We start from the raw sequence: 288,358 nt of genomic DNA on the forward strand, positions 1-288,358 counted from the left end.
TCCCAGGAAGTTACAATGGACAGTTTGACAGGGACATTCAATAGGGTTGCTAGTACAGGTAGATCAGTACAACTTTTAATACAGTTAGGTCATAGTTATAACTACAGTTACAAGTTCAAATAGGTTATCATTGGCTGCCCCGGACCTTCTCTCCGACATCAGAATTGATGTCGGGGGAAGGCTTGTGGGCCGGCGATGTGCAATCGCAGCACACACCTGGCCCTTCCCTTCCTAGACTTGTGGCAGCAGCAGGGGAGTAATTAAATGGAGCATGCGGGGGCAGTGGCAGACTGGGGGAGGAGGAATTGGCGGCAGGCAGGCAGGCTTCTGCGCAGCAGGGAGGGAGGCAGGCAGGCTTCGGCATGGCAGGGAGGGAGGAAGGACAAAGGCTGGAAGGCAATGAGGGGGAGGGGCACGGACTCGGGACATATGAAGGAGGGAGGGAAGAAGGGGGCATTAACTTGGGATATAGGAAGGAGGGAGGGAGGGAATAGAAAGGACAACTGTTGGGCCTGAGTGTGTGAGTGAGAGGAAAAGAGATGGTGTACATGGGGGAAAAGGAAGAGGAAAATTAGGCATAGAGAGGGGTGAGGTAGAGATGCATGGGGAATAGAAGGATGAGAGAGAGAAATGTTAGATATGATGGTGGAGAGGGAATAGATAGATTGAAGGGGATGCAAAGGAGAGGAACGTTGGGCATAGTGATGGAGGGAGAGATGTGACATGGTGTTGGAGAGGGGTGATAGAAGGAGAAATGGGCATGGGGCTGGTGGGCGGTGGTGAAAAATGATCTGGGGATAAGACAGGAAGAAAAGTTGGACTCATGGAGGGACAGAGAAAAATGTTGGTTGGGGAATGGAATGAGGTCTGCAGGAGAGGAAGCATGCAGGAGGAAGAAAGAAAGAAAGAAAGAATGCACAGTCAGAAGGAAGTGCAACCAGAGATTCATGAAATCACCATATAACAAAGGTAGGAAAAATGATTTTATTTTCAATTTAGTGATCAAAATGTGTCAGTTTTGAGAATTTATATCTGCTTACTATATTTTGCACTATATTTGTCTATTTTTCTATAGTTACTGAGATGACATTGCATATTTTAAAGTCATATGCCTTGACATCTTTGAAAATCCCCAAATATAAATGATAATTAACATTTTCTCTGTGTACAGTGTGCTTTGAGTGTTTTTTTTTTAATTTTGTGGTTACCATTATGTATTAATAAGATTATATTGTGTATATATGAAAAATGGATGGAAGAAATTGCATTACAATTAGTATTATTATTATGGGGGTGGAGTCAGGGGCAGGTTTTGGGCAGGTCTGGGGTGGAGTTTGGGCAGGTTTGGGGTGGAGTTTGGCCGGGGGTACTTGGTTGGTATTTGTTAGGCTTGGGGGTACTTGGCTTGAAAAGGTTGAGAAACACTGATCTAGGGAGCAGTTTCAGTAAAGCACTGGAGGAGTGTTGCTAGCTCTTAAAACCTCATTGCTAGGCTTTAATTAACCAATTGAGTAGGGCTGTAATGAACATTAAATTGGGTACTTGCAGTTAAGGAGTTAATATGGAAGCAGGTGGCAAAATCTCTCTTGCTCAGTTGTTTGTTTTTTTTTCCTTTCTTCTTTTCTTTTGCCTCTATTCATTTCTACTGTAAAGTTCAGCTGTTTGAAGCCATTGTTGAACAGAGATATAGCTGAGTGAAGAATGTTAACAGCGGTACTAGCAGGAGCCGGAGGTTTTCCATTGTATTTTGGGACTGCAGAAAGCTGTAGGGCACTGTGAAGATGTGATGAAGAGAAAACTGAGCATATAGTTTGGACTCCGCATTGTATAATTCTCTCTTTGCACAATAAAATCTTCTACCCAGGTGTGTGTTTTCACAAGTTTTTGACTACCGGTAATAAAATTTAATTTTTTTTCTATTTTTTTGTGATGTTTTATCTGTATACAGTGCGTTCTAGGATAAAAATGCATATAGATTTCATTTTTCAAATCAACAAGTTAAAGATACATGCACAAAATACTGTGGGTACTTTGTACACTCAATAATTGTCAAAAGTGAAAGTATCCCTTTGAAAACTGGTGCAAACTTTGCAGTTAATTATCTGAAGACTTTGCAGGAATGAAGGCAAAATTTGAAAAGTATCCCCAACAGCTGCCATCCAAATGATGATTTTGGGAACAGTTTAAAAAGACAGGCAAGAATTGAGAATTTGTAGTACCTGAGCAACCAACACTTAGAAACATAGAAATATGATGGCAGATAAAGGCCAAATGGCCCATCTAGACTGCCCATCCGCAGTAACCATTATCTCTTCCTCTCTCTACGAGATCCCACGTGCCTATCCCACACCTTCTTTAATTCAGACACAGTCTCTGTCTCCACTGAGCTCATGTATCTCTGTCTTATTGCAGGCTACTATTGAAGCAAGGAGTAGCACCCTTTGTAGCTCCCCCTGACAGCTCTCTGAAGTCTAGAGTATCTCTCATCTCTTTATGAGAAGAATGAAATGTGAATATTATGGATTGGTCCTAGAGTGAAAATGAACATTTATTCTAAATTAATATTTTGCTTGCCTTTTGTTAGTCATAGCAATGACCATCTTCTTTTAGATGTTTTCCACACTAACTAGACCTCATGACATGGCCCTTGTAACTATGTCAAACAGTATCTTAGAAGCAAGGTACCCCACTCAAATTCTGGAACCATGAATTGCCAAGAGTGCCCTGATAGAAGAGACTATTTTCAGCCAGGGTGTTTGCCCAAGATGGCGTCCATGTGAGAAATCTGCAAGCTTCTCTTTTTTTTACTCCTTGATCATGGGGAAGGGCCAGAGCTGAACTTACCCTGCAATTTTGGCAGAGGCTTGACCCTTGGACCATTGGATTCCTTTGTTTTCCATGGGACCCCAGGAGGAGCTCCAGAAGAAATGCCAGCATTACAACATCCCAGGGAAAGTTTGCTGGGATCTTCATCAATTGGCGAGACCATCTTGACCCCAGAAAAGCAAAGTAAAGCACCCTAGCCAGGATTGTTCCCAGGTGTGGAATCCTTCACAGATGGTGCCCAACTTAAGCAGTTAGAGATGAATCCTAGGTGGAGGTTGGAGCTGCAGAGTGGGAGGTACCAGAACACCTAACAATGTAACATGTAGCTGAATTATTGAGGCTAGGTTGAAGGAGTAGGACCTGTAGGCCATGGAAGCTGAAACCCAGCATATACAACTTCCCAAAGACCACCTGTTTCCAGGCCCTCTTATATAGAATTATCCTCCATGTGTGCATTCTAGAAGCCAATCTTTTCTAACACTATAGCCATCTTATTATTCATATGAAGGTAATCCATACCTCTGGTAATCTCTCAGTATCAGATTATTCCAAACTCTGGAAGGAACCTTTTGTTTTTGGCTGTCATGTATAGAAAATGTGATTAGAAAATGATCTGTTCATGATAGGGTGTTATTTTGATGTCAACAGTATTGTTTCTCAAGGATGTCTATCCTCCTATAGAACACCAAGTCTAGCATGTGTCCTTTCCCATGGAGATTTGATCAACTGTGTGAATCCTAGTGCTGATGTGAAATCTAAACATGAAGTACTATCTACTAACATTTCCACAATTTTAATTCTCGGAGAGTTTATAGTTTATTTGTGCAATACGCCAATACCGATAGTGTCAGGGATATTTTTAGTTTTAGTTTCTATAAGTAAGAAGTTAGTTTTTTCAGTATTCAACTTTAACTTACACGTATACTTGACCATCTGGATCTTCAAATGTTTACTTATATCTCCTTCTGCCTCAGACGCATTCAGCCACTAATGGTTACAGAGCACCTGGATGTCTCAGCAAGCTCAAAAATCATCTTACCTCTCCCTGTCGGAGACTTGATAAGCGTGAGAAGATTTCCCATTCTTCTTCACAAAAACAAGACAGCACCTGTCAGTTCTGATACTTGCCCCTAAATCTCTTTGTGAATTCTTGCCCGCTTATGACAAGTGCCTTAGTTGCCAGCTATTGAGGTATGACAGGCTGGTTCCTGAATAGTAAGCTGCTTCAGGCATGGCAGGAAAAAGATGTGATGTGTGGGAGACGACTAAAGGTCATCTCAAGATGGGAGATGACTAAAGACATGAGGTTTTATACGTTTTATTGTGTTTATTTTTACTTTCATTTTTCCCCCTCCTGCCGAAGCACAGCAAAACCCGAGTCGAGGGGTTGACGCTATTGGGAAGAAAGTTTTTGTTTGTCAGTATTATTTATATCACAAAGGGTCCGTGAAAGAGTAACAGTAATCAGGGTTGAGACTGCTGGATGCCACAAAGTTTCAGCTTTTACTACACTAAGATAAGTACTAAAACTTTCTTTGGCATTTTTTTATTTTCCTGGTGGTATGGAACTTACAAAGTGCTATGATGGTCCCTTTGCTACCTTTGCTGAAACCTGTTGAGCACATGAGTATGGTCTGAGCACTTTATGCACTAATTTTTAAAGAATCTCTGTTATTATTTTTTAGCTAAAGCATTGTTGTTTATTGTTTCTGTGATCTACAGTGCAATTTAAAGACAATTTTGGCAACAGTCAAGGAGTTTACATTAATTGGGGGGGGGGGGGAGTTCACTTCTGCCAATTCTGTTCAATAGGGTTGATTCTGTTCAATATATTTGTGAGTGACATCACTGAAAGGTTAGAAGGTAAGGTTTGCCTTTATGTGGATGATACCAAGATTTGTAATAAAGTGGACACCCCAGAGGGAGTGGAAAAAAATGAAAAGGGATCTGCAAAAGTTAGAAGAATGGTCTAATATTTGGCAATTAAAATCAATGCAAATAAATGCAGAGTGATACATTTGGGGAGTAGAAATCCAAGGGAGCCATATGTGCTAGGAGGTGAAAGGCTGATAAGCACAGATGGGTGGAGGGGCCTTGGGGTGATATTGTCCAAGGATTTTAAGGTGACAAAACAATGTGAGAAAGTGGTGGCTGTAGCCAGAAGGATGCTAGGCTCTATAGAGAGAGGTGTAATCAGCAGAAGAAGGGAGGTATTGATGTCCTTGTACAAGTCTTTGGAGAGGTCCCACTTGGAGTATTGTGTTCAGTTTTGGAGGCATTATCTAGTTAAGAATGTATAAAAACTTGAAGTGGACCAGATGAAGGCGATGAAAATGGTATGGGGCTTACACCAAGATGTATGAGAAGAGACTGGATGACCTGAATATGTATACTCTAGAAGAGAGGAGGGACAGGGGAGATATGATACAGAGTAGACGTTTAAATACTTGAAAGATATTAATATAGAAACTAATCTTTTCCAGAGAAGGGAAAATGGTAAAACTAGAGGACATGAATTGAGGTTATGGGGTGGTAGACTTAGAAGTAATGCCAGGAAATTCTTTTTCATGGAGAAGGTGGTTGATGCCTGGAATGTCCTCCCAAGGGAGATGGTGGAGACGAAAACAGTGCCGGAATTCAAAAAGGCATGGGATATACACAGAGGATTTTTAATTATAAAATGAATGGTATAAAAAAATAAAACTTAAATGGTCGCATGTGTGTTTGATGTATCGAATAGAGCTTAGATGGCGACTCCGGCTATGAAGAACTAAGAATGATACTGGGCAGACTTGCACGGTCTGTGTCCCCTATATGACAATTTGGTTTAGGATGGGTTGGAGAGGGCTCCGATGGAAACTCCAGTAATTTGGAATGTGAGGACAGTGTTGAGCAGACTTTTACAATCTGTGTCCTGCAAATGATAAGATGGTTTGGATTAGAGAATGACACGTGAACCAATATGTCCCAGTTCCCACAGGAACTCAATTTCCCCATCCTGTCCCTGTGAGTTTTGTCACTGTCTTTGTCCCTGCCCCATTCCTGTAAGCTCTGCCTTAACCACAAGCCTCGAACACTTATGATTTTAAAGTGTTTGAGACTTGTGCAGATGAGGACAGAGTTTGTAGGAATGGAGTAGGGACAGGAAAAGAACTTGCAGGTATGGGACGGGACAGGGAAAAATGTGTCCCTGTGCCATTCTCTAGTTGGATAGGCTGAAGAGGACTTTGACGGTAACTCCAGTAGTTGGAACCTAAGGACAGTAATTATGTGTGGTGATGTGAAGCCAATGCTGGACGGACTTCTACATTCTATGTTCCATATATGACAAGACAGATCAGGATGGGCTGGAATTAGCTTTGATGGCAACTCTAGCAGTGGGGCAGTTTAGCCAATACAGGATGGACTTCCGTGGTCTGTGTCCCATATGTGATAAGACAGATCAGGATGGGCTGGAGCAAGTTTTGACAGCACCTTGGTAGCTGGGAAGTAGGACTAGTGCAGGGCAGACTTTATTCCCATCTGAGTCCTGAAATGGCAAGGATGAATCAGGAGCAAGTATGCATATTTTATACCACATTTGAGTACAGGTCTTGCATATCTCGTGAGGAGGGAAAGACATCTTATAATGGAACTTAGTAAGTAAAACCTAATAATATTCTGAACTGCTGGTTCAATTTTGCCTTAATAATGAATGTGATTGTTGGGCAAACTGGATGGACCACACAGGTCTTTTAATAAATTTCCTATAAACCGTGCCGAGCTCTATCTTTATAGAGATGATGCGGGAATATAAGCGTTAAGGTTTAATTTAGTCTTTTATCTGCCATCATTTACTATGTTACTATGGCCACTCCGTTTTAAAGAAACAAACTTCTCCCGTGCATCCATGCCCCCTCCAGAGACTCCCCAAATCTCTGGAAGGTTCTGGTTTCCAGAAGGTCTGAGTTCCTGGGCAGGTGCAAGAAATATGAGCTCAGGAAAAGGGCAGCCTAGGATTTCTGGGACTGCAATATGCTAAAATAAAATGCTGCAGAAATTTGCAGGCAGCCTGCTACTTTGGCTGGAATACCCAAAAAACAGAAAAGGCTGCCAGCCAAACAACAACAAAAAAAACCCCCCAAAAAAACAACAACCCTGCATTGGCACAAACTGAAATGGGGAACAGCAGGGGGATAAATTCATACAGTTAATCTGTTGAATTTCTCCCAGTGACAGATATGAACATCTTGCACACTAGCCATTGTTTTTTTCTGGACAGCATGTTAATTAGACAAAATTTAGTTGATTTTCCTAGGGCAATGCAGAGGCATACTGGATTATGGATTACTTTTAACTAGATAGTGCTGATATTCAATGCAATCTAGTATAAATGATCTAGTTAAATCTAAACAAATTACTGTCCTAAAGTCAACTAGATGAACTGTACTTTTTAAATTTATGAATGTTATACCCCTTGAAAAGACATGTAAACGTGATTTTTTTTATTTATTCCTACAGTAGTTCATAGTTTAGTTACTTCTCATTTTAACTACTGTAATGCGCTGCATTTTGGATCTTTTGCATTCTTCTTGATGAGCATTGTAAATGATGCAAAATGCTACTGCAATGGTTGGAATTCTCGTTCTGACCCTGTCTCCACCATTCTTGCAAATATACATTGACTTCCTATAAATTGGTAGATCCAACATGGACATTGAGGCTGCAGGATAAACACCTCTTGGATGTACTATATATCCATCAGATTAGTCTGGAGAAGAACTGTTCACATTTACTTGATGTTTCAGCTAGCCCTGTTGTCATGGGACTCTTTACCTAAAGGGTTAATTAAGGTAGATTGTTCAACAGGGGCCATATTGCAAACAAAGGCATTTCTTTTTAAGCAATGACATACCCATGAGAGGGAACTGGGCCTCTCACTTTGAGCTTAGGCTTCCTCAAAATGAACATCTCCCTTGCTGTAGCTGGTGGAAATCCCCAAGCATCACCAGCTGATAATCACATCCCCTCCCCCCTCCTCAGGTCAAGCAACCAGAACTTTTCAAGTTCTACAGCTCATAGCAGTATTGGTTTGCATGCATGCATGACAGCAGTGGCAGCTTGTGGATAAGGCCACTAGCTGCAAAGCTTGGAGATTTCTGGTTGCCAGACTGGAGGAAAAGGTTTTCAGTTGGCAGGGCTTGGGGATCCCCAACAGGTCAAATATTTATATTTTGCATTCAGACAGGGAGAAAACTTAGTGCCCATCCCCTTCCCCAAATCAGCTGTGTGGCTATGCCACTGAATACAATGTAAATATATTTCTGATGTACATATCCCAAAGCTAACATATTCCAGTTAATAAATTCTAAATAAAACATTTTTTTCTACCTTGTTGTTTGGACATTTTGTTTTTCCATAATTTTGGACCCAATTTCTCTTTCTGCTTTTTTTCTGTCTTCTCTTTCCAGTGTCTGCTGTCCATTTTTTTTTCTCCTCTTCTCTCTTGTTCTTTACCTTCACTTTGCCTGTCTCCAACATACGGATTTTTCCTTTTCTGCTTTCCTCCCTTTTTTCTTTTCTGCCTCTGTCTACTCAAATCTCACCCTCTTTCGCTCCCTTCTCTTTCTTTATAAATTTTCAGCTACCTATCAATTTTTCATCTCCTCTCAGTCCCATTTCCCATCTCATTCCTTTCCCAGCCTCCTATTTCCTTCCTATCAACTCCCCATTACTATCACTGTACTAACTGTTCTCTTACTCATCTTGTCATTCCTTTTGTCCTCTTCCACATGGCTCACCACTTCCAGAATCCCCCCTCCCTCTCTCCACTCTTGTCAAGCTATATCTCTGTCTCTTTCTCTCTATCGCCTTGCATCTTCTTATCCCACATCTTTTCCCTCCTGCCCTCCCATGGGTCCATCTCCTTCTCTCTCCCCGTGGTCCCAACATTTCTCCCTCTCTTTTCTGTTGTTCTTCTTCCCTGCACCGTTGATGCTGAACATTGGAATGGAGGGAAAAGAAAGACATTGCATCTCTCTCGCTCCCTTCCATACCCCCCTCCTCAATCTAACATTTCTTCCTTCCTCGCTACCTTTTTTCCATCTCCAGGTCCAACTTCTCTCCCTTTCCCTTCCTCCACCCAAGTGTGATACTTCTCTTAACCCCCTCCTCCATTCAATTTTTAAAAACTGAGTTGATCCAGAGGGCTTTCTCAGCCTGGTATGTCCTCCCCTTCTGTCCATCCCATTCTGAAGTTGCCTTCACCTTCGGCTTCTTGCTGCCCCCCCATAAAAAATTTTGTTGCAGGAGACCACTGGTTGCGGTAGCAACTGTGAAATGTTGCCTGCGGTCTCCCTTAATGCTTTCCTTCAGCTGCGGTCCACCCAAGTGGAAACAGGAAGTTGCATTATTGAGGACGGACCATGGCCAAAGGAAAGCATGGAGGGAGGTCGCAGACAATGCTTCACAGTCGCTACTGTGGCCGGTGGTCCCATGCAGCAAAAATATTTTTTTAGCAAGAAGACCGAAGGTGAGGACAACATTAGAACAGGGTGGAAACATGCCAGCCCATGGGGAGCTGTTGCTCTGTTTGCCCCCCCCCCCTCCTCCCTAATACTGACCATGGGTGAGGGGAAGGGAGGGAGGTCACGTGAGGTCCCAAAAATATTGGGGTTGCTCGGGCACCCACAGCACCCACAGAGCTGGCACCTATGTCCATAGTTCTGGGTGGGTATGCTTGAGGTTTCTTGACATGAGGGAATGCTTCATACATGGGTTCATCATACAGGAGTCTTCTTGATGTAGGGGTCATGGTGCAGAGGGTGCTTGATATGGAGGTAGATATCTTGTAGTACTGCACTAACACTTTGGAATGCTCTACCCACTCATCTTAAACAAGAGAGCTCATTAACTAAATTTAAATCAAAGCTTAAAACATTTTTGTTTAAAGACACATGGACATCTGTGTAGCCATTTTCTAAGAAGGCTGCTGTACAGCTGTCCATGTCCCTTGTTCCCCCCTCCCCATTCATAATTTGTACATTTCAGTTTGTAAAATGGTTGTTCATGTTGGACATTTCCAGCACACAGATGCTCATCTCATGTGAGGGACGTCTGTTTGGGACATTCTAACTTAGAAATGCCCCTCTTTAACTTTTAAGGTGTGGTAATTGCAAAAACTTACCACACTTAGGGCTCCTTTTACGAAGCTGCGATAGCGTTTTTAGCGCGTGGAGGATTTTAGCGCGCGCTAAACCCGCACTACGCAGCTAGAACTAACGCCAGCTCAGTGCTGACGTTAAGGTCTAGCGCGCAGCAATTCAGCACGCTAAACGTGCGCTAAAACCGCTATCACAGCTTAGTAAAAGGAGCCCTTAGTAAACGGAGCATAAGGTTCAAGGTGGTCATTTGTCCAAAATATTATGGTCAGGCTAGCTTCAGAATGTCATTTCCAGTCATCGCTGTTTGCTTACCCTGTATATTAATTTCTTCTTTGTGAACCTGAAGGCCTCATTTGCATGAGAACAAAGGACATGCAGCATTAATTATTAAGACTTTCACACAGGGTGCTTCAACAAAAGGATTCAAATGGTTCTTCTCATGCTAACTCTGCAGATTGTTATGTCTTATGGCTCACAAAGCTCTACTTAATACTTAATTTAACAAAACATATTTTAATGAAACATTTTAAAAGCATTAGGAATTATATTAAAAACCAGCAGAGAGAGTGGAAATCTTCCATTTAGGGCAAGCCTATAAAAGCAATTGATGTTTTTGAAGGAGCACTAATACCATGTAATTGTTTGCAGAGTTTTCATTTCAAAATACTTGTGTGATTATTCAATTAATTGCTGTTGTGATTCTGGTATCGTTTAACGTCTATCCCAAACAGTATTATCTGCAAATAAAAAAATACTGAATTCGCTTATTTGATTTTTTTTATCCTGTCCTCCAAAGGAGCTCAAAATGGATGGGCTCACAGTCTGTACCTGTGACAGTGAAGCATTAAGGGGTCCTTTTACTAAGATGTGCTCGCCATTTTAATGTGCGCTAAATGCTAACGCGTCCATAGACTATAATGGATACGTTAGCATTTAGCACGCACGAAAACGGCTAGCGCGCCTTAGTAAAAGGACCCCTAAGTGACTTGCCCGGGGTCACAAGGAGCAGCACAGGGTTTGAACCCACAACCTCAGGGCTCTAACCACTTCGCCACTCTCTCCTTGCGTACTGATGTACCATGTGTTCCTAATCAGATGTACAAGGGCAGAGCACTTTTATTTTTATTTTTTTAGCCTGTCCTCTCAAAGGAGCTCAGAACGGGTTACAAATCAGGTGCTCAAGCATTTTCCCTATCTGTCCCACCGGGTTCACAGTCTATCTAATGTTCCTGGGGCAGGGTCACAAGTAGGGTTACCAGATCTTCCATCTGGAAAATCCGGATCCCCTAGACCCACCCCAGGCTTGCCCAGTCCCACCCATCCCTGCCCCATCATGCCCCGGTTCTGCCTTGTCACAATCCCGAGTCCGCCCCAGCCCCATCTCCAGTCTCACCCCCCCCCCCCCCGGTTGCCTGCTCTCATCGGGCAGGACATCCACGCCTGCGCGAATGCCCTCCTATCCGAAGGAATGCTTTTCAAAACCCAAACATTCTTGGTATGGGGAAAATATGTTCACTGGAAAAAACCAAAATGAAAACATCTGCCCATTCTGGCTTTGTCCAGCATGTGCCGCAAAAGGAATCTGAGCTGGCCTATAAATGTTACTATTCGATTCCTTTTTAAGAAGCATTCTGCAACATCAGATTGAATCAAATACAGGTCAGCACTGGGAGGCAGCATCCTACTAGCAAAGAGGCCATATAGTGCAATACCACGTTCATCATGAGAACGAACACGTTCTACATGTATTAGCTATTGATTGCATCTAGTGACATAAATTTGCAGTTGCAGCACGGTTTATTACAGGTGCATATGCAAGCTTGCTAATGATGAACAATGTGTTTATTAGATAATCCAATCAGAATCTGCTGGACACATCCTAGTGACCTAGTTTGACCACTATTAGGAGCAGGATGCTGAGTTTAATAAACCATTGATATCACATAGCATGACACTTCTTACATTCTTAACTTACCTTTTTACATATAGGATTAGATCCAGGAAATGGTGTCCACATTTAGGTGCTGATTAAAACATGCGTTAAGGCCCTGATTCTATAAAAGACGCCTACATTTAGGCACCTAGATGGCCACTCCTAGCCAATCTAGGCACCTAACTTAATTTTTTTAATTGGCTTAATCAGCGCTGATAATTGAAAGTGCTATTAAGAAACATTTAAATACCAATTTAAAAAATTAAATAGCCAGCAGGTGCCTAACAATGAGGTACCTTCTGGCAAGTAGGCATGATTAGGGGCGGATTCAGGTCGGAGTATGGGCATGGATTGACTTAGACCAGGGGTCCTCAAGCTTTTTAAACAGGGGGCCAGTTCATGGTCCTTCAGACTGTTTGGGGTCAAACTAAAGTTTGAAAAAAAAAAACCCCCAAACATAAACGAATTCCCAAGCACACTGCATATACAAACAAACATGAAAGAACAATACAATATTTAAAATGAAGAACAATTTTAACCAACACGTCCACGCCCCCAGCGCATCACGTCATCATGTCCCCCCCGGCCAATGCTAATGACACTGGAGCAGCAAAAAACTAACAGATGGTCATGGGGGATCACAACAAGCATTCTAAACCTCCTGCAGAAAGAAGTAGATGGTAACGCCAGAATGAGTCTTGAAACGCACAGAGAGAAGCCTATTGGAGCACCAGCACGAGGCTTGAAATATACTGAGAAAAGCTATTGGAGCGCTAGAATGAGGTTTGGAAAGAGCCGAAACAGTATACTGAAGTTTGGAATGTTCAGTGAAGTACTACCAAGCCCCTGCAATAAAGTAGCTCAAATATCCAGCAACTCACTAATGCCAAAAGTTTCCCAAACTTTCAAGAAATCCTCCCAAGCGGCAGCAGGGCTGTGCACACCAGCCCATGCGCTCAGCAGATGGGTCACGTGGCATGGAAGTGTGACATCAGCGCTGTGTGTCTGGCTGTCAAGTTCACTTGTGGGGGTTACTGGCGGCACGCAGTGTGGAGCGGTGAGAACTACAGAGCGTTATAGTGAGAAAGCCACAATGAAGCAAGTCAGCAAAGGTTAGGAACATGAGCAGTAAGCTCTCGAGTTGGGGCCAGATAAATGACCTTGGAGGGCCGTAATTTGAGGACCCCTGACTTAGACAAATTTATTTAGGCCAAGAAAACCCTGGTCTAAATGACAGAGTGCCTAAGGATTCAATGCCTACCATCACCTAGGTCAGTGGTCTCAAACTCAAAGCCTTTGCAGGGCCATATTTTGGATTTGAAGGTACTTGGAGGGCCGCAAAAAAAATGTCTTATTAAAGAAATGACAATTTTGCATGAGGTAAAACTCTTTATAGTTTATAAATCTACCCCCCCCCCAAAGGCCTGCATGTTCTCCCCTTCTTTGCAGCATCCTCCAGCTTCCCCCCTGGCCTCCCGGTCTTAGTTTCAGCTAATTACCGCAGCCTGCAGAGAGGATTGCTGGTGCTGTAGTGTTCTTTGCAGGCTGCCATCGGCCTCCGTAGCACATTCCCTCTGCCACGGTCCCGCCCCTCCTCTGACATCAGGGGCAGGATCGCGGCAGAGGGAACTTGCTGCTGAGGACGACGGCAGCCTGCAAGGAACACTACAGCACCAGCGATCCTCTGCAGGCTGCAGTAATTATTTGAAGGTAAGAACGGGAGGCCAGTGGGGAAGCTGGAGGATGTTGCAAAGAATGGGCAGCACTAGTACAGACAGTACTAGTACAGGCTGCGGGCCGCAAAATAGTACCTGGCGGGCCACATGTGGTCCCCGGGCCACAAGTTTGAGGCCACTGACCTAAGTCCACTTAGATACCACTAGGTATGATTGTATAAACAGTGCCTAGCCAAAGACTGACAACTGCGCTGAACGGTGCCTACAAGTTAGTTGTCATTTATAAAATCAGACCCTAAGTGCTATTCCATAAATGGCACTCCAAATTGGGCGCTATTTATAGAATATTGCGCAGTGCTGGGATTCACCCCAAACTGTGGGTGCAACGATTTACATCAATTTAAATCTTGTGTAAATCTTGATGCATAAGGTAGGCCTAGATTGCCTGAATTCTATAATACGGTGCACATCTTTAGGGAATGCCCCTGAACCGCCCGTGGCCACACATCCTTATGAGTTGCACACTAAGATGTACGTGCGGATCTGTATAGAATAGTGCAAGATGTGCATGCAAATCCAAATTGTTGCTAATTATTAGTGCTAATTGTTCGGTTGGCCAATTTAGTTCTGCATACATTTCAGATTAGTCCTCTGGACACCGGTCTGAATATCAGCTGGTGCCCAGTTAATTTCTGGGCCAGTAGACACCTGGATAATAAATGCTGGGAGCCGCGCAGGCCCCAGCATTGAATATCCAGGGTTAGCTCAGCCAGCAGCTGGGAGCGACATGCAAGTTGCTTACTGCTATGGGCTGAATATTCCCCCTTTAGAAACTGCTCTTGGAGAGAATAGTCAGGCTGAGCCTCCTGTGGGCTCCAAATTCCTTTTTAAGCATATCTAAATAACTATCAGTGTTGCAAAGCGGTATTAGTAGTGGCTGAATTTCTCCTCCTAAATGAGGTAATAAAAAAAAAAAAAACACACACACACCATGTTTCAGCTATTGTTGCCAAACCTCTGGAGTGAGTTAATACCTATGAGGCAGCCACTTAGACACTTTCACTTTCTTAGCCAAGAGCATAACTGCAGACCTGTCACTGGAAGTATTAAGGCATTCATGTCATAGAATTTAGATTGCAGTGCTGGGTCACTTCTTGTTAAATCGTCTTCTCTGCGGCTGCTCGCACCAAAAGACAGGATATCAAAGCACTGAGTTAAAAGTTTCTTAATATATATGAATGAAGCATAACTATACACAACCACATCTCAGCCTGGGCAAACTTCCACTGCTGCTGACACCGCAGTATTGCCCCTCTCCTGTGAATAAATGATAGACTTTCATTTCGTTCATGTGTTCACTTCCTCCTTCACAAATGCTAACTGCCCTAATACCAGCGAGGCGGCAGAGACAGAGATCAACGATCAAAGCAAAGAATTTTGGACCCCTCTGTACAAGAATTACCTGCAATAGATTACCCATGGGGTTTTCAGCTATCTGTTGTATCAACTAACTTGTCACTATTTAAAGAGATTTAAGTGGCCAGAAGAGGCTCCTGGCTGCTTAAAACAGTAATTCTCAAGTTGGACCTGGAGCAACCAGCTTGCCAGTCAGGTTTTCTGGTTATCCACAATGAATATGCATAGAAGAGATTTGCATACACTTTTCCCTCGGTATTCACGGGGGATAGGGGCAGAGCCGGACCGCAAAGTGTGAAAAACTGCGAATAACTTCTCGTCCGGCTCTGACCCACCTCCCCCTCCCTCCCGCCTTCCCCCCAGCATCCTGGCCTTACCTGGTGGTCTAGCAGGCTTTCGGGGGCAGGAGCGAACTTCCTACGCTCCTGCCCCGTGCAGACCGCCAATAGGAAATGACTGCAAACTCTCGAGACTATGACGGGAGCTCACGGCAGCCATTTCCTATTGGTGATCTACATGGGGCAGGAGCGTAGGAAGATCGTTCCTGCCCTGAAAGCCCACTAGACCACCAGGTAAGGAGTAATCTATAGCGCTACTAGACATTTTAAGTCCTGTAGGGAGGCGGGAAAGCCCTAAATTAGGCTTTTCCCCCCCCCAAAAAAAAAAAAAAATTGTAGATAATCGAAACCGCAAACCCCGAAACCGTGAATAGAGAGGGGGAAGTGTACGATGGAGGCAGTGCATGCAAATCAATCTCATGCATATTTATTGTGGATACCCCGAAAACCTAACTGGTAAGGGGGTACTCCAGGGCTGACTTGGGAAACACTGGCTTGGATCACTTCTGCGGGGCTATTCACTAATATCTAGCAGCATTTTGTGGGTGGTCCAGGGGCGGAATTAGTAAGTGCAGATTGTCAGTGCTTAACCATCTAAGTTAGGCAATTAAATTGGACCACATAAAACACACAGTCCAATCTTTCTGTGGTGTCACTAAAGTAGTTAGGTGATGAGCATCGTACTTAACTGCATCAGAGACAGCCATCTACATAAACCCAGGTATTCAATGCTGGTACCCGGACAAGGCCTAGCACTTAATTTCCAGGTAGAAACCAGTAGCAGCTAAAATAACACTTTCCATCACTGGCTGAATATCTACCGCTAAGTTAATAATTTTGCTATAAACTAATAGGGAATTCAGCTGTCATGGTCGGTGGTGTTTTGTTTTTTTTTAATTGCTTGCTGAGGTGGTCAAAAATACTGCAATCAAAAAGAACCTTCAAATAATACTGTAAATCAACTCTAACTTCACATAAATGGGAGAAAAAAGGATCTCAGAAACCATAATACAGCAGCTAATATGTCATAGTACTTGTGATAGGGTTACCATATACAGTGGTGTAGTGAGGGGGAGAGGGTAGACCGCACCAGGCACTGCCATGGTGGGAGCGCTGGTACCTCTCCTCCTCTCTGCTCCTACTCCTTCCCACTCCTCCCCTGCCGTGCGCCCATCAATTCATCCTCACCGTAACTCTAGTTCTTTGCTGGTGCAAGCAGCAGCTCCAACCTGCTCCCCCTCTGATGTCACTTCCGGGTCCCGTGACTAGGAAGTGATGTCAGAAGGAGAGTCAATGCTGGCGTGGGCAGCAAGTTAGAGATGCTGTTCGTACCGGAGAAACTAAACAGGTACGGGGGGGGGGGGGAAAGGGAAGCGCACGCGGCGGGGGTGGTAGAGAAGAGGGCAAGGGGGTGTGCCACTGCCACAGGTGCATCCCACTCTCGCTACACCACTGAAGCAATGGAAATAAAACCCGGATGTCTCAATCCATCCTCCTTTTTCTGGAGCCCTATGGTAGCCCTAGCTTGTGATACAGTTTTATTTGCAGGTTCTTTTTGATTGCATTGTTTAATTAGGACTTTCTAAGTCCGTATTTTGAGAGTTATGTACTTCTGGTAAAAAAAATTACCCAGATATACAGCACCACTGTTGGGATAGTGGCCAGCACTGACTATTTGGTTAAGGCAGTCAGCTCCAGCAATATTCAGCCACACATCTTTAATGAATGTCCCTGACCCTCCCGTGATCATGTGGATCTTTATAGAATAGCACCTTCCAAGATGTGTGTGCAAATTCTAATTGGAGTCAATTATCTGCAATAATTGGTTATTAGTGCCCATTATGGCTAATTAAGGGCTCGTTACTCAATTAAGTTGCATGCGCAAATTTGTGCATGCAATTTTAAATGCCATATATAGAATTTGGGGATAAATGTTTAGGCACTATAGGATAAATATGATCTTCTCTATTCTCTCTCTCTCTCTCTCTTTTTGGCTCAAAGCACAAAATTTCCTCTAGAGCAGTGTTTCTCAAACTGTGTGCCATGGCACAGTGGTGTGCCCCGAAGAGATTTCAGAATTTTACTTTATTTTTAAAAATTCCCTTCATAAGTATATACTAGAATAGATGACATGTATGTCGTGTACAGAAGAGTTTGTTAATATTATGAGCAACCGCCCAGACAAGCATCATTCTTTGACATGATTGGTCCTTGAAAACTAATGGCGACTAATTGAAGCTTAATTTTTATTTTTTTATGCAGTAATTATTCTAACTTGAGCAACAAAGTAATCAAGGCTTTGTTCCTGTTTGGATCTTATCTTTACAAACTTGGATTTTCAGTTCTGACAGAAATTCAATTGAAAAAAAAAAAAAGAGAATGACTGAAGATGGTAGATGATGAAATGTCACATTTTGAGTTAATTTGCACTCAAAAACGAGCACATCCATCGCATTGATTAGCAATTCTATTCTATCTACTTAGTTTCACTATTGTTACAATTACCCTTACATAGCTTAAAGCAGTGGTTCCTAACCCTGTCCTGGAGGACCACCAGGCCAGTCGGATTTTCAAGCTAGCCCTAATAAATATGCATGAGAGAGATTTGCATATAATGGAAGTGACAGGCATGCAAATCTGCTCCCTGCATATTCATTAGGGCTATCCTGAAAACCCGATTGGCCTGGTGGTCCTCCAGGACAGGGTTGGGAACCACTGGCTTAAAGAAATAACTCTCAAATTTAGTTTTTTTGTTGGTTTTGCAATTTTATCATTTCAATTATAATGTGCAACGAAAAACATTTGCTCCGTTTAGTGTGCCAAAGCTAAAAAAAAGTTTGAGAGACACTGCTCTAGAGGTTGCATGTTTCATTTGAATTTTGTGCTACCAGTCAAAGGTAGCACTGCTGTCATTTTTAGACCAATTTCGAAACTGCAAACGGCAGAGTTCAACCTAAACCACAGCAACAACTGTCATCCTGAAAAAATAATTCAGTCTACATTAAACTTGAATATATCCTGAAAATGTTGTTTCTCTAAGTATTATACTAGCAATAAGAGTTCCCTATGGATAAAGACTGATAGGGTCCTTGCTGCTGTTTTACCTACTGGAAGTTAATAGACTATTAAAGACAATAATACTGTAGGGAACTGTTTTCACAGGACACTCTTTGGAAAGTCAAGGAGGTCCTTGCTCAGAGGCTGTAGTGTAAAATAAATCAGTTGGCTGTAGCATCTACAGTGCGTGTGTTTAAATGAGACCCTTTGGGGGTCATCCGCACCAGTCTCTTCAAAGACACTAAAACAGTCCACACAAACTGAGGATTTGTACAACTTGAAAGTAGGTATACCGACAAAAAAAAAAAAACAACAACAACCCAGAAAAACAGCAGAGAAAATTACAGGGAAAACAAGGTGGTAAATTCCACAGTCTCACTCTGCAGTTTTGAAATTTCAAAAGGAGGAAACAAAAACCATACCAATTTGACCTGAAGTCCACTTTGTTAGCCTCTGGAATAGATTTGCAGGAAACACTGGGAATGAGAGGGCTTAGGATGAAGTTAAGAGGTGATAGGCTCCGGAGTAATCAAAGGAAATACTTTTTTTACAGAGAGGGTGGTAGATGCGTGGAAGTCTCCAGGAAAAAATGGTGGAGACAGAGACTGTGTCTAAATTCAAGAAGGCATAGGATAGGTACATTGGATCTCTCAGAGAGAGAAAGAGATAATGGTTACTGCGGATGGGCAGACTAGATGGACCATTTGTCCTTTATCTGCCATCATGTTTCTATGTTTCTAAATTTCAAACATGTACTTCTTCCACTATAAAGACAGAAATTACCTGAGATACCTTCTTAGTGAACAATGAAGCAGGGGTCAAGTTCCTAAGCCCAAGACCTGAAATTGTTCACACATTTAGGCAATACTTGACAGAGTATCTCCTGGATTCACTTCTTCTGGTGTAAGGAATGCAATCCACTCTCCTATTGGGAGAGAAAAGACCTACTCTCTGGAGCACTAAATGCAGCCCCTTTTGCCTACCACCTGATCCTCAAGATTCACCAAGTCTACTTTATGCCTCTGACCTACCCTTGGAGATGGATTTCCACATCAATCACCCCTACATGGGACCTCCCACGGTGTTTAATAGAGAGTTCTTTCTCCAAGGTAAAGCAGGATCTCTTAAACCATCCATATCTTGCACCTGCCTAAGAGAAACTGTCTGCATGTGGAAAATTACATAGCAGCCTAGAGAGAATTGTAAGAGAACTGAGGAACAGTATGTGCAGTTATTTCTGGGTATCAAGAGTGTCAACATTTTTTGTGGAAGAAGGGAATACCAAACCAGTGCTCACAGGGTTCCAGAACCACACAAGTGTGGAGAATCATTTACAGACCCATAAAGAAGAAGAGGAGCGATTCTGCCATAGAATCACCCAAGGGGAGTAGAGTGAGTGAAGAAGATAATAACAGATGAATTGCCATACTGGAACAGACTGAAGGTCCATCAAGCCCAGTATCATGTTTCCAACAGTGACCAACCCAGGTCCCAAGTAGTTAGCTAGATCCCAAGTAGTAAAACATTTTTTATGTTGCTTATCCTAGAAATAGGCAGTGGATTTCCCCAAGCCATCTCAATAATGGCCTATGGACTTCTCTTTTAGGAAATTATCCAAGCCTTTTTAAAACCCTGCTTAGCTAACTGATTTCACCACATTCTCCAGCAATGAATTCCAGAGTTTAATTACATATTGTGCGAAGAAATATTTTCTCCTGTTTGTTTTAAATCTACTACTTAGTTGCGTCATCGCATATTGCCTAGTCCTAGTATTTTTGGAAATAGTAAATAGGCAATTCACTTCTATCCTTATCCACTCCACTCATTATTTTATAGACCTCTCTCTTCTCTATGCTGAAGAGCCCTAGATGGTTTAGCCTCTCCTCATAGAGAAGTCATCCCATCCCTTTTATAATTTTTGTCGCCCTTCTCTGTACCTTTTCTAATTCCGCTATATCTCTTTTGAGATACAGTGACCAGAACTGCATACAGTATTTGAGGTGCAGCTATATCATAGAGCGATACAAGGGCATTTAAACATTTTCATCTTTGTTTCCCATTCCTTTCCTGATAATTTCTAACATTCTATTTGCTTTCTTAGCAACCACCGCACATTGAGCTGAGGGTTCAGTGTATCCTCAACAATGACACCTAGATCCTTTTCCTGGGCAGTGACACCTAACACAGAACCCAGCATCAAGTCGCTATAGTTTGGGTTTCTCTTTCCCACATGCATCACTTTGCTCTTGCTCACATTAAACATCATCTGTCATTATGACGCCTGAAGAGCTATCAAGTTTAATTTCTGAAACTCTGTCTTTTTGTTTTGTTTTGACTTTTCCCAGTTTTTTCAATGGAGTAAAGTAACAGATGTGTGGCTAAGTCCTCTATCCAGGGGTGGAGTGACCATTGGAACAATAGTGCAGTGCCTGAGGGCCCATACCAGTAGGAGTCTCACTTTCCCCTAGGTTCTATCTAATTTAATCACTTATTAAATTAGGGGGCCCATGACCCTTATTGCCCGAAGGACCAGATCTCTGTCAATCTGCCCTGCCTTCTTTCTGTAAATGTATAGAGAATTCTATAAGGTATGCAAACACTTATACACCTATTGCTCAAATGAATGATTACAATAACAGCATATATGTGTATATGCATGCACATAGGGCCATATTCAACATATAATGTACATGATGCCCCAAAAATCGTCCCTGAAAATGACAGCGCTTAGCACAATTCTATAAAATGCTTCCGAAATTATGCACAGTTTATAGAATCACGCTTAGTGACTAGCATTTAGGAATACCCATCTAGGTCAATGAAAACCAGGCCTAAACATCTTTACCTAAGTTGTGCGCAGATTGAGCGTATTCTATAAGAGTATGCCTAACTTTTGGGAGCGCCCATGACCTGCCCATGCTCCTCCCCTGGCCACACACCCCTTCTGAGATTCACATACTTACCCACATCACTTTATCGAATATGATTAAATAGTTGTGTGCGCAAATTCTAATTAGTGCAAATTATTATTTGTTAATTGCCAAATATCAGTGCTGATTAGCTTTTTAAACAATTAAACTGCATGCGCAAATTGACAAGGTACATAGATTTGCATGCACAACTTTGGCTGTACTATATGAAATCAGGCCCAAAGTGCATAACTGCTAAAATTCCATCGAAGTGCTATTCTATTTTCCCTGAATTCTATAAAGGTCCAGATCGGTCCCCCCAAAAATCAGTTAATGGACTCAAATTATTTAATTATTGGTGCTAAGTATATAATTGACATTATGATTTGGGCACCGATCTGGCTATTCTGTAACAATGAGCACATAAATTAGATCGTATTTAACTCAAATGGGGGTGTGGCCATGGGAAGGGCAAGGGTGGGTCAGGAGCATTCACAAAAGATTTGTATGGTATTACAGAATAGTAGGGATTCATGCCCATTTTGATCCCAATTCTTTAAACGGTACCTAATTTGTAGGTGCTGTTGAGCATGATTGTCAATCATCTGCTAGGCCCTGTTTATTTATTTTTAAAAAATGTATCTCTCGCCTGCTACCTAGGCCAGGGGTAGACAATTCCAGTCCTCGAGAGCCAGAGCCAGGTCAGGTTTTCAATGTATGCAATGAATATGTATGAGATGGATTTGCATGCACTGCCTCCTTGAGATGCAAATCTATCTCATGCGTATTTATTGTGGATATCCTGAAAACGACCTGGCACCGGCCCTCGAGGACTGGAATTGCCTACCCCTGACCTAGGCGGGTTACAAATCAGATACCTTAAAACACATTTATTTGTATAAGCTTACTTTGACTACATAATTGAAGACATTTTATAAAGTATTGTCTGAATTTTACTGTTTGAAATTTATCTAATTGTGTAGGTTGATTTTAATTGCTGATCATAGGTTACTATATACGATGAGGCCGAATCCACTAGAAAAGAACGCGCTACTCGGAATGGTCAGTGGTAAAAGGAAGCAGGGGAGACCAAAGGCCCTTTGGCTGGATACCATCAAGAACGACATGGGAATGAACATCAAGTGATTGAAAGAAGCTGTGGAAAACAGGGAACTATGGCGAGGACTGGCCTACAGAGTATCCAAGGGTCGGACATGACTGAATAGATAGTAATAGCAGTATAGGTTATTATCTGTTGTTATTATTTATGTTATGTGCTGTGAGTGAATTGTAGCATTTTATGCCAGAAGGCGTTCAAATCTTAGACACACTCTCATTTAGGCCAAGGTTTTCTAGGTCTAAATTAGTGCGCCTACGTTAGACGCCTACTTTCGCCTAAATCAAACCACACCTAAAATCTTCCCCTGACCACACCTACTTTCCTGGTAGATGCTTCGGTGTAGACACCTACCTCAAATTGGCAGGTGCCTATTGAGTTCGTTACTCATAAGATAATTTTTTTTAAATCAGTTTTTTTAATGGGTTTCTAATGGCACTTCCAATTAACAGCACCAACTAAGTTAATTAATAAAATTAATGTAAGTGCATTGATCTAGGCACCTAATGTCAGGTGCCATTTGTAGAATCTAGGCCTTTGTGTACTAAGATTTACACCAGGTTTCAACTGGCATAAGTCCTCACGACCAAAGCTGAGCACTAAATTTGGTGTCGAGTGCTATTCTATAGAATGTTCATCCCGAAGCACCGTTTATAGAATAACACTGAGAGCTGAGTGTTACCAGCAGTGAATTTTGGGCACCATTAATAGAATCTGACCCTTTATGTGCATATCTTATACAGGACTCCTTTTACTATACCGCGCTAGAGGATTGTAGCGTGGGCCGGCGAGGTAAATGCTCCGAAGCTCATAAAATTCTTATGAGCTTCAGAGGATTTACCTCGCCGACCCACGCCAAAAACCTCTAGTGTCATTTAGTAAAACCCAGCGATAGTGTGTATTTTATAGGCAGTGATAAGATTGCTGCGAGATCTTATCATCAGCCCATAATAAAAGACCTCGTGACAGTGACAGTTACAATAAGATAGGATTATTAGTAATAAGCATAAGGCAACTCACATGAAATTGCTAAGTACAGCATATTGGCTACAAAGGATAGCATACATACGAAATAGCAATCTGATGTTCAGTTGGGTCTGACTCCTCTCATTTCTCTTCCTACTCCCGTTATGCAATCCAGCATGTCCTTTATATACATTATATCAGTAGACTAGGGTACCTCCTTGTTACTCACTTCTCATTGGTTGTCACATATGTCATTTTTATTGGATGGATGGTCTATACACTTATCATGGAGCCATACTGAAACGTGACATCACCTGGTGCCAAAACTGACCTTTCTATATTTCCCTGACAAGTACATTTCCAATACTAAGGCTAATAACTCCGGAGAATAGACCCCCCACCTTCCTGAGTTACACTGTCCTTGCTAGTGCTTGTTAAGGGAACATCATATCATGTCCCAAAAACAATAATGCCACAGTCAGGACTGTTGGTTTCTGGATCAAAGGTGAATCTCTCTCTTTTGCTGACAGAGAGGAAAATGACTGCTTAGAAGTCTGAATTCATATGCATAATGTATCTCTTGGAAATATAACTATTTTGGGGTTTCACAGGGGTCTTCACCTACAATATATGCAGGTCTCATGTTTACGTTATCTTCTGCCTACATTTTCATGCAGATCTTATTCCTGATTCTCCTCTGATTCATCCTCATTAGGCACACATGTTGGTAGTGTCTGGGTAGAACAGGGCAGGGACTCACACTTACACACATACCGCTGGCATTTAGGCATGAGCACTTGCACCTGTTCTATGGTTGGTGAAAATGCTCGCACCTAAATTCTAGACATATATTTCACCTGCTATGCTAGTATTCTCTAAAGAGAGAAGGCTCCTACTTTCCGTTACACAATAGGTCAGTGGTTTGCAAAACTGTCCTGACAGGTTTTTTTCAGGATATCCACAATGAATATTCAAGAGAGAGATTTGCATGCAGGAGAGACAATGTATGCAAATCTATCTCATGAATATTCATTATGCATATCCTATGAGGGGCCGCTGAAGTTCCACCCCCAGTCCTACCCCATTCTGCCCCTGGTAGTGCCCCATTCCTCCCTCAGCTCCGCTACCACACGAATCTCCCCGAGCTCGAAGGCCGCATTTGGAAGCTTTTGCGCATGCACAGACATCGACTCAATAACATCACACACTTGCACGTATGCGTTTCAGCTGCGCATGTGCAAAGGCTTCCAGACACGGCCTCCAAGCTCAGGACTTCCAAAACCCAGATAAATTGCTGGGTTTTGGAAAACCCTCTGGGTGTCTGGACAGTCCTCTAAAAAGAGGACATGTCCGGGTTTTCCCAGACATCTGGCAACCCTACTCTGACTACTACACTTATGATGGAATTTATGATCCTTCCAATCCCTATCCTAGTCCCACTGTACCTACATATAGCTGTCACCTGGAGGCATAAGGGCTATTGTTATGGTATACAGTTGGGTATAGTGAGTTTTGGGTAGATTTTGGAGAGCTCATCTTACAATATTAAGGGGCGATGGTGAGATGTGTACCATGGCCTTTTTATATTAAATTCACTGTATTGCACTCTAAGGTGCCCACTTCTCTGCCGGAATGTCTGTGTGACCAATCTACTAAAAATGCTGTGTGCGTTTCGCAAAACGTCTAAACTCAAATTTAGAAGTCATATTGAAAATGTCCCTCTTTGGATCCGGTTTTCTACGGTGTATTCTAATGTATGTTATAGTATTGGGGTGCTACGATATGTCCTGGGGGGGGGGGTTCAGAGGGTTTTACATGGAAAATTGTATTGAGCACCTCTTGTTCCTGAGACATCTGATCTTGGTTGTGTTTATGACCTTTTCTCTGTATGCCCGGTAGGGCGGTTTCTTTTTCTGGATTGATGGATGTCCCTTTACTCTGTTATGTTATGTGTGTACTGGTTTGCTCAATAAAGAAATATTATATATATTAAAAAAAAAAGAAAATGTCCCTCAATGTATGTCAGCCTTCAAGTTCATCTACCATCTGAAGAAGGGACCTTTGTAGTCTGAGAGGTGAAGACAGCAAACTGTGGAAGGAAGTGCTGAAAGGTTCTCAGCCCAATCAAGAAGAGAATGATGTGGATATGGTTCAATCAATGATCTGAAACAATGTCAAAAAACAGAATTTTGTTTCTGCAAATTGGCACTTGACGAAATAAGATAGCACTCTTTTCAGCTGCAGTGACAAAATAACGCTCAGAATTTAGGAAGATGGTTGGTTGGGCCGAGAGCTCTCCAGAATCCCCCCATAGAGCTTTCCAGCCAGACCGGTGATTTACTAAACATATGGGTTAGGATCTTTTTTAGGATACTGTTCCCTGTGCTGTTTATATTTTTTGGTTTGTTTGTGTCAGTGTTGACAAAAAGCTTGGAAGCTTTTATCACAATCTTATATATCAATTGTAGGACTGGATTTGCTAGTGCTACCACAATGACAAATATTTTTTACTACTACTGCTTGACATGGCACTGAACAGACATATAAAATGGGGCTAGTTCCTGCTCCATGGAGCTTACAAAATAGCTTGGACACACAAATAATCCCTATTGATCACTCAATCTGAGAAGGTCAGGATGAAGATGTGTTAGGGTTCTGGGTCTCTGAGGGGGGATTGTTCAGCACAACCAGAGATGAGGCAAGATCATTTTCCTTTCTGATGGATACATGTATTTTATTGGGGGGAGGGGGAAATTGGATGATTAATATTTTTATTTAATGATTGGATTTCTGTTGTATTATGAAAATTTCATTGAAGAATTGTTGGGTGGGGGGGAAAGGGTTATAATTTCTACTTTAATGGATTATATGTATAAGAATGTCAAGTGCTGTATATTTTATTAGCAATGTAATGTTTTAATATTAATCACTTGTTTGTCAGTTTTAAAATGAATAAAGAATAAAAAAAAAGAGAGATGAGGCAAGATGCACTCATTCAGGAAGGCATGCTGCTGTAAGATAAATGTGCAAAGGCTCCAGTTAAAAATGGCAGAGAAAGGGAGATAAGAGTAAGAGAGACCAGCTAGACTGGAGCCTCAGAGTGAATATACTACCATTTATCATTTCTAAAGCACTGAAATGTGTACGCAGTGCTGTACATGTGCATTTAACACACATAAAATAAACAGTCCCTGCTCAGAAGAGTTTATAATCTAATTCAGACAGACAAATAGGACACATAGGGGTTGGGGAGTTTCTTACAGAGAGAATGGTAAGATGGGCTTAGGTATTTTATGGTGAGTGGAAGTTAGGAGTTAAAAGCAACCATCGAAAAAGTGAGCTTTTATCTTGGATTTGAAAACTGCTAGAGATGAAGCTTGATGTAATGACTCCGACAGTCTGTTCCACAGCAAGATAGAAGGGATGGAGTTTGGAGTTGGGCAGTGTGGGAGAAAGGTACGGATAGGAGGGACTTACCCAATGAACAGAGTTCACGGGAGGGAGCATAGGGGGAGATAAGTAAAGAGAGATATTGAGGGGCTGCCGAGTGAATGCACTTGTAGGCTAGTAGGAGGAGTTTGAACTGTATTTGGAAATGGATGGGGAGCCAATGAAGTGACTTGAGAAGAGGGGTAACGTGAGTATGGCGGCTCTCGCGGAATATAAGTCATGCAGCAGAATTTTGGAAGGATTGAAGAGGAGAGAGATGGTTGAGCGGAAGACCTGAGATAAGCAAGTTGCAATAATCTGAGCAAGAGTTGATGAAAGTGTGGATAAGTGTTTTGGTAGTGCGCTTGGAGAGGAGAGGTTGGATTTTGGTAAAATTAAAGAGGAAGAGGCAGGAGGAAAAGTTACTGACTCTCTGCCTGGCAACTTTTCCCATGATTGGAGATCACAAGATCCTTGAAAAGCAAGGAATACAGCACAGCCAGCCCTGAATTAACCATTTAAGCAAATCAAGCATGTGCTTAGGGCTAGTGGCATAGCGAGAGGGATTGGCAGCCAGAGCGGTGGCACCCAGCATTGCCACGACGGGCGCACTCTTCCCCGCCACATGAACGCCCCTTTGCCCCCCACATACCTCTTGAAGTGTTCGCTGACATGCTTAGCATCTTCCACCTGCTGCTCATGCTGGCCTCAGCTCCTTTCTGACATCACGTCCTGGTCCTGCCTTAATACACCACTGCTTAAGGCACTAAAAGAAGTGTTTTACTCTTAGCTATCATGCCCTTAATTCTTTCACTGCCATTTGCCACACCCATTATCTAACATGAATTTCAGTGTTTTTCTAATCATTCTAAATATATATGATGCTTTGTTTTATACATTAATGATATCTCTTAGCACTTTTTGAGTCAATGTCTTTTCAGTCAAGCCATCAAAGGGCTGAGAGGCACCATAGTTGGGTTGTGCTTAGGGCATCAGTTGGCCTTAAACCAGCCTTGACCACAGCATTCATATCACTTCTGCACACAGCGGTGTAGGGAGTGTAAGTGGTCCTCAGGGTGGTGAAACCCCTCCCTGCCTCTTCTCTGCCCCCTCGCTCCTTCCAAACCTTCCCCCCCAGGCCGCATGCACGCCCCTTCCCTTCCCCCATGCCTTTTTCATTTTCCAGATGAGAGCAACAGCGCAAACTTGCTGCCCGCATCATGTTGGCGATTCCTCTGATGTCACTTGGTAGGTGCGGGGCCTGGAAGCGATGTCAGAGGCAGGTGACACTGACGCGGGCAGTAAGTTCATAATGCTGCTCCCACAGGAAAAATTAAGGAGGTATGAGGGAAGGGAGGACGGGCACCTGCTCCATTTACAAAGACTGTACCAGAGGCGGACTGTCATTCCTCCCCCCCCCTCCCCGCACCCCCCCTAACTAAGCCAATGTCTGCACGACTCTCATGCTGCAATTCAGAAATAAGCTTATGGTGCTGACACAGACCTCGTTGCACTGGACACTTTATTCAAAGGCTCAGTTGTTTTCCTCCATGCAAGTCTGTTGTTCACACCTAGACCTTCAAATGATGTTACTCTATAAAAAAAAAAAAATCCCCTCCTTTTGTACTTACCTTTCATGTTCTCTTTACTATGCTTATTGTGGTTCTCCCCACCTCCCTTATGTATCAGTCCGTAATGTTCGTGTGTTTGCTGAAGTTAATAACTAAGACCCTGTTTTTAATTGTAAATCGCTTTGAACTCATGATATTGCGATACATCAAAATTGTAATAGAACTTGAAACTTGTGTTGCTAGGGTAGCCTTAAAGTGAAAATTCAGCATTGCTGCATTTCCTTCTTGATTTCTTAATGTTTGTGCCAGCTGCAGTTGTAATTACACATGTGAAAGTGGGAGTGGCAGGGAAGAGGAGCAGCCCTAGCCCTGACTTTCTGAGCAGGGGTGGAGGGAACAGAAGCATCTATAGCCCGAACTGAAGAAGCCAGTCCTCAGCTTTCTTCCCAACTTCCAGTCACTTGGGCAGCTCCTGTGGGCGAGAGGAGAAAAGCAAACGCAAAGTCAGGTACTGGTGCTGAACTTTCTTGGGCCTATTCAGTTTCATTTCAGAATTCTAACACAGGAGGAATTCAGAATCAAATTTTGTAGGGTTGTTTTTTTGTTTTTGGTTTTTTTTTAACAGGATGAATGAGTGTCTTTTTGCATTCAACTAAAAGGGTGGTTTCAGATTGCTGGCTCTGGAGTAAGACTTTGGCTGTTTTTAGTATTCAGTCATTTTGTTCCCCATGTTTGCAGAGAGGTGACTGGGACATTTAGTTAAAGTAGGGTTACCATATGGCTCCAGAAAATGTAGAACGGCTTGAAACCTCTGGGCTATACTTACTAAAAGCAATGGAAGTAAGGAGGACAGATAAAAACATCTGGATTTTACTTCCATTGAAAGTAATAGAAGTAAACTCAGATGTCTCAATCCATCCTCCTTTTTCTGGAGCCATATAGTAACCCTACTTAACTGTTAACACTAACTGGCTTTTTCTTTCCAAGACTGGGATGAAGCTTATGGTAGGAATGTGCGTTCAGATTCAGTATGAAAAATGTTATGCTTGTAAAGAACATGCACTAAATCGACTTTATGCACATAAAATCTCAATTAGATAATGCAAGTACTATAGAGTTGATTTGTCAACATTACATCTTTTAATGCACATTAAGAAAAATTTACAGGCATTAGTTTCTGAAACAAACTGAAAAAAAAGTCTGAAAAATCCAAAAAAAGAACATTTTTTTCTGCATGTTTCCCTAGCCTGTGGAAGAAAATGGAAACCTCCTTTATCTCCCCTCTAGCATTACAAGCATTGGGTTTGGGGTAATAGCACAAGTTATGGGATTTGCACTTTAACTTTAGAGAGTGTCCTATAAAATGGGGATAGATTCCGTACAAACTTAAGGAAGTTCTTCTTCACCCAGAGAGTGGTGGAAAACTGGAACGCTCTTCCGGAGGCTGTTATAGGGGAAAACACCCTCCAGGGATTCAAGACAAAGTTAGACAAGTTCCTGCTGATCCAGAACATATACAGGGAAGGCTAGACTCAATTAGGGCACTGGTCTTTGACCTGAGGGCTGCCGCAGGAGCAGAATGCTGGGCCCGATGGACCTTTGGTCTGACCCAGCAGCAGCAATTCTTATGTTCTTAGTTGTCCATCAATCCACTGTAGAAGAGAGGTAGTCTTTTATTTACTCATTAAACCTCCTATTCCTCTGCTCTCTGCTTCCATTAATGTCCATCTGTCCCCAGGAGCTTTTAAATCCTGCTGCTTCACAGGAACAAAGGCATGGCCTGGACTAGGGCAGTCCCTCTGGGAAAGTGGTAGGAATGGATGTTTAGGGGACAGTGGGAAAATGTCATTGTACTACGCCTGCATTTTAAGACAGGCTCTGAGTGACATTTATTATCCTATCCAGAGAATAGAAATACTCTGTAGTAATGCTTATACATTTTGAATTAACAGCATCACTTAAGGAACAGCTAGTAACATGTGATCAAGTAGAGGAATATATTAACAGATAAAGCACCAGATTGATAACTAGGGAAGCCCAATTCAAATCTGCTGCTGTGCCTTGTGATCTTGGGCAAGTCACTTAAAAATGATTTAACAGCATATTATACTGGAAATATTTTTGTAGTTTTTCAAATCCCCCTCCCTTCTTTTACAAAACTGTAGCATGTTTTTTAGCGCTGGCTGTGGTGGTGACAGCTCCGAAGCTCATAGAATTCTGAGCGTCAGAGCTGTTACCGTTGCAGCCGGCGCTAAAACCTACGCTGCAGTTTTGTAAAAGGAGGGGTAACATAGGTACTGCAGTGCTTACAATGTTACTTATATTTAATTTATTACCTGAGAGTACACAATATATTTTATTCCCCCCCCCTCCCCTCCATTCCAGCTCTTAAAGTACGTAACTACATAGAGGAATATGACAAGCAAGCAATCCTGCAACCCTGAATGTTTGTCCTTGTGATTTGTTGATAAGTAGGGCAAATGCTAGATGGATGGGGAGCTGTAACATTTTAGCTTGGAATGGCATATCTGTAGGTATTCTGGGTATTAGTATATTTTCCCTGTTTTTGCACAGCCTGTCGCCATTGTTCCTTCAATTGTGTTTCAAGTGGAAATGGAGCTCCTTATCTAGATTAGGGGTATTGATTTCATAATTCCAACATCCAGTTATTACAGCTATGAAAACAGTAGGCTAGATATTCAGATTGCAGCCCTTTTTAAGCCACGGACAGGCTGAATTAAGATATGATATGTAGTTGAAGGGCCACACCCTGCCTCTGGCACGGAATATCAGAGTACTTGGAAGTTAACTGGGCTCCAGATGATATTCAGACCAGTGCCCAGTTAGTGCAAACTCCACCCTGAACCACCGCAGCACAGTTACTGGACAGTGTCTGTGCGGTCATAGGCAATTTTCAGTGGCACTGCCTGCCTAAATGCTGCTGAATGTTTTTTGGATGGCCAGCTCAGCAGGGTTTAACTGGGCAGGAGATGGCATAGGTTGTGGATATAGGTTGTGTGTTGGATCAGTGGGCTCAACTGGAATTCTAGAAGAACCAATGTCAATACATAATCAGTTTGGAAGGAGAAGATATCAATATAAGCTACTTTTAAGTTATTGGTAACTAGGTTTCATTGCATAAAATGGGACAAGTACTAAAATATTATGTCTTATTGGTAAAATAATATGTCTTATTGGTAGCCCACATTGATAACTACGGTAAACCCCTTTGTTTTTTAAGCTAGGAAATCAGTATTATCCATGCAGAATTTTATGTTTCTAGCTCTTAGCATTTTGGAAATCTTTTGGGACAAATAAATAAATTTGGGGAAATATTTATAAGAAGATTCTAGCAAGGACAACCACCTTTTATTTTTATTTCTCTTCTGGCAAATGTGCCATATTTCCAATAAGTCTCAGAAACATGTCCAGTAGCAGATTTTGAATAAACTGATTCTTATTTCCTTCCTTTCTTCTTTTAACTCATTTAGGAAAAGACACACCGCTAGGCTGCTTCACAGATTTGTTTCATCTTCATTTAGGTAATAGAGTTTCATAATGTCTAAACCGAGAACAACTCAACCTAAGAACGAGAAGAAAAAGATGCCTGCTGCTAATGAGGGGCGCAGCAACCTCCCACCCAACGTGTCAAATGCGGAGGAAGATGAGGTACCTGAAATGGAGCTCTTTGGCTTAATGCCAAGAGGCACCAGCTTGAAAGGTACATGCATTTGCAATCTACTGTTGAGAGTTAGCTTGAAAATCCACACATTAAGCTTCTTTGTAATTCTTCCGAGTTTGATCCTGTTACCCCTTTTTTGCTATCACAACTACTAGCTTCCTTTGTCTTTTTGGGTAACGTTTAGATTTTGTTCTTGGTTCACAAAGCCTTCTACATGGGAATATCAGTCTACATATCTTCTATATAGGGCTGTACCAAATATTTGGCCCTCTCTGAATGCATTATTTATATTCAGCCAAATATGAATAATGCATTTGGGACACTAGGAGGCTGACATACTCAAACCCTACACCCCATCCTGTGTATTCTGATCTACACCTACTGTTGTCCAATCTAATCTAATCAGTAATCTTATATTCCAATATTTTTCAGTTCAGATTCAATGCATATTATAAGAAAACCCCTACATTAAGGGGAACACATATACTTAAAAATGATTACACAAAGATTTAAAATATCAAGAATAACATTTATCAATAAAGTAGATCGTTAAAGCTTTCCAAAAAAATAATATACAAATCTAGACTTCTTATTTCTAATGGAATACTGTTCCACGTCTGAACAGGCTAATAAGAAAATGATCGTACCAGCTGATGCTTCCTAATTACTCTGAAAATAGTTGGAAACTGAAGTTTAAAACTACAGTTACTCCATGTGTTAATAAAATTAGCTGGAGCACATAAAAGAGATATTGTTTTGGAGTATTAACATGAAAGCCTTATGTACTAAACAAGATACCTTAAACTTAATCCTGTATCTAATTGGAAGTCAGTGCAATTTATGCAGGTGTGGTGATGCTCCATAGTAAATAGAATTGTAGTAGTCCAAATATGGTAATATTATCGATTGACAAAATACTCGAAAACTGGATTGTGACAAGATCTTATAGCTCTGTTATTGAAAATTGAAAAAGAATTTTTTTAGAAAGCATTCCCATATGTTGATCTAGGCTCAAATCCACACACTTCTCCACTGGTTTCTTTATTTCCACATCCTTATTGGGTTATCTTACATTTTGGCTTTCAGTAGAATGATGGGGCTGGATCTCTAATACATTGTTGGCAGGCAAAGTGGGTTATTTTACATTCTATCCTATGTTTTAGTATTGGACTCTGTTGACCTTTTAACTTACCTGTATTAAATTAGTGGAGTTCCTTTTCTGTTTCCTCTCCTATTGTTTGTAAATATGGAAATCACTTGTTTTTCGATAATTAAGAGTGATTCAGCCAATAATCTAATAAACAACTCCCAATGTGAAGCAGCATTTTAGAAAAGACTTACAAATCAAAATTGAGATGCCTAGGTCAGGAGACACCAAGTTCTGCTAGTATTTGAAAACAGGAACTAACCAAGATGGCCGCACGAGGAGTCGCTTGAGTTTCACTCTCCCGTTAACTCCTTGAAATACAATTTTGTCCACTTTAACTTTTTACCTGTTCGTGATGCCGAAGAGGAGGGGACGTAGCGCTCCTGGAGCCTCGCAGCGCTCCAGAACGGCGTCTTCGGGAACATCGAAGAGTTGATGAGGAGAATGCAGAGCACGCCGACGCTTCGGGGAGTTCCCCGCAGGAGACGCATGGCGGAGGCGCGTCAACGACGTTCACCATGGGGCCGGAGACATCGCTAAGCCCCGAAGTAAGAGCACCTCCCCCACGCCCTCAGTCGGCCAGTTCCCCACGAGAGGAGGAACTTCCTGAGGTTGGAGTTCACCTCCTCTCGGAGGCTAAGGAGAAAAATGCGGGGACTGTGCTGCAGGACTCCCTGCTGGAGCAGAGGAGTCTGAACGAGGAGACTGAGGAGGAAGCAGTGGGGAATGAGAGAATTCAACAGACTGCAGGAGGAGACACGCTGCCAGAGGGTGAGCTAATTAAATTAAAACTACAACCATTTCAAATTGTGAAGCCCCGAGAGATTACATTAGACTCTCTGTGGGATCTGGTAGCCAATTTGGCAAAATCCATTAACCCGCAATTACAACAATTAGAAAAGAAACTAGAAAATCATGAAACTGAGATTAAAAATTTAAAGATTGGACTTGAGGACTCAAAAACTTCAACACAAAATATTCATCAAGAATTAAAAGTATCCCAACAAATTACTGAGGTACTAATCAAAGACAATACTAATTTAAGAAAGAAGATGGAGGCAATGGAAAACTTTTCTCATAATAATAACCTCAGATTGATAAATTTCCCTAGGGTTTCTGTGATAGCCCCAAGGGAAATGTTGAAACGTTACATGGCGGAAGTATTGGAGCTTCCTGAAGAGTCATTACCACCATTTACGCAGGTTTATTATCTTCCAAATAAGCCTCAAGACCAACAACAGCAACAACAACAGAAATTGGGACCTGATTTAATGAATATATCTAATATTTTGGAAATGTCTGATAGAGAATTAGTGACCCTGGCAACTTTACTTTTGACAGTAGCTCTCGCACCAGATAAAAACTGGTTGCTGAGACTTTTCTTTAAAAATAAACAAAAAGAGTTTTTAGGTTGTAAAATTCAGATGTTCCCAGATTTGGCCAAGGATACGCAGAGAAGGAGACGAGAATTTTTGTTAAGGAAACCTGGTGTTTTATCTCTGGGGGCAACCTTTTACTTGCGATATCCATGTAAATGTGTTGTTAATTATCATTCTCATAAATATGTGTTCTTTGAGCCATCTCAACTGACAACTTTTCTCTCAACTGCATCTCTGGAGAAAGAAAGTGCTTAGTTTAAGAAAGGGTGCCTTAATCTCATCCGACTAGTTATTACCTGGTTTAAATAATTTCTTTGATTCGCCTATTTCCCTTCTTGGATCTTTTTGAGGACTTGAGTAGAAATTTATGCTCATATTTGATATTCTTTGATATATGTTTCCATTTGTATTAATTTCTTGCTAAATTTCCTTTCTGTACAAGTTATATGCTTGAATATATTGAAAAATTCAATAAATATGAAATTAAAAAAAAAAAGAAAAGAAAACAGGAACTAAAACATATCAAGGAAAGGACATTTATGAGCTGGTTATATGTGGCTGGAGCATCCATTTTATAACAATAAACATCTAAAATGCGGGGACAGGAAGCAGTAGCAGAGAGAAAGTTTCTGGGCCAGCGAAGACAGCGTGTTTATTTCACTCACGCTGCTGGTAGCCCAAAGAGTAAGAGCAGTGCTGCTGGGAATGAGAATGATGAGCAAGCACCAGATTCTGCAGGTGTGTGGGAGGGGGGGGGATCACATGGGGAGGGTAACAGAGAGATGCTGGATTATGAGGATGGGGAGGACAGAGAAAGATAGATGCCAGGTCTCCAGGGGAAAAAAGGGAAGGGATGATAAGGGGAAGATAGAGCTGCCAGACCATGAGCAGGGGGAGGGAAAGAGAGATGCCAGACAAGGGGATGCAAGGGAAGGAGGGGAGAGAAATATAGGGAGGGTAATAGAGAAATGCTGGACTGAGGGGATGGGGAGAAAAGGGAAAGAAAGATGCAAGACCTCCAGGGGAAGAAAGGAGAAATAGAGATTCCAGACCATGGGAGGGAGAGAGGGAAAGAAAGAGAGAGAGAGAGAGAGATGCCAGACAAGGGGATGGAAAGGAAGGAAGGGAGATACCAGACCACAGGAAAGGGGGGAAAGGGAATGGGGACTTATATACTGCCTTTTTGTTGCTTTGGCATATCAAAGCTGATATTCAAAGCGGTGGGAATGAGGATTAAATGACTTGCCCAGGGTCACAAGGAGCAGCACCAGGATTTGATCTCACAACCTCTGGGTGCAGAGGCAGCAGCTCAACTAGTGAGCCACAGCCCACTGAAAGATGTAAGACCACTGGATGGGGAAGGGGGGAAGAAGAGAGATACCAGACTAGGGAAGGGAAGGAGGAGAGAAATATTCTAGACTAAGGTAGGGGAAATGGAAACACAGAGAGATGCCATATCACAAAGGAAGAAGAAGGAAGCGAAGGACGAGAGATGCCAGACTGTAGAAAGTAGAGAGGAAAGATCACAGACCATAGGACAAGGGGCAGACAGACCATGGGAGAGGGAAAGAGAGGGAGGAGATAGTACACCAGGGATGGAGGGGAAGGTTACAGAGAGGGAGGAAATGGTGCATGAGTGGTGAAGGCGAGAGAGAGGGAGGAGATGGTGCACAGAGATGGGAGGGGTGGGGAGGAGAAGGGAAGGGAAGAGAAGAGAAATGGGAGAAATGCTGTTTATGGATCGCTGGGAATAGGGGGGAAGAAAGAGGGAGAATATGGCACACATGGATGAGAGGGAAGAGATAGTGCACGTGGATAGATGGGAAGGGAAGACATGGACCAGTAGATAGATTTGAGAAGGAAGCAGAAAAATTGAATAAAGTTGAATATTAAAAGTTAATGCCAAAGATGAATGTAAAAAGGCATACAGGGACTCAATATAAATACCAGTCAGAAAAGGAATTATATTGATGAATGAGAGACTGACTGTAATAGTATTAAATACCAGTGGGGAGAGAGCAAATGACTCCTAAAAATGCTCAGAAAAGTGAAACTCTGAAAGGGAGGTGGATACCTCCCCTTGAGGCAAGAGTTTACCGTCCAATCATTGCATTTGCTTTGTAGAACATCACTTTCTGACCACTGGTAAAAACTAGTATTGTTTAAATAAACTCTGTTAGATTGACTAAAAAGTTCAAAACAATTATGCACAACTCTTGCTTGGAACGATGATACCATTCACTTATCTGTACCAACTTTAAAGTTTGTAGTTGTAAGGGCTCTTGGGGGTCTCAACGCGGCCCCGTTTCGAAAATTCTGCTTCAGGAGACCCAATGCTACAATGCTACACACTGTTAAACGTATCTGTCCAAGAGGTGATCGTTTGTAAAACTTCAAAAATTCCAGACGGCCGTCTGGAATTTTTGAAGTTTTACAAACGATCACCTCTTGGACAGATACGTTTAACAGTGTGTAGCATTGTAGCATTGGGTCTCCTGAAGCAGAATTTTCGAAACGGGGCCGCGTTGAGACCCCCAAGAGCCCTTACAACTACAAACTTTAAAGTTGGTACAGATAAGTGAATGGTATCATCGTTCCAAGCAAGAGTTGTGCATAATTGTTTTGAACTTTTTAGTCAATCTAACAGAGTTTATTTAAACAATACTAGTTTTTACCAGTGGTCAGAAAGTGATGTTCTACAAAGCAAATGCAATGATTGGACGGTAAACTCTTGCCTCAAGGGGAGGTATCCACCTCCCTTTCAGAGTTTCACTTTTCTGAGCGTTTTTAGGAGTCATTTGCTCTCTCCCCACTGGTATTTAATACTATTACAGTCGGTCTCTCATTCATCAAAGATGAATGTAAGGCAGAAAGTAAAGAAGGAGAGAAAAACAGCAAATGGACAAGAAAGCCCTGGAAACACAGTTAAGAGCACAGACAGAAGGAAATTCAACCAGAGCCTGGGAAAAGATGGTTAGAAAAATAAAATCACCAGACAACAGAGGTAGGAAAATGTTTTTATTTTCAATTTAGTGATTGAAATATGGCGGTTTTGAGAATTTACATCTGCTGTCTATATATTTTGCATTGTTCAGGAAGAAATGCATTTGTTTCTTTTCTCTGGTGTTGTACTGCACGCAGAGTCTGGCATATTAGGGTTTCATTGTGTATATTAGGATTTTTAGTTTGTGGTCCTGTATTTGCATAGGATTTATCTGTATTCTGCACATGTGACCAAGGCCAGGTGTTCTGGTAGGAATAAATATCATTGATGTTATTGGTGTCATGGCCCCAAGTAGGAATACATTTATTGGCTCTCCTTCAGCCCTTTTGGACCCAAAAAGGCCTTTGCTTAAAAATTAGTGAAGACCACTGCTCTAGGCAATCCTTTCACATTACATCTCCTCCCCTTCAATTAACTTTCAGGCATCCTAATCTGCTCTCTTTCTCCCCCCCACAAAAAAAAAAAAACAACAACAATTGAAGGCAATTCCAAAAGACATTCACTCAAGTTAATAGGCTTTTTGAAAATTTCCTGCCCTTCTTGCAGATTATGTAATTTCATTTCTCATGCTGTTTTAACAAATTTTTTAAATTGTAAACCGCAAAGATGCATTTGCCAATGTGCTATATCAAATACGAAATAAACTTGGAAACTTGGATAAAAGTACGTATTGATTGTTTTGGCTTTTATTTTTCAGTTTGTGTGTCTGTTAAGATCTACAGTTTTGCTTTGATAACATAACATAAAAATCTATTTCTTAACCGCATTACATTTAAGTTCTATGCGGTTTACAAAAGGTTAACTTAAAAAAATATCATAACTAATAAATAAGAATCCCCAAAATAAGAACCCAAAGTTTAGAAACCCAGAAATGATGAGAACAAATAAGTTTTCAATAATTTTCTAAATTGAGAATAAGAAACTGAATAAAATAACAAAGATTTAAAATTCCTATCCCATTTTGCAGCCTGATAAGAAAGCATGCAATCATGATATCTTTTAAGTTTATAACCCTTCACTGTAGGGAAAGTCAACAGGGCTTTAGAGCTTCAAGAATGTTTTTGAATAGAAAAGCAGAATAACTCAATCAGGTAAGAAGCTGCTCTTTGCTGACCTTCAGAAGCTGCCCTAAACAGCTACCTAGTTTTGCCTAATGGTTTGGGCCTGCCCTACAGGTGTGTATAGATGGCATTTTCAGATCTTTGCAGTTAGCATTCCAGCAAAATCCTACCTGCTCACAAAAGCAGGCACTAGTGATCAACCCCTAATTCTATTAAAAAGTGCTAAAAATTGCACATGCAAATTTAGGCATGTACTCAATTTGCATGTGCAATTTGATTGCATAACATGCATTGTACTGCAATTGGCATTGTAACAAACAATTATTGGTGCTAATTAGAATCAATTACAAGTTACATGTTTAAGTTTGGGCACGCCTAAATTTTACGCATGAGTCAAAAAAAGAGGAGCGGAAATGGGTGAATAATGGCCAGATTGGGGGCATTCTTTTAAGTTATACATGTAATTATAGAATAACGGCAACTGTGTCTAATTTTTGTCAAGGGGATTTGTACCACATTTTCTTGGTGCATATGGCCGCGCTTAAAGTTAGGCTCAGTTTCTCGACATAAGCGCTATTCTATAAACCACGCCTAACTTTAAGCATGGCTTATAGAATATAGCTTGTTTTGTTGCCAATTTTTTAGGCATCATATATAGAATTTACCCCCCATATGTAACTTGGAACCCATTGCCAGTTGCAAAGCAGAAGCAAGCACGCACTTTTGATTTGAAAATTAGTACGGTCACAGGTTAGAGCATGATTCTTGTCTGAGAGAAAGATTCTCAAAACTTACCGTGTCTTTAACGATGGTCACTAAACCGTCTCCAGCCGGTTTAGCGTGGCAGTATTTTACTGGCCCATTTTCAAAATGGCTGACCGTGGACCAAGTTTCTTGGCAGACTCCGACTCTGCCATGCAAATGTATTACTACGAGGTCATTAATATTAGAGTGGTAGTAAAATGAGCTTATCAATATTTAAATAAGCACTCCAGGTGATTCTCTAAATGTGGCGCTAGCTTTTGATGACCAAAAATTATTAGCTGGTCTGAGTGTGCCAGTATTGTGCAAAGCACATCTTAGGCATGCATTTCTGGCTGTGGCTCATGATAGAAGTTTTTTTTTAAAGTATGCCATTCACATAAATTATAGTAGTTTTGGGGACAAAAGATCTCAAAAGCATGCGTGTCTTATATATCTGAAACAAAGAAAAACTACTACGCCAGTAAAATAGGAGGCAACACAACCGAGAGCAAAAAACTGTTTTGCCTAGTATGACAACTGACATCCCCCCCAAACCAAGAATCTGCAACCTTTTCTAATAATATCTCAGCCCAAGAACTAGCAGATTTCTTCCTCAACAAAGTCAAGTTGGTCCAATCGGAAGTTGCTAACAAATACTTCCCAACACAACCTTACGGAATACACTGAACCCATAAAAGCAGACCAGATCTGGTCTTCATTCACTAACTATTCCATCCCTGATACCAATAAACTAATATCAAAGTTAGCCTTACGAAGCAACCCCCTAGACAACTGTCCTTCATACCTTCTTTCTGCAGCTCCACATCTGCTAGCTCACCAACCAGCTAAATAGTTCCCTGAACCAAGGGCATCTACTCAAAGAAATGGGAAAAATAGCCTTAACCCCTATACCGAAAACAGCCCAAGCAGACCTCTCCATAGCATCTAACTACAGACTGATTGCTGGCATTCCAATCCTCACTAAAATCCTTGAGTCCCATGTCAGCAAGCAGCCAGCCTCATACATAGAGCAACACTTCTGCCTTCATACATCCCAATACGGCTTCTGAAAAAAGCACAGCACCGAACTCCTCATCATCACTCTAATCACTAAAATCAAACAGTTGCTAAGCTCGGGTCATCAGGCATTACTGTTCCAATTTGATATCTCCACAGCCTTCGACTCAGTGGACCACCAATTGCTCCTAACCAAACTCTCAGAAATCAGAATAGGGACTGTACTGAAATGGTTCGCAGATTTCCTACAAAATTGTGAATACTTAGTCAAAAGGCAAGAATCATACTCCAAACCTTGGAAGGCATTCTGTGGTGTCCCACAAGGCTCCCCATTATCCTCAATCCTATTCAATTTATTCATGAGCTCGCTGGGACACATCAAAATGGAAGAAGAAACTATACTATCATAAGCTGACGACATTCTCCTCCTCATCCCCATAACCAATAACCACCCAAATATTGCCAAAAAAATCTCAAACAATATAGATAAAATTCAAACCTGGGCAACGAACAACAAGTTGAAACTGAACGCCACTAAGACCAAAGCCATTGGTTTCCGCACTGCACAACAGAATGTCATACCTAACCTCACTCTTTCATCAGGCATCACTCTCACAATGGAAAAATCCAATCCACCAAGGTACTAGGCTACATCTTAGATGACACTCTCACAATGGAACCACAAATATTTAACCTTCGGAAAAAGACCACCTACACTATGCATCAACTACGACTCACAAGACCTTGCGTCCACCCATACCACTTTGCTCTGATCGTTCAGATGATGGTCCTACCTCAACTGGACTATTGCAACTCCGTCTACCTTGGCATCAACATCGTTCTTATCCACAAACTACAACTCATCCAGAACACAGCCGTTAGACTAATCTACAAATTAAAGAAATTTGACTCAATTACAACCTTCATCAGGCAACTACATTGGCTCCCAATATCATCCCGAATAATCTTCAAATCAACATGTATCCTACACCAGATCCTATATGGAAGCTGAGCAGCCCCTCTCATCCAATTATTCTCTAATGTTTGGCCGACATCAAAAAGAATCCTTAACAGAGTCCAACTAAACCTATCATCCACAAAATACCTCCACTACAAATGAATTTTCCACTCTATGCTGACTTATCTGGGTGTAAAAACCTGGAATGACCTACCAGAAGCTATCAGGAAAGAGACAAACTACACCACATTCAGAAAAAACCTGAAGACTCACCTCTTTGACAATTAACTGTTTTAGTTTCTGTACAGCACCCCCTACTTCTAAGTCCCTCCTCTTGCTTCTCCATGTCCCCTTCCCCTACTACTTTCCCCTTCCTCTTTGATCTGTCACCTTGAGCGACTCACAAATGGAAGATTAGATTAGATTAGATGTGTGTATGTTAAAAGCTGATGCTCGCACCTTCCTTCCCTTCCATCCAATAGCGCTGGCACATCTATGAATGACATGATGACATAGCTTTTCCTAGCACATGCACACATTTACACCTCTTTCCGTGGTCTATTCTGCGCATGTGCTGATCGCAATCACCAGCAACTCATCTCATGCAAATTCGGTGACCCTTCATGCGCAGTTTTTCGAGAATCACTCTGCTTTTGGAAATCATTACATTTACAGCTGTGACAGCGGCCCTTCGGATTTTATCAGCGATATTTCAGTGTAGACAGCTTGAAAACTGTCCCCGGTTCTTTACTTATTCCAGTTTCATCTCCTGCTCTCTGCTGTTGTAATTGTAAGATTGCACAGTACTGTATGGTGAATTAATATGTGAGAAATGCTAGAAAAAGTGTAAATATAAACAAGGAGAAGTAATATCAAAGCACAACAGTTATTCATTTTATTTTTATTTTGTTGGATGTCCTCAATTTGACAGTATAGCCGAAAAAAGCCATACTCCCAAGGGAGCAAAAGTTTAACCGCTCCTGTAATTGGCCAACCTTCAATAGTGGAAATAGTAGTAAACCACTATACTATAGACCACACACCATCATAGGACACCCCTCATGTGCTGTAAATTAATATATTTTTTCTTTTATGCCAATCAAAATGTGCGCTATTATTAAAACAATATGTATATATCCTCTTCCTGTGAATATTACATAAATGTAGTGTAGAGCCTTAAGCATTCATAGAAACACAGAAACATAATGGCAGATAAAGGCCAAATGACCCATCTAGTCTGCTCATCTGCAGTAACCATTATCTTTTTCTCTCTCTGAGAGATCCCTTGTGCCTATCCCACACCTTCTTGAATTCAGACACAGTCTCTGTCTCCACCATTTTTTCCAGGAGACTGTTCCACGCATCTACCACCCTTTCTGTAGAAAAGTGTTTCCTTAGATTACTCTGGAGCCTACCACCTCTTAACTTCATCCTATGCCCTCTCATTCCAGTGCTTCCTTTCAAGTAAAAGAGACTTGATTCATGCGTATTTATGCCACATAGGTATTTAAACGTCTCTATCATACCTCCCCTCTTCTGCCTTTCCTCTAAAGCAGGGGTAGGGAACTCCGGTCCTCAAGAGCCGTATTCCAGTTGGGTTTTCAGGATTTCCCCAATGAATATGCATTGAAAGCAGTGCATGCAAATAGATCTCATGCATATTCATTGGGGAAATCCTGAAAACCCGACTGGAATATGGCTCTCGAGGACCGGAGTTTCCTATCCCTGCTCTAAAGTATACATATTGAGATCTTTACGTTTGTCCTCATACGCCTTATCATGAAGATCACGCACCATTTTAATAGCCTTCCTCTGAACTGACTCCATTCATTTTATATCTCCAGAATCGTACACAATATTCTTAATGAGGTCTCACCTGAGTCTTATATAGGGGCATCAATACCTTCTTTTCTACTAACCTTTCCTCTCCCTATGCAACTAGAATCCTTCTAGCTTTTGCCGTCACCTTTTCAACCTGTTTGGCCACTTTAAGATCATCACATACAATCACACCCAGGTCCCGCTCTTCTGTCATGCACTTAAGTTCTTCACCCCCTAAGCTCTACTCACTGTCCGTTCACTGTCCTGGGTTATTAGATTTGAATTAATATGTGTACCATAGAGATGGATCTTTATAAAATCACCAATTACAGGAAAATGTACAGTGCAGACAGCACAGCATAAACTGAGAAAATTACTTTTACTTATCATTTCTATAATGCATCTTGAAATACCCAGCGGTGCCGCAAACTCTATAAAAAGCAGCACAAGCAAAGAACAATGTGTATTGGTTTTACACTTTCCATCCAACAAATTTTATGTGTCTAAAGAATGGGTTCTAAATTGACTTTACAAATAGAAAACCTCTGAGCTAATGCACAAAAGATGATTTATGCATATAAAAGCAATGTTTTGCACTTTAATCCAATTTTACATGAGTAAACCTTTGAAACAAACCAAAAAAATGTCCAAAGGTTGACTACAGAACCCAAAATGACTCAAAACTGTACTGGTTTTTTTTTAGTAATACACATCCCTTGTGAAAAAGAGACTGTCACATTCACTGTTGTAATAGAAAACAGCTGAATGGATTTTGCTTTAAAGACTGATTCCTGAAGAATTTGGTGAAGTTGTAAGTCAAAAACTCCTTAGCTAAATTTAAAATAGATAATGAACCCGCCCCGTCTCTTGCTTCCTCTCATTTTTGTTTCATGGCTTAGGTGTCGATAGGGGTCCTAACCTTACGCGCACTCTATTTTTCCAGGGTTTTCTCGGCCTAAATGAGTGCGACTAAGTCCAAAGCAGGCGCCTACATGTAAAACACACCCATGTTCCACCCCCTAACCACACCTACTTTCTGGTAGGGAGCTTCAACTAGGTGCTTATCTCCAAGTTGTAGGCGCCGATCATCCAATTAAGTGCAATTAATGTCAGTTGTGAGTTTTAAGTGCCAAATCTTAAGTGCAGATTAAGCCTTTTAAACAAGTTAGGTGCTTAGATTGGCTAGGAGCACTAATCCAGGCACCTAATTTTAGGCATCATTTATAGAATCACGGCCATACTGGGTGGGTGATAAAGCTGACACATTAATGGTAAAATTAGCACTTGGCCAATCAGTTCTTTCCTGTGCTCAAGCTTTTTTACTGCAGCTGGAAAATGACTGATTTTCTATTTTCATAGAAACATAGAAATAGACGGCAGATAAGGGCCACGGCCCATCTAGTCTGCCCACCCCAATGACCCTCCCCTACCTTTCTCTGTGAATAGATCCCACGTGTCTTTCCCATTTGGCCTTAAAATCAGGCACGCTGCTGGCCTCAATAACCTGAAGTGGAAGACTATTCCAGCGATCAACCACCCTTTCAGTGAAAAAGAATTTCCTGGTGTCCCTGTGCAGTTTCCCGCCCCTGATTTTCCACGGATGCCTCCTTGTTGCCGCGGGACCCTTGAAAAAGAAGATATCTTCTTCCATCTCGACGCGGCCCGTGAGATACTTGAATGCCTCGATCATGTCACCCCTCTCTCTGCGTTCCTCGAGTGAGTACAGCTGCAACTTATCCAGCCGTTCCTCGTACGGGAGATCCTTGATTCCCGAGACCATCCGGGTGGCCATTCTCTGGACCGACTCCAGTCTCAGCACATCCTTACGGTAATGCAGCCTCCAGAATTGCACACAGTATTCCAGGTGGGGCCTCACCATGGATCTATACAATGGCATAATGACTTCAGGCTTACTGCTGACGAAACTCCTGCGTATGCAACCTATGATTTGCCTTGCCTTGGATGAAGCTTGCTCCACTTGATTGGCAGTCTTCATGTTCTCACTGACGATCACCACTAAGTCTCGTTCTGCTTCTTTCTTTTTTTTTTCAGTTGCCAATAAACACAATTTTAAAAAAATAAAATGGAAAATCAGTCATTTTCCAACTGCACTAAAAAGGTTTGAGCACAAGAAAGACCTGCGTAAGGGCATGCTAAGTCCCCCTTTTAGTGCAGCTTAGGAAAAAGGGCCCTTTTGTCCATTTTGGGTTTTTTGGAAAATGTTATAATATTTCTAACCCCAGATATACAATGCTTTGCCACACTTTGTCATACTGTCACCTTTTCTCTCTCACTCTACTATATTACCGTATATGTCATATCAGACAAATCTGATCAATTCCGTTGACTGGGTGACCAGAGAATTAGATAGAGGATGTGCACTAGATGTGGTGTTCCACACAGACATCTGACAGCGTTCCACATAGCCTTTGACAGTGTTCCACATAGCCTTTGACAGTGTTCCACACAGACATCTGATAAATAAACTGAGTGCCCTTGGGATGAGTCCCAAAGTGACGGGCTGGGTCAAGAACTGGGTCAGGAACTGGTTGAGTAGAAGGTGACAGAGGGTAGTGATCAATGGAGATCGCTCTGAGGAAAGGGATGTTACACGTGGTGTGCGTCAAGGTTCTCTTCTTGGGCCTGTTCTTTATAATATTTTTATAAACGATATTGCTGAAGGGTTGTCGGGTAAGATTTGCCTCTTTGCAGATGATACCAAAATCTGCAATAGAGTAGACATGCCGGATGGTGTGAATAACATGAAGAAAGACCTGGCGAAGCTTGAAGAATGGTCTGAAATTTGGCAGCTAAAATTTAATGCTAAGAAATGCAAGGTCATGCATTTGGGCTGCAAGATCCCAAGGGAATGGGACAGTTTAGGGGGTGAAGAACTTATGTGCACAACGGAAGAGCGGGACTTGGGTGTGATTGTATGTGATGATCTTAAGGTGGCCAAACAGGTGGAAAAGGTGACAGCGAAAGCTAGAAGGATGCTAGTTGCATAGGGAGAGATATGGCCAGTAAAAAAAAAGGAGGTATTGATGCCTCTGTATGTATGCCTCAGGTGAGATCTCATTTAGAATATTGTGTACAATTCTGGAGGCCGCACCTTCATAAAGATATAAAAAGGATGGAGCTGGTCCAGAGGAAGGCTACTAAAATGGTGTTTGGTCTTCGTGATAAGGCGTATGGAGACAGGCTTAAAGATCTCAATCTGTGTACTTTGGAGGAAAGGCGGGAGAGGGGAGATATGACAGAGACATTTAAATATCTACATAATATAAATGTGAATGAGTCGAGTCTCTTTCATTTGAAAGGAAGCTCTGGAATGAGAGGGCATAGGATGAAGTTAAGAGGTGTTAGGCTCAGGAGTAATCTGAGGAAACACTTTTTTACAGAAAGGGTGGTAGATGTATGGAACAGTCTCCTAAAAGAGGTGGTTGAAACAGAGACTGTGTCTGAATTCAAGAGGGCCTGGGTTAGGCACATGGGATCTCTCAGAGAGAGAAAGAAATAATGGTTACTGTGGATTGGCAGACTAGATGGGCCATTTGGCCTTTATCTGCCGTCATGTTTCTATGTTTCCATATATTCCACATTATATTTGCCATACTATTTCTACCATTCTAGGATCTATCATGCTGTATGTCATACTGTTGTGTCAAACTAGGTTGGCCATGCTTTGTAATACTATGTTTGCCATACTATGCTCATCATGCTATGTCTCATCATACCATGTTTGTCATGTAAAACTCATGCTCTGTTAACTATGTTTTTGCCATCTGTGTCAGACAGTGTCCTGCCATGGCATGTATGCTATCATTGTGTATAAATACACTTTATCATGTGTGTAAACTTGTATCTGTTTTGAGCTCTTCTGGGAGGACGGGATCTATAAATAAATAAATAAACAATAGTTTTTATCCCATGTCATCAACAGTGCCACTATTGCTTGAGCTATTTGAGGTTCTAGACTCAGTTGTTTAACTGGCTCCTCTTGCATATGTAGTTCTGCAAAATATGGGACTTACATATGTATACACCAGCACCGACAAGCTTAAAGGACATAGTTATCAACCTGGACTACTGTTAAGATGGGTTATTTTACCACTAACTTGTGCTATTGTAGCACAGATCTAATTTTATGCAATGAGACCTACAGTAGTTACTAATAACCCATCTTCTGAATCTTACGACCAAAGGTGTGGCTTCCCCCAGGGTTCCGTACTTTCTCCTTTGCTGCTTAATCTTTTCCTAGTTCCGCTATTGACAATAACTCAATCCATTGATTTCACCGTATTTGCATATGCAGATAATATCCAGCTTCTTCACCCGATTCAAACTCAGAGCACTAGCAAGATCCATGAAATTAACCAAAAGCTCAAAATAATAAACATGTTTTCCCTAAATATTGATAAAACAAAAGTCTTCCTATTTCCAATATGAAATAACGAACCCTTGAAAGCCCTCATCTGTATTAAATCAATTCCAATTAAATTTGACACATCCCTAAAAACTTCTAGGTGTCATCTTAGACGAAAATGCTTTCCTTTAATAAACAAATCAGTTCAGTCGTCCGCACACACTTCTTTAAATTCAAAATGATCCGGTGACTATCCTCACTTTCGGACTCCAAATCTCTTAATATCCTTATTTATTCGCTAGTAATCTCTCATTTAATCTACCGCAATTCACTCTACCAGGGCATTTTGCAAATGGAGTTCCAAAGGATCCAAATCATACAGAATAGGGCAGTTAAAATCATCTATAACAGTGATTCCCAACCCTGTCCTGGAGGAACACCAGGCCAATCGGGTTTTCAGGCTAGCCCTAATGAATATGCATGAGAGAGATTTGCATATGATGGAAGTGATAGGCATGCAAATTTGCTTCATGCATATTCATTAGGGCTAGCCTGAAAACCCAATTGGCCTGGTGTTCCTCCAGGACAGGGTTGGGAACCACTGATCTATAAAGCTAATAAATCCGACCATGTTACACCTCTTTTAAAAGATGCCCACTGGCTGCCTGTAGCGCATCGAATTACTTTAAAGATATTTAAAGCATTACACGGCTCTTCCCCCTCCTATCTAAACAACCACTTAAACCAAATCTCCACCTCAAGACACAGAAGAACCTCGAACCCTTTCGCCTTCCCCCCACTCAAAGGCACACAACGCAAGAAAATGTTTGACAACCTTCTGGCAACACAAGCAGCAAAAATCAACCATTCCATCTCCAATCTTATGACAATATCAGACAACTTCAAAACATTCAGAAAAGAAATCAAAACCCTGCTTTTCAAAAAATTCATCCAAATATCTTAACCCCTCCTCTTTTACCTCCAGAAGATTCACCTACCTTCAGATAACCTTTCCCCAAATTACCCACCTTAACACCTTCCAATTAAACAAATACCATAAATAGATTGTAACCTACCCTCTCTAACTGCATTCCATATGTATTTTTCATACAGTTCTTCACTGTCAGTTTAATTTCCATCCTATAAGTTCACATAGAATTTTTCTTTTTTCAACCATCATTATTTTCTCTTCTTTATTAATTTCCAGGTACTTTAGTTAGATTGTGAGCCTTCGGGACAGTAAGGGAATTTTTTAAGTACCTTCTTACTTCTCATTTATAATCTTAATGTATATTTTCTTCAAACCGCTTAGAACCTAACGGATGTAGCGGTATATAAGAAATAAATTACATTACATTACATTATTCCTTACATTTACAGTACAATTGAGCCATTCGCCTGTGTTCATTGATAAATTCCTGATACAATACACTACTACACCGAGAGCGCTTAGATCCATCCAACATTATCTTCTTTCCACTCCCTCCATGCGCCAAATAGTATACGACACCACCAGAAAAAAAATATTTTCCGTTGCAGCGACAACATTGTGGAGATCTCTTCCCATTAGCCTCAGACAAGAAGGTTGTCTCTCAAAGTTTAAATCAGGCCGCAAAACTTTTTTATTCAAAGACGCTTTTGGTACCTAAATTACGACACTTATACTAGAATCCAATTCTTTAAGCTTTTTCTCTTTTCTCCTTTCTTCACCTCTCTTCTCATCTGCTCCTTCTAGTCTTTTCTTTTATCATTCTCTTGTGAAACACCCTCTGGTTTGTTCCTTTCCCCTCTCCATTTATTTTAATATGATGTATCCTCTTATAGTTTTTTTCCCTTTTGTGTCAAGTATGCCTGTCCATGGTTTTTTAATGATCCCTGTGCATCGCCCCTATTTTTTATTCTTGTAAAATTTGTATGGAAACCGCTTAGGCTTCAATAAGCTTGAAACGTAAAACTCCATTAATGCATTTTCAAGAAGTTTAGTATTTTTCCTGACTTCCTCTGCTAATGTAGCACATATTCCTAATGTCTGCTTTTGTTTTTGTTGTTTACAAGTGCTGCATTTGACATCAAAGAAAACACCACGCATCTGGCTGTTCAGTTCTGATCAGGAAATGCAGACATTCCAGGCTCTCTGTGTAATATTCTCCATTAAGCCCAAGTGACGGGAATGAGCTTGTGCTTTTCATTAGTTTTCTTTCTTCCTTTGTTGTTGTATGTCACTGAATATTTGTTACTCAGCACTTTCCAGTAGTAAATTATCTTTCCTGCCAGTTGTCCATGACAACTTTGTTGTTTGAACAATATACAATTAGCTGTGGCTGAAATGTCTAGATCGTTCTGGGGGTATTTTTAAAAAATCTCCTGCTTTGTTCAGAAGCCCAGACAGGAGAAGCTCCTGACCAGTTAAATCATGTGCAGGACTATCTGGTGATATCAGCCCTAATCTCCTAAGTTGAAATCGGTTATTCAGTGGGCAGTCCAGGGGCGGGTTCAGCACTTAACCGGCCAAATTGGACCACATTAAATGGCAGTCCTATTTTTGGCTGGTTTAACAACCAGTCATGGCTGAATATCGGCATTGAATTGGTTATGTGACAGCTATCCATACATAGGGTTACCATATTTTGGTCAGCAAAACCCTGGGCACATGGTCCCACCCAGTTCTGCTTCTGGCCCTGCCTTGTTCCATCCTAGACCAGCCCAGTTCCGTCTCCAGCTCTTCCCAGTTCCGCCTCCTTTCATCTTCCCTGATGAGCTCTGGCTGCGTCTGGAGGGCCTGGAACATGCGTGAATGTGTGTGACGTCATCTGCACATGCTCAGTGGCCCTCCAGATGCAGCTGGAGCTTGTCGGGGCCTTTCAAAACCTAAACTGCCAGGTTTTGGAAAGTCTGTCCGAGCACCTGGACAGTCCTCTAAAACGAAGACATGTCCAAGTTTTCCCGTATGTCTGCTAACCCTATCCATACACATCTGGATATTCGATGCTGGTGGCCAGACCAGGCTTGGCATTGAATCTGCAGGCATAAAGCCCAGGAAGCAAAAAAAAAAAAAAAAAAATTTTATCACTGTCAGCTGAATATTTACCTCTACATTTTTAAAGGAAAACTTTTAATGGAGCTTCCTTAGGAAATTTGGAGACTTGCAGGGATTACAGCTGCTTCTGTACCAGTAGAGTTTACACCTGCATTATAATAGTAATAATAATAACTTTATTTTTCTATACCGCCATAGTCAGACGACTTCTAGGCGGTTCACATCGAAAGAAGGCTGGACATTCAGCGAATTACAAATGCATGAGGGGGAATGTTACAGAAGAAAAGGGTAGTAAGGGGAGGAAAAGTAAGAGAGGTTGTAAGGGGAGGGAAGTGAGGGGGGTTGCCTGAGAGATTGCTTCGGGTTTGTAGGGGGAAAAGCATGGTGAGCGAAGGTCGGTCTGTTTAGGTGATGAATTTGTCAAACAGAGTGGTTTTTGATTGATTTTCAGAATGCGTTGTAGGTCTGCTTGGTTTTATTTATGTAGTTTCCCAGCCAGGATTGTTGTTTGTTAGCTTGGAACATGAAGGTTCTGTCAAGGTTTCTGCTACATCCACATTGCAGAAAAACACATGGAAATGGCCACAGAACAAATAGATGACTCACAGGAAGTATGTTAAAGAATCAAGAAATTGTTTATTAAGACAATAAGGATTGTGTTTAGGCCTCTGCCTGCAACAGGATCAGTTATGGTCTAGTGGTTAAAATAGCAGCCTTAGCACCCTGAGGTTATGTGTTCAATTCCCACTGCAGCTCTTTGTAACTCTGGGCAAGCCACTTAACACTTGACAAGTAGAATATACATACTTGTATGAAATATGAGGGGCATTTCTTTATTTTTCAATATAACCCCCTGATAGCACCATACACTTCATCCACTTTTCCAACAATGACTTTATCCCCTTTGAAAAGAATTCTTTTGTTTGACCTTCAAATCAGGACATCACAGCTTCCTTGACATCCTCATCACTTGAAAATCACTGTCCATGGAGAGATTTCTTCAAAACTTGGAACACAAAATAATCCAAGGGAGCCAGGTTAGGACTGCTGTAACCCGAGGGAGCCAGGTCAGCTGCTGAAACCCACATTTTCACATGGCAGCCTGTGATTGTTGTGACCTGTGCACTGGCACATTGTCGTGAAGAAGCAGCTTGCCTGCTGTGAGTTTTCCTCATCTTTTCTCCTTGATTTACCCTCACAAAGTAATCACTGTGTTAGCATAACTCTCCCCGGTTATGGTTTTCTTGTGTGGCATCAACTCTAGAAACAAAAGCCTTCATCATCTCAGAAGATAGTTGCCATGACTTTGCCTTCAGATTTTTCTGCCTTGAAGTTTTTGGGATGGGGGATGACTTGGGCTTTCACTGCATTGACTCCATTTTGAACTCAGAATGTCTTTGATAGACACAAGTCTCATCTCCAGTCACCAAACGATGAAAAAGTTCACTTGGTCTTCATGGAGTATCTCCAAGTTCTCCTGACAGCACTGGAACCTTGTGGCCTTCTGACATGGCATCAGTATTCTTGGAACCCATCTTGCACTAACCTTGGACATGCCCAACTTTTCATGAATTATTTTCCAAACTGTACTGACGAGATGCTCATTTCTTTAGCTATTTTGGAGACCTTAATCCAGTGTGAGGGTCAACCCCAGTGGACTCTCTACCTCACTTAAACTGCTTGCTCCAAAATTTTACTTAGTAGGATGATTGGGCAGACTCTCCATAAACTGCAGTCATGTGTTCTTGGATCTCCTTTGGCTTTTTTTTCTCCTTTAGTGAGAAATGTTATCACTGAACGGTGCTCCAAATCTAGCAGTTTATTACATGATTTGCACAAGGACTCTCCTGACATCCTGTCTCTTGGAATGTTAGACTCGCACTGAGCTACAACTGTGCATGAGTAACCTTGAGATATGTCACAATATGCACAGACTTATTTCAACACACTTGCTACTTTTCTTTCATACTGAGGTATGAACTGTATATAAACTGCTTTGATTGTAACCACATAGAAAAAGCGATATATTAAGTTCCTACCCCCTTAATACTCAGCAGACTGCACAACAAAACTGTATAAATATCCTCCACAGAAAGCAGTACAGAGCTTAGCAACAGGTGCCTCGTGCCCACTTTCTTGATTCTTCAACATGCTTCCTGCACATCATAAATTCATGACATGGCCAATTCCTTGTTTTTTTCTGATGTGGTGGTAGTTCTTGGAGATCTCTCTCTCTATTGTGACTTACATCCATCGAGATCTGATTACAGATATATTTCAGAACTGATAAAACTAAGGCATTCATTGAAATCTTGTATACATAAAAGCCATCTATCAAAATTCATGGCTTTAATGTACAGAGCAGCACAGTACATATTGGAAGAAAAGACCAAATGACCCTTGCAGTGTGTCCAGTTATTCTTGCCCACATTGTAAAGTATACATCTCAGGTGCCAGGCATAGAAGGGTTAATTTTTGTAATAAATCATCTAGTTGTGAAGCATATCTTTGTCAATTTTATAAAGAACCATTTGCACCTCTGTGCCTTTATAAAATTATCCTTTTTAATATTATTTTTTATATAAAATCTTCTCCGAGTCTTCTTTTAAAACTACAGTATATTTATTTGGATTACTGTTTTATGTATCTTCAAATTTACTTATCTCAAATGTTGAGTTTAACACCCCTGCCCTAGTGGGTTAACTGTCTTAAGACTTTTTTTATGGGGGGAGGGTTCCCAGAGTAATGGAGAGTTAAGTGACTTGACCAGGGTCATAAGGGGCTGCAGTGGGAATTGAATTTCATTCTCAGGCCACTGCACAAACTACAAGGCTATTCCTCCATGCCTCTACCTCTCTCAGTCTTCACCACCCACCTCAAAAGTGTATTCCAAGCTTTCTGTGAAAAAATATTTCCTGGTGTGGCTTCTTACAACATGACGCCTTGTTCCAAAACTTTGTTTCCTTCCAAATAGGTTTCCTTCTTGTTCATTGTTAATTCTGCCTCTTTCAGGAATTTCAGTGGCTCTTTCTTAAGTCCCCTGTCTCTTTTCACTACTACTACTACTATTTATTACTTCTATAGCACTGAAAGGCATACACAACACTGTACATTTTATATGTAATATATGGTCCATACTCTGAAGAGCTTACAATCTAATTTGGACAGACAGACAGGACATTGTGGAATTTCTTTCAGAGAGAATGATAGGATGTACAAAGGTAATTTACAGTGCGTGGGAATTAGGAGTTGAAAGCAGCCTCGAAAAAGTAGGCCTTTAGCTTGGATTTGAATACTGCTAGAGATAGAGCATGACTTAAGGACTCAGGCAATCTGTTCCATGCATATGGCACAACAAGATAGAAGGAGCGGAGTCTGGAGTTGGCAGTGGAGGAGAAGGGTACGGGGAAGGACTTTTCTAATGAACAGTTTTCTGGGGAGGGGGAGCTTAAAGGGAGATAACTGAGGAAAAATATTGAGAGGCTGCATTGTGAATGCACTTGTAGGTCAGTAAGAGGAGTATAGATGTTTGGATTTCTACCTCATCTCATAGGGATTGTTTCACCAGCTGGTAAATCAACAGCCTAAATCAGGGGATCCAAACCTAGTCATCTGGACAATAGCCACATTGAATCAGAGTGAAATAAATTTGCCTATACTGCCTCTACTATATGCAAATTTCATGCCTATTCATTACGGGTATCCTAAAAATCTGAGGGTGTGTCTGAAGACTGGGCTGAGAAATCCCTGCTCTAAATAATATATTATTTCAGTGCTTCCCAATCTTTTCTGGTTGTGACCCTATGATAACAACCAAATAAAATTGTGTGAGCCCCCTGGCAGTGCTGAATAATGATGTACCTTTGGACAGTAGCGTAATGAGGGTGAGAGGTGCCTGGGGCAGTGGTGTTTCTACCCCGCCCTTGTCTCTGCCCCCTACTCCTTCTCCGATCCCACCTGCCGCGCATGCCCCCACCACACACACACTCCTTCCCTGATCCTGCCTGCCGCACGTCCCCCTTCCCTTGTATCTCTAGTTGAAGTTGTTGCTCACGGCAGTGCTCCTCGTGACCCCTTCAGCTCTCCCTCTGACGTCAATGGGAGAGCCGTCGGGATCCTGAAGAGCACATTGTTGAGTTTCAAGTTTTTCAAGTTTTATTAAAATTTTGATGTATCACAATATCATTAATTCAAAGCGATTTACAATTAAAAACAGGGTCTTAATTATTAACTACAGCTGATACACACGAACATGATGTACCAATACATAAGAGAAGTAGGGAGAACTATAATAAGCATAGCAAAGGACACATGAAAGGAAAGTACAAAAGGAGGGTAAGAAATTTTAAAAATATTGATAAAAATGGAATAGAAAATTAAGAAGAGGTATGGGGAAGGGAAGGGGGCACGCGCGTGGAGGGGAGGAATGGGAAGATGCGGGGGGTGGAGAGGAGGTGTGCCAATGCCTCCAGCAACATGGCACCCAGGGCAGACCTCCCCCTCCCCCCTTCCCCCTTCCTACGCCACTGCCTATATAGAGAGCCCATCTTGGCCTTGATTCTAAACTTAGGGAAGCTCTGCAGTATTCTGTGTCCTTGTATATGTTGGGAAACATTTAAAATTTGTCTTTTCAGGAGGCTAATCTTTGAGGATAGAATGTGAGTCCAAGTGTTCATTATTCCCTGTGGTATTAGTGCTACAAAACTTAGCAGCAGGAGTCTTGTGGGTAGAGAGACTTCCTTCCTGCACAAAATCGGCAGGCTTACAGGAATTACAGCTGTGAGAGATACTGGTGCATGTGCATCGTAATCTCAGGCACAGGAAAAAATACTATAAAAGGTTACTGTGAGATTACCCCTGCTTCGTAGCAACCAACTAATTCCAAACTTTCATAAAGAGCTTGAGCTGATATTACATTTAAAGTTCTCATGTTTCCAAAGCTGAGGAGTTGTAGTCTCACCATATACCCGAAGGAGAGGAAGGTGATATGATAAAAGTAATTTTGTAATTATATTTCGCCTAACATAAATTTCTATGGAAGAGACCTTAGTATTGGGGAACTGAACTAGATAAATCAAATTTGCAACTCATATGTGGACTATCACTGCAGCCCAAATGAGTTTGTCCCATACATCATAATGTGTCTTCCTTTTAGTGATAAAGTGAAGCATAAAAATCAAACTCCAACTCTTTTTTTTTTTTTTAAATCTTTATTCCTTTTTATTTCTTTCATCAAGTGTACAATATTATTACAATTAATTCACATAACTCACTTGACATTCTTAAACAATATTATTATACATGTTTTAATACCCCCCATCCACCTCCCATCCCTTCCCATATCAACAAAATATTTCATCCAAACTTATACATACTTGTACATCCCTCTTTCATAATACAATTAATCTCCAACTCTAAACAGAACAGTGAAAAAAAAGTGAAAAATATCATATAAACATATCATTCGCCCTCCTCTCTCACGGGAAAGTCTTCAATTTTCAGTTAGCTGCACATACTGTTCATATACCCAAGAGCTCAATGAAAAAATATTTATTTAAATGTCCAACACATAAAAACATAGAATATCCAAAACATTAGACTTATCTGTGTTGAAAGGAAGGTCTGTAGTTTATTTTATTCTGCCACCAAAAACAGAGAACAAGAGGTTTGAGACAAAAATATATACTGGATCAATTAATCAATTAACCTCTACCATTCAAAATCAAAACACTTTAGGGGGAAGAACATCATAAAATATTGAATGTTATCAGATCTTAGGATCTCTTATAACACACAGTTATTCCAGATCCCTATCTTGTATTTCAACTTCTTTTTTTTTTATAATTCTTTATTGATTTTCAAACGTTAATAGTGCAATACAAATAATTAATCAATCTTATAGCCAGAATATACACTTTCTTAAGGCTATGAAAACACCTTGTTCAAGTTTTCTCGACCCTCAGTGGCACCACTCAGGACTCAAACTTCTCATCGTCCTAAGCTTTATGTGTCGGTTCGTCATCGGGTCTATTACTTTTTAATAGAGCTTAATCTTATTTATGTTATTTGATAAATTCTTATAAAGGTGAATACTTATAAAGAGTATTCACCTTTATAAGAATTTATCAAATAACATAAATACTTATAAAATAAACATGAATACTTATAAAGAGTATTCACCTTTATAAGAATTTATCAAATAATATAATAAGATTAAGCTCTATTAAAAAGTAATAGACCCGATGACGAACTGACACATAAAGCTTAGGACGATGAGACGTTTGAGTCCTGAGTGGTGCCACTGAGGGTCGAGAAAACTTGAACAAGGTGTTTTCATAGCCTTAAGAAAGTGTATATTCTGGCTATAAGATTGATTTGAGTATACTGGCACCTTGATAAACTTCTAAAAATAGTGCATTGATTTGATTTATACAAATAATTAAAGCATAAACACTAGAGAAAACACACTTTAAGTACATAAAGAATTCAAAATACAATAATTTCCTCCCCCCCTAATTAAAACAAGAAGTACATATATAATTCCAATAATATTGATAACTAATTATAACAAAACAATAATTGCATTCATAAGAAAACCACAATATCCCTCCCCACCCCCTCCCTCCACCTTGAATGTGCATATTTAAGGGGAAAAAATTATTTTCAATCTTTACAGTATCTTGTTAATGGCTCCCAAATATCTTGAAACTTCGCAAAATTCCCCTGCTGCATAGCTAATACCCTTTCCATTTTATATATATGACATAATGAATTCTACCAAAAGCCTATCCCAATTTTTCCAATTATACGTAATCTGTTGTATGGCAACCCCTGTCATAATAAGTAGAAGCTTATTAGTATTAGAGGAAATTTGGCTCTTAGCCCTCATTGACATGTCAAACAAAACGGTATCATAAGATAATGCCACTGGAATAATCGTGTCCATCCTCACCTCATAATCACAAAAATTGTCAAATTAACCAAAATTGTTAATGTCTAAAATCTTCCTAAATCTATTAACATGCATGGAGTATCCCCAAACTTTTCAAAAAGATTTTTCACAAAAGGCAACACTTACCCCCCTCTTCTATTAAACTGCACTAGCAGTTTCTAGCATAGAGAGCCGCGCTGAATGGCCCGTGCTGCTCCTGACACTCATAGGAACTCTATGAGTGTTGGGAGCAGCGCAGGCCATTCAGCGCAGCTCACCATGCTAAAAACCGCTAGCGCAGTTTAATAGAAGAGGGCCTTAGCTTATAGGAACCTCTTTATTCCAGTACTGTTTGTGTTTATTCTGCAACACAAACCACAGTGAGGCTCTTCCAGTCTGCAATAGCAGTGGTGCAAAAGAAACAGATCCCAGATGGACTGCTCCAAAACACAATCTCTTTATTAAAGCAATCACCCGATGTGATCCACATTTCGCCCACTCTGGGTTTGCAATTCCAAGTAAAATATTCCAATCTGCTCAGCAACACTCAATGCTCACAGCAACATGGACACAGAGAGGGACATTTTTGAAACAAAACCCATCTAAGTCCAACTTGGATGTTTCTAGCTAAATGTCCAAAGCTGGAGGTACAAAAATAGCTATTTTTGAATGGCAAACTGCTGGACATCTAAATATATATATATATATATATATATATATATATATATGGAGTTTTTTTTTAAATCACCTACTTAGATGACTTGGCCACCAGGACATTTTTATTTCGGTTTACATAATTTACATACATATAATTATTTTTATAAAAACCCATAATAAAGCAAACACACAAACAATCCTCTGAGATCAAATCTGTAAACTAACACCTAGGCTTATATAGAAAGATCATGAATAAGTCATCAACTATGCCAGAGAACATCTAAATTTATACCCCATTTTCGATTAGAAAAACATCCAGGTTGAAAACGTCCTAATCCGGACCATTTGGACGTGGGTGGGGCCACATAGACATCCCGACAGAGCAATGGGAAATCTGGGAGGGCACTGCTGTGAACATCACATAAAGGGGGCAAGCTGTATAGCTCACCATAGCCCCCTTATAATTTAGAGTGAGCTCCCAAAAACCTACAATACCCTCCTGTCTACCACCCCAATAGCACTTATGGCTGCAGGTGGCACCTATATGGCAGTGTAGTAAGGTTTGGGTGGGTTCACATGTTCTATAAATGTTATGGTTAGAGTGGCTTATGGGCCTGGGCCCTCCTCTCTGTGGTTCACTAGTCCACCCACCAGGCATCTTATGACACCTGTGTGCAGCTTTACTAGATTTCCCCATTCTTGATGCTAATGTTTTAGAGCCAGGTAAGTACCTTTTTATTCTCATTTTTGTGTAGTAGAAGGGGGGGGGGGGTCAGTGAGCATAGGTGGAGTGTGGGAGGTGTCTTCCCTTGATGCATGCAATGGTTATCTGGTCTGTTTGGGCACCTTTGTGGCACTTAAACTCTTCTAAAACAGGTCTAGTCCCAAATGTATAAGTTCTGTCCAGGATGTCTTTCAGAAGGTTTGATTATTTTTCTGCAAGATGTCCATGTCTAACCCATCCTTGAGACCACCCAAAGCCCGCCCATAACATGCCTCCACCATTCCCATCTCGTGCTTGGAACATACAGAGGCTGGAACACCTCGCTAAACGTACAGGAAGATCATTTCGATTATTAGCACTTGGGCATTGGCGATTAGGACATCCAAATGCCGATTTAGGATGTTTTTTGATTATGAGCCTGAGACTGTTCTCACTGGAGATCGACTCTTGTGCTTATTAAGCAGCTAAACTGTCACCCTAGGATAGCTAAAACTTGGTGGTATAAAATTTATCTACTCTACTACTTTTGTAGCATTCCTTATTTTCAGTTTGCTCTGTTTATAAAAATTAATGAGGAATATAAGACTTCAAATCTGGACAACATGGCATTAAATAACACTTTCAATGTTTGTGCTGTTAATAATGGCTTTTAAAAACAACTCCGAAATCAATATCATGTTCCCAGTTTTACTCTCATATTTTTATTACATTGTTCTGTTAAAGCCATCTGAATAGTTCGGCACATTGTTTAATTTCACAGTTCTACATTTTGCTTAGTTTCCTGAATATAATGTATTTTAGAATTATTATATGTGGGAATTTTTTTAAAGCAGTCTAGCTGTGTTAAAATGAATGTCTCCAGTTTGTCCTGTCTAACTAACTGCCTGCCTCTGCAAATGTGCATTTGCTTGAAGTGATTTAAGAAACAGCATGAATATTTCCTATATTGTCTCGTTTAAGTTCTAATTGAAAGTAAAGCAGAACTAATACTAACAAAATAAAAGATTACAGATAAAGACCTGAATGGTCCATCTGGTCTACCCAACAGCCACACTCCTTATCAGTTCATGATTAAACCAACAATGAATGTGATATAAAATACCTGATCGTGGTCTTTCTTTGGCATTTCTGGGACATAGACCATAGGAAGTCCACTGTCCTTACATCCAACTACTGGAGCTGCTGTCAAGGCCCACTGCAGCTTATCCGAACCTGTCTTGTCTTTTGCAGGACACAGACTATAAAGTCTATCTGGCACTGTCCTCATGTTCCAGCTACTAAACCAGATTGCCATAAACAGGACAGCCTAGCACCAGGCTTTGTCTTTTACTCTCACTTAGAGCAGCTCAAGGCCCCCCATCTCTTCCCTTACTTAACCCTGTATTTCAACATCCCCACTTCTTCCCTTCTGCACTTCACCTCAGGTGTAGCACCCTCTATCTCCCTGCCCCCCCCCAAGTGTACAGAATCTTATTTCCCCTTACCCCTTGCAGCATTACCAGCATCATATTCTACTGTATAGCTTTGCATCAGCTCCAAGTTTATTCACAGAATGTCTAGCTGTGGTAGCCATGTACCTATGCACATTAGGAGTGTTTGTTGTGTTTCTCTATTTGAGTAATTGGTGGATCAAGCAATCATCTCAGGAAAGATCTTAAATATTAATGTATATAATCGTTAGAGAATTAGATAAGCTTCATCATAACTAAATTCCAATCCTGAGCCCTTCATTTTAATTGGAAGTCATAATCCCTCTTCTGTTAAATATAACTCAAGCAAAAGACTTCCTCCCACAGAAAGTATTACCAGTCTGACATTTGTGGTTGAGGTGCTTCAAAATGAATTAGCAGACAGCATGGAAGATGTCAAGGTTGTTGGGCTACATAACGTCAACAGTCTCTGTAACTCCTCAGAATCCCCAGTGGACTATATGCTTGTAGTGGCCTCAGTCCGTTCAAACCTTAATGAGTGTGCTCTTAATTGATTAGGAATCTCTGTCCTGGTGGCTGGATCAATTTTTTTTTTAATGTTAAAAAATGCAAAAGCCCAAGAAAACAGTACAATATTAGGAGTCAAATTTTATGTATAAAAGAAGAGTGGAATCTAACAGAGATTGTACCTGTTGTCATAGAATTCTTATGAGCAGTGTTGGAGCATTTAGCGCTCTGGGCCGCGGTACAAACATCTACTGCGGCTAAGTAAAAGAGGAGGTTATCTTTAAGAGAGGATTAACATAGCTGCCACACCATTTCACTAATTTCACATAACGACAAGTAATCACAAGAAAAAAAAAATGGAAGCCCACATCACAGAGATTCATGCATATAAATATATAAAGAAAAATATAGGAAGAGAACTCTGCAGAGTACATTATAAATTTGACCCCTGTCGACTTTACTCTTTCTTCTGACCCATCAAAAACTATTCCAATTGTACTGGGTCAAAGAATGCAGATTTCATATTTATAAATGATCTGGAAATTGGAACGAAGAGTAAGGTGATTAAATTTGTAGAAGACACTAAATTGTTCAAAGTTGTTAAAACGCACGCGGCTTATGAAAAATTGCAGACGGACCTTAGGAAATTGGAAGACTGGGCGTCCAAATGGCAGATGAAATTTAATGTGGACAAATGCAAAGTGATGCACGTTGGGAAGAATAACCTGAATCACAGTTACCAGATGTTAGGGTCCACCTTGGGGATTAGCGCCCAAGAAAAGGATCTGAGTGTCATCATAGCAATATGGTGAAATTTTCCACTTAATGTGCGGCGGCGGCCAAAAAAGCAAATAGGATGCTAGGAATTATTTAAAAAGGGAAGGTTAAGAAGACTAAGAATGTTATAATGCCCCTGTATCGCTCCATGGTGTGACATCATCTGGAGTATTGCGTTCAATTCTGGTCTGGCACTAGAAAAGGTTCAAAGAAGAGCGACCAAGATGGTAAAGGGGATGGAACTCCTCTCGTATGAGGAAAGACTAAAACAGTTAGGGCTCTTCAGCTTGCAAAAGAAACAGCTGAAGGGGCACCTACACCATCAGCGAGGCCCCTGCCATCTGACTTAAAAACGCTGCAGCCTCTGTGGCTTAGATGGGACAGAGAGGATACTTTTGAGGTGTCTGCTGCTGGAGAAAGAGCTTTTCTTGCCTATTACCTGCTGCTTCCCTGTCTTCTCAGGGTTTTAAAGGTCTAAACAGTGCTACAAATCGGGCAGGCACTGAGAGGGGCACCTACACCATCAGTGAGGCCCCTGCCATCTGACTTAAAAATGCTGCAGCCTCTGTGGCACGCGGCCACGCCAGGCTCCTTGGGAGCTCCTTGGAGCCACTTGGAGACAGTTGGAGTGAGATTAGTGAGTGGTGTCCCCTTTGATTTATGTCTGTATAATGATATTGCAAAAATTTTATTCTAATGGGAAAATGTAAAGCAAACGTTAAAGTCTCGACTCCTGTTTCTTCAGGCCCAATGGATAAGCATTTGACATCTATTGAGATTAATACTAAACAGACTAAGAGATCAGAACAATTTTCAGGAGCCTCACTTAGCTCTCCTGAAAGAACTCCTCCTCTCCCTCCTTTAAATCCTGTTCAACTGGCACCCGAAGTTGGTACTAGTGCTTCTAAGGAAGCCTCAGAGTCCCAGACTGCCCAGGTAGTATCCTATGAAAAAATGCCTCAAATCATACCATTGGTTGAAGATCTGGAAGGCTTTGAAGAAAATAAACAGGAAGTGACTCTAAAAGACTTGTGGCAAACACTTATGATTTTAAAGTGTTTGAGGCTTGTGCAGATGTGGATGAGACAGGAAAAGAACTCTAGGGGATGGGACCGGAAAATGAGTTCTCACGGGGACGGGGAATATTTTGTCACCTTTTTATTCTCTAATGTGGAGGTTCAAGCAGTTATTCACCAGTTGCACTCAGCTACTTGCTATGTGCTTTATGGCGCTCATGCTCTAAATTCAACCATCAGTTAAGCCTCTGAAGTACAGACAATCCATAATAACTTTGATGTCATCTGTGAAACAGTTGTCTTCTTTCATCTCTCACTGAAGCATTCTATTCTGTTAGAACACAAAATTATTGATGGCCAGTCAAACAAAGATTCTCATGTTGTCTTGAATGACACATCTAAAAAAAGCTTTGCAACCCCAGGAGAATTGATTCTATATAGGTCACCTACAAATCGGTGCTGACTAGTGTGGTACTAAGCCAATTCTATAAAACTTAGGTGCACTGTATAGAATCACAACAATGCCTAAGCCAGGGGTGTCCAATGTCAGTCCTCGAGGGCCGCAATCCAGTCGGGTTTTCAGGATTTCCCCAATGAATATGCATTGAAAGCAGTGAATGCAAATAGATCTCATGCATATTCATTGGGGAAATCCTGAAAACCCGACTGGATTGCGGCCCTCGAGGACCGACATTGGACACCCCTGGCCTAAGCAGTATTAGGCAATGCTAGGTATCCTAACTTTTAGGCCCACTGTATTTATGCCAGGATTTTCTTGGCCTAAATGTTAAGGTGCACATAGTCAAAGACAAGTGTCAAACTACAAAACATGCCCACTTTTATGTAGGCACTTTGATCTAGGTGCCTACCACTTTCTGGTAGGCACCTACCAAATTACAATTAACTCCAATTAATGTCAATTGTGAGCTGTTAAGTGCCAACTAAGACTATTAATCAATTAACTTAGGCACCTACATTGGCTGGGTGTGCAAATGTAGGCACTTAACTTTAGGGGCATTTTATAGAATTTCGGGGAAGCTGTCACCAATTTGCTTCATATCTTTGAAGGTGTGAATAAACATGTGGATAAATGTGAGCCGGTTGATGTAGGTTATCTGAATTTTCAGAAAGCTTTCGACAAATTTCCTCATGAGAGACTCCTGAGAAAATTCAAAAGTCATGTGATAGGAGGCAAAGTTCTGTTGTGAATTAGGAATTGGTTATTGGACAAAAAACAGAGGGTAGGGTTAAATGACCATTTTTTTCAATGGAGGAGAGTAAATAGTGGCGTGCCACAGAGTTCTGTACTGAGGCCGGTGAAATTAAACATTTATAAATGGTCTGGAAATTGGAACAAGTGAGGTCATTAAATTTGCAGATAACACAAAATCATTCAAAGTTGTCAAAACACACACTCTATGACCATCAGAGCAGCACGTAGCATTTAGGAAATTGGAAAACTGGGCATTCAAAGGCAGATGACATATTTTGTGGACAAATGCAAAATGATGCACAATGGGAAGAATAATCCGAATCATAGTTACCAGATGCTAGGGTCCACCTTAGGAGTCAGTACACCAGAAAAAGATTTAGGTGTCATTGTAGACACTATGCTGAAATCTTCTGCCTAGTATGCAGCGGCGGTCAAGAAATCAAACAGGATGCTAGGAATTATTAGGGATGGTAAATAAGACTAAGAATATTATAATGCCTCTGTATCACTCTCTAGAGCAAGGGTGTCAGAGTCCCTCCTCGAGGGCAGCAATCCAGTTGGGTTTTCAGGATTTCCCCAATGAATATGCATGAGATCTACTAGCATACAATGAAAGCAGGGCATGCAAATGATCTCATGCATATTCATTGGGGAAATCCTGAAAACCTGACTGGATTGTGGCCCTTGAGGAGGGACTTTGACACTCCTGCTGTAGAGTGTGACCTCACTTTGAGTATTGCATTCAGCTCTAGTTGGCATATGTCAAAAAAGATGTAGTGGAATTAGAAAAGATTCAAATAAGAGTAAACCAAAAAATAAAGGAGATGAAATTCCTCTCTCATGAGGAAAGGTTAAAGAGGTTAGGACTTTTCAATTTGGAAAAGAGATGGCTGAGGGGAAATATATTTGAGGTCTACAAATGGATGGAATCGATAAAGTGAATCGATTTTTTCACTCTTTCATAAAAGTACAAAGACTAGGGGACATTGAAATCAAATTACTTTTAAAACAAATAGAAGGAATATTTTTTCGCTCAGAAAACAGTTACACCCCCCCCCCTTAATAAAAGCGTGGACAAAGTTTTTAGCGTCAGCTGGCGCTCTGAATGCTATGTGTTGCTCTGACGGTCATAGAGTTCCTATGAGCGTCAGAGCAGCGCAAAGCATTCAGTGTGCCGGCAGGCACTAAAAACCTTTTCTGTGCTTTTGTAAAAAAAAAAAAAAAAAAAGGGGGGTAAGTTCTGGAACTCATTGCCAGAGGACAAGGTAATAGTAGTTAGAGTAGCTGGGTTTAAGGTTTGGCCAAGTTCCTGGAGGAAAAGTCCTTAGTCTACTTTTGAGACGGACGTAGGGGAAGCCACTACCTGCCCTGGGATCGGTAGCGTGAAATGCTGCTACTATTTGGATTTCTGCCAGATACTTGTGACCTGGATTGGCCACTGTTGGAAACAGGATACTGGGCCAGATGGACCATTGGTCTGACCCAGCTTGACTGTTCTTATGTTTTTAAGACATTCACACTGTTGTATTTGCCAGTTGTTAACACACTGACTGATATTAGTCAATCTTGTAATGCTGCATCAGCATTAGCAACAGTGACCACTCATCTGGCAAGCATATGAACAGGATCTTCATTAGCATTCTTTGGCTGATTCAGTTGTTATTACATGACTGTCACAATGGCGTTGTTGACCACAGACCTGTGGAAACTGCAGAGGTTCATCGAGCAGAGTTTTGGCTTCCTGGACCACCCCTGTAAATCCAGAATTAGAATCTTCATGCAGCAAGTTGACTTGTTGCTCAACCTCCGTCAAACACTTTGTTTACTTCTTGCAGGCTGACAGACAGCTGCTTAGTGGTCACTAGAACATGACTGAAAACAATCATCACAATGATAAAATACTTCACATTCCCTTCTCTGACATTTAATTGCAGAGTTTGATGAACGTTTTCTGTCCCATAAGAATACCACCATGCGACTTAATGTTATCGCCAGCTCACATATCGGATACCTCTTTTAACAGCCTGCCAGAACCATTGAGAATGTACCTTCCAGTGATGGCAGATGATGACAGGCTAGATAGCCATGATATTCGAGCAGATTTTGTCTGATGGCAAACTCAATGGCAGGATGTGCCTGCATCTGCGTTCTAGGCTGACAGATTAAAATATGCAAGGATTGACAATGGCATATATCCACAAAGTCATTTGGATTGACATTGCCAAAATAATCAACCAGTTTGTGCTGGAAAATCAGCATTTGCAGCTATGCTAAGCAAGTAAGCAATATATATATATAGGCCTAGATTCACTAACCTTACCGATCCATGGGCGATTTGATCCGTAGACGGGCGACCGATTCATGAGTCTGCATGCAAATGGATGCGATCAGAGGCACGCCCCCACACTGAACCCAGAGCGATCCTGATGCATGCGCAGACCATCTTCTTTGCCTGGTCTGCGCATGAGCTTGCTTTCCGTGGCAAAACTTTTCTTTTTTAATTTTTGTGCTTTTACTCGCGAGCCCTTGGTTTTAACCCGTGGGTTTAAAGCAGGGCTGCACTGCGGCGTGTTCTGGAATAGAACTGAACATGCCGTAGTGCAGCTCCGCTTTAAACCCACGGGTTAAAACCACATGCTCGCACTGCAGGGAAGGGCAGCAGAGAGTAGGAGAGTCGGGGTGGTGGAGTTGCTTTCCTTCCCACGTTTTTCTCTTTTTGCTCCACTATTTTCAGGGGACCATAGGAGAGAAACTGCTGCTTAAGAGGGGCAGGAAAGTTGGCAGGGACGTGATCGGCCTGCCCAGTTGGTGTTCCTGAAATTCTTTAGTGAATCGTTGCCTTCCTACATTTGAATGCCATTTCTCCTCATTTGCATGCACGGATCGGATCGGGAGGAAGGTTAGTGAATTGGGTCTGGGTCGCAAAGTGGTCGAGACACAATCAGTGGTCTTAGTGAATGTAGCCCAATGTATTTAATGTGGGTGTTGTGTTACTGAATCTGATTATTAGTTTAGCGATTTGTTATTACTGATGTTGATACATGGAGGCAGTTCAAATCATGACATTTTGTTTTATATTAGTTCATCAGCCTTTCAAGTACATGTGAATTATCAGTTGTGTGCAAGATTATGATCTGTGCAATAACCCTGCTAGAGAACCACCATCTGTCCAAAATTCCTGGTTATGCCACCGATTCTGGTAGTGCAGCATGTTCAAAGTTTACAACCTAAAAACCCTCTCTACCCTGTCTCCAAATGCCGTAGACAGGAAGTTTGGATACCCCCAAACTCTGAATGTGCTACAGTGCCAGGGGACAGAATAAGAGCGACCGCAGTGTTATAACAAACTCTGGCTACTTCTGTTATCGCTGGAGATCAGCAGAAAAGGGAAGAGGTTGACGTGGCATTAAGGCATGAGGGAGATGCTGGAAAATGGAGAAAAAGAGGGCATGAGGCTAGGTTTGCCAACTGCCTCCTGATTTGCCTGATAGGGTAGTTCCTGCTCTGGGTTTACCCCATTACATATAGGTACTTGCAGAGTCCCAGACAGTCCTGGATTTCTGTCCCCCCCCCCCCCAATTCTAGAACATCATAGGACTTGCAGCACTGATTTCAAAGTGCAGGGTCAGGCACTACAAGTCCCACAGCCCTTTGGGATATGTTCAAAAATAGGATTAGTCAAAAAAAGTTTCCAGCCTGGAACTGGGTAACTTGGCATCTTTGGACCTTGCTTTTCTTGGGGAATCCACTTTGGAAATCATAATTAAAAGCCCCTGCATGAAATGGATAAAACCTGGACTGGATGAACCCTGTCAGACGAATCTGGACCCTAAGGCTGCTTGCTTGACCAATGAGACAAATCTGGAGCCAGTTGGCAACTCTACATGAGGCAGGTGCTGGGGAATGGTGGGTAGTGGGTGGTGAAGCAGAAGGCATGAGGTAAGTGCTGGGGAACAAGGGAAAAGCAAGAACCAGGTGCTGCAGAATGAGGAAGGCAGATCCAGGCAGTTCTATCAAGGGTTCCTATTTGGAGCCCATTCTACAAAGGAAAGTAGAGACCTTTGTGCAGTATTTCATATGACGCACACTTTCAGAAAATCACTTCGCACTTTGATTGATTAATTCTGAATTTCGCATGAATTTTGAGATTTATTTTTCCTTTTATTAAAACAGAGACTGTGAGAGAAGGGGGAGGAGAAGAACTGAAGTGCTCGCATTGTAGGGAGAATATCACAAGAGATCACTTTTTACGGGTTTTCCAGAGGTTGTATTTTTTTGCACAGTGCTCACTCCTTTCTCTCCAAATCTGCTTGGAATATTTCTCGGTTTGAGACTAATCCATCACAACGTGTTCATTTTTTTTTTTCCTGAGCACATGATAATCATACCGAGTTTCATGATCAACAAAGTAAAGAATGGGTGCTGCCCTGCTTGATTTAGAGCTATGACTCACAACCATATGCTACTGTGGGGGAGGGGGTGGGGGAGAGTGAAAGGATGAGACCAAATGAAATTATTATTAGCAAGGTCTCTCTAAAACTGGCAGCCTGCTCTTCCAAACACAAAAACCCTATGTCCTCCCCACTTCTAGTATTTGCTGTTTTTCCTCCCCACTTTCATCCAGCATGTGCCTCTCTGTCCTCCTCGCTTCTATTCAGCATCTGTTCTCTGTTTCCTCCCCACTTCCATCCAGCATCTAACCCCCTCATCTCCCCACTTTCATCCAATATCTGCCTCCGTCCCTGACACCCCCACTGCCGATGCTGTTTCTCCATACCAGCAGCAGCAGTGGCAAAACAAAATACAAACATTGCAGGGCTGCACTGTATATACCTGCAGCTTCTGGCTCTGCCCCGGAACAAGAAGTGATGTCACAATGGGGTGGGTCCACCTGCCAAAAGTATGTACAGAGAATGACACGGGGACAAATTTGCCCCGTCCCCGCAGGAACTCAATTTCCCCATCCCGTCCCTGCGAGTTTTGTTGCTGTTGCTGTCCCTGTCCCATTCTTGTAAGCTCTGCCTTAACCACACAAGCTTCAAACACTTATGATTTTAAAGTGTTTGAGGCTTTTGCAGATGAGGACGGAGCTTGCAGGAATGGGGAACTTGCCGGGACGGGACAATAAGTGCCTGCGGGGACGGGGGGAAATGTGTCCCCATGTCATTCTCTATGTACAGTGCAGCCCTACCATATTTGCATTTTGTTTTGCCGATGCTGCTGATGGATTGGGAAGCAGCGGCAGTGATGGAGAAAGCAGGTATTGGGGCGCCGACTGCATGATGGGCCAAGATGACTCAGTGGTCTCTTACTAGAAGGTGTGCAACCATGTAGCCATGCAGTGTAGAGGGAACAGTGTCCCCCACCACCATGCATTTTCAAATCAAGGTTTGGTGCCTTGTCACAGCCCCTTTTATACAAAATAGCCCAAAACCCGAGATGCCCCTTAAAGTATTGCATAAACTGAAATGTCTGAAGCAGGCAGAAGCAATCCCTATTCTCGTGCTGTTAGCAGGGCAGGATTAACCAATAGGCCCAGTAGGCACGTGCCTAGGGCCCAAAATGGTCACGGGGGCCCGATGAAGGAGGGCATCAACATTGGTTTTTCCAAACAGCGAAGGGCCCCTCCAGCATCGATCGGCAATGCGTGGCCCCCCTCCCGATCAGCAATGCGGCTCCCCCCCATTGACAGAAAGTAAGACAAGCAAGCAACACGGGTAAGAAAAGCAACGGGAACTGTAATTTTGAAAGCGGTGCTGCTTGCCCAAAGCTTCCCTCTGACGAAGCTTCCTGTTTCCGCCTGGGTGTATGGTGGGGTGGGGCGGGGTAGACGGCCCAGTGTACTTGTGTACCTAGGGGCCCTCGACGAATTAATCCTGCCCTGGCTGTTAGTGCCATTTTGTAAAATAATACCAGCTGATCCCAAGTGCTTCTTTGCCCTTACATGTCATGCAAAGAAACAGTTGGGAGTCAACAAGTGACATTTTCCAATATGATGCTTTCAAGCAAGGAGCAAGTAGCAATCATTTCTTGCTCCTTCTGAATAAGCTCAACGCATGAATTAAACAATGGGGAGAGGGGGAGGAAATGAGGGGGAGATACAAAGAGGGTAATTCTTTGTATCTCTGGGGACTTCCCTCCTCTTCAGATTCACCGAGCTCTGGAATAACCTTACCTCCCCTCTTCGGAACCTGAGTGCTCTCCAACCCTTCCGTAAACATCTGAAAACCTGGCTTTTCTCAAAAATTTAACCACTCCCTCCTCATCTGACATCCCAGCTCTCTAACACTCTTCTTTCCTCCGATCTTCATCTAACCCTTTCCCTGGAGTTCCTTTTTCATTACAATCCCTGTAAACCGTGCCGAGCTCTATGACCATGGAGATGGCGCGGTATACAAACCTAAGGTTTAGTTTAGTTTAGTTTAATTCTATAAAAAGATACCTATTCAGGAGCCAATAAGTCACCTATGCGGAGCTTATTCTATAAAGCTTTCAAGTTTATTTTGTATTTGATATACTGCATTGGTAAAAATTTTAAAACAGTGCAGAAAATGAAGTTTCATCATAAACAAAAAGAATGTCAGCAGTATAAGATTAAAATTTAATTAAAATTAAATTTAAATCCAATTTTAATTATAGTAGTAATTTTTTGTGCTTCTGATTCCTTAGTGAAAATCACAATGTTTTGTCTGATTAGTTGAGAGCTTTAAGCATCATCCCCATGGTTATTTTCAGCGTGTCCAGCCATCTGATTGCAGGTCGCCCTCTTTGCCTGGTTCCTTCAATCTTCCCAAACATGATGTCCTTCTCAAGTGATCTCTCTCACTTCTGACGGTGTGACCAAAATAAGACGGCTGTGAATTCATCATTTGGCCTTCGAGTGACATACCCAGTGTGATCTCTTCCAGAATCAATTTGTTAGTTTTTCTGGTGGTCCACAGCATGCATAAAATCCTTCTCCAGCACCAAAGCTCAAATGAGTTAATCTTCTATCTGTCTTGCTTTCGTAGTGTCCAGCTTTTGCATCTGTAATTGACCACTGAGAAAATGAGTGTATGGAGAAGTTTGATTTTCATTTGGAGTGTTATTTCCTTGCCTTTGAATACTTTGTTGAGAGCCTTCATTGAAGAGCGACCAAGTGGTATTCTGTGGAGAATTTCTTCCCTGCTAGTTGCCCAGCAGACTGAAATCCTTTACAACTTCTATTCTATCACCGTCAAGCTCACAATCTTCATCATTTTCCGTGTTCATGATCTTTGTCTCGTTTATGTTCAGTTCTAATTCCATGTTATGACTTTCGACTTTGAATTTTCTCAGTAGATACAGCATGTCTTCTTTGCCGCTGGGGATAGGTGTTGTATTATCTGCATAGCGCATGTTGTTTATACTGTATTTTGGTCACCAGCTTTGAAAGTGACACTCTCTTCTAAATTTGCTTTTCTGAAGATGGCTTCACAGTAAAGGTTGAACAGGTAAGGTGACAAGATGCATTCTTGGCTGACACCACATTTTATTAGAAAATAATTAGTGTTGCCGTATTCAGTTCTCACTTCAGCTTCTTGATTTTCGAAGCAGCTCTTTATCAGCTGAGTTATGTGTTTAGGTATTCTCATTTGCACTAGAGTTCTCCATAGTTTATCGTGATCTACACAGTCAAAAGCTTTGCTTTAGACGATAAAGCAAAAGTTTAGGGACTTTTGCTATTCTTTGTTCTTCTCCAATATCCATCTAACATTGGCAATAATGTCTCTTGTTCCTCGACCCTTTTCTGAAACCAGCCTGATCCTCGGGTAGTTCTAACCTAAATGCCTACACCTAAGTTGTACATGGATTGAGCATATTCTATAACAACACACATAACTTTTAGGAACACCCATACCCATTCTATGCCCCCTATTCAAATTAATGCACTAGAACTGGCACATACTTTTTATAGAATCGTGCTTTCCAAGCTGTGCATGTAACTTTTAATTAGTGCCAATTAGTGGAAATTATGAGGTGTTAATTGGTAAGCTGTGTGCAGGGACAACGGGACAGGCGATCACTTCCTGTTCCTTCCTGCCGTACAAAAAAAAAGCCTCCCTCTAGCACCCGATTTAAACCCCCCCGGTCCACCGCCGCTGCTGCTCTTCTTACCTCCCTGCTGCTGCTAATCACCACCCAGAAACCTTCTTCCAGATGTCAATTCTGACGTCGGAGAGGACATTCCGGGCCTGCCAGGCAGCGATTGGCTGGTCTGGAATGTCCTCTCCAATGTCAGAATTGATGTTGGGAAGAAGGCTTCTGGGCGGCAATTAGCAGCAGCAGGGAGGTAAGGATAGAGGCTAGCAATCAGCAGCAGCGGCGGTGGACCGGGGTGATGGGAGAAAGGAAGGAGGGAGGTAGGCAGGCAAGCAGGCTGGCTTTGGCGCAGCAAGGATGGAGGGAGGTAGATAGGCAGGCAGGCTGGCTTCGGGGGTGGGGGTGGGACACAGTACAGAAGGCAGTGAGGGGGACATGGGAAGGAGGCACTGGGGGCACTAAGGACATGGGAAGGGGCACTAAGGACATAGGAAGGAGGCACTGGGGGCACTAAGGACATAGGAAGGAGCACTGAGGGCATAGGAAGGAGACACTGGAGGCACTAAGGACACAGCTAGGTGCACTAATGACATAGGAAGGAGGCACTGGGGACACTAAGGACAAAGGAAGGAAGGAGGGAGGGAATAGAAAAGGACAATTGTTGGGCCTGAGTGCAGAAAGAAAGAAATGAAAGAAAGGATACACAGTCAGAAGGAAACACAACCAGAGACTCATGAAATCACCAGACAGCAAAGGTAGGAAAATGATTTTATTTATTTTCAATTTAGTGATCAAAATGTGTCAGTTTTGAGAATTTATATCTGCTGTCTATATTTTGCACTATATTTGTCTATTTTTCTATAGTTACTGAGGTGACATTGCATATTTTAAAGTCATCTGCCTTGACATCTTTGAAACCCCCCCAATATAAATGATAATTAACATTTTCTCTGCGTATAGTGTGCTTTGTAGTTTTTAAAAATTTTTATGGTTACCATTATGAATTAATAAGATATTATGGGGGTAATAATAATAAAAGAAAAAAAAGTCTAAAAAGTGTCCTAAATGGCTACTTGGACGATCAAAAAGCCTGATCGTCCAAGTACCCATAACCAAAGCTGGTTTTTAGACGTATCTAAAAACAGCTTAGGCCTTTCCCCTGCCACTAAACGCACAGAGAGAAAAGAGGTGTGTTTAGAGGAGGGGAAAGAGCGGGCAGTGGGCGGGAGGTGGGCCGACCTACACCTAGCAGTACAACAGGTATAACCAATACAGTTTAGTCGGCACTTAGACCTTTTTCACTTAGACGAAATAAAACCAGGTCTAAGTGCCGAAAAAGGGGCCGCTGAGCTGATGGCCGCTGGCGCCATCAGTTCAGCGGTCCGGCAACCTAACCATCGCGGCAGGAGAGATGCCTCATCTCCCCTACCGCGATGCCATCACTTTTCTACCCGAACTGCCGTGACCCGCGGCAGTTCGGGTAGAGGAGTGATGGCATCGCGGTAGGGGAGATGAGGCATCTCTCCTGCCGCGATGCAACACTCCTCCCCCCACACACACACACAACATTGGGGCAAGAGGGAGCTCAAGCCCTCTTGCCTCAGCCAACCGCGGCACCCCCGACACGATCAGGGCAAGAGGGAGCTCAAGTCCTCTTGCGACCCCCTGACACGATCGGGGCAAGAGGGAGCCCAAGCCCTCTTGCCCCGCCTACTCCCCAACTCCCCGACAATATCGGGCCAGGAGGGAGCCCAAGCCCTCCTGGCCCTGGCGACCCCCCCCCCCCGCTAGTTGTTCGAGCCAGGAGGGAGCCCAAACCCTCCTGGCCCAGCCGATTCTGCCCCCCCACCTGACAACATCGGGCCAGGAGGGAGCCCAAACCCTCCTGGCCACGGCGACCCCCTACCCCCACCTCGCACTACATTACAGGCAGGAGGGATCCCAGGCCTTCCTGTCCTCGATGCAAACCCCCCTTCCCCCAACGACGGCCCCCCAAGAACCTCCGACCGCCTCCCCAGCCGACCCGCGACCCCCACGCCACCCCCACCCCCCTTCCTCATACCTTTGTTTAGTTGGCCGGACAGACGGGAGCCAAACCCGCCTGTCCGGCAGGCAGCCAACAACGGAATGAGGCTGGATTGGCCCATCCGTCCTAAAGCCCCGCTTACTGGTGGGGCCTAAGGCGCCTGGGCCAATCAGAATAGGCCCGGGAGCCTTAGGCCCCTCCTGGGGGCAGGGCTTGAGGCACATGGTCCCAACCCGACCATGTGCCCAAGGCCCCGCCCCCAGGAGGGGCCTAAGGCTCCCAGGCCTATTCTGATTAGCCAAGGAGCCTTAGGCTCCACCAGCAGGCAGGGCTTTGGGACGGATGGGCCAATCCGGCCTCATTTCATTGTTGGCTGCCTGCCGGACAGGCGGGTTTGGCTCCCGTCTGTCCGGCCAACTAAACAAAGGTACGGGGAAGGGGGGTGGGGGTGTCGTGGGGGTCAGCCAGGGGTGTCGCGGGTCGGCTGGGGAGGCGGTCGGAGGTTCTTGGGGGGGGCAGTCGTTGGGGGGAGGGGGGTTTGCGTCGACGACAGAAGGGCCTGGGATCCCTCCTGCTCATAATGTAGTGCGGGGTGGGGGTAGGGGGTCGCCGTGGCCAGGAGGGTTTGGGCTCCCTCCTGGCCCGAACAACCAGCGGGGAGGGTTGCCAGGGCCAGGAGGACTTGGGCTCCCTCCTGGTCCGAACAACTAGCGGGGGGGGGGGGGGTTGCCAGGGCCAGGAGGACTTGGGCTCCCTCCTGGCCTGAACAACTAGCGGGGGGGGGGAGGTCACCCGGGCCAGGAGGACTTGGGCTCCCTCCTGGCCCGAACAACTAGCAGGGGGGGGGGTTGCCAGGGCCAGGAGGGCTTGGGCTCCCTCCTGGCCTGATATTGTCAGGGAGTTGGGGAGTCGGCGGGGCAAGAGGGCTTGGGCTCCCTCTTGCCCCGATCGTGTCGGGGGTGCCGCGGTTGGCTGGGGCAAGAGGGCTTGAGCTCCCTCTTGCCCCGATCGTGTCAGGGAGTCGGGGGGGGGCAAGAGGGCTTGAGCTCCCTCTTGCCCCGATTGTGTCGGGGAGTCGAGGAATCGGCGGGGCAAGAGGGCTTGAGAACCCTCTTGCCCCGATGTCGTCGGGAGGGGGGGGGTGTTGCGGTTTGACATGGCAGGAGGGTTTGGGCACCCTCCTGCCTGGATCGTTGTGGGGGGGGGGGGATTCTGTAACCGGTGTTGTTTTTGACAGACACCGGTTACAGAATCCAGCTTTTAGGTGAAGGACTGGCTCCTCCTTCGCCTAAAAGCCCTTCTGTTGGACGTTTGTGGCTTAGGCGTTTGTTTGTTTCATTATGGCTAAAAAGTGTAGACGTGCTGTGGGGATACTTTTAGACGTAGTGGAGATTGGGCGTTTAGGCAGAGGAAGGCCATAATCAAAACATGGACGTTTGTTTTGGTTATGGACACTTTCCCTGCTTCTGGGTTGAACGTTTAGGGACTTAGGCCAAAAGGGGACTTAGACGCTTTTTTTGATTATGCCCCTCCATGTGTACATGAAAAATGTATGGAAGAAATTGGGGGTGGGATTGGGGGGCGGGGCTAGGGCAGGATTGGGGGCGGGACTGACAATTAATAGATGTCCCCTTTTGATCAAAAAAATAAATGGTCACGTTAGGTATAACGATAGACAACTTAGAGGTCTGAACAATCAAATGGCTGGTCATCCAACTAGATAATTTTTGTGAAAAAAAATATTTTGGATGCATTTTTCAGGAATGGACATTTTACTTAGCCAACTTTGGGCGACTAGTGACTTAGGCCAAAAACGGACTTAGACATTTCTTTTGATTATGCCCCTCCACGTTTGAGATTGCCATAGTGGACAAAATGGGTACTATCATTTCTAAGCATCTAACCTGGTCTCCTTTAGATTATTATCTACATAGCGTTGACTCATCTAAGTAACTAATACTATCTGTCTTTGACTACCTCTGATTTGTTGCTTTATTATTATGATTTTCACTGCTATGGTTGTTATAATTGTTAAATACAGTTGAATTGAATGCACTTTATATTTTGTACATTTTTTTATGTAATTAAATTCTCAACAACCCCTCTCCCTACTCTGGAAGTCATAAGATTATGGGACATACCACGTGTTGACACAACCTGAAAAGAACAGCGAATTTTGGGCCCCTTTTTACAAAGCTGCTGTAGCGAGTCCCGGCACAGCAAATGCGATGCAGCCCATAGAAATCGAATGGCTTTGTAAAAGGAGCCCTCTTTAATAGCAAAAGTTAGCTACTGAGATGATTGGATTTAAGTAGTACAGAGTCAGTTTTAAATTGCCTGGATGTCACTACAGGACAAGAAAGAAAGGTCATCTGCTGTCATGTTTCTAGGTGGGGGGGGGGGAAGGGAGAGAGAAATTTCATAGTTTAAAGGGCCAATGTTTGATAATGGATGAGAAAGCCAGTCCTTAATAAGTCCTTTTGCGATCATCTTAATTTCAAATGTTTTACAATCTTCTTCACTCCTAAAGTCCCTTATGTGCCCATGGGTAAATAAAAGGATTAGCTGTAGTTGAAACAAGGTTTAGGAGCTGCAAATTGCATAGTGGATTTGTATGAAGAGCCTTAATATAATGAGAAGGCAGTATAACTCTTCTGCAAAGAATTTTGATGTTTTCCCCTCTCTTGCATTTCAGAATTCCTGGAAGTAGAGGCAGTGCATTTGTTCAAGTTTCCAGATGAGTTGAACAAGCAGGAGCACCACACAGATAAATACTACAACAGGCAGCTCATTGTTCGCCGGGGACAGACTTACCACATCCAGATTGATTTCTGCCGTCCTTACAATCCTGAAAAGGACCAGTTCTGGATAGAATATCTCATAGGTATGTGCCAGAGATTGGTTTTATGCCTTGTTGTTGCTGTTGGGTTTTTTTCATTTTATGCTTACTGCACCTTTCACCTTAATCATATTTTTCTTCATCTATAGAATTATGTTCTGAATGTAAGATTTAAAAAGCTCATTCATAGGTTATAAGCTAAACCGATAATAAGGACTATGACCCTTAAATGTGTATGGCTGCAAATGGAAAACATAATTTAAAATAGAAATGGAACAAAGCCCCAAATTGTTAATCACAATCTTACATTATTATTCAAATTTAAACAACAAGGAAGATTACAATACAATACAGATATTTCTATATTGCAACAGCCAAAAGCATTTAGTTCAGTGCAAATATATAAAAACATACTCATCAACCATTTCTGAGAGTTACAGATATTAATGTAGATAGTTAAGAATTATTAGAAAAGATTTTAGATTATGGCAAAAAAGCATACAACTTATTTGGGGAGGAAGCTTGGGGCGGACTGGTTGCTCCATGCTCTCCGCCGGGTCCCGGTCTTAGTATATAATGCGGAGCTGCGTGAGTGCCATTACAGGACCCTGCTACGGGCCTATACCTCCCAGAGCCGGGCCTACTATATGGGCTGTGTGGATACCCAGTATTGTCTCACCTGCCTCACTGAAGTGAATTCTTACTTTCATGGCTTTTGGAGTTGTGAGAGTATTCAGGGTTTTGGGGGGGAGCTGGCCTCCTTCTTTCAGGGCCTTCTTCAGGTTCCTGTCTCTCTTTCTGTTTTTCACATGCTGTTTGCTCACTTCACTGCATTTTCTGTTTTTTCTTCTGCTGAAAAATTGTTTTTGAGTAAATGTTATATTTTGGGGAAGAAGTGTATTTTGAACCATTGGCTGGCCGATGTTCCTCCCTCCTTTTGGTATTGGAGGAATAAACTTCATGAGCTGATGTGTTGGGAGGCCCGGCTGGCTTGCTCCTCTTGTCGCAAGAGTAGAGACTTCATTCACACTTGGTCTCCTTACTTGGACAGCTTGCCGCCGAGGAGTCGTAGCCGAATTTTGAACAGACTGCAACTGTATTCTGCTCCACCTGTCTGACCTGGGATTCTTTTTCTGTTGGGGGAAGGGGGGAGAGGGGTTTGGGGGGAGGGGGGTACAGGTCTGTTGGGGGGTGTTTGGGTCTCTTTGTTCCCTGAGAGGACATCAGTCCAGTCCTCTTTGGGTGGGGGGGGGAGGTGTCCCTCTTTTGCCTGTTGTTGGAAAAGTTACAATCCTTGTCTGTGTTCTGTGGTTGTGAGTTGTTATTCTCTTTATCAATAAAAACAGATTTAATAATAATAATAAAGCATACAACTTGCTTCAAATCTACTAAAAGAAGGTAACACAGATTACTAGACATCCGGTTTTACCTGGACATGTCCTCCTGTAGGGCGTCTGGATGGCTTTTCAAAACTTGGCACTTTGTCCAGGTTTTGAAAAGCTTCCAGCTAGGAGCGACATCGGGATGGCATCTGTGCATGCAACGACATCACGTGCATGCATGCATGAGTGTGATATCATCGCATCACACCAGCACATGCGCAGATGCCCTTCCGACACGTGAACAGGTTGATGGGGCGCGGCTGGGGGGACAGAACGGAGCGTGACTTGGGCGGGGATGGGCAGAACTGGGGGCGTAGCCATGGGTCCGGATTTTAGTTCTGGAAAATCTGGTAACCCTAGGTAACACGTTCCAAAACTTTACACCCTGATAGGAAAATGTAGATGAAAATAGGCACTTATATTTTATATTTTTAAAAGGTATTTTACATTTGTACATCAACGGTTCTCCCTTCTGCATCTATTCCTTTCTCTCCTCTCTTCTACCTTCCAAAGTATTTAGATCAATGCTGTCTTGTTAAAATGTTTATTTTTATTTTATATTTCCTCTATCTCTACTTTTCACTTCTCTATTACCTTCCAGGTACTTTAGTTAGATTGTGAGCCTTCGGGACAGTAAGGGAATTTTTCAAGTACCTTTCTTATTTCTAATCTTAATGTATATTTTCTGTAAACCGCTTAGAACCTAACGGATGTAGCGGTATATAAGAAATAAATTACATTACATTACATAGGCAGCGGAACCCAAGACGCCACCCAAGCTCTGCCCACAACCCCACTCCATAATAGTATTAATTGAATTGCCATTTTTTCCATTCATTCTTCATATACACACACAATATAATCTTATTAACAATACTTAATGGTAACCACAAAATTAAACTACATCAAGCACACTGTATGCAGAGAAAATGTTAATTAACATTTATATTCTGAGATCAAGGCAGATGATTTTAAAATCTGCAATGTTACCTCACTAACTGCTACAGAAAACTCCCCTTCAGTGCCAAACAAGAAGTAAGACAAAGCCCCGCAAAGAGCATAAGAATAGAAACAGCATCTTTTGTCCCTCCCCACCATCCCCATGCCCAAACCTTCTCCTTCCATCAACCCTCTCCAACACAATGCTGCATCTCTTCCTTCCTTCCCTCTACCACCATGTTCAACATTGCTCTCTCTTACATCCCTTTCAACATCCAATATTTCTCCCTCCTTCCTCTCTACCACTATCATGTTCACTAATTCTCCCTCTTTCTGCCTTTCCCCATGTACATCATCTCTCTTTCCCTTTCACTCCACACACCTATGTCCAGCAATTTTCCATTCCTTTTTCCTCCCCCACGGCAGAATTTCTTTCTCTCCTTTTCCACTACCCCACCTGTGCAGCGTCTCTCTTTTCCTCCTTTCCTAACCCCCCCAGCCCATGCATCTGTACTTCCCAACCCTATCCCACTACACGCATCTGTCCTTCCCAAGCCCCTCTCATCCTGTGTAACATCTGTTCTTCCCTGCCTTCTCACGGCAACCCTTTCCCAGTATATGCAGCATCTGTCCCCCCCTGCCTTCCCAACCCCCTACCCCCTACCTGTGGCGTATAGCATATGCTCTTCTTTCTTTCCCACCCCCAGTGGAACCCTGCGGCATTATCTCTCTCTTCGGCTTCCTAATATCCCACACCTATCTCCTCCCCGGTCGTTGTTATTTTAAATCTTTTGGCATCCTTTCAACGAGATCAGCGTGCTGCCGTCAGCCTGCCCAGAATCCTTCATTCAGCAGCATCCCACCTATGCGGAAACAGGAAATCATTGCTGAATGAAGACTTCCGGGGCAGGCCAACAGCAGCACTCTGATCTCTTTGACGCTGCCCAAAGATTTAAAATAACAAATACCGGGGAGGAGGTGTGGGGGAGTCGGGAGCTGAAGAGAGAGGGAAGGAAAGAAGAACATGTGTTACACGCCAGCGATTTAAAGTTACACCAGCCAGAATAGGAAGTAGGTGGGGGAGCAGAGCCACTGCTAATTTTTGGGGAGACCACGGCCCCTGTGCCTCCCCCCCCTCCGGTTCTGACACCTATGGTATATGTAACATTGATCTTAAAGCAGCTACATTGGTTGCCAGTGGAAAGTAGAATACGGTTCAAAGTTCTGACACTTATACACCAAACAATATATGTTACTGTTCCTTGTAATTTGTCCCAGATATTATAGTTATATAAATCAGTGTGCACTTTGATATCAAGAAAATATAAAGTGGCTGACAGTCTTGATTTTACGTAATGTGCATTATGCTTTTTCAGTGCTGGTCCATTGATGGGGCATGAGTTGCTTGGGTACCTGCGTCTGTGCAAATTTGAAACAGCTTAAGAAATATTTGAAAATACATTTGTTTGTCTATTTCTTCAAGCTTTTCCAACTGTTTGAAGAAGGCAGCTCTTAATTGAATGTGGAGGTTTGTTAGTAGTGAGATGTGTATTTGTTATATGTTTTTGGTATGAATGTTTGTTTTTATTGTGATCTGTCTTATATAGGTAGAATATAAATACAAAATAAATGCATAAATACCGTACATACCATTTATAATGTCACAGAGCCTGTTTATCCCAATGTTCTTGCCCCATATACATGTATTAATCTCTGTTTTCTCCACTCGTAGCCACTTGCTAGTTTTTGTAGGGAGTCAGGATTATGGTTTGTTCAAGATCATGCAGAAATTTAATAAAGGTTGGGTAGCATTTTGCCCCTAGTAAAGCTGATCCTGTCTGAGAAACCTGCTGAAGGAAAAGCTATCCTGATAAAATGTTTTGGGGATCTTCTAGTTTTCTCCTTACCCTATTCAACCTATTACTTTTTCCCTAACTTTTCAAAATGAGATGCTAACTTGTTCTCTGTGATCTCTATTTTTTTAAATGTTTCTTCACTATGATATATAGGAGGAATTATAAATCTAAAAGTTTCTGTTTATTTCCAAACAATCACATGCCATTATATGTACGTACCCACTTGGATATCTGCAGATATGCAGCTAAGAAAATAGAACTTTGCAGCCAAAAACATCCAAAGCATTTGGATATTAAAAGACAAAACTGAGGATTTCCCTTTCATTCCCAACTTGATTACTGGACCCCCCACTCTTCTCTCCTAGCTCAGCATCACTTTTCCTTCTCAAAACCCTTGTACTCATCTCCAGAAATCCTTTTGACTTCAGAGCAAGCCGGCTTCTATTGCAAACACAATGAGCCTGTGGTAAGTCTCCGACTTAGCGTTAATTTTAAACTTATGTGGCTGTGGGTTTCCAGGAACCCAACCCCTGCAGTACAAGGATTTCCTGGGGGAACAGTTTTTTCTTACAATTTAAACATTTCACTGCATTTCATGTGCCGAGCTCTACGACTGTGGAGATGGTGCGGTATACAAACCTAAAGTTTAGTTTAGTTTAGTTTAGTTTTACTCTGCAGGAAAGGCTGTGTGTCGGAACAAGATCCTAAACTAGACGTAAATAAAGAAAAATCAAAGTTTCTCATACCTGCAGAGTTTAAAGCAGTGGTACATGATATCCTATCTACTGTATATTATTTTCTCTTGTTTTATTCCTAGCAATTTTTTCCCCATATATAACAGTCTGGTTTATTAAGGCTTTTCTTCCAGTCTGCTTCTATGGTGATAGAAGTTGAGATGTTCTGCCAACAGAATAGAAGTACTAAGTCACAATAGATCCAAAGAGATAGAAGACACCTCACAAATTAAAATCACAGCCAACAGGCACTGGCATTACTTCACCCCAGCCATAGAAACAGAATTTAAAAGATTACTATAAAAAAAATATACACCAGAGATGAACGTATCCTGAGGACGAACGAGTGGCTACAGGGATGGTGCCGGGATATGAACTTCGGATTCCTAAACCATGGGGAAGCGCTACAAGGACTTCAGGGACCAGACGGACTCCATCTGACCAGTAGGGGTAAGAACGTCTTCGGACACCGACTAGCCCGCCTGCTTCACAGGGCTTTAAACTAGGTAAGTCGGGGGAGGGTACCCATTCACATATTAGTGCAGAAAGGAATTATCCTGATGAGGTGAGTCGAAACTCCGCTTCCATGTCCAAGGTAAGTACCCACATTGCAAACAGTTCTTTGGGAGTCACACCGACTCGGGTAGGATACGCCTCAAAGGGACTTAGCAAACACAAGATATGGAGGGCCATGTATGTCAATGCACACAGTTTAGGTAACAAAATTCTAGAATTGGAGGCTGAAATAAGGAATGCCGACCTAGATGTGGTGGCAATATCTGAAACTTGGTTCATGGACTCACATGGGTGGGATATGGCTATACCGGGCTACAATCTACTTCGTCAGGACAGAGAGGGCAGGTTAGGAGGGGGGGTAGCTCTATACATTAAAGAGGACATCAAAACCACCAGGATCACAGATGTCAAGTACACCGGGGAGTCCCTCTGGGTAAACCTGGCAAGAGGCAGAAAAAAATGCCTGTATCTAGGTGTGGTATACAGACCCCCAAGACAACTGGAAGACATGGACGCAGAATTAATTGAAGACATAGAGAATATCACTCTACGAGGAGAAGCTATACTGCTAGGGGACTTCAATATGCCTGATGCAGACTGGAACTCATTTTCAGCGACAACCAGCGGTAGCAGGAGGCTCTTAACCTCCATAAAGGGAGCACGTCTCAAACAAATGGTAACGGAGCCCACTAGGGGCCAGGCGATCCTCGACCTGGTACTCACCAACGGGGAAAGCGTCTCAGAGGTCTCAGTAGGAGATACGCTAGCCTCCAGCGACCACAACATAGTATGGTTCAACCTTAGGAAAGGCTTCCCTAGATCAAACACCAAAACAAAGGTACTCAATTTCCGGGGCACAGACTTCACACGCATGGGAGATTTCGTCCATCAGACGCTGCAGGACCAAGCGGAGACCGATGATGTAGAAGCTAAGTGGTTAACACTGAAATCAACCATACATGCAGCAACTAGCCGCTTCATAAAATCAGTAAATAAACGACAAAGAAACAATAAACCCCAATGGTTCACCGCGGAGATCTCGCACCTCATTAAGGAGAAGAAAATAGCGTTTCTCTCCTACAAGCGCACGGAGAAAAGAGAGGCAAAGGTAGAATATAGGACCAGGTCTACAGCGGTCAAAATGGTAGTTAGGGAGGCAAAACTTCGAATGGAAGAAATTCTGGCAAAAAAACATTAAAAAGGGGGACAAATCCTTCTTCAGGTATATTAGTGACAGAAAAAGGAACACAGGTGGGATAGTACGCCTTAGAAGACCGGACGGAAGTTATGTGGAAGCAGATTCCGATAAAGCCGAACTACTGAATGAATACTTCTGCTCAGTCTTTACCTGTGAGGCACCGGGACACGGTCCACAGTTGAAGGCAACACAAAGCACAGAAGATCCGTTTCAGAATTTTGAGTTCACACCAGGTGAAGTTTACAGTGAACTGGCAAGACTCAAGGTGAACAAAGCCATGGGACCAGACAATTTGCACCCAAGAGTGCTCAGAGAATTGAGCGATGTCCTGGCGAAACCGTTGGCTGAGCTATTCAATCTCTCCCTAAGTAAGGGGAAAGTTCCCCTGGACTGGAAATTAGCTAATGTCGTTCCTCTGCATAAAAAGGGTTGCAGGGCAGAGGCTGCGAATTATAGACCGGTGAGTCTCACATCAATAGTGTGCAAACTCATGGAAACACTAATTAAAAGCAAATTGGACACGATCTTGAATGAAGGGAATCTTCGGGATCCCAGTCAGCATGGATTCACCAAGGGTAGGTCCTGCCAATCCAATCTCATCAGCTTCTTTGACTGGGTAACAAGAAAGTTGGACTTGGGAGAGTCTTTGGACGTCGTGTACCTGGACTTCAGTAAAGCTTTTGACAGTGTCCCACACCGCAGGCTGCTAAGCAAGATGGAATCGATGGGGTTAGGAGAGACACTAACTGCATGGGTTAATGATTGGCTGAGTGGCAGACTTCAGAGGGTGGTGGCTAATGGTACCCTCTCTAAAACATCGGAGGTGACCAGTGGAGTGCCGCAGGGCTCGGTCCTGGGTCCACTCCTTTTCAACATATTCATAGGGGATCTGACTCAAGGGCTTCAAGGTAAAATAACACTATTCGCCGATGACGCCAAACTATGTAATATAGTAAGTGAATGCAGTTTACAGAATTATATGGCGCAAGGCCTGCTTACATTGGAAAGTTGGTCCTCAACCTGGCAGCTAGGCTTCAATGCTAAGAAATGTAAGGTCATGCACCTCGGAAGCGGAAATCCATGCAGGACGTACTTCTTGAACGGAGAAACTTTAACTAGGACTTCAGCAGAACGAGATTTAGGAGTAATCATCAGTGCAGACATGAAAACTGCCAATCAAGTGGAGAAGGCTTCATCTAAGGCAAGGCAGATATTGGGTTGTATCAATAGAAGTTTCGTCAGCCGAAAGCCTGAAGTCATAATGCCGTTGTACAGGGCCATGGTGAGACCTCATCTGGAGTACTGTGTGCAATTCTGGAAGCCACATTACAGTAAAGATGTGCGCAGAATTGAATCGTTTCAACAGACGGCCACCAGGATGATCTCGGGGCTCAAGGGTCTCTCGTACGAAGAGAGACTGAACAAATTGCAGCTCTACACTCTCGAGGAACGTAGGGAGAGGGGAGACATGATCGAAACATTTAAGTACCTCACGGGACGTGTCGAAGTGGAAGATGATATTTTCTTTCTCAAGGGACCCTCGGCCACAAGAGGGCACCCGCTCAAACTGAGGGGCGGAAAATTTCATGGCGACACCAGAAAGTATTTCTTCACAGAGAGAGTGGTTGATCATTGGAACAAGCTTCCAGTGCAGGTGATCGAGGCAGACAGCGTGCCAGACTTTAAGAATAAATGGGATACCCATGTGGGATCCCTACGAGGGTCAAGATAAGGAAATTGGGTCATTAGGGCATAGACAGGGGGTGGGTAAGCAGAGTGGGCAGACTTGATGGGCTGTAGCCCTTTTCTGCCGTCATCTTCTATGTTTCTATGTAAATCCCAATGCTCATCAGATACCTGTCCAACAATCCTACTAAAAGCCCCATCTAAGATGTACTATAACCATCTACTAAAATAACTTACTAGCAAAAGGAAAATTTTCTACAGAACTAGGAAAAATTATCCTTACTCCTATTACACAGTTTGGATTCTCCTATTACACAGTCTGATTGGGACATTGCCGTCAGTTTGGAAGGTCTGTTGTCCCGCCCCACTTCTACTTCTTCAGATTCTTACTACTCCTGATGTAAAGCCCTGCCAGGAGCTTTAAAGGGACTGTGAAAAACAGCAGGAAGACCTCAGGAAACTGGAAGACTGGGCGTCCAAATGGCAGATGTAATTTAATGTGGATAACGATCCCAGACTACAAATCGTTCAGAAAAGAAATAAAAACCATGCTATTCAAGAAATCCTTGAAGACAAACTAACACCGCAAGACTCATCCCAATTCTCTGAAGCTCTTCTCTTCAATTCCTCTGGAAATGGCCAGATAACTTCTTTTGTAATCTGCCTTGAACCGCAAGGTATTGGCGGAATAGGAATCACTAATGTAATGTAAAAGAATAATCCAAATCATAGTTACCGAATGCTAGGGTCCACCTGGGGAGGGGGGGGTCAGCACTCAAGAAAAAGATCTGGGTGCCGTTGTGGACAATATGCTGAAACCTTCCGCCCAATGTGCAACAACGGCCAAGAAAGCAAACAAGATGCTAGGAGTTATTAGAAAAGGGATGGTACACAAGACTAAGAATGTTATAATACCTCTGTATTGCTCAATGGTGCAACACCACCTTGAGTACTGCATTCAGTTCTGGTCTCCTTATCTCAAAAAAGATATAGCGGCACTAGAAAAGGTTCAAAGAAGAGCACCCAAGATGATAAAGGGGATGGGACTAAAGAGGTTAGGGCTCTTCAGCTTGGAAAAGAGACGGCTGAGGGAAGATATGATTGAAGTCTAAAATCCTGAGTGGTTTAGAACAGGTACAAGTGGATTGATTTTATACTGCATTAAAGATTTACAAAGACTAAGGGACACTTGATGAAGTTACAGAGTAATACTTTTAAAACCAATAGGAGGAAATATTTTTTCACTCAGAGAATAGTTAAGCCAGAAGATGTGGTAAGAGCGGATAATGTAGCTAGATTTTTTTTTAAAAAGGTTTGGACAGATTCCTGAAGGAAAAGTCCATAAACTTCTGTTGAGACAGACATGAGAGAAGTCACTGCTTGCCCTTGATTGGTGGCATAGAATGGGTTTTTGCCAGGATTGTGACTTGGACTGGCCTCCGTGAAGACGGGGTACTGGTCTATAAGGACCATTGGCATGCCCCAGTAAAGCTATTCTTATGTACTTGCAGAGCAACATTTTAGATGACTCTGGGTAATCTCTGCTCTGCAACATCTGGGTATTCTGCTGACAGATCTAGAGGAAGCTTTGCCTCTTGAAAAGATCATTCAGAAGCAGAGCACATTGCTTTGATTTGGATCCAAGTTCTTAAAAATACACTCATAGGATTGCTCACAGCGTACATCTGGTCTTGAACACATCTGGTCTTTGGAAGCACGAGCTTGGACAGGAGTTGGAGTTTCCACAATGGAAGAAGATATGGCAAATGACGATGCATACCACTGTTTCAGCATCCATTCATCAATTCTGTTGGTTTTTTTGCTGCATTAGGCCTAGTGGACGCCTTATAAACTATCAAAGTTTAGTCTACAAGGGATAACAGATGTTGGCAACTATCTCAGGAATATTGGGACTTTGCCACATATGTTATTTCAATGCCCATCGTCACTTCAAAAGTACTGATTAGGAGTGTGGACTACTTGTATGGACATTTTGCATTTGCCAGAGCCTCTACTGATTTTATTTATTTAGAACATGTTATACCGCTATAATACAGAAATCATATGGCTTGCTTACTCCTCTCCCACAGAAACAAGTCAAATTGATTTTCTTATTTCCTTGGTAGTTAAAGTTGTTTACAATCATTGGAAAAGTACTCAGGCTATTACTGTTGTTTATTGGTAGAACCTTGTTTGTTTGTATCAAAGGTATGGGGGGGGGGGGGTGGATCGGAGGAGGAGGAGAAGCATAGGGTTCTTGGACAGTGCATAGGAGAGTTTTGTATAATTATAAGCCAAAATTGGTTGTGCTATGATCTTAACAGTTGTTTGGATATTATTGTATTGGTTATGGTCGATTGTATTATTATTTGTATTTTTGTTTATTGCCTTGAATTTCAATATAAATATTGGAACTCAAACAAAAAGGATGCTCCATGCAGAGGGCCCTTTACTGATACGAGCTTAGCATGAATTATCCAGATGGCTAACTCTGGCCTAGATGCACTAAAAAGGATAGGTAAGACCGATCTGATTTTTAGCCGATTCAAAAAGAGAGCTGTTCATGCACTAAAATGTTTGCATGAAAATGATTCATTGCAATCTCCTACTCTGCTGTCTAATTTAACACTGTGAGAGCACACTCACACTTGCGCAGAGCCAGCAGGGGTAGCCTGAACAGCTGAGAAGCAGGAGAAGCCCGAAAGCAGCCTCCTGCTACTCACTGTTCAGGGCAGGAAACCTTTTTTTTTCTTTTTCTTTTTCTTTTTAATGGACACAGATGCTGTACATGTTACACATGTATAATATCTGTCCTATTATTTAATAAAGCACCCCCCCTGCTGAAGACAGACCTCCCTGATGAACTGGCACCAGGAAATGACCTCCCGCCACCCAAGGCAACGAAAACAGCAGGAGGAATGCCCATTTTCTCCTGCTATGCCGAGCTCACCCACCCCCCATGCAAGAAAAAATGGCAGAAGGGATGCCCACTCCCTCCTGCCATGGCAACTTCCCCCTGCGTGAGAGAAAATTGGCAGGAGGGATGCCCACTCCATCCTGCCATTGCGACTCCCTCCCCTACACATACACACTAGAAAATTGGCAGGAGGGATGCCCACTCCCCTCTGCCATGGCAACTCCCCCCTCCCCGTGTGAGAGAAAATTGGCAGCAACATTCTTCTTCAACTGCCAACTGAGGCCCCCCTCAACCATCCCCACCCAAAAAAAAAGGGCAGGAGGGATGCCCACTCTCTTCTGCCACCAGATGTTCCCCCGAACCCTCACCCCGGTACCTTCTTCCGTTAGAAGCAGGAGGGAAGAAAGGTCCCTCCACCTTCAGGGCCTGCTGAACCAAAATGGTAGGCCTTCCCTCCTCAGTGCATCATGTGATACACAGGGAGGGACTTGATTGGCTCAGATGCCTAAGGCCCCTCCGAAAGCTTGACCAGTCACCTTTTTTGGATTGCTACAAGTGATCACATTTTTTTGTGCATCAGGAAGCCATGTTAAAGCATCAATCACTCTGCTAGTTTACATGGCATTTCAATATTAATGAGCTTATTTGCATGGTCAGATCAGGGAATGAGCAATCGTGCAGAAGACCATGTGGTAAGCCATTTTCTGCATCTGGTCAGCAAATGCGATCGTCACTAAAGCTGTCAAAACAGGTTTAGCGACAAAGGCTAGCTTTAGTGCATCTGGGCCTCTGAGTACTATTTATTGAATCTAGCCCTAAGCGCTCCTGTGTTAACCCTTCTTTATTCAGTTAAAGTATGCTAATGCAAATGCATTTGCTGGATAACATGGGAATACCCACTCTTCATCCATGATGTGCCCCCTTTAAAAAATATTTATAAGTTTAATGTGCATTTAGTGTAAACTTATGTATATTGAAATTGTTTGCACTATGGTAGTTTGGAAATTTAATAAAGATTTACAAAAGTAAATAAATAAATAAATTTAACATGTACTTAAAGCATGCAAACATGCTCCTTTCTATCCTTCCTGGTAGCTGCTCCCCTCTGCCCCCTCCTCTTTGGATTAATGATACCCATTTTCTCATTCCACCCTTTAGGAATCTATGATGCCTTCCTCAAATTCGTATCACTTATCTGAACCCTCCTTTTCCTTGAAAGTTTCTTTCATATATACAGGGTCAGATTCATTAAATAGTGCTCCAAATTAAGGGCTGGGAATAATCTGCACTAAGCATTATTCTATAAAAGGAAAGGGATATTCCTCCTTTAAACAAAGTCTATTATTTACCTTCTTCACCAAAAAACCGGGAAGCAATGGGGGTTGGAGAACAGACTCCACAATTGGACTTAAATAATATATCAGCCATATTAGAGGAATCTATTACAGATATGACTCAGAGAATGACACTTCTGGTTTCATTTATTTTCCAACAGGACATTGACTCTTTTATGAAACTTTACTTTCGTGTTTCTAGAGAATTGTTCTACGGTAAAAAGATATGGGTGTTCCTGGATGTAACTAAGGCTACCCAGGAAATGAGGAAACTTTTCTTAGCAATGCGACAAGATACCAGAGCTTTGGGTGCATCCTTTTTGCTCGCATATCCCTGTAAATGCATTGTGAAATATGCTCAAGTTAAGTATGTCTTCTTTCAACCAGAGCAGTTAAGATCTTTTTTGGAACTGAAGAAAATCGCTGCTGGTGTTTAGGTGATTAATGGAATTTAGAATGCAGAGTGTTATGTTAGGCCTTTCATGGTACTTTTGATTCTTTGTTATGATTGATTAGCTTCTCAATTACTTGCTTAACCCCCCCTTCATAGCTTTTTGTGGTCTAAGAAAGCATATCCGTATTTCTTTTTTCTTTTATTATTGTAAAATGTGATTTTGAACATTTGAACAGTTATTCCTGCTGTATTTTCCTAAGCAAGATGTATTTTCTTGTAAAGATATAAAATTAATAAATAATAAATTTAAAAATTTAAAAAAAGGAAAGGGATTGGAACTTGTATACCGCCTTTTCGTAGTTTTAAAACCACACTCAAAGCAGTTTACATACCCGTAGGGCTTCTTATTTCTAACCAATATGGAATTCGTTACCATTATATTTAAGGTCCAAACAGAATTTAGATAAATTCAAGGGTGGCCTCAAAAGCTTCTTATTTAAAGACGCATATGACTGTTAATTGATCTATGGGATTCTCCAAGCTTGTTTTCTATACTAAAATTGATTTTTCCCTTTCCACATGTTATTATCCTTAATTGTTCTTTCTTTCTTTCAAATTGTATTTCTCCCTACTATCCTATTGTCTCATGTAAGTAACGTTATGTCATTAATAATTTGTTAACTGGACCCCTTTTTAAATTTTTTACTGCAAAACGCATGGAGGGGCATAATCGAAAGGAACATCTAAATCCGTTTTTGTCTAAGTCACAAGTCATCCAAAGTTAAAAACAGCCTAGGACACATTCTCGAAAAATATGTCCAAATTTTTTTTCATTTCGAAAATCGTCTAAGTATACGTTCTGCCGATCTGATCGTCCAAGTTGCTAAATCGTCCATCTTTATACCACATTTTCGTCCAAGTCCAAAACGCCTAGAACAAGCCCTGTTGGAGATGGGAGGGGTCAGCAAAGTAATGGACTGAACACCCAGACATGGCACCTAACTAGTGGGGTATCTTACAGGGCACAAAAAGGGTGCCATGTAATCATCTTACTACAGCTCCTTTATAGGTCATGGTGAGCCCCCCAAGCCACCTCCAGAATCCCCTAGACCAGGGATCTCAAAGTCCCTCCTTGAGGGCCGCAATCCAGTCGAGTTTTCTTGATTTCCCCAATGAATATGCATGAGCTCTATGTGCATGCACTGCTTTCAATGCATATTCATTGGGGAAATCCTGAAAACCCGACTGGATTGCGGCCCTCAAGGAGGGACTTTGAGACCTCTGCCCTAGACCCACTTATCTACCACCCTAATAGCCCTTATGGCTGCAGGAGCCACTTATATGCCAGTACAAAAGGGTTTTATCAAATTTTTAAGAAACTTGAAACATTTTGCCTATCTGTCCCAATGGGCTCATAATCTATCTAACGCGCTGTAAAGAAAAACATTTAGGAGCTGATTCTATGAAGAGTACCTAAAGTTACGCACTTCTTAGGCACCTAACTTACCCCCCTTTTACAAAACCGTAGCGCAGTTTTTAGCGCTGGCTGCGGCAAAACGATTTACTACTGCTTGTTAAGAGGAGCCCTAAATATGTACAGGAAGCGGTCATGGAGTAGTCTCAAAATCAGGAAATGTCACAGTAAGATTTTGATTTAATCCTGCAGAAAATCACCGCTTTAGACCCTTCTTTAAAAGGCATGGGAGAAAAGATTCTGAAGACAGGAATCCCTGTTATTCCTACGTTGCCAATGCAATCAAAAGTCCCTTGGCTGGCAATATCCCAGAGTTAAAAAGCCATCTGTAGAAATGTCTGGTTGAAAGGATACACATTCACAGCCACAGTTCCCTTATATGAATTCATAAATGCTTTGTTTGCATTTGTTTTGCTTCTAAATGTACATGTTAAGAAGCAACTTTCTTCTTCAGTGGTACTAGTTAGATAATTTATCTCTAGATCATGTGCTCTTTGCAGGTGATTGGTCTCTTAAATTACAGTACTATTGATCAAAGTATTTATCTTAATATATATTGATAACCTACCAGCCCTGTGCTAATTGTTCATTTATCTCAGAGACTGTGCCACTATGAGGGTACATACACAGCAATAAATTTCCTTTCTTCCTAGTACATGTAGACACAGTCAAATCAATAATGTTCCCATTCATTACTTTCTCACAGTTTTGTTTTTTTTTATTATCAAATGTGTTTTTAGTATCTCTTTTAATCACCTCCTTTCCATCTTTCTTATTTGCCTCCACTTATTCACTTTCACATAATGTAAAATATGGGCAAAAGCTACTTTTCCAAATGATAAAAAGTGTTGAGGCTTATGAATTTACACTGATGTAAGACAACAATATTTGCTTCAGTTTATTTGGTAGCTTGGGCAGAGTATTTCAGCATTTATTTATTTAGCAAGTTTGTATTCCACCTAAAACCTAAGTGGGTTAGAAACATACATACGTGGAGGGGCATAGTCGAAAGGAACGTCTAAGTCCGTTTTCGTCCAAGTCGCAAGTCATCCAAAGTAAAAAATAGCTTAGGGCACATTTTCAAAAAATACGTCGAAATTTTTTTTGGGTTTCAAAAATCGTCTAACTATACGTCCTGCTGATCTGATCGTCCAAGCCGCTAAATTGTCCATCTTTATACCACATTTTCGTCCAAGCCGCTAAATTGTCCATCTTTATACCACATTTTCGTCCAAGTCAAAAACGCCTAGAAGAAGCCCTGTTGGAGATGGGAGGGGTCTGCAAAGAGATGGACTGAACACCCAGACATAGCACCTAAATAGTGGGGCACCTTACAGGGCACTGCTGTGAACTTCACAAAAAGGGCGCCATGTCTTCATCTCACTACAGCTCCCCCAAGCTACCTCCAGAATCCCCCTAGACTTACTTATTTACTACCCCAATAGCCCTTATGGCTGCAGGAGTCACATATATGCTAATAAAAAGGGTTTTGGGGGTGTATAGGGGAGTGCACATGTTTCAATATCAATGCAGTGATTACAAGGGCTTATGGGCATGTGTCCACCTCTCTATGGGTCCCTAACCCACCCCCAAGTTGGTTTAAGATGCCTCTGTGCAGCACAATTTTTAAGTTGTGATTAATATTTTTATGGAGGGGGGTCGGTGATCATTGGGGTAATGTGTGGGGGTCTGTATTATGTGTTTGCAGTGCTTATTTGGTCATTTAAGATGCTTTTTTGTGACTTAGGCCAAGTTTTAAATGGTCTAAGTCACAACGTCCAAGTTCCGTCGATCGTGGGCTATATAACTTTCGGTTATACATGCAGTACGACTAAATCTAAGCCGGCCCATGTCCCACCCAACTCCTTCCCTCGACACTCCTCCTGAAACACCCCATTTAGCGATGGTCGTTCAGCGGCATAATGAAGACCTAGGTCATTTAGAAATACGTCCAAAACCCATTTTTATTTTCAGCACTTGGATGTATTTTGACAATGTTCGTCCAAGTGCCGACTTAGGCCAGTTTTTGGATGCTTTTCTCCTTCGATTATGAGCCCCATAGCTTTTGTGAATAACATCCACGCCTGATGTATATTTTTGACCTTTGCAGCTGCATCCCTGCTCCTTCTTTTTACCTCTTCGTGTTATCATAGTATCGTTTTTAAATTAAGTGCTGTTACATTGGATTTCCTGTGCGAACTTATTCTAGGGATTATATCAAACCTGTCCCCTTTCAATTTCTCCGAGTGCCCCCTTGTACTTTCAAATTAAGGGGCACCACAAGTACAAGGGGGCACTTGGAGAAATTGAAAGGGGACAGGTTTAGAACAAACGCTAGGAAGTTCTTTTTCACTCAGAGGGTGGTGGATACATGGAACGCGCTTCCAGAGGCTGTTGTAGACAAGGAAACATTAAATGGTTTCAAAGAAGGTTTGGATAGATTCCTAGAAGAAAAAGGGATTGAGGGGTATAGATAGGTATAGACCATTGCTCAGGCAATGGGCCTGATGGGCCGCCGCGGGAGCGGACTGCTGGGCAGGATGGACCTAAGGTCTGCCTCAGCGGAGGCAACTTCTTATGTTCTTATGTTCTTATGATCATGTTATGATCACTGTTATCAAGTGGCCCCAGCACCGTTACCTTCCGCACCAATTCATGCACTAAGAACTAGATCTAGAATTACTTCATTTCTTGTTGGTTCCTGAACCAGCTGCTCCATAAAGCAGTCCTTGATTTCATCAAGGAATTTAATCTTCCTAGTATGCCCTGATATTACATTTACCCAGTCAATATCGGAGTAGTTGAAATCACCCATTATTATTGTGTTACCCAGTTTGTTAACCTCCCTAATTTCTGATAACATTTGAGCATCTTTTCGTTCATCCTAGTCCCCTTATGAGTAAATCAGGGTTAAAAATATCAAAACAAAAAGAAACCAGAAAAAAAGCTTTAAATACAACACCAAACTGGCTTCAATGAAAGCTAGTCGATAAAGTGTGACCCAAGTGACTATATAAAAAGCTCAGAGATATGAAACTCTGAAGGGAAGGCTGCTAAACCTCCCTAAAAAAGAGTTCACCTTCCAGTCATTGCAACTTCATAAGTCCTGGTTACACTTTAAGACTCTAAGTTGTTTGAAAAAGAAGGTTAAAGTTCTTAGAATACTTCCACATGTAGGAAATTGTATCTTCTCTTGCTTAGCAAAAACACTGCCACCACTGTGTTCACTTAACTTTTAAATGCAGCTTAAGGGGTCCCAACGTGGCCCCGATTCGGTCTCTGCTTCAGGAGACCCGATGCCAGGTGTTCTGAAACCTTGAAGATGTAAATATGGTGAATTTCTACACTTCATGATATTCAGTCATATCGCTGCTTGAACATTTCTAAACTTCGTGATGTTCAGTCACATCTATAATCAAAAAAAGTTGCCAAGTTACTTGTGAGTACCACATGTAACTTGGCACGCAGTGGTGGCAGTGTTTTTGCTATGCAAGAGAAGATACAATTTCCTACATGTGGAAGTATTCTAAGAACTTTAACCTTCTTTTTTAAACAACTTAGAGTTTTAAAGTGTGACCAGGACTTATGATGTTCATCCTAGTCCGGCAGATGGTGGTTCACTCCTAACACTATCCTTTTCCCCTTTACATATGGAATTTTACCCATAGGGATTCCAAGGTGTACTTCTGCTCCTGTAGAATTTTCAGTCCTTTCGAGTCAAGGCCCTCCTTAACATATAACGCTATACCTCCACAGATTCGATCCACCCTATCACTACGATATAGCTTGTACCCCTGTATGACAGTGTCCCATTGGTTATCTTCCTTCCACCAGGTCTCAGAGATGCCTATTATATCTTTCATTTCATTTAGTGCAATATATTCTAATTTTCCCATCTTGTTTCTTAGGCTTCTGGCATTTACATAGAGACATTTCAAACAATGTTTGTCTTATCTATTTACAATTTGTTCAGCAGTTGGCATCGATAATTTGCAAATCAGCCTGCTCTGTATTTCTGGTCTAATGTGACCTATATTGCATCTCACTATTGGGATGATCTGTCTTCCTTTTTTTTGATGATATCTTTAATTTATTTATTTAAAAATGTATATACCGTATATTACCTAAAGATACCTTGTCCCAAACCATGCTCTTTTGAGTGACTGTCGGCTTTCCCCAGTTTCTAGTTTAAAAAGCTGCTCTATCTCCTTTGTCAGTAAATATTTTTATTGAGCTCAGGAAGCAAGAAAAATACAGCAGAACAGAGCAAGAACAAGCTCGTTATTGTGAAAAAAGAACCAAAACACAATGAAACCCCCACCCATCCCCCATCCCCCCTCTCCCCCAGTCCTTCTCCAAGGTACAAAGCAAAACTCAGTACATGAAAGACAGTATAACATAGACTCTGGTAAGGGCAAGGTACACAAAGAGCACTTAAAAAAAACCAACTGTTCTCACATCAACAGTTCAATAAGCGGCTACGAGCCACTGGGGTCAAAGTGTTCCAAAAAGGTTCCCAGATAGACTGGAAGGTGCGGTCCTGTGGTGATGTAAAATCCAGGACATCTCAACTTTCCCACATCATGAGTCTATCTCCTTTGTAAATTTTGATATCAGCAGCCTGGTTCCACCCTGGTTAAGGTAGAGCCCATCTTTGCGGAACAGGCTCCCTCTTCTCCAGTATGTTACCCAGTTCCTAACAATCTAAACCTCTCTTCCCTGCACCAACACAACACCCACACATTGAGTCTCTGGAGTTCTGCCTGTCTCTTGGATCCTGCACATGGAATAGGGAGCATTTCTGAAATTGCTATCTAGAAGATCTGGATTTTAACTTCCTACCTAAGAGCCTAAATTTAATTTAATTCTTATATAGCCATAATAGTTCAAGGCGGTTTACAATAAGAGATACTGGACAATCAGTGAAGAATACAAGTCATTAGAAATACATAATGGACAAAAATTAAAAACTTGGCTTCCAGAACCTCCATACTGCATTTCCATATGTCATTGGTACCCACATGTACCAAGACAGCAGGTTCCTCCCCAGAACTGTTTATAATTTTATCTAGGTGACGCATGAGGACAGCGACCTTTGCACCAGGCAGGCAAGTGACCAAGCAATCCTCACGTCTACCAGCCACCCAGCTATCTACATTCCTAATGATTGAATCTCCCATTATAACAGCTATCCTAACCCTTCCCTCCTGTGCAGAAGCCCCTGGAGACACATCCTCGGTGTGAGAGGACATTGCATCCCCTGGTGGGTGGGTCCTGGCTTCAAGATTGCCTCCTACTTCATCAGGGTGATGCTCTTCATTAAGAAGACCTCCCTTCTCTGAGTCAGAACAGATGCTGCCAGACTGGAGGGGGAACTTTTCTACAAAGGCACTGTAGGTCTCCTCTGTCTCCCTCAGCTCCTCTAAGTCTGCTACTCTAGCCTCAAGAAATTGGACCCATTCCCTGAGTGCTAGGAGCTCTTTGCACCAAGCACACACATAAGTTCATTATCATTAACTGGGACATAATCAAACATGTGACATTTATGGGCTTGTTTTTCAAGTTGGTGCCTGTTTTGGACTTAGGCGCCAATATAGGGTTATTTGAGCACCTCCTAGGTTGAAAGTTTATATATTCAAGTGAAGTTTACTTTATTAGTTCTTCCTTTCCAGTTTTGTTGTATGATTCTACTCTTTTGGGAGACATAGTTTAAAGTTTGACCCAGTAGTTTTCATTGGCCAATATAGGGTTGCCAGATTTTCCAAATGGAAAATCCGGACCATTAGACCTGCCTCCAGGCCCACCCAATTCCACCCATCCTCTCCCTGTCACACTTCAGTCCCGCCCCCAATCCCACACTAGCCTCGCCCCAGCCCCAACCCCCGCTGCCTGCCCCCGTTGGGCAGGAGGGCATCCATGCATGCGCGGATAAGACGCAATGCGTTATGTCATCGCATCGCATCCTGCCCTATGGTGATTTGTTGGAAGCTTTTCAAAAACCCAAACAAAGTATCGGGTTTTGAAAAGCCATTCAGACCCCCGGAAATGCCCTCAAAAGGAGGACATGTCCAGGAAATCTGGTAACCCTACGCCAATATGTAGGCCAAGAAAACCCTGGTATAAATAGGGTGCACCTAAGGCTTAGGACTCCTAAGTCCACTTTAGGTGCCACTAGGCGTGATTCTATATATGGTATCTAAGACTGACATATGCTATGCTTTGTATTCCTCATCACCTATGTTTTAAGTACTGTTTATAGAAACATAAACACATGGTTCTGCCCAAACCTTGCTTCCAAAACACCCCCTTCAGATTTAGATGTGCTGCAGACAACCACCATAGAAATCCATATACAAAATACATTTCAAAAAAGGAAATTGGATGATTTGGCAAGATAAACAAAACTGGTCTAACACCCTCTGGTCCGACCACCTCCTATGCCATTTTGAACTATCCTGGCTCAAAAAACAACCAGACAGGAAATACACACCTAACCAAACAAAGACGATGACCTGGACAAGAGAGAAAATTAATCCTGTAGATTTCTGGTCCCATTACACCCTCATTTCCAAATCCGACCCCAATCCCAACTTCCACCTTGACTGGAAACACTTCAGCGACCAAGTCCTTAACACCATCGCCCCCCCCCAAGACTCCACAAAAAAAACCCTCGGCCCTCAAACAAATGGTTTGATGAGGAGCTCTTAGCCATAAAACGCGAAGTAAAGAAACTTGAACGAACATGGCGCAAATCAGGGACCGACAATGACAGACTTAACTGGTGAAAAAAAGTCAGCGAATACAAAAAATCCATAGTCGAAAAACGCAGCAAATATTACTCCCAACTCATCAACACCCCTTCGCTAAACAGCAAAGCACTTTTCCGACTAGTCAACTCCCTCCTAGACACCGATTCTCATAAACGCTCTAACTCAGAACTCCCGCCCCCCGCAACAATCCTAGCTGACCACTTCGCCAATAAAATCCGAACCCTAAAATTGTCACTTACAACTCCTAATACTGAGACAATTCCTAACCTTCCAGCAATAGACACAACAGGCTCAAGGGCTGACATGACCTGGAGCTCATTTGAAAGTCCAGACTGGAACCTTTTTCTCAAACTCTTCTCAAAATATGCCAACTCTAACTGCCTATTAGACAACTGCCCACCCACCATTATTAAATCTGCCCCCCCCAATTCAAAGCCGAACTCTTCAATTGGGTCTCATTATGCCTGTCCACCAGCCTCTTCCCGACGGAACTCGGCCACATTCTCGTATCCCCCCACCTCAAAAACAACAAAGAACCCATCTCCTCCACCACCAACTATAGACCCATCGCCAACATACCACTCTTCCAAAAACTTATGGAAGGCCTCATTAACCATGACCTCATGAACTACCTAGAAAAGTTCAACATCCTTCCTGATTCCCAATCCGGCTTCCGTTCAAACCACAGCACGGAAACGGTCCTAGCTACTCTAACCAACTACCTCCTCCAATTATTTTCCCTGGGCAAAAGCGCCCTAGTACTCCAATTCGACCTAAGCAGCGCTTTCGACCTGGTCGACCATGATATCATGCTCCGCTGCCTTGACTCCATCGGCATTTCCGGCCAGGTACTACACTGGTTCTCAAGCTTTCTAACTAGCCGTACCTATCAAGTCCACAGCAATGGAACCTTCTCCCATCAATGGCGTAATTCCTGTAGAGTCCCACAAGGCTCCCCACTATCCCCCTCACTCTTTAACATCTACTTGGCACCTCTAGCACGGACACTAGCTGACCTTAACCTTAAATCATTCATTTATGCTGATGACATCACCATCATCATCCCCTTAACTTCATTCACCGTACAGACGGAACAACTCACATCCTCCATCCTCACCAAGTTAGAACAATGGACCTCACAATTTAAATTAAAATTGAACACTGAAAAAACCAAAATCTTCTTAGCAAGCCCTACCCATAAAATATCAAACACCTCCATAAAACTGAACGGCCTAGATTATCCTATCAACCCCTCCATAAAAATACTCGGAGTCATCCTAGATAGATGCTTAACTTTCGAAGACCATACCAATGCCCAGGTCAAAAAATGCTTCTGTACCCTCTGGAAACTTCGCACTATCAAACACCACTTCGACCACCTCTCCTTCCGCTTACTAGTCCAATCATTAATCTTAAGCATATTGGACTACTGTAATATCATATACCTAGGAGCCTACAAAAACACCATCAACCGCCTAAGAATAGTACAAAATGCCGCTGTCCACCTCATCTTCGGCCTCAAAAAATACGACCACGTTAGCCCCTATTATGCTAAACTCCACTGGCTGCCGGTGGAGGCAAGAATCACCTTTAAATTCGCTTGCCTCTGCTTCAAAACCTTAGCAGGCTCTTCATCAATCTACCTATCTGAACTTCTTGAAATTGCACGCCCCTCTCGCACCCGAAACACCTTCCTGTTCTCCTTTCCCTCCCTGAAGGGCTGCCTCTACTAAAAATTCCTTGACCGATCTCTAGCATTCCCTCATCTCCAATTCCCCCCACTATCAAACATTCCGAAAACTAACCAAAACCTACCTCTTTGACAAGTTCCTCTGATTATCCCTCCCTCCTCCTCCCTTCCCTCCTGACCTCCCCCCCTTGACCCTTACCGCCTCATGCAACACTGCTACCTGTTAACGCTGCTGTATCTAACTATAGCAATTGTATAGCAATTGTAACAGCTCTGAACATATAACCTAGCTACCAAAATTAACTTCACAGGATAGTTACTGTCAAAAATGTAAAGGTAACTTGACCGAATATGTATCATCCAAAATGTAAATCTAATATTAACGAAATTGTAACATCGCTGTAAATGTACAGTCTCTTCTTCTTTTAACCGCATAAAACTTCCATGGTAATGCGGTATACAAGAATAAAGTTATTATTATTATTATTATAAACTTCCATCTGCCTCTTTATACCACTTTTTGGATGTTTTTCTTTTTTTTTTGAAAATGAGCCCCATAATGGAGGCTGGTCTCGGTTGGAGCACTGCTCTTTGACCTAGGGCCGCCGCGGGAGCGGACTGCTGGGCACGATGGACCACTGGTCTGACCCAGCAGCGGCAATTCTTATGTTCTTATGATAAACCAAAGAGGTTAAGGCACTCATTCCAAGCAAATGAAGGTTATACCATGTTCTAATTTCAGGCTTGCAACCAATGGGGTCCGCATTCCATGTATATGAGAGCCATTTTTAAAGGAATACAAAGTTATATGGATTTTTAATACAGATTTCCATCCTTGTACATTTCCATCTGCAGTTTCTCTCTTGTTGTTGGTGTTTGCTTTTTACTGTAGATTTGTTAGATTTTTCTTTGTTTTGCTTTACAGCCAATGAAAACACATAAGCCAAGTGGTCGGTGGTAATTGACCTCATTACAATTTGGCCAAGCTTGATCTGTCACGTCAGGAATTTATTCCACCTTTGCTTATAATGTAAGCAGGGGAGCAATGACCCCTCTGCCAGAGCTCCCTACCCATCTACCACCATGTCAGAGATTTAAGGCAAAAAAAACTATTTGTAAAGCTGCATAAACTGGAATGAAAGGAAAGAGAGAGAAGGAAAGATTAGACTTTGAGTTTGTGTGTGTGTGTTTGTGTGTGTGTGTTGGGGGGGGAGGGGAGGCAGAGAAATATTTTTTAATCAGGTAACAGGAAAGAATCATGGGGTATTTTCAAAGCTAGCATCTAACACCTAAACCTAAGTAAATGAGATCTAGTCAACTAAGTTTAAGCTAGCTAAATCTCTGCTGACTTTAGGTGAAAACCTACTGTAGCTGGCTTCATTCAATTACAAATGTGTTTAATTTAACCAGCTAAAAAATCTATCTGGCTAATCTATCTGGATATATTTTTTTTTTTTTTTACTATAAATATCAAATACATGAAAGTATCTTTGAAATATCAAAACATTTTGTGAAAGTGCAAGTCAAAGAATAGAAAAATTCTGTTTTTTGTTTCAGGTCGATATCCACAACAAAACAAAGGCACATACGTTCCGGTCCCTATAGTGGAAGAACTGGAAGCCGGAAAATGGGGTGCTAAGATCATACGGAATCTGCAGAATTCTGTTAACCTGCATATAATGCCTTCACCAAACTGCATTGTAGGAAAATTTCGCATGTACATTGCTGTTTTGACTCCCTTTGGCGTCCGCAGAACAAACAGAAACCCAGAGACAGATACATACTTTCTTTTTAATCCATGGTGTAAAGGTAAGGAGCATGTGGCATTTACATTTTTCTTATGGATTTCTAGATTTCATGTTAGATGAGTATTTATAATATGTCCATTTCACAGTAATTTTTACATTTCCAAAACCTCCAAGTGATTGGTCTTTTCTCTTGTTTTTTCATTCTGTATTTTCAACTACTACTTCTTGATGTATGCAACGCTGTACATTAAACATTCAAGAGACAGTCCCTTCTCAGTAGAGCTTACAATCTAATCAAGCAGATAAACAGGGCAAGTAGGGGGTTAGGTTGTTTCTCAGAGGGAATGATGAAAACAGGTATGGGAGCTTTACAAGCAAGTGGGAGTTATGAGTTAAAAGCAATCTCAAAAAGTGGTCTTTTAGCCCAGATTTGAATACTACAAGAGATGGAACTTGATATAGGGACTCAGGCAGTCTGTTCCAGGCATAAGGTGCAGTGAAAGGGAAGGGAAGGGACGCTAGCCTGGAATTGGCAGTAGAGGAGAAGGGTAGAGATAGGAAAGACTTACCCAATGAGCAGAGTTCCTGAAGAGAAGTATAGGGAGCGATAAGAGAAGAGAGATATTGCGGAGTTGCAGAGTGAATAAGTCGATAAGAGGCAGTGGCGTACCTAGCATATGTGACACCTGGGGCCCATCATTTTTTGACACCCCCCATCCATCTGTACAGAAAACATGATTTTTAGTAACAAGCCACACGTCACACATGAGTACCTAGGAAAAGGCAGCATCTTACATACTAGTACAGATCAATCCTGCAGTCAAGCCTAACAAAAAACCATGTCTTTAGAACACACAGAACACAGAAAACACCTTCGCCTAGTATGGAATATGTCATCACAAACTAACCCCTCCCTCTTTTACAAAACTGTAGTGTGGATTTTAACCACAGTGGTAACAGCTCTGACGCTCATAGAATTCTGAGCATCAGAGCTGCTACCACCACGGCTGGTGCTAAAAAACGCTCCACAGTTTTGTAAAAGGGGGGATAAAATAGAAATACATAGACAAAGGTTAAATTGAACCAGTAAGAAGCTGGACTCTGCATACAATGCAACACCACAGAAACAGTGACATGTCTCCTAAAGCAATAAATAAATAGAAAATTTTTTTCTACCTTTGTCTTCTGTGGTTTCTGCTTTCCTCATCTTCTTGTAACTCTCTTTCTTCCATCCACTGTCTGCCGTCTCGCTTCCCCTATATGGCATCTTCTCTCCTTCTATGCCCTTCCAGAAACTGTATGCCTTCCCTTCCATCTCTCCTTTCACCCCATTGGTCTGGCATCTCTCTTCTCTCCTTCCCTCTCCCACACCTCTCCTCTGCAATCCCATTCCCTTTTTTCCCTCATTTTCCTTTTCAATTTATTTTCTGCATCTGTCTAGATTACGTTCTTACTACCCTCTCATCAATGTCCTTTTTTTACTGTCTACCTAAAACTTGCCACCTCTTTCCCTCACCCCTTCCAGTATCTAACTCTATCCTCATCCCTCAATCTAGCATGTGCCCTTTTTTCTTTCTCCTCCCCACTTCCTTCCAGTGTCTGCTCCCCCTCTCTCTCAAACTTCCATTCAGTGGCTGTCCCTCCTCTCCCCCACACTTCCATTCAGTGTCTGTCCCTCTCTCTACCCCTTCCATCTACTGTTCACCTTCTGTCTCGCCCCTTCCAGTCACTGCCCTCTCTGCCCTTTCCATCCAATGTCTGCCTTCTCTCTCTTCCATACAACATCTTCATTCTTTCTATGCTCCTTTCATAACTATCTATCCTGTGCCCCTTCTCTCCTTTGTACATGATTGATTTTACCTCTCCATTTTTTTCTCTCTGTCACCAACCCATCCCCTATGCTCTGGCATCTCTCTCTTATCCTTTCTTTCCTTCGCACCCCACTGTCTGGTATCTGCCCTTCCCTGATTCTCTGGCATTTTTCTCCTTTCCTTCCATCTTTCCCTCCCCCTCCATGCTCTGAGATCTCCCCCTTCCTTTTCCCTTAGTCTGGCATACCTTCCTCCTTCCCTCCAAGCCCTGGCATCTCCTTTCATTCCCTCCCTCATCTTCCTTCTCCCTCCAGCTGGGTACAGCAACACTCTCCCCTGCAGCTCTGGACTTCCCCACACCTGCTCCCCCCAAATTTCCAATGCTTCTGTTACTCTTCTTTTTTCCTCCCTCCCCCCAACGCGGGACCCTGCGGCACCATCATCTCTTAGTCCCTCTAACACCAGCCCTGCAGCTCCGGACTTCCCCGTACTTGCTCCCCAGCCGTGACGCTGTATCCATCGGAGGAGACTTCTAACCTCGGCCTGCCCTGGAACTCTTCCTGCAACAGCAACTTCCTGTTCCCGCCTAGGCGGGCAGTGGCTGCAGGAAGAGTTCTGGGGCAGGCCGAGGTTAGAAGTCTCCTCCGATGGATACAGCGCCGCGGCTGCCATAACATTTAAAATAATAGCGATCGGGGGGGAGGGGAGCAGGTGTAGGGAAGTCTGGAGCTGCAGGGCTGGCATTAGAGGCAGTGAGAACAGCCGGCTGTGCACCCCCCCAAGGCGTGACCCTGGGCGGACCGCCCCCCCCCCCCTTGGTAAGCCACTGATAAGAGGAGTTTGATCTGTATGCGGAAATGGATAGGGAGCCAATGAAGTGACTTGAGGAGAGGGGTGATGTGAGCATAGTGACTCTGGCAGAATATAAGTTGCACATCAGAATTTTGAACAGATTGAAGGGGAGAGAGATGGTTAAGTGGAAGACCTGTGAGAAGCAAGTTGCAATAATCTAGGTGAGAGGTGATAAGGGTGTGGATAAGGGTTTTGGTAGTGTGCTCAGAGAGGAAAGGTTAGATTTTGGAGATATTGTAGAGAAAGAAATGACAGGTATTGGCAGTCTGTTGGATTTGTGCAGAGAAAGAGAGTCAAAGAGTGTCAAAGATGACCCTGAGATTGTGGGCTGATGAGACAAAAAGGATGAGAGTGTTATCCACTGAGGAGAGTGGGGGAGGAGATAGGAGAAGTAAGTTTAGGTGGAAGGAAGTGGTGGTGAGATATCCAGCAGCAGCGTCAGACAGACAGGCTGAGACTCGGGCCTGGATTCTTGTAGAGATTTGCTGTGTAGATAGGTAGATCTGGGAATTGTCAGCATAGAGGTGATACTGAAACCATGGAAGGAGATCAGAGCACAAAGGGAATACATAGAAACAGAGATGGAGAAAATAAGAGGTCCCAGGACAGCCCTTTTTCTCCACTTCTGCCACCTTTTTTGGTCCTGCTTGGAATAAACCAAGCCTTAACCCTCAGATTCTATAAATGGTGTGCAAAATTGCACGCTATTTTGAGATGTACGCACAACTAAGGCAATTAGCACCAATAATTAGATGCTATCGATTGATTATTGGTATTGGTAACAATTTGGACTTGTGTGTGCATCTTGCTAAGTGCTATTCTATAAAGATCCATTTTCCCCTGTCTGTCCCAGCGGGCTCACAATCTATCTAATGTACCTGGAGTAATGGGGGGATTAAGTGACTTGCACAAGGTCACAAGGAGCAGCATGGGTTTGATCCCATAACTTCAGTGTGCCGAAGCTGTAGCTTTAACCACTGCACCACACATCCACCTAAAGCTAGTCACCGATATTGGTACCTATTGTAATTGATCAATAGGCTTAATCAGTGCCGACATTGGCACTCAACACCTCAGAATCGGCTTTAATTGGACTTATTTGAAAGTTAGGCATCTAACTCGGAAAGTCAATTTTATAAAGAGTAGGCACGTAGCCCAAAGCGCCTACACTACACATGGGCATGGTTAGGGGGCATATCATGGACATGTTATCGAGTTAGGTATCTCTTTGTGAATTAGGTGCCATTAGATATCAGCGCCTAACTGTAGGTGAAGAAAACCCTGGCATCAATATGCAGCGTCTAAATATTAGGATGCTGAGCACCGCCTAAGACCGCTTAGATTACGCTAAGTGTGATTCTATAATGGAGACTTAAGTATTATAGAATAGGTGCTGATGATGCCTAACTTTAGGTGGACTTTATAGAATCAGGGCCTTTGTGCACGTGTATATATGTTTAAAGACTTTGCACTAATAGAAAATATTTATTATTATACAGAGGATCCTGTGTATCTAAATGACGAGAAGGAAAGGGAAGAATATGTGCTGAATGATATAGGCGTTATATTCCACGGTGATGTCGATGGTATAAAATACAGAAGCTGGGAGTATGGTCAGGTAAGACATTTAGACCTTTTTTTTTTTTTTTGGCATCTTGAATAATAACACTATTTTTGCCTTTTTCAACTGTTTGTTCCTGTTAATGTAAGCCTGTAAAATACAATTCTGTTTAGCAAGATGTGCTAAGCTTTTGCAAATGTTAAACTGCAGTAAGTGCGAAACCTCCATAATACCTGTTGGGGGCATTCCTGGCATTTTGGGGAAGGTAGCCACGCAGACTCAGATTGGCCAGATACCTAAAGCTCCTCCACGGCACGAGCAGCAGGTTGCAGATGCTGCTTGCTGCCAAACTAAAGGGGATGCTGGATCGTCAATGGCAGAAAAACTGGTGGTGTAACTGTGTTTTCTTTATAAAATACCAGCATAACATTTAAGGCTACATCACTTTCACCAGCCCTACTGCTGGTAGTGTAAATGATGAAGCTACACCTAAGCCTAGGCCTGATGGGCCGCTGCGGGAGCGGACCGCTGAGCAAGATGGACCTCTGGTCTGACTCAGCGGGGGCAACTTCTTATGTTCTTATGTTCTTAGATGTTTACAAGAACACACATAAATCATGGCATTCTGTAATGAAAATGCATACTTCTATTCACCACTTACACTTTGCCCAAACTCCACCCATGTGCACACCCACCCACATATATGAAAAGTTGTTAGGGCCAGGGCCAGAGTATGGTAGAAATGCTAGGCCAACAGCAGGACTGTCAGGACTATGGTAGAGAGGCAAGGCTCAGGGCCAGTGGTGCAGCCACAATTCCAATCTAGGGCAGTCCCGAAACCAAAGGAGGTAGACAAAAATTTTCATCACATCTCTGCTCCCCTGGTGAGATTGGACTCATTTGGAGCAATGGTCTTGATCTAGGGGCCGTCGTATGAGCGGACTGCTGGGCAGGATGGACCACTGGTCTAACCCAGCAGCGGCAATTCTTATGTTCTTATGTTCCAAATTAAATGAAATACCTGTGCTTGCAGGGATCGCTAAATTCTGTCAGCTGAAGATTTCCTCCCTGCCAACTGAACTTACATCTTGGGCAGCCGCTGGCACTGTCTTCAAGCCACTGCTGCCAACCATTGACCTCCGCATGTACTTAGTTTCACACATGCATGAGGTCAATGGCATGTGTGAGGGCCTGCAGCTGGCAGCAGAAGCTTGGGGGACACTGTCGGTAGCTTCCCAAGATGTAAGTTCTTTTGGAAAGAAGGAGGTCTTCAGCTGGTGAGGCTTGGGGATCCCCGCTAGCCAAACTATGGGAAAAGAAATTTTGGGTGGATCTCAGTTCAACATGGGTGAAGGCCCACCTGTAGATACACCTCTGCTTAGAGAAAGATGGTCCAATAAAGCAGGAGGTAAGATAGAAACATAGAAACATGATGGCAGATAAAGGCCAAATGGCCCATCTAGTCTGCCCATCCGCAATAACTATTATCTCTCTAAGATATCTCACGTGCCTATGCCACACTTTCTTGAAATCAGATACAGTCCCTGTCTCTAACACTTCTACAGGAAGACTGTTCCACGCATCTACCACCCTTTCTGTAAAAAAGTATTTCCTTAGATTACTCCTCTTAACTTCATCCTATGCCCTCTCATTCCAGAGCTTCCTTTCAAATGAAAGAGACTCGACTCATAGTATTTATATCACATAGGTATTTAAATGTCTCTATCATATCTCTTGCCTTTTCTCCAAAATATACAGATTGAGATCTTTAAGTCTGTCCCCATACGACTTATCATGAAGACCACACACCATTTTAGTAGCCTTCCTTTGGACCAACTTCATCGTTTTTATATCTTTTTGAAGGTGCGGCCTCTAGAATTGTACATAATATTCTAAATGAGGTCTCACCAGAGTCTTATATAGAGGCATCAATACCTCCTTTTTCCTACTGGCCATACTTCTCCCTATACAACCTAGCATCTTTCTAGCTTTCGCCGTCACCTTTTCAACCTGTTTGGTCACCTTAAGATCATCACATACAGTCATCACATACAATCACATACAATCACAAGTCCTGCTCTTCCGTCATGTACAAAAGTTTTTCACCCCCTAAACTCTACCGTTCCCTTGTGTTTTTGCAGCCCAAATGCATTACCTTGCATTTCTTAGCATTAAATTTTAGCTGCCAAATTTCAGACCATTCTCCAAGCTTCGCCGGGTTTTTCTTCATGTTATTCACACCATCCTGGGTGTCTACTCTATTGCTTGTTGACTATCGAGCTGCATTTTAAATTAATTTGCACTCAAAAATAAGCACATCCATCACATTGATTAGCAATTCTATTCCATCTACTTTACTTTCACCATTGTTACAATTACCCATATATAGCTTTAAGAACTTTAAATAAATAACTCTCAAATTTAATTTTTTGTTGGTTTTGTAATTTTATAATTTCGATTATAATGTGTCGTGAAAAGCATTTGTTCCGTTTAGTGTATCAAAGCTAAAAAAAAGTTTGAAAGACGTTAATGTAGAGCAAAGGTATAACTCCCTGCAACACTGACTGTTCTCAACTATCACTATTTTCAAGAATTAATCCATTTTCTGTAAACCCTTAATTATATAAACTATTTGAAAAAATGGAAAAAATTATCCTAGTTCAATTATTTAATTATTTGTATTAAATTAAATACTTAAAATTATTTTACAGTGATTTATTGTATCACAAAAGCAACAGAAATGTTTGCTTTGAAATTCAAATAGTGTTCTTGTCATACAAAACCTTTTACTGCTTTCCTTGACAGCTCACCTTCCACTCACCTTCCTGGTCAGGCTGAGATTTTCTGTTTCTGTGTAACCGTTCCAAGTAAATTGGATTTCATTACAAAGCAGGTCATCTGATAATGAATTCATGTCTGTTTATAGACCTCTGCTCCTTCTGCATTCAGTTTTGGACCAGTTAGCCTTGGATTCAATAACCCTGAAGCTTTGGTCTTTAAGTAGGGGTTACAAGAGGTCAAACATCATCTCCTAGTGTTTATAGTGGTGGGTACTCCATCTGTTTTCCTAAGAAACTGCACTTTGAAAAGATGTAAAACCTTACATTGCTTTTAAAGCACTGAGCCTTTGCATTGACTTTTGTGAATCACCTCTACAACCTGTACACTTAAAATGGTATTTCAGAAATTCACTGGGAATTTACCCACTGAAGAACTTATTGTTAGGTGGCACCTGTGTTATGGAACAATCTTCCATGATAGATAAGAATAGAAGCTAGTTTTGTAAAAGATTAGTGAAGACTTACTTCTTTAGACAAGCATTTTGGAAACACTGGGATATCAATGGAGGGATGCATTAGTGAATCTGTGCAGGAATGCCCAGGCCTGCCCAGTGGTAGGAATCCCCTGCAGTTGAACCCTCTCTTCTGCATGCCTAAGTCTGGCAACTCTTCCTCCCCCCCCCCCACACCCACCACGTCCCACCCACAGGAAATTACTTGAGAGTGGTGGGATGCAGAAGAGGAAAGGCCCCACTGGCCGAAGAGGCATCCTTTGGTGCTATCTATGCTGCTGTAGCATCTGAGGACCCAGTGGGTAGGTAAGCAGCCAGGCGTGGGGAGGTGGGGAGAAGTGCCGGACCTGGGTAGGCAGGTGGTGGAGAGATCCAGACCTGGGGACACACGTGTACACAGGAGGGACCCATCTTGGTCCTTCTACTCAGGGCCCACTGAGTCCCAGATACACAACTAGGGTTGTGGATTGCTATTATAAAGTGTAGATATTGGTATGATTTCTTGTGTTTTGAATGAATGTTGAATCTTTCCTATCTGATAACAGTGGAGTGCTTTCACTATAGGTTTATTTTTAATTGTGAACTGCTTTGTACCAGAAAGGTTTAGTGGTAAAACATAAAACACTGACAGGTCTGCCTGAATGACAGTACGTTATTTCATACTTATTAGATCATGGATAAATGCTGCTATATTTGCAATTGTATGTTTGTTTTTCATTTATTTCTTGTAGCTTATAAACTTTTGGCATCCTGACTAGAATAAAATGGAAACTGATAAACCAAACATCCATCCAATCACCACAGCACCATCCCCTTAATCTATTCAGTACTCCACACATTGGGTACCAATTGGTCACATAGCTTTAGATGCTCACATTGAAGTCATGAACCCAAAAGAGTGAATGGCACTTAGGCACTATTTTATAAGTTAGTGCCCATGTAGCCCTTTTAATATTATATTATTATTGACCTATTTATTTATCTCCCTGCTTATTAAAACCCTGCTTAACTCCCCTCTATGCAATCTATACAATTTTCAGTCCTCTCCAAATTGCTGTAGCTCGCTAACTCTCTTCAGCCACTTATTCTGTAAACCGCCTAGAACCGAAAGACTTTTGCGGTATATAAATAAAAATTTGTTATGTTTATGCTACTGAAGCTTACTTTGCGAAGTGTCACCTGGGCTGTAGGCAGAAAATAGGACAAACTACTGGGTTTTGGAAAGTCCACCCAGGCACCTGGATGGTCCTCTAAAAAGACATGTCTGGGTTACCCAATTAGGGGTATATGGGATAGTTAGAGAGGCAAAACAAGGAGGCTGGCACACATGGTAGACTTCATGAGCTAATCAGAGAACTGTGAACAAAATGTGATAATGTACTGGTAAACTGGTGTTTAATATTCTGATCTTTAGTTTGAAGAGGGAACCTTGGATGCTTGCCTTTACTTGATGGACAAAGCAGAACTAGACCTCTCTGGCAGGTCGAACCCAGTCAAAATCGCACGCATTGGAGCTGCAGTGGTATGTACAGTGATTAAGACTGAAGGGCAAATACAGTTTGCAGTCTTTTTAGACCTTATATCTCTGTAGGCACATATACAACATCAGAAAATCACTGAGGGGCCCTTATACTAAGCTGTGTTAAGCACTAACATATATTCACTACAGCAAAAATGTTCTTACCACGCAGGGGACATGTCTAGGGGTAGAAAGTACAGTGCTCCCCCGGTCATTCGCGGTTGGCGATTTGCGGTCCCAGTCATTCGCGGTATTTTCTGACTGTGAATGACCGGGCAGGAGAGGGCAGCCGGAGCGCCGGCAAGTGGAAGAAATCACTCGCGGTATGCTCCGACCGCCTCTTCCTGCACTAAGGTCGGGCCTCACCGATCAGGAGCTGCATGGATGTTGACATGATGATGTCGCACGCATGCGTGCATACCTGTAATGTCATCTCGTCAAAAGTTGTGCATGTGCAGAGGTCATCCATACACAGCCCCAGGTTTGGTGAAAGATCAGTAGCAGAGGGTGCTATGGGGGGGGGGGGTTGTCCAAACCCGGGCGCAGTCTTCCTAAGAATGCGGCACCCCCTCCTCCTCCCGGATCTCCCTGGAGCTTACCTGGTGGTCTAGTGAGCTTTCGGGGCAGGAGCGATCTTCCTACGCTCCTGCCCCATGCAGATCACTTATAGAAAATGGCTGCAGGGAGTTCCCGTCGTAGTCTCGAGAGACTACGGGAACTCACAGCAGCCATTTTGGATGAGTGATCTGCACGGGGCAGCAGCATAGGAAGATCGCTCCTGCCCCAAAAGCTCGCTAGACCACCAGGTAAGCTCCGGGGAGGTCCAGGATGCAGCATTTCATTTTAAAAAAGGTCTGGGATGCCGGGGGAAAGGCGGAGGGTGAGTCAGAGCTGGCTCAAATGTTATTCGCAAATTTTCAATATTCGCAGGCCAGCTCTGCCCCTAACCCCCGCGAATATTGAGGGAGAAGTGTAGTACTCTTGGAGGAATTCTGTGAGTGCAGAATTTCTCCATAATTTTTTACCCCCTCAGGATGCAGAGAATTCTGTGCATGCTGTGTATTCAGTGCAGACACGGGCAGTAGAGAACGAAATGAACTAATACACAGCAGGTCACTTCCTCCTCCTATGCTGGCTTAGACTCGACTGTTTATGTGAACCGTGATCTCGCACATGCAGAATTCCACCAGGAGTAATATAGAGCTAGTTAGGCTAGTTATCTCTAAAGCAAAGACTGGGGGGCCATTGTCAGCCCCTGAAGATTTCTGGGATGGCCCTCATTGCCATTCTGATTTTTTTCCCAATACACTCAGCTTCACTATCCAAGCTTAGATCAGAAAGGGGGAAGTAAATGAGAAGATCTACATGCTTGAAGGACATTTCTCAATAGAAGAGAATGCATTTGGAAACACCCACTCCCAATAAAAAGTTTGAAGTCAAGCTGGAAGTGAAGGACTCATACTGGTCAGCAATCATGACCCCACATGGGAAAATACTTGGGGGGGTTTCCTTCAGGTCATTTTAATACCAAGTGGCCCCAACTTAAAAATTAGTGAAGACCACTGCTCTTAAGAAAGTAGACCTCTTTATAGAATAGACTTCTACTAGTGGCATAGTAAAGGGGGGGCTGCCCTGGGTGCTGTCTTGATGGAGGCACTGTCATCTCTCCACCCTTCCCCATGCCCTCCCTTCCCCCACCCAGTACCTCTTTAAATCTTCAGCAGCACAAGCAACTTCTGCGGCCTGTTGCTCATGTTGGCCTGGCTCCTCTCTGAAATCACTTCCGGGTCACGGGGCCAGGAATTGACATCAGAGGGAAAGCTAATGCCAATGCGAACAGTAGACCATAGAAGCTGCTTGCCCTGGCTAAGACTTAAAGAGGTACCCCCTATACCTCTTTAAGAAGGGAGGAAACGAGTATGGCATGAGGGGTGGGGTGCAAAGAAGGACAGAGGTGCAGAGCTCCTACCAGGCATCCTATTACAGAACTGTCCTCCACATACCCCAAGATTCTTGTAGATAAGATTTATTTTAACTGTACTGATAAAGGATTGACCCAAAAGCCAGCACTGGTGAATCTTCTCTTGCTGCATTTCTTTTCCTTTAGATCAATGCTAAAGATGATCAGGGTGTACTTGTTGGTAGCTGGACAAATGATTACCAGCTTGGAGTGGCGCCTTCTGCCTGGACTGGAAGTGTAGACATCTTGTTGGAGTATCATAGCTCAGGAATGCCAGTGCGCTATGGACAATGTTGGGTGTTTGCTGGAGTTTTCAACACTTGTAAGTAATAAATAATATTGGAATGATATGGACATAAAAAATAATGAGGTAAAGTGTTTTATTTTTGAAGTTGCTCCTCTGCTTTGCTAAAGAGCTTATGGGGAGAGGCACAAAACCAGTGTTAGAGGCAATTAGCGACAAAATAGTGCCTGCATTATTATTTTATTTATTTATTTACATTTCTTATATACGGCTTCTATTCAAAGTGTTTTACATTCAGGTACTCTAAGTATTTCTAACTATCTGACCCAGCAGAATGATCAAAGACTGTAGTGCAGAAAGCAACACACACAGCAAAGATCAGCACAAAATTGCATTACATTACATTAGTGATTTCTTTTCCGCCATTACCTTGCAGTTCAAGGCGGATTACACAAGAATTTATCTGGACATTTCCAGAGGAGTTACAGAATAGAGCAAGTTGCTTCAGGGTATTGAGATGATTCCTGTGGTGATTAGTTTGTTTTCAAGGATTTCTTGAATAGCAGGGTTTTTATTTCTTTTCTGAAAGTTTTGTAGTCTGGGGTTATGATCAGTAAATTGGAGAGTTGGTGGTCTAGTTTTGCCACCTGTGTGGCTAGTAGGCTATTGTACAGTTGTTTTCGTTTAATGTCTCTGATTGGAGAGTGCGTGAATGGTGTATGGGTTCTCCTGTGTCTGGTTGTGGTAGTTTGGATTAGGCGGGTGTTCAAGTAGGCTGGGCTGTCTCCATTTATGGTTTTAAATAGTAGACAGTAGAATTTGAATAGTATTCTTGCCTGTGTGAGTCAAGGTATGCTGCAGTGATGTGGTCATGTTTCTTCAGTGAATAGATAAGTCTCAGTGCTGTGTTTTGTACTGTTTGTAGTTGCTTTATCATGGTTGCGGGGCAGGGGAGATAGAGGATGTTACAGTAGTCTAGAAGACCTAGGACTAAGGATTGGACAATGAGCTGGAATTGTTTTTTTTTGAAGAATTTCTGAACTTGCCTTAGGTTTCTCATGACCATGAATGATTTCTGTATTGTTTTGTTGATTTGTGGTTGCATGGTACAGCATCTATCATCATTCCCAGAAGTTTTAGAGTGGGTTGAATGGGTTAAGTGATTGAGTTTATAATGGTTGGGGTTTGTAATGGTTGGGGTTTTATGATTTTTGAGGAGTATGAAAAGGATGTTAATGAGGTCATTTCCTGTTTTCTCATATTGTAATCTTTTGTTAACCACAATGAAATTATGGTTATGCGTTCTAGAAATCAGATGTTATGTTATGTTCCCTCCCAACACTCAGAGAACAGCACACAAACAAAACCTTCCTTATCCCAGGACAAGCAGGCAGCATATTCTCAACATGTGGGTGACATCATCCACGGAGCCCCGTAGCGGACAGCTTTTCAAGCAAACTTGATTGAAGATCTTAAAGTTTGCTAGTGCTGCACCGCGCATGCGCGTGTGCCTTCCCGCTCAGCTAGGGGGCGTGTCTCCTCAGCGTGGCCTCAGTTCTTAGTTTTCCGCAGATCCAGTAAGCCCTGTCTTTCTTCTCTGCGTTTGTTTCTAAGTGCCTTCCTGCAGCGCGGCTTCTTTTGTTGTTTTTACTTCAATCGGAGTCGCTGTGCAACGCATCTACAGCCTTTGTTATTTTTTACTTCGATTCTTTCCTCGGCAGGGGGACCCCAGTTTTCGTCTGGCCGCCTGGCCTCATGCGGCCGCGGCCACTTTTTCTCCCTATGTCTCGGTCTGTTACCGGGTTTAAAAAGTGCACGCAGTGCAGTCGAGTGATTTTGCTTACTGTTATCAGTGGCGTAGTGAGGGTGAGCGGCACCTGGGGTGGTGGAGCCCCTCCCCTCCCCTCTTCCCCGCCCCCCCACCTCCACACTGCTCCTTCACCTGGGTGCGTGTCATTTCCCTTCCCCCGTACCTCTGTAACATCCCTAACATGAGCAGCAATCCCCAACCTGCTGTCGCGCCCACATCTACTCTTCCTCTGAAGTCACTTCCTGGGCGCGGATCCAGGAAGTGATGTCAAAGGAAGAGCTGATGCTGGCGCGATCGCAGTTGGGGGTTGTTGCTCGTGCGAGGAATGATACCGAGGTATGGGGGAAGGGAAGTAGTGCGCACGTGTGGCAGTGGGGGTGGGGAAGGGTGCCTGCGCCCTCACCTAGATAATGCCCGGGGCGGACCACCCTCCCCCCTTTCTACGCCACTGCATATGATTAGGGTTGAGCATTGGGAAGATTTTATTTCTGCGCTGTTTCCGCGGTATTTCCCGAGCATTGGCCTACTAGTTCCTTCTGCTTTAGCTGTTTAACACACCTTATAACACACACTAATTACCATACTAAACTAAACGTTAAGCTTATATACCGCATCTTCTCTATAAGGACAGAGCTCGACACGGTTTTACAAGAGTTTAAGAAAGGAAAATATAGTAAGAATTAGTGGTTATATAGAGAGCAGCGGAATTTACATTTTTGAAAATAGCCACGTTTTCAGATGTTTTCGAAATAATTGGAAAGAGCCCAAATTACGCAGCTGGACAGGAAAGTTATTCCAAAGCTCAGTAATTTTAAAGTAGAGAGATTTCCAACCGCCATTTTGTGTGGGAAATAGGCCATTAACACAGATGTCATTTACCATGCGTCAGCTGTTACATGGCAGATAATGCGCAGCAGTTAACACCATCTCAAGAAGTACAACTCATTCCATCCAGTGTTATCAGTCACGACTTTCTATCAACATGCAATAGCAATTTTTTCTATACACGGACAACTTCCCCCGGGTGCGAAAAATAGTGGTTTTTGCAAATACTATATGGTAATCTTGGCTATTGCCAGACAGTAACTGCAAAACCTTAACACATCGTAGAGTTCGATATTCAAAAGGGTTTAAGTGAGGAGAGGCTCCTGCCCAGTTAAGCCCTGCTGAGTGAGCTGGCAACCAATATTCAGCAGCACTTAATCAGGTAGTAATCGGACATCCCCTAACTAGCCTGGTGGCAACTTAGTCAGTTAGTGGCAATGTTCAGTCCACTAACCAGCTGAGTAAGTGCATAAAGATAGGACAGCAAAACGTCAGGAATTAGTCTTAATATCGGCTGGTACCCAGTTAACTTCTGGGTAAGCAGACATACCTGAATATTCAATGCTGGTAGCCTCCATGCCCTGGAATGGGTTCTAAGCTGCCCTTTTTAGCGAATAGAGGCCTAAGTATCATAAATGACATCACAAATACTGTACAAGGGGCCACTGAAAAGTTCTCAGCCCAACCAAGAAGAGAATGATGTGGAGCCATGAAACTGACAAGTTATTTCACATTTCCCTTGACACTTTTCGTTTTAGTGAGGCAAATGCATCTAGTAAATGGGCATAAGTACAGGGAAGCCAAGCCATTGTGACATCACTGATGAAGTTGGCTCTCAGGCATTGGTGGATTGAGGCATTATGACATCACAGTACGAGGGGCCACTGAAAAGTTCTCAGCCCAACCAAGAAGAGATTGAAGGGAAGCCATAAAACTTACAAGTTTTCCTCGCTGCACTTTTTTTGTTTCAAAGATATGAAATGAATCGAAAAGTGTCAAGAAAAGTGTGGAATAACTTGTAAGTTTTATGGCTTCTCTTCATTCTCTTCTTGGTTGGGCTAAGAACTTTTCATTGGCCCCTCATATAGGTATCAAACTGGTCTATGTGATGGCATTTGTGTAAATCCCCTCTGCTTAAGGCAAAGCCAGGCCTAGTGCTGTTATAAGGCTATGAATCGGGCCTGGCAAGTGTATTTGTAGCTGCCTACTCAAATGCCTACTCTAATTCCCATTCCTTTCTTCCTTCATTCTGTCTGCACTTATCCCCAGTCTGATTCATTTGTTAAAAAATCACATTCATATCAAATTATAGCTGCAACGGTGTTTTTGCCCACAATTAAGCAAATCTATTTCATGAATATTCATTACAGATATCTCAGTATCCTAACTGGTTGGTGATACCTCAGAATAGGTTTGGGACTTGCTGCTCTTGCACTTTCACCATCTTCTATGAATTTAAAATATTCAGGGAGGTGAGGGGTGGGGGGCATGAAAAATGTGTTTGTAGTAATTACCTACTTTTATGAATGTCACTGTTCAACTTTATTCTGGTACTTAACCCTCTAGAAGTCATAACATTTTAGAATAAGAACATAAGAGTTGCCATACTGGGACAGACTGAAGGTTATTCAAGCCCAGTATCCTCTTTCCAACAATGGCCAACCCAGGTCACAAGTACCTGACAAGATCCCAGGGAATAAAACAGATTTTATGCTGCTAATTCTAGGAATAAGCAGTGGATTTTTCCTAAGCCATCTTAATAATGTTTTATGGACTTTTGTTGCAGGAAAGTAGCCAAATCTTTTTTAAACTCTGCTAAGCTAACTGCTTTCAGCACATTTTCCGGTAATGAATTCCATGATGTAATTACATGTTGAGTGAAGAAATATTTTCTCCGGTTTGTTTTAAATCTACTACTGTACTTAGTAGCTTCATTGCACGCCCCCTCCTAGTCCTAGTATTTTTGGAATAAGCAATTCACATCTACCCTTTCCACTCCACTCAGTATTTTATAGGCCTCTTTCAAATCTCTCCTGAGCCATCTCTTTTCCAAGCTGGAGAGCCCTAGCTGCTTTAGTCCTTCCTCATAGGGAAGTTGTTTTATCCCTTTTTTCATTTTCTGTGCTCTTCTCTGTACCTTTTCTAATTCCATATATCTTTTTTTTTAGATATGGCAACCAAAATTAAACACAGTTCTCAAGGTGTGGCCATGCCATTCATTTCCTGATAATTTCTAATATTCTATTTGCTTTCATAGCTGCCGTCGCCCATTGAGCTGAAGTTTTCGACGTGTCCTCAATGATGACAACTAGATCCTTTTCCTGAATGGAGATTCCTAATGTGGAACCCTGCATCATATAGCTATAGTTCAGGTTCCTCTTTCCCACATGTATCACTTTGCAGTTGCTCATATTAAATGCCATCTGCCATTTTGATGCCCAGACTCCTAGTCGGGCATGGTCCTCTTGCAATTTTTCACAATCCTCTTGTGAGTTATCAACTTTGAAAAACTTTGTGTCATCAGCAAATACAATTATCTCACTAGTTATTCCCATCTCTAGATCATTGATAAATATGTTAAAAAGCAGTGGTCCCAGCACTGACCCCTGGAGAATCCCACTATTTACCCTTCTCCTTTTTAAACCTACTCTGTTTTCTATTTTTCAACCGGTTCTTAAGAACATATGAATTGCCATACTGAGACAGGCCAAAAGTCCATCAAGCCTAGTATCCTGTTTCCAACAATGGCCAGCCCAGGTCTCAAGTTCCTAGCTAGATTCCAAGTAGTAAAACAGATTTTATGCTGCATATCCTAGGAATAAGCAGTGGATTTCCCTAAGCCATCTCAATAATGGCCTAGGGTCTTCTCTTTTAGGAAATTATCCAAATCTTTTTTAAACCCCGCTAAGCTAACTGATTTCACCATATTCTCCAGCAACGAATTCCAATCCTAATACTTCTGCATTGTGTCATTTTTCTAAATCCTGTCTTACATACATACGAGTACAATTCTCTATCTGAAACTTAGAGCTTAAAGTTTAAAAGATATAAATGCCTTTTCAACCATTCTGATTAGGGTATGGATACATTGATCCTATGAAAATGTTATATAGGCATCACATCAACACATACCAAGCATAAACTGAAAATAGGCTCAGTAAAAGAACTTTCAAAAGGAGCTGTATTGTGCAAAACCATATGCATTCTTTGGTTCTCAAATGCATAAATAAACTTTATATTATATTGACACCCAGGGCGAGTTACAATATACACAAAACACAACTTTAAAACACAGAGAAATTTACAACAACATAAGAGCATCAGTCACATTATATATAAGACTTCAAAGTCAATAGTGTAATCCCCAAATACAAATAAAACCATCCCAGCACTTGGTCTTTCCCAGGCTGCCATGGCTTCCCCTCACCCAATAGCCACTTAATTAAATTCATTGGCTAGTCAGAGCTGAGAGCACACTACTTTACCCGTAATTCACTAAACTCCAGGGCCAATTCCTGTCACTATTTAATAGCAGGACAATTAGTCAAAAGTCTGCTAGAATAACCAGGCTTTGGCTTTGTTATGAAAGATCAAATAACTCATTTCCTATTGTAATTCAATACTCATTGTGTTCCAAAGGGCAGGATCATAATAAGCAAGCTTCTTTTGCCTCATAGGGAGAAGAGGAGATAACTGATGTTGTGGATGGGCCATTCAGCCTTTATCTGTCTTCTTGTTTCTATGTTAATTTCATCAGAGCTAAGCCTATTTAATAGCAACTTCAGGAATGATCAAAGGCCCAGATTCACTAAAAGGTAGCAATTCAATTGTTGTTGGCCGATTACTGGCGGATTTTGAAACAGCGATTGATTCACTACCTTTCTTGCATGCAAATGATTTGCACGCAAACTCCCCGGCTCAATCGCTCAGTGAGCGATTGAGTCGGGGCAGCCCTGACAGTAGTGACATGAGAAGCAGCCTCCTGTCACTACTGTCAGCGGCTTTTTTTTTTTTTTTTTTTAAATGGGTCAGATATTCTGCATGGCCACTTAAAAAAAAAATGAAAATAAAGCACCCTCCCCGACAAATGCACCCCCGAAGAAAAAGGCAGAAGGGATGCACACTTCCTCCTGCCATTGCCCGGCTTCCCCACACAAAAAAAAAACCCAAAACGGCAGGAGAGATGCTGACTCCCTCCTGCCATTGGCGATTCCTTAGAGTGGTCCCAGTGCCTAAAAAAACTCAAAAAACATTATCGATACTGCCCCCACCCCCCTAACGCCCGCATTTGCACGGAGGAGCCCTATGGAGTAGGAGGGACTGAGCACCCGTCCTGCTCCCAACTTGTTGAGGTACGGGGAGGGGAGTGGGGGTGGGCCTGGGCCCGGCCAATGGCAACAGGGGTTTGCGACGGCAGGAGGGAGATGTCATCCCTCCTGTCATATTTGCGCTTGATGGGGGAATGGGGAGTAGGGGCAGCGTCGGTAATGGTTTTTTTTTAAGGCACTGGGCCAGCTGTAAGGAAGCGTCGATGGCAGGAGGGAGTCGGCATCCCTCCTGCTTTTTTCTTCGGGGGGGAGGGCAGCGGGGCCGCATTTGTGTGTGGGCATCCCTCCTGCAATTTGTGGGTTGAGGGGGTGCAGTTTTTTGACAGGCCTACCTGTCTTTTATTTATTTTTATTTTTATAGGGCAGATATTTTGCGTGTGTAACACACGCAAAATATCTGTGCCATGGAAAACAAATGAATAAAAAAGACAGGTAGGCCTGTCAAAAAACTGCACCCCCCTCGACCCACAAATTAAAAATAAAAAGGATGGAGTCGGTTCAGGGGAAGGCTACTAAAATGTTGTGTGGTCTTCGTGATAAGGCGTATGGGGACAGACTTAAAGATCTCAATCTTAATACTTTGGAGGAAAGGCGGGAGAGGGGAGATATGATAGAGACGTTTAAATACCTACGTAATGTAAATGTGCATGAGTCGTGTATCTTTTATTTGAAAGGAAACTCTGCAATGAGAGGACATAGGAAGAATTTAAGAGGTAATAGGCTCCAGAGTAATCTAAGGAAATACTTTTTTAGGAAAAGGTGGTAGATGCGTGGAACAGTCTCCCGGAAGAGGTGGTGGAAACAGAGACTGTGTCTGAATTCAAGAGGGCCTGGGATAGGCACGTGGGATCTCTGAGAGAGAGAAAGAGATAATGGTTACTGCGGATGGGCAGACTAGATGGGCCATTTGGCCTTTATCTGCCATCATGTTTCTATGTTTCAAAAATGCCAAGAAAAAAAAATTGAAAGCAAATTATAAAATTTTCCTCCACTACAATTTATTCAAAATTCAACTGTGTGGCTTATCTCTCACCAGTGTCACTACATCCAGTTTAATCCCTCTTCTCAGATCATTCATTGGCTCCACAAGTAATTTTTTTTTCTTATCATAAGATTCTATTATCAGGTACAAGAGCTTTTATTCTGCAGCTTATTTCCTTCTCTGTCTTCCCTTTACCTAGACCCTTCTTTATGAGTTCCTCTCTTTGAGCAGGTCACTCTTATGTATTTACACCCTTGTCCTCCACTGTCACTCCTGACTCGTTGTGTTCCACTTTTCTGTGATGAATACTTGAACTAGACATCCGGAGTTGACACTCTATGCTGTCTCCGGCCTTATTCAGATATAATAACCTAAAAAGCCATCCTTTGAGACTGCTTTAAAATTTTAACCATGGATTCTGATCACTGCATTTTGGTTTTAAACATTTTCTTAATAAATGAAATTCACAAATTTTCTTTTATACTATATGTCTGTCATGGCTGGATTGTAAACTCTAAGGAGAAGAGACTCTGTGGCTCATTTACAAAAAAAGAGACGTCCAAAAGTTGGCATAAACCAGCACTTGAATGTCTTACTAATAAAAACGTCCAAGTGGGCATTTTCAAAACTGATTTTCTAGACGTCTTTCTGATTGTTTTGTCTCCAGTGCATCTAAATCTTAAGGGGACTTGTTAGAGGCATGTTTTGGGTGGGATTAGGGTAGGATTAGCACTTGAATGTTTTACAGCAATAATCAAACATGTTATAAAATTTACAGGACATAATTTTGACGTTTTGGGCTGACCAGATGACCACTAGAAGGATGAAAATATGGCCCTCATACACTCCCTCAGTGTTTACTGACCTCCTTTCACCCCCCAAATATCTGTAGGAAATAGTACATATCTCCCTCCATGACAGCTGGAGATACGATGACCAGTCCTAGTAGAGCTGCAAGCAGTTCTCTGGAGTATCCTGGTGGGCAGTGCAGTGGACTGCAGGGAAGGGGACTGAGGCCCACATGCCACCCTAACTAGTACCCTAACTTGTAACTAGAAAACTATAAGCCCACCAAAAACCCACTGTACTACCATATAGGTCAGTGTTTCCTAACTCGGTCCTGGAGTACCCCTGTGCCAGTCAGGTTTTCAGGATATCCACAGTGAATATGCAAAGGGACAGTGAGAGATAAATGTGGAGGAGGATAGAGGGAACAAGAGTAGAGATGGGCATGGGGGAACACAGAGGGGGTCAGGAAGAGATGCTAGAAAGGTGAGAAAGGAGAGATGGCGGGGGGGGAGAAGAAAGGGAGAAATGGATATGGAGGGGGCAAAATGGGAAAGGGAAAGAGATTCAGGGGAGGGAGAGATGGACAACTTAGGGAGAGCAGAGGAGGGAGAGGAGAGCTGGACAGGGAAAAGTGGAAGGAATATGGACTGGGGGCTGGAAGGGGGGGAGGGAGGAGAGATGTCAGACTTGGAAAGAGGGAGTGAAAGAACAGAAAGGAGAGATGGACTTGTGAGAGGGAGAGAGAAAGAAAGAGAGGAAGGAAATGCTGGTAACAAGGTGAGGAGATGCTAGAAATAATAGATCCATGTGGGAGAGTTGTCAAGGAGATGAGTGAGCAGAATGAGTATATGAGAGTAGAACCAGATGAAAAGGGAACCAGATGAAAAGGGAATCGGGGAATGAGAAATGTGAAAGCTAGGGGATGTGAGAAGGAGACAGAAAGTTGATTAGATAAAAAGTGAAAAGGAATGCAATGTTCCCTCTAAGCTGCGTGGCCCTTTTTATAGCAAGCCATGCAGCCGGCACACCAGCACCTCTGGCCATACTCTGCTGCTGCTGCTTGTGGCTTTATGAAGAGAGAAATGCAGCTGGAAGGAAGGAAGGAGGAGGAGGCCTACTTCAATGTCTTAGAGCCGGCCAGAACACTAGTACACATCCTTGGGAAGAGGCATGAACTTGGGACATAGAAGGGAGGGAGGACGAGGGGCACATTGGGATATGTGAGGGAGTGGGAGGGGCGCATTGAGACACAGAAGGAAGGAACGAAGCATGAACTTGGGATAATGAAAGGAAGGAAGGAGGGGCACGAACTTGGGACACAGAAGGGAGAAAGGAGGCATAAATTTGGGACAAAGGCTGGAAGGAAGGAGGAAGGGGGCATGAACTTGGGACATAGGATGGAAGGATGGAGGGAGGAAGGGAAAGAGATCTTGAGGTGGGTAAGGGAATAGAAAAGGAGAATTGTTGAGCATGGGTGTGAATGAGAGGGAAAAGAGATAGTGTACATGGGGAAAGGAAGAAAGAGGAGAATTGTTGGACATAGGGAGGGAGAGAATTGTTGGTTATGGTGGTGGGAGAGGAGTGAGGTAGAGAGAGATGAGAGGGAGAGATGTTGGCTGTGGTGGTGCAGAGAGGGAACAGTGGGACAGATGGAAAGGGATGCAAGAGGGAGGAATGTTGAACACGGTGGTGGAAGGGATGGAGATGTGGCATGGTGCTGGAGGGGCTAATAAAAGGAGTAATGTTGGGCATGGGGCTGGTGGGCAGGAGCGAAAAATGCTGCACACAGTTCGAGGGATAAGAGAGGGAGAAATGTTGGATGTGGCAGTAGAGGGTGTTGGAGATATGCATCCTGGATCCTTCTCTCTCTTTCCCTACTCACTTTGCAGCAAGGGAGGGAAAGAGAGAGATGGTAAACAGTGAGAGAGAGGAAGACATTGTACATAGGGGTGGAGGAGAGAGGAAGAAATGTTGTGCAGGGATGGGGAGGGCAAAAGAGTGTGCTTTTGCGTAGTTTAATTTTGTGATTACCATTTAGGTAATCACATTTAGGAAATCATTAAAGACCTATTTATTTGACAAATAAGAATATTAATTTTGATATATTTAAATGAGGTCTTTTGTTTCTATTCTTATTGTGATAGTATGTTTTAATTTTTTAATAATTTTTAATATTGTACTTAAATGTTTTTAACAATTGTATTACTTTTATTATATAATTTTAGATTGTACGTAGATAGTGTGTTCTTTGAAACTGTACCACGTGCTGAAATATCTCAGTATTCTGTTGTGAACTGCCCAGAACTACTGGTTGGGCGGTATACAAGAAAATAAATTATTATTATTATGTATTGTTAATAAGATTGTATTGTGTGCATATGAAAATGAATGGAAGAAATGGCATTTACAATTAGTACTATTATTATGGGAGCAGGGTCTAGGGTGGAGCTTTTGGACCCCTCCAAACAAAAATGCATTCTGCTGCCTGTGCCTTCTGACATAACTTCCTGCTTCCACAAAATCAGGCTGTAACAAAGAGAAGGGTCCAGGCTCATTGACAGACAGCCTGTGTAGCAGAAGAGGAGAAACAGGGGAAGGGGGAGGTTGAAGGCAGGGGAATATGCTGGAGTGTAGGTGGGGAATGGGGTGAGAGTGATGGGGAACACCAGAGCCAGAGATGGAGGGGGAAAGAAAAATGTTAGACATGTTGGGTCCCCAACTGCTTTGGGTCCTTGGGCACCACTCTGTGGCCCAGTGGTAAATTCGCCTCTATACACAGTGCTTTCTTCTGGATTATTTTTCTTGGTTTGGACCGAATTCTAAGGGGAATTGAATTTTTTAAAATCTTGTTTAAATTCTGTCCATTATCTTACATGGGTTAATATCGAGCTGGTGGTGGTCAGCATTCCTTTAAGCCAGTGTCTCTCAAACTGTGTGCCACGACAAAGTGGTGTGCCCCGAAGATATACCAGGTGTGCCAGAGATTCCAGAATTATACTTTATTTAAAAAAATTCCCTTCATAAGTATACACTGGAATAGATGACTTGTACATCACGTACTCAAGAGTCTGTCAATGTTATGAGCGTCTGTGTGCATAAGGATACAACCACCCAGACAAGCGTCATTCTTTGTCGCAATCGGTCCTTGAAAACTAATGGCAAGTAATTTTATTTTTATTTTTTTTATGCAGTAGTTATCAATCAAGGCTTTGTTTCCATTTGGATCTTCTTATCTTTGCGAACTTGGATTTTAAGCTGTGACAGAAATTTAATTGAAGAAAAAAAAAAAAAGAGAACGACTGCAGATGGTGAATGATGAAATGCGTGTTTGCTTGTCGCCAATCAAGCCATGGTTTGAGTTAATGTGCACTCGAAAACAAGCACATCCATCGCATTGATTAGCAATTCTATTCTATCTAGTTTCACCGTTGTTACAATTACCCATCTATAGCTTAAAGAACTTGAAATAAAGAACTCTCAAATTTAATTTTTTGATGATTTTGCGCCAAAGTTAAAAAGATACGGCAGAAGGGAAGGGACGGGTGCGCAGCAGGGGGGGAGTGGGAAGGGGGGCGGAGAGGAGAAAGGATGCTTGGCGCCCCGAGCAAGACAGTGCCCGGGGCAGACCGCCTACCCCCTTTACTAATCCACTGGGTACTAGCTAATATTTATTGCAGTATGCACATTGCTAATTGGACAAAGATAGAACTACAGTGTGTTTGATCCTTTCTGACTGGTTAGCTATGAGAGCACTGGCACTGAATATCATCAGTGCCCACATATCTTTCATCTCTGCCCCAATTATACCCCTGGACCACGGCTTGGATTTTGATTGGTCAGTCAAAACCAATATTCAGCAGTGCTACTTGGATGACTGCTGCTCAGTATCAGCGGGCAGCCCACTCAACCTGCTTTTTTAAGCACACAGGAGTCTCTCCTGCCTCTCATACCATGCTGCATATCGACCTCTTACAGTTTAAAATATCTTGTCACCAAATGTTATAGATTTTCCTTAAGCACAAGCTTAGATTGTAAGCCTTCTGAGGACAAGGACATACCTAGAATACCTGAATATAGATCACCTTGAGTTGCTACTAAAAAAAGCATGACCTAAATCTTAATCCAAGCGATAGCTAGAAATCCATCCTAAAGTCTAACTAGGTCAATCTTGACAGAGATCTAGGGCTCCTTTTACAAAGGTGCGCTAGCATTTTTAGCGCACGCACCGGATTAGCGCACCCAAAAAACTACCGCCTGCTCAAGAGGAGGCGGTAGCGGCTAGCGCGCATGGCAATTTAGTGCGCGCTATTCCGCGCGGTAAGGCCCTAACGCACCTTTGTAAAAGGAGCCCCTAGCCTTTTGATTTGCATACATCCTTCCAAACCGTATTCTAGAAACTTTCCTGTCAAAAAGTAAACAAAACAGAACAGAAAAAGTCGTTTAGAGTGCAGCAAGACACCAACTTGTTATAGCTGACCTGGCTCAAGTGGCAGTGGAAATTATGAGACGGGCAGGCGGAGATTGACTGAGTATGTGGGAAAGAGAACAGTGAAATTTCACAATTATCCTGTACATCATGAAGCAGAAGCACACAAGGTCCTATCCTCTACTTCACTCTTTCATCTTCTCTGACTGCTGTGTTTTCAAAACAATTATTTAATTCTGAATAAAACTAGTCTAAGAGACATTTGGAGCATTGAGATAAAGCAACAAATTTCTGCTGCTCAATGGTTACAGATTTGGACTTGGAGGATGAGATGTACAGCGTCAGCATCTATGAGACAAACCTGGGTTTTTTTGTTACACAGATCTTTCTGGACCCCCGTTCGTTTGCAAAAGTGAGATAGTTCTAAGTCTAATAGATGCTGGCATTGTCATCTTGATATAGGGACACTGGATCATCTGTTCTATTGTCAATTTTCGGAAGTCGATATGGGGACATAATAATACCATACTGGATTCATCGATTCCATTAACCTACGATGTAGTTATCTGTGGGACGCTATTGCTTATTATCATTATTATTATTATTATTGGATCAGTATAAATGCCGGCTTTTCCTGATCATGACTGGGATAGCCATTCAAATGGTTACTCGCAATTGGAAAAAATGGGATTGTCTTAGTTTTACTTTTTGGTGGGCGAATTTATGTTTATGTTATAAGTATTAAAAAATGAACGCTGACATGTTAGGACATAATAAGTTATTCAGATTAGTTTGGGGTCCATTGACGTCTTTTGTTACTTCGATATAGTTGTCTCTTATCTTTATTTTATTTTTCTGTGGATTTGCACACACATCCAGGGAAGGGGGGGGGTGCTATCTCTTTTAGTTTTGTTTTATTCCTTGATTGAATGTATGGGAAGGGAGGGGGGTTTCTTCTTTCTGTATTGTTATTGATTGATTATAAGTGCTTACTCTGATTATTAATGTATGTAAAATGTTCTGCACTTTTTATTATCCTTGAAAACTTAATAAATATTTTTTTTTTAAAAGAATTATTTAAAACTTTTAAATGCATTACAAGAAGTTGCAAAAAAAAATGCTGAAAAATGACAACATAAAATGCCAAACTGTAAATCTGACTATCTTCATCTTGTCCTAGCTCTGCAGACAGTGTGTGATTCAGTTCTCCTGGTTCTCAGGTCACTGCACTAACCTCCACTCACTACATAATGTGGAAACAATGGCATAGTTTGGGGAATATTTCTGCTCTTGTGGAACAAACTTTGAGCTCTTTTATCAAGCCACACTAACAGGGTTAACGTGCGTGACGTTTCATCACACGCTAACCCCTGCGCTGGCCAAAAACTACCGCTAGTGTAGCTTGATAAAAGGAGCCCTTAGTGTCTTTCGTTTTTGAGCAAGATTTAAATATGATCTTAAAATTATACTTTAAAAATTCCCCAAAATTATTTGGAGATTAAAGTCTTTGGATATACCCGGATGTCTCAAAAGTTACGCAAAAGAGAAGAAAAGATTTTCTTTCCCTACGTCAAGAGACTCTTAGGGCTCCTTATATCAAGCCGCGCTGGCGGGGTTAACGTGCGTGACTTTTCATCACACGCTAACCCCTCGCGCTGGTCTAAAAACTACTGCCTGCTCAAGAGGAGGCGGTAGCGGCTAGCGCAGCCGGTGTTTTTACGCGCGTAAAACCGCTAGCGCGGCTTGATAAAAGGAGCCCTTAAACTTGGGGCTACGTTTCTTTTAGCATACCCCTGTAAATACCTAGTTAGGTATTTGGGAATAAAATATACTTTTTATTCTCCAGACCATGTGAGGGAGTTTCTAAAAGTTAAAAAGATCATTAAGGATTGATTAAGTAATGGATATTATGCAGATGGATCAAGCACTGGTTGTCGGGTAGACTGCAGAGGGTCGGAGTGAAGGGCCAATATTCTGACTGGCGGGGAGTCACGAGCGGTGTGCCACAGGGATCGGTGCTGGGGCCGTTACTCTTCAACATATTTATCAATGACCTGGAAAAGGAGGCAAAGTGCGAGGTTATAAAATTTGCAGACGATACCAAACTGTGCGGTAGAGTCAGGTCTAGGGAGGAGTGTGAGGACCTGCAAAGGGACCTGGACAAGCTGGAAGACTGGGCAAACAAATGGCAAATGCGCTTTAACGTGGAAAAATGCAAGGTCATGCATATAGGGAAAAAGAACCCGTTGTTCAACTACAAATTGGGGGGGGGGGCATTGTTGGGAGACAGCAGACTTGAGAGAGACTTGGGTGTGCTGGTGGATGCATCACTGAAGCCATCTGCACAGTGCGCAGCAGCCTCAAAAAAAGCCAACAGGATGCTGGGCATCATAAAGAGGGGCATAACAACCAGGACGCGGGAAGTCATCATGCCATTGTATCGAGCGATGGTGCGTCCACATCTGGAATACTGCGTTCAGTATTGGTCGCCACACCTCAAGAAGGACATGGCGGTACTTGAGAGAGTCCAAAGGAGAGCAACGAAACTGGTAAAAGGGCTGGAACACTGCCCATACGCCGAGAGGTTGGATAGGCTGGGGCTCTTCTCTCTGGAAAAAAGGAGGCTCAGGGGAGATATGATAGAGACCTTCAAGATCATGAGGGGCATAGAGAGGGTGGATAGGGACAGATTCTTCAGACTGAAGGGGACAACAAGTACGAGGGGGCATTCGGAGAAACTGAAGGGAGATAGGTTCAAAACAAATGCAAGGAAGTTTTTTTTCACCCAAAGGGTCGTGGACACTTGGAATGCGCTACCGGAGGAAGTGATCAGGCAGAGTACGGTACAGGGATTCAAACAGGGATTGGACGGATTCCTGAGGGATAAAGGGATCGTGGGATACTGAGAGAGGTGCTGGGATGTAACACAGGTATAGAAAGCTAACCAGGTAATAAGTATAGAAACCCAACAGGTCGTGCATGTGCAAGACCGGAGGGTTAGGACTACGATGGGAAGATAGGACTTCAATGAGAAACCAAGGTGGCAAGGGAGCCCCTTCTGGTGATTCAGACAGGTCGTGACCTGTTTGGGCCGCCGCAGGAGCGGACTGCCGGGCAGGATGGACCTATGGTCTGACCCGGCGGAGGCACTGCTTATGTTCTTATGTTAGAATATTGCAACCGATAGCCCATTAACCCTTTTCTTTTGAATGTTTGATACCTATGTTTATCTCCACTAGATTCTGATTAACACTCCTCTGTGTTGTGGTCTAAGGAAGGTTTATACCGTTTATGTGGGAAATTTTTTTTTTATTTTAAATTGTTTCCTTCTCTGTATTATATGGAACAAGATTTATGCTTGTGAATATTGTGAAAATTAATAAATAAAAATAACAATGGCATAGTAAAGGGGGCAAACTAACCTGGGTGCCTTCTTCACAGTGACACTAGCGCTTCTCCTCCTTTCCTCCCCCCCTCCCCATTTACCTCTTTAAATGTTCGCCAGCACGCTCAGTATCTTCTACATACTGCTCACGCTGGCCTTGGCTCCCTTCTGATGTTACTTCCTGGTCAAGGTTTTGGTCGGCCTCTACTATGGTGTTAAATATTCAGCACTATTCTTCGGGTACTATCAGTGCTGCATATATATAGAGAGAGCAATAACTCCCCCTGGAGCTACAGGTAGCTATGTAGATTGTGGCTGAATATTGCCAACTAACTGTAGAGTTAGGTAGAATGCTCATATTCTACCATTGTGCCACCCTGGCACTATCACCTTTCCTCAAAAAACCCTCTTTGGACCCTACATGCTCCTCCGACTATCTCCCCATCTCCCTTCTCCCCTTCTTATTCAAGCTGCTAGAACGTGCTGTTCACCGCCATTGCCTGGCCTTCCTTTCATCTCAAGCAATTCTTGACCCACTTCAATCAGGCTTTCGCCTGCTTCATTCCACAGAAATTGCCCTTGCTAAAGTCTCTAATGACCTGTTCCTGGCCAGATCCAAAGGCCTCTACTCTATCCTCATCCTTCTTGATTTATCTGCTGCCTTCGATACTGTTGATCACCACATACTCCTTGATACACTGGCCTCACTGGGATTCCAAGGTTCTGTTCGCTCCTGGTTTTCATCCTATTTCTCCCAACGCACTTTCAGTGTATGCAATGGGGAATCCTCTTCCACTGCTATCTCGCTCTCAATCTGTGTACCTCAAGGCTCTGTCTTAGGACCTCTCCTTTTCTCCCGCTATATCAGTGGTCTCAAACTCAAACACTTTGCAGGGCCACATTTTGGATTTGTAGGTACTTGGAGGGTCTCAGAAAAAATAGTTAATGTCTTATTAAAGAAATTACAATTTTGCATGAGGTAAAACTCTTTATAGTTTATAAATATTTCCTTTTGGCTAAGTCTTAATATTGTCATTTATAGCTAAAGAGACATGATCAAGAAACTCTTTTATTTTACTTTTGTGATTATGATAAACATACCGAGGGCCTCAAAATAGTACCTTGTTGGCCGCACGTGGCCCCCCGGGTCGCGAGTTTGAGACCACTGCTCTATACCTTTTGCCTCTGTGCACTGATCTCCTCCTATGGTTTTCAGTATACCTCTATGCTGATGATTCCCAGATCTACGTCTCTACACCAGATAGCTCTACAGCAGGGATCTCAAAGTCCATTCCTTGAGGGCCGCAATCCAGTTGGGTTTTCAGGATTTCCCCAATGAATATGCATTGAAAACAGTGCATGCACATAGATCTCATGCATATTCATTGGGAAAAATCCTGAAAACCCAACTGGATTGCGGCCCTCAAGGAATGGACTTTGAGATCCTGCTCTACAGTAATCCAGGCCCAAGGCTCAGCCTGCCTGTCCGACATTGCAGCCTGAATGTATCACAATTATCTAAAACTGAATATAGCTAAGACTAAGCTCCTTATCTTCCTGTTTAAACCCACTTTCCGCCTCCCCCTATTCTCTATCTCTGTGGGTGACACTCTCCTCCTCCCTGTCCATCAGCTGATTAACCTTGGGGTCATCTTTAACTCCTCTCTTTCCTTCTCCACTCAGATCCAACAAACTGCTAAAGCCTGTTGCTTCTTTCTCTATAACATTACCAAAATCCAAACTCCCCTGGACTAACTTGTTGGGTGAAATGAGTAAGCTGAATAAGTGAAATGAATGGTGCCTTTTGGTCTCCAAGTTTCCTGGACCCAGCCCTCGTCTCACAAACAGTAAAAAAAATAAAAAAAAATAGTTCACGTAACCTGTCCTGATTCTCACCAGGCAAAAACAGGGTTACATAAAGGTACATTCAATGAGTTAAATACCCAGCACTTGGGGGCCCAATAACAGGGCAAAAGAGAGTCAGGAGGAAATATTCAATGGCACGTAATCAGAAAGTGCCACTGTAGTACCATCTGGGCAACGCTGGGACAATCCAGGGGCAGAGTTGGGGCAGTGCTGCAAATTATTCATTGCCAATGCCCACAAAGCTAACCAGGCAAGTAGAATTATGTTAATAGCAGCCCTATCTTTGCCCAGTTAGCTCTGCGGGTACAGCACTGGATACTGACCATATCCATAACTTCCTGATCTAGATTTTCAATGCTGGTGCCTGGATTTGGAGCAGCACAGAATAACTAGGTGTAAATTAGTCATTAGAATCTGCATTTAAAAAAAAAAAAATCACTCACTGACTCCAGCTGAATGTTGACCCATATTTATCCATCGGTAGTCAGCTTTTCCTGGTTGCTAGAGATCACAGCAGACATTTTGGCAGCAGAAAGGCCCTGAGCAGGAGCACCTGGGGATCACTGCTCTCCTAAATACCCTGCAGACCACCATGGGATGAAAGGTAGGCTGAGGGAGAGCTTATGAGTGGGTCTGGGAGGGGGGCTCATTCTGTGCATATGGAGGGAGGGGGTTTGTTTGGTGCATGGGAGGAAAGAGGGAGGGAGAAGGGCTTGTATTATTCATAAAGGGAGAGAGGGAGAATAGGTGACAAACCATAACGTTTCAGTTCCAGCTTTTTCAGCTAAAACTGAAGCAAGCCCAAACACAAATTTTGGGCTAGTTTCAGTGCCATAACTGAAACCAAAATTGGATGACCTCTATCTGGAGGGCAATTCTATAACAGAGCTCCTGGTAAGACTCTATTCTTAAAGCAATATAAGCAGCTACTCTCCTTTACAGAATACTAGCCTGAGTATACAGTATATCTCATTCTATAACAAATCACTGTACCGAAATGGAAGCACTATTTGCATGCTTAAATGTATAGAATAGAACTCATGTGTTTAAGCAGTGGCGTACCTAGCATATGTGACACCCGGGGCCCATAATTTTTTGACCCCCCCCCCCCCCATCTATATGAAAAATATGATTTTTAGAAACAATTCCACATATCGCACAAGAGTGTACCTAGGAAAAGGCAGCATCTTAAACACTGCAGTGAGCACTAGAACACTAACACATACATTGTACAACTAAACAAGCCAGATACTGCACAGTCAATTGATCCTGTACAGTCAATGCTATCAGAAAGCCATGTCCCTTTCATACACACAGACAGATACACTCTCGCCCAATATGGAATAATCAAACTAAAAATAGAAATATGTAGACAAAAGTTAAACTGAACCGCCAAGAAACCAAACTCTGCATACAATACAACACCACAACACAAAAACAGTAATACATGTCCTCTAATACTGTGCAAAATATAAAGATAGTAGATGTATATTTGAAAAAACTGATACATAACAATCACCACTTTACAAATTAACAAATAAAAATAAAACAAATAATGAGAAATAAGAAAATACCATTTTATTGGACTAATCCCCGTAAGCTCGGTCCCAATCCCCGCAAACCACCTGATTTCATCCACACAAGCCTTGAATTGTTTTATATTGAACTTATTATATTAAAATATAAAAAGAAACAATATTCTGTACAATTGTCAATTTATAAATCAGCGTCTTCTCCCCACTCTCTCTTCCCCATTTCCCTTCAGCGTCCTCAGGCCACTCTCTCTCCACTTTCCTTCAGCACACGCACATAAAAACAAGCAAGTAATTTTATATCATTTTCATTCTATTCATTCATAGAAATTAAAGTCTAAATAATGCTAGTCATATAACAAAACATGATTTTACAAAAATAATTCACTGCACAGTCAAGCCTGCAAGGATTACTAGATGTCTTTCAGCAGCTCCCCTCCCTCCCTCCCTCCCCCTTACCTTCGTGGCCAAGTCAAAATGATCTACCAACAATAGAATTTTAAAAACACAAAGCACACTGTACGCAGAGAAAATGTTAATTATCATTTATATACCGTGGGTTTTCAAAGAGGTCATGGCAGATGACTTTATGCAATGTCACCTCAGTAACAACTATACAAAAATAGACAAATATACCCCCTCCCTTTTTACTAAACCGCGATAGCGTTTTTTAGTGCAGGGAACTGTGCTGAATGCCCCACGCTGCTCTTGATGCTCATAGGCTCCCTGCGCTAAAAACCGCTATTGCGGTTTAGTCAAAGGGGGCCATAGTGCAAAATACAGACAGCATATATAAATTCTCAAAACTGACACATTTTGATCACTAAATTGAAAATAAAATCATTTTCCTACCTTTGTTTGGTAATTTCATCAGTCTCTGGTTGCACTTTATTCTTCTGACTGTGCATCCAATACTTCTTCCCTTCTTTCAGCCTCCTGTATGCTTCCTCTCCTCCAGACCTCATTCCCTCCCCAAACTTTTTCTTTATTTCACCCTGCCCCTTCTTTCTTTCTCTCTCCATGCCCCCTTTCTTTCTGTATGTCTGTCTTTCTCTCTCTCTCTTCGTGCCCCATTTCTTTCTTTGTTTCACCCTGGCCCCTTCTTTCTTTCTCTCTCCATGCCCCCTTTCTTTCTGTATGTCTGTCTTTCTCTCTCTCTCTTCGTGCCCCATTTCTTTCTTTGTTTCACCCTGGCCCCTTCTTTCTTTCTCTCTCCATGTCCCCTTTTTTCTCTATGTCTGTCTTTCTCTCTCTCTCCGTGCCCCATTTCTTTCTTTCTGTCTTTCACCCTGCCCCCTTCTTTCTTTCTATCTCCATGCCCGCTTTCTTTCTGTATGTCTGTCTTTCTCTCTCTCTCTCTCTCCGTGCCCCATTTCTTTCTTTCTTTCAGCCTGCCCCCTTCTTTCTCTCTCCATGCCCCAATTCTTTCTCTATGTCTGTCTTTCTCTCTCTCCGTGCCCCATCTTTCTTTCTTTCACCCTGCCCCTTCTTTCTTTCTCTCTCCATGCCCTCTTTCTTTCTCTATGTCTGTCTTTCTCTATCTCCATGCCCCATTTTTTTTTCTTTCCTTGTTTCACCCTGCCCCCTTTCTTTCTTTCTGGCTCCCTGCCCTCCCCCATGCCACCACCATTGGGAAACATGCTGCTGCCACCGCCGCCAGGGAAAGGCAGCCACTGCCGCCATCGGGAACAGGCCGGCGCTGAGTTCTCCCTCCCTGCTTTTCTTCTCCGCAGGGCCGCCCAACTCTCGCCGCCCAACGTCAATTCTAATGTCAGAGAGGACATTCCAGGCCAGCCAGGTGACGAGAGTTGGTCAGCCCCGCGGGGAAGAAAAGCAGGGAGTGAGAACTTGGCATTGGCTTGTTCCCGATGTTGGCAGTGGTAGCCTTTCTCCGGCAGCAGCCTATTCCCCACTGGGTGGCCAGCTGTGCACCTCCTTGGGGCGTGCATCCGGGGCGGACCGCCCCCCCCCCCCTTGGTACGCTACTGCCCTTAAGTGTGCCCTTACACAAATAAATGGCAGTAACACACCTAACTAGTATTCAATAATTATGTGCTAAAATGGCTTTGTGCATAATTGTTAGGGGGGTTGGGATGGAATTCAGCATTTCTGCATATCAGAGGGGGGGGGATAGAGGTCATGGGGAAGGGAGAGGGAAGCTAATGCAGATTTCTGGCACTATTCAGCTGAAGCCTGCATAAGTATTATATGCAGGTCTTGGGTAAATATCAGCCAGGATCCACATGAGCCTTGGAGGCTTCCTTATTTTCATTTATCCATGAATATTCAATGCCGGTGACCTGATATGGCCTGGAATTGAATATCCAAGATTAAGTCTGCCCACGGCGATCAGTGTTTAAAAAAAATTATGGGCAACTGCAGGTGGAATATCAGCCTGATTGAGTTTACTCACATTATGAAATGACATGATTTGGTGCGGTACTTTGTATTTTGCTAACAACCAAATAGGTTCAGAGTAGATTACGGAAAGATGATAATTAAGAAATGAAATAAGAGTATGAATGATTACAATAAACAAAACAGGCTTGTAAACTGAAAATCAAGGACCCCTGACACAGGCAGTTGCTGAAACACAGCCGTGTTGGGTCATCAATACATTTTTAACCTGAGTGCGGACATGTCCATGACCCGCCTATACTCTGCCTATGTTGGTGCAAATGTTACAGGCTTGCAATTATTATGTGCTTAGTTGCCAATTAGCGGTTCCAGTCACGTGTGTAAGTGCTATTATTTTTTAACTTGTGTGCATAATTGGTACCTCTCTTTAACTACTAATTTATAAAATTGCCCTTTTATATTCTAGCATTTAACATAAAAACAGTTTACTGGCAGTAGTGGCCCATGGATGCATTAGCAGAGCTTTTCCAGGATCCCCAGCTGTTTCATGCGAGATGGGAGCTTCTGCTTTTACTGACAGCCACAATGTCAAGGGGACAGGATTAGTTGCTGGAAAATGTTGGTGGGGAAAAAGCCTTCAGAAAAGATGGCTTCATGTTTGTGCTGTAAATCATTTTTGCACTAAATGGCACCAGCAAATTCAATGTTCCAAGGTTACAGTATCGAATACTGTGAATAATCATCACCTAAAAATGCTAAAACCTTCTGAAAAAGGTAAACTGAGTCATTAATCTTGGAACTGTCAGCAGAGCTATTTTCAGTGATGCCTCTAGTACCAAAGCCTTTGAGGGCATTTGAATTAAGGGGAATCAATAGTTGTGTATGTCACTGAATTCATACAGCCAATTTCTCATAAAGCAATTAAGACCACTGTGGGATGCTCCTCTGTTTTATTGTTTACAGTCAGGGAGAGCAGTGGTGATAGGGACTGCCTTGGTGATCCTCAGTATGCTGGAGGAGGCTCCCTGGAGCCCAGTGGAAATTATTTTATTAAGAGTGTGTGCCCCATTTAGGGGGGTTCTACATTGAAAGAAGGACATCCAGGTTGGGATGTTTACTTCCCCCCCAGTATTTTGCAAAAGCTTCTACTAAACTTGAAGCCTTTTGTAAAATATGTATAAAAGGACCTACAAAAGTGCAAATATATTTGTTAGCAATAAAGCCGGGGCATCCATTTTAGAAAGCTAGCATCAGCATAAATACCGACACCTAAGTAAGGTGCCTACCAACACCTAAGTCCAAAACAGGTGCCTACATGCACAACATGCCCACGATCTGCCCCTAAGCATGCCAACTTTGTTAGGTACCCTAGACTAGGTGCTTATCTGAAAGTGATAAGCGCCTACCGACTTTAAGTGCCTACCATCCAGTTATTTTTTAATTTAAGCCAATTAAGCTTTTTAAATTATTAGGCACACTGATCTAGGTACTTAACATTAGGCATCTTGTATAGAATCTGCCAATATAGCTCCATATTTTCTATTTTGTGATCATTCAGATAAACATCTCTTCATACAAACACTTTTAATCTTTACTCTTCATGCTTGACGGCTGGTTTAAAATATGTTCTTTGGGTCTGATAGTCAGCCTCATATGTTTTAGCTATTTATATGTTATCAATAAATTGATTGTCCTTCAAGTTGGGTGACTGTGTCCTTTCCCCTCTCCTTTTTTGTCTTGCATTCCCCAGTGGTCCTCCATCCAGGTACTAGCCAGGCCTGACCCTGCTTAGCTTCCAATAGCAAAACTAAGCCTACTCAGGGCAACCAGGCCATAAGCATTCTTTTGATTACATACTGTAATCTCTTTTGTTTTTTCTCCATTCTAGTTTTGCGGAGCATAGGAATACCTGCAAGAGTTATTACCAATTATCTCTCTGCCCATGATAACAATGCAAATCTTCAGATGGATATGTATTTGGATGAAGAAGGGAAAGTTAACAGCAAGCTCACAAAAGACTCAATTTGGTGAGTTTTAGAAGCTTCTTTTTATTTGTTGTAGTTCTTGATGTATTTTTTTTTAACTTGCTGGAGATGATCAAACATTTGATCTTGTTTCAAAGAAACTACTGCACAAAATAGCAGAGAGATGCCATAGGTCTATATTCAATTATTTGGCAATAAATATCTCTAAATCAAGCTTTACAGATTGAACCTATAGAACCTCAACAACACCACTCAAAGCTCAGATCCCTCATTGCTTTAAGCTTTATGTGTTAAATCCTTATCAGTTCACCCTCCTCCTAGACCTTTCTTATATATTTTTTTTTACTTTTAACTTTAAAAAAGCTTAAATAGCTTAAATCATCTTGCTTTAAATAAAGCCTTGGTCAAGGCTCCCTGATAAAATGAAGTTGAATGCCCTGATCATATAACCACAAAGCTAAGTGGATTTATTTAAAGCAAGAGACCCATAGTAAATGTGCAGTAGTTGCAGAAGGATTCTTGAATAGGATATAGTGGCCCTGATATTCTTCCCACAGGAGGCAACCCGATTACTTCCCGCAGGACACAGCGATCCCAGAAATTGAATACTGGGGCCATATCTAGCACCGGCATTGAATTTCTGGTTTAAAGTTCGCTGCCACGGATTTAGCCAGCCAAGCTGATAGTCACCAGCTGAAAGGCTATGGCCTAATAGTGATAGACCTGCTTTATAGGCGGGTCTATCTGGCTGCATGCCTTAGTCAGTCAGCTGCTGAATATTGGCGGTGACCGCCTATTTGCCAGTCAAGTTGCTAGCCAATAAGAACATTTTGCCAGACTGGGCCAGACTGAAGATCCATCAAGCTCAGTATCCTGTTTCCAACAGTGGCCAATCCAGGTCACAAGTACCTGGAAAAATCCCAAAAGAGGTAACTGCTTATCCCAGAAATAGACGGTGGATTTTCCCAGACCAGCATACTAATGGCTTATGGCCTTTTCTTTTAGGAAATGAGCCAAACTTTTTTTAAACCCTGCTAAGCCAACTACTTTTACCACGTTTTCTGGCAACAAATTCCAGATTTTAATTTCACATTGAGTGAAGAAATATTTTTTTCAGATTTTCTTTAAATGTACTACTTACTACGAGGGACTGCTGAAAAGTTCTCAGCACAACCAAGAAAGTTGAGGCAGTCTCCATCAAGGGTTATATACTTAGTTTCAGTGATTTTCCATTTTTTCATTCTACATTTTTCAGACAGAATGAAAAAAGTGGAAAATCACTGGACTAAGTGTATAGCCTTCGATGGAGACTGCCCCAACTTTGTTGGTTGGACTGAGAACTTTTCAGTGGCCCCTTGTAGCTTCATTGTGTGCCCCTAGCACTTCCATGCTTGAATGTTAGATTTGATTGATTTTATAATCTTAGCACAGAACCTGCACTGTGTGCAACTAGAAGGGGACATTCATGTGGTCAGGGTATGGGTGAGGCAGGGGCCCACAACACACTATATAAAATAATAATAATAATAATTTATTTTTATATACTGCCATACCCAAGAGTTCTAGGTGGTTTACAACAGTCAAGCTTAATACATGCAATACAAATGAATACATCAAATTAAAATACATCTGAAAGATTCGGCGAAGTTAAATACATACAATATAGAGAAAATACAAACAATTTAAAATAAAATAAAAAAGTATTGAATTAAAAGATAAGATACATTAAGCTACCAGCCTGTTAAATAGTTGTGTCTTTATCTGTTTTCTAAAATCAAGATAAGAGGGAGCTTCTAACACAATTTTGGCAAGCCATGTATTCTGTTTGGCCGCCTGAAATGAGAAGGTTCTCTCAAGGAACCTCTTGTAATGACAAGATTTTATAGAAGGATATGCAAACAGATGTATTCTTCGTGAACTCTTATTAGTGTAATTCAGGGTAAAATGAGAAGTAAGATAGCCTGGTAACATGCCAAAAACTGCTTTATAGCAGATGCATGAAAACTTAAATAAGACTCTAGATTCCAATGGAGCTTTTGATAGAAGGGGGTAATGTGCTCCCATTTTTTCAAACCAAAAATGAGGCGAACAGCAGTATTCTGAACCAAAGTGCAACATTTAGGCATTTGGGCATGCCTAAATGTTAGCATGTAAATGCCGACTTACGCTAGTGTTCTTTAATAGACCCTTGGCACACAGACCCCGTTATAGAATTCATATTCTGTAACCAGCGCCTATGTCAGCGGCCGCCTTATAAGTGTCAATCACTAGAGAGTGCCAGGTCTGATGCAGTCAAGATAGGCGGTTGAAATGTAGGCCCTGAAAACCCTGGCCTACATTTCAGCCGCCTATCTATGCCTCCACGGTTGAGGGGTGTCATGGGTTTGGGGAGGACTGCTGGCAGGAGGGAGTGAGCTTCAGCCACTTAGCTGATTGCTACAGGGGTATTTTCCCACCCTATCAGCTGAGCCAGTAGGATTTTCTGAAGCTGCAGCTTTGGAGCCCTGCCGGTTCAGTTGATTGGATTTAACTTCCCCTGCCATGATCAGCTTATGGCTGCTGCGGGCTAGCTGTAGGATCCTGCGGCGGCATAGATAGGTGGCTGAAATGTAGGCTAGGGTTTTAGGCCTACATTTCAGCCACCTATGTTGCCATGAATTGCAGCTAGGTAGCCGCTTTAGCTCACCTAATGCCACTTCTGGTGTTGGCCAAGCCTACTTTGGTGTACCACAGCCTAAAACGGCTACCTAGCCGCAATTCCAGCCTCCTTTTATTTAGGAGTTGGTAGCCGTTTCTGTTGGCATTTTTCAATTAACTTAGGTAAAGACAGGGTGCCTACTGACGCCTAAGTTTAGGCACTGGTTATAGAATATCCCTGCTAGTGCCCAGCATTTTGGCACCTAAGTTTTGGCAAACTTTTCAAGAATTTCCCTCAGTGTGTCTAACCGGAGCTTGCCTGATGACTCAATAGCAGTGCTGGAAACTGCCTTGCAGAGGGCGGGTCAATTCCTAGGCCTACTTTCTGCATCCCTACCCATGTCTGTTTTATCATTCACTCTGTGAGAAATTCTCTACCCCCCATTTATCCTGTTTGTGTTTTGTAATTAGATTGTTAGTAGAGAATGACACGGTGACAAAATTCATCACCGTTCCAGTCCCCGCGGATGACCGCAGGAAACAATCCCGTGTCATTCTTTAGTGTCTATTTCCACCTCAGTCCTTCTACACCAGCATTCTTCTACGCAAGGCTTGAGGATCAGTGATTATGTCCATTCATACTCTGATTCTTCCCTGTCTCCTTAAAGAATGACATGGAGATGATTTCCCGTGGTTATCCATGGAGACGGGAACGGTGATGAATTTTGACACCGTGCCATTCTCTAATTGTAAGCTCTGTTGAGCAGGTATTGTCTCTTACATGTTTAATGTACAGTGCTGCATATGTCTAGCGGAGCGCTATAGAAATGATAACTAGTAGCAGTTACAGCTATTGAGCAATGGTGACATTTACTGCCAGACTTAGGGTCTATGTTCACCCAGATCTGCAGGGACTCTAAGGCCCTTGGCCAAGGACGATCACTGCAATAGCTGGGATTGAAGAGGTGTTGTAAAAAGAGGGAGAGGGTGGCCTGAGTAACTTCATGAAGGCACATGGTGCTGCACCCCCATTAGAAATCAATTTGGCTTGGCATGGAAGCCTAAAGGAACAGGAACCAAATAAGTTAGTTAGAAAACCAATCTGAAAGTGACTTACAAGAGATACCTTAATAGAACATTATCATTCCAAGCAGGCAAATGGAACAAATGGTTAACCAATTTCATCTCAAACGCACTTTCGTACCAAACCTTTAGGAAGTCAATCAAAACTTATCTCTTTGACAAATTTCTCTGACCCCGCTTCAACCTTGATGTACCTCCAAAAACACTTCCAGATAAACTTGATTAAGCTTAACAAGCCAATGTAATTTTGAAAGTTCTCTGTAATGTCATTCTCTGTATACAGTCTCTTCCCCTGTAAACCGCTTTGAACTGTTTGTGGTATGGCAGTATAGTATATAAAAATAAAGTTATTATTAGTTATTCTTATTAAACAGTACCTGCAGTATAAACCATGAGCCCTGAAGCTGCCAGTATGCAGTGCTTCATGTTCTTATAAAAGATGTAATTGTATCATGCATGGCCAGTATGCGTGCGTGCAAGAACATGCATAGCTCAGGTGTAGATATATTTGAGGGAGGATTTTAGGTGAAGCACAGATGAATTTATTTATTTATTATTTATTTTAGTCAGTTATATACCACCTATCAATTGTCTATGCGGTTTACATTTAGGTACTTAGTCATTTATGGTTTATTAATCTTGTTATACCACTTGTTCATTTTACTGGTCCAAGTGGTTTACATGATACAATCAAATAAAAACTGGATAAAAAATAAAAGAACTCAATTGGTAGATAGGATAGACCTAACTCACACAACAACAAACATACAGAGAAACATTCACTCCTAAATAAAATAAAATAATAATATAATATTAAGATTTCATGGATTGCTGACTGAGGACCCATAAATTATTTTTTAAAACATGGATTAATTCAAATTGGATCAAATCTTGTCCAAATACTTCTTTAAAAAAAAAAAAAAAAAAATGTTTTTAACATCTGTCCCGGTGGGCTAGAACTAGACAACTAGCAAATAACATTGGAAGAGCGATAGAGCAAGCTTTAAACTAAGCAGAAGGGGAAAGCCGACAGTCGACCTGATATCAACGGTTCGGGAGACAGTACCCAGTGAAGGTACTGAGGGGGAAAAATGCTGGGCAGACACATGTGGACAGCATCAGGTTATGAAAAAACAAGGGAGACAGAAGAAGAGAGAGGAGGACATGATAAACATACTACAAGGGAAAGTTAAAAAGGAACGGGAAGATGGGAAGGCACAGGAAAAAGAAAATACGAACACGCCACATGGGCAAGGCAATAGAAACATACCACAAAGGGAGGACAAAGGAGAAAATATTCAGGAGTTGGCTGGCCAGGAAGAGGACAGACAGAAGACTGAAGCACATGGGAAAGCAGCAAGGAAGACTAAATGCCAGGACTTGAACTGCATGTACACTAATGCAAGGAGTCTAAGGAATAAAATGGGGGAATTGGAAGTCATGGCCAAAAATGAGAACCTAGACATCATAGGGATCATGGAAACATGGTGGAACAAGGAAAACAAATGGGACATAGTACTGCCAGGGTATAAACTCTATCGAAAAGATAGGACTTATCAGAAAGGAGGAGGAATAGCACTGTACATAAGGGAAACCATTCACTCAACTAGTGTGGATACAGCAGCGGCAAATGGTCAACTGGAGTCATTGTGGGTTAAAATACCAGGAAAAAACGGATCCGAGATAAAGATGGGACTGATCTACCGTCCACCTGGGCAATCGGAAGCAGAGGATACAGAAATGGTAGCTGAGCTGAAGAGGGAATGCGAGAACGCTAACACTATAGTTATGGGAGATTTCAACTATCCTGGGATAGACTGGCGTCTTGGAAATTCAAAATGCACGAAGGAAATGGAGTTCCTGGAAGCCGTCCAAGACTGTTTCATGGAACAACTTGTCCAGACTCCAACGAGAGGGGCAGCGATCCTGGATCTGATCCTCAACGGGCTAAAAGGACCTGCAAAGGGAGTGGAAGTAATGGGACCGCTAGGAAACAGTGACCACAACATGATACTGTTCCAAGTGGAAGTAGGATTACCAAAGGGGAAGAGAACAAAGGGAACAGCGTTTAACTTCAAGAAAGGGAACTATGATGCCATGAGACAAATGGTGAAGAAGAAGCTCAGAAACAGCTCCAAGAAAGCTCGGTCTGTGGAGCAAGCCTGGTCCCTACTCAAGGACACGGTAAGTGAGGCACAAAACCTATATGTACCCAGATTTAGGAAAGGATGCAATAAGAATCAGACTAAAGACCCAGCATGGATAAACAATGAAGTAAAGACAGTGATAGGAGACAAGAAAACATCATTTCAGAAGTGGAAAAAGGACAAAACTGAAGCAAATTGGAAAGAGCACAGGAAGCATCAGAAAGAATGTCACCGAGTGGTCAGAAAAGCCAAGAAAGAATACGAGGAGAGACTAGCCAAGGAAGCAAGAAATTTTAAACCATTTTTCAGATATGTAAAAGGAAAACAGCCAACGAGGGAGGAGGTGGGACCTCTGGATGAGGGAGACAGGAAAGGAGTGGTGAAGGAGGAAAAAGAGGTGGCTGATAGACTAAACAAGTTCTTCGCATCGGTCTTTACAAAAGAAGACACATCCAATGTACCGGAACCGGAAAAAATCTTCAAGGGGAATCAAGAGGGAATATTATCATGCATGGAGGTAAGCCTCGAAGATGTTCTCAGGCAGATAGATAGATTAAAAATTGACAAATATCCTGGCCCAGATAGGATCCACCCAAGAATACTGAAAGAGCTCAGAGATGAAATAGCAGAGTTACTCAGGCATATATGCAACCTATCCTTGAGAACAGGGATAATCCCGGAAGACTGGAGGATAGCAAATGTTACACCAATCTTCAAAAAAGGATCGAGAGGCGACCCAGGGAACTATAGACCGGTGAGCTTGACCTCAGTTCCGGGGAAGATGGTCGAATCAATGATCAGGGAAGGTATCAATGAGCATAAAGAAAAAAACTAACTGATGAGAACAAGCCAGCACGGTCTCTGCAAAGGACGATCGTGCCAAACGAATCTACTGCATTTCTTCGAGGGGATAAGCAAACATTTGGACCAAGGTAACCCCATTGACATAGTATATCTGGATTTCCAAAAAGCCTTTGACAAGGTACCCCATGAGCACCTGCTGAAGAAACTGTGGAACCACGGGGTGGAAGGGGACGTCCACAGATGGATCCAAAATTGGCTGGCGGATAGGAAGCAGAGGGTAGTAGTAAAAGGACACTACTCTGACTGGAAAGGGGTCATGAGTGGTGTCCCACAGGGGTCTGTACTGGGACCGCTGCTGTTCAATATATTCATTAACGATCTGGAAACGGGCACGAAGTGTGAAGTTATCAAGTTCGCGGACAATACAAAACTCTCCAACAGAGTAGAAACTGTTGAGGAATGCAAAGAATTACAGAGCGACCTGAACAAACTGTGTGAATGGGCAAAAAGATGGCAGATGAGCTTCAACGTGGAGAAATGTAAGGTCTTGCACATGGGGAAAGGGAACCCCATGTACAGCTATACGATGGGAGGAAGGGTGCTGGGGAAAGGCACCCTAGAAAAAGACCTGGGGGTAGTGGTGAATACAACAATGAAACCAGCGGCGCAATGTGCAGCGGCCTCAAAAAAGGCAAACAGAATGCTGGGCATTATCAAAAAAGGTATCACTACCAGAACGAAGGAAGTTATCCTGCCATTGTATCGAGCAATGGTGCGACCACATCTGGAATACTGTGTCCAATACTGGTCACCGTACCTTAAGAAAGACATGGTGGTGCTTGAGAGGGTCCAGAGGAGAGCGACTAGGATGATAAAGGGAATAGAGAACCTTTCATATTCCGAAAGGTTAGACAAACTGGGGCTCTTTACCCTGGAAAAGCGGAGACTGAGAGGAGACATGATACAGACGTATAAAATCATGAAAGGCATAGAGAAGGTGGATAGGGGCAGATTCTTCAGACTAGTGGGGACATCAAAAACAAGAGGTCATTCAGAAAAACTGAGAGGGGACAGATTCAAAACGAATGCAAGGAAGTTTTTCTTCACTCAGAGGGTGGTGGACACCTGGAACACGCTTCCAAATGAGGTAATAGGACAGAGTACAATACTGGGTTTCAAAATGGGGCTGGATGACTTCCTGGAAGCGAAGGGGATTACAGGGTATAGATAGAAGGTTACTCTACAGGTCATAAGCGAAAAGTGTATGACAGTTTTAGGGTATGAGCACTATCAGGTCTTGGACCTGAGGGGCCGACGCATGAGCGGACTGCCAGGCTCGATGGACCTCCGGTCTGACCCGACAGGTGCAATTCTTATGTTCTTATGTTAATGTACCCAGGACAACAGAGGACTGAGTGACTTGCCCAGGGTCACAAGGAGCAGCGCAGGGCCTAAACCCACAACTTCAGGGTTCTGAGGCTGTAGCTCTAACCACTAGGCCACTCTTGGCCTTGTAATTTACGTGTGGTGGTTATACAATAGATGTACTCACACATATTGTATGCACATACATTTTCACCAGCTTCCAAGCCAGTATAAATGTAAGCGGTTTCATTTTAGTTATGGTTTCTGCAGCTTTTGTGGAGGTAGTGTTATAAAGAAATGCCTTTATAAAATAGGCTTACATTAGGTGCCTGCTGACTTCCCAGCTTAGGTGACCTGCTGTAAAATTTCCCTCCAACTGTCTTATCAGGGATGTGAATAAAGTCAAGAGCCGTATGCCACTTTCCTCGAATAATCCTGCCTCTGCTCTCTCCCTTTATTAGCCCTCTCATTTGACAGGTTTTCTGTGCTCCAAGCTTTCATTTCTTGCTTCAAATGCCTTTTTAGATAAACCTTAGCTCCCCCTGGCTTTTCTTTCCCATTGCCGAACTGCAGTCATTTCATTAATAGTAGGCAAAAAGGGCTCTCTGATTTCACAAATATTCTCATTCCATTAGCAATACACAGACTGGTACCTGAATGAAATAGGTTTCATATCAATGGTCTCAGTACAAGTAATGTACAAAGCAAAACATTGTAGACCATTGTGGCATACAAATAAACAGATCCATACATAGTTATCAGCAAAAGACATTTAAGCATGCACTAACCAATACACCTAGTAACCTCTGTCACTGATGATAAGCACATTGCATACACTCCAGGGAACTGTGCACAGAAATAATACAACATAGTAAACAGAACAGTATTTGCAGTATTTGGAAATACAGTCAAACCTTGGTTTGCGATCATAATTCGTTCCAGAAGCATGTTTGTAATCCAAAGCACTCGTATATCAAAGCAAATTTCCCCATTGGAAATAATGGAAACTCAGACAATTCATTCCACAACCCCAAAACTTTAATACAAAATACTATACGTACTTGTACTGCAAGACCTCTCTCATTTAGAACAGTCACTACACTCCTGCAGCGTCAGAGAGAGAACCATCAGCTCAGTTATAATGATGTGACGCATGTATACTGTATCTACTCGTATTGCAAGACATTGCTTGTATATCAAGTTAAAATTTAATAAAATGATTTGCTTGTCTTGCAAAATACTTGCAAACCGAGTTACTTGCAAGTAGATGCATCTACACATACTTTAAACACATAACAAAAATATTAAGTAATATTATTATTTTGTGGAATGGGGGAATAAGAAAACTGCTGGACACAAGTGTAAGGGAGGGAAGGAAGATGCTAGACTAGAGTGCAGAGATGCCATAGAAGGCCCATCCCAAAGAGTGAAACATACCACCCTCATGGAAACAAGAAGTTGTGTCAGAGAAGGTAGGGATGTATCCCAGGGAAGGCTGATGCCCTGAGGCAGCCCTAATTTAATTGCAACAGTGATCAAGGCAAGTTAGAAGGACCACAGGGAGGGTGAGGGAGCGGCCCTAATATTTACAACTTTGAACAATCGACTAATAGATCGCAAAGGCAATGTGAGTTGACCACGGAGCCCATCCCGGGCTCCGCGATACACTTGCATTGCCTTTGCATTCTCCCTGTTCCCCAAATAAGAACATAAGAATTCCCGCTGCTGGGTCAGACCAGTGGTCCATCATGCCCAGCAGTCCGCTCAAGCGGCAGCCCTCTGGTCAAAGACCAGCACCCTAACTGAGACTAGCCCTACCAGCATACGCCCTTGTTCACCAGAAACTTGTCTAACTTTGTCTTGAATCTTTGGAGGGTGTTTTCCCCTATGACAGACTCCGGAAGAGCTTTCCAGTTTTCTACCACTCTCTGGGTGAAGAAGAACTTCCTTATGTTTGTATGGAATCTATCCCCTTTCAATTTTACAGAGTGCCCTCTCGTTCTCCCTACCTTGGAGAGGGTGAACAACCTGTCCTTTTCTACTAATTCTATCCCCTTCAGTACCTTGAATGTTTCGATCATGTCCCCTCTCAATCTCCTCTGTTCGAGGGAGAAGAGGTCCAGTTTCTCTAATCTTTTGCTGTACGGCAGCTCCTCCAACCCCTTGAGCATCTTAGTGGCTCTTCTCTGGACCCTTTCGAGTAGTGCCGTGTCCTTCTTCATGTACGGTGATCAGTGCTGTACGCAGTACTCCAGGTGAGGGCGCGCCATGGCCCGGTACAGCGGCATGATAATCTTCTCCAATCTATTCGAGATCCCCTTCTTTATCATTCCTAGCATTTTGTTTGCCCTTTTTGCCGCCACCACACATTGCGTGGACGGCTTCATCGACTTGTCGATCAGAACTCCCAAGTCCCTTTCCTGGACAGAATTGAAATGTGTGTGGGGGGGAAGGCTGCTGGCATGTTGCGGTGTCGAGAAACAGGGAGAACGGCAGCAATTGCGGTGTCGGCAGTGGCTTGGGAGTCTGTTCCCAGATGACAGCCCCGGCGGTGGATTGGGGAGAAAGAAAGGGGAGACAGAAAGACAAGAAGACAGACAGGGAGACAGAAAGAAAGAAAGGGGGGCATGGAGACAGAAAGAAAGAAAGGGGGGCATGGAGACAGAAAGAAAGAAAGGGGGCAGGGAGAGAGAAAGAAAGTAAGAAAGGGGGCAGGGAGACAGAAAGACAGACAGAGAGAAAAAGAAAGAAAGGGGGCAGGGAGACAGAAAGAAAGAAAGGGGAGGGGCAGGGAGAGAGGAAGAAAAAGTTGGGGGACCGAATGGAGTGTGTCAGGTGGCAGGGGGCAAGGCAGGGAGAGAGAAAGAAAAAGTTGGACTCATGGAAGGACAGAAATGTTGGTTGGGGAATAGAATGAGGTCTGGAGGAGATGAAGCATGCAGGAGGCAAAAAGAAGAGAAGAAATATTTGATTTACAGTCAGAAGAAGAAAGTGCAACCAGAGACTCTTGATATCACCAGACAACAAAGGTAGGAAAAATGATTTTATTTTCAATTTAGTGATCAAAATGTGTCCGTTTTGACAATTTATGTCTGCTGTCTATATTTTGCACTATGGCCCCCTTTTACTAAACTGCAGTAGCAGATTTTAGCGCAGGGAGCCTATGAGCGTCGAGAGCAGCACTGGGCATTCAGTGCAGCTCCCTGCGCTAAAAAAACACTATCACGGTTTAGTAAAAAGGGAGGGGGGTATATTTGTCTATTTTTGTATAATTGTTACTGAGGTAACATTGCATATTTTAAAGTCATCTGCCTTGACCTCTTTGAAAAAAAAACCCGAATATAAATGATAATTAACATTTTCTCTGTGTACAGTGTGCTTTGTGTTTTTTAAAATTTTATTGTCGGTAGATCATTTTGACTTGGTCATTTTAAAAGTAGCTCACAAGCCCAAAAAGTGTGGGCACCCCTGGCCTAGACTAAGGGCTCCTTTTACGAAGGCAAGGTAGCAGTTTAACGTGCGTAATAGCATGCGCTAAAACGCTGGCCGCGCTAGCCCCTACCGCCTCCTCTTGATCAGGTGGTAGTTTTCCGGCTAGCGCAGGGGTAGCGTGTGATTAAAAGTCACGCGCGTTAAAGCCGCTACCACGGCTTTGTAAAAGGAGCTCTAAGAGCTATGTTGGGGGAGAGGGGAGAGAGAGACACACTAATCACTTCAGAGACAGGAGGTTGCTGGTTGCTGTAGCATTTCCCAACTCTTCAGGCCATGTATGAAACTGACTTATTCCGGTTCTGGTCCCAAAACCACCTTGCACACACTCTGTCGCCTCTCAGATATCTGGAGACAGTCTCTTTAGGAAGAAAAACGCTCAGGCTTGTCCCAAGGAGATTGTCTATTTATTATCAGTTTCCCATTCAGTTTTATAGTATTTTACATGGGTCAGTATTGCCAACATATGATGTGAGTACAAGTCATATTTGGTAACAGGATACATAAAAGCTACAAAAAAAAAGGTAACAAGCACAAGGAAAAGGGGGGGGGGGGGTGGAGCACAACTATGGCATATAACATTGTGCTTTTTTTCTAAAGTCTAAAGTTGCTTTCTTAGCAAAAGCTTCTTATCTAAATAAGAAGCAGAATCGCTCGACCAGAACATAGCTGTAGGGAGTTCAGCACATGGGGAGGAACGACATTGGCACAAGCAGCTAACTTCAGAACAGGAAGAGAAAATGACCTTGTTCTTGCTTAGCAAAGTAAAGTTTCTTATCAAAGTGAAAGTTTTTGCATTTCAGCACAAGCCTGAACAGAGACAATTACTTACAAGGAATATATGTGCCCCTTCAATGTACCCCCCAGAGATTTTGAAATGGACATTTTATTGTTAAATAGTAACTAACTAGGCAACATGCGTAACAAATACAGGTCACTGAAACTGGCATACTTGGCATGATCTGTTATACAGTGGTACCTTGGTTTACGAGCATAATTCGTTCCAGAAGCATGCTCGTAAACCAAAACACTCATATATCAAAGCAACTTTTCCCATAAGAGTTAGTGTAAACTAGAACAATTCGTTCCACATCCCCAAAAACTTAATTACCATTAGCGACGCCTCCACCGCTGCCTCTGCCACAGACCTATCCACGCGGTTCCTCCAGTTCTCCTCCTCTGCTGCTGTTCGCTGCCTCTCACTGTGGGTTGTGCGGGTGGTGCTGGCTCTATGCAAACCGCCGCCGCCGCCACAGAGCCCGACTAGGCACCATTGGCTCTGCTGCACCCGGACGCTGCCCCCCCCCCCCCCAGGATGCCACTACCCCCTCTGCCAGGACTCTCAGGTGCTGGCTCACTCCTACCGGAAGCACCCCGACTCCCATGCTCCACCTGAGGCCACCGGCGCTGCTATCACCTCATCCCCCCCCCTCCCTGACTGGCCCTGTCCTTACCCCTGCACCGCCGGTGATAGAAAGTGCCTGCTGCCGGTCTGCTGCTGAGCCTTGAGCATCTGCGCATGCTCAGGCCTTCTGGATCTCACCCTCTCCGAGATTCTCATGAGATCTCGAGTCTCATGAGAATCTCGATGAGAGTGAGATCCAGAAGGCCTTGAGCATGCGCAGATGTTCAAGGCTCAGCAGCAGACTGGTGGCAGGCACTTTCTAACTCCGGTGGCACACGGGTAAGGACAGGGCCGGTCAGTAGATGGGGAGGAGACGATCGTGAAGGGAGGGAGCAGCGCCGGTGGCCTCAGGGGGAGCAATACTGTTGGTTCCCGCGGTCGGGTCGGGTTGGGTGGGGGCTTGCAAATCGAGTCAATGCTCGATTTGCGAGTTACAGTTTGCTCGAGTGTTTTGCTCGTCTTGCAAAACACTCGCAAACCGTGTTACTCATAAATCGAGGTTTGACTGTATTTCAGTCTCATATAAACTTAACCCTTGACAGGTGGTGAGTCATTCTTACAAACTGAGTGAAAATGAACAGTGACACTTAGACGGGGCCAATTTAGAAGAACAGGAGACCCCAGCAAAAGTTGCCATTAGTAACCAATACATTTTCATCTTTTCTCTGGGAAAATGAAAGATGAAATCTGATTGGTCATATCCCACCCGTCCTCAGCCACTCTGCCCTTCTCCCTCACAGACACCCACCCACACATACTCCATGTGTCCTCTACCCTTCTCTCAGACACATCCCATGTGCCCTTAGCCATGCTGCCCTTTTCTCTCTCAGACCCCCTCTAGTAGTGATGCAGTTACATTACAATTTAAATTTTACAATTAAATGTATGAGATGTTATAATCACAGTCAGATGTTTCAATAGGTTTCTCCTTCAATTCACACCAACACTGAGGTTAAACATTTTAAATATTTGCATTTATTTGTTGCAACCTAAAAAAAACCAAAAACAAATAACAATTGAGGGTGAAAGAAAACTAAATAAGTATGTCCAACAATTGTTGTTATCAGGTGTTGTTTAAACAAAATAAATTAAATTTACATATAAATGAATAGAAAAGTTAATTTACCATTCACATGTGATCATGTTTACATTGATAACATCATTATAGTTAATATTCAAACCTCAAATAAACATGTCATGCCTTGTTATTCGCTGAATGTCCAGCCTTCTTACAGTGTAAACCGCCTAGAAGTCACCTGACTATGGCGGTATAGAAAAATAAAGTTATTATTATTATTATTATTTCAGCTTAATACCAAATTTGTTCTAGGATATCCAAAACCACAGGAAAGAATTTGACTAGGTGACTCTTACAACTAGAGAGTGTTTCTCAGTCCCAAAGTTCAATAAAATACAAAAAGGGACTGATTCTATAAATGGGCATCCCGGTTGTAGGTGACAGTAGGTGTCCTACCACCGTCTGGCAGCCATTCGGGATGCACGTTTTTAGAAAAAAGCTCCCGGAGGCAGGCAGCCTATACTGTAGCGTTTGTCACGGGTCTAGGGAGACGCATAGGGACACCTAAGCTCACTTAAGGCTGGACATGGACGTGATTTTGCCCGGAAGTGGCCTTGGGTGAGTTTAAGCGGCCCTAGGTATCTCCCTAGAGCCGCAACAGATGCCTAAAATGTAGGCCTACATTTCTAATCTAATCTACAATTTGTAAGTCGCTCTATGCCTAAGTAGGTTCAAGGCAACGTACAATTCAAGTGAAGGTAGAAGAAAGAGAGCAGGGAGAGGAGATAGAAGCAGGAGGGAAGAGGGGGGATAACGGTCTTCTAATTGGATGGTAATGATGATTTCAAATCCTAAAAGTAGACATGGCCAGCTGAGCTGATCGCAAGGGAAAATACCCCTGCTGCAATCTGCTCAGCTGGCTGCAGCAGCGGTCCCCCTAAACCAAACCCCCTAAATCAGCAGGAGGGATACCTACTCCCTCCTGCTGCTGGCCTCCCCAAACTGCTGACACCCTCCATAGTAGATAGGCAGGAGGTATGCCCACGCCCTCCTGCCATTGGCCTCCCCAAACCACCAACACCTCCCAATTGTCAACACCTCCTAAACCCTCAACACCCCACCCCAGCATCCCCAACATCCCCAAAACCCCCAATGCCCCACCCCGACATCCCCCAAACTTCAACACCCCACCCCGATACTCCTAAACCCATCCCGACACCCGACACCCCCCCCATACCTTTCAGAAGTAAGGAGGGCCAGAGGGATGCCTACTTCCTACAGCCACCAGACCTGCCTCTTTAAATCGGTGGGCCTTCCCCTCTCCAGTGCATCCTGGGATGCACTAGGTATGGCCTAAAACTGCATATCTCCCTCCCCTCCACCCATATGCACAATGTTTCCCTCACCTCCAACCCATGTCTATTTCACCCTCTCTTCCAACACACCCTCTCTCCTTCCCCCTACACCCTTATGTCCATATCTCCCTCTCTCACCACTCTCAGCCATCCAGCAACATATTTCTTTCTTTCTTTCCCTCCCCCCCAACCCCAACCACACTCATTCTTCCATCAACGAATCAGCGGCAATTCCTACAGCTGCCTGCCGCTAACTTGGAAGCCTCTCCTCTGCCACGTCCCACCTGAGCAAAAACAGGAAGTTCTGACAGAAGGTGGGACACGTCAGAGGAGAGGCCGATTGAAGGAAGACAGAGAGAGAAGTGCAGGAGAATTGCAGGAGCATCAGCAACGGCTGCTCTTTGAACCAGTTGAGTAGGAAGAAGGGTGATAGATCTGCGTGGCACCGCGTACCTCCAACCAGCGATTCACATGCTCCTTGGGGGTATACGTACCATATGTTGGGAACCTCTGCTCTAGTGCCTGCTTTTATGCCGCATATAGGGGATGCAGGTTTTTAATTTGTGGAGGACACCTTGCCTATTATATGAAGCAGCTAAGAGTGCTTCCTACCAATGGCTTAGCGAGGGTAAGTGGTGCTTGATGTGGTGGTGCCCCTCCCCAATCCGTCCCGCTTCCCCCTGCCCCGTGTGCGCCCCCGTACTCCTGTACCTTTTACATTTTCCAGGCGAGAGCAACAGCCCAAACTTGCTGCCCATGTCATGTCTGCCATCCCTCTGACATCAGTTCCTAGGCACGGGGCCCAGAACTGACGTCAGACAGAGGTAAAATCTGCTAACCCTGCATATATGTATTGAGGTAGCACTTACTGCACTGTTACCCTTCTTCCTTTGCCTCCTTTTTATCACTTCTAGGCACAAGCCCTTCCTGCTTTCCTTACTTTTTGTTCCTTTTTCTGGTAGTGTTTTTGCTTCCTGGATGGCGAGGTTCAGCTAACGGACTGAGTATTATTGTCTGCTATGACTTCTCATCTAACAGTGTAATAAAATTGTATTCATTAAAAAAAAAAAAAATAGAAAATATGAATAAAAGCCAGAAACACTAGCATAAAATGAAAAAAAAAATATCAACCATATTGTGATATCATTAATTTCATTTTTTGGAATGTTTTAGTCTCGAATGCAGAATGTTGTCTGTTATACTCAGGCTGTCGTATCCAAAACACTGATTGCTTGCATACCAGCACTCCTCTTTGATGACACCCTAGGGAATTATCGAATTATGCACTGGCATAATTCTGTGCATAATTGCTCATAACATGCATAATCACACTAATTTGCATGATTCCCCAGAGTGTGACAAGGAAGGAAAGAAAAGATGTCAGCCTACACAGTTGGAAAGAGGAAATGGTTTCAGTTGAGTAGGCCTGTGAAGCCACAGTAGGGTCACCAGCTTTTTGCATTTGGTAAAGGAGGACACGTGGCCCCGCCCCATTCCACCCCTAGGTCTGCCCCGTTCCTCCTCCCCACCCTAGCCCCATGCAAACCTCGTCTCTTCAGGCCAGGTCTGGAATGCATCTGTGCCTGCGTGCATGCGTGTGACATCATTGCGTCTCATCTGCACATGCGCAGATGCCAGACTCGGCCCCGATCTTACCAGCTTTTCAAAACCTGGACAAAGTGACGGGTTTTGAAAAGCCGTCCGGACACCCGGACAGTCCTCTGAAAAGATGACATGTCCAAATAAATCCGGAGATCTGTTTCAAGGCTGTGGTAGAAGAAGGGTACAAAGGAATCAACTAATGGAAATATGATACCAGTATGTGTCACGTAAGGAAAACTTGTATTGTAAAATCTTGCACTGTAAGGATAACTATGGGAAACTGTAACCTGTAAATTGTATGTTATGTATATTAGCATTAGACCCCCTAGAATGTGTCAAGTTAGGATAAAAACTTGTATCGTAAACTTGTACTGAAATTATGTATGTTTAATCTGTAACCCATTCTGAGCTCTTTGGGGACACCGGGCTAGAAAGCAAACTAAATAAATAAATGGGAGTAGCGAGAGAGAGAGAGAGAAAGATGGTATTCAGGCATTGGTGAAAGGGGAGAGAGAAAGTGATAGGGTTTGGTTTGGGGGAGAGGGAGGGAGACAAAGAACGTGGTGAGATCATGGGGAGAAAAGGTGATGGGATCTGGCTTAGAGTTTGGCCCTGAGAGGAAATGGTAGGGTATGATGATGGAGGGAAGAGAGCTGTGATGTCCAGTTTCAGGAAAGGAGAGAGAGAGAAAGAAGCGAGTAAATATCATAGAGGGGGGAATGTATATGGTAAAATCATTTTCACACCATATATATCAAAATGTCAGGCAGTTTAGAAACATATTTGTGGTATGAATGTGAATATGGCAGCATATACACATTTATTTATTCAATTTCCTATACCGTTCTCCTAGGGGAGCTCAAAACGGTTTACATGAATTTATTCAGGTACTTAAGCATTTTCCTTATCTGTCCTGATGGGCTCACAATCTATCTAATGTACCTGGGGCAATAGGGGGATTAAATGATTTGCCCAGGGTCATAAGGAGCAGCGTGGGTTTGAACCCACAACCTCAGAGTGCTGAGGCTATAGCTTTAACTCTCCCACTGTGCCTGGAGAATTATTTGCTCCCTTTGGGGCTAATATAATGGGTCAAGAGTTAGTAGTAGGCATGCATATGGTATCAGGAATCCTGCTTGGGTGCATTGTACATATCATTTATTTAGTTAGTTAGATAGTTTTATAGCCTGTCCTCACCAGGATCTCAGAACAGTTTACAAGGATACATACAAAGGAGTTTTCAGGATCAATAACACACATGCTACAGGATCAATAATGAGATACATTTGTGTAACGGAAAATTAAGACTTTTTTGATAACACACATGCTTTAGTGAATCTAAGAGTATAGAGTCTCAGAATGATATCTACATGGCTGTAGTAGATAAGAGCACAGTATTGGCTGACAGATTCAAATGCCCTGAGTTACAGTGTGCCAGGTCCCGGTCAGTTAAAGTTTGAGATTAGGAGCAAGTTGGTTCGTGAACAGTAGCATCTTTACTGCCTTCCGGAAGGGCAGTAGGTTGTCAATTTCCCTGATGGCAGGAGGGAGCTGGTTCCTTGCATGCTGTAGAAGTACGATCACTTCTGGGCTATTTCCAGGTAGAGGCAGTTTGCTGGAGGGTTGAACAGCCTGATTTCAAGTTGAAATCAGAGGGGCTGTAGATTGGGAGCTTCCTTGTTACGTAGTTGGGGGGTCATACCATGGAAGCGTTTAAGGCTAGCCTTAGTTGTTTGAAGATGAAGCACTGGTGTATTGGAAGCTAATGGGCCTAGTTCAGTGCGGGAGAGATGTGATCGATGGGGCCAACGTTTTGAGGAAAATGCTAAAAAGATGGCCGCAAGATTCAAATAACATGGTTTCCCCTACATCCTCCATTAATAATGGCTGTCAGAAGGCATTTTCCAGATCAAGAGAAGAACTCCTTTTACCTGCAATCAGATATCGTATGTATTTTAAGATACATCCATTTATACTAAGATATTCAAAAGATTATCAGAAATAATTGGAAGATACTCAAAGACCATCAATGTTTTAAAGACAAAAGACTTGTTATTGCGTACTCCAGAGACCAGAACTTAAAAGAGAAACTTGTACCTTCTTGTTTACCAAATTTGACGACAATAACAATACCAGTTACCAACATTGTCCACACTAGTGGGAAATGCTCTATATGTGTTCATTGCCTTGATGTCACAATTTCACACATCCGAAAACTGGCAAATCATACAAATCACACCATTCCTCTAATTGCAATACATCATGTGTCATTTACATTATTGTATGCCCCTGTCCCTTATTATATGTTGGAAAGAAAATGTTTAATTAAGACTAGAATCATAGAACACCAGGGCAATATCAGTTGTCACATAAGCTCCATTAATACCTCATTGGGAAGATAATAATCACAAAATCAGGATTTGGATTTTTTTTAAATATGTATAAGCGAAAACCCACCTTTTTGATATAGCCTTCAATCTTTAACCCTACTCCTCTGCCCTCCAACCCAGCCTGTTAATTAACCGTTCCCCTTAACTGTACCCATGGCATCCTGTCTTAGCTGTTTAGATTGTAAGCTCTTTTGAGCAGGGACTGTTTTCTTCTTCTTTGTGACTCTGTGCAGCGCTGCATGTGTCTGGCAGCTCTATAGAGATAATTAATAGTAGTAGTAGTATATGCATTCACACCATGCCTTATTCATTTCACATTTTTTTCTACTTACACTTTAGTTGGTACTTTCACTTCTGAAATACATTTTTGGATACATATTCGAGTGTATTTTCCATATTTTACCTGTATTTTTGTAATTTTGTAATTTAATTGTGTTTTTGATATGTACATGTTTATTATATAATATGGTTTTAGTGTCCTCTGATGAAGGCATAGCCTTATGCCGAAATATGGATTCTTGTTGGGATGTATCGTTTTAAACAATAAAGCTAATATATTTGGTGAATACGACATCTCTCTTACCTTCTTCATTGTTTGTTCTTTCACATTAAGGCAAGGTTTTCTCTTTATTTGTTTAATATATTGTGCAAAAAATACATTTATTCCATGAACAAAAGCAAGGTTTATATATATGCAACTGTCATAGCACAGTTTCTGCAGTCTGTAGAGAGTGATTTGCCAGGACTTTACAAGTATTTGTCACAAAAGAAAAAAACTTGCATCATTTTAATTTTTTTCTGTATATAATTCCCTGGGATGTATTTGATTTTTATTCGTTGTACTTCTAAAATAAACATATATACTGTATTGGGACTTTCTTCATATACGTGGAGGGGCATAATCGAAAGAAACGTCTAAGTCCGTTTTCATCCAAGTCGCGAGTCGTCCAAAGCAAAATACACATTAGGACACATTTTTGAAAAATACGTCCAACTTATTTTTTGTTTCGAAAATCGTCTAACTATACGTCCTGCTGATCTGATCGACCAAGCTGCTAAATCGTCCATCTTTATACCACATTTTCGTCCAACTTTTCGTCTAAGTCAAAAACGCCTAGAACAAGCCCTGTTGGACTTGGGAGGGATCTGCAAAGTGATGGACTGAACACCCAGACATGGCACCTAAATAGTGGGGTACCTTACAGGGCACTGCTGTGAACTTCACAAAAAGGGTGCCATGTCATCATCTCACTACAGCTCCACAAACCACCTCCAGAATCCCCTAGACCCACTTATCTACCACCCCAATAGCCCTTATAGCTGCAGGAGCCACTTATATGCCAGTAGAAAAGTGTTTTGGAGGTGTATAGGGGAGTTCACATGTTTCAATAGCAATGCAGTGATTACAGGGACTTATGGGCATGGGTCCTCCTCTCCATGGGTCCCTAATCCACCCCCAAGCCGGCTTAAGATGCCTCTGTGCAGCACGACTAGGCTTTCCTATGCCAGGCTGCCAGGTGATGATGTCCTGGAGGCACAATTTTCAAGTTGTGATTAATATTTTTATAGGGGTGTGAGGGGGTTGGTGATCACTGGGGTAATGTGTGGGGGTCTGTATTTTGTGTTTGCAGTGCTTATCTGGTCACTTTAGGTGGGTTTTTGTGACTTAGACCATGTTTTAAATGGTCTAAATCACAACACTCAAGTTCCGTCGATCCTGGGCTGTATAACTTTCGGTTATACATGCTGTACAACTAAGTCTAAGCCTGCCCATATGCCGCCCAAATCCCGCCTTCGACACTCCTCTTGAAATGCCCCATTTAACTATGGTCGTTCAGCGGCACTATGAAGGCCTAGGTCGTTTAGAAATACGTCCAAAACCCGTTTTTATTATCGGCACTTGGACGTATGGTGACAAGGTTCATCCAACTGGCCCATTTAGGCCAGTTTTTGGACATATTTTTCTTTCAATTATGAGCCCCATATTGTATATGAATATATGTGTTGTATTCCACTCTTGTCGTGCTTTACAGCCAGGAAAGACATGGGCCCACCTTTTAAAGGTATTCATTGATATGCCCAGAAATCCAACACACATAGGATGTCTCTAACTTAAGGCAAAATCAAAGTTTTCTAGGAGAGGGATGGCAACTTTCAACAGTAAACCTTAAAGCTTATTTTAAAAAATGTTTACAATTTAGTTGAATGGAAAACTGATTAAATATCTAACCATCTACCTCTCTGGTGGGTATGTTTTTGCTGTTATAATAAAGTGTCTATCTATTGTATTTGTGCTTTATAATTGGCTAGAGAGCTTTCTCCAGAATGAACCTGCAGGATAAGCAGAGATACCCATATTTATATTTCAAGATGTATTATTTCTATCGGGTCTCGCCCCTAGGAACTATCATTGCTGGAATGAGTGCTGGATGACTCGGCCTGACCTTCCAGTTGGTTTCGGAGGATGGCAAGCTGTAGATGCTACACCTCAAGAAACTAGTGATGGTAACCCTCTTTAAATCAGAATCTCTCTCTAAAGGCACATGTGTTCTCTCTCCCTAATTGATGCCACGAACTGCATGCAATGGTTATAACTCGCTGCATCACAAAGTAGCAGAAAGATTATGATGAGACCATTGGAATAGTTCAACATTTTTCATGCTGTGCAAGGCACATGCAGACATGATGGCCCCAATTCTATAAACGGCACTTAAAACATAATCACCGAGGAACGTGGCGCATAGCACTCGTCAATCTTAAATGAAGTGCCATTTTTAGAATTGTATCTAGAAGTGCCTAAAGTGGACTTAGGTGCCAGTAGGCGCATGAACCTTAGACGCACCCTGTTTATGCCTGGGTTTTCCAAGTTTATTAAAAAATTTGTTATACCACCAAATCAGACTTTTAGGCGGTGTACATCCAATAAAAAAGGAGAAATAAAATACAATTATTAATACAGGACATTAAGTTTCATTTAACAAACAAAGGACGAACAGGAAATAACGGACTAACTGGGACATGAGAAAGGCGGGAAAAACACCAAAAAAGGGGGAAAAACATAAGGATGATCCCTTTGGTTCATAACAAGTGCTACCCAGTCAGGATTTCAAGATATCCATAATAAAAATGAATGAGACACTATTTTTGTAAATGCATATTAGGTGTCTACATGCAAAACACATCTATGATTTTCCCCCTAAGCATGCCATTTTCTGGTAGGCACCTTGGATTAGGTGCCAGCCTGAAAGTGGTAGGTGCCTATGAGTTAGGCATCTACCAACCAATTAATTTTAATTTAAGCCAATTACGATGTACTAATTGCTTGTTATCAGTGATGATTGAGTTATATTAAATAATAAAGTTAGGCGCCTAGAAAGACTAGGCATGCTGATCTAGATGCCTAACTGTAGGCGTCTTTTATAGAATCTGGGCTGATATCAACAACAACAATGCATTATTTCTATAATGCTACCAGGCACACGCAGCGCTGTACATTGTACCTGCAAGAGACGGTCCCTGCTCAGAAGAGCTTACAATCTGACACACACAGAGGGAGCTAAAAGGTGTTGGGGACTATTGAGGGAATGACAGACAGATGTGTTTAAATGCAGCTTCAACTAAGTAGGTTTTTAGTCTGGCTTTGCTATGTGTTTCATAACACATTTTGGCTGCTCTAAACATTCACCCTTCCAAGGTGATGTCCTAGAGGACCTTCTAGAGCAGCGGTCTCAAACACGCGGCCCGCGGGCCGCATGTGGCTCTCCAGGTTTTATTTGCGGCCCGCGTTTTGGAGGCGATCATTCTCTTCCTTTTGGAGCAGCAGCCGGCTCGTTCATTCAAAGCCGCGGGTTGGCGGCTCCTTGCGCTATCCACTCCTATATCAGAAGCCTCTCTGATGTCACAACATCAGAGAGGCTTCAATCGCAGGCACGGATCTCGCAAGAAGCCACCACCTGCGGCTTTGAATGAACGAGCCGGCCAGACACGCTGCTGCTCCAGTGACATACCAAAGGGGGGGGGGCGATCCACTGTTCTCCCTAGAGTGCGGCTCGCGAATCGTCTAGAGCAGTGGTGCCTAACCTGCTTCCCTTCCCTTCTCACTGCTGCCATCGGGGATCAAGCCGGCACCGTGTTCTTTTATCTCCCTGCTTCTCTTCCCTGCGGGGCCGACCAACTCTGGCGGCCCGACGTCAATTCTGACATCGAGAGGACGTTCTGGATAGCCAATCGCTGCCCGGAACGTCCTTTCTGACGTTAGAATTGACGTCGGGCAGCGAGAGTTGGTCGGCCCCGTGCAGAAGAGAAGCAGGGAGATCTCGGCCTATTCCCGATAGCGGCAGCGGCAGCAGCCTATTCCGCGGCAGCGGTGGCATGGGGGAGGGCAGGAAGGAAGGAAGAAAGAAAGAAAGAAGGTGGGGTGGGGACAGGGAGCCAGAAAAAAAGCAAAAAATGGGGCACGGAGGAAGGAAGAAAGAAGGAGGGGGGACAGGGAACCAGAAACAAAGCAAAAAATGGGACACGGAATCAGAGAAAGACAGACATAGAGAAAGAAAGAAAAAGTTTGGGGAGGGAATGAGGTCTGGAGGAGAGGAAGCATACAGGAGGCTGAAAGAAGGGAAGAAGTATTGGATGCACAGTCAGAAGAATAAAGTGCAACCAGAGACTGATGAAATTACCAAACAAAGGTAGGAAAATGATTTTATTTTCAATTTAGTGATTGAAATGTGCCAGTTTTGAGAAAGAAAAGATATTGAACTTTAAATGTGAGTGCTGCAGAAAAAAATAGAGTACTTGGAGGGCCGCAGAAAAAATAGTTAATGTCTTATTAAAGAAATGACAATTTTGCATGAGGTAAAACTCTTTATAGTTTATATATCTTTCCTTTTAACTGTTAAAGGAAAGTTTTATAAACTATAAAGAGTTTTACCTCATGCAAAATTGTCATTTCTTTAATAAGACATTAACTATTTTTTCTGCGGCCCTCCAAGTACCTACAAATCCAAAATGTGGCCCCGCAAAGGGTTTGAGTTTGAGACCACTGTTCTAGAGTAGTATATGTTGTTCAGAGGGCAAATGTACAAAGATTTTTTTTTTCATTTCCTTCTTTGTCAACAACAGAAAACCGCAAGGAAAAGATCAACATAATGAATGTACTTTCACACAGTGATTCTGTGCATGCCCTATAGTATTCCCAAGGAAGTTAAGAATGAAATTAAAGGCTATATTGAATGGAAAAGAGAAGGAAGCAAATAAAGGAGCCAGCTGACTAATTCAGGCTAAGGTGTTTATATGCATTAATACCGTCTCAGAGTACATTAAAAAGAATTTTACATGTAAACCGAGTCATGCTGATGGTAATGCAGAACACTCGTGTGGATTTCTGTATTCTCATTTTAATGATCATTAGTATGCATAATCAGGCAAATCTGAGCGTTCAAAATAACACAGACCACTTTGATGTACATATCTGCCTTTATCCAGTCATATGCTTGTAATTACAACAGCACCTCTAGAGATGTAGTTACAAATTTTTTCCTGTGCTGAGTCATTCATTAACTTTTGTATTCACCAACTCAGGTTTGATGAATACAACTTTGCAATGCATTTGCTAAAATAATAGAACAATTCACAGTTAGGTAACTAGGCCTCATAGTTAGATAATAAGAAAACTGAAGAGAATGTCAGAAACTCGTGCATTTAATTGGAGTCTTTTGAACCAGACTGAATGATTCAATAGTAATTTTACTGAATTGTGTACAATATTTTTATTGCCTTTTTCCCTTTCAGGTATGTTTAGATGTGGCCCTGCTTCTGTGCTTGCCATCAAACATGGTCATGCCTGCTTTCAGTTTGATACTCCATTTGTGTTTGCCGAGGTATGCTTCCTATAATTATATTTTATACATTTTTTATTAATTGAAAAGCTTTTGATTGAGGTATACAACAGCAGTAGTACACATAAACAGTATCAACAAAAAGCACTGCGTATAGAATTATACTATTGCGTAAAACCAGCCATAAACACAAGAATAAACTGATTTTGTTTATACCAGCTCATCACAGTTACATTCCCCTATCCCTCGACTCAGAAACTATCCACCCCTCTCCCAACCCCCAACACATCCCCATAGGTGGAAAAAAAACCCCACACACCAAAAACCAGAACAGAACTTCCCCAACCCCATCTCCCCACTCCCCCTCCATCTAAGTTACCCAGGCAAAACCCTCAAACGAAAGTTCTTCCAAATGCAAATGTAAAAGTGGTACATAGGGAGTGTAGTGCTTGCAGACCCATAAATATAAAGAACAAAGTTTCCCTTTGAAAATTTCACAGGCTGCAATGTCCAGGGGGAGCCACTGATCCTGGCATTTCTCTCTCACAACAGTGCTTGATCCTTGATACCCATGACCACCACTGACGTGGCGTACTTCAAAACTATTCCTGGTGAAAGTTTTGTTAATAGTTTCATAAATGATATTGCAGTGTTTAGCTCTGTAAAGATCAAAATGCAGAAAAAAATAGCTTGAAGAGTCATGCATTTGAGATACAGAAATCCAAAGAAGCAATCCATAATAAGCTGCAAAACCTGAGGGAGTGGTACAGTGTAGGGGGTAAAGTACTTTTGTGCACAAAAGAAGAGTGCTTAGGTGTGATCATATGTGATGATCTTAAGATGGCCAAACAGGTAGCAAAAGCTAGAAGGATGCTTAGGTTCATAGGGAGAGGAATGGCCAGCAGGAAAAAGAAGGTGATAGTGCCTCTGTTTAAGACTCTGGTGAGCCTCTGGAGACCACACCTTCAAAAAGATATAAACAGAATGGAGTTGAGCCAAAGGACAAATACTAAAATGGTCAGTGATCTTCATCATAAAGTATATGAGGCCAGACTTAAAGATTTCAATATGTCAATTTAAATAAAATATTTATGGGGGAAAAAAAATCTCATTATGTATTGTAGACTCCTGGAGGCTGTTATAAGGGAAAGCACCCTTCAGGGATTCAAGACAAGGTTGGATAAGTTCCTATTGGAACATATGCAAGTAAGTCTAGACTCAAATAGGGCACTGGTCTTTGACCTAAGGGCCGCCGCGTGAGCAGACTGCTGGGCACGATGGACCATTGATCTGACCCAGCAGCGGCAAATCTTATGTTCTTATGCACTTTGGAAGAAATGTGGGAGAGGGGAGATATGATAGAGATATTTCAATACCTATGTAGCATAAATGCACACGAGGCAAATCGCTTTCAATTGAAAAGAAACTAGGGAATGAGGAGGCATAAGATGAAGATGAAAAGGGATAGACTCAGAAATAACCTGAGGAAATACTTTTTCAGAGAAAGGGTGGTGAATTCATGGAAAGGCCTCCGAGAGGAAGTGGTGGAGACGAAAACTGAATCTGAATTCAAGAAAGCTTAGAACAAGTGCATTTGAGATATTTAATAAATAGTGTTTAAAAAAATAAGTATGGAGACTTTCTGAAGAGTCCTCATTAAAAAGGAAGAACAACAACTGGAGCAGTTACTGTTTTCTCTGTGGAAACTGTTTCTTCTTCTCTTTGTCCATTAAGAGAAAAAAAAAAAAAAGACCTGCAAATTATGATCAGTTCTGAATATATTATAACACTGTCTTGATATATCTCAGTCCACAGGTTTATTCACAATATAGAATCTCAGTTAAAATTCACACATATATACATTTAAATAAAACCAAAATGTGTCAGGCATGTAAAGTCCTTTGTAAGAGAGCATATAACGGACCCCAACACGGTCCGTGTTTTGGCCACAGGGGCCTTCCTCAGGGATGTAAAAGTATCCCAGTAGAGGGCGCCAAATGACAAAAAGAGCCAAACTGAGTTAACTTGCAGAAAAACACACTAGGGTGCCTGTCCCCTGATGCAATATCAAAAGTATAATCACAATTCAAAGAAAAACGCTGCGATAGCCCATGTTTGGCCATTTGTCCTATTGAACTTGTGCTTTTCAGTATCATCAGTCCAAACAAAAACCCACCTTATGATGAACAAGAAGACAAATACAGGAAATCACCAGTAATAGTTCATTAAATATTGTATAAAGTGCAGGAAGGACTTGAGTAAGGACTCTCGAGTCAGAGAGCTATACATATGAAACGCCTCTAATTTGAGGATTTTTCAACAAGTTCTTCTTATATCATAAAACCTTTAACGTGCTCAAAATTACCATGTCTAAATCCACAACATTAATATGCTTCCAAATGTCCTGTATTAAGCCTTCAAAAAGTATGATTTCATCGTATTCCCTCGCGCAAGTACCATATCAAATATCACAAAGGGACAGATATAAACGGCACCTAAGTGCGCCTACATTGTGTATAAGAACATAAGAATATCCTTACTGGGTCAGACCCATGGTCCATCAAGCCCAGTAGCCCGTTCTCATGGTGGCCAATCCAGGTCACTAGTACCTGGCCAAAACCCAAGGTGTAACAATATTCCATGCTATCAATACAGGGCAAGCAGTGGGTTCCCCTATGTCTTTCTCAATAACAGACTAAGGACCTTTCCTCCAGGAACTTGTCCAAAACCTTTCTTAAAACCAGCTACACTATGCGCTCTTACCACATCCTCTGTCAACACGTTCCAGAGCTTAACTATTCTCTGAGTAAGTGGCGTACTAAAGGGGGGCGGTCCGCCCCGGGTGCAAGCCCTGAGGGGGTGCTCCGGCATCCGTACACCCCCCCCCCCCCGACATCTGGTTCTTCCCCTCTGGCCTCCCCGCACCATTTAGAGTAGAAGCAGCCTGCAGCAAGATTGCGATGTCAGCGATCTTGCGCTGCTTCGTGCTGTCCTCCGCCGTGGTCCCACCCCCTCCGCTGATGTCAGAGGAGAGGGGCGGGTCTGCGGCGGAGGACAGCACAAGCAGCTCAAGATCGCCGACATCGCGATCTTGCTGCAGGCTGCTTCCCTATTCTAAATGGTGCAGGGAGGCCAGAGGGGAATAACCGGATGTCGGGGTGGGGGGTGGGAGGGGGGCGAGTGGTCCTTCGGGGTGGGGCAGGCAGGCTGCCCTTCAGGGGGAGATGCAGGCCTTAAAGGGGGGGAACAAGCCTTCATGGGGGGAGACAGGCTTTCGGAGGAGGGGACAGGCAGGCAGGCCTTTAAGGGGGGGGACAAGCCTACAAGGGGGTGGGACAGGCCTTCAAGGGGGCACAGGCCTTCAAGGGGGTGCAGGCCTTCGGGGGGATGCAGGACTTCAAGGGGGGTGCAGGCCTTCAAGGGGGGTGCAAGCCTTCAGGGGGAGATGCAGGCCTTAAAGGGGGGGACAAGCCTTTATGGGGGAAGACAGGCTTTCGTGGGGGGACAGGCAGGCAGACCTTTAAGGGGGGGGGACAGGCCTACAAGGGGGTGGTACAGGCCTTCAAGGGGGGACAGGTCTTTAAAGGGGGGGACAGGCCTATAAGGGGGTGGGACAGGCCTTCAAGGGGGGACAGGCCTTCAGGGGTGAGATGCAGACCTTTAAGAGGGGAGACAGGCCTTTGGGGGGGACCCTGGTGTAGAAGTACACAGAGGGAAGGGGTGTTCAAAGAGACGTGCATATGCCAGACTTTGGGGGGGAAGAAATAATGGGTCTGAAAATAGAGGAGAGGGAGAGAGATGATGGACCATGGGATTTAGGGAGGGAAGGAACAGAAAGGGAGAGAAATTGGACACAAGGAATGGTGTGGAGGAGGGATAGAGATACTGGATAGGAGGGTAATTGGGAAAAGAAAGGGAGAGATGGTGGGCCCTGGGGTGGTGGGGAAGGAGGGAGAGATGCTGGATGAAAGGGTAGTTAAGAAAAGGTGGATCTGTGGGGGGAGATGAAAAAAAGGAAAGATACCAGACTTCCTGGGAAGGGAAGGGAAATGGAAAGGGAGGACAGAGATGGCAGATGGATGGTTAGCATGAAGAAAGAAGGAGACCCTGGCAAGCAAGTTATCAGAAGACAACCAGAGCCTAGGACCAACAAGATTTGAAAAATAACCAGACAACAAAAGGTAGAAAAATTAATTTTATTTTCTGTTTTGTGATTACAATATGTCAGATTTGAAATGTGTATCTGCCAGAGCTGGTGTTAGACCGAAAACTTGAGCTAGGATTTAACAGAGAGAGGAAAAGTCCTTTTTGTTTCTTTATTTTATTTACACCACAGCGCCAGTGTGGTTAGGAGAAGCCAAAGGGGGTGAAAAAGCTATAAAACCCATCAGGATTTTTGAAAAAAATCATCCAACTGGGCAGGAAAATCGAATCGAAAAACCAATTAAATAGGCTGAATCGAAATTTTTCTTCCTAAATCGGGCAGTTTGCGCTACTGTCTCGACTTTAGGACCTGGGATTGGGGAGAGATGGCATCCTCAGTACTTTATAATGCAAGTGAAACGAGGATTTGGTCAGACTTTTGAAGGGTCTGCAGAAGAAAAATATTGTATAGGCCGGGGACATGAGACAGCAGGAAATGGGAACTTTTCTTCTTTCTATTTTTGTGAATGGAAAGGCTGAGGATGTCAGAGAGTTCAGTTAAAATATGTGCTTTATAAAAAAATATAATAATGTGTTTTATAAAGTTTATAAGCATTGCTGGCCTACCCGGTGAGGTGTTCCTAGTGTGGTGGTGGTGGCAGTATGTCAATGTGTTGAGAGGAAGAGGTGGTCTGGGAAATTCTCCTGAGCAAACTCCGGGCCCATTTCCACCCCCCAGTTAGTCCATTCCACTCAACTGGTTCACACACTGAGTGGGTCTTTGGGTATTGTGCCTAGGTAGTTGTTTTGGGATCTCTTCCAGTGGTTTGTCAGTATCTCCTTGTGGTCCAAGGAAGAAAACTTTGTTAACCTTAGCACTGACCTTTTGTAACAGTGCTGCTTGTGTGGCATTAGGCTATGTAGTGATCGAAAGAAAAAAACAGACCTTTGCACATTTTTGCACTATAGGTGGGTGTATGAGGAGATTCACATTTCCTGCACAGCTAAGTCCGTGTGAAGTTCCCTTGTGCTGTATTTGACATCTAGCAAGGTCTCTGTTTGGAAGGAAAGATCTAAGCTTAGAAATGAAGAGGCCAGAAGTTATGGTAAAAGCAGATAGCTTAGCTGGCTTTAAGAAAGATTTGGACAAATTCCTGGAGGAAAAGTCCATAGTCTGTTATTAAGACATGGGGAAGTGTCTGCTTGCCCTGGATCGGTAGCATGGAATGTTGCTACTCTTTGGGTTTTGACCAGGTACTAGTGACCTGGATTGGCTACCATGAGAATGGGCTACTGGGCATGATGGACCATTGGTCTGACCCAGTTAGGCTATTCTTATGTTATGTTCTCATCTGTAGGGGCCTTTGTTTTCACTTCTTATTTTAATGTATTTTTTTTCTGAGAACTTATCAGTGTTTTTTATAATGGGAACAAAAATGGAAGAGAATTAATGTATGGAATGGGGGGGTAATTAATTTCTTCAGCTAAATAATTAAATCCAACTCAACCAGACATAGGAGAACTCGCACACCATTAACACACCCTCCAACTAAAAACGTCAAAAGAAAAAAACTGTTCGACAACCTCCTAGCCATTTAAGCTGCAACCCCCGACTCTACAACCTATTGACCTTGACCACAGACTACAAAACCTTCAAAAAATAAATAAAAACCCTTCTATTCAAAAAACACATAAAACCAAACTAACACAATCAGAACTGTCCCAAGCATCACCTGCAACTACTCCATATGTACTTCTCATGTCATGACAATTCAGACATAATTTATGTTATGTTTGGAATAATGGTTACATATATGAGGTTCAATAAAAGAATATTTTCACTCCCTGTTTCTATTCTGACCATTTATACCGTTTCATGGTTATTACAAAAAATATTTTTTACATGGGGGGTGGGTGGGGGGGGTGTCAAAAAATGATGGGCCCCGGGTGCAACATACCCTAGGTACGCCACTGCTCTGAGTGAAAAAAAAAATTCCTCCTATTGGTTTTAAAAGTATTTCCCTGTAACTTCGAGTATCCCCTAGTCTTTGTCATTTTTGACGGAGTGAAAAATCGATCCACTTGTACCCGTTCTACTCCACTCAGGATTTTGTAGACTTCAATCATATCTCCCCTCAGCCGTCTCTTTTCCCAGCTGAAGAGCCCTAACCGTTTTAGTCTTTCCTCATACGAGAGGAGTTCCATCTCCTTTACCATCTTGGTCGCTCTTCTTTGATCCTTTTCTAGCACCACTGTATCTTTCTTGAGATAAGGAGACCAGAATTGAATGCAGTACTCCAGATGAGGTCGCACCATGGAGCAATACAGGGGCATTATCACATTCTTAGTCTTGTTAACCATCCCTTTTTTAATAATTCCCAGCATCATGTTTGATTTTTTGGCCACCACCGCACATTGGGCGGAAGGTTTCATCATATTGTCTACAATGATGCCCAGATCCTTTTCTTGGGAGCTAACCCCCAAGGTGGACTCTAGCATCCGGTAACTGTGATTCAGGTTATTCTTCCCAATGTGCATCACTTTGCATTTGTCCACATTAAATTTCATCTGCTATTTGGACGCCCAGTCTTCCAATTTCCTAAGGACTGCCTGCAATTTTTCACAATCCGCACACAGTTGTCAATCAGCTACTAGGTGCCACTTATAGAATCATGCCCTCGATGGAGACTTCCCCAAGTTTGTTGGTTGGGCTGAGAACCTTTCAGTGGACCCTCATATATATAGGGGAGGTATAAAAATCTACAATCCAAACAAAAACCCATCCTATAATGAACAAGAAAAACAAATGCAGTATCTGATAGACACCAGAACCATAAGCAACACCACTAGTGGTTTGTGTCCATCCTTGACCAGCAGTCCAGTCTCACATAGAAATTTCATCAGCTCCAGATGCAGGCAGTGTGCTGAAACACATTGGGCCTTTGAGCCAGTTGTGCGTTCTTACTGGGTTTTAGTCTATGGCAGGGGTAGGCAATTCCGGTCCTCGAGAGCTGGAGCCAGGTCAGGTTTTCAGGATATCCACAATAAATATGCATGAGATAGATTTGCATCTCAAGGAGGCAGTGCATGCAAATCCGTCTCATTATGGCTATCCTGAAAACCTGACCTGGCTCCGGCTCTCGAGGACCGGAATTGCCTACCCCTGGTCTATGGACTTGCACCTCTGTTAGTTGTTGCATTCTGTGGTTGTTGAATAAACTCAATTCTGATAGGCTGCTACTTGGTCACTACTCATTTTTGGTTTAGTTCAGAGATAATCACCAAACTGGTATGGAGGGCAGCAGGTGGCATGGTGAATTTTCACTTCAGAAAGAAGAATAGAGCTGCAGAAACGAATTAATCTTCACTAAAGATCTGTATTTTGCTTAGTCCAACACTGAAAACAAAGGGGCTGCTGAAAACAAAGTTGGGGCTATACATTTAGTCCAGTGATTTTCCACTTTGTTTTTGTTCTGTCGGAAAAATATGGAATGAAAAAAGTGGAAAATCACTGGACTAAGTATATAGCTATCGATGGAGACTGCCCCAAATTTATTGGTTGGGTTGAGAACTTTTCAATGGCCCCTCATACATTTTTTGGCTTTCTATTCTTGTTTCTTTAAAAAAATTCTCAGGCTAGGGTCCAAAAGATCACATCAACTGCCTTTCTGTTTGAGAGGGGAAAGATCAGCATAAATTGTTAATGGACCCCTATATAGATCAAGGATGGAATCTAATTAGAGCAAACCTTAAATAACCTCATAGCTGATTTGAGCTTTGATGCTAACTTCAGAGGTTGGGAAGTACTGTAAGACCAGAGCTGAGCAGACTTCTAAGTGTGGGCCCTGTAAATGGCAAAAGCAGAACAGGATCAAGGCTGGAGTATAAGCTTCGACGGCAACTCCAGTAGTTGAGAAATAGGGCCGGCGCCAGGCAGACTTCTACAGTCTATGTCCCGAAATTGTCAGAGAGAGACAGAGATTTTGGCATGCTAGTGCTCAATCATGAAGAAGTGGAACCTGCACAGAGTGCCAGACTGGATAATAATAATAACAATTTTATTTTTATATACCGTCTAACCAAAAATGGTTCTAGGCAGTTTACAACAACTAAGCACAAGTCATACATTGAAGAGTACAATTTAAAAGGAAAAAACGATTCAAAACAAAATACAATAAATAAGAATTGGTCATACAGTAGAAAATATGATTTAAAAGAAAAATGCAATTTAAAATAATGGTTCTAAGCGGATTACAACAAATAAGAACCGACTATACAGAAAAATACAATTTAAAGAAGATACATTGCATGACGGAAGCTTGGAATTATTAAATGAAACAACCAGTTAGGATACAAATTTTTCAAACAGTTGGGTCTTCAATAGTTTTCTAAAATCAAGATAAGAAGAGGATCCTAGCATAATTTTACCAAACCAACCATTCAGTTTGGCAGCTTGAAAAGAGAGAGTTCTCTCCAGAAATCTTTTGTAACAACATAATTTAGCGGAAGGAAATGTAAACCATACAGATCTTTTATCTGCTGAAATTTACTATGTTACATGTGCTGCCAGAGTCAGAGTGAAGCTTATCCAGATTTATTACTTTGTACTGTTAAATTAATGAGTTTCTGTTGGACCTCATGATATGGGGATCTTTAGCCTAGAGACTACTTAGCCTTCTGGTGCTTGATTGAAGACCCTGGGGTGGGGGGGGGGGAGGCAATATGAAGGCCCAGAAGACCAGATGGAGAGCCATGAGCAACATAGATCACAAAAGTAACCCCAATTTAAGCACAAAGGATACTTCAAAAAGCTAAGAAACTGCTTCTTAAAGAGACAGGTGGGGAGAAGAAGAAACTCTCAAAATATCTATGAATAAACATGTTTAATGTTTAAATTTATAGTACGGGGTCCTCAGTGTGAGGTAGTAAGCTCCAAGGAGCAGATTACAAAGAACCCGCTCACCTGCTTAATGCCAAAGGCAGAAATCCCCTGGGTTCCTGCCGCACACCATCATAGGCACCCCGAATGTGTGCTAATTTAGTGACCTTAAAGGTACATTAACATGATTAAGGGCTCCTTTAACTAAGCCGCGTTAGGGCTTTAGCGCGCGGAATAGCGCGTGCTAAATTGCCGCCCATGCTAGACCTTAACGCCAGCATTGAGCTGGCGTTAGTTCTAGCCGTGTAGCGTGGGTTTAGCATGAGTTAATTGTATCTTCCACTGTTAATATAGGCACCACGTTCCTAGGGCTGTAGCATAAATAGACAAAGTTCATACAAATGTCCACAGCTTTCTGACCAAGCCCGGTTTCAAGGCTGAGAAGGCCCTTTCTCAGGGACCAGCAACTGCAGCTCCAAGCCACAAACGCCAAGGTCCAAAAGCTGCAACATAGAAACATAACACAAAATAGCAAAATCAATAAAACTAAATCCCTATGCAATGCTGTAAATCACATCCTTGACTTTCCCTTTAACGTTTTTCACAACTAAGAATCCTCTATGCTTATTCCACGACTTCTAGAATTCTTATACTGGGAGGCTGTCCCATGTAATTTTTTTTTTTATAGATCTTTATTAATTTTCAAAACTAATACAAAGTGCCATAAATTATACATACATTCATTACAAAATAAGCACTTAAATTCCTTCAATAAAAAAGAAGATAATAAACACCACTCCCATCCCATCCAACAATCTGATCAAAAAATGAACCAAAAAATATACCCCTCAACCACCCACCCCATCCTGGACATGTATAAAAATAAAGAAAAGATTTGAAAACCAAGAAACAATGTTGAATTAATAAAGGATGTCAACGGGCCCCAGATCAAATTAAATACTGTGCTATGCCCCAGTATATCTGCATTCATTTTTGTACCCTAAACATAAACTGGCCCACCAAAACGGAAAGTTGAGCCGATCACAATTCTTCCAATTGTGGGTTATCACCTGCATACCTATCCCTGTCATAATTAGGAAAAGCCTACCTTTGTAGCGATCCATAGGAGGCTTGACGTGCAGCAAAATTCCACATATACGTCAAAGGGATTGCTGATTCCAGTATAAAGTTAATCTGTCCCCATATTGACCTCCAAAAACTGAGTATCAAAGGACAATAGAACAACAGATGATCCAATGTCCCTATGTATCTTATCACCCAGTCTAGGAAGAAATACAATATTTTTTCATGTTCTCCCCTATGAGCTTTATATCATGTCCTCTTCTAGAATTTCCTTTTCACTGAAAAAAATGGGCTGCATTTTCATTATTTATAACTCTTCAACATCCTTAAATGTCTCATTCATCTCCTCCATTTCTTTCCTCTCTCCTGGGGGTATACACATTTAGTTCCTCAGGTCTCAGCTTCCGTGAACTTAAATTTGCTAATTTGTGACAGATAACACGAAAAATAATTTTAGCTGTAGCTATTTGATGTGTGGTAGTTGCTGATAGAATGATAAATTCAGTGCTTATTCACTCCAGTTTATACACATAACTACATTATCAACACTCTGTCAGGGAATTACAGTCCTTAACCTAAAACAGCTGGCTTACCAAAATAGCAACGTTTTTTAGCAATGTGGTAAGTGATATTTGAAGTCTAAAAGAGCTAGTATTAACGGTACTGTTATCAAGAAATAGTTTCCAATTTGGGGAAAATGGATATAAAGTATGAGGCAGCTTTACAAGAAGGAAATGTGCAAGGCCTGTACTATATGAAATAAAACATACAACTTCCCTGTCAACACTGAAACAAAAGGAGGATTTATCCAGGTAGGAATGGCTGGATAAATACCATCAGTTGTATTATCCTGATAATACTGTCGAGACCAACTGTCTCAGTACAGTACAAGTCCAAAAACCTAGACTGCTCAAGGATTCAGTCAATCTGTATTTTTGGATTTTCCAGATTCTCAGGCAGTATTAATAAAAAGAAACAAACAAGCCAATTGTGTTGATATATTCATTAACAAATACAAAAATGCTTATCAAAATGGGCATATTTACAGAAAAACATACAAAGAAACTTAAATATGATGTCTCAATGAATTAGACCAGTGTTTCTCAACTTCTTCAAGCCAAGTACCCCCTAAGTCTAACAAATATCAGCCGAGTACCCCGTCTAAGCTCTGCCCCAGACCCACCCAAGCTCTGCCCCAGGCCTGCCCAATCTCCGCCCCTGACCCACCCCCATAAAAATAGAATAACTGTAATGCAATATTTTCAATTCATTTTTCATATACACACAATATAATCTTATTAATACTGTGGCAGGGGCGCTTGGGCTAGGCCGGTGTGACCTACCCGGGGCCCCGTGCTACAAGGAATACAGATTATTTGTGACCCGGATCCTGCCAGTGGCTCCCAGGCCCACTGGTGTACTCCAACCAAGCTTTTCCACTTAGCACCAGAAAGAAATAAGCCACACTGAGTTTTCCCAAAACACAGCCAGTGCTGGATTTAATTGATAATGATAATTGTATTCATAGTCAGGTCAGATGGCATAATTGAGCAATTGAACAAAACAGTTGATGCCTCCGGGTTAAATCTAGTCCTTAAACTTGTGTAAACAAAACCCCAATATTTAAAGCTGTGGCACTTTTTATAACTTTTTTTTTTTTGTAATGTAATGTAATTTATTTCTTATATACCGCTACATCCGTTAGGTTCTAAGCGGTTTACAGAAAATATACATTAAGATTAGAAATAAGAAAGGTACTTGAAAAATTCCCTTACTGTCCCAAAGGCTCACAATCTAACTAAAGTACCTGGAGGGTAATAGAGAAGTGAAAAGTAGAGTTAGAGGAAAAATACAAATACTTCACCAAATTAGAACAAGAACAAAAATAACTTTCAACTTCAAAACTTCGTTTGTCCTTAGAGCTGTGCTGGAAGAGCAGCCCCACCCTAGTTCAACTGGCCAGGCTGTTTCTCCCAGAAGAAAACGTTAGGCTGAGTTAATAAACTTTCCCTCCAATCCTGGAGGTCTCAGGGCTACAGTCTTTTCTAAACAATTCATCAGGCAATATTGAGGTAAACAGTTCTCAACCTTAGAAAACAAATAGCAAAAGAAAAAGACTTTTTTCTTTCCCCAGAGCCCTCCCCAGGGGGTCTCCTTTTCCACAGGGCTCTTAGTTTAAAAAGTCCAGTCTGGGTTTTGTAACCCCTTTTTAGGTCATACACTTTCCCCGCAGAGGAAACATAGAAAGAAACAAAAGGCAAAAATATAACCTTGAATGCCAGAACTCTCCCACCTGTAGTGCAAGCTACATTTCCATGGGATCCTCAGCTGCCAGCTCTGAAGGTGAGCTGCTATCCCACTGCATGGAATCCTCTATGGGAATTTCTTCCTCAGGGCTCCCAGCCTCTGAGCTAGCCTCTTCCATTTCCCAGTCTCCCAGCTGGGGGGTACTTGGAAAGCATGAGGACTATTTTCCTCCTTGCCTCGTTGGCTTGGCTTTTCTTTCAGATGTTCCCCCTTGGCTCCCCTCTCACAGTTCTCCTTATCGGGATTCAAAAGGCTTGCCTTAACATGCCCCATCCCCTTTGCTAACACAGGAGAATTCTTAAAGGCACCATCCCTCTCAAACAAGAGTTCCTCCCTGCTCTTTCTTCCTGGCACAGGGAAAACTAGAGGCTCTTGGGATGTGTAGTTTTCTGTACAGCAGGTTTCTGGTTTAAAGCTAGGTTTGATGGAGGGACTAGGGACTTACCGGGTGCTTGGCACAGGATCTCTATCACTCTGCCCAGGCTCCCTGCCACAATACATACAGTAATGATAACCGCAAAATTTAAAAAAAAAACCACAAAGCACTCTACACAGAGAAAATGTTCATTATCATTTATATTCGTTTTCTTTTCAAAGAGGTCAAGGCAGATGACTTTAAAATATGCAAGGTCACCTCAGTAACAACTATAGAAAAATAGACAAATATAGTGCAAAATATAGATAGCAAATATAAATTCTCAGAACTGACACGTTTTGATCACTAAATTGAAAATAAAATCATATTTCCTACCTTTGTTGTCTGATGATTTCATGAGTATCTGGTTGCACTTCCTTCTGACTGTACATCCAATATTTCTTTCTTTCTGCCTCCTGCACACTTCCTCTCCTACGGACCTCATTCCCTTCCCCAACCAACATCTCTCTCTGTCCCTCCATGAGTCCAACTTTTCTTCCTCTCTCCTCCACCCTCATTGGCAACATGTCTCCCTCTCTCTCTCTCTCACTGTCCATCTGTCTTTCTCTCATTTCCTCCCTTGCTGCAAAGGGAGTGGGGAAAGAGAGAGAAAAAGAGAGACCCATGGTACATCTCTCCCACCCCCTCTACTGGTTAATGTATTTGTTTTTAAAAAAGATTTGGACAAGTTCCGGAGGGAAAAGTCCATAGTCTGCTGTTGAGACAGACATAGGCCGTGTTTCTTATGTTGTAACCAACCGGCTCAGGACAAGGGACCCTGAGCGGCTGGGACAAGGGAGTTGTGCTCTTGTGAGCCGCAGTGGGCTGCACAAGGAAAATTAGTGGAAGAAAAATACTGCCACACCAGGGAAGTGTAGTTGCTTAAATCAAACTCAGGATTTATTCTTTCATTGGTATTAAACATAAAGCTTTGTCAGGATGTTTCTGAGTTTAGCAAATAGTCCCAAAACAACAGTAAAAAGAAAACCACAAAACAGCAAACTGTCCCAAAGTGGAAATGTTCAAAAGTTCAAGTCTTTCCAAAGCTCAGGCTATTGGCTTCAGCCCATACTTATTTCCATGCAATGAAAAAACAAAAACATTCCAAACACCAACAATCTTTAAACTTGACTATTGCAGCACTAGTCAGAGCTACTGCTGTGACTACCCCAGCAGCTTGAATACTGGGCAGGCAGTGCACTTCACGTGGTGATATACTGCCAAAAAGGCCCACAATCCCACCACTAAATTACGTGAGGCAAACCCCACTACCTGGGCTGGATAAAGTCCTTTTTCTCTTGAAAGAGAAACAAAAAAAAAAACCACCTTCACATAAGTCTTTTAAATCTTCTGGAGCTCTGAGTTTCTAAAGCTCCTACAGGGCATAACATAACCTTGGAAGGCCTTCATACACTAAGGTCACAGCTACTCACTTTTATTCCCCGAACGGCCTGCCTTCCATGAAGCAAACTTCCATTGGAAGAATCTCACTCACTGGAGCAGCAGATGGATCCAGGTCAATTTCCATGGCTTGGGGTTCTTCATTCTCCTTGATAGATGATTCTTCTCCGGCTTCCACCAGCTCCATACATTCTAGTGGTGAACCACTATCAGGATCTCCCAGCCCTGAACTCTGCTGCCTGTCCTGTGCCTCTCCTCCTCTTAACTGACTCTTCAGGAGCATTCCTCTCTGAGCAACTAGTTTGCAGCCCCGCCCCCAACCCTCAGGTGGAAAGGATTTCCTATCAGCAACCTTAGAGGTGAGAGGGGGATGGGCGCTCTGCACTCGTGCTCTCTGCCTCCCTCTAGAGTCTAAGGAAGAAACAGCATCAGGAGTATCAATAAGAGATTTACTGGAATCAATGGGAGAAGGGTTTGCCTTTAAACTAGACTCAGTTCTAGGGACACGCCTAGCAGGCATAGGCTGCGTACCACAATGTTCATGCAAATGCCAGCGGCCAAATTAAACCTGGATATGCAGTACTGGCTGGTATCTGAACCCTGATGCTAAACATCAGTGTATTAAAATCCCATGGTAGTCAGTGTTTGAAAAAAATACGAAGGATCAGATTCTGTATATGGCACCTACATTGGCACCACTTGGCACTCTAATCGAGGACATCTATTGATACCTAACTTCAGAATCCATGCTCAAATTTTTTTTAATTGGCGTGGTAATTGGCCACACCAGATTATAGCCAATAAAAAACAATTAAAAATAGCAATTAAGAGTTCAGTGCTGGACTTATAGGATGCCTAGCAGTACCTAAGTGGAGGCGCCCTCCGATGCGTAACGACACCTACCTGAAAAGTAGGTGTAGTTGACTTAGGCATCGCTAAGCGTCCAAGTTAGGCACCAGTACATTAGAACAAGAAAAACCTGGCCTAAGATACTGGCGTCTTCCTCCAGGTTGGCCAGCTACACCTAAGCACACCTAGGTGCAGCTAGATAGGATTCTATAAATTGACTACCACGCCGAGTGGCACCTACAATATAAATGCAGGAGACCAAATGTGTTCTTTCCTAAATGTTTCTTTTCTTTCTCTAAAGATTGTAGTTCATCCCCCTAGCCTTCTGTACTAGTTATGTATTAGAACGTATATAATTTGTATTCAATGTTTTGTTTTGTCCTCCCCTTTTAAAATGTTATACGCATTGAAATATGATATTGCGTAGATAACAAATCTTAATAAAACTTGAAACTTGAGACATGCTTGACGTCCCACTTTAAAGTCTGATCGGTCGTGTTACACCCTGAGGCAGCAGATTTGTGAAACGCTGGCCACCGTTGGTGTACCGATCAGCAGAAGATAAGTGGAAAAGTTTTTCTTCTATCTTTTGTTTTCACTAGCAAAGCACAGCATAAAGCTTTTATCTTCACTGAAGGTTTTTTTTGCCGATGAGGTGACCGCTCAACCACTTTTAGCAAACCACTTCGGTGGATGTGGGAGGGCCTTTCCTTCATTTTGAATCAGTTTAATAGCCTATGCTGTTCTCACATTATATCATTGGACATTCCAGCATTAATTGAAATTGAAAGTGTTAATTATTATACCTACAATATAAGTGCCATTAGGTGCCATTTATGGAATCCGGTCCTGACTGCTGGGGATTGAATATTAGGGAGAATATTTTTTCTATCAACTTTAAACACGGGCTGCTTCTTTTGCTTTCATATTTATACAACACTGTTCCTCTGATTGCATTTCAGGAATTTTGCTGCCTTTTTCATAGCCCAGTCAGAGTTGCACTTGTAAAAGCAAGAAATAGATAGATAGATAGATAGATAGATAGATAGATAGATAGATAGATAGATAGATAGATATAGATTGATTGATTGATACTTTTTTTCCCCCCATTTTACCTTAGTCTTGTGTTGTATTCAGGGATTTTTCCTTTAATTTTTTTAAGGTTAACTGTGATGTTGTTTACCATAAAGTATTGAAGGATGGAACTAAGGAGGTTGAATATGTTGACAAAACCCATGTTGGAAAAAAAATTATTACTAAGGAAATTGGCGGCAAAGGCATCCAGGACATTACTGACCAGTACAAGTTCTCAGAAGGTAATATTGTATGCTATGGAGGTAAATTTAGAAGGTATGTAAAAACTGATTTACACATGTAAATAGGAATACATAGATAAGTCACAACTTTCAAACAGGCGTGAACAGATTTGTGTTCCAGGTGTGGTGTATTCTGCATTTTGCATTGACAAGTATACTTTAAAAAAAGTTCCCCTTTGGGATTTACAAGTCACATATAAGCCTCAGTAAATGCATGTTTTGACCTAGGTCTTGGAAAAGTGATTGAGGGGAGAAGTGTAAATACAACTCTGGAAGTCAAAATCACCTCACAATGAAAAATAAATAAATAAATAAATAAAAATGCATGTTTCGGAGCCTGGCTCTAATTAGATCTCCTCAGAAGTGCAGTTTTACAAAACATATATGTAAGTGGTGACACATTTATGTGTACATAGCAAATTGTCACAGACATGACACTCATTTTTTGACTTTGAACTTTCTAAAGTGGCTTCTCATGTGGCTGCTGCCAAATAGACACACATTTTCTATGATGCTGTACATATTTTATAAAAGACTCTGTTTTCAGGAAGCCTTTTATAAAATACTGTCCCAGTTTTGCATGCACAGAATTAACCCCCCCCCTTTACTAAACTACGATAGTGGTTATTAAGAGCCGCGTTGAATGTTCCGCGCTGTTTCCGACGCTCATAGAGTTCCTATGAGCGTCAGGAGCGGCGCGGAGCATTCTGCGCATCTCCCTATACTAATAACCGCTATTGTAGTTTAGTAAAAGGGGAGGTAAATCTCTGCTCTCCAATTTAAATAGCCCACACAAATTTAAACTGTATATATGACAAAATGAAGTATGAATCCAAGTGTGTTTTTCTTCAGGGGCACCCAAAAAATTTAGGTAAAGGAAGGGGACTTACGCTTTGATTGGAGTATTAAAAGGACTGCACTGAAGACCCAGGACATGCAAATTTATCTCATGCATATTCATTGTGAATATTCTAAAAACCCATTTGACTGCAAGGTCCCCAGGATATGTTTTGGGAAGCCCAACTATACAAAGCATTAGAAATGTTATTACCAGCAGGGTATACTACAGAATAGGACAGAGTATTGGATTTGAGAATACCATGGAAGTGTTACACTTGAATAGGGTTACCACATTTGTGAAGACAAAAAAGAGGACATATGACCCCATCTGCTGTACTCTTTTAGTGCTTCTCTCTCTCTCCTTCCAACCTCTCTCTCCTGTGGTTCTTTCTTTCTTTCTTTCTTTCTCTCTCTCTCTCTCTCTTCTTCCAGATAAAGCCCTTTGAATAGTGACTCCTGAAATCCCAGAGACCATCTTCCTCACAATTTTTAATTTCTCAAATAAATCATCCAGTGCAGAGATTGAGGGGAATATGTGCCACATTAAGAGCTAATATGGGTAGGGTTACCAGATGTCCAGGACTGTCCGAATGGAATTCCAAAACATGGCAGTTTGTCCGGGTTTTGGAAGGTCCCGAGCTCAGAGTCGCATCTCCAAGCATGAGTGGATGTGACGCGATAATGTGTGTTTCTTTTTTTTATCAATGAAATGTGGAGCACTGAATATTTTTCAGGCAGATCATTATTGTGATAAATGAAGGATGGCAAGTGAGGGGAGATGGTGGATGGAAGGATGAGGACAGAAAATATAGACATACTGGATGGTAAAGGCAAAGAGAGATGCTGGATAAAAGGGTGGGGAGAGATAGCGGGGAGACACTGGTTGAAAGTCAGGAAAGGCGCAAGAGAGAGGGGCGACACACTGAATGGCATTGGGGAAAAGAGAAGAACATGTTTGGACAGGAGTTAGTGAAAGACTGGGGTAGAGGATAGAGTTAGTGAAGATAGAGTTAGTGAAGGGGGGTAGAGGATAGAGTTAGTGAAAGACTGGGGAATAAGAGGAAGGGAAATGAGAGGTGTAGTGTGAGAGAAAAGAGATAGAAAGCTATAGGTAGCTATAGAAAGCTATAGCTATAAAAAGAGGGAAATTGAAGACTATAAAGTAAGAATGAATGAAGAGGGAGAAAAATTAAAAATGCTGAGACAAAAAAACAAAACAATGTTAGAGATGGATGTAGTGGAGGAGATAAAGAAAACAGGAGGAGAAAGAAAAATGACAAATGGATATAAAACCCTGGCATGAGAGTTAAGAGAAGACAGAGGAAAGCAGAAACCAGAAATTGGGGACGAACATGATTAAAAAAATTAAACGGCTAGAAAACAAAGGTAGAAAACAAAATTATATTTTTATTTTTGAATAAAGTACAAAACTCACAACTGAAAGTCTGATATATCATGGGTGCAACACATGAAAGGAATCCGCCATTGTAGCTTGCTACGGCTCTGACTGCACACAGCAGGCAACCGCCTAGGCTGGGGCCAGGGGCGGGGCCACGTGTCCTATTTTTTGTCTTCACAAATATAGTATCCCTACCCAGGGCTGCAATTGAATATCGGTGCTTTCTGGTTCACATTTCTGCTGTGCCTCCTGTTTCTTTCCCATGCTCTGCCCTTTTCTCTAGGTCACTTCACTTTAGTTCTTCCACTATTTTTCTGTGCAGCATCTATCCACACATTGTATACTGAGTTCATTTTACTCCTGTGTACCTCTACGCTTTCAATGTAAACTAAACCAAGGAGGACTTAAAAGATGCACAAACTAAAAGACAAAGAATTTCTTTTATATATATATATATATATATATATATATATATATATATATATTTTATATATATATATATATATATATATCTTTAATATCTTTATTATTCTATAATGGCATTTACGTTCAATCAAAATTCTAATCTATGACAAATATATATATCACCCCCCATCTTCATATTCAAAAATTGCACTCAAATTAAAGATTAAAAATATTTTCCATCCCCACCCACCCTGGACGTGCATGATCAAGGGGCAAAACCAATAATCACTCTTTGCAATATTTTGTCAATGGCTCCCAAATATCCAGAAACTTCTTATAATTTCCTTGTTGTATAGCAATTATTTGTTCCATTTTAAAGACGTGACACAGAGACTCCCACCAAAAGGTATAGTTTAAACGATCCCAGTTTTTCTAATTCTTTAAAATAAGCTGTATGGCAACCCCTGTCATAATAAAGAGGAGTTTGTTATTGTGAGATGATATTTGACTTTTAGCTCTCATTAAAGTGCCAAATAGCACAGTGTCTGGAAAACCCAGAGCACTGAAATTGTGATGACTTGCTCTTCCCAGACAATAGGAGCACTGTTAATAAAATCTAATTGCTTATTACATGGCTTTTCCTCGTGTCTGTTATTTGAATTTACAGAACGGAGTCTCTAGCCCATCATGTGGGAGAGAGAATCTATTCTGGCAATTCTTTTGGCCTCAATGTTCAAGTCTTCCAGCCTGGCTTGGACCAATCATGTGGGATTTCTTAGAGAGAGGAAGAGATAATGGTTACTGCAGATGGGCAGACTGGATGGGCCATTTGGCCTTTATCTGCTATCATGTTTCTATGCATCCTCATCGTTTTTCCCTTCTGTGTCAAGTATGTCTGTCCATGATTTTTAATAATCCTTGCCACTGGGTTTTCCAGTACTCTGTTCACCTGATCCCAAATGGATCTCCAAAATTGAAGTATCAAAGGACAATAATATAATAGATGATCTAATGTCCCAGGTTCAAGATGACAGTGCCAGCATCTATTAAACTTGGAACTATCTAATTTCTGTAATCTAACCGGAGTCCAAAATGCTCCATGTAACAAGAAAAACCTACTGACACCGTGCATCTCATCCTCCAAGTCCAGATTCGTGACCATTGAGACGCAGTAATCTGATGCTTTATCTCAATGCTCCAAAAGACCAGTTTTTGGTTTCTTTTTCAAAAATCCAGATATTAATTTATACCACTGAGTGACTTGGTAAAAAAGAGAAAGAATTTAAATTCTTATGTCAGCTCACACTTGGAAGACTGATTATTACCAAAGCATTCTTTTTGTTTGTTCTCACCCCATTCTCTAACAGGCACAGAAGAAGAAAGGCTGGCCCTTGAGACAGCGCTAATGTATGGTCTTAAAAAGGAGGCAGGACAGGATGTACAGCCAGATGCCGATGTCAACATGGACTTCCGCGTGGACAATGCAATACTTGGCAGCGACTTCAAAGTCATAATCACATTCAGAAACAGCAGCTCAAAGCGCTACACTATGACGGCGTACCTTGTCGGACACATTGTGTTCTACACAGGGGTCATGAAAACCGAGTTCAAGAATAAGGCTCTTGCAGTAGCGCTGGAACCCAATGGCTGTAAGATGCGAAAACGTTTCCTCCTTGCTTACCACAATTTTCTTTTATTCCTAACTCATGCCCACCCAGTGAATCCATTGCATGCCTAACACAAACAAATCAACAGAAGGAAGTAGATAATATGAAAGCAATTTTGGAAGGTTACAGGTGTTTTTAAAAAATAGCCATTTACACATACAGATTTGTATGAACATATGAGTAGCGGTTTTAAAAGAGATGCTTATATAACTGACACCTCAAATGGTGAGACTAAGGGTGGTTCTAGGGCAGGGGCATCCAACCCCAGCCCTTGTCAGACCGGGTTTTCGGGATTTCCTAAATTAATATGCATGAGATCTGTTTGCATACAATAGAAGTAGCATATGCAAATAGATCTCATGCAAATTCATTGGAGAAATCCTGAAAACCCGACTTGACTACAGCCTTTGAGGACTGACGTTGGACAACCCTGCTCTAGAGGCAAGTACACACAATTCCCCAGTTTCTAAACTTGCCCATCCAACTTTATGTTTAGCCTGGAAAGCTGCATGTGCAAGTTTTAGAAAAGAGGGCATAGCTATGGGAGGAGCATGGGGGGGGGTCAGGGGCTCTCACTAAAGATGCATGCGCCTTAGGAGCCAGCTCTATGGGTGCTGTGGGTGCTTGAGCACCCCTAATATTGAACAAGTTTCAAAGTTTATTTAAATTTTGATATACCAGTCATCAAATGTCTGAGCAGTTTATATGAAAATAAATAAACAGATCAAAAATTCAAATATAAGGATATCTGAATAGACAATTAACAAGATACATAAGGGCTTTGAGAAAGAAATACAGTATATTAATAGTAAAGAATAACAAGGTTAAACACAAAAGGAGGGGAGATTTAAAATTATCTTTGTCAGATTTTGGTTAAAATAATACTGTTTTTATAATGGTGGTAGAAACTGTATGTTGGCAAAGGAAGCCTCTATTTCTTACATATTGCACGTGTCTTTGAACAAAAAGGTTGTAAGATTAGATTTAAACCTATCCAAAGAAGATTCATGATGAAGGTGAGAAGGCATGGCATTCCATAAAGCAGGAGCTGTAGCCAAAAAAACAGATTTGGGAGTGGCGTCATTAATAATATGACAGACAGAAGGAACAGTAAGAAGGTTTTGATGGCTAGAGCATAATGTTCTTGAGAGATTATATGGAAGAAGTAGTCTTATCTATAAAGTCCTTGACTGTGTCCAAGGACAGGTAGTTTCCATCAGGTTTAGCACCCCAATAATTTTGAAAAGTTGGCTCCTATTGTACGCACTATTATACTTTGGGGATCTGTATTTAATGTATATATGAGCATTTCCAGTTGGGGTAAATCCCCATACCCAAAGCTGGGCACAGATCCTGGTGCTATACACTGTTCTATAAACAGCATCCAACTCGGACTCCGTTTATAGAATTGCGCTCAGTGCTTTTTTTTTTTTTGCACCCATTTACTGGATTTAGTCCCTACTGTAAAGTTACATTAATCCCTACTGCATTAGGCAGCCACATTTGGCCAGGTCTATGGCTGGAAAGTGATAACTGTGGGGACCTAAATGTTAGGTGTGCCACTACTAACCTAACACTGGGTTACATTAGTTTTCCATAACAGAACCTGGGCACCTGGGTTCTGTTATCGCATAGGCTCCTACGTCGCATCCTTGGCATGCTTAAATGGAAGAAGCCATTAAAGAATTGCCTCTATAACCCATAAGACTGAAGTAAATTGTTGACTGAAGATGTCAGACTTTCTCACAGTTCCAGTATTAGGTGGTCTGTCTCAATGTATGCCATCACTCCTTTTCACCTCTCGAAGAGCCCTGCATCCTTCTTGATCTGTCTTCTCTTCCCAATGCCTTTCAGTTGTTGGGAACTCTTGAGTCCCAGTTTTACACCTGAGATAAACCCAGCCAGTCTCCTCTGCTCCTCACACTTTTTGTTCCCATTCCACTCTCTGGCAAATGACGTCCTCCCCACATGAACAGCAATTCTGTAACTTAAGTCCTCCGCCGCCCACTTACCCACAAAATTGCTAGTTGGTTGCATAAGCCTTCTTCTGCATATTTACCGAGTGCATATTTACAAGGAAGTACATACATGAACTCATACCTGCCAAGTATATGCACTCACAGTTATGCCAGGTCTACAGCTGGTATAGCTGTGGCTGTATAAATATTAGATAAAATACAACTTCTTCCCACAAATCTCAACATGGAATCAGTGTGGCTCACAGCAAGAGGATTTTACATTAGTGAATCTAGGCTTGAAGTAATGTATTAGATTCCATTAGTATTCTAGAATGAAATCTGTATGCCCAAGTTCCTTTATAGAATAGCTCCTACTGCACGTCCTCAGGGTGCATAAATGTAGGTGCTCAGTTGCAGAATTGGCTCCTCCTTAGAGGGTTATTCTATAAAAGGAAATGTCTTTTAGGCACTTATTTGGGCCCTATTCATAAATGAAAGTAGGCACCTACTTTCCTTTTTAGAATATTAACATAACAGGGCAAATATGTAGGTATGTTTTAGGTGTGACCAGCCATAATGCTGGTAATGCTCATACATAAATTGATTTAAAAAACAAAACGCATAAAATAAAGTATCCTGTGAGCTCCAGCCACACTCTGCCCAGATTTTACCCATATGTAGGCCTGTCACCCACCTTCACAGGGCTGGGATTCTATATAGGGTTGCCAGATTTCCTCTTTAAAAAAAGAGGGCGCCTGGCCCTACCCCATTCTGTCCCCAGCCCCACCCCATTCTGCCTCCAGGTCTTCCCCCTTTCCGACTGAAAATAAATTAAAAATTAATAAAGGGGTTTCCAAACAACTTTGTTTATGATCATTTGCTGGTTGTTTTCTTGGTTATGAACATTTCAAGCTGTTTTGATATTCAAGGTATATTATTCTTAGAGCAATCCTAATTTTTGAGGTGATTAGGCAACTAATATGACTCAACATGCAAAGCCTTTAAATGATAAGCCTACCAAGGGAAAGGCTCATAATGCAAAAATAATGACCATGTTATTATTATCTTATTTTGTTTGTTCCCCACCCAACAGAATCTGTAAAGAACCTGTTTTCCAGTATGGAAAAAGAAGAAAGGAAAAGAAAACATTTTGTTTCCAAATGTAAAAGGATTTCAAAAAAAGTATCGGTATATTGTAGAACAGCCCCACCCTATCTGAACCCTCCTGTCTCCTTCCCTGAAGTCTAGAGGGCTTCTGCACATGCACAAATGTTGATGTGATGTGCACGCACATATAATAATAATAATTTTATTCTTATATACTGCCAAAGCCATGATAGTTTGAGGCGGTTTACAACAAGATATGCTGGACAATCAGCGAAGTGGTTACAATATAAAGTTATCGAATATAAGCCATGATGTTTTGAGGCAGTTTACAATGAAAGGTGCTGGACAAATAGCGAAGTGGTCACATTGACATCATTGTGTCGATGTTCATGCATGCGCAGAGGGCCTCCAGATGTGGCCTTGAGCTCTGGGACTTCCAAAACTCAGACATACTGCCGGGATTGGGAAAATCCCTATGGGCACTTAGGCAGTCCTCTAAAAAGAGGTCATATCCAGGTTTTCCTGGACGTCTGGTAACCCTAGTTCTATATCCTTTCACATCAGGTCATCACTTGAACCATCTCCACTCCTTGGCTCCATTCTTTTCCACCCCTTTAGAATATGGAACTCTTGAGCAGTTTCTTTGTTAGGATCTCTCCTATGTTCTCCTACACAGCGCTCCTCTTTCTGGCACACAGTGCCCCTGAGATTAAGCTTTAGGTTGCAGCTCAAGCCCCTCCTCTCCTTGGGAAACAGGCACCAATTGTGACTTTTCCCTTTTTCTTCTTTCCTCTGCCTAGTCTCTGAAATAGAGGACCAAGGTCTTTGTTGGCCCTTGAGCAGGTGCCCTCTCCACCTCCAACTAATCTTTACTAGACTCTCTCCATTTTATGAGGGGCTTCTAATTCTAATTCATTATGACTGAGTTGCATTTTTGTAGCGGGACTTAGAATGTTCCTCCTGCAACACGTATACATGTGTGCAAGCAACATTTACAAATTTGAAGTGGATGTGTTTTAACCATGGTTAAGTGGACTTTGAGGGGGTAATTTTATGACAGGAGTAAATGAGCAAAAGCTCCTCATGGATGAGCAACATCAAGGAATAGAAGTGAGGGCCAACAAAACAAAAATTCCAAGGCAGATAGAAATCCGTTTCTTAAAAAAAGACTTGGCTTTGCCATGTTTCGGCAAATTAGTTGCTTCTTCCATTCAAAGCCTGGGAAAAGAGCCAAGTTTTCACCTGATTCTTATATATCATGGAGCTTTAGGTCAAAATATGATAGTCTGGTAGCATTGTACAGTAGCTGATTTTACAGTAGTCAAAAAGATTCTCTTGCAGGTAACAAGCTAAATATATTTTGATAAGATTGTTGGGTTAATAATAAGGCCTGAATTTGTCATCATTTGTAAACTTCAGTAGTCTAATGTTTACTTTTGGTGTTGGTTTTCTCACAGATACACCAGTAGAGGTACTAATTAGAGCACGAGAATATATGAGTCAATTGGTAGAGCAGGCTTCTTTGCATTTCTTTGTCACGGCTCGCATCAATGAAAACAAAAAGATCCTTGCCCAACAAAAGAGTGTGGTGCTGCAGGTCCCTCAACTCCACATCAAGGTAATTTTCAACTACATGAACCAAGTAGCCAAACCCTCTCTACGCTGATGCTGCTCCAGGATGCATACACATTTTGTCAGTTAATCAGTTGTTGGTACAATCACAAATAGAAGTTGAAACTATTTTTTCTGGCGTTCTTCACAGTTATAGCATGGTAATGTGTTTACTGCATGTGGATTATTAGGGGATGCTACATTTATTTTCAGCACAGAAGAGGCTATGGAGATGGATGTTACTGATGTCGACTTTATTTGAAGCAATCGTTCACAACTTAAAACACTGACAATCATCTACAATTTGAGACATTGAAGAGGACCCAACACGGTCTGTGTTTCGACCTAAGTGTCTTCCACAGGTATCCCAGACTGGTCTCTGCAAGAAGATTATGGATATATTGACCTACGCCCAGGCATAGATATTTGCTTTTCCTTTAGCATTACTACGCCTAGGCGTAGGTCAATATAGCCACAAAGACCAGTCTGAGATCCCTGAGGAAGACACTTAGGTCGAAACACGGACCGTGTTGGGTCTTCTTCAAAGTTTAAAATTGTGGATGATCTTCAGTGTTTTAAGTTGTGAACTATTGCTTCAAATAAAGTCGACATCAGTAAAATCCATCTCCACAGCCTCTTTTGTTTTGGATTTTCATCTTTCTGTGGATTTGACGGGTCAACTCTTTGGTTGCTTCTGTTCGCATTTATTTTCACCTAATACTTATTTTTTCATAGTGTAGCATCAAGCTAAGTCTAGTTGAGGAGTAGCAGAATGGTTAGAGGAGTGGGCTGAGAAGCAGGGAACTCCAGTTCAAATCCCATTATAGCTCCTTGAAATCTTCGCCAAGTCACTAAACCCTCCATTATTCAGATAAAAGATTATAAGCCCTCTGATGATAGGAATTTGCCTACTGTACCTGAATGTAACTCATCTTTAGCTGCAACTGAAAAAGGCATGAGCTAAATCAAAAGTGCCATCCCTTCATGCTAAGCCTGCACACTTTTTAGGAGTGTGCATATTTGTAGAAGTGAGATAGACAGCTCCATCATATATATAGTGTAAACCAGGGGTGTCCAACCTGCGGCCCCGTGAAGTATTTTGTGCAGCTCCAGTCGAGGGTGATGCAGTGTTTTCCTCTGCTGCCCCTGGGTGTTTACCGTCTTGCCGGCTCCCTCCTTTGTCTTGCTGCAGCGTTTGCATGTTTGTGCGGCCCCAGAAATTTTTTTTTCGGCCAATGCGGCCCAGGGAAGCCATAAGGTTGGACACCTCTGGTGTAAACCAAGCTTCTCAAGATGGAAACTACAGGGGTTTCTAGAAACATCTTGTAACAGTTCTAACAACAAATACTTGGCTGAAGCCAAAAGATTAGTTTTTGTTTTTCCTGGTCAATATTCAGTTGATGGTGGTCAGCTTAATTTTAAGCACTGGTTACATTAGACCTAGATATTCAGTGCTGGCCCATATCAAGGCACCAGCATTAAATATCCAGACATGACTGGCCATTGGGACTTATGCAGGTCTCAGCCAACATTCAGCCAAGACCCACAAAAGACATATATGGGTCCCAGTCAAATATATTCCTGGACCCACATAAGGAAATTTATAACCTTTTCCCTTTCCAGTTCCGACTTCTCCAAAAGCATCAGTGCCATTCTAGAGACTGCCCCCCTCCCCAGAGCATTGGCCAATCCATCTCCCTCCCCTTGAACATCTGCCCCATTCCAGAATGACTCCCCCATCCCCAAATAGCAGCTTCCCAGTCCAGATTTCTCTGACATGCCTTCTCCTTGAGAACCCCCCCCCCGGGGCATGCCAACGTAGGCGCCTAACTTTAAGCAGATTTATAGAATTGGGGGTTACTGTCTCACTTAATATTAGATGTCCCCTTATAAAATTACCCTCCTAATGTTTTCTTCATTGGGTACTTGTTAATATTTTTTATCGCTGCAATGAAAAACAATTGCCTCAGTTTACCTTTTTTACTCAAGCAAATTACAGTATATAAAAAACATCCAATGACCATCTGTGACCTGCTAGTGTGATCCTTTACTCAGTTCTTTTATTCTTTAGGTTCGTGGAGAGGCACGAGTTGGTCAAGAGATGACTGTTTTAGTGGACTTCACCAACCCTCTTAATAAAACACTTGAAAATGTGACCTTGCGTGTCGGTGGGCCTGGTCTGTTGAAGACTGCAACAAAATTGTTCAGGTAGGAAAACATTTAACTGATATTGCATACCTTCTGTAACCTCGTTTAAAAAGTTCTTACCTTTAACCATGCCAGCTTCATGTTCAACTCCACAGATGGCCAGATGCTTCCGAGAACTCTTGCCACCTAAAGGATAGAATGATGCATATTCCAAAACACACCCTCAGTATTGTTTGTGCATTAGCAGTTGTTGTCCTTCTTCCCTTCCCATGACCTTCACAGCTTGCCTAGGTTCCACCCAAAGAGACCCTATTAATCTGCAGCACACACTGTGGCATCCTGAGTCATAACCAGATTCTCTCGCTTCCTACTCCATCTTCCTTTAAGTGTACAATTGCATAATATTTCACTGTCTTAATACTGTAAAATTAGCCTATTCTAGCAGATTAATGCTATTGCTGCAACCCAGTGTCCCATTATTGCTGGCAAATCCATGTATTGATAAAGTTCAGATATGGATGCAGAGGAGAGGTAACTGAAGGGTGAACAATCATTGGATAGTTTCGGATTACCAAGTGATTGTCTCAGAGTTTTTCCTTAGAGGTCAAGTCTCATAGTCTGTGTTGCAGGATTGCTGGCTGGGGCCCTGATTACAGCAGGGTGGCAGCGGTTCTTATTGGTTCCAGGACCTTATCACATAGTCATTGCAACATGCATATGTGTATATACCAATATTCTGGTTACATGCTATTATGTAAATTGGTGTCTAAATATGGTGGTGAGTGGTTTGAAGTTTGGTGTATCAATGGGCAAGAATGTGGGAGAAGCAGTGACATACCAAGGGTTGGGCAATAAGAGGGTGCACTGTCTGCTGCCCACCCTCTGTCTACCACCACCCCCCACCCCCATCGATGCAGTGCCTCTCTTTTCTGTCTCCCTGCCATGAGTCAACATCACTGTTTTCTCTAAGCTGCCAATAGGGGTTACAGTTTCTCAATCATATTTTTAATAGTGGGTAACAGGCAAACTTTGCAGGATTCAATGAAAACTGCCCATCTCTAGGGAAAGGAAAACATAAAATTGAAAATCCCCCCTCCCCCGACCCCTGGCAGCAATGCTGTTGGAGGATTCCCATTCAGAAGGAACAGTGATTCATACCTCTCTCTTCTTCCCTCATCCCTAGGGTTACCAGACATTTGGATTTTCCCTGGCATGTCCTCTTTTTAGAGGGCATGTCTGGGTGTCCAGATAGCTTTTCAAAACCAGGCATTTTGTCCGAGTTTTTGAAAGTTTCCAGCTCAGGACCGCATTGGAAGGACATCTGCACCTGCACGGATGCAACGTGGTGACATCATGCACGTGCATGTAATATCATCACATCACACCTGCGCAAGCACAGATGCCCTCAACGAAGCTCCGAGCACGAGAACAGGTTGAGGGGCGAGGCTGGGGGGCAAGGCTGGGGCAGAATGGGGCATGACTTGAGTGAAATGGGGTGGGGTTGGGTGGAACTGGCTGGGTATCTGGAGGCGGGGCCATGGATCCAGATTTTACAATAGTCAAATCTGGTAACCCTACTCAGCCCCACTCCCTTCAGGTTCTTCAAACCTTGGCTCTTCACAGCAGCAGTGGTAATAAAATACTACCTGAGCTGGGACCGGAAGCTGTTCATGCATAAACAGGAAGTTACATCAGAGGGGGCTGAACATGCAGAGAGAAAGTTCCTAGCACTGACTCAGGCAGCATGTTATCATTACTGCTGCTGTGAAGAACCAAAGTTTGAAGCACCTAGAGGGGAATAGCTGAGGAATAGAGAGGTGTGGACTCTTGAGAGGGGAACAGAAGGGAGAGGTGCTGCACTGAGAGGAAGAGAGAAAGAGTGATACTGGACCCACATATGGGAAGGGAAGGAAGAAGAGAGAGAGGAATTCTGGACTCATGATTAGAGTTACCACATGGCTCCAGAAAAAGGAGAATGGAATGAGGCATCCGGGTTTTAATTCCAGTGCTTTCAATCGAAGTATAACTCAGATATCTCAAACTGTCTTCTTCTTTTTTTCTGGAGCCATAAGGCAACCCTACTCATGATGAGGCAGAAGTAAGAGGTACTGCACCTGTTAAGGACAGGGAGATATGCTGGATCCATGGGTGGGTGAGGGGGAAGGATAGAAGGACTATGAGAGAGGAGTGCTGGACCCAGGCAAGGAGGCAGAAAAACTTCTGGATCTGTAGTTGTGAGGAGGACAGAGATATGCTGAATCCTGATATGCTGAGGTTGGGAGAGAAGAACAGAATAGATGCCATAGGGGAATATACCAGACCATGGTGGGAGGGGAGGGAGAGAGAGTGAGTATAAGAGAGACATGCTAGATTGCAGGGAATGGAAGGGTAGGAGGAGAGAGAAGGGAAAAGATGTTGGTCTGTAGGGAGATGCTAGACCCATAGAGGAAGGGAAAATGCTGGATGGGGGAGATATCCTGAACTAAGCTGGGCAGAAAGGGCAGAGAGAGGGGAAAAACTGAACACGGGGAGGGATATGGACACACAGAACTGATATGCTGGGTATGGAGGGAACACAGGTACAGAAACACAAAGGGTCAATGTTAGACAGGGAGAGAATGTTGAACACACAAGGTAAAGTAGGGTCTAGGACAATTCGTCCTACACCCCAGCATGGAATGGGATGATTCATGCCTCATTTGGGGGGCAATGCCCCTCCCCCCCCACTACTACTATTTATTACACTCCTTCTGAATCATCCCATTCTGGCCAGCACTGTCAGCTAATGCTGAAGTTTGTAGGGCCTGCAGGGTGAAGCCCCCAGCAAGGATTAGAGCTCAGGTCACCTACCGGCCACCACCACGGATCACAGTCTTGAAGCGCAAGAACCCTGCAGAGGATACTGCCCCCTGATTCCTGCACAGTCAGGATGCCCCACTGTCCCCCAGCCAGCATCGCATCCTGCTGTTGAGAGTGTTCAGCCAATCAGCAGAATAGGACAATTCATTGCGGCTGTTTCACCAGAAGAGGATGGCAGGGAGATGATCCAAGTGCCGTAGAGCCTGTGGGGCAAGATATGTGAAGTTAAGAATGTACTTCCTTATTACTTGATCAACAAAATGAGTGACTGTTTTTGCACAATAAATCTGGACCAGGACATTTTTTATACAAAAGTTGTTGAAAAGTCTTAAAGTCCATTTTACAATGAAGATTTTTTTCTTTGAAATTCTAAGAACTTTCCAGTACTTTTGTGATGCAGAACGCTGTAGGGAAGGACAGGGACACAAAGGTGTTGACATGCAAGAATGATACTGAACAAAGGAGGGGGGGCAGGAACACAGAAGGGTGATGCTGGATATGGGGGGGAAGGATACAGACACAAAAAAGATGCTGGACAGGGATGAGGACCCAGAAAAGGAAGATGCTGAATGTGGGGAGAGGATAGTGGCACAGAAAGAAAATGGATGATGCACATGGAGAAAGAAGAAATTTCAACAGACATGAGACACTGACAAGAGTTAACAGAAGACAGAAAAAAGCAGAAATGAGAGCCTGGGTGCGCACAGTGGTTAAAGCTACAGCCTCAGCACTCTGAGGTTGTGGGTTCAAATCCATGCTGCTCCTTGTAACCCTGGGCAAGTCACTTAATCCCTCCATTGCCACTAGTACATTAGATAGACTGTGAGCTCACTAGGATAGACAGGGAAAAATGCTTGAGTACCAGAATAAATTCATGTAATCCGTTCTGAGCTCCCTTGGGAGAATGGTATAGAAAATTGAATAAATAAAAATAAAATAACCAGACAACAAAAGTAGACAAATATTTTTTTTTTATATAATTTTGAAAATAAATAACAAGTAACACACTTGTTTAAGTAACACGATACATAATAATACATAAAGAAGAAAAGAAAGTTCAATTAAAGAAAATATTTTACAATCTTAGACCCCAAAACATTTATATGGGGAGAAGTTCTGAAAATAAAGAGACTTAATTGAACATCAGGAAAAAAAAAGACAAAAAGGAAACAGCTTAACGAGAATAGCTCCTCAATTCAAAATCACACCCTTTAGACACTGGAGATCTTCTTCATGTCCAGAAAACTCCGGAGATGTTCTGGAACAAAAAAAGTATATTTTGTCCCCAAATATTTAATGAGGCATTTACAAGGGTATGCCAGTTGAAATGTTGCTCCTAAATCTTTAGTTTCTTGCCTCATTGTCAGAAATATTTTCCTCCTTTCTTGAGTTGCTTTATTAACGTCAGGGTATATCCAAATACGTTGACCAAGAAACGGAGTATGCAAATTACGAAAGTAAAATTTTAAAACAGCATTGAGGTCTTGTTGAAACACAAATGAAACAAGTAAGGTGGCTCTTTCTTCCAAAATTGACATAGATGTTTCTAAAATAGCTGATATATTTCCCAAATCAGGAGGTTGATTCTGAGGTCCTTGAAGATTTTCTTGAGTCTCACTCCCATTTTTCTTAAGAAAACCAGGTAGGTAGTAAATTTTATTCAAAGGATGAATAGTCTCTGGAGTGAAACTTAAAATTTGTATTAAGTATTTCCTAAACAATTCCACTGGTGAAATCTCTGAAGATCTAGGAAAATTCAATAGTCTCAGATTCAATCTTCTATTATGATTCTCCAATTGCTCTATTTTCCTATGTATCATTAATTTATCTTTTATCAAGCCTTCTGAGACAGATTTCAAAGCAATTATCTCCTGATTCACTTTATCATGTTTATTCTCATTGTCCATTTTTAAATCATCAACTATTTTTACCAATGAGTCTACCTTAGTCACTAGCAATAAAGTTTCCCCCGCTGTTTTTTGAATAGTAGAATCCATTCTCTGGAGTGTCTTCCAGACATCCAGTAAAGTTACCTCCGTTGGGGAGGTCAGGATATCACCTTCGGCCCCTAGTTGGCTCTTCTTCACCGCAGCTCCGACTTCTGTCCTGCTCCCCTCTTGTGAGTCGGCTCCATCAACCTCCTCGGTTGCAGAGTCACTCAACCGCCCGAACAGTGCAGCTGCGGAAGACGGAAGCACTACTGGGTCGGGAGGCGATAGAGAGACTTCCGGCTCCAGCATTTTGGCCAAGCTTCAGAACGCCAACGACTGCAAGCCTCACACTTCCGCTATCTGTGGAGGAACACTGGCGGCTGCAAAATCCAGCGTTGTCTGGCGCATCGGCGTGGATGAACCGGCTGGTGGGGGTCTCAGCCTTTGCGCTTCGTATGTGGCATAGTGTTCAAAGAAGAAAAGAGATTCCTCAATGCAATTGGCTAGCAGCTCGCCAGTTCTGCCGCCATCTTGGACCAAGTAGACAAATATTTTTATTTTCTATTTAGTGATTAGAATATATCAGTTTATGGACTGCACATGTCAGAGTTGATGTTAGACATGGCTGAGGTCTAGGGCAGAAACTTGGGAATGGAAGGGGACTCCAAAGCCAACTACCAAGCTGTGTAATAATAATAATAATAATAATAATTTATTTTCTTGTATATCGCCCAACCAGTAGTTCTGGGCGGTTCACAACAGGAAATATTGAAACATTTCAGCACATGGTACAGTTTCATAGAACACACTATCTACGTACAATCTAAAATTATATAATAGAAGTAATATAATTGTTAAAAACATTCAAGTACAATATTAAGATTTATTAAAAAATTAAAAACATACTGTGACAGTAAGAATAGAAATATAAAACCTCATTTAAATATATCAAAATTAATATTCTTATTTGTCAAATAAATAGGTCTTTAATGATTTCCTAAATGTGAAGTAAGAATTAGATTGAACAATCATCGGACTTAGCCAGGAGTTCATCTTCCCTGTATTCTTCAGGTTCAGGCAGAGGGTCGAAGGCAATAGCCCCAGTAGCACTGTCTCCTCTCAATCCCATCCCTGATATCTGCTCTCTTTATATTTTGCACAGCACAGGGAGAAAAGCATTTCTTTCTATTTCTCAGCTATTGTGCTACATGCAAGGCTGGCTTCTTGAGGATTCAGTTTAATTTCTGCCTATATATTTTTATTTCTATTTTGTCGTCAGTTATTTTGTATTTGATATCTGTGTTCTGTTTGTGTGACCAGGACCAGGTATTCTGCTAGCACGAATTTGCTATTTAGTGATCTGAAGTAATTTGGCTTGTTCAATTTTCTCAATAGATGTACAGAGGCTCTATGGTGTCGAGGTTGTTTGACATATTTACTGAATCCTCTGTTGTAAATGTCACCGCATGACTCTGGCTTTTTATTATCACCTTGCGCTGACAAGTCTAAACAATGTCAGTGATAAAATACTTTCCCTCAAAAGAACTGTTTGTTGATTTGTCTGCATTTCTTAACTGACCATTTTTGGGGTACTAAATAATGATCCACCCCAAGAGTCAAATATCCTAGGTACCCCACTGCATCTAGGATAGGACCAAGCAATCCCAATAAAACACAGCCTACATAAGAGCTGCCACACTGGGATAGACGCAGGTCCTCAAACCCAGTATCCTGTTTCCAACAGTGACCAACCCAGGTCATAAGTACCTGGCAAGATCTCAAAGAGTAAGTATATTTTATGCTGTTTATCCTAGGAATAAGCCTTTTCATTGTTTGAGTAAAAAACAGACGGGTTAAAGTTTATACCTCACATATTGCCAGATGCATTGTATAGGGTTACCAGATTTTCCATCTGGAAAAAGAGGACGCATAGCCCTGCCCTGTTCTGCTCTCAGACCTGCCCCGTTCTGCCCTGGGATCCACCCACCAAATCCAGCCCCACACAAACCTCATCTCTTCGGGACCAGGGCTGGAGTGCATCTGCGCATACGCAGATACACTCCAACCCCAGCCCCGATCTCACCAGCTTTTCAAAACCCAGACAAAGTGCCGGCTTTTGAAAAGCCGTCCGGATGCTGGGACATATCCTCTAAAAAAAGGACATATCCAGGGAAATCAGATGTCTAGACATTTTCCCATTTTTTTGTGTGTGTGAATCACACAAGATGCCTATGATCTCTGGCTTTGCAAATGCAACAGGTACTGTAAATTACTTTCAACAGAGATATAGAGGGCTTCAATTCAGTGATCTTGAATATAACCATAGCTCTCAGTGCCGTACACAGAGGTGGGTGAGAAGAGCACAAATGGAAAATTTAAGGAAACATGGTGTGGACCAGCTGCAGATGAAAAGCCAGGATAAATGTCTCTCTGCTTCTCATACCATTTGGGTTATGAGGAAGTGATAAGAAAGGGAGCAAGGAGAACAAGTCTGCTTATTGAGAGACAATAAAAAGCCCAGCTACTATGATATGTTTGATGAAATATTTGGCATACTAGTGCCAAATCTCTCAGACTGGTGACAGTCATTCTAACATTCTGAACGGCGAGGATCAGCTCGATATAGAAACCTTTAGAGTTCTGTACCAAAATTACAACACAGTTTCAGAACCCTTTCAATATTCGATAACTAGTGAGATAAATTTGCTGATGACACAAAGTTGTTCAAAGTTGTTAAATTGCAAGAGGACCTTGTGAGACTGGGAGACTGGGCATCAAAATGGCAGATGACGTTTAATGTGAACATGTGCAAAGTGATACATGTGGGAAAGAAGAACCCGAACTATAACTATATGATGCAAGGTTCCATATTAGGAGACACTGCCCAGGAAAAGGATCTAGGTGTTATCGTTGAGGATATATTGAAACCCTCAGCTCAATGTGTGGCAGCCGCTAAGAAAGCAAATAGAATGTTAGGAATTATCAGGAAAGGAATGGAAAACAAAGATGAAAATGTTATAATGCCCTTGAAAATATAATGGAATTAGAAAAGGTACAGAGAACATAAGAACATAAGAAGTTGCCTCCGCTGAGGCAGACCAGAGGTCCATCTCGCCCAGCGGTCCGCTCCCGCGGCGGCCCATAAGGCCTATTGCCTGAGCAGTGGTCCCTGACTATTTCTATAACCTGCCTCTACTCCTATCCCTATAACCTACCTCTACTCCTATCTGTACCCCTCAATCCCTTTGCCCTTTAGGAACCTATCCAAACCTTCTTTGAAGCCCTGTAACGTGCTCCTGCCTACCACAGCCTCCGGAAGCGCATTCCATGTATCCACCACCCTCTGAGTGAAAAAGAACGTCCTAGCATTTGTTCTAAACCTGTCCCCTTTCAATTTCTCCGAGTGCCCCCTTGTACTTGTGGCAATGAAAATGATAAAAGAGATAGGAAAGGCAAAGTGGCTGGGGCTCTTCTGCTTGGAGAAGAGACTGCTCAGGGGTGATATGATAGAGGTCTATAAAATACTGAGTGGAATGGAAAGGGTAGATGTGAATCGCTTGTTTACTTTTTCTAAAAATACTAGAACTAGGGGTCATGGTATGAAGCTACTAAGTAGTAGATTTAAAACAAACCAGAGAAAATATTTCTTCACAGAATGTGTAATTAAACTCTGGAATTCGTTGCTAGAGAATGTGGTGAAATCAGTTGGCTTAGCAGAGTTTAAAAAAGGTATGGATAATTTCCTAAAAGAGAAGTCCATAGGCCATTGTCGAGATGGCTTGGGGAAATCCACTGCTTATTCCTACTTGGGATCTAGCTAGGTACTTGGGACCTGGGTTGGCCACTGTTGGAAACAGGATACTAGGCTTGATGGACCTATGGTCTCTCCCAATATGGCAATTCTTATGTCCTTATGAACTGGTAATGTGAGCATTAGAAATTTTCATTTCCATCTCTAACACAGTCATCTTGGTCTCAATTTATGTAGAAGAGGTCCAAGTTATTAACTTTGTCATGTGGGTTCTCACTTGACAATGCCTTTGCTTTGATAGGGGCTGCAGGCTGTAAGTGAACAGAGCATTCCCAGTTTATTTAAATAATAATCCCATTTGTGTCTGTATATTCATGATGATAAATGACTGTTGCCTGCCGCTGGCTCAGCACATTATTTGGAGCCATTCATCAGCCCATTTACTTTCCTGCAAGGGAGATTATTACAATTTTACTTCATTTGCAAGATTAAATTAAAGATTATTAACTTGTCCAGATTATGACTGTACTTTGTGGCTGTACCTACATTACTGAATTGTTTCAAATTTGAAATGCCCCCCTCAGACTTTCTTTTTTCAAACATAGAGGTTTTTAAGCCAAAACAAAACATTTTATTACTTTACCCATAATATTTTTGAATCTCTCACACATAAGATTCTATTATTTTTTTGTTTTCTTTAAAAAGAAGTCTCTCACAGGTTTACAACAATAGTTTTTAAAAAAAAAAATATATATCTATGCTCTCTGGGTTCTGCATATCCCAATAAAAACATCTGTTCAATCAGTGAATAATTTTTCTAGGTGTGTTCCAGAATCAGGAACTTGTTTAATTTTTTAATTGTTCTCTTTAAGAGCTTAGACTTCACTTTCCACATTTTGTCTATGCATGTCAGATTAATTAACCTGTGTAGAGAGCAGCAAGCAGTGCCTTATAGAGAATGTCTGGGGATAAATGTTATCACCATTTACCTGAAAATGCGCCCTAAATCATACATTCAAGGGTCTTATGGGACACTGCAAGGCCACCCACACATCACACATATACCCATAGTCTGAGAAAAAGAAGACACAGAAAAAAGTGGAGAAAAAGCCTCAGTTAAGCTTCATATGGCTAAAAAAAACCTCCCACTTATGTGCTGGATGTGAGGTGTTTTTGGGGGGCTGCTATTGTGCCTCGTTTTTTCATCACTGTTTTTGATATAGTGAAGACACATAAGTGGAGATTTTTTTTAGCCATATGAAGCTTAACTGAGGCTTTTTCTCCACTTTTTTCTGTGTCTTCTTTTTTTCAGACTGTGGGTGTATGTGTGATGTGTGGGTGGCCCTGCAGTGTCCCATAAGACCCTTGAATGTTCGATTGAAGTAGGGATAAATGCTATCCTCATCTCCACCCCATCTGCACAAACTCCAACTCCATCCCCATCCCGTCCTCACAACAGTATAAAATCTCATTCGTACGAAAAGTGAGCAATTGTCTTTTATCAAAATTGATGGAACTAGTGCGGTAGAATTTGAGTATGCAGGGATGGAGTGAACATAAGAAGAAAAGAATAGCCTTCCTGGGTCAGACTAATGGTCCATCAAGCCCAGTAGTCCGTTCTCACTGTGGCCAATCCAGGTCACTAGTACCTGGCCAAAACCCAAGAAGTAGCAAAATTGCACGCTACCGATCCAAGGCAAGCAGTGGCCTCCCCCCATGTCTTTCTCAATATCCGACTATGGACTTTTCCTCCAGGAAATTGTACAAACCTTTCTTAAAACCAGTTTTATTCCTGTGTCATTCACTCCTTTTCTGAAAGACCACCTTTCAGGAGATGCGAATCATTTATTTTCTCTGCTCAGTCTTTCACTGACTTTATGGTTACTTGTATAACTCAAATCCAAATTAGAATTGGCAAACACCCTTATTCTCCTGGGGGGAATGTTAGGAAAAAATATATGTACTTTAAATAATGGACATCAGTATGAGCCCTTCGAATTGAAAACAAGGGAAATGGGCTCAAGGCAGTAACTCATAGACATAAGTCTAAATAAAAACTGCCTCATACATCATATAGTCCTGTTTTATGTAATCAAAATAATGTGGATATATTTTAAATCATTTGCAAACATTCACACTAGGGGAAGAAGAGAAATGAAAAATTTTTTAAAAATGTGATGAAAATAAATGAATAAGCTCCCAAAACGTCACAGTGTTAAAGTCCTTAAAGTTCTTAAACTGCAAGTGCAAATGTTGACAAAAAAATTCATGCTGAAATTGTGCAATAAACCGTGTCACACTTCCATATATTTCATAAAGATTCCCTGTATTTTCAATAAAATTTCATGATAATACTGAATGAACTGGGTGCAAAAAAATAGAATAAGAATAAGAATTCATACAAAAGTTGATAAAAAAAAAAGATTTTGGGCTCCTTTTACAAAGATGCGCTAGCGTTTTTAGCGCACGCACCGGATTAGCACGTGCTATAGCGCGCGCTACCTGAAAAACTACCGCCTGCTCAAGAGGAGGCGGTAGTGGCTAGCGCGCACGGCATTTTAGCACGCGCTATTCTACGCGTTAAGGCCCTAACGCACCTTTGTAAAAGGAGCCCTTTGTTACTCAATAGATAAATATGCAGTTCATACATTAAGTCGAGGACAATGCTTATCCTATGTAAAGTTCATATTTCCTTATAACAATTCATAACATCACTTGATATGTAGAACATTTCATCCAGAACTATATTGCAAGAGAATACTTGTATAACTGCCAACCTGGATACCAGATCTGAAATGTTTGACATTCAAGTGGGATCTGTTAGCTGAAATGATGTACACTTCTCCCTCCGTATTCACGGTTTCAGCATTCGCGGTTTCAATTATTCACGGTTTTTAGCTTGCTGGCTCCTCCCACCAAATTACATCAGCTTGCATAGAGAAACTGCTGATTCCAAGCGTTCACAGAGAAAATCGCCGATTCCCAGGACTTTCTTCACCATATTTTGCCTCTCCTTCAGGAACAGGCCAGGTCTCCCACCATGTTATTCGTGGTTTTTCACCATATTCACAATGGTTTTTAATAGAAAACAGTGAATAATATATGAAAAAGTTATTCACGGTTTTTCTGTATTTGCGGTTTTGTTAATCCCCTATCACAGCGAATACGGAGGGAGAAGTGTACAAGTAGGACTACACTACACTACATGAATATTTTTCCCCACAAAAGGAAGCATAAATCAAATTAAGAAAAAAAAATGTTGTGACAATATTAATCTCTACTTAGGAAGCTTGTGAAAGCCTGGCTCTTCTCTCAAGCCTTTGATGGAAGAAGCAATTAACTAGTCACACACACAAGGACTAACAATGAGCCACAATTACTGTAGCAGGGCTTGTTTACAACACGTATGCCTGTAATTTAATTTAGGTCCCCTTTTATCAAGCCACGGTAGAGCATTTTAGCATTGAACGGCGAGAAAAATGATCCAACGCTCAATTCCTGTGAGCACTGAAGCATTAACCTCGCTAGCCAGCGCTAAAACATTCTACCACGGCTTGATAAAAGGGGACCTTAATTAATTACGCTGAGCTGTACTAAGCAGCGTAAGAGCATTTTACCGCGGGCCGGCAAGGTAAATAGGAATTCAGTGAGCTTCGGAGCATTTACCTCGCCAGATCACGGTGAAATGCTCATACACTGCGTAGTAAAAGGAGTCCTTAATTGATTAACCTTTATATGCCCTCCTCTTAGCAAACAAATTGCTATTCAACATGGTGTACATTAATAAAACATCTAAAATCAAAATTTAAAATCTGGGAAACAAGGTTTCAGTGCCTTTCTAAAGCGCCAAATATGACAGTCTTTGTAAGACCCCTTGTGCAATTTTTCCGTATGGGCCTCTTTTATGAAGCCGTTTAGCGTGGACCACTGTGGTAACAGCCCCGAAGCCCATACGGATTTTTTCTTTTTTATATAAATTTTATTTCTAATATTGCCAATACAGCTAGGAAATGGAAACTTACAAACTAAAAAGATAAGGTAACCACCTTGATTACATTTTAATCATAACATCATTATCCCTCTAGCCCACATTAATGAAGAACCATTCAATATTTTATACTCATTAGCATAAAAAAAAATCACATAATCAAGAGAGTAATATACTTCCATAAAATAGCCCATACAGATTTAAAGGGCTTCAGAGCCGTTGCCGCTTTCATAAAGGGGGGAGGGTAAGTTAGTTATGTTTATCTTCTATCTAACCTCCTGCTATGAGGGTGGCTGAAAAGGTCTCACCCCAACCAAGAAGAGAATGATATGGATGCAGTGCGTAGGAAGGGAGGTGTGGGGGGTGTAGTTCCCCCCAGGCGCAGTCTTCCTAAGGGTGCGGTGCCCCTCCTCCTCTCCAACCCCTCCCCCGCTCCTCTCCTTGCCATGCGCGCCCCTCGCCTTTCCCCGTACCTTTTTTTACTTCCCCGGCGCAAGGTTACTTCCCACGTCGGCATCACCACTTCCGGAACCCGCACCTAGGAAGTGACGTCAAAAGACGAGCCGATACCGATAAGGGCTCATGCTGTGGAAGTTAACAAGGTACGGGGAAAGGGGATGCCTGCATGGGGAGTGGCGCCAACGCCCTGGGCGCCGCTCACCCTTACTACGCCACCGTGTGGATGTAGTCTTGCAAGTTATGCCACAAATTTCTTGACACTTTTTTTGCTTCAATAATATTTATTTTAAATTTTATACACCACCTCAATACCTAGGCGGTTCACAAGGCACCATACAAGATAAAATAAACATATAAAAACAAACAATCAACCTGCCAAAAACAACAGTCAAAGTACACGCCACTGCAATATCCTCAAGTCCTGCCACAAATCTTATAATGTGCTAAACAGGCCAAATAAATGGCATTGCAAAGAGCAGAGCTTTCAACATTCTTTTAAACTTCCATCTAGTGATACATTGACGTACTGAGCCAGATAATTGATTCCATAACTGCACTCCGGCTACAGCAATTGTAGATGCTCGTGTACTAGCATAATGTGTTTCCCCAATTTTCTCCTGAGAAAACAACATGGCATGTTCTGATCTTAATGTTCTGCTAGGACAATACACCTTCAACAATTCTAACTACAGTGGTACAGGAGCATACAGTGTTTGTTGAATTATTGACAAAACCTTGTGTGGAATCTGATATACTACCTGTAACCAATAAAACTGTTTTAAAACAGGAGTAATATGCATTGTTTTCTGTAAACCCCCCCCCCCCCATCACCAAATGTAAAGTATCAAGAAATTTGTGGAATAGCTTGTAAATTTCATGGCTCCACATCATTCTCTTCTTGGCTGGGCTGAGAACTTTTCAGCGGCCCCTCCTATTGTGATGTCATAATGCCTCATTCCACCAATGCCTAAGAGCCATCCTCATCAGTGATGTCACAATGGCTTGGTTTCCCTATACTAGTGCCCATTTACTAGATGCATTTACCTCACTGATACAACAAGTGTCAAGAAAAGTATGGAATAACTTGTAAGTTCCATGACTCACCATCATTCTCTTCTTGGTTGGGCTGAGAACGTTTCAGTGGCTCCTCGTACTCTATCTTACCTTAGTTTGAAATGCACTACTGTGGGGGTGCACTCAGGCATCCCATGGTAGTTTTTGCATGTGTGTGCGCTACCCAAATGTTAAAAAATTGTTTTTATTTTATAGCGCTGGGGGCAGGTCCAGGAGCAGAGCATATGCATGTTCTTTGCTAATCGTTTAGCGCAGCTACATTGCATATGGTTAGCACGTAAGCCCTTACCATTTGCAAGATAGGTGTCAGTAAGGGCTCACATGCTAATGGATAAATTAGTACGTGGCCATTATTGCCAAATTAAAAAAAAAAAGCAGCCATTTTCTAGCAGTACTAAAAGTGTATTGAAAGACCCAGGCTGGGAATAGTGCAGGCCACATTTTAGCACTGCTTAGTAAAAGGACCCGTATATGTTTCATCTATGTTGATTCTCCCCCTGTGCTGTCTATTAATGTGTGTTATGTTGACACTGGAAGTAGCATATTGTGTCATTATATGTTCTGCTATTTGAATGTCTATTATGGCTTGAATCGCGTATTGCGTTTGTCAAGGTTATTGTTGTTGTACGTAATCTTTGGTGAATTTCTTAAAAAAAATCAGTAAATAAATGTTAATATATAAATACATGAAATAAATTATGATTACAAAAAGAAATATTTATATTGAATCATTCACACGATTAGAAAATAATGGACCAGCCAAGTATGAATAAGAATGGATAAAGATATCAGTATTAATTATAATCAAACTGTAATAAACTTCAAACCACAGGCCAGATTTTACTATAGTAAACTCCTTGGTTTTGATAGCCCCCCCCCCCCGACCTACCTTTCCTCCTTAGAGGTCCAATGGGGGCAGAAGCGAGGCCCACTTGTTCCTGCCTCTTGCAGCAGTAGCCTCAAGAAAATGGTTGTTTCAGCCTCACAGTACTACACAATTTCCACGAGCTTCTGCAAGAGGTTGTGGCAACCATTTTCATGAGGCTGCTACAAGAGGCGGAGTGAGTTGGCCTCGCTCTTGTCCCCAGGGCTCTCACTGGACCACCAAAGAACCAAGATAGGCTGGGTTGGGGGCCACCAAGAACAGGAAGCTGCATCAGAGGGGAAGCTTTGGGATGAGCACTGCTTGCAACAGAACGGTTGCCACCGATGCTGGGGGGGGGAGTGTCCGATGCCGATCTTTCCCTACGGCCCATCGCCATTTGAAAAAAAAAGCTGAGTCATCTTGTTTCTTCAGCGGGCACCCCTGGCAAGTTTGGGCCCTAGGCACATGCCTACTGGATCTACCCGTTAATCCGGCCCTGATCACAGCTAATTATCCTCTACATCAAGCCCCTGGAAGACTTGATAGGAGAGAAACTGCTCACCATAAAGTGTCCCCTGAAGAAGGCATTCTATGAAAGCCGAAACTGGGATCCTAGTCTTGATGTTTTTTCTATGACCTACCAGTACAGGACTTTGCTACAGGGCAGTTTGTCCAATGACCTATCAGCTCAAGGACTTTTGCTACATATATAGAGACTTTGTTATAGTTTAAATTGCTCTATGATCTTTTTATAATAAATTACCAGGTGGTATAGTCTGTTATAAGGGGGGTCTTCCTATTGTACACTCGTGGGGGAGGGGGATGAAGGAAGGAAGGAAAGAGGGTTTTATTTCAGAAGGAGATGCTTACTCCCTCCTGTCATCAGAGGCGTCCCCCCAAACATACCCAGCAGCAAGTTTGATAATGGGTGTATCTAAAGACGAAGTCCAAGATATATTCACCCGAAGTGGTTCAAAACACAATATACAAAAATGATAGCAAATACCACTTCCAGAGAGTATGTATCCAAAATCTATTCTGCAGTAATTCTAGCTACTCAGGAAAAGGCCTCAGAATAGGAGCCTACGCACAGTCCTATCACAGACTGAAACTTCAGCGTAGCTGCTCCTTGCTCCAATCACTGGCCAAAAAACCTGAGAGTTTATTCAATACGTTTTAAATAATTTTTGAATAAATATAATTTTTAAACTTTTCTTAATATATATACTTTTTTTTAATATATAGTTTAAAAAAAGTATATATATTAAAAAAAAGTTTTAAAATTATATTTATTCAAAAATTATTTAAAACGTATTGAATAAACTCTCAGGTTTTTTGGCCCGTGATTGAAGCAAGGAGCAGCTACGCTGAAGTTTCAGTCTGTGATAGGACTGTGCGTAGGCTCCTATTCTGAGGCCTTTTCCTGTGTATCTAAATACGATCACATCTCGCCCTATCTTCAACAACTACACTTGCTGTCTGTTGTTTTCAGATCTTAATACAAAGCAATAATGATCTGCCATCAATTCTTGTATGGGACCATCCCTGAACTGTTTAAGAGTAAGATGTCAAACTATCTACCATCTAGGTCTCTACGTTCTGAGAATTCAGCTCTATTAAAAACAAATGCTAATCCAAAATACGCGGAGACCAGTAAAATGTTTTTTTGCTGTGCAGGGGTCAAATTGTGAAATTCTCTTGTCAGTCAGTTACGAAAATGTTACGACAAGGGTAACTTCAGAAAACTGCTTAAAACGCAGTTATTTGTTAATGCATTTTTTTAAGAAATTGATTTTCATGATTGTCCTTTTGCTGGGTATGTCATATGATTTTTTTTGAGGATTATTCATCATGTTTGTTTGATTTTATTGTTTTATTGTATTATATATGTAAAGACATGTAAACCGTTTAGGCTTAAACGGTATATAAATTTTTAAAATAAATTTGCAAATGCGTATGTGCCCATATGTGTGCATTTCTGTATGTTCATTTTCCCCCTTATTTCTTTCAGTGAAATGCCCATGAATTCCTCTTTCACATGGGAGGAAAAATGCACTCCGAGGAGAGCCGGAATGCGAAAGTTGATTGCAAGCCTGGATTGTGAAGCCTTAAGACATGTCTATGGCGAGTTAGACCTAGAAATTCTGAGTGCCCAGTCGACATAAAGCATCGATTTGTACATTCAGCGAGTCCTGTCCTCATGCTCACTCACAATATCAAACATTATAAAAAATTTGGTTTTGCCTAATGGAGCTTGGTATGGTTACTAATCAATAAAACCTAGTTAAATGCATTACGGTTCTGTAACATGTCTTTTCTATAAAGGGAAGTTGGAGGAGTGCAGTCCATAGATAAACTGGGGTACAAATATATTTTTGTACCTTTGGGATTTTGCCAAATTACGTTCTGACAACAATTCATTCTTCCTTCTGGATGTTATTGAAACTTCAAACTGAACTGAACTGAAATGTCTGTAGTAGTGACAATTAGACAAAGAATACATCTACTTGTAGATGATTTTGCTTCTTCTGATTAATCAATTACAAGTCAAATCCTCTCTGGATCCCCTTGCCTCTCCATTTGTAGGATCTCCAAGAAGAGGCTCTGGGATATCTTTTCTCTTCTAGCCAGAAATCCAAAGTCTAACTGGTTCCCATTCATTCCCCAATATGCCTAGGGTGAGTATCAAATAGGTAGCAAACACCTTCTGCATCTGCTTGGTACCATTTCCTTTTCTCCCAGGTTGTCTAGCACCTTCATGGCCCCTGGCATAGGTATAGTTTGCCTTCTTACATAGGGGGCAGGAGAGCGCAAAGGAAATCATATTGGTAGGAAACGACCAATTCATCATCACCACATTTGCAGGATGCCACCTTCCTCCTCGTACCCCCTATGCTAGTGGTCCCTGGTCACACTGACCAAAATCAGCATGAGTTCAGAAACAGGAAATACTCCATCCCGGATAAACTGCCCTGGAAGACCCACTCCTCCTGTCCACAACCTTATGATACTAGAAAAGGCAAATGGGATTGGAGGTCTTCACTTTTGCTTTCTTCTGCTTAGTTCTCTAAAACTCAAGAGAGAGACTACACCCCCCTTTCATTAGACCTGCAGTTAAACCCCTTGCCTACTCATTAAGAGTGTATAATACTCATTTAAGAGCTTTCTCACCCTCACATTCTTTGAGCCCTATTTCTTACTCATCAGAGCTTCAGTAGTTTCAAGCAGTGGCATAGTAAAGGGGGTGCCAGGGGGCGGTCTTCCTCGGGGCGCCAGCTCCCCTCCTCCTATCCACCCCCTCCCTCTCCTCCACCTGCCATGTGCCTGCGCCCCTTCCCCATACCTTTTTAAATCCAGTGCAAGCAGCAACAAACCTGGTGCCCACGTCGGCTTTGGTGCTTTCTCTGACATCACTTCTGGGAGGAAGTGACATCAGAGAGAGCGCCGAAGCCAACATGGGCAGCAAGTTCTTCACCCGGGATAGTCTGCTCACCCCCCCCCCCACACACACACACACACACTGTTGTGGGCCTTTGGACATTGCTCTATTGTCCCAATGATCAGTCTATTCCTGCTCTTGCAAATATACTAGGCCTCGTCTCCCTACTCTCCCAAAACACATGACTTCTATGGGAAATCTAAGGGGTCCCTACAAGTATTTATGGCTCTTGACTGATAAGTTATCAGTCTGAATCTTCCCAATTATTTCAAAGCAAGGGCTTTGTTTATTTTTTCATTTAGATGCATTAGTAGCGGTGCTTTGTGAGATCTTTGTTATATTTTGATGTTGTCTCTCCTGAGACCAACTTTTTGCAATGTGTCACTAAGTTTTCATAGCACCTGCAGCTGTCGTGCTGCTTGCCAGATTCCTCAGATTTACTAAGGAAAAGGAAAGTCATCAAAATGCATGTGTGGCAAATCTCAATCATGTGGGGAAACACAAAAAAGAGAAACAGGTGCAAACCAGATCAATTAAATAATGCAGCGGCCTTATTTGCCTTATGGTTTTTTGCTCCTCTAAAAGCGAGGTGCTTTGCTTTTAACACATTAGATACCATAATCCCTGCAAGCTGCATTTTGCCCACAAAGCCTCAGTACATTGTACTAAGCCATGTTATAAGTGCTAGCAACAGCTTGATGTTGCAAGGATTGTGGCTTCGAGAAACCCATTATAGAGCTGCTCAAAAATTGAAATAAATTCATTAAGTTAAAGGTCGGGAGTCCCAGTAGGTAATTATTACAAGTCTATTGTACTATATAAAGGCATAAAGATGCCTATGTGTCTTTATAAAGTTCCTCACTGAGGGCACCAGTTCGGTGCACTGATGCTGTTATATAATTGATGCTAAGCAGGAGGCATCTGTGCACCAAGATGCCATTAAACATTGACATGCCTAGTACTCAATGCAGTGGTCTAAGAACCTGGGGAACTGAACTCTGTTTCTATGGTGGGGAGTTTCTAACTTCTATTTTGATGGAAAGAACAACAATAAAAACACAACGCGTTAGGCACGCTGGCCTGGGTTCTGCATTGCGCACAGAAAACCAAACATCAGGACCAGGTTTCGTGAGCCAAAATTTTCTATTACCTTAGGGGTCCTTTTATTAAGGCGCGCTAACAGATTTAGCGCACGCTAAAGATTAGTACGCGCTAAATGCTAAGGCACCCATGGAATATAATGGATGCCTTAGCATTCAGCGTGCGCTAAATTGGTTAGCGCGCCTTAATAAAAGGACCCCGTACTTTGTAAGCATTTCTCCCGATACATCATAGACAGACACGCATACACACACAAACATTTGCAGGCAAGTTGGAAAAAATTCCATGAGCCATAGTCTGCATGCTTGCCCTACTTATCTGCCTGTAGTTTATAGCTACTCTGAGTAAAATTCAGATATTGTTTGTTTAGTGTAGCTTAAAAAAAAGCACTGCTCTCCCCTGTATAAGTACCACTCTTAAAAAAAGGGACAGTACTTCTGTAACTGATGGTATTATGCACACTGTATTGATCTGCAGATCTGGTCCTTTTTATGTGTAACATTCTATTTTGGGGCAGGTTCCTTTTTGTATTGGGAGTCCTTTTTTAAATATTTTTGTTTTGTTCGTTCAATGCTCCTCATGTCAGTTTCTAGTGCAATGTATCTAGTGGTCCCGCACGCTAGGGTCCTGCATTCGAACCAGCAAGCTGCCTGCAGAGCAAATGATAGTTGAATGGTCATTAGCCAAGGTGGTAATCGCATGTCTCCCAGTACAGATCCCTGCAGCACTCCATTATTTACCCTCCTACATTGAGAAAAATGACCATTTAACCCTACCCTCTGTTTTCTGTCCAGTAACCAATTCCTAATTCACAACAGAACTTGGTCTCCTATCCTATGACATTTTAATTTGCTCAGGAGTCTCTCATGAGGAACTCTGTCAAAAGCTTTCTAAAAATCTAGATGTACTACATCAATCGGCTCACCTTCATTCAAATGTTTATGCACACCTTCAAAGAAATGAAGCAAATTGGTGAGGCAAGACTTCCCATGGCTGAACCCATGCTGACTGTCCCATTAAACTATGATTTAAAGGAAATCCTAGCAAAGTTAGAAAAGGTGTAATGAACAGTAGAGCGCAAAGCTATTTCCTCAGATAAGCCGTTCTTAGATGTACCCTTCTCCTCCACTGCCAATTTCAGACTTTCTTCTTTTCATCTAGCTGCCCCCTATGCAGGGCCGGATTTAGATGAAAAGAGGCCCTAGGCTATTGCACTTATGAGGCCCTTTCACCTCCCATTTTTAAGTTTGTAAATTACATGAGAGATAATAAAATACATCATTACTGTGATATATATCAATATGTTAAACATGTGATATATATCAACATGTTGTTATTGGTACTAACCTTTATAAAAAAATGTGACACGGATAATAAATATAAAAAAATCGAGAACACTTATTTGGACATTTATTCTCAGCACCATATATAGTACTTGTAACAATAACTAATCAAACATAACACACAACATTGCCTCTTCCTATGTCCATAGTGCCCCCAGTGCGTCCTTCCTCACCTCACCCCCCCCCCCTCCGATGCCCGCCTGCCTCCCATCCCCTTCCATTGAACACCCCCCCATGCCATCCTGCCTGCCTGCCTTCCATTAAACCCCCCACCCCCCCTCCGATGCCAGCCTGCCTGCCTCCCATCCCCCTTCCACTGAAACCCCCCACCCCCGATGCCAGTCTGGGCCGCCCTGTCCTGACGGATCCACGTTTTGCCTCTCTCCCCGCGGGGCTGGGCTCTGCCCAGCTGTTCCCTCCCCGATCCTCCTCCCAGGGCGAGAAAAAGAAAACCGAGTCGGCGCCCCGTTGCGGCCGGAGCCGGTTCCGATCCTGAAGCGTAGAATTTCTCCTTATTTTCGGTTCAGTGTTTTAGTGTTCACTGTTTTTAGAATAGTGTAATTTTAATTTTGCTAACAATTTGAATGTAGGCCCCTCTTGATCTTGAGGCCCTAGGCTGAAGCCTAGTTAGCCTATAGGAAAATCCGGCCCTGCCCCTATGCCTGGAATAAATTACCTAAGTTTGTCTGTCAAGCCACGTCCCTTACTTTGTTTAAAAGTAGACTGAAAACCCACCTTTTTTATATAGCCTATTGCCAACTAACTTACCCAGCAGATTAACCGTTCCCCTTAACTGTATCCATGGCATCCTGTTTGTCTGTCTTGTCTGTTTAGATTATAAATTCTTTCGAGAAGGGGCTGTCTTCTTTGTGACTCTGTACAGTGCTGCGTATGTCTGGTAGTGCTGTAGAAATAATTAATAGTAGTAGTAGTAGAATACCAACCATGCCCTACAACTCCACCACCTCCCAGGGAGCCGCTCCTGTCCCCTCAATTTGTGTTATCTATATCACATGTACCTAATAGAGCTGTGGGCCGAGAACCAGGGATGTCATTGCTGCTTCTTGAAATCTTGGACACTGGATAAGGCACAAGAATTTAGTTACACATTGCGTGAAGAAAACTCTGGAATTCTCTTCCGCCTCTCCTCTCCCCTCCTTCCCTTCCCTGGTCTGGCATGTCTCTTTCCTTCTCTCCCCCTCCAGTAATCCGACATCTCTCTCCTTCCCTTTCCCCTTCTTGTGGTCTGGTATCTCCTCTTCTCTCCTTCTCTTCCCTCCTCCTCTTCCTCCTCCCTCCCTATTCATTTAAAATAAAAAGTCAACTGGCTGAGTGTACCTCAAGGACTAAGAAAAATAAGAATTGCCACTGCTGAGTCAGACCAATGGTCCATCGTGCCCAGCAGTCTGCTCTTGTGGCGGTCCTTAGGTCAAAGACCAGTGCCCTAACTGAGTCTAGCCTTACCTGCGTACATTCTGGTTTAGCAGGAACTTGTCTAACTTTGTCTTGAATCCCTGGAGGGTGTTTTCCCCTATAACAGCCTCCGGAAGAGCGTTCCAGTTTTCTACCACTCTCTGGGTGAAGAAGAACTTCCTTGTGTTTGTATGGAATCTATCCCCTTTTAACTTTAGAGAGTGCCCTCTCTTTCTCCCTACCTTGGAGAGGGTGAACAACCTGTCTTTATCTACTAAGTCTATTCCCTTCATTATCTTGAATGTTTCGATCATATCCCCTCTCAGTCTCCTCTTTTCAAGGGAGAAGAGGCCCAGTTTCTCTAATCGCTCGCTGTACGGCAACTCTCACTAGGATGAGAATCACTGATGTAAAGAAAAGAAAAGAAGACTGCAAATGTTTATTTCACATTGACCACTGAAAATTAAAACATTTCTTTTTCGGTCCTTACCTCTTTGTACCTTTTTCACGCTGGTAACCTCAGCTCTCCCTGACCTTCTCTGTTCATGTCTCTCTGAACCTCAGGTTACATTTACTCAAGAAATAATGCTCTGTTCCTTTGGGCCTTCTCTACTAAGCATTTTCCATAGAAAATGTTTAATAGGCTGCTAAGTGACATTTAACTGGCCAGGATATGTAGTTATACTGACCAGACAATAGACTACATTCAGCTACAGGAAAATGCAATTTCATTCTTCTTGTAAAATTGTTTTTAATGGATAGGATTCTCCTCATCACAGCCAACTCTGAAGAAGGGCATTCTTTGTAGCCACCAAGCATTGTGAAGGATCTTTTCTCAGACTAATGGTATGAAGTATATATTTAACATCCTGTATGTTGGTGTTTAACATTAAAAATTGGGTAGCTATTTTCTTCAGTGTTATTTCTTTTTAAATGGAAAAAAAAGTCATCTTTAATAATTTATCTCCTCTTTTACGAACGCATAGCACGGGTTATAGTGAGCGTCGGAGTAGATTCACTTTAAAATAATAATAATAATAACAGTTTATATACCGCAGGACCATGAAGTTCTATGCGGTTTACAAAGATTAAAAGATAGTATAAATTGATTGAACTTAACAGAACATAAGAACATAAGAATTGCCACTGCTGAGTCAGACCAGTGGTCCTTCATGCCCAGCAGTCCGCTCACGCGGTGGCCCTCGGGTCTAAGACCAGCACCCTAACTGAGACTAGCCCTACCAGCAGAAACTTGTCTAACTTTGTCTTGAATCCTTGGAGGGTGTTTTCCCCTATAACAGCCTCTGGAAGAGCGTTCCAGCTTTCTACCACTCTCTGAGTGAAGAAGAACTTCCTTACATTTGTACGGAATCTATCCCCTTTCAACTTTAGAGAGTGCCCTCTCGTTCTCCCTACCTTGGTGAAAGATAGTGATTAACAGCTCAAGGGAACAGTTACTGAAGAGAAAGAGTTGTATGGGTCAGCTGCCTAGGTACTTCAGGAACAGATATGTTTTCAGGCGTTTCCTGAATTCCCTATAAGTAGTAGGCGTAAGCAATTGTTCTAGATCTTTACCCCATAATGCTGCCTGATATGAGAAAAGGTGTTGATGGTATATTTTGAGTTTACATCCTTTAACTGGAGGGGAAATGAAGTTCAAATGTGAGCTTCTCTTATGTCTGTTGGCTGAGAAGGAGAAAAGGTCAGTTATATATTTAGGGGCTAAAGCAGAAACAAGCGAACTTAAACTTTACGCGTGCCTCCATCGGTAGCCAATGCAGCTGTCGGTAGTAAGGTGTCACATGATCAAACTCCAACCCCCAAATCAGTTTGACCTTGCATCAGAGGAGAAGTTTCCACACACACACGACTGCAGGGTGGCACAGGCAGGCTTCACCAGCTTCAGTATCTTTTCTAAAGCGCTGCGAAGGTAAGGGGGAGGGAGGGAGATAGATTTGGCCGGAGGTAGGGAGGGGGCCGTGCATGATCAGTGACCACGTGCATATCCTCCCTTAACTGCAGGGACAAGGCCATTCACCAAGATGGCACCCAGGGCAATTCGCCCCATCTGCCGCCCCCCCTTACTACACCACTAAGGGCTCCTTTTACTAAGCTGCGCTAGTGTTTTTAACGCGCGCTAAAGATTAGCGCGCACTAACCCTGCGCTACACAAAAAAATACTGCCTGTTCTTGTCGGGCAGCACATCCGCGTATGCCCTGATGCCCTCCTGCACGAAGGAAAGCTTTCCAAACCCAGACAAAGTGCCGGGTTTTGAAAAGCCGTCCGGACCCCCAGACATGTCCGCAAAAGGAGGACATGTCTGGGGAAAATCCAGACGTCTGGTAACGCTACTCATAGTTCTTAATATTTTCCATCCTGCTATACAGAAAATACCTAAAGAGAGAACTAGAAACAGTTTTTTCTTCTCTTTGCCAGTTATGACGTGCTCATGTCAGAAAGGCTTTATACAGAAAGGTACAAAAAGGTGGTACAACTCACCCACTAGAAATTATGGTGAAATTTGGACATCTGGTAACCCTACCTGCACTGCTCCTTGCGACCCTGGGCTTCACTGATTATGAGCTCACTGGGACAGATAGGGAAAATGCTTAAGTACCTGACCTGTAACCAGTTCTGAGCTCCTTTGGGAGGATGGGCTAAAAAATTGAATAAATAAATAAATAAATGTCCACCCATAATAACCATCCCCCCTCCAAAAAAAAAAAATTCTGATGCCACTGATCTGAATGCATGAGTAGTAAGTGTAGCTTTATATGGATAACTTATCTAAATAAAGTTCTACAAAGGAAATTATATCAGAGGTGCTGGTTTATGTCTCCCAAAAGCTTCAAGTTATTGTGTTTTTAGCATTTCAGTAGAGTATACTTGGTGGCGGCTCTTATACTTTTACCTCCACTGGAAACATGCTTTCTCTTGGCATGAATAGAACTGCAGATAATAAAACAAATGCTTAAGAACACTCATGCATATGTAATAATGATTTGGCATTGAAGTGTCTTTAAACGCATTTATAAAAGAAACACAAAAGATGCAAAAAAAAAAGAAAGAAAGAAAAGAAAAATCAGTTCTCTAGCCTGTCAAAAGACCAAGGAAGCCTACAGCTGAGGTTCATTACCAGAACCGTCAAGATCATACGATACGAAAAGAGGTTGGCACATCACAAGATTTCAGATTTGCAACATCTCCAGAATAGTGTCTTCAATGCATTCTGTGTTTATACTGGAAACTGAGGAGATTCTTACATATCCAAAAGTGAGCAGTCAAAATATTTATGCAGAACTCCTGAAATCAGTATGCCAAGAAGAAATGTTTGTCTGATCAGTTCTTACAAGAGGCCTGTCCAGGTCTTTACACCTTAGAAACAGTAGGGCCATACCATAGCAATGGGTAAACAGTGATAGGCTGGAGGAAGCACCTTGTTAAATTTTTCCATGAAAACGGAGTGCCTTCTAAGTAGAGCAAAGACAGTAAGAGTGACTAAATATGTGAAAAAGAATTTCACGGCATATTTCATTTGACAAAGTACCTCATGAAAGACTTCTGAAGAAATTAGAAAGTCATGGAATAGGAGATAATGTCCGATTATGGATTAAGAACTGGTTGAAAGACAGAAAGTACACTTCTCCCTCCATATTCGCTGTGATAGGAGATTAACAGAAAAACCGCGAATATGTTATTTGCTGTTTTCTTCTTTTAAAAAAAAATATTTGTTTATTGAGCACAACAAACGGTCTAGATGAGCAGGTACAACCAACAATGGAACAAGAGCAATACTAAAAACCATCTTGAATAACATGGAGGGAGACCTGGCCTGTTTCTGAAAGAGGGGCAAAACACAGTGAAGAAAGTGCTGGGAATCGGTGATTTTCTCTATAAACACTTGGAATCAGAGATTTCTGTATGCAAGCTGACGTAATTGGAGGGTGGAGGAGCCAGCAAGCTAAAAACCGCAAATAATCGAAACTGCAAATACTGAAACCGCGAATACGGAGGGAGACATGTAGGTTTAAATGGTCAATATTCTCAATGGAGGAGGGTAAATAGAGTCAGGTCCTGTGAGCTCCAGTTATGTGAGGTCCCAAAAATATTAGGAGTGCTCGGGCACCCATGTCTCAACCCATAGAATTGGCTAGATTGCTGAGGGATACTGGGGGGCCAAGAAGTTTCAGAGAATTGGCAAGGAAGGAATGGCCATAGTGCAGTTTTAAAACCACCCTCTCAAGCTGAAGAAGCTGCAGAAGGAGAGCAAAATAGGGCACTCACTGAGGAGCAGCAAGGCAGGATTAAGACTGAAGTCCAGCAGGGACTGGAGCAGGATCAAGATGCATCCGAGATCGAATGAGAACAAGCAGCCAAAGCACAACATGACACCAAGTAGTGCATACCTAAGGTGACCATATGTTCCGTTTTGAACGGGATTATCCCTTTTTCAGATCCTCTGTCCCATTGTCCCCACGCATAGCTTCGGGATGCCGAAATGTCCCGTTTTCAGGGACAGCGTCCCGAAGCTGTGTGTGGGGACAACGAGACAAGTAATCGTGGGAGAATGGGTTCTCTCCCTGCTTCCCTGCCCGCTGCAGCAACAACCGTAAGAAAGGAAGGTCCAGGTGCCAGCCCAGAAGCCTTCTCCCCAATGTCAATCCTAACATCGGAGAAGAAGTTCCTGGCCAGCCAATTGCTGCCTGGCTGGCCTGGAACTTCCTCTCCGACGTCAGAATTGATGTCGGGGAGAAGGTTTCTGGGCTGGCGCCTGGACCTTCCTTTCTTGCAGTTGTTGCAGCGGTGGCAGACCAGGTGGAGGGAGCAGAAGAATCGGTAGTAGAATTCTGAAGAAGGATGAAACTGTAAGTGCAGGCTTCGGAGGGAGGCTTTTGAGGCCAGGCTTCGGAGGGAGGGAGGCAGACAGACAGGCAGGCTGGCTGGCTTCAGCACGGCAGGGAGGGAGGTAGGATGGCTGGCTGGCTTCAGGGGAGGGAGGTGGGACAAAGACTGGAAGGCAGTGAGGGGGAAGAAAGGGAGAGAGGGAGGAAGGAAGGAGAGAAAGAGGCAGAGAAAGGGGGGGGGTTGTAAGCAGATTAGAAAGGCTAGAAAGAGAAAGGCCTGGACCAAAGGGGAAAGACAGGAGGCAGATGCAGGACTATGGGAGGTTCAGAAAGAGGGGGAGAGACCTTGAGGAAGAACAGGGAGATACAAGATCATAACGGAGGAGGGAAAGAGAGGGAGACCTGGAACAAAGGTACAAAGGAGAACAGACACTGGATCTGGGGAGGGTAACAGAGGGAAAAGAGAGAGAGACCTGGACCCAAAGGGGATGGAGAAAGAAAGAGACCTGGACCCAAAGGGGATGGGGTTGGAGAAAGAAAGAAGTAAACCTGGACCCAAAGGGGATGGGGCTAAAGAAAGAAAGAAAGAAATATTGGATGCACAGTCAGAAGGAAGTGCAACCAGAGACTGATGAAATCAGCAGACAACAAAGGTAGGAAAACTGATTTTATTTTCAATTTAGTAATCAAAATGTGTCCGTTTTGAGAATTTATATCTGCTGTCTATATTTTGCACTATATTTGGGGGCAGGACTGAAAATTAATAGATGTCCCGTTTTGATGAAAAAAAATAAATGGTCACGTTATGTATACCAGGCTCTGGCAAGAAAACCAAACAGTGACTAAGTTTATAAAGGATCCCAGATAGGATCAAGATGTTCTCTGGCAAAAAAACATTATCCATAGAGTGTATAATCAGTGTTGCCAATTACTTTTCTAAAATCCCATCCATTTACCTTGAAAAAGCTTCGCAATGCATTTCTTCATGTTCTCAAGAGTAAATAAGTCTACACTGACTGACTGCAGGTAGCTACCCATGAGGTTCCTGCAATCATTTTGGAGCCTTAAAGGTTCAGATCCCTGACAGAGCTCTCAATATGCTTAGAAAGTACTACAGATCACTCATCTGCTTCCAGTAGGGTTACTAGACATCTGGATTTCCCTGGACATGTCCTCCTTTTGAGGACATATCTGGGGATCCGGATTGCTTTTCAAAATCCGGCACTTTGTCCAGGGTTTGAAAAGCCTCCTCAACCAACTTTCAAAAGCAGCCCAATTGGGCGAGAAAATCGCAGACCTGGCAACCATGATAGACATGGGCAGAAAGGATATGTTATATTGTGTGTTACCGAGTCATGGTTTCTTGAAATTGATTTAGTTGGGAATGGGCATGTCGGAAAGGTAAGAGGGGAGGAAGGGTTGTGGTTTTTATGAGGATGAGCCTTCAATTTAAACTGGTGGATAGAATGGTGTATGAATTGGGTGAATGTGTAGTGATAAAGAATGAAAATGTCAAGATGCAAAATTTTCTGGTGAGGTTGTTCAGAAATTTCAAAATGTTGATTCTAATTTAAATATTTTAGATAAGCGTCTGGTGGTTTCGGAGGCTCAAATCTCCATATTGCAGAAGGTATCTACCTCTGCTATTAAAGATTCACAAATAATGTATTATAAAATGGAACATATGAAGAATTTACTTCGTTCAAAAAATCTGAGATTGGTCAATTGCCCCAAAACACATCTTATTTCATCAGAAATCTTGTTTCGAAAATATCTAAAGGAAATTTTGGGACTTTCTCAACAGGCTCTGTATTATGGAAACTCGAATAAAGCAGGAAGATTATTAGCTAATTACCTAAAAGTTATGTATTGATCTTAATAAGATTTGTATTTTAGGAGATTTTAATATTCCTAGAGAGCCTAATGAAATCGAGAGAGTTGATTCGGAACATGTTGTTTTTGTGACATTGTCTACACTGATGTCACATCAGATTGTAAAAGTAAGTACTCATCAGGCAGGTCATGTTTTAGATTTACTGTATTTTTTGTACCATAAGATGCACCTGACCATAAGACGCACCCTAGATTTAGAGGAGGAAAAATCAAGAAAAAAATATTCTGAACCAAATTGTGCCTCCGAACCCAGCCCCCAGAAAAATAGACAAATATACTGCAGCAGACAGATTTTGATCACTAAATTGAAATTCTACCTTTGTTGTCTGGTGATTTCTGGTTCACTAGATAGTTCTTTCTTTCCCTTTCATTCCTTCCTTACTTCTTCAGGCCCAACAATTGTCTCTTTCTATTCCCTCCATCCTATGTCCTGAGTTCTTGCCCCCTCCCCCTTCCTGCCTTCCAGCCTTTGTCCTTCCTCCCTCCTACACCAAAGCCTATCTGCCTTTCTCCCTCCCTCCCTGCCGCACAGAAGTCTGTCTCCCTCCTGCACCTAAGCCTGCCTACCTTCCTGGTCTGCCGCAACTCCATGAAGCCTGTCTTCCTCTCTGCCACACCGATTCTTCCTCCCTGGTCTGCCGCTTGCCCACTGCTGCCACAACTCCATGAAGGGAAGGGCCAGAAGTGTGCAATTGGGCCCACAAGCCTTCCCCTGAAGTCAATTCTGATGTCGGAGATAAGGTCCGGGCCAGCAATTAACTATAGAGCACTTTTACAGCACTCTATGCACTTTATAATTTATGAAGAGCCTGTTGAAAATTAACAAAAAGATTTATTGCACATGCTATTTGCTAAGACCAATTACATTACATTAGAGAGTTCTATTCCGCCATTACCTCGCGGTTCAAGGCGGATTACAAAAGAGTTAAAAATGGTGGTTACAATGGAAGATCATTTGTCATTTCTAGAGAGGTAAAGAGTAGGTCATGTAGTTTCTGTGTGGTGGGAAAAGGGAGGAAGGAAGGACGGTAAGTTTGATGTTAGGACTATTTCAGGAATTTCTTGAAGAGTATATTTTTTATTTCTGTTCTGAACATCTTGTAGTCTGGGGTCGTTATCAGTAGATTGGAGATTTGGTTATCTAGTTTAGCTACTTGAGTGGCTAGGAGGCCATCGTATAGTTTTTTCCGTTTTACTTCTTTGATCGAGGGGTGTGTGAATGGGGTGTGATGAAAACACCACCCCAGTAAGGGCACAAATAGAATTAGAAGTAGTGCCTTGGTGTTTGAGGTCTAGCAAGAAATCCACTTATTGTAGTTTTGTCCTCATTATCTGGCAGGTGTTTCAGAATGCCACAGCTAGATTGATAACTGGAACATCAAGATATGAGCATATTACCCCATATCTCCGACAACTGCATTGGCTGCCAGTTGTATTTAGAATGCAATACAAAGCAATTATATTATGTCATCAATTTCTATATGGTACGATTCCTGAATTTTTTAAGAGCTTGATGTCTGGATATCAACCATTAAGACTATTGCGTTCTAAGACTTTGGCATTGCTGAAAACGAAAGCTAATCCTAAATATGCGGAAACGAATGCCATGACTTTTACATGTGCAGTAGTTAAGTTGTGGAATAGCCTTGTTGACCAAATTCAAAAATGTACAGACCGGAACTCATTCAGGAAAATGTTAAAAATACAACTATTTGTAGATACATTTCTTTGAGCAATTGATCTTATGTAAAGATTGAATTTGTCTGTTTTATTCTTTGTTCCGACTCTTTAATATTTTATGTATGTAACTTTTTCTAAACCGTTTTGGAAGAAAACAGTATAGAAATTTAAAAAAATAAATAAAATAAATAGATTTGAACTCACAAGTGGGGCGTTTGCTTGAACACTGCTGGACGCCATTCTGTGCTACGCCATATATTAGAGCCAAGATTTGGTATTAATATACTTATGTTTTGTATATGCAGAACCTAGGCACCCTAAGGTAATTGTGGCTGCTGTTCCCTGGGAGGGTGGGTAGGTGGAAGGTGGGGGAATTGAAGGGGTTGGTTATTGTTCGTATAATTATATGAGCCTGTTTGATGTCTGTCTCACTGTATTATGTTGTGTTTATTTTGGAAATATGAATAAAAATGATTTAAACATAAAATAAATAAACCATGATAGACATGGGCAGCCTGCCTGGTGAAGCACACTGAAGCCAACTGGTAGGAGGTAAGCAGTTCTTCCCAGCAAAACTCCCCCAGAAGCTGAGCCCCCTGGCAGTGGAACCTTACTGGGGGAGCACCAGATGCAGGATATAGGTGGGCAATAGTGAACAACCTGGTTTTGCATGATAGCCATTTCCAGGGCCATATCTTAACAGAAATAAGGGGGATGATGGGGGGGGGGGGGGGGAGGCTGTCAGCTAATCTGCAACAGGCTATTTTGCAGCAGATAGTGGGAGGAATATAGTTAAGGCAGTGAAGGAGGGGTGCTTTAATGGCATCCAATGATATGCACCCTTATTGCACCTAGTAGTAAAGGTTTCCCTGGGCCTGGGAAGTACTACTACTACTAATTATCATTTCTATAGCGCTGAATAGCATACACAGTGCTGTATTTAACATTCAATAGATGGCCCCTTCTCAGAAGAGCTTACAATCTAATTTGGACAGATAGACAGGACATCTCAGAGTTGGGGAGATTCTGGTAGAGGAAATGATACAATGGGGTATCTGACAGCAGTGAGTGGAGGTTAAAGAGTTGAAAACAGTTTCAAAAAAATGAACTTTCAGCTTGGATCTGAATACTGCTAAAGACGGAACAATGGAAGCAGCAACCATAACTTGCAGCTACTCATCAGAATGTGTTATTTTCACTGGAGTGAAACTGAATGAGAAGCAGAAAGCAGCAGGGGAGCCTATACACCAGCGGCTTCAGGATGCTGGTGCCGGGCAGAATAACAGGTAGCTCCTCTTCAGATGTCATTGGAGACCAGGAGGCATAGAAAAATCTTCAAGGGCATCTGAGTTGGACGGGTGTGAAGTACCGAAGCTTTTCAAGAAGGCCATATAGGAACTGCGTTCAGGAAAGTCTGTCCTTGCTGTTCTCCTTCTAATAGTGAATATCCTGGCAGTAAAGGCACAGGGTTTTCATTGGAAAGATGGATAGACAGCAGAGGTTTTGTTGCTACATGTCTGTGCAAGTTGAAAACAGGATGAAAACCATTACCAAGGAGCATGTTTACCAGTATGTGCTAGCCCCCCTAGATGACCCATGGGTGACAGGAAGTATTGCCTTCTAGTGGTATACTGGAGGGAGACAGTGATTCATTTGAAGAAAAGGGAGCATTAAAAGTGAGAGGCAGTGGTATATAGCAGGGCTGGGCAAGATTAAAGCACAGGCAAACTAGGCATGTGCCTAAGCCTCAAGTTCTTAGGAGGGGCCCTCTGAGATGTACTAAGTCAATTGCTCCCAAAGTAAATTTTAGCTTCGGTATGTCAGCTGTTGGCAAAAAGAGGATTTGGAGGAAGACAAGAATCAACACTGCCCTCAGAGGTCTGTCTGTTCTCCCTATCTTCTATGTATGTCCTTCAGTTGACAAGAGGATATGGTGAGCAGCAGTGGCATAGCTACGGTGGGCCCTAGGAAAACAAATACATTGAGTCCCCCCATTGTAACAGAATATAAAAAAAATTCCTACAAATAGGTCTTTCATGGTTCTGATAGCAGAGGAGACAGGTGACAGTAAATGGTTGCAAACCCTTCCTGCTGAGACAATACACAGGATGTGGGGGGAAATGGACAAATTTCTACTGGTACTAGAAGTGGCACTGGCCTATCTCTACTGTCTTCTGGCAGCATTTGACTTGCCAGGGTGAAACATCCCTTAGGAGCCACTGAATTAGCATATCTCAGTAAGCCCCTCCTAAACATTTGGACCCTAGGCACTTGCCTAGTTTGCCTTAATTCTCTCCTGCTCAGGCACACCCTATCTGGCCCCTCCAATACACTTCTGAGATGGCCACCTGGCTCCCCTCACTTCCTCTCATCCTTCCCTGAATCCGTCCATGGCCTGCCAACTCCTTCCCAACCTACTTCACCAAGTTTTCAAGCGATAGCAGCAGTTACACACAGGCTTCCCTCTGCCACATCTCACCCTCACTAGTGTCACTTCCTGTTTTCTCTGGCAGGATGTGGCACAGGGAAACATGCAGAGATCAGCACAAGAAGAGGATGTGCACTCCTACTACCGCCCATGAATGTGGTGAGGTAATCGGAGAAGGGGAGTTGCTGGGTTGCAGACGGGGGCAAATATCAGATCTAGGAACAGAGGAGAGGGATAGAGATGCAGAACAAAGGGGGAGGGGGGTTGGAAGGCCCACAAAATAACTGTGGACCCACCCAAAATATCCAGTCTGGCTGCACCGCTGGTGAGCAGCACCTCTTTATCTGCTGCTTCTTCCTCCTCTGGTTTCCTTCTGCAGTCAGATTCACAGGAAGGAGGAGGGCATTTGTGGATGTTTTAAAATTATATGCATATTTTAAAAGATAGGCCCAACCAAAGGATTAATGCTGCCCTGCAATAGGTAAAAGCCAATAATTACCATAGGTTGAAAGTTTATACCAGTACCAGTTTCCATCCAAAAAAGGTCCTCCTTCTGCACTCTCTCACTAGTCAAGAGGTAACAGCACAATACTCTTGTAGAGCCACTGGAGGTTTGTGCTATCTAAGCAAAGCAAAACCCTACGGGGGTATCTTTATACTTCAGCTAAAATGACCAGCTATTTTCCTGCAGCTTTCTATGAGTTCACAAAAGATCGTGCTGCCCCCTTCCTTATACTTAGGGTTACCAGATTTTCGGGAACGATAATCTGGACCCAGGGCCCCGCCCCCAAGCCCGCCCGGCCCCGTTCTGCCCAAGTCATGCCCTGTCCCACCTCCAGCCCAGCCCACTCGACCTGTTTGCTTGTTGGGACGGCATCTGTGCATGCGCTGGTGTGACGCGATGATGTCACCGCGTTGCATCCGCAGATGCCATCCCGACATCACTCGTCGCTAGAAGCTTTTCAAACTCCAGACAAAGTGGCAGGTTTTGAAAAGCCATCCATATGCCCGGACATGTCCTCGAAAAGAAGGACATGTCTGGGGAAATCCAGACGTCTGGTAACCAGTGTTCCCTCTAAGCGGGCGGGTGTTGTGAGCAAACTTTTTTCACCGTGAGCCAAAAATATCGGGCGCCAGCAAGTTATGAGCCAACTCGCCCGATTCTCCTCTCGCCGCCCTGCCATCTGCCGTACGCCTCTTCCGATCGTGCGCTGTGACGAGAAACGTGTGCGCTGCGATGTAATATTTTGTGCGCCAGCGCACGCCAGCGCAGCTTAGCGGGAACACTGGTTCAAATGGTTTTATTTATTTCCCCAAATTTATTTTTGTTATACGCATTGAAAATATTTGATATTGCGTTTAAATCAAAATCTCAATAAACTTGAAACGAGTGCCCGTGAGATTGTGGGAGGGTTAAATACTCAAAACTTAGAAGTTTTTGCTACGCCAGCTTTCTGGTATCTTTACATACAGTGGCGTACCTAGCATATGTAACATCCGGGGCCCATCATTTTTTGGCACCCCCCCCCATCTGTAAGAAAAACATGATTTTTAGTAACAAACCACACGTCACACATGAGTACCTAGGAAAAGGCAGCATCTTACATATTGCAGTGAGCAGTACATCAATACACCCATTGTAAAACTAAACAAGCCAGACCAGCACAGATCAATCCTACACCGTCAATCCTAACAGAAAACCATGTCTTTCGAACACACAGAACACAGAAAACACCTTCGCCTAGTAAGGAATATGTAATCACAAACTAACCCCTCCCTCTTTTACAAAACTGTAGTGTGGATTTTAGCTACGGAGGTAACAGCTCTGATGCTCATAAAATTCTGAGCATCAGAGCTGCTACCACCAAGGCTGGTGCTAAAAACGCTTCACAGTTTTGTAAAAGGGGGGATAAAATAAAAATACATAGACAAAGGTTAAATTGAACCAGCAAGAAGCTGGACTCTGCATACAATGCTTCACAGAAACAGTGACACATGTCTCCTAAAGCAATAAATAAATAGAAATTTTTTTCTACCTTTGTCTTCTGTGGTTTCTCCTTTCCTCATCTTCTTGTAACTCTCTTCCTTCCATTCACTGTCTGCCGTCTCTCTTCCCCTATATGGCATCTTCTCTCCTTCTATGCCCCTTCCAGAAACTGTATGCCTCCCCCTTCCATCTCTCCTTTCACCCCATTGGTCTGGCATCTCTCTCCTCGCCTTCCCTCTCCCACACCTCTCCTCATAGTCTGGTATCTCCCCTTCCCTGATTCTCTGGCATCTCTCTCCTTTCCTTTTCTTCCATCTTTCGCTCCCCCTCCATGCTCTCACATCTCCCCCTTCCTTTTCCCTTAGACTGGCATACCTTCCTCCTATGCTCCAAGCCCTGGCATCTCCTTTAATTCCCTCCCTCCTCTTCCTTCTCCCTCCAGCTGGGTACCGCAACACTCTTCCCTGCAGCTCTGCACTTCCCCACAATTGCCATGCTTCGGTTCCTCTTCTTCCTTCCTTCCTCCCCCCCCCCCGCGGGACCCTGCGGCACCATCAACTCTTACTCCCTCTAATGTCGGCCCTGCAGCTCCAGACTTCCTCGCACCTTCTCCCCTCCCCCTTTGGATCGCTATTATTTTAAATGTTATAGCCCTACATACACACAGCCTAAGAGCATCCTTTATTATAAGAAACAAGTGTGCAAAGCATGGGATCTCTAATATCTCCCATTACTCAAAGCCATCATTATGTTGTAATGGGAAAAAACACCCCAGATACTAAGTGCTTGCACTTAAAGACATATAATAATAATAATAATAACAGCTTATATACCGCAATACCGTGAAGTTCTATGCGGTTTACAAAAGATTAAGCAAAGGTACAAATAGACTGACTTCAAGAGGGGAAGAAGAAAGAGAAGTAATTAGACAGGAAATTCATTGTTGAGGAGAAAAGTGATCAAAAGGACACTAGGTCGCTATTGAGGGGAAAGAGATAAGTGGATCAGTTGTCAAGATGTTTTAGGAACAGGTGTGTTTTTAGATGTTTCCTAAATTCCTCATAAGTAGAGGGCGAAAGTAATTGTTCTAGGTCTTTATCCCATGATGCTGCTTGGTGTGAGAGAAGGAATTCATGGTGTTTTTTCAGTTTGCAACCTCTCATAATCGGAAAAACAAACCATCTAAAAAGTGGCCTAAATGGGTTCTTGGACGATCAAAAAGCCTAATCGTCCAAGTACCTATAATCAAAGCTGGTTTTAGACGTATCTAAAACCAGCTTAGGCCTTTCCCCTGCCTCTAAACGCATAGAGCGAAAAGAGGTATTTTTAGAGGAGGGGAAAGGGCGGGAGGTGGGTGGGAGGTGGGCCGACCTAGACATAGGCGTACAGCAGGTATAACCAAAAGTTTAGGCAGGTTGCCTAGTCGGCACTTATACTTTTTGACTTAGACCAAGTCAAAACAGGTATAAGTGCCGAAAAAGGGGCCGCTGAGCTGATGGCGGCTGGCGCGATCAGCTCAGCAGCCCGGCAACCTACCTACCCCCCCACCACAACCATCGGGGCAGGAGAGATGCCTCATCTCCCCTGCTGCAATAGCGATACCACCACATGCCGCCAAACGCGGCACTTGGGATCACTAAAGCAACGATTCACCCCTCCCCCTGATCCGATCGGACCCCGCCAACAATGATTGGGCCAGGAGAGAGCCCAAGCCCTCCTGGCCCCGCCGACAATGATCGGGCCAGGAGAGAGCCCAAGCCCTCCTGACCATGTGACCCCCCCCACAAGATCGGGCAGGATGGAGCCCAATCCCTCCTGCTCAGGCGACCACCCTATCCCCCACCCCCATTAAGATTCAGGCAAGAAGGATCCCAGGCCCTCCTGCCCCGATGCAACCCCCATGACCACCCCCCCCGAACCCCAGATTGGCCTGCCGAAAACATCCCCCCACCCGCAGACCCACGAGGATCCCCCCGAGCTGATACCGCGACCCCATCCCCGACACCCCCCCCCGTACCTGAAAAACATTGGCTGGAAAGACGGGTCCCAAGCCTGTCCATCCAGCAGGCCAGCATCCCTCGAATGGATGGCCTTAGGGCCTGATTGGCCCAGGTGGCTCAAACCCCGCCCACAGGTGGGGCCTGAGACGCCTGGGCCAACCGATGTTGTCGGGGGGGGGGGGGGTGGATTCTGTAACCAGTTTTGTTTTTGACAGACACCGGTTACAGAATCCAGCTTTTAGGTGAAGGCCTGGCTCCTCCTTTGCCTAAAAGCTCTTGTGTTGGCTGTTTGGGACTTAGGCTGTTTTTGGTTGATTATATGTTGTTAGTGTAGACGTAGTGGTGGTCTTGGGTTTAAACAGCTGAACGTAGAGGCAGGCCATTATCAAAAAAACCTCCTTTTGGACGGTTTTTTTTTTGATAATGGACATTTTCCCTGCTTCTAATTTCAATGTTTAAGGCCATAGGCCAAAAGGTGACTTAGACTTTTTTTTTATTATGTCCCTCCACATATCTGGTTGAACTAGTATAATATAAAGAAAAGTAGAAGTAGAGTGTGGCGCAGTGGTTAAAGCTACAACCTCAGCATCCCTGAGGTTGTGGGTTCAAACCCACGCTGCTCCTTATGACCCTGGGCGAGTCACTTAATCCCTCCATTGCACCAGGTACATTAGATAGATTGTGAGCCCGCCGAGACTAACAGGAAAAATGCTTGCGTACCTGAATAAATTAATGTAAACCATTCTGAGCTCCCCTGGGAGAACAGTATAGAAAACTGAATATAAAAATAAAATAGAATAGGCTCCAAATAGGTGAGAGAGTAGACATGCTATCAAGCAGTGCTGGCAGCATGAGCAACATTTTCAGGCTCATAATCAAAACATCCACACTCCAAAACCTGCCTAATCGACAGGACGTCCAAGTGCCAATAATCAAAACCCTTTTCCTGGATGTCCAGCGAGACGTTTCTCCCGCTGTGCATCCAGATCTGGTAGGAGTATAATGGACGGCATTTGGGCAGACTTCGACATCCTGCAGAGATATTCAAAAGTTTTGGCAGATGTCTTGGACAGAGCTTATATGTTTTGAGTTAGACCAGTTTTAAAAGGATATAAATGTTAAAAAGGTATCCCAAATGACCAGATAACCACTGCAGAGACACTTCCCCAGTGCTCACTGACCCCCCTCACACCCCACAAAGATCAGAATACAAGAGTACGTACCTGCCTCCAGAACAGCAGCACCTGATATAGGAAAGCCAAGTAGACGTACACACAGATGTCTTAAGTAACTTGGTGGGTGGGCTAGTGAACCATGGAGAGAAGTAGCCAGTCCCATAAGCCACTCTAACCACTACATTTATGGTGGGAAGCGTGAAATATGTCCTTGGCACCCTTTATTTGAAGTTCACAGCAGTGCCCTCTAAGGTACCTCACTGCCCTTGTGGTATGTCTACGTGGCCAGTCTATTAAGATGCTGGTCCCTCTCACATCCAAATGGGCTTGATTTAGACATTTTAAACATGGATGTTTTTTGTATTTGAAATTGGCCAAAAAAAATTAGACTTCCTAAGGGCCAAGACGTCCAAACAGGTAATTTTCAAAAACCAAATTTGGACATCTAGTGGTTTTGAAAATCTTCCCCGCCCCGATATTTGGTCATCTTGCAAGATACGTCGAAAGTCAGACTTAGATGCACTCTTGAAAATGCCCCACTTGCTCTGCCCATCTGTATCTACCAGTCCACTATGGATACCACTGAACAATCTTTGCTGGCATGAATGCTTCTACCACTCGGATGCCCGGTCTTCCTGCAATTTTTCACAGCATGTGTTGTAACAACTTTGAAGACTTTAGTGTTATCTGCAAATTTAATCACCCCGATTGTCATTCCAATTTCTGGATGATTTAAAACACAGTTCTTCAACCGCTGGTCCGCGGACCAGTGCCGGTCCGCAGAAAATTTCTGCCGGTCCGCACAGGGCCGGCGAGATCAAGTCGGCAGTTAAATTTCCTGCCGACTGCGGTTCCTGCTCATTAATGTTCCTCCCAGCATCAGGCGATTAAGATAGGCTGCCGACGTCGGGGCCTTCCCTTTCTGAGTCTCGCCTGTTCGGAAACAGGAAGTTGAAACAAAATAGGCGGGACTCAGAGAGTGAAAGTCCCGACGTCAGCAGCCTGTCTTGATCGCCGCCCCTGCCGAGTTGCTGAAGAGGGCCGCGGGGAAGTTACAAGTAGAATGGAGAGAGCTGCAGATACAGGTGCAGGTGGAGGGAGATGGTCAGCGTGTGCGAGCAAGATCCTGGGAGCCTTCACAGTGACTTCCTCCCCTCCCACAGCTCTCCTACTTGCCAGGGCAGTGATTTACCGGCAACTTCCTGCAGGCAAGTACTGAGAGCTGCTGGAAGGGGAGACAGCCACTGTAGGAGGCAGGGAAGCTGATGGATAAAGGGGGAGCTGTTACTGGACTTGGAGAGAGTTAGAAGGAGAGATGCTGCTGGGAGGGGAGGAGGGAAAGGGATGGGAAGAGAAGAGAGTTAATGTTGGATAGAGGGAGGAGGGAAGGGAGAAGAAGGAGAGATGCTGCTGGAAGGGGAGGAGGGAAAGGGATGGGAAGAGAGTTAATGTTGGATAGAGGGAGGAGGGAAGGGAGAAGAAGGAGAGATGCTGCTGGGAGGGGAGGAGGCAAAAGGATGGGAAGAGAGTTAATGTTGGATAGGATAGGAGGGAAGGGAGAAGGAAAAAAGGAAGGAGGGAAGGGAGAAAGAAAAAGGAAGGAAACAGCTGGCAGGGAGATTATAGGAGGGGAAGGGGGTCAGGGTGGAATGGAAAGATCAGATGAGGGAAAGGGGAGAGAGAGGAATGAGAAAGTAGAGAGACATTGATGCTGGAAAGGGGGTCAGCAGAGAAATGAAAGAGGGATAAAGATGCTAGATCTGGTGTAGGAGAGATAAAAATGAAGAAGGCAGTGAAGCTGGAATGAATGATGTAAAAAGGAGAGAGGAGGAACAGGCTGGATGGACAGGGAAGAGGGGCATAGAAAGAAGTCAGATACATATGGAAGGGGGAGAGGGCAGACATTGGATGAAACGGGCAGATGCTGGAAGGAAAAGAGTGAAAAGAAGATGAAAGCAGAAACCAGAGACAACAAAAGGTAGAAAAAAATAATTTTATTTCTATTTTGTCATTAGAATATATCAGATTTGAAATATATATCCTGCTAGAGACATAACTGGGGACTGCAGTATTCTGTTAGCATGATATTTCTATGTAGCATTCTATAATAACTTGGTTTTTCAGTTTTCTTGATAGTAGAGGGGATATATGTGAAGGGGAGGGGAGACAGGGGTTTTGCTGGTCCGTGCTCTGTATATTTGAAACATAGAAACATAGAAAAAAGCAGCAGAAAAGGGCTATAGCCCACCAAGTCTGCCCATTCCAAGTATCCCCTCCCCTGAATTTACTCCCTTAAAGATCCCACGTGAGTATCCCATTTTCTCTTAAAATCCGTCACGCTGCTGGCCTTTATCACCTGGAGTGGGAGTCTGTTCCAATGATCCACTACTCTTTCGGTGAAGAAGTACTTCCTGGAGTCGCCATGAAACTTCCCTCCCCTGATTTTCAGCGGATGCCCTCTGGTGGTCGAGGGTCCCATGAGCCAGAAGATATCATCTTCTGACTCGATGCGTCCCCTGATGTACTTATATGTTTCAATCATATCTCCCCGTTCTCTTCTTTCCTCAAGTGAGTACAGCCGCAATTTTTTAAATCTTTCTTCATACATGAGATCCTTGAGCCCCAAGACCATCCTGGTGGCCGTTCGCTGAACCGACTCGATCCTCAGCACGTCCTTTTGGTAGTGTGGTCTCCAAAACTGAACACAGTACTCCAAGTGAGGTCTCACCATGGCTCTATACAACGGCATCATAACTTCAGGTCTCCTGCTAACGAAACCTCTGCGAATACACCCCATCATTTGTCTTGTCCTGGAGGAAGCCTTCTCCACTTGATTGGCAACCTTCATGTCCTCACTAATGATCACCCCTAGGTCGCGTTCCGCCGTGGTCCTAACCAAGGTCTCACCATTTAGTACATAAGTTCTACGCGGGTTTCTCTTACCCAGGTGCATTATCTTGCATTTTTTAGCATTGAAGCTTAGCTGCCAAGTAGTTGACCATTGTTTCAGCAACAGTAGGTCATGTGTCATATTATCAGGTAATAAGCTTTTGCCTACTATGTTGCAAAGTTTGGCGTCATCGGCGAACAGTGATACCCTTCCTCTAAGTCCTTGCGTCATATCTCGTATGAATAAGTTAAATAGAATCGGGCCCAGGACCAAGCCCTGCGGCACTCCACTGATCACGTCCGATGCTTCGGATGGGGTACCGTTCACCACCACCTTCTGAAGTCTACCGCTCAGCCAATCCCCAACCCATGTAGTTAGAGTGTCTCCTAATCCTATCGATTTCAGAATATTGTTTCTTTTTATACTTTAATAAAATACGTTCAATATAAAATCATAATTGCGGCTTGTGCAGATGGGATCAGATGGTTTGCGGGGACCGAGTTCACGGAGATGGGGCGTAAACGGGGTTTTTAAATTTTAGTCCTAGTAGTTTGCCGGTCCACAAAATAATTCTTTTATTTCTGCCGGTCCACGGGTGTAAAAAGGTTGAAGAACACTGATTTTAAATATGTTAGATTGCATCGTGTCCCAGTATAGATCCCTGCAGCACTTCAATATTCACCCTCTTCCATAGACAAAAATGGCCATTTAACCCTATTCTGTTTTCTGTCCAATAACCAATTCCTAATCTACAACAGAACATTGCCTACTATCCAATAACTCTTTAATTTTCACAGGAGTCTTTCAAACAGAACTTTATCAAAAGCTTTCTGAAAATCTAGATACACTACATCAGACAGCTCACCTTTATCCACGCGTTTATTCATGCCTTCAAAGAAATGAAGCACAAAATATGCCCAGACCATAACCCCTTGCTATATGCATGTATTCCCACTTTGGATATTTATATGCTGACTTTCCAAAATCAGGATTTAGACACATATGCAATTTACAAGGTAGGTTTGAAAAGTTTGGTAAAAAAGCACATTAATGAGCATAATCGCCATCAAGGGCTATATACTTAGTCCAGTGAGTTTCCAGTTTTTTTTTGTATCGCAAGAAAATTAGTTTACAAAAAAATTGGAAACTGGCTGGACTTACCCACTGTTTTATTTACAAAGCCGCGTTAGTGCAACAGCCCTGAAGCCCTTTAAATCTCTGTGGGCTTCAGGGCCGTTACTGTGCGGCAGCCACTAGCGCGGCTTTGTAGAAGAGGGGGTTAGTGTATAGCCCTCAATGGAGACTACACTGTTTAACTTGCTTTTTTTTTTTTTTTTTTTCCAAACTACCCTCGTACATGATGCAATGATGAATAAACTTCCAAAATAACTACCAAAGCTTGCTTTGAATACCAGCCAGCTTATTTTTTTTCGTTTTTCTTTCTTTTCCCTATTCCAGCTCTTGAAGTATCAATGTACTGTTGACCGTGATCGAAATAATCAAATTGCAAATCTGCTCCATGAACTTTGAATGTTTGTCCTTGTGATTTGTTAATAGAGCAAATGTTAGGTGCACTTTCCTGAGGGAGTACTAAGAGCAGACAAAGTGAATATTGCTTTTCTAGGAAATTTGATTACTTAGAAGAGAGATTTGAGAGCTTATTGATAAATTGTATTTTAATTTCATTTAAATGCAAACAAATACTTTATTAGTTTATTTTAAGTGTAGAACTGCCGTAAACAGAAAGGGCAATTTTCCTTGCAAAACAATGAGAAAACTCTGATACTGAGTTAAATAGGTGTTAATTTAGGTATTACCAGAGAGGAAGAATATCTGAAAAGGTCATTCCAGCAGTGTTAAAACATTTTGCAAGACATCATGGGTGGAACTTATACATTTGGAACTAAACCTGTTATAGAAATGTCTGTCACAAAGGTATCCAAACTGACAAGATGACCACTGCATGTATAGACACCCCTGCACTCCCCCAGTGCACATGGACCCCCTCACTCCCACAAAGATCAGAATACAAATGAACATACCTAGAATGAATATATTTATCATAATTATATAAGGAAGGGGGATTATTATTATATTTTATAAAGGTTATTTATAAGATGTCAAGTGTATTTGAAAGTGAAATTGATATTTGTATTTATTGTACTTGATTTAAGATATGAAATGAATAAAGTATTTAAAAAAACAACAACAAATGAACATACCTGTCTCCAGAACATCAGCACCTGGTATAGGAAAGCTTAGTAGAGCTGCACACAGGTGCAGCTTAAGTAGCTTGGTGGGTGGGCTAGTGAACAAAAAAGCATTGACAGTATCTAATATTAGATTCTCATAGAGTGTCCACAGGCCAAATAGTAAAAGAATTAATAAATAAGTAAATATGAGACACCTCAGTATGGGCCTGGATGTATATCGAGTGGCATTTTTTTGAGGCCCCGGGCAGCAACTCATAGGTGGCCAGCACCAGGTTTTAAACCTAAACAAGCTCTGCCCCGTACATCATGTGGTTTCAATTACCATAAGTAATAAATATACTAAATCGGTCAGTGAAAAATTCTAAGAGAAAATAATAAGAGGGCAAAAAAGGAAACTCACAAAACCCCGCCCATAAAGTGCATTGATCAAAAAGTGCTAAGTGCTTTCATGTGCAAAAAAAACAGAAAAATATAAAAAATATATGTAAATGAATTTATATATGAAAATATATATCATTCAAAAATTCATCCATAAGAAAATTTCAGGCTAGTGAACCATAGAGAGGAGTAATAAGTCACATAAGCCACTCTAACCACTACATTCATGATGGAAAATGTGATCCCACCAAAAAACCCCAAAACCCTACTCTACTGTAATGTAGGTACCACTTGCAAGCATAAGAGATATTCAAGTTGTAGACAGATGGGTATAGTGGGTTTCGGGGGTGTTTTGAGGGGCTCCCCATAACATATATGGGAGCTCTGATGAGATGTTTATCTGGCAGCCTTTATGTGAAGTACACAGCAGTGCCCTCTAAGGTGCTGTTGCCATGTCTGGGAGGCCAATCCATTACAGGACTGGCCCCGCCCATGTCCAAATGGTCCTGTTCTGGGCATTTGGGACTTGGCCAAAATTTTTGTCCAAAATGAGGTATAAATATAGATGTCATGGCAGTCTGGGCGTCCCAATGGCCTGGACATCTAGATAAGAGGATTTAAAATATATATATATATATTTCTAGATGTATGATGGTTTTCCTTTTGAAAATAGATATTTTCTTACTATCAAAACCAAAACCAAAAAAAGAACTGCAGATAGATGTACAAGATGCAAGCAATGTTTATTAGGAAAACAAATAATTTGCTGCATAGAAATAAACCACTTTGCATAGCTTACTTACTATCAAACACAACTTTGGACACTTTATCTCATAAAGTCATGTCTTTGAACCATATATATTCATAGTTTATTAAAAATTTGATTAAACATTCAAAGCGTTGTACAATTATACCCTCAAGTACAAGCAAAAAAATAATAATAAACTGTGTCCACCCTTAATTTGTTCTCAGTGGCACCATATATATATCATTTAATCAAAACAGACCTCAAAATCCAACAGGATCCAGACCTAACAGGAAGAACACCATTCCTTCCACAGTCAAGTCTTTCCATTGGCTCAGAACCGGAAAAAAGGTTTGAGAAGAAAAAATTATATTCTCAAAAGGAGAAAAAGTTCTCAACCTCCCCTCCCCCCCAAAAAACAAAACAAAACAGAATTAAATCCAAAAAATTCAAAAAGTTGAGGTGTCACTGAGCACAGATAGTTCAATAATAAAAATTAAATAGTTACTTCAACATAGTTGTCTTTTATTTTATTTTGTTTATTTCTATACATATCCAGGACGGAGCAGGAGGGGGGATATCTTTTTGGTTTATCTCTTGGTAAATTCTTGGATGGGAGGGGAGGGATATTTTTCTTCTGTATTGTTATTGATGGAATTTAAGTGCTTACATTGACTATTAATGTCTGTATAATTCCTGGCACTTTGTATTAGTTTTGAAAATTACGAAAGTTTAAAAAAAGAAAAGAAAGTTAAATAGTTAAAAAATGTCTAAACAGGCCATGACATATCTTTATAAAGAACTACATGAGGAGAATCTGTGTTCATGCCCTGCTTTCATCTCCATTTTGTTTTCTTTCTTTCTTATTTATGAGCAGATTTGTGTTTTTAGAGCTGTCTAAGGTTGTCTGTCCAGCTGAATTGATCCCAGCTAAACCTCTCCCCTACGGTGCCATCAGATGCTAATTATACATTTGTTCCTGAAAAGCCAGATGTATCATTAATGTGATGCTGGATGATCAATTTGTCCAATGCTAAGCTACTCATGCTACCATGGCATATGACTATTTAGCACCTGTGCTGACATGGATCACACTAGCTTGATAAATGAGTCCCATAGTGTACCATAATGTTTCCATTAAAACAGTCTATTTGGACCATTGACTGTTCACTACAACAGACTTTTCTCACTCACAAAATACATAGTAAAGAACTGCCACAGGAAAAGGTTGCTGCATTTGGGAATTTACTATAACAGAGTTAATCATAAGGGTTTTACTGTATATGTAGATGACTTCAAGCATTCCTAATTGCTTTTTCTCCATTGAAATCATGTGATCTTAGGCTGCATCCATTCTTAGAATTATTCTTCAGGAAACTATTCACTTGAAAAAGAAGACGCGTATTATGTTTATATCTGCTTCTTTGATTTATTACTCTACAAACGGTTCTTCTGAATACCTTGTTCTGTTTTTAACTCAGTTACACTATGCTACTAAACTAAGGGCTCCTTTTACGAAGGTGTGTTTGGGCCTTAACGCGTGGAATAGCACACGCTAGCCACTACCGCCTCCTCTTGAGCAGGCGGTAGTTTTTCGTCTAACGCAATATAGCGCGCACTAAGCCGGTGCGTGCGCTAAAAACGCTAGCACACCTTTGTAAAAGGAGCTCTATGTAGTATATTATTATTGCAGTTTCCAAAATCTAGAGGAGTACGGTTTAAACACCAGTTTAATACCTTATTTACAAATGTTGCTATTACTATCTGGAATCATTTTCCTGTGTACACAAGAACTGAATCTAACTATCTGAGGTTTTGTAAAAAGCTGCAAAAACTTTTCAAGTTATCAGTGTTTAAAAATTTTGTCTTATTGTGATTTAAAATGTTAAGATTGGCCTTGTATCTTCCCATAGATTGTGTACGTCTTCTTAAAATGTAAATCGCCTTGAACTATCTCGTATTAGAGTGATTCAGAAATTTTGTTTTAGATTAGATTAGACAATGTAAGATAGAAAATTTCCTCTTTTTATTATAGATCGGGAAGGGAAATGACATTGTTCAGTTATCTCTGAAAATTAAGTGGATAAATCATGATTTCAGTTTTCAGGCCCATAGACCAGGAGGAGGGGCATACTGAAGGGGCACATATATATATTCCTTCATATATATTCTTTGTAAGTAATTTTCTCTGTAAGTAATTTTTTCTATTCATGCTTGTGCTGAAATAGAAAGTTTTCACTTTGCTAAGAAACTTCACTTTGCTAAGTAAGAACAAGGTCATTTTTCTCTTTGTGTTTTGAGCTCTGTGTTTTACATCCTGTTCTGAAGCTAGCTACTTGTGCCAAGGTCATTCCTCCTCATGTCCTGAACCCCCCACAGCCCATGTTCTAGCTGAGCGATCCTGCTTCTCCTGTAGATAAGTAACTTTTGCTAAGAATGAAACATTTGCTCAAACCTTAGACAAAAAGACAGTATTATGAAACTTCCCACCAGAGCCCCCCTTATGCTTGCTGCTTCTTTTTAGTTGCTTTTATGTATCCTGTTACCAAATATGGTCTTTCCTACAGTCATATGCTGAAAAAAACTGACCCATGTATAATGCTATAAAAATGGATGAAAAATTCATAATAAATGGACAATTTCTTTGGGACAAACCTGAGCCTGAGCATCCTTTCTTCCTAAAGAGACTTTCTCCAGATATCTGAGAGGTGACAGAGTGTGTGCAGGGCGATTTTGGGACCAGAACCGGACCAGGTCCGTTTCACATACCAAGGCACATTTCAGGCCCACAGGCCCAAAGAGGAGGACAAAAAGCATGACTGGGGCAAATATGTGTCCTAAAGCTAAGCAGATAAATATATTTGGCAAACTTTCACCAGGTATGTTCAAAATCAGAAAATTACTAGTTATTTTGGCTATCCCAATTAGAGTAAATCAGATAACCCTTTCATCTAATTTGAACAGCATATCTGCACTGAAGGGGTCTTTACTAAGGCGCACTAGCTGACTTAGCACGTGCTAAATGCTAACGTGTCCATAGAATCTAATGGGCGTGTTAGCATTTAATGCGTGCTAATATTTAGCATGTGCTAAATTGGCTAGCACGCCTTAGTAAAAGACCCCCTGAATATTGACCCCTGTTATAGAGGCCCAGTTCGATGGAAATTAAGAGCAAGAGCATCGAGATAAAACAGTATATTTCTGTGTCTCGGTGGCCACGAATTTGGACTTGGAGATTGAAATGTACAGCGTCAGCATCTATGAGACAAACATGGACATGCTGGCATTGTCATATTGACATAGGGACTTTGGATCATTTGCTATATTTTTGTCCGTTTATAATTATATTTTGGAAGTCAATTTGGGGACAAATAAATTTAGTTTTAGATTCAGACAACACCTTAGTACAGGGAAAAAAATGCTTCTCATACAACTGGACCTAACTGCGGCATTCGACTTAGTGGATCACAACATCCTTCTACAGATCTTAGACGCAATAGGCATCTCAGATAAAGTATACTCTTGGTTTGAAGGATTCCTAAAACTCAGAACCTACAGTGTAAAATCAAACAAAGAAAAGTCAGAATCCTGGTCAAACCCCTGCGGCGTACCACAAGGATCTCCACTATCCCCCACCCTCTTCAATCTCTACACTGCTTCTCTAGGAACGCATCTGGACAATCTGGGCATAACCACCTATAGTTATGCTGATGACATCACCATCCTCATCCCATACGATCATTCTAAACCTACCATGACAGACAAACTTCACCAAACACTTGAAACAGTCACAACCTGGATGAAAAATCACAAACTTAAACTCAACCAAGACAAAACAAAATTCATCCTTCTCGAAAATGACAAGATCCAAACCACAACCAACTTAGACATAAACGCAATCAAATATCCCATCCAAACCACCATAAAACTACTTGGCATGACCATAGACAGATGCTGCACTATGCAACCGCAAATAAATAAAACAATTCAGAAATCATTCGCAATCATGAGAAATCTGAGACAAGTCCGAAAATTCTTTGAAAGAACACAATTCCAACTTATAGTACAATCCCTAATACTAGGTATATTGGACTACTGCAACATCCTCTTCCTTCCTTGCCCTGCAACTACGATCAGACAACTCCAAACAATCCAAAATACAGCTTTGAGACTCATCTACTCATTGAAAAAACATGACCACATCACTGAAGCCTTCATCAACTCACATTGGCTTCCAATCCAAGAAAGAATCCAATTCAAATTCTACTGCATATTATTTAAAACCCTACACGGAGACAGCCCATCATACTTGAACAATCGCCTCATCCAAGCACCCACTACAAGACACAGAAAAACGCACTCCCCATTCATACCCCCCCCAATCAAGGAAGTAAAAAGAACAAAACTACACGACGGCCTCCTAGCCACCCAAGCCGCAAGGCTGGACAACCAGATCTCCAACCTCTTGATGACCACCCCAGACTATAGGACGTTCAGAAAAGAAATAAAAACCACACTCTTCAAGAAATTCCTGAAGCAGCAATAACATCACGACCGTTTAGTAACTCTAAAACTGACATTTGATCTACCCATTACTGCACTAATAATAACAAAAGAACTTCCACTATGACCACCTATTAACTCTTTTACAAACCACCTCACCCTCAACAACCCGCTAAATGTTTATAAGATCTACAACTTACCTCTCTTGCTAATCATTGTAACTCTGTTTTTTTTTTTTAAATTAACCTTTTGTAATCCGCCTTGAACCGCAAGGTAATGGCGGAATAGAAATCCCTAATGTAATGTAATGTAATGTAATTCAAATGTTCCACTATCATATGAGGCTATTATTTGTGGAACGATCTTACATGTGAAACCCACTCTAGATAAATTTAAGAGTCGTCTATTTATGATCCTAACAGGAATAGCCATTCAATTGATTACAAATAACTGGAAGAACCATGATAGAATAAGTTATACTTTTTGGTGGATGAATGTGTATACTACGTAAAGATATGAACTAATTAACGCAGAGTGTAAGGGGTTTAGTGAGGTATTTAATAAAGTTTGGAGCCCATTGACTAAATTTGTAAAAATATAAAAATATAATAATGTATATTTATCATATCCTTCCTTTGGTTCATTTATTTTTACACATCCGTGTGTGTGTGTGTGGGGGGGGGGGGGGGGGGTTGAAGGAGGGGAGTAAATATTGATAGTGTCATTTGGGTAACTTTATTTTTTATTTGTATTATATATAAGGTTATATTGTGCTATTATTATATGAAATTCTTGAATGATATCTATGTTACCTGTACAGATATTAGTGTAATGTATGTAATATCTACTATTCTTTCATTTGTATGACACTGTTTTTGATTTAAAATCAATAAAGAGTCTTGAAACTTAATTTAAAAAACCACAAAAAAAAAACAGTTGAGACAGAGTTTTAGTTGTAGAAGTATACTAACTTGTTTATAATTAAGGAAAAATCCAAATTAATGTGTTCAATTAAAAATAAATACATTAATCAAATATACATATTTTTCCAAATGGACGCTTCTTTTCTGTATGAGGCGCATACACACACATACAAACATATTCAATTGACACACACATACACAAACATATTCAATTGACCCTGCCAGTCATCTAGATATACAGTGGGGGTAGAAAATTCAGGTTACTGGATCATTAGGACACCTACTAGTGTTTGGCACCTGGTGCTGGCTCAGAAAAAGCTTTAGCTGTTCTCAAAACCCAGATCCACTGCAGTAGGGTGGGTCAGAAGAAAAGCCACTTGTACTGTCTGTGGTGGGCTGGGACCAAGAGGAATTATCTCCACTACAGCAGACCTTGGCTGGAAGAAGAGCTCTTTTCACTAAAATAGACCCAGGAAAGGAGATGCCACAGCAGCAGCATACCTGACAAGAAGAAAAACTGTATCCATACCCTGGAGAAGCGGAGACTGAGAGGGGACATGATAGAAACTTATAAAATCATGAAAGGCATAGAGAAGGTGGAGAGGGACAGATTCTTTAGACTAGCAGGGACAACTAAAACAAGAGGTCATTCAGAAAAACTGAGAGGAGACAGATTCATAACGAATGCAAGGAGGTTCTTCTTCGCTCAGAGGGTGGTGGACACCTGGAACGTGCTTCCCGGAGAGGTGATAGGACAGAGTACAATTCTGGGGTTCAAAAAGGGACTGGATGACTTCCTGGAAGCGAAGGGGATAACAGGGTACAGATAGAGGTTTACCTTACAGGACATTGAGCGAATAGGGTATGGATATTTTAGGTTAGGTAGGGAACACTTTCAGGTCATGGACCTAGGGGGCCGCCGCGGGAGCGGATTGCCGGGCACGATGGACCCCTGGTCTGACCCGGCAGAGGCAACGCTTATGTTCTTATGTTCATAGTGACATACCCCAAAAAAGATCTTATGTTGTCTTTACACAACAGAAATAAGTCACAGGTCTCAGATAGTACTCAGGATAAATTATAAAAATCAATCACAGTTAGTGCCTGAATAAAAATTTAAAAAACTCATCCCTCTAATTCTACATAATGCACCACAAGTTGTGCACCTAATTTTAGGCATTCATATGAACAGTGTTCAAATGGGGGGGGGGGGGAGGGGAGCGGTAAATAGCAGTTAGGTGCCTAACAAAACAAAATGTGGAAGCAAGCTGTGTTATAACACATAAGAACATAAGAATAGCCTTACTGGGTCAGACCAATGGTCCTTCAAGCCCAGCAGCCCATTCTCATGGTGGCCAATCCAGGTCCCCAATACCTGGCCAACTCAAAAATAAGCACAGTCTAGTCTAGTGAATGATATCAGAGGATAAAAGACCTCAAATACCCAGTAAAAAAATTAATATAAAAAGAACTGGAGCACATAATTAGAAAAGATTTTTTTTTTTTGCACATATCTGTTAAAATGAGAATTTTTTTGACCTATGATAGTATCCTTTGTCCCACATCTGCAAAAACCTTGTTTTTGACTGGGGTATTTGATGTCTTTTTTCCTCATTACACAATCTGATATCATTCACTAGACCAGACAAGGGGCAACTCCAGTCCTCGAGGGCTGGAATCCAATCGTGTTTTCAGGATTTCCCCAATGAATATGCATTGAAAGCAGTGCATGCAAATAGATCTCATGCATATTCATTGGGGAAATCCTGAAAACCTGATTGGATTCCGGTCCTCGTGGACTGGAATTGCCCATGTCTGCACTAGACTGTGCTTATTTTTGAGTTAGTTAGGTGCTATTCTATAAGTTAGCATCTAAGGGCCAGATTCTATAAACGGCACCAAGTGGTGCCTTAGCGCGGTTGTCAATCAAAAAAATTGGTGCCATTTATAGAATCACGCCTAGTGGTGCCTAAGCAGACTTAGGTGTCGCTAGGCATCCTAGACCAGGAGTAAGCAATTCCGGACCTCGAGAGCTGGAGCCAGTTCAGGTTTTCAGGATATCCGCAATGAATATGCATGAGATGGATTTGCATGCACTGCCTCCTTGAGATGCAAATCTATCTCATGCATATTTATTGTGGATATCCTGAAAACCTCTCCTGGCTCCGGCTCATGAGGACCGGAATTGCCTACCCCCTGTCCTAGACATAGAATCTGTTCCATTAGGCCAGCTTTTCATTCGCCTAACTTGGTGGTACCTATGTCAGATGCCTAACTCACTAATCCTCCGTATATAAAGTCTAAGACAACAATCCCTTGAAAATAGATGGTGGTAGGAGAGTTATTGGACAAAAAAACCTTCTAATATAATATTGTAAGGTTTGATGTATTTTTAGGCTAGAAGACCTCAAGTGTTCACAGCTATCTGGGTCTGGAGATGAACCTGCTAGAAGATAAAGAACGTTTTTTTCAGTATCAGGAAGAAAGCTGCATCTCTCTTTAGAGAATTCACTTCATAAGAAGTCAATCGCATGCCGCTTTGATTGCTAAAAGGAAAGAATAATAAGACATCTATTCCAATATATCTCCTCATGAAGCTCTTAATAGAGTGAAATGGAGACGCTCCGCAGAGCACATGACTATCAACCACTTTCCAATACAATCAAAAAACATCAGCACTAGTGTCTCAGCAGCGCTACACAAGCTAAGTACCATGAGTTTTCATAAGCAAACCTGGATAAAAAATTAGCGATACTGTTCTGAGAGCTAGCTGATAGATTTCTATTATTACAAATATTAGGTTAAATTGACTAATGAGTTAAAAAATATAAAACAAAGAGTGGTTCAAACAAAATAAAGGCAAATAAGACCAGTGACAGTTCATGATAGGCCATCTGGGCAGGTTCATCTCCGGACCCAGATAGCTGTGAATACTTGAGGTCTTCTAGCCTAAAAATACATCAAACCTTACAACATTAGAAAGTTTTTTTGTCCAATAACTCTCCTACCACCATCTATTTTCAAGATGCCTAACGCAACCAAGCTTATTCTCCACTCATAACCATGCCTACTTTTTAACATGATATTTGACAAGTCACTCCACTCTGATATGACTCTCACCCTCTTCAATAGATTGAAAACGTACTACCTTCCAAAGTATATGATGACAACAGTAACAATATCAATGTCCAAGAGGATCTTCAGAATGCCAACAGAGTAGCATAACTCTCACTGGATTCACTCGTTGCCATTGCAAAGATAAGTTAACTATTACAGTCATTACGATCATGTTAGAAAAAAGAAATCCATAATAATACTGTGGGGGTTTATGAAGAGCAAAAATGTATATAAAAGAACCCTTTAATGAAAAAAAGGGAATCAATGACGAGTGCAGCCAGTGACAGTTATGCTGGGTAGGGAAGCCATGGCAAAACTTCTAACAAGATGGGATTGTCCAACTGGAGTATTGAGTGTAACCTGGGCTGTAGGATACTGTCTGCGATCTACATGCATACATGATAGCACCACAGTCTGCTCATAATTTACTTACCGTCAGGTAACACTTTCTCTTCATACAAGAATCTTGACACTGCCAGAATATATCAATGCCTGGTAAGGGTTCCCATTCAGTTCTACTTCCATCAGATAGTTCCTGCCTCCTGGTTGAGAGGCCTCTACCATATTGCAGTCATGTGGTTCCACCACATTCACATCGATAGCATCTTCGCTTCTCCCAAGGGTGTCCCTTGCCAAATGCACCTTGGCTCCACACTTAAAGCAGATAAGAGTGTTCAAATCTCGTCTCTGGCCCCACCTGGATGGGTAGGTTCTGGGTTCTAACCTCCTTTGCTCAGGCCTCCCTCTGAGGCCCCTGGGCTTGAGGGCTGTTTCCTTTCCCTGGGGTGCTCTACCCTTATTGGTTCATCCTTTCTTCCTGGACTTCCGGTGGTTGCTTCTCCTTCCCAGCGTCAGAGGCTGGTTGAGCTTGGTGGAGTATTGTGTTCAATTTTGGAGACCGTATCTGGTGAAGGACATAAAAAGACTTGAAGCAGTCCAGAGAAAGGCAATGAAAATGGTAGGAGGTTTGTGCCAGAAGACGTATGAGGAAAGACTGGAAGCCCTGAATATATGTACCCTAGAGGAAAGGAGGGACAGGGGAGATATGATTCAGATGTTCAAATACTTGAAAGGTATTATTGTAGAACAAAATCTTTTGGAGATCGATTGGTTCCTATTATGATCTTCCATAGGGTTCCCCATTGTCATTATCAGTATAAGATCTTTAAATGATGTCATTTCCAGGGGGAGGGCAAAGGTAGGGGAGGGACATTAGGGTGGGCAGACTAGATGGGCCATGGCCCTTATCTGCCGTCTATTTCTATGTTTCCATGTTTCTATGAGGTCTCTTGGTGGTAGCATGTATATAGAGTAGTAGTCAGGTGCGCTCCTCTTTCAGTCTTGATTTCCTTGCCTTCCGAGTTGGTAGTAGCCAGTAACGGGTAGGTGATTAGGTACAGAAAAAATTTAATTAGTGATTTGATAGATGAATATGTGGTAACACTCATGATTAGTAATAGTACTGAATTAACATTAAGATGAATGTATGATTTTAACCAACAGTTTCCCCTCCTGAGGAAGAGCCTACGAAACTCGAGTCGGGGGGGTCATCGATTTTATCATGGCTATAGTTTTACACTAATGCACGTTTGAGCACCAGCACTTTAAACAAGACTATGGTTACAGATACCAGCTTTTAGCAACCACTCGCCAGTTCAGATAAGTAAAGCAGTTATATATATTTACTGATACTGATGATTTACAGCAAGTGGTAATGGGACCATAAAGAGCGATGATGGTCCCATATTAACCATAGTCTTGTGTTACCACAAACTAAAATGGTTACAGGTCTGAGCACTTTACAAATATTTGTTAAACACATTATTATTTATATATAGGAAATTCAGAGCTGTGATTTTGAGACTGATATTCATAGTATCATCACAGATTAATAATAGTATTTCCCTACAAGTTTAAAGCATTTAGTAAAAGGAGGGAAATTTATTTTTTAGTGTTGGGGCATGTTTCGGGGTAGAGAGTAGGCATGGCTGTGCTAATTGGTTAGCGTATAGGCATTGTTGCATGTTAACCTATTAATGTGGTTAGTATGGGAACCCTTACCGCCTAGACAATTTGGGCCTGGATTTTCTAAATGCCGATATCAGAAGCCACCTAAAAAACAGCCGTTGATCGCATGTCACTCATATAACAGTGCGGTGTAGAGAATCGTGCCTCTGGGAAAGATAGGCACCAGAAATGTAAGCCAGGGTTCAAGGTCTGCATTTATGATGCTAGTCTTTACTATGAATCTCACCTACATAGGCACTTTATAGTGCCTAACGCTGCTTCCAGCATTAGTCACATCTATAGTGGCGTTAGGCAATGGTAGGCACCTCCGGAGGTGTGATTCCAGTGCCTTTTGTTTAGGCGCCGATAGGCACTTTAAATTTAACATTAATTGCCATTTCAAATGGTATTTCAGAATTAACTTAGACGCCGGTAGGACGCCTTCTGGCACCTAAGTTTAGGCGCCATTTATAGAATTATCCTGTAGGTGTAGTTAAAGGCAAATGGGAAAATTAGCACGTGGCCATTATTGCAAATATGTAAATTGCAGCCATTTTGCAGCCACGCTAAAAGTGGCCTCAGCACTTGGGAAACCGACGCACTAGTCATAACACAGGCTATTTGTTAATGCAGCTTAGGGCTTCTTTTACTAAGATGCGCTAGTGGGCTTAGCGCGCACTACATTGCCGCACACGCTACACGCTAACGCTTCCATTGAGTTGGTGTTAGTTTTTTGGCATAGCGCTAATTTGCAGCGCGTGCTAAAAACGCTACCGTAGCTTAGTAAAAGGAGTCCTTAGTAAAAAGGGCCCCTTAGGATGTTGTTCAGACCCTCCCAATATGGTACAGAACAAATGAAAAGAGGCAACTTATGTTCTTATAGAGCGGTTAGAATGATCTATGGTCTTAAAAAGTAAGATCATGTAACTCCATTTTATTGTGAGTTGTATTGGCTGCCAATGTAGGCTTGTGTTTTGTTTAAACTGGGTTGCTTCTGCTATAAGGTTATGCATGGTACCGCTCCATTTAACACGGTTAATAGATTTTCTTTAGCATCAAATAAATATAGTAGAAAATCTCACGCCTTGTTTACTTTTCCGTCAGAACAGAGCTTTAAAAGCAAGAAATTTAACGATCATACTTTAGCATTCCGAGCGGCTTTCCATGATAGAGAATTTCGATTGTTATTGCTTGGAGCCTGATCTTATAAACATTTCAGAACTCAACTGAAAACTCATCTCTTTTCAAAATATTTGGTCAAATAATTTCTCTCTTGTCATCCTTAAATTGTTCTTAGTTTATAATCTTTTGTAAACCGCGTAGAACTTATGGTTACGCGGTTAAGAAGCACAATGTTATGTTACTTAAGAACATAAGACTTTGCGCTGCTGGGTCAGACCAGTGTTCCATCATGCCCAGCAGTCCGCTCAAGTGGCAGCCCTTAGGTCAAAAACCAGTGCCCTAACTGAGATTAGCATTACCTGTGTACGTTCTGGTTCAGCAGGAACTTCTCTAACTTTGTCTTGAATCCCTGGAGGGTGTTTTCCCCTATAACAGCCTCTCGAAGAGCGTTCCAGTTTTCTGCCACTCTCTGGGTGAAGAGGAACTTCCTTACGTTTGTACAGAATCTATCCCCTTTCAACTTTAGAGAGTGCCCTCTCATTCTCCCTACCTTGGAGAAGGTAAACAACCTGTCCTTATCTACTAAGTCTATCCCCTTCAGTACCTTGAATGTTTCGATCATGTCCCCTCTCAATCTCCTCTGTTCGAGGGAGAAGAGGCCCAGTTTCTCTAATCTCTCGCTGTACAGCAACTCCTCCAGCCCCTTAACCATTTTAATCGCTCTTCTCTGGACCCTTTCGAGTAGTACTATGTCCTTCTTCATGTACGGCGACCAGTGCTGGATGCAGTATTCCAAGTGAGGGCGTACCATGGCCCGGCACAGTGGCATGACAACCTTCTCCGATCTGTTCATGATCCCCTTCTTAATCATTCCTAGCATTCTGTTCGCCCTTTTTGCCACCGCCGCACATTGCGCGGATGGCTTCATTGACTTGTCCACTAGTACTCCCAAGTCTCTTTCCTGGAGGGTCTCTCCAAGTACTGAAGACCAACTGTTATTAGGCCTTCACTATTGACCTCACCCCAAACTAAACCTAGGTTACAGAGATGTGTTAGGGCCTGATTCTGTTAATGGTGCTGTAAGTTAAGTGGCAGTAGACGCCCTATTGCCACCTAACTTCATTGGTTTAATTGTTTTTAATAGGCATGGAGGCTCTGACTAAGAGAATGGAAACTTTAGAGAATATAAATATGGGGGAATTAAAGGAATCCCTTGGAGCCCTGACTGAAAGAACTGAGGGGCTAGAACACCCAGATGATCTAGGAGAAGGGGGATTTGCTGAAAGTTCTGAATACCCTATTCTCAATTGGCCCGAGGACTTCCAAACAGGGCCGCTGGTTCCCTTACTCAATAAGGGATGAAGGAAGAAGAAAGGTCCCACCTCATTGTGCTGATACCTTAGAAGTTTCTTCGACCTAGGTAGATCTTACCCGGGGTAAGATTTTGAGGGTGGGGGAATGTGATAGAGATCTGGCTAGTCCTACTAAATCCAAGGAGAAAGTCCCTGTAAGCCCCACTAAAGATCCTATGACCAGGTTTAGGAAACATCCTGTGTATAGTAAAAATCCTGTGCACAGCTTTAGGAATGAGCCTGCCCCTTTAAAAGTTCCCAGAGCTCAGGCAGTGACTGAAAGGACAGGGCTCTTTAACAATTTTGCTAACCCTGCTAGGGGGGGGGCATGGCCTGTTGCCGAGGCTCCTTTTTCTGAGCTTTCTTCATCAGATGGTGGGGAGAGACAGCTGGGACTGGAAGCTGAAGTCAAGCTGAGGAGGAAGCCAGCTCTGGCAGCTAACCCATGGCCAGCACAAGAAGGTTCTCCTATGGATTGGGAAATGGAGGAACCTGAAGTCCAGCCCAAGGTTTGTGACATGGAATGGCTGGAGGACTATGTTTACCCCAAGGTGAAGAGCACCCCATGGAATGTGAGTAGGCTGATAAGCCCGGGGTTTTCTTTTTTGTTTGAAGAGTTTTTTTGAATCTATGTTTGAGAGCAGTTTGTGCACTGATCTGACTTGTGCTGGAAGCTGCAGAAGTTACACAAAAGCCTGTCTGTTGGGAGAGTAGTAACATCTGTGGAGAACAGGCTTCTCTCCTCTCAAACTGTTGGGGGTTATTTTTTTTGCTCAACCTAACAGGGACACAATTAGAGCCAGTACCCAAGAGCCTTATACTCAAAAGCTATTACTTGATGCTTGGACTATTCTGTCATACCCTGAATGTGGCCAGAAGGCTAAACTGAGGATTTTGCTGTTATTAGTTTGGACTGACTCTGGAAGCACGGCTGGTGCTAGGAGTAAGACTTATTTGTTTGGTAAAAGAAGTAAAGAGGATTTTTGGAAGTTTTGTTTTCACTCGTGCCAAATTCTGACATTTTTGTTTGAAACTTTTGATGTTCCATTAAAAGTGTTTTGTTTGAACAACCTGGACATTTTAGCGTGCAATTTCTGGGAGACATTAAAGAATCTATGTTCCACTACCTTTAACTCCAGGACTAGGATTCAGCAGAGCCACTAGACCTAACCAGGATCCTTGTCCCACAATGTAGCAGACGCAAATGCAAAAATTACCATGGCATGGTTGAGTGCACCCCATGGTAAGCTCTTTTTTTGCCATAGTAAACACACTCCTAAATTGTCTTGGGAAATTGACTAGAGTTGAGTGCCTAACTTTATAGTATACTCAAAATGTCACTAAATTCCTAAATTTAAGGGCATAAAAAGTGGTTAGTTAATATTCAGCTAGTAGTGTCAGTGTTTTTTAAGTGGTAATAACTGAAAACTATTGGCCATGGCTGGCCAGGAGCTAGCTGCCAGCACTTATGCAGTTTTTTTATATTTTGGATTTTGGGGGAGAGGAGAATGACAGCTCAGATCCTCCTTTACACAAACTACAGCCCACCCACCTCTCCTCCACAGATTCATTTCCTTTTCATTTACACATTTGGTCCTGTTTCTAACAACTCTACACTGATCATGGCTATGACATTTAAAAATACCTTTCTATGTTCCCAAAATATCATATATCCTTCATACCCTTTTTCTCCATCGCCAGCTCATATGCTCTTTCCATTTGTCACTTTATTCCCAAAATAATCTCCCTGAACTGCTCCCTCTCAAATTATATTCAAACCCCACTTTTCTGAAGTTGTTTTTCAATCTTAAACCCTGGCTCCCCCTGATCAAGGCCTTTTCGGTTTCAACTATTTTTTTTACAGAAAGTACATGTACTGGGGTATCTTATTGGTCTTGCCTATGCAGTCAAACCTTGGTTTGTGAGTAAGACGGTTTGCGAGTGTTTTGCAAGATGAGCAAAACATTCTCGCAAATCTTGTCTCGCAAACCAAGCATTGATTCACTTTTGCGAGTACCCCCCACGAACTGGCATCGTTCCCCCCCCGCTCGCAAAATCCCCGTGCGAACCGGCAGCCCCCGCCTGAACAGCATTCAGCCTTACCCCATCTGGCACTGGCACGTAGCCCACAGGAAATGCCGGTGCCGGTAAAAGAAGTTCCTGCCACTTGCCTGGGCCTTGAGTATCTGTGCATGCTCAAGGCTTTCTGGTTCTCGCTCAAGGCCCAGGCAAGAGGCAGGAACTTCTTTCACTGGCACCGACACGTCCTGTGGGCTGCGTGCCGGTGTCAGATGGGGTAAGGCTGAATGCTGTTTGGGCAGGCAGTGCCGGTTCACGCGAGGGGGGCGTTTGCAAGCGGGGGGAGCGATGCTGGTTCTCGGGGGGGGGGGGGTGGAGCAGCGCCGCTGGCCTCGGGGGGGGGGGGGTTGATTGTATCAAGTGAGTTTCCCTTACTTCCTACGGGGAAACTCACTTTGATATACGAGTAATTTGGTTTACGAGCATGCTTCTGGAACGAATTATGCTCGTAAACCAAGGTTCCACTGTATATCTTGATTAGAATGTAAGCTCCTCAAGGAAGGAACAGTGTTTCAGTACGAGCAGTGCCATAAGAGTAAGCAGCTGTACCAGTAGCAGAGTTCAGTCTCTTGCAAACAGTCTTTTCAATGCCAAACTAAAAATTTTAGTATGAGCTATAAACAGTGGACATGTGATGAAGGCGAATTCACTAGAAAAGGAGGTGCTACTCGGAATGGTCGGTGGTAAAAGGAAGCAGGGGAGACCACAGACCCGTTGGCGGGATACCATTAAGAATGACATGGGAATGAATATCAAGCAATTGAAAGAAGCCATGGAAACAGGGAAGCAAGGCGAGGACTGGCCTACAGAGTATCCAAGGGTTGGACATGACTGAATGGATAGAAGTTGTAGTAGTATTAAACACTGTAGAACAGGGATCTCAAAGTCCCTCCTTGAGGGCCACAATCCAGTTGGGTTTTCAGGATTTCCCCAATGAATGTGCATTGAAAGCAGTGCATGCACATAGAACTTATGCATATTCATTGGGGAAATCCTGAAAACCCGACTGGATTGTGGCTAAGGAGGGACTTTGAGACCCCTGCTGTAGAACATTTTGTGCTACAGTACTTTTTAGAGACAGGCACAAAGGCAAGTGCAATGAACCCCCCTCCCCCATGACTAGAATATAAGGGGGGAGGCATAACTAATATGGCCCCTATAACCAATATATATACTAGATACACTTTTAGTTAGGGCTTTAAAAGACACTAATATTATAGCTGGATAATAGATCTTCCCAGAAATAGAATAAAGAACTGAGGAATATATGGAAGTTTAGGGGGCAGGTAGCCTGTCCATAACAACATGGTCCCCGCCTCCAAAAACACGATTGCATCCGCCCACATATGAAAGATCATCAGGTTGGTATCTTAGATGTAACAAATTTCTGTCCCATCGCAAAACTTTTTGAATCTCTTTTATTGATTCATTTAGAAGACTATCTTTTAAAAACCAATTCTCTTGACTCTGCTGGGCACGGAGGGGTGTTAGCCAGTTTGGGTGGGTGGGGGAGGGAAATAAGAAAACATTGTTTCCCAGGGAATCAAATGCTCCTCTCTTTGGCTCCACAGCAGGATCCTCACACAGCACTGGTCTGGAAATTGGTGACGATGCGATCCAGCACCTGTAGAATTGTCAGCTGTAAGGGAACAGCCTTAATCATCCCTTTTCATTTGGAATGTGGCATCAAAGCATAAGAAAATTATTTGCTGAAAACTCACCACAACAACTTTAAGATAAAATTTCAAGCTGGAGTGCTAAATGCTATCAAGATCCAGCCACCATTTTGACTCCTCCCCTCTCCACCATCATGTCTGACAGCAGATTCTAACACAGTCCTTTGGCAAAATTCTAGTTCGACAGAGGTCCGTGCTTACCCAAGCCTTTGTAACTTTTTTTTTTTTTTTTGCTCCTCTATTGTGAATTAACATCTTTCTTCTATGTAGATGATAGCCAGATTCTTAGACCTCTAGCCTATGCAGATCAATATGCTACATCCACCTTCAACTTTTAAATGAACATTATTGTGGAATGGTTATGGACCAGTAGATTAAAAATGAATTCCAATAAGTCAAAAGGTCTGTTTTTGAGATAAAGAATTCCATCCTTATCTGCTCCAATTTTGATTGAGAACACTAGTACACCAGCTCTGGGTATTGTTACATTAGACCAGGGGTAGGCAATTCCGGTCCTCGAGAGCCGGAGCCAGGTCAGGTTTTCAGGATATCCACAATGAATATATATGAGATGGATTTGCATGCACTGCCTCCTTGAGATGCAAATCTATCTCATGCGTATTTATTGTGGCTATCCTGAAAACCTGACCTGGCTCCGGCTCTCGAGGACCGGAATTGCCTACCCCTGCATTAAACCAACACCCGAGCTTCCAATCTCATGTGTCTAACTTTGTACAATGTCGCTTATTCAAGCTGTTTGAAATTTGTTCACTAAATCTGCACTTCATATATTAATCCACTCATTGGTGATTTCTCATCTTGATTATTATAATGCCCTCGTATTCAACAGAATTCACACTTCTGATCATAAGACTTCAAATTGTACAAAATACCTTTTATTAAAATATATATATACGTATATGATCACATAATACATTTGCTTGATTTGTAACACTAGTTGCCAATCTCACATAAGATTGGTTTTTAAGGTGCACCATTTCAGAATTGCTTCCTGCCTGGCCCACCTGTTTATATTCCATATACCTAAACAAAATCATTTTGAACATCCAAACAGGTCCGTCTCTTGGTCCCTAGCTTTTGCATTGTCTGTCACAGGATCAACTCTGGCTGTACCATTGGCTAGAATGTTCCCTCCGAATGTTTAAGGAGGGACTGAAGGTATTTTTCTATTGTAAAATGCCTATATACAATATATAGTTTGGCTAGCCATACCTAATGTCTCCTTTCTGCTTATCCCCGGTAGGGTGGTTGGGAGGAAAATCACTGTTTGACTGCATCTCTTTTCCTTAGCTCCCTTTCCTAGCTACAATGTAATTTCATTTCACCTCTTCCCTCCTTTAGATTGGCGTGCATTTGCCTCCGAAAACATTACACCGCCATCTGTATGGCGTGCCTGTTTGTGTCCAGAACCGTTCACGGCAGTCTCTATTCATCCCCTGATGAAGGCATCTATATTTGCTGAAACTGGGATCCTAGTTGGGACACCCTAGGCCAGGGGTGTCAAACTCAATCACATAAGGGGCCGAAATCTGAAAAAAAGGCTAAGTCGTGGGCCGAATTTTTAATTAAGCTAATTAGGGGATCCTTTAATTAAGGTACGCTAACCGATTTAGCGCGCACTAAATGTACTACTTAATAAAAGGACCCCTAATTGACTAAGGCTTACCCCCTTTTCTATGAAACTGCGCTAGCATTTTCTAGTGCAGGAAGCCGTGCTGAATGGCCTGCACTGCTCCCGATGCTCATAGGAACTCAATGAGCATCGGGAGCAGCGTGGGCCATTCAGTGTGGCTCTCTGTGCTCTCTCTGCGCTAAAAAAGCGCTAGCGCAGTTTCGTAAAAGAGGGGGTTAGTCTTAGTAGAAGTATAGGGTTACAACATTTCCAACCCCACACCGGCTCTGTGGTGTAAACAAAATAAATATTGTAATCACAAAACAGAAAATAAAATTATTTTTCTACCTTTTGTTGTCTGATCATTATTCAAATCATGTTGGTCCCAGGCTCTGGTTGTCTTCAGATAACTTGCTTGCCAGGGTCTCCTGCCCATTTGTCATTTTTTTCTTTCTCCATGCTAACCATCCATCTTCCATCTCTGTCCTCCCCTTCCCTCCCCCGGAGGTCTGGCATCTTTCCTTTCTTCATCTCCATCCTGCAGCAATGGACCCCACCATCCCCAGATCCACTATCTCTCCTTTTCTCAACTACTCATTCATCCAGCATCTCTCCCTCCTTCCCTACCACCTCAGGGTCCACCAGCTCTCCCTTTCTCTTCCCAACTACCCTCCTATCCAGTATCTCTATCCCCCCTCCACACCATCCCTTGTGCCCAATTTCTCTCTCTTTCTGTTCCCTCCCTCCATCCCATTGCCCACCATCTCTCTCTCTCTCCTCTGTAAATACCAATTTCAGAAAGCTACTATGTACATGTGCGAGGAGTTCCACACCTCACAGAGATTTCAAAGGAGCATAGTTTCAGCAGGATTAAAATCTACATGTGTATAATCCACTTTAGAATTAAGGAATACACATGCATGGGGGGGAGGTTTTTTCCATATCTGGTTTTACACTAGCTCACAAGCACTCGTGGAGTGGCATTTTCAAAAAAAAGTCGAACTCTAATTTGGATGTTTCCAGCTGAACATCCAAAGTTGGAGTAACAAAAAAAGGCCATTTTTGAATGGCAAATGGCTGGACGTCCAAATTAGAGAATGACATGGGGACTATTTCCTCCCCCCCCCTCGGGAACTCAATTTCCCCATCCCGTCCCCATTCCTGTAAACCACACAAGCCGTGAACACTTATGATTTTAAAGTGTTTGAGGCTTGTGCAGATAAACATCATTGACGATGGAATAAATTCCAGACCTTCCATTTACCTTTAGCGTCTGCCTACAAACTATACTAAGAAGATTTTTTGCAGCAGATAAGTCTTTCAATTTATTTCTTTGTTTTGAGTTTTGTATGTTTCTGCTGATCAGCCAATTTGAAAAACAGTTGATTAATGTAATATTTTTACTCAAACATGGAATGAATGAATGTGGAGTTTTTCAGACCAAGGATGTGTTCACACGTTCAGATTATTATTTGAAGATGTTATGTCTGGAGGATTTTGAATTTTGATTCAAGGTGACACTGAGGTCTTTTCTCCACTGGTGATTGAGAATTGCAATTTATTTCTTCAGGTATTAGTGTGATCCTGAATACATTGTTGTTTAAGCTATGAAAACATCGCATCTACAGTATGTTTAAGTGCTAGTTCATGTCATTCAATTTTTCAGTGTGTACAATGAGTACTCTCACTGCATGTGCAGGCTTCATACAGTATGCTCAACCTCAGCAGAGCCTTTTCTAAAATACCACCAGAATGGAACTACTCCTGACTTACACATCACAATTCTGATCTCTGCCTCCTTTTTTAAAATGGGGCTCCATATGTTTTTCACTAGATGAAACCAGCACTATCACATCATCATCAAAATTCTTATCTTTAATTCAGTACTTGGGTATTTCTGAATCTTATAGCATTCAGAAATCAGTGGCTCTTACCTAATGATTACAGATAGTTTCTGTCAAAAAAAAAAAAATAAATCCACATTTTTGTCACCTTTTCCCCTTGTAGCCCAGTTTAAGCTGATGTAGTGGAAAGCCAGTCTGTCTCTTTTACTCTTGCAAATCTTAAACCTACTACTGTATTTAGTTTCGGAAAGGGTATGCAAGCTTTGCTTTTATTGGTTCAATATTTTTTGAGGGCTGGATGTCTATTCTTTTAGGTACGATGTTAGGCAGTACATATAAAATTGTAGCAAACAGGATCTAACAGTCAGCACTAATTAGCTGCAGAACAATACTGCATTACGATCTTCTAGATCAGGGCTGCCCAAGACCCCTCGAGATCTACTGGCAGGCCAGATTTTCAGGATATCTGCAATGAATATGCATGAGAGAGATTTGCATACCAAGAAGGCAGTGCAGGCAAATCTCTCTCATGAATATTCATTGTGGATATCCTGAAAACCTGGCCTGCCAGTAGATCTCGAGGACCGGACTTGGGCAGCCATATTTCATCCCCCAGAAACTTGTATTATATCCGCGCATTTTTAAAAAAGCTTTTTTTATATATTAGTCCCTTACAAAAATGATTTTTTTTTTTTTTACAGTTCTTGCCAGGTATGGAAGAGACAGCGCCAGTCAGGTCAAGCTGCAGCTTATGAGCTCCTACCAAGGACAGATCATCTCCTACCATTCACCCCTGCCAGCGCAGCAGAGCACAGCCTGGCGAACCCAGCTGCTAGGGCTCAGGCAAACTATCTGGGGACTTAATTAGTCAGCAAGAGGAGGAGGAGGGAAGGCAGCAGGAGCTTGCAAGAAAAGGAGGAGGAAGAGGACCACCGAGGCTCAAGGGCATTCTGGCTCCTCTTCATTGCCGGTGCTGCAGCGTGACGTCACAGAGCAGGCAGAACAAAGTGATCCGCAGGGAGGCCTGGCTCCCCCTCCCCCTCCCTCCTTCCCGTTGCCCCGCCTCCAGGCCGCTTGGAGATCCCCCTCACTCGCTGTGGTTTCCTTCCACCTCTCGTCGGCTGCGCCACGCCTCCCTCTGACGTCATGGCGGGGGCTGGGAAAGGGAACTGCAAGGCCCTCTCCGCCCCCTAACTCTGCGGGTGGGGAGCTGAGCGGCAGCCCGGCCACGCGCCTGTCGACTGGACGAGAGCCTTCAGAGAAAGCTCGGCGGCGGAAATCCCAAAGAAAAGACGTGCTTGCCCGCAGGCTATCCACTTCGAGTCCCGTTTGCGAAACTCATACGTATATACTTACATCCACAGTTACACGCCCACCCCTGACGACCTACCTGCAGCTGTAAATATAGACGCACATACCTAAGCAGATGTCACATAGCCACACTTAGACACATCTGCACCCACAAGATGCACACTTACACGCTTAAAACTAAACATGCGGCCAGCATCCCCACAGCATATTTCTGTTCCAGAACCACGCGTGCTCCTATCTTCGTCATAGTCACAAATGACTATTTTAGGTCCCTCCGCAGTTCAGTGCACTATTTTCAGCCCCAGCCCCGGTGTCGACTGCGCGGTTACTTGGTGCAGGTAGGCGTTTAAGCGTGTGCCACTTCTGTGGCACTCTGACCGTGTCACACAGTGGCGCAGGAGTGCAAAGAAGGGTTGAGCACATGTTTCGTGGCGAGAGGCGACTGGACATGCACATCTAAGAGTTAAATTATGAAACGCAATTAAAGGAAATGAATGCCAGAGCTGGAAAATACACGGAAGTGCATTAGCGTGTTCTAAATAATATAGCTGGATGAATAGATGGATATGGATATGGAAGAGGAGAGAGAGAGTGTGTGTGTGTGTTCACGCATTTTGGCAGTGTATTAGGTATAAAAACAATCAAAATTACGTGTGCCATAAAAATGTAACACGGCCTATAGGTTTACAAATATGATTTACAAATATGATCTATAATTTTGATTGTCTTTTATACAGAATGCACTCCCAAAGTATACAACTGCTTGCAAGGATCACAAATTAGGAAGCAGGGTGTATGATTGCAATGGTTGCCCCCCCCCCCCTCAAAAAAAAAAAATTAAATTAAATAAATAAAAAGAACTGAGGTAGAGGAGAGCGGGATCCAGGCCCCGAATGCGTCCTGACTATTCACATCTATTGCACCAATATGATTGTTCTGATTTTACCACCTAAGCCAGTTTGCTTTTTCCTTTTATCTCATGAGTTCTGATTGTATTTTTAAAATGTGCAATTAACATAAAAGTAGTACGATATTATATTGGAATGTTTCTCTCATTATTCAGCTTGTAGTAGGCAGAGAGGTGTGGACGCTCAGCCTCTGATCCTTCAATGATGCGAGGATCCCTTTCCTGATGCAAGGAGCTAGTGAAGAGCTTTGGAGGTCACTGTGATGTGTACATTATCACGAGGTCAGGGGATTTCAGTCCAATTGCCCATTAAGGAGGAGGTATATGACAATTGCAGCTTGTATTGATTACAAAGAGCGATCCATTTTCTAGTATCCTCCCCCCCATCCCTTCTTGAGTTCAACGTCACGGAAGAGTGGTGGGCGGGGGAAGGATACCCCCGCCCCTCCACCGTTAGCGTGAACCACTTGGTTCTCCCTCCTCTCTCTCTCTTTCCATCTTTCTCCTGCTCTCTCCCTGTCTGCAAAGTCTTCGCCGCAGGAACTTGTTGGCAATGCCTGTTTTTCGTATTTTCTCCGCGTTTCCCCAACTGTTTTTTTAAGATCCAGCACTCTCCAATGGTTTTACTAAATGTAGGATGGGACTTAAGTTGAACTGCAGATATATTTCAATTATCCTTGCTGTGCAGCTAGGTAAGTGGACTAGAAAAAAAAAAATATATATATATATGCTCTCGAGTTTTATACTCTAAATCTCAGTTGGTGCACCTGGATGTTGAATTTATTCAAAGTTGAAAAGACGAGATGCCATAGACTTTTTGTGGCATGCCTTTCCTTATTTGATATACTGTATATCGAATATAAAGAGCAGGGCCATTTCAAATGTGAGGTTATTAAGCTTGAGGTTCCTTCTGCATTAGTGAAAACTGCAAAAAAAACAAAAAAAAAAAAACATTGAACTTGAATAGTTCTAGTAATTAAGAGTGTTATCTCCATTGCTTTGTACAATGTTTCTATGTAAAATGCAATGGAATTTGCAAGGTAAAGGATGCTAGATGAATGGAAAACGGAATATGGTTCGGAGCAGAGCTATAAAGTTTAGATGTGAAGATATGCAATGTTAAATTTCAGCCATTTCTTCGGCTGATCGCAGCGTTGAGAAATGTACGGATCACTATAATACGTACAATTTTGATGTCCTTTCAAATGTAGGCCAGAACGTAAACATATCCTATGCATTACTCTAAGGAGGGGGAAAGCACATGACTATTCTTCTAATTTCTGTGCGTGTTGTGTTTCCCAAATTAAACTGGGAAGAGGGATGATATTGCGAAAGGTGTACCTGCCTGAACGAGTAATGACTGACTGACCTCCATTTAGGAAAATACTACACCAATGTAATAAAAAATGGGATTTTCTACAAGAATTTGCTAAATACGGATTATAAAGCAATGATTGACCAGATGAAATTCCATATGCAGCGTTTCCCCGCACTCCTACGTTGTCCTATTTTCAACACATTTAGAAAAATAGAGGCAGACAACAATTTGTGAAACATGAAAAAAAAAATAAGCAACGAGGAGGACAGCATTAACAATGGTTTGACCTAATCGTGAAGTCACTTGTAAATTTAGGTTTTGAAAGGGGGAGTGGGCACCAACGCACTCACTTCTGCGGCGTTTCTAAAGCAGATCGTTCTATTTGCACTTCCAAACCGCAGATTTGTGGCATGCAAAATTATACGTGTTCCCATCGTGCTAAAAATATTCGATTTGGTGCACTGAAGAAACTACCAATGCCAGATGTCATTTTTTTTAATCTGGTGTGTATGTTGGGGGAGGGGAGAGTATTATAGTGCATTCTTAATGAAGGTAGATTGTCTCAGTACCATTTAAGGTTTCTTACTGCTGCTTATTTTGGGTGGGGATAACTTATCCCCCTGATATCTCAAAGGCATTGTTATTCCTTAGTGACTTGTAAAGCCTGACCAGCCCCTCAGCCCGCTTTCTTACAGGCTTTGCAACACAGCTGATTTGCTTTTTTAAGGTAGCACCCCCTCTTCTGTAATCTTGCTTCAAATGGAATTCACGTTTCATGACTGGAACGATTTATTTAGGAAATGTCCTGTCAATATCGGGGAATCGATGTTTGTAGAGCGTGCCTTAGTATCATCTTTTGGGGGGGGGGGACTTGAGCATAAAAGCTTGTTCTAGCGAGCTAAGGGAATAAAAAGGCATCAGTATCCCAATTATAACTATACAAAACACTTCTCCCTTTCCTTTACTCTCTCCTCCCGTTCTACTGTCGCCTGTCACCAAAATAAAGATGTGAAATCAGGGTAACCCTAGATCAGGGGTGTCAAAGTCCTTCGAGGGCCGCAATCCAGTCGGGTTTTCAGGATTTCCCCAATGAATATGCATGAGATCTATTTGCATGCACTGCTTTCATGGTATGCTAATAGGTCTCATGCATATTCATTGGGGAAATCCTGAAAACGTGACTGGATTGTGGCCTTCGAGGAGGGACTTTGACACCCCTGCTCTAGATCTAAGATTATGTTTTCAATATGCACCGCTTTCCTGGGAAGAAAACAATATGGAAGAGCTATGAATGAATGCCAAGGACGGGCAACATTGGCAAATGTTAGTGAAGGTATTTATTTCAAGCCTGACAACAGCTTCTCCATTTTTCTAGAGTTTTGATTATCGCTCTTAAACATTCCCCCCTCCCCCCTTAGCTGTTGGGGTTTGCTGCTCAGGATCTCTAACCAGAAATCTCTGGAATAAAAGGAGATTTACAGTACAGAAAACAATACTGGGATTTGGAAAACATATAGATATATATCTGGTGCCATAGCCAGTGGAGAGCATGTGTAAGATCCTGCAGTAATGCTTTTAAAATGTTGATCACTCAAATGCTCACATGTATATTAGATTAAAATCATGTTAGCGTAAAGATAAGTGACTTAAACTATACATAATGGTTACATCAGTTTTAATAGAACTTATGAATAAAATAAAGAGTATTTAAATATAAATTGAACATATAGGATTGGAAGCCGGTGATGAGAACCATGTAATTCTTCCCGCTGTCAAAACTAATTTTAGCTGTGGAGTGGTAGGGCTGAGGCTTTCGTAATAACCCAAGCAAGGATATAATGCAGAGCTTTATATTTGGGACTTAAATATTGAAGCTTCCGAATTAAATAGTTAAAAAAATTGCTGCATCAATATAAGTGGGCTAGTATTTTAGAAGTAACATGATAGGATTTTGCTCCTTTGAAACTGGCCTGTGCATACTCTGTGTAATTCTGGGGTTTAGTAAGGAATTTTGGCTGGAAAACTGCCCACTCCACGAGGGGGTGCTGAAAAGTTCTCAGCTCAGTCAACCAACTTCCTAAATTCTAAGCATAATTTTGCCACTGTAGCTGAAAAGAGTGTTTCTTATTTCTGTAAGTGCCATTTTACAGAAACCAAATTCTATATTTTGACATTGTTTCAGACCATTGATTGAACCACATCCACGGCATTCTCTTCCTGGTTGGGCAGAGAACTTTTCAGCACCCCCTCCTATCACTTGGAGGAGGTGGGGGAGGAGAAGCTGCAAATGAACATAAGAGGGAATCAATGGAGTTAGTCCAATTAAAAAAAAAAAGTTTCATCTTTTTCTATTTTTATTTATTACCTTTAAAGTGGACTAAGGGCAATCACACTACTTTATCCAAAAAAAAGAGAAAAGAATGGGGGAAAACCCCCCCATGAGACTGGTATAGCTTCAGCTCTACTATTTCATGAAATCTGGGATTTAAAACAAGTGGAAATATTTATATTTTTATATCTCCATGGATGTCTTATTTTTCCCAGGTTGCTTTCTCTCTCTCTCTTTTTGTTAGAAAGAAATATTTCAAATAGAAAACGGCAGCCTCACCTTTCCAATTAGCCTTCTCTTTTTTTTCTTCATTTAGAAATGTAGGTTATAATGGCAGAATGGACCTGTGTTTGAATTTTACCTCGGTGACGTTCAGCTTGGCGCCACAGTTGTCTCAGAGTATTTTTTTCAAACAACGAAACTGGGTTGTTGTTTTTAATGCAGAAAACGAAAGAAGCATCTGCAAATCTTGCCTCATTATTAACACGCAAGAATACGGCAAAACGTCTGCATTCTGCAGTAATCAGAGAGCTGTACATGGCGAACTGCCTCTTTCCTTCTCTCGTTACGCACACGCGCAGAGCGCTATTTGCCTTTTTTTGATACTAGTGTCTCTCTCAGAACATGACCTCGATAACCCTTGTTGCTGTCATCTGCGTTCTACTATCTCAGCTGAACACATGACAGGCAAGAAACAGCAGAACTATCGACTCTACACTTCCTTATGCAATTAGAACATTAACCACTTTTGATTATCCCTTACTCATATATATAAACACAACGTGCATGAAAGAGTAAGGGTTTTTTTTTTAAAATGTACAATAAACATGCTATTTTCATTCAACAAACGTCTTGTTCTCAAATATTACATTATGAAACGGCCATCAAATGTTGCTACAAATGAACGCGGATAATAAACAAATGCATCGGCACCAGTGGAAGTGGAAACCCCCCCAAAAACAAACCTCCTCTGTCTCCCCTGAGTCCTCTTGATCAGGATCAAAGTTCGAAACCAATTAAACCGACAACTTTCCAATTCCATTTTCTTTGCCATAAAATGAATAGGAATCCCGGCCGCTTGGAACAGACATGTTTAAACAAGCAGACAAGCAGGAACTAAGATACTCACTCATTTCAATAGGGAGGGAGAAATAGCATCAAATGAAAATAAAAAAAAAAAACAAAAAAAAACCCATCACTATAAGACTTGGATGATTCCATTTCCGAGTTAATTAGGGTATTCACGGCATAAAATGAATATTTCTAGAATTGTTTTATGTACGAATGTTGCTGCATTTCATGGTCCTCTCGACTCAGCTGAATATTTAATAGCAAAATCTTAAAGGTGGAACTTGTATCAAGAGGTATAATTTCCATTCCATTTACCTTCCACGTTTCAGTTTATTCATACTGGGTGTACTATCAAGGGACATTTAAAAATAAAAAGTGCATTTCACTTTGGTGTTGATTTTTTTTTTCTAAGCTAATTTTTACAATATTATAATCTATTTTCCTTGCCATTCTTCCACGGTTCCGAGATGGTGGATTGTATGTAGAATATACTAAATTCTATATTTCTACTCTTTGACTGCATTAAAAAAAAAATAGAAAAATCGAATTGCAAGCTGTTGCGTTGTTTAATTTTTGAGCTGTTTCTGTTATTAAATGTGAATTTTCACTTACCCTAAATCCTTAGTCTACACGAAACTGAATTGTGAACTGATATAAAGAAATCAAAAGAAAAGAAAAATAACATTTAAACTAATATTAGGCACTAAAAAGTCATATACTATAGTACTAGCTTCTGATTGGTTATCACAGATGCAAACGTGTAATCACTGGAGACTTCCTAACACCTTACAATAAAGAAACATTCCAAATGTGAAATAATCTGTAAATCCGGTTCTATCTAAAGCAATGTAAAATGATTTTCTCATGTAAAACTAACAGAATCGTTAAAATAATTATAGCTGGCCATTTCCAAATCTCAAATGTTGCACTATTTGATGCGAGCCCTGCTGTTACAGGATACAGCACCTTGGTCTCTGATCGGTTTCGTTGGTCCCCTGGGTTGTAATTATTGCTTTTACCTCAGCCTCTAGGATTTCATCCCTTACTAAACAGCTATGCCAGAAAAGCTTTCTCATTTGGAATGAGTTGGGCAACGATTCAGGCAGAATACTGCGATGTAGACTTTCTCTTTGTGCTGGAATCCAGTGCTTTAAGTTGTCTCTATTAGTGTTTGGTACACAGTGAAACCCCAAATATTTTGCCCTTTTTGCAGGCGTGTGTATGTAGTTTTGTCTTTATTTGCTGTTCTACCTGGTGGCATATGAATAGAGAAATCACCCATAGAGCTTTTTTTGAAAATAAGGATCTTAGGTGTGTTAAGTAGGTTTCAATAATATAAAGCAAGATAAATGGTATTTGCATATATTATCGTCTGTTACTATAGTAAAATAATTTCAACGCAGGATCCTTAAGAGCTTATTCAATTTTAAAAAAATGTTTTCCATAGGTTACAAAACGGGAAATATACTTTTTTTAAATGAGTAACCTGTTTCTCTATAAATGCATGGTTACATTAATTAATGAAGAAAACTGATTTTTTTCCTGAGCTTTTTTTTTTTTTTTTTTTTTGTTAAAGCCAGGTGATTATATTATTATTATTACTATTATTATAATCAAGTGTATCATACGTTTATTGGGTGACTTGTTCAGGTTCTCTGTAGCTGCAGTCCTCCATTTGGGACTCATGATGATGAAATTGCTTTTCAAAGCTGTACTATAGTAGGAGTGAGGATAAATAATAGAGATAGCCACTGTAAAAATGATTGGAGAAAGTAAAAACATTTTAACAAATATTAAATGAAAATAATCAGCAAGAATTAAAGTGGATTTATTTATTTCCAACTGATATCCCCCCTTTTATTCTTAAAAAACAAGTGAATTTTGTCATAAATCCCGAGGGGAAGGGTGGTCCAAAAGATGTTGGTATTCCTTCTGGGATAGAGGCTACATATATACAGTGGTGCTGGTTTGAAAGACCTGTCCAGTTGATGTGGTGCTGATCTGTCTATTCGCAGCGTATCTGGTGCAGGCGGTAAGGGCAGCAGGAAAGTGCGATGCAGTGTTTAAGGGCTTCTCGGACTGTTTGCTTTCGCTTGGCGATAAAATGGCCAACTACCCGCAAGACCTGGACGACGAGAGAAACCTCAAAACCATCTGCTCGTAAGTTTCCCTTCTCTAGAAATTCTGCTACTAAAAACAAACAGGAAAAAAAAAAAAAAGCTTAGGAGCAGACTATTGATTCGCCAGATGGATACAGCTATAACTCTAGGGAAGAGGAGGTGGAGGAGGAGGAATATATTTTGGTTGTATGAGAGTAACATATATACAGCATAAGAATTTTCCTTCAGCCAGCAGTTAGGCATAAATGTGCTGTATTTAATGCGCTGTGTTTTAAAATACCTCGTTTGACCTTAAGAACAAAGAGCATACATCAATCAATGCCTTTTCTATTATAAATCAGAAACTATGCAAGAGATTTCCTTTTTCTTATTCCTGCCTGTAACCCTCTTCTCTTATTTTCTGAATTTCTTTGTTTATCCAACCTGAAACAGCACATATCAGAAGACAGCCATTTGCTAATTGTGCCAAATTCGTTTTGGCAAGAGCAACGCTGGTATTCTGACTCTTAAGACGTGTGGCTCTTTTTTCCCCTTAAGTATTTTGTTGCTAATTATAGGTGGAAAATGCATATGAACGATTTTCTCAGACTTGCATAAATTTTTATTGGGAATTGGAGGAACGGCACATTCTTGACTAATTATATCTGAAGACCAGGGTGTTGTACAGCTCGCTTTTAATGGTTGGTTGGGGTTTATTTGAAAATGAGCAAAACAGAAGCCTTGCAGCCAAAGGCCCCTATAGCTCTGTCTTATCTTTTGAACTGTTTAAAGTACATTAATTCCTTCTGGGTTCCCTCTCTAGCATGGGTCTCGCACAACGTCAATATTTTGCCTTGAATTAAAAGATAGCAAAGATTTGAATTACATAATTTTCCGAATCCCTAACTATAATGATTAAAACAAAACAAAAAAACATGACTGTTTTTCGCTTTATCATGGAATATTAATCATAACAGTTTATCCTATATCCAAATGGAAAAAAAAAAGTATAATTAAAAGTCCTTACCTCTGTAAGTAATGTTTTCCTAGACGTGTTTCTGTACAAATGACATACACTGAATTTGAGATACTATATTTGTTTGACACCTATAATGTAAGAAAATATAACAAAATGCTGTGCAAGATGTACATGTAGGCATTGTCATTCTTGTACAGATCGTTAAGGACTGGAGGACCAGTAGAAATATTGATTTTATTTTTCACCTGTGCTTCATCCAATGCAGTTTTGAGCTATACACGTAATGTAAAAATATAAGCAAGACTTTGTCCCAAATCCAGTTCAGGTTTTTGTTCCATTTTCAGTACCCTTTTTAATATGGCCGATTTCTTTAAAGAGGGGGGGGGCTTCCTCTTCCTGTGTGTGTATGGGATCAGGAAAGATTTAGTTTTCCTGTGGGAGAAGCAATTACAGCAGAAATACTGCAGGAGAGGCACGCTCTCAGTCGTCCTGGCACCTCAATATCTCATTATTTATTACAAATGTAGCAAACATTGAAGTCTACAACCAGTTGAGAGTGCTCATAAATTACAGTCTGCAGGACTACTTAAAAATCAAGCGCCTGACTGGAAGAACACCAGTAACATCCAAAATAGTGCCACTAATTCCGGATAAAGGAGGAGGATACGGGGGAAGGGGAGGGGGAGAGAGATGGGATAAACAAAAAGAATAAGCCAGTGATCATCTGTATTTATATTTCATTTATTAATATTTCTACCTTTGTGAATGAAAAAAAAAGTAGACTACAGAAATGGTTAGTTCACTAATTTCAAAACGGTATGGAAGCTAGACAGAATACGTTGTTCAGAGAGGTGATTAATACACTTGGTGCCATCAGTGCCTTCCCGGGGAATAGAAGAGACCTATTAAATATTTAATAGAATAACATTTTAACATATTTGTTCTAAATGGCAAGCCAGATGTTCAATGAACAATCGTTCAATGGAATATTCCTTTCCAAAGATCTCAGATATTGTATAAATCACAACAGATTATAGAAAATGCCTTTTTATTCGATCTAAGTGATTTTTACCCTTTTCCTATATATGGTTGGTTGCCCTAGACCGTCAGGGAATTGAAATACCTTTTCTAGCTTCTCCCATAGTTTCCCCTTCCATCGGACTCCCCCTATTATAGTCAAGCACAGTTGCTGCTGGTGTCTGAAGTTGGATATGTAGAGTTGGATACTGTGTGAGAGATGGAACTCATTTTCATTTCATGTTAAGAGTTATGGCTGAATCTAGGATATAAATGTTAAAATTAGATTATCGTTGAGATAGACTTGCCTTTTCAAATTATGTTAAATGAAGTGCATGGAGGTTGGACTCAGGCTTGGAGTAAAAGGGTACATATAGTAATTAAGCTAGGATTTAGGGAGCAATTGGTTTTGAAAGTTGTGTCTGAACAAGGAATTTAAAAATCAAGTTTGGTGTATTTAATTTAAGGTTTGTGTTTGGAGTTGCTGAATGCATATAGGAGACTGGGTCAGAGGTAGAACTAGCTTAGAGCTGTGGTTTGTAAGGGTTTATAGAATTCTAAGACTCTATCTTAGATTGGATATATAGTTGGGGGGAAAGAGGGTGATCATTTTAGGAGTGTTTACTAGACATTGCAGCATAAAATGAATTTGCTTTTGTTGTTTCTCTGTTCCTCGCCAGATACTGGAACGATTTCCACGTCTGCACTATAACAGCCCTCGCGGATTGCCAGGAAGGGGCCACAGAAATTTGGGAAAAACTGAAGAGAGAATCCAAAAATCTTGATATTCAAGGCAGCTTATTTGAACTTTGCGGAGGAAACAATGGGTCAGCTACTTCTGTACTTCACCTCCTGCCGACCTTCTTCCCCTTGTTGCTGGCGTCTCTCTCAGTTATGGTGACCTGGTTCACGTTCTAGGTTGATACTCAACTCCTAGTAGACATACACGCACGCACACACAACACAGCACACATGCTTGACATGCCATCTGGATTAATAGAGGAATTATCCATCCATTTGGGGGAGGTTGTGATTATTTGTGACACTGAAAAACGTCCATATAGGATTGTGGAAAAGTTATAACCTTTTATCTTCGTGTTTTATTTGCCAAATGTTACCAAACACTTTGCAACAACAGCCAAAACAGAAACTCAGCTTTACTATCTTTTCCAACACAATGGAAACCTTCAGTCCCTTTCTTTGCAAATGAAACTCAGGAACGGCGCTGGGCCATACTTATAACAATGTCAGTTGGGGAAATAAGAAGACTGGGCTCATCTTGTAAGAAAAGAAGAAGGGAAACATCGAGGAAAAGCTACGGGAAATAGATGCTGTCCAGAAACGCGATGAATGATTCACAGCTCATCTTATGTCATCAACCCTTCGAAACACCTTCATGTTGGTCATTACAACGCACAGATTATGAAGCAAAAAATAATAATCATCATAATCGTAACGCAACTGACATTGGGTAAAGAAAAAGCGATGATATGCCCCAATAGTGAATGAATGACTAAACCTTGAGTGAACGTTACTAGGATTCCTGAGGAAGTTTAGCTTTACCTGATGTGGCCAAGGCACATTTCCAAGTTCGTTGCCTTTATTGTCTTTCTTTTATTTCCGATGTCACACATATACTTAAATATCCAACAGAATACTTCAGAAAGGGAGCTTACATGTGTAATCTAACAATAAAACAAATAACAGTTTTGACATAAACAAGATCTTTGATTTTAAAAAAATGTAATTTAAAAAAAGGTTTATGATAAATACGCAAAAAATATTTGCTACAAAGTATAGTAAAAAGTACTAAATAAAAATTATTGTTTGAAAGGAAGATGTTGTTGTTTCCCCCCCCCCCAAAAAAAAAAATGTGGCTGCCTTACATTTGTTTTACAGTTTTCTTTAACCTTTCCTTATTTCTTTCTTGTGCAGTATACTTTCTATTTATTTTTAAAAATTTCATTACGATTAGGGGAAAATGTACAAGTGTTAACTTTTGAACATTGCTCATTATAATTCTCTGTGAATTTAAGTTAAATTTTATTTGGGGTAAAAATATGGAGCCAGCACACTCCATTTGGAAAATCACAAGCTGAATGCACAAGGGAGAAACTGTAGGAGCTCGGTGAAGACGCAGCTTGCAGTATGTAGAGACGAACGCTTGCTGACAGTGACCCTTATACATAATGCATTCCACCAACATATGATTTTTGCCTTCAAAACAATCATTGTATTATTAAATATATGCTGGGCCGATCATTTACAGTAGCAATGATTTTTTTTAAAAAATCCCCTATCAGGTGTAAAAAAAATAAAGTAAAAAGCAACTACGGAGAAGCTAAAAGCCCTTTTCCATTTAGTTTGCAGACGACCAAGAGAAAACTGGCTGAGCTTAGGATCTGTTGAGTCATTTCATAATTAATAAGACGACACAGCAGAGAGGGCTAGGAGACAGGTCCTATTGATTTGGCAGCAGAGAGTGCTGTAACCTTTTCTATTTATAGGACCCCCTTGTCTAGATACAGACATGGAAATCCTATAAATAGATGAAAGAGCTAACAGATCCTTCATGGGGCAGGAAAGAGAGAAAACAAAATGGGGAGGGAGGGAGCTGTTTCAGTAGGTTTACAGTTCAATAGAATATTTCAGTAGGTTTACAATTAAATAGAATATTTCTAAGGATCAAATGCGTAATATTTATTATTTTCTTAGCTGCGTCCATTTCCTTAGCATTTATAGTTTTAAATGTGATGTGTAAGCTCTAGGAATTGTAGCAATTCATAAATCAAACAACGGGTTGCAGTCCAATCTACATTTCCCCAATGGATTGAATCCCAGCAACAAATGCGTCTCGGAGCAGGAGTCAGACGTTGTCAGTACTGGAAGGTCTGGCTATTTAAGCCACAAAAACAGTATAATACCATGGAGAATTCGGCGTTTGGTTCACCTTACCGATTACCCCTTCTCGCCAGTTTAAAATAACAGTGCCAAACCACAACCAAAGCTATATATTTGGAAGTGAATTTTGACATAAGCAAAGTATATCTAGCTAGCTTGATGCGTTTTCATCCTGGTCATGAGATGGCTTCTGCTACTTTAATAATAAGTTAATGAAACCGAAAAGGGGCAAAGAATGAAAGAGTGTGGCAGTCTAGTTGAAACACAGATGTGGAAAGGTATTGGGGATGGCTAATCGTGAGCGAATAATGTACAATGAGCCCTGGTTACAGGAAAATATCTTTTCAATTTTCTCCTCAATTAAAAATGCTTTAGCAATAATCAGAAGCTCTCTATATACTTTCCTAAAGGGTACCAATTTTTCAAGATAGAAAAAGGGTGATGAAAAGTTCTCAGCCCAACCAAGAAAGAATGAATAAACATGTTTTCAATCCATGATCTTAAACAATGTCATAAAAACAGAATTTTGTTTCTGGAAATTGGCACCAAGATAACACTCTTTTCAGCTAAGGTGGCAAAATGATGCTCAGAATTAATTGATATCATTGATATATTTGTATGTGCAGTTGCATAGATAGATAGATATGAAAATCAAGACAATTTGTATCCCACAGGAAAATGAAATTAATCCTAAATTTTCCATTAGTTTTCCATCCTGTTCAGAGATGGTGTGTCCAGAAGGTTTTGGAACAATGGCGACAAAGCTCTGAGAGGATGGAAAATAAATAGAAAGTTCAGGATGAATTCCATTTTTTTTTTTCCTGTGGGTTGCAAATTGTCTCGATTTTCACATCAATCTTCCTGGAGTTTTAGAAGGAAAGGATTTGTTCAATAGAAAGGACGCTCTCTTGGGAAATCTATTTCGGTGATACTCCAGGATGCAGATGTGACTTGCTAATTGGCATATGCTTGCTTGTGAAAAAGCACTGCACCCATATTGTCCACTATTCCCTGTGCCATTGGCATGGTTAGTAACAGCCGGCATGGTGTCACAGTGTTCATCTAAGGGCCAGTTTAGGCTGTGGCTTAACTGCAGCACACAACTCATTTTGCATTTACTGAAACTGAAGTGCAATCTCCTGTTCAGCTGTACAGATGGAAAATACCTTAAGGCTGTCATTTAGTTATAGGCTCCATTCTCACAGAGCAGGAGGAGTAAAGGAAAATATTTCTGTAGTTCAGTACTATTATGGAAACAAATAGCCAGCAACAGTGCTAAGGAGAACAATGGAAATAGACATTACATCTAGAGAACAGTGGTTTAAAGCCCTGTATTCTGCTTCATTTTTAAATTATGCCTATGCCAGGCTATTTGTAACTGTCAGAATGGTTCTGTGATGTCACAGTGACTGCAAAGGCATCTGACACTGTGAAATTAAGCATATGGGATTGGTTAGAGATAAGCTGTTTCATCGCTGTAGTGCTTAAAGTTCTCTATAATAAGAGATGCATTATGTAGTGCTTCAGAGAATTGTATTGCATATTGCCTGAAATTTATTTACTGTTCAAATAAGGCTTTTAAACAGCCCTCAAGTTTTTAATATTAGGCACGGAAAAGGAACTTAGAATTCAGAAATCTAAAATACAGTGACACAGTGAATTAGTTTGCAACAAAGATCAGTCTTAAAATACAGCATGTGTTGCACTGAAAACAAAGGGATGTTTTGGGTTCATAAATCTAGATCTGGGGGGGTCCCACAATGAACAGGCATAAAAGAGATTTTCATACAATGGAGGGAGTGCATGTCATTCATCTCATGCATATTCATTGTGGATATCCTGACAACCTGACTGGTTGGGTACATCTCGAGGACTAAGCGGAAAAACCCAGATCTAGAGTAATATTTGTGCTGGTGCAGTAAAATTAGTAAAAGAGCCCATTAAAGCCCAATTCAGATATTTCAGCTCTCCATTTTCCTATTTTTATTATGGGCCCATCTAATAATCTAAAATAATAATCATAATAACAATTATATCACCATCCTCAACCTTCAAAAGGTGCTAATGCTAACTGCTAAAGATTCCCATTATATTCCTATGCGTATCTTTAGCAGTTAACATGCGCTAACTCGCTTAGTGCCCTTTGATGAATTCCCCCCCACCAAATATCTCATACTAACACATATGCCAGTGATGAAAAAAATGCAACCAATCACCTTGTCAACTATGGCATGCTTCCTCTTTCATTATGAGAGAGGAGGAATGCAGCTTTAAAAAGAGAGAAGTAGAGTCTATAACAACCAATGTACAACACGTCATAATATCTATCCCCCATCCATCCCCCCCCCCCCACACACACACATATACACCTTTTCTTGTGCATAAATGTGACTGACTCTAATCAATGTTCAAAATACTCAATGACATCACAATGTGCTCTGACCTCCATGAGAGTTCAAGTTCTCTTTTCCTTCTTTCACAGAGAGGTTGCTTCTGGCATGTTGCTACATATGATAAGGGACCCTATGAGCACCAGCCAAGGGCAGGGCAGCTTAATGTGCTCTATGAAGTTGGTTTGGAAATTTTCAATAAAATTTTTTTTAAAAAAGCAAGTTAAACAATGTAGTCTTCATTGAGAGCTATCCAGTGAGTTTCCAAGTTTTTTTTTGTAAGCAACTTTTCCTATGATACAAAAAAAATCAGGAAACTTGCTGGACTAAGGCCTCCTTATACAAAGCCGCGCTAGGGCCTTAACAAGCGGAATAGTCCGCGCTAAATTGCCGCACATGCTAGCCGCTACCGCCTCCTTTTGAGCAGGCGGTAGATTTTCAGCTAGCGCGCGCTAATCCGGTGCGTGCGCTAAAACAGTTAGCGCACCTTCGTAAAAGGATCCCTGAGTGTATAGCCCTCAATGGAGACTATATTGTTTAACTTGCTTTTTCACCAGACTTTTCAAACCACCCTCGTAAATCTCTCTGACCTGTTTCATGACAGGGAATTAAGTGGAAAAATAGTAAACAGGTAAAATGTGGCCTTAGCCTGCTCTTTCATTGGGTCCTTCCCATGTGCTAAGGCCATTTTTACTGCAGCAGGAAAATGGTTGATTTTTCTATTTTCAAACTTAATAGCCACATGCAAATTTTTCCATTAGCACAAGCCCATCACAATTATTAGCACACGAGCACTTACCGACACCTATTTCGTAGGCGGTAAGGACTCATGTAATAATCTTGTATTAACCAGTTAAAGCATAGAGTATGACACAGGAACAAATTTTTCCCGGTTCCCACGGGAACTCATTTTTCTGTCCCATCCCAGTGAGTTCTTTTCCTGTTCCTGCCCCATTCCTGCAAGCTCCGTCCTCATCTGCACAAACCTCAAACACTTTAAATTCATAAGTGTCCAAGGCTTGTGCAGTTAAGGCAGAGCTTACAGAAATGGGGCAGGGAAGTGACAAAACTCACGGGGACGGGTGGGGAAATTGAGTTCCTGCAGGGACGGGGGAAAAATTTGTCCCCGTGTCATTCTCTACATGGTACCGTAGCTGTGCTACTGCTAACTGATTCAAGCTGTCATGCCCTTCCGTTGAAAAATAATATTTTTATAGCATGAAGCTTGCACATGCAGATTGACAATTTACATGGGATGCCTCAGCGTGCCCTGTGGTATGCTATTTTAACCTGTAGTAAGTGCATGCTAACTCTTGCCACAGCTTAGTAAAAAGACCCCTAAGTCTAGGGGAACTTAGGAAAATATGAGTGATCCTGCAAAACACCATTGTTTAATTTAGGAATGTTGGCTAGGTGAAGCTACTTATCACAGAATTGTGTGTGTCGTTTAATAATCATAATGATAACTGAACTCGCACAGATTGCCCTGTTCAAAAGTTTACATACCCTAGTTCTTAATATCATGAATTGCCCCCTTTTGCATCAATGATAGCAAGGACCTGCATTAGGGGGACAAACAGGGCAGCTGCCCTGGGCCCCACAGCTCCAGGGGGCCCTGCAGTCTGGGCATCTCACTTAGGTGCCATCAGCTCTGCTGACGGCCCCAGTCCTGCTAAACCAGGTGGCAAAAACAAAGACAGAAGTCATGGGACCTTCCCTCTTGCCTGCATCACTATAGGCTATGCCACTCTCTATCCCACCTCCATCTGAAGTGACTTCCTGTTTTCGAGGGGTGGAATCGAGACTGGCAGAGCCTATAGTGATGCAGGCAAAAGGAAAGCTTCTATCTTTGTTATTTCCACGGTTTTAGCAGGACCAGGGCCGATGCTGGATTGTGGGAAGAGGAAAAAAAAAGTGATATGCTTGTTATGGGAAGGAGGAAGGAAGGGGGCTGGTAGACACAGTGGGGATTGTGACAGAAGGGAAATGATGGATCAGCTTGGGGGAGGGCAGTTATTGGAACTGGGTGGGAGTGGGAATAATAGGGACACAAAGGCAGATGCTGGACCTTGCAACAGGGAAAATACTGGACATAAGAGTGTGGTGGAGCATGAAGACAGAAGGGAGATGCTGGACATGGGTAGAGGGAGTAGGGAGACAAGAGGAAGATGCTGAATGGAGGAGGATATAAGATGCTGAATAAGGGATGGAAAGAAAGGGAATGTGCCTGCTTGGAGGGGTAGAAGGAAAATAGTGTATTTTTAAAAAATATATTTGCAAACTAATACCAGTGATCCATTAATTTCATCCATGCCTTTCAATGTATTTGCAAGACAAAACATTATCACTTCTTGAACAATTCCACTTATCATGGAGATAGTTGGGTTATAGACTGGAAATGCTGGATTAAGATGGGGAATAAATCATCTATTATGTCCCTTACCCCACATGTGTTGAAGCACCAAGTTTCTCAATTTCCATTCCAGTGGAAATCTCATAAAATAAAATATCTAGTTATCTGGTACAGACTTCCATAACCAAAACTTTCACTTATTGGGTTAACCACTAAAATCCTTTATCATCTAGACCATCATCAGTCCGTATTACTCATTTCATTAGATCTTTCATCAGCCTTCGATACCATAGATCATAAACTTCTTTTGTCGCAATTATATGACATTGGTATCACAGACCAAGTTCTTGACTGATTTTCTTCTTAAATAAAATTTACTGATCGGATCTCCAAGGTTGTTTTCAATTCAACATCTTCAGACTCTATAACAACTGAATATGGTATTCCACAAGACTCAATTCTATCCCCTTTACTTTTTAATGTTTTCTTAGCCCCTCTCCTAACTCTAGGCCAATCTATTGGTTTTACAACATTCGCCTATGCGGATGATGTCCAACTAGTACATCCGATAGACTTAAACAACTTGAATGAAATTACACTCATTAACCAAAAACTAGAAAAGATTAACTCTTGGCTTGACGCACATATGCTCTCCTTGAACATAGATAAGTCAAAATTAATGATTTTTCCATTCAAAGATGGCCTTTCTCTCCAAACCCCTCCCAAACTCAAAAATCTACCTATCAAAGTGGTACCCTCTATAAAATTATTGGGAGTCACATCCGGCTGTAGACTTACCTATCACTTACATATTAGTACAGTGGTCCAACGCTGCTTCTATTGTTTGCACATGATTAAAGCTTTAGCAAAATTGTTAGAGCCTGCGTCCCTGAACATTTTAATCCATTCCCTTGTTATTTCATGCATAGATTACTGCAATGCCCTCCTCAAAGGAATAACAAAAAAGGAAATAAGAAGACTCAAAATAATACAAAACACTACAGTAAAAATTATATTTAATGCAAAAAAATACGACCATGTTACCTCTCTTGTACATAAAGCTCATTGGTTACCAATAGAACATAGGATCACCTATAAAATTATTCTACTAACTTTTAAAACCAGAGTAAATAACCAGCCCAAATTTATTAATAACTTACTTATCCCATATAATCAAACTAGGACTTTAAGATCTACAGCTCACAACCTTCTTACCATCCCCTCATTGAAACATATAAGCACAATGAGGACTACAATTTTCTCTGTTAGCACCCCCTCTCTTTGGAACAGTATTCCAAATTACTTGAGTGAAAAATCAACTCTTACCAATTTTAACTTAAATACATTTCTCTTTCTCGATGCTTTTGCAACTTAAACTGTCCTTTTAAGGGCAGCTTAGATTCAAGAACGGTTCTTACTTTCAGTTTCCCCTCCCTTTGTTATTCTTCCCCTTGTGTGTTCTCTTTCTCTCTATCAATTGTAGTTCTAACCCTTTAAAAATTGTCATGTCCCCTGGTCTGTTTATGTATTTTATTTGGCACATTGTTTTGGCATTTTTGAACACCGCCTAGAAGGCTTGATTGGGCGGTATAACAAATTTTAAATAAACTTGAAAACTATGAAACTAAATTACAACTTTATCATTAGATTAACTACTTCCATTTTATCTTCTTGGTCTCCACTTTTTTTTCATGGTGGGACAGAGCTGAAGCTATTAAAATTATATTGGCTCCAAAAATAAACTACATATTAAGAACATAATAATTGCCGCTGCTGGATCAGACCAGTGTTCCATCGTGCCCAGCAGTCCGCTCACGTGGCGGCCCTTAGGTCAAAGACCAGTGTCCTATTTGAGTCCAGCCTTACTTGCGTATGTTCTGTTCCAGTAGGAACTTATCCAACCTTGTCTTGAATACCTGAAGGTGCTTTCCCCTATAACAGCCTCTGGAAGAGTATGATACCCCTTCTCAAATAGTCTTGATAAAAAACTAGATGTATTAATGAATAAGTTTCTTTGGAAAGGTAAATCCCCAAGAATCGCACTCAAAAAATATAAACTCCCCAAAACTAAAGGAGGACTAAATATACCCAATTTTAAGGATTACCATTCTGCCTTTAGGTTATCCCAAGCATTACAATGGTGTTCCTTGTCAAACAATTCTGATACTTCTAGATGGTTAACATTGGAGAGCTCGTTGATTCTATCCATCTACTTCCCTTTATAGATGAATATATATATCATGAACATCTACGTCTTCTAAAATCCTCTGCAATTCTAATAAATGATTTCTACAAATTATTACTCCCAATAATTTTCCTATTTGGAATAATACAAAATTCAAATTACCTTAGCTAGAAGAATGGCAACTTAATCATATTTGGTCTATTCATCAATTGATATTACAGGACATCCCGCTAAACATTGATGCATTACAATCTACATACAATATAATCACCTTTACCTAAATCTATATATGATAAATTATATGATTTGATTGTAAGGGTTGTACTGCCTCTGAATAGAGATATGTTGAATTTTTCAGACTTTGCTAACCTTCTTCTTTTAAATAAAAAGAAACCGTCTAAGATATATAAAAAATTGCAAGAATATACTACAAATCACATTTCCTGAACTGAAACCTGGTCTTCTGAGCTTAATCTAGATGCTAATACTATTAATTGGTCTGAATTCTGAGCACATTCTGCCTGACCTACTATGTCAGCCTCACTTTGTCAATCAACTTTTTTCATCATTCGTAGATCTTACTGGACCCCAATTAAGCTTGCTAGAATTACATCATAATCCTCTTCAAATCTATGCTGGTCTTGTAATAGAAAACCTAGTACGCTTGCTCATCTTTTAATGTATTGCCCTAATGTGCAAATTTATTGGAACTCAATATGGCACAGAATTATGAATATATTGAACATTGACAATTCTAAATCTTTCTCTTATGAAAATCTTATCCTCTTATCCTCAAATCCTATTATTAATATTCCTGATATACAAAAGAAACTTCTTAACATCCTGCTTGCTTCCGCCACACACCTTATAATTTGTAATTAAAAAGATAACACCAAACTCACTTATAGTGAATGGTGGAGTCATGTGTGTTCCATATGTAAATACAAAAACATTATCGCTATAAAAATTTGTACACTAACACACTTTTGTAAAACTTGGGCACCTTTAGATAATTTTTGCAACAATTCCTGACTGTCTATCTTTTAAGTATTAACTACAGCTTGATTATATACCGTGGTATCCGCTATAATAAAACCCTTAGAGGGGCATAATCGAAAGGGACGTCTAAGTCCGTTTACGTCCATATCGCAAGTCGTCCAAAGTCAAAAAGAGCCTAAGACACATTTTTGAAAGATACGTCCAACTTTTTTTTACTTTCGAAAATCGTCTAATTATACGTCTGCCGATCTGAATGTCCAAGCCACTAAATCGTCTATCTTTATATCACATTTTCATCCAACATTCTGTCCAAGTCCAAAATGCCTAGAACAAGCCCTGTTGGACGTGGGAGGGGTCTGCAAAGTGATGGACTGGACACCCAGACATGCCATCTAAATAGTGGGATACCTTACAGGGCACCGCTATTGTGGCCCACTGTAGTGCAGAACAGGACTTTATAGCTCCTACAGTGGAAACCCCAATATAGCACTTTGACGTGTGGCCCGAAATGGAACCACCCTGCAGGACCGGATTCCAAACCGGAATCAAAACAAAACAAAGTCACCACAATTACCATTCAAAGAAATAATATCGTTTTATTCCTTTTTGTATCCAGGTAAGTAGTCTTTTCAAAATAGCTGCTAAGCTTGTCAGAATGTTCTACACAGCAGCACAAAGAAAAAAAAATAGCAAACCAAGCAAGCAAAAACCAGCATACAATAAAGTCCTTGCCTTGCATTCAGCAATGTTGTAACCTCAGCTGTGTCTGAGGGTTTCAGCCCAACTCAGCACTAGCACTGACTGCTCCACAGCAGGCAGTTTCAAAAACCAAAAAAAAAAAAACCCAAACAGTTCAAGGCACTTATCTCACAGCACAAGTGTTTCAAAGTTCCTCCAAGCCTCTGGCCAGTTTCACTCACTGCCAGGTAAAGGGGAGTGACAGGTTTTGCACACTAAAGTCCTTAATTTGACTTTCACAATTCCCTCCCAAGATATCAGCAAAACCTCCCCCAAAATCACTCCCTAGCTTGCAAACAAAATGTTCCCCACACAGTCCAGCACCAACAAACTCCACTCACTGTTTGCGGGTGGAAGCAAAGTCCACCTGCATGGCTTCAGCAACCTCAGGAGCAAACTCTGCCAAACCTTCTTCATATTCCATGGGCTGTTCTCCTGGAAACATTGGTTCCTCAGCCTGACCCGCCTCCAACACCTCCATTGGAACTGGTTTGCTGCTCCTGCTTGGCTGAGGGGACTCCCTAGGGAGAAAAGGATTAAACCTCCTCCCTAGCTTGCTTCCCTGCCTGTTCTCTGGGACAGGTTTAAATACCTCAGGGCGACACCCTGCTTTGTCAGCCCTGGCAGTGTTCCAAGGCCCTCTTGGGCTCCCCCGGTGGTCAATGTCATTCTTTAGCTCAGAAACAACCTGTCCCTTCCCAATTCCTCTCCGGGATTTCTTTTCTCCTCCATTTTCTATTTTCCTATCTGAGACCGGGGCAGGGAGGATACCTGGCTGGTCACACTATGAACTTCACAAAAAGGTTGCCATGGCTTCTCCTCACTACAGCTCCCTTATAGGTGACGGTGAGCCCCCCACAACCACCTCCAGAATCCCCTAGACCAACTTATCTACCACCCCAATAGCCCGTATGGCTGCAGGAGCCACTTATATGCCAGTAAAAAAGGGTTTTGAGGTTGTATAGGGCATTGCACATGTTTCAGTATCAATGCAGTGATTACAGGGGCTTATGGGCATGGGTCCTCCTCACTATGGGTCCCTAACCCACCCCCAAGATGACTTAAGCTGCCTCTGGGCTGGACGACTAGGCTTTCCTATGCCAGGCGGCCAGGTGATGATGGTCTGGAGGCTGAAATTTAAAGTTGTGAATAAAATTTTTATGGAGGGGGGTTGGTGATCACTGGGGTAGTGTGTGGGGGGTCTGTGTTATGTGTTTGCACTGCTTATCTGGTGAGTTTAGGTGGGTTTTTGTGACTTAGATCATGGTTTACATGGTCTAAATCACAACGTCCAAGTTCCATCTAGGCTCTGTTGTTAAACTTTCGGTTAAGTCTAAGCCAGCCCACGTCCCGCCCAACTCCCGCCCTCAACACGCTTCCTGAAATGCCCTGTTTAGCTTTGGACGTTGAGCGGCACTATAAAGGCCTAAGCGTTTTTAAATACATCCAAAACCCGGTTTTATTATCGGCGCTTGGACGTTTTTGAGAAATGTTCGTCCAAGTGCCGACTTAGGCCTGTTTTGGGACATTTTTCTCTTTCGATTATGAGCCCCTTAGCGTGCATGCGCACTTCAATCTTTGTGGCTCTATGCTTCCATGGTGCCATGCCCCCGTATGCGCATTAGAAAGAACCTGTGTCAGTTTCCGCGTGGCGGTTTCCCCAGCAACGGTTTTGTTTTGGTTGCGGTTTACAAAATAAGCAGTCTGCGGCGGTGGAGATGGAGCTTTTCGTGCGGCGGTTTCCACAGCTTAAAAAAGGAGCCCGCAGTGGGCCCTGCCCCAGCTGCCTCAGAAAACAAGCGACACTTCTCAGATAAGCCTGCTTGCGGAAGGCAGCTATTTTGCTTTGTTTTGAGGGAAGGATATGTGCTGGGGAGCTGTGAACTATCTTGCATTGGTTTAGGTAAAGGGGTGTGTGCTGGGAAGGGGCCCAGGGAGCAATCTCGCTTTACTTTGGGAAGAGGGGTGTGATTTATTGGGAACAGGGAACAATCTTGCTTAACTTTAGGGGGGAGGGGTGTTATTGGTTGGGAACAAGTAGCAATCTTGGACAGGGGGAACAGGGAAGGGAGAAGGGGTACTACTGGACAGGGGGGGAGGTAAAAGTAAGGGAGAAAGGCTACTGCTGGACAGGGGGAGCAGTGAAGGGGTGTTGCTGGACAGGGGGAGGTAAAAGTAAGGGAGAAGGGCTACTGCTGGACAGGGGGAACAGGAAAGGAGTGCTGCTGGACATGGAGAGACAGAAAGACATATATATACATAACAATGTAAAAACAGTTACACAAGAGTAGGAGTACTTATAAAGAAATATATAATGTACTAGTTTTTTAGCCCGTTACATTAACGGGTGCTAGAATAGATGTGTATACTTAGGCATTTCTTTCTTTCTTTCTCCCTGGCCCCCCTGTCTGTCTGTCTGTCTTTCTGTGATTCTGTGTTTCTCCCTCCCCGACAGGGAGGGAGAAACACAGAACCACAGAAAGACAGACAGACAGACAGGGGGGCCAGGGAGAAAGAAAGAAAGAAATGCCTAAGTATACACATCTATTCTAGCACCCGTTAATGTAACGGGCTAAAAAACTAGTACATTATATATTTCTTTATAAGTACTCCTACTCTTGTGTAACTGTTTTTACATTGTTATGTATATAAGACAGACAGCAGGGAGGGAGAAACACAGAATCACAGAAAGACAGACAGACGGGGGGGGGGGCCAGGGAGAAAGAAAGAAAGAAATGCCTAAGTATACACATCTATTCTAGCACCCGTTAATGTAACGGGCTAAAAAACTAGTACATTATATATTTCTTTATAAGTACTCCTACTCTTGTGTAACTGTTTTTACATTGTTATGTATATATGTTAATATACTTTTCTTGTTAATTTGCAAATGCAATAAATTTATTGAAAAAAAAAAGATGGGGAAGAGAGGGGAGGCACTGGAATGGGTTGAGGGAAGATGGTGGGCTGGTTGGCTGGGAGAAAGGGGAGAAAGGAACTTCTAGATCAGATAAGGAAGAAAAAGGAACATGGGAGGATGCTGGACATTGCGATTGTAGGGTGAAGGAAAAAAAACGGGCATTGAGTGAGTGGGAAGACAGGAGATATTGGGCATGGGGTGGAGGCAGTAAGAAGACATAGGGGGTTCTGGATATAGGAACAATAGGCAGATAGGAGACAAGAGGAAGAGAGGAACAGGGATGTTGCATATGAGAGAGGACTAAGGTGATAGGAGCAATCTTGGATGGAGGTGGAGAGAGAGAGCTGAGGTGTTGGAGGAAACAGGAGAGAGGAAATGCTAGATGGAGGGGACAAAAGAGGAGAAACAAGTCAGAAGAGTGAAATTAGAGGGGGGAAAGAGAAAGAAAAAGATGTTGAAAGGGGGAGAGAGGGGAAAGTAAGCAAAACACTGAAGAATAATAGGATGAGAGAGATGGAAAGCTGTAAGTAGAAGCAGCTAGAGATGCAGAAAAATACATGGAGATAAATTGAAAGGAAAAATTAAAGTCAGAGATGGATGTAGGAGAGGAAGTGAAGAAGACACGAAAGGAGAGAATTGTCAGATAGATTGAAGACCCTGGAAAGAAAATTAAGAAAAGACAGAAGAAAGCAGAAACTGGAAACTGAGACATATATGAATAAAATGGCCAGACAACAAAGGTAGAAAAAAATAGAATTTTATTTTTAATTTCATGAACAGAAAATGCAGTTTTACAGTAAATTTACATTGCTTTCTTTTTATTTTCCAAAGTATAGAGTGCTGCTTCTACTGTATTTCACTTTCTCTAGTGTTGCACTGCATTCAGCATATGGCTTCTTGAGGTTTAAGTTTAATATTTATCTACATATTTTACGTTTATGGTTGCTTGTAGTTGCATGATCCTATGTAGATGCCTTGTGAATATGCTAGTTTTGGGATATGTGCATGACAGATTTTTTTAAAAAATTGTGTTTAGTTATGCGATAGCTGATGGGGGGGGGGGGGTTGAACATAAGAATAGCCTTACTGGGTCAGACTAATGGTCCATCAAGCCCAGTAGCCTGTTCTCATAGTAGCCAATCCAGGTCCTAGTACCTGGCCAAAACCCAAAGAGTAGCAACATTCCATGCTACCAATCCAGGGCAAGCAGAAGCTTCCCCCATGTTTTTCTCATGTTTTCCTCCAGGAAATTATGCAAACCCTTCTTAAAACCAGCTGGGCCACTGGAAAGTTCTCGACTCAGCCAAGAAGAGAATGATGTGGCGCCATGAAACTTACAAATTATTCCACACTTTTCATTTCATATCATATCATATCATTAAATTGAAAAGTGTCAAGAAGTGGAATAATGAATTATTTCAAGGCTCCACATCATTCTCTTCTTGGTTGGGCTGAGAACTTTTCAGCAGCCCCTCGTAGAAAGTTTCCTGAAAGTTGTGCCTAAAATCTTTCTGAATGTGGCTTGATATTAATAGAACCCATAATTTTCTACTTCTTGATCAGAGTTTGAGCAGTACTGATTGGCATTTTCAAATCTTTGGATACCTTTTTAGATCCTTCTCCTGATTTATAAAGTTGAATTACTTTTTAACACAAATCCTTTTTCTTTTGCTTTCCCCATGCTTCGGTGACCTGCAATGTCAGTGCAGCCCAGGATGAAATGTACAAGGGTTTTTCAAGAGCTAAAAACTTCATTGACTATTTATACACAGACACCAATTACAATCAAGCAAGGCACAAGTGTGGATACTTACCCTACATTGCCATCTCAACCAGTGTGTGTCAGTTTGAGTGTATATTATCATCCCAAGCTTTCAAGTGTATGTAAACTTTGGTCAGGGCAATCTGTGTGAGTTCGGTTATCGTGATGATTAAAAGGACATGCATAATTGTATGAAGATAAATAGCTTCACCTGACTAATATTTCTAAATTATAGAATGGTGTTTTGCAGGATCACTCATATTTTCCACAAATGGTATGCATCTTTTAAACTAGCCTAAAATAGTGGCTTGGTGGGGCAAGGGGTACATTTTGGGATAAAGATGAGAACCATTTAAAAAAAAAAAAAAACTTCAGATACACCGAAGACTGATGTTAAAGATCCCACTTTCTAAAGATGTTATCTACAAATTATAAAAAATACCTTTTGAAAAACAGAAAATAACTGATTAATCAAACCATGACTTCTTTGTTCAGCTCATTTTGTAGAAGGATTATTTTTTTAGGTGTTGGGAGCAGTTTTCTCTAGCTCAATTGGAACCAGAGCTGGGATTTGTCACCAAACTCACTCAGTTCAGTCATTGCAGTGATGGGTCTTGGCTTCACAGAGCCTGGGGAACAGAAGACCTGTGTGTAGTACAGCTACTGAGCCAATAATTGGACACCAATTTGTCAGCTAGAAGTGTTAAAAAACAGAGTGCCATGCCATATGCCATAACTTTCATACTGGAATAGAAACCTCATACCACCCATCTGAAACAGCGCAATACCTAACCAATTATAATACAGAAAACAGTAGACAAAGGGTGGATAATTAAAGCATCCTGCACACTGGCCTTCAGCTCTATAGTATAAGTCAAAAGATGGCAAATCCATTGTAGGAATTAAAGTTCAAAAATGAGAAATCATAACTTTTTTTGATGCTTTTAAATAATGTTTTTCAGATAATCAACATTCAGCTTTACAGGACTCAAATTAGACCCATAGAGAAGCATAATTAAAACATACTTCTAAGTCCAATTTAGATGTATGGCGCTAGACGCCCAAAGCCGGCAGTGGAAAAATGCCCATTTTCCAAAATTGCGTCTTTTTTTTTTTTTTTTTTTTTTAATTGTCTGGATGTCCAGGCCATCAGGTCACTCAGACTGCCAGGACATCTATCTTTATACCACATTTTAACCAAAATTTTGTCCATGTCGCAAATGCCCAGAACAAGACCATTTGGAAGTGGGAGGGGCCAGTCCTGAAATGGACTGGCCACACAGACACGGCAACAGATTAGTGGGGCACTTTACAGGGCACTGCTGTGAACTTCACATAAAGGGTGCCACATAAACATCTGACAAGAACTCCCTTATAGGTTATGGTGAGCCCACAAAACTCACTATACCCACCTGTCTACAACCCCAATAGCCCTTATGGGTGGCACCTATATGGCAATAGAGTAGGGTTTGGGGTTGTTTTTTTTGGTGGGCTCACATTTTCCACCATGAATGTAGTGGTTAGAGTGTCTTATGGGACTTTCTACTCTTCTCTATGGTTCACTAGCCCAACCCTAGGCTATTTAAGACATCTCTGTGCAGCTCTACTAGGCTTTCCTATACCAGGTGCTGATGTTCTGGAGACAGGTATGTACTTTTTTATTCTGATCTTTGTGGGTATGTGAGAGGGGGGTCAGTGAACACTGGGGGAATGTGTGAGGGTCTTTACTTTATCTCAGCCGTGGTTATCTGCTCACTTTGGATACCTTTTTGGCAAATCATCTAACTCACAATGTCTAAGCTTCATCCAGGATGTCTAGTAAAGCATTTGATTATCCCTACAGGACGCTAAGCTTAAGTTAGCCCACATCCCGCCTAAATACCGCACTGACCACTCCTCCAGATACACCCCTTCCAGCTCTGGGTGCACAGCAGCATTCAGAAACATAAGAAATCCTGTTACACATCTAGAAAATCGGTTAGGTTATTGGCACTTGGATGTCCTGACTTAGGCGGGTTTTGTAATGTTTTAAAGTTTTGATTATGAGCCCCATATCAATGTATTTCCACTTCTTTTTTTTATTTCTAATCATTTTTGATTATTAGAAAGTTTGTAAGGTCAAAACTACAAAGTAAGATGCCAATAATAACATATCATTGTAAATATACACAAAGAAATTGTATACACAGGCAGCCTTATAAAGCCAGAGTCAGCATATGCATAGGAACCAACCATATGAACTATATAAAACAGAGAAAAAAGGGGAGAAGTTCTCAGCCCAACCAAGAAAAGAATGATGTGGATATGGTTCAATCAATGATGTGAAACAATGTCAGAACAGAGAATTTCAAGTCTGCAAATTGGCGCTTAACAAAATAAGATAACACTCTTTTTAGCTACGGTGGCAAAGCAATGCTCAGAATTTAGGAAGTTGGTTGGGCTGAGAACTTTTCAGCACCTCTTCGTATCGCCTTCTTAACCTTCCCCCCTCCCCCACCCATTCTTCCCCCATTCTTTAATCCTCCCTCTCCCACACCTTTCAATTTCTCTCTTAATGAACATGTTTAAAGCAACACTATGTCTATGGGCTAGATTCACTAACCTGCCCGATCGTGACCGATCTGTGTCCGATCCGGGCAGGTCCGATGGATTCTTCAATCAACAATATTCTAATGGGGGTGATTGGAGGAACGCCCCCATGCGCTGACACGGATCGCTAGTGTGTGATCCAGATGCATGCGCAGACCATCTGCTTTCCCTGTAGATGGTCTGCGCATGTGTTCATGTTCATTTGCTGCATTTTTTTTTTTTGGGGGGGGGTTATTTTATGGGGGGATGGCCTGACTCGATCCCCGGCGACAGCAGCAGCCTCTTTTTAAACTTTTTAAAAACTTTTTTTAAACCTCTCAACTTCTTTGCGAGCCTGTGGTTTTAACCTGCTTAAACCCATGGGTTAAAACCACGGGCTCGCTGTGCAGGGAAGGGCAGGAGAGATTCAGGGAAGAGCAGGGCGGCGATTCGAGGAAGAGCAGGGTGGTGATTCAGGGCGGCAGGCAGGAGATATTCAGGGCAGAGCAGGTAGGAAAAATTCGGGGTGGCACGCAGGAGAGATTTGGGGCAGAGCAGGCAGGACAGATTCGGGGCAGACAGGGCGGCGATTTAGGGCGGCAGGCAGGAGAGATTCGGAGCAGAGCAGCGATTCGGGGCAGCAGGTAGGAGAGATTTGGGGCAGCAGAGAGCAGGGCATGCAGACAGCAGGGCAGAAAACAGTGTGACGTGAAGCGGTGAGCTGAAATTCTGACAATGGTAAAAGGCAGAGGAGATTAGAATCAGCTGGCCTATTCATTATTTAGCCGTACTTAACCCAGCAGTGCCCTTGAATATCACCACTAACCACCCTGCACTATCTTGTTAGTGCCAGGGCGGTCCATGGGCGAAGCATGGCTGGAGCTAGTACTTAGCCAGTTAGCAGCGATATTCAGTCCATTATCTGGTTAAATAAGCAGGTGTTGTATGGGTTTGCTTCTCTGCAATGCCTCTTCAAAAATAAAATAACAAAAAACAGGACAGCAAAAAGACTGTCCTAAATTTAGCTGCTGAACTATCCCGGCGCCATTCTGAATATTGGTTTGTGCCTTGTTAACATCCAGGTAGCAGCTGAGGGGTTTCTGGTGCTCCCCTCTTCCCACCAAACCCAGTCCCCGTCCTCCCACAGAAGACATTGAGTCCCTCCCCCAAGCAAGCCCACATTCTCCAAAAGCCCCCTGGTGGTCTAGGGCAGTGTTCTTTAATGCAGCCTCTGGAGACTTCTGGGGCAACCCTCATCAGTCTATTTTTTCTTCTCTACTACTCTCTGCCTCTCTTCGGAAGCTTATGACAGAAAACAGAAAGTGGATGGGGGAAAGAGCCACGTGCTTGAAGGACAAGTCATTTCTCAATAGAAAAAGAGAATACATTTGGAAATGCCAATCTCCTTGAGGACCCCTCCCAATGAAAAGTTTGAATTTAGCCTGGTAGGAATGGATGTCATTGACTTACACTGGTCAGTAGTGTCACATTCGTGCACGAGAAGACATTTGGCAGCTCTCCTTCAGCTCATTAGGACCCAAAGTGGTCCATGCTTAAAAATTAGTGAAGATCACTAGTCTTGGTAGAGTGATGCCCATTTGCTTGTGCCCATCACTGCTCCAGGCTTTAAAATAGTTGCTGTGAAAGCTAGAAGGATGCTAGGTTGAATAGGGAGAGGTATGGCTAGTAGGAAAAAGGAGGTACTGATGCCCCTGTATAAGACTTTGGTGAGACCTCATTTAGAATATTGTGTACAATTTTGGAGGCTGCACCTTCAAAAAGATATAAAAAGGATGGAGTCGGTCCAGAAGAAGGCTATTAAAATGATATGTGGTCTTCATCATAAGGCATATGGGACAGACTTAAAGATCTCAATCTGTATAATTTGGTGGAAAGGCGGGAGAGGGGAAATATGATAGAGACGTTTAAATACCTACATAATATAAATGCACATGAGTTGAGTCTCTTTAATTTGAAAGGAAACTCTGCAATGAGAGGACTTAAGATGAAGTTAAGAGGTGATAGGCTCCGGAGTAATCTAAGGAAACACTTTTCTACAGAAAGGGTGGTAGATGCATGGAACAGTCTCCCAGAAGAGGTGGTGGAGACAGAGACTGTGTCTGAATTCAAAAGAGTCTTGGATAGGCACGTGGGATCCCTTGGAGAGAGAAAGAGATAATGGTGACTGAGGATGGGCAAACTAGATGGACCATTTGGCCTTTATCTGCCATCATATTTCTATGTTTCCAACCTCGTGCAGCATTTTGCAGTACTTGCTAGAATATCAGGGTCTAATTCTGTCCTCAGTAGTCAATGTTTAAAAAATTAGGACACATTTGTAATACATTCTGCCCTTCTCTGTGTTAGCTGTGTAATGATTTTTGTTGAATGGTATAGGGGAGAAAGGTGTACCAATGTTTTTGTTTGGTTGCTAGATTCTGCTGGCCAGTGATTCCTCTCCATCTTGGCAGGGGCAGAACCTGAAGAACCTCAGAGCAAACTGTTGCCCCAAGCTACCCAAAGCATCAATGGCTTCATAAGCAATTCCTGGCAAATCCTCCCCTTTCCCAAAACTGCTTAATCCTATTTTCTTCACCCTCCCACCATTTTTTAAATTCAAAAGATCCACGATACATGTTTTTTCTTGTTTTATTGAATTGCCACAGATGACAGGCTAGTGGGAGCAAAGTAGGACATTTTCCTTTCTAGAGGAGCATAGTAACCTTTTGATCTATCACATCTGACCTCATTTGTGAGCAACTTCAACCCTGCTGTCCTCACTCTCTGGAGACATAAGACATGCCTATAATACATGCGCTCAAGAAGCATGCTTTTGTCTCCCCCCCCCCCCCCCCAAAAAAAAAAATCCCGTACTAAGTGAATTTATAATTTTTTTTCATGAGCCACGGTCAAAACACATGCCTCAGATGTGCTTTTCATAGTACTGGCACCCCCAGACCAGTCGCTGATTTTTAATCGCCAAGAGCTGACGCCGCACTTGGAGAATCACTCGGCGATGATGAAGAATGCTCGTTTAAATACTGATGAGCCCATCTGCTTGGCAGTATCAGAGACTGCTAGGAAGCTCGAAAAAGACCACGGTAAGCCATTTTGAGAATCCGCTGCTATAATACATGAACGCTAAACTAGCTAGATCAGGCTTAGCGACCGCGTTAAAGGCAATGTTAAGTTTTGAGAATCTTCCCCTCAATCTCTTGCACAAGAATCCTTAATGAAGCAGGCTGTTGCACACAAAATAATCTCCATCTAATCACTTCTCCTTTCATCACATATAATGAAGGCGGTGAGTGAGGGTGAGATAAATTCACTGCTACATCCTGTTATTTTTCCTCTGATCTCACTTAAAGCTCTGATATCTACCATCAGAAGTCATCAGAATTGTCTCGAGACATTTTTCTTGGGTAGCCAACTGAAATTCTCCTCAAGCAATAAATCACAGAGAGTAGAAAAGCAATTAGTGTAGTGAAATGAATCAGCTGTGGCATTAAAAAAATCACCTTTAATATATGTTATTGTTCAATAAAGCTATTTAAAATGTGAGAGGAGTGAGAGGTACATATGAGGTGAAGTATTGTGGATTTCTAAAATCTGTATCATTGGTCTTTGTATGCAAAGCTCTCTGTATGCAAAAAATTTAAATGAGAAAAAAAAACTGTAGGAGACATTTTCCAGACCATTATGCATTTCCAGGTAGTCTGAACAATCCTTTTAGAAAAGGGACTCACTCAGTGGGCTTTCTCTTCAGGCATAGCTTTCAGAGCAATTTGGGGGAACTCAGGGGTGAAATGGGAGGGCAACGCACTCCTCTCTTTCTACCTTCCCCTCCCTTCCAAGCAGGCATGCTAGGCTACCTTTGCTGGCAGAGATTCCGAGTCATGCCAGCCAAATAAATGGCCTGCCACTACTCCCCACATCATGCTTCTCCTTGCCAGAAACAAGCAGCAGGATCGGTGACAGTCTATATGCTTGGCTGGTGGGGTTTGGCATCCCTGCCAGCAAAGTAAAAAGGAGTTTAGGAGGGGGGCCAAAACACAGGGGGCCTAGTTTAACAACTGGCTCCCAAAATTCTTTAAAAAACGTAATGGCTCTCGAGAGCCGATGCAAGCTTGGGAAAAGGTAAACTTGAACTTCAATATGCTCTTTCATTGTCCTTTAAGAAATGCCTTCACCGGATCAGACC

General features: G+C 42.1%; 2 protein-coding genes across 4 annotated transcripts; both read left to right on the top strand.

The window, feature by feature from the left end:
* The first annotated feature begins 28,754 nt into the window (after positions 1–28,754).
* On the top strand, positions 28,755–206,817 carry F13A1 (coagulation factor XIII A chain). Its single transcript, XM_033935263.1, has 15 exons — positions 28,755–28,888; positions 31,923–32,101; positions 76,634–76,822; positions 101,225–101,476; positions 105,578–105,696; positions 110,346–110,453; positions 112,558–112,732; positions 136,844–136,982; positions 158,637–158,740; positions 162,023–162,111; positions 178,309–178,462; positions 182,474–182,755; positions 187,296–187,456; positions 189,521–189,657; positions 206,536–206,817. The coding sequence occupies exons 2-15, from the start codon at positions 31,939–31,941 to the stop codon at positions 206,687–206,689; spliced, it is 2,226 nt and encodes a 741-aa protein (XP_033791154.1). The 5' UTR covers positions 28,755–28,888; positions 31,923–31,938; the 3' UTR covers positions 206,690–206,817.
* A 48,702-nt stretch (positions 206,818–255,519) lies between these two features.
* Positions 255,520–266,825, top strand: NRN1 (neuritin 1). Of its 3 annotated transcripts, none has more exons than XM_033935036.1 (4): positions 255,520–255,959; positions 256,685–256,810; positions 263,262–263,406; positions 266,022–266,825. In XM_033935036.1, exons 2-4 carry the CDS (start codon positions 256,792–256,794, stop codon positions 266,257–266,259), a joined length of 402 nt encoding a protein of 133 aa, XP_033790927.1. In that variant the 5' UTR covers positions 255,520–255,959; positions 256,685–256,791; the 3' UTR covers positions 266,260–266,825. The 3 variants fall into 3 exon arrangements, with proteins under 3 accessions (XP_033790927.1, XP_033790928.1, XP_033790926.1); XM_033935037.1 differs by having other exon boundaries at positions 255,520–255,708; XM_033935035.1 differs by lacking the exons at positions 255,520–255,959; positions 256,685–256,810 and adding an exon at positions 256,998–257,220.
* Positions 266,826–288,358: the final 21,533 nt, after the last annotated feature.

Source organism: Geotrypetes seraphini, chromosome 2 (genome assembly GCF_902459505.1).
Source record: "Geotrypetes seraphini chromosome 2, aGeoSer1.1, whole genome shotgun sequence".
NCBI classification, from domain to species: Eukaryota; Metazoa; Chordata; class Amphibia; order Gymnophiona; family Dermophiidae; genus Geotrypetes; species Geotrypetes seraphini.

Bases quoted from the DNA above. Each gene is read 5' to 3' on its own strand.
- NRN1 (XM_033935035.1), top strand. From the start codon at position 257,166: ATGGGACTTAAGTTGAACTGCAGATATATTTCAATTATCCTTGCTGTG. The intron at 257,221-263,261 runs GTAAGTGGACTA...GTCTATTCGCAG, and splicing joins TATCCTTGCTGTGCAGCTAG to CGTATCTGGTGCAGGCGGTA. The intron at 263,407-266,021 runs GTAAGTTTCCCT...GTTCCTCGCCAG, and splicing joins AACCTCAAAACCATCTGCTC to ATACTGGAACGATTTCCACG.
- F13A1 (XM_033935263.1), top strand. From the start codon at position 31,939: ATGTCTAAACCGAGAACAACTCAACCTAAGAACGAGAAGAAAAAGATG. The intron at 101,477-105,577 runs GTAAGGAGCATG...ATTATTATACAG, and splicing joins TTTTAATCCATGGTGTAAAG to AGGATCCTGTGTATCTAAAT. The intron at 187,457-189,520 runs GTAATTTTCAAC...TTTATTCTTTAG, and splicing joins TCCCTCAACTCCACATCAAG to GTTCGTGGAGAGGCACGAGT.